The sequence below is a fragment of the Crocodylus siamensis genome, chromosome 2 (genome assembly GCF_052110815.1).
Source record: "Crocodylus siamensis isolate JL-2025a chromosome 2, ASM5211081v1, whole genome shotgun sequence".
NCBI classification, from domain to species: Eukaryota; Metazoa; Chordata; order Crocodylia; family Crocodylidae; genus Crocodylus; species Crocodylus siamensis.
In genome coordinates, this window is record NC_143396.1 from 209,843,633 (window position 1) to 210,056,440 (window position 212,808).

The 212,808-nt window shown below is 43.6% G+C and overlaps 1 protein-coding gene and 1 long non-coding RNA gene across 4 annotated transcripts; one reads left to right on the forward strand and one right to left on the reverse strand.

Annotated features, from left to right (window-relative positions):
* Window positions 1-13,925: 13,925 nt before the first annotated feature.
* On the reverse strand, window positions 13,926-203,752 carry ABTB2 (ankyrin repeat and BTB domain containing 2). Of its 2 annotated transcripts, XM_090032924.1 has the most exons (17): window positions 202,460-203,750; window positions 82,536-82,682; window positions 79,687-79,897; window positions 44,764-44,916; window positions 38,179-38,344; window positions 33,244-33,333; window positions 32,675-32,776; window positions 30,205-30,301; window positions 28,443-28,578; window positions 25,100-25,326; window positions 24,023-24,201; window positions 23,049-23,154; window positions 22,836-22,938; window positions 21,544-21,634; window positions 19,212-19,280; window positions 17,745-17,858; window positions 13,926-16,454 (listed from the first exon to the last, which is right to left on the reverse strand). In XM_090032924.1, exons 1-17 carry the CDS (start codon window positions 203,328-203,330, stop codon window positions 16,257-16,259), a joined length of 3,060 nt encoding a protein of 1,019 aa, XP_089889050.1. In that variant the 5' UTR covers window positions 203,331-203,750; the 3' UTR covers window positions 13,926-16,256. The 2 variants fall into 2 exon arrangements, with proteins under 2 accessions (XP_089889050.1, XP_089889051.1); XM_090032925.1 differs by lacking the exon at window positions 44,764-44,916 and having other exon boundaries at window positions 202,460-203,752.
* On the forward strand, window positions 59,523-66,788 carry LOC149871657 (uncharacterized). Of its 2 annotated transcripts, none has more exons than XR_016440549.1 (3): window positions 59,523-62,728; window positions 64,213-64,386; window positions 64,938-66,788. It is a non-coding gene; the product is annotated as an uncharacterized LOC149871657 (long non-coding RNA). The 2 variants fall into 2 exon arrangements; XR_016440548.1 differs by having other exon boundaries at window positions 65,903-66,788.
* Window positions 203,753-212,808: the final 9,056 nt, after the last annotated feature.

Below are 212,808 nucleotides of genomic sequence, written 5' to 3' on the forward strand. Positions count from 1 at the left end.
TCAGCTTCTTTCATTGCTGCTTTCAAGCCAAGCTACACTTGGTTGTCTCTCCTTTCCTGCATCCTGTTGGTAGTCCTGTTATTTCCTTACTCCATAAGCTTGTTGTGAACATGGGAAGCTGTTCCTGCTGCTTTGGATCTCCTTGTGCCTGTTTAGCTCTAGATATCACATTGGCACACTGTTTCTCATAAAATCAGCACAGTCCTCTCCACCTCCCTCTCAGCAGCTGCTCCAGAGCACAGAAGACTCACCGGTATGCTCACCGGGTGGCAGGACAATTGTTATTCTTGTTTCTCTTCATGGTGGCTTAGGATTTTCTGTTGTTCAGGTTCGCTTCTGTCCTGCTGTGGGCTTTCTGTGATTGAGCTGCTTCCTTCTGTGTGCAGATCTTGGGAGCAATTCTCTGTGACACAGTCAGCCCCCCTATTCCTTGTCTAGATACAGCTTCCTGGTTATCCTAGCTCTCCTTCCCCTGCTTCCTGGCATGCACACTTGGACAAGTAGAGTGCATTGAAAGCATGAGGCTTTGTATGGGTGAGAGCTCCCAAGACCTTGTAGATCCAGACCTACCCTTCCCACTTGCTCCTAAAAAGAGAACTCATTTTCCCCAAGAACAATTGTTGACCCAGGAATATGCTGTTGTCTTCTCCAGTATAGACATGTGAAGCCAGTAAACAGAAAAGAAGGATTAGTAGAGTACAGCTTATACCTTGCTTAAGTCTGTTTGCCCACTGAAGTATAAGGGAAGTTTTGTTGCTCCTTCAGTTTGCTTCATGAGTGCATGGGGTGTATGCATCCCACATGGCAGCAGCCAGGGAAGAGTTAAGGAAAGCCCTCATTACCTGTCTCCCAGCTGTGACCCACCAGTCAATTAGAAACAGCTCCCCTAGAGAGAAGCAGACAGAGGCTGTGTAGGCTGCTCTGGAGGGTCCCAGAAGTACAGGCAAAGAGACTTTTTTGTGGAAAGAGCAGTGTGGAAAGGAAGACTTGCCAACCTGGGATGGTCAGAAGCAGCCCAGGGGAGTGATGAGAAGCAGGAAGGAATCCAGAAGAGAGGGTGGGCTTGGGTTTGCTGACCTTCCCTCCTCAGCAAAACCTGGAAGTTAAGGCTGTGGAGATGGGCAGGCCACAGAACAGCATGGCCCAGGTAAGGGACAGATGTGAGGTTGGGCTTGCAGTATGCTTTCAGTCTTTCCACTGGGGCTTGCCCCTCAGACCAAGTGTAACGAAAGTACTACTTCACCAGACATGGTTGCACAAGCATGCTGTGACTGGCCATTTCACCTATCCCTGACACTAGTAAATGGAAAAGCTGTTCCTGTGGATGTTCTGTGCTCCCTCGGCAAGTGAAAGCCCCTGTGTTGTTCTTCAGTGTTCGTCTTGGCTGACTGAAGATTTGACTCCAGGCAGCAGGGCCTGCCATGGATACAATTAATCCTCTAAACTTTGGGAGGACTAGGGAAATTCACTAAAAGGGAAAGGAATTGTCTTGCTGTTAAACGCTGAGTTGGATCTTTGGTGCCTGTCTTTTTTGCCTGCTCCATGTGAAATAAGTCCAGCATTGTGATCTCTCAGACTATGAGTCTCATAGCCAAAGATACTTGAGGTCCAGGTGAGTGGATGCTCCTTTTACAGCGCTTAGAGCTGAAAACAGATGGAAGCTGTGTTAATTATTTCAGGATAAACCCTTTGACCCAGCACACTGTTGGGACTTATTCACACACATGTTGGTGTTTGCCCACCTACATCTTATTGACTATTAAGCCAGCAGGGGGCTTTTTCTGTTGCACATCCCTGCCTAAGGCAAGGCACTGTGTGACAATCACTGTTTGAGAAGACTTGTTTAGTTCTGGTTTCAGTGCTAGAACATTTAAGAGAAGACTCATTTTGGGACCACCTTCTGCTGTGTGGCAGAGAGACATGTATGTTAAGGGCTGAAGAACAGAAAGAGGCTAAGGGACAACTAAGGAAAGTTAATATTTTATTGTGTTCTTCAGTGTTCTATTAAAATTTCCATTAAGATGTGGATGATGCAGACTGGGGTCTGTTTATAAGGTAGCTATCACAGCCTAGCCCTAAACCTGACCAAGGCCTCTGGCTCCTATCGTCAATATAATGGGAAATTGTGGTCTTATACACAGCCTCTCAGGGAAACAGGAGTGGGCAGTTTATCATTGCTTTTGTCCTTGTTGTCCTTTGCATTTCAAGGCAAGTCACTTAATTTCTCTGCAGATTGGTTTGTTGGCAGAGGCAGGAAGAAAGCTGAGCCTCAACACTGCTGTGCTTAATTAATGATTGTAAGATACTTTGAGATTCTCTGGTGGAAAGTGTAGTAGATTATTCATTGGAAGTAAAGGGGGAAATGGAGCTTGCTGAATTGTATATTTCAAACACGTGGCAGTGTATTGCTTCATAGTAACGCCTTGGAGAATAATGCTTAAAATGACAAGCTCCCCACCTAGTTTTCAAATAATCTCGAATTCCGACCCTACTGTGACTGTCTAATGAAAAGATCGTTACCTGGGCAACATTTTTTGCAGCATACTCTGTGTGTGTCTGTGTGTGTGTGTCTGAGAGAGAGAGAGAGATGTAGGTATGGAAAATGTAGATTTTTATGGAGAAATAAAAAGTGGATTTCAGTCATTTTCTCAGATCCTGAGTGGGTAGGATTAAAACCAGCAAATGGTAACACATCAAATGCTCTTCATTTGATGCTTTCCTTAAGCTTCATCTGTTGTTCTCCAGCTGTAGATCGTTATTCCTGTTCTGTTGAATTTGCCTTGGTTGCATTGTTTGAGCTGCCTGAGTATGCATTGCTCATGATCTTGAGATGTTAAGTGACCACTTTCCTCCACTGCTGAGAGAGGGTCCTATTTAAGCAGAATATTGTTGCTTCTACAGAGAGGGAAGATGTTCACAGTTGAGCCATGCTGTGTCTCTGTGTATACTTCATGATGGCTAACTGCCTTTGGATTCTGCCTCCTGTTCATCAGTTGTTCTTTGAACTGGAAAATGAAACCCTGAAATACCAGAAAAAATGACAGAAGTTTTTCATAAGTCTGGCTGGACCACATTTTCCCGTCTGTGCTTTACATCAGTCAAGCTGGCCTAAAATCGCAGCTTAAAATACGGCGCGTTGAACCTCATCCAACAATCAAGCAGGAGTGTGTGGCTGTTCCTGTAGCTGGGCCAGAAAGTATTTTTAAAAAGTCACCTTGGCCCTCCTAGCTGTAGATACCAACCTAACCTTTTTTCCACGGCTCTTTATCCTGCTGTTCTTTGTGAGTGAAGTTGGAATAAGTGCAAATACTCCTAGGCGGAATTAATGTCCCAGTGTTTTATCAGACTTTGCTACGTTCTATGAATTGAGAGTCGTCATAATGAAAATTGGTATGTATGTTACTCCCAGTCTAAAAGCAAAGTGTCTCTTGGGCTGAGCCAAGGTTTCACTGAACTCCTAGCTGTTGAACTCCTAGCTCTTCCCCAATTTGATAGGAATTAATTTTAAAATCTTCAGAGTTCTACAAGTATAAATAGTCATCCAGCTAGCCTCTGTTGTTGTCTGTGGCTGCATGCAAGGGTATGTGATGTTCATAGGTACCCTCTGCTAGTGTCACTGCACTGAATCGAGTGCAACTGTATATACTACAATACTAGAACCAGGAGTTTTTACTAATCTGATATTTGTTGTGCAATACCACGGCCTTTTGGCACTTCTTAATTATAGTATCTCTCACCACTGACCTTCATGGTGCAACATCTGTTAAGAAGCTTCTTTTCATTATCTGGCAGCTTCAGCAAGTCAATTGCCCGTGACCCAGAGTTCTCTCTATAACCTATTGCTCTTTGACTTGCAGCTTTCTCTTTGTCAGCATGTGTCCATTATACCCTGCCCTGCTCTTGCTTCTTTATGTAGTTCCTTCCCATGCTCATTTCCAGGCTTACTGATCTGACAGTAAATCAGGATCTGTCTCTGTGTTGTTCTTAAATGAAGTGAAGTTCCTTCTCTGAAGAAACACTCCTTTTTGTACACACATTCACTAACACAGAGCTCCAGGTAAGCCCAAAAGGAGCAGGCTGGTCTCTGCAGAAGGCCAGTTCAGGTAGCATGACTCTTGGCTAGGATTGCTTCTCCATTAGCTGCAGTGATCAATTCCCTCCTATTCAATACTGCCAGTTCCTTAAACGGAGTTGATAGGAGGGCTGTCGGACAGTGTCTCTAATCCCATGTTGAATCTTTATGGTCAGTCTTTCTACGGCTCTGAGCTGCTGTCTTATAGGTATCTCTCCATGCATTCTCCTGCATACAGCAGTGACCATGTCTGCCTACTGTGAGCAAGCAAATGACTTGGCTAATTAGAGTGAAAATGGCAAAACCATGTAGGAAGAGAGCAGTGCTCCCAGCAGGTGGTGGGTTGATGTGACCTGGTTGTCAATGGAATCAGCCTGCTTTCTTGGACATCTCTGAGTTATTGTGACAGCTAAGGAGAGAGTTATCTGACCTTTGAAGAAGAGCTGAGGTAGAGAGGAGGAAATGTAACTGGTGTCCCTGCAGGTGGGGGGTGAAGTTTATAGAGCTCACTTGACCTGTTCTCCACCTGCAAGAGATGGGTCCCCAAGGCCTTGAAGTCTGAAATGTCAGTGAAACTGAGAAACTGAAGAAGGGTAAGATATGAAAAGGAGGGTAAAGTAATTGTCATCCTAGTCAGCTCTGGCTGTAGCTGCCTTGCAGGGAGTTCGTTATGTGCTGCTTCATGTAGGTTGTTTGATAAATAGTGAAGTTCCCCAGAATGAGAGCTGTGTGGTATTAGGGCCCAAAATGTATTTCCCCAGGATGCATGTGGCTTGTAAACCTGGCTTTATGGTAATAGTAATAGTAAAGCGGACAAGCTGAGAAAAGCAGACACATAATGACCTCCTGAGTGGGTTGGCCTGTCCATTCATATAACCTGATGGAAGTAGGCTATTGCAGCGAGTCTGTGCCCAACTTCAGGCTAATGCAATTACCCACCTCTCTGATAGCAGCCTCCTGTGGCCAGGTAAAGCTGAGCTTACAGTGAGGTGACAGTTCAGAAGGGCTAAATCTCCCTCGCTGGGTTGCAGAGCCTGAGTAAAGGAGTAGGAGTGAACTCATTCAGCATAACCTGCCACTTGAAATTAGCATTTACTTGGGGCAGTGGGGTCTGAGTGGTCTGTAAAGAAGGCCAGCATGCCAGCTGAGGGGTTCTAAACTGGCCAGTTACGTGGTTATTTATCGGTAGGGAGAGCTGTCCCAGCCAAAATGATGCCTGAAGGCGTCTGATTATCTCTCCCAGTGATGCAGTTGGTCCAGTAAAACATTGTGGAAAAAACTTGCCTCTCCAGCTAGAGTTGTTCTAACATATCCAGTGCAGAACACATCATCTTGTTCCTTTTTGCTGCAGGTGATGGCCCTGTGTTACATCATTGTGATTGCTATTGCGTAACAGGTGCCCGTGCTATGCATCCCATGTGTTCCAAATACAGACACCACCATTACCTGTGTAAAGGGCCTGTACTGTTTTGTTAATTCAAGAATTACCGGACCCTTTGCGCCACAGTATCAAGTATTTCGGCCTGCTGTATTGAACAGCAGCATGATTTGTACGGAAGCCCTTGACTGACTGCAAGCCCCTGACACTTAGCAAGTGTGTTCATGGTCAAGGGTGCGTGAGCTCCACTTCCCAATTAGATGCAAGTCTGTTTATTGAGGTTTAATTCTAATCCAGGGGTATATCTCTCTTGCTGTAGCTTCTTGCCAGAGAGTGTCATGTGGCTGTTGCCTCTATCTTGTGGGTTGGTATATACCAGGGGTGGGCAAAATACGGCCCGCAGGCTGGATCCGGCTTACGAGGCCATTCTAACCGTCCTGCAGGGCCCTCCAAAAATGTAGAAAATTAATATTTCTCTGCCCTTGGTTCCTTTCAAAAATGACCAAGGGCAGTAGGATGCAGGGGAAGCCCGGCAGGTTCCAACAACAGTGGGGCCACCCAGCCCTGCCCCCAGCCTGATCTTCTTGCCTGGGAGCACGTGGCTGCCCCGCACTGGGTAAAGGGGTGGGAGGGGAGGAAGGGCGGGGGGATCCTGTGCAGGGAAGGAGCTGGGGGATGGAAGCAGCCCCTTCCACATCCTGTGGCCAGTGCCCCATGCTGCAGCTGCTCACGGCCTGCGTGGGATGGGCTGCAAGCAGCTACAGCAGGGAGTGCCAGCCAAGGGGGGGGGGAGGGGCCACTTTTCCCCATGCTCAGCACCAGCTTTTTCCCTGCTGGCAAGCAGGGGGTGCTGCCCCCCGCCTGTACTGCAGAGCTGGGGGGACACTGGGTATAAGCAGGCAGGGAGCCAGTGGGAGCACGGGGTGGTGCCCCAGGTCAGTACCGGTGGGGCCCAAAGCAGGGTGGCAGGAGTTCGGGGTCCAGCTGGCAGGGGCTCTGTAGAGCCAGGCCAGCTCACCCCTCTCCCTGCTGGTGCAGCCCAACCCAGCTCCATGGACCCCTGCCAGCCTGCGCCCTGCTTTGGGCCCCACCGGTGCTGGCCCTGGGACATTGGTCCCAAGATGGTGACCAGTGGGCGGGGCTACCCATGTGGCCCTTGACAGCCTGCCAAAACTGGGTAAGTGGCCCTCTGCCCAAAATAATTGCCTGCCCCTGGTATATGTAGAACAGGCACAGAGTGGTGAGGTCATGTAGCAGTACCCTCAAGATACCCTGCCAGGGTCTGTGGACAGCACTTGCTTGGCACAGAATAGAACAGTCTCCTTTTTAAGAAGTGCCTTGAGGAGAATCTGTCCCTTTTCATCTTTGACTTTTGCTTCCTATCCTTTAATTCCTAAGAGCAGGGCGGCATTTAGATTGATGGATTTCCAGGCATCCCACTGACCCATGGTGTAGAATCATCGAAAATCAGGGTTGGGAGGGATCTCAAGAGGTCATCTAGTCCTACCTCCTGCTCAAAGCAGAACCAGACGCAACTAAATCATCCCAGCCAAGGCTTTGTCTAGCCAGGTCTTAAAAACCTTCAAGGATGGAGAGTCCACAGTAACCTGTTCCAGTGCTTTACTACCCTCCCAGTGGGAGAGTTTTTCCTAGTATCTAATATAAACTTCCCTTGCTGCAACTTGGGGCCCATTGCTCTTTGTTCTGTCATCTGTCACCACTGAAAACAGTCTAGCTCCATCCTCTTTATAAACCCCCTTCATGTAGTTGAAGGCTGCTGTTAAATCCCCCCTCAGTCTTCTTTTCTCCAGACAAAATAAGCCCAGTTCCCTCAGCCTCTCCTCAGAAGTCATGTACCGTAGCCTCCTAACCATTTTCTTTGCCCTCCACTGGACTCTCCAATTTATCTACATCCTTTCTGTAGCAGGGCAGGGGAGGGGACCTGGACACAGTACTCCAGATGTGGTGTCATGAGTGCCAAGCAAGAGCACATACTCAAAGCTGGAGAGCTGCTCATAAAGCTACTTTACAATATAGATCCTGAATTCAGAGGCTGACACACTTCACAGGTATCCCAATGATCTACTTGGCTCCCTGGCAGAAAGGGTGAATAGGGTAAATAGCGGTGAAGAAATGTCCAACAATTGAATAGGCCTGTCACTCTGTAGGATCTTCTCTGATGAAATGCACTGAGCAGGTTAAGGATTTGAGGTTAGATCTAAAAAAAACTTTGAGCTCTAGACTGTGATGGGGAGCAAGGTTTGATGTTGGAGGCTGATGCTAGAAAAAGTGGTCATGGGCTGGTCAAGTATCAAAATGTTGTATTGGGGTCATAGGCTTGCAACATCCCAGGGCGCTTAAGGAGAGTTTGTGTTTTGAAGGGATGCTTCAGTTTAGGGAATTCTGTGGTTTTGTGGGTGCAGCTCAGCTCAGTAATGGTGACTGAGCTGAGTGGGACAGCCCCTTTCTGGGATAGATTTCTTTTCCTTACTTGTTCCTCTTCTTGAATTGTTAATATGCTTGTTGTGGTGCATTGTAATCTTCAGGGCTTTAGACGGTCACCTGGCAGTGCCAAAAATAAATTCCCCACCCTTACATCCATTACTTTAGGGCCAGGTGGGTATTCTTTATCTGAAGTCTTGGACTTTGGCTGCAGCTAAAAGCTCAAGATCAAACGAGTTGAGTTGTTTCCCAATGGTTCAAAGAAACCTCTGAGATGCCTAGCTGGTGTATTTTGCTTGCATACTCTGGGTCAAATCAATTGCCAGATAGATCACGGGTCAGGAAGCAATCCTTCCTTCTCCAGGGTCTGACTGGCAGGGACTGTTTTGGGCTTCTTGTCTTCCTGCATCTTTCATAGATTTCATAGACATCAAGGCTGGAAGGGACCTCGGGAGATCACTGAGTCCAGCCCCCTGCCCAAAGGGCAGGAAGTCAGCTGGGGTCATAGGATCCCAGCAAGATGAGCATCCAATTTACTCTTGAAGGTGTTCAATGTAGGTGCTTGAACCACCTCCGCTGGCAGACTGTTCCAGACCTTGGGGGCTCGGACAGTAAAGAAATTCTTCCTTATGTCCAGCCTGAAACGGTCTTGCAGGAGTTTGTGACCGTTCGACCTCGTCATCCCTTGGGGCGCTCTGGTGAACAGACGTTCCCCCAGATCCTGGTGTTCGCCCCTGATAAACTTATAGGTGGCCATCAGATCACCCCTGAGCCTGCGCTTTTCCAGGCTAAAGAGTCCCATGGCTCTCAGCCTGTCATCGTAAGATCTGTTTTCCTGACCTCTGATCATGCGCATGGCTCTCCTCTGGACTCTCTCAAGCTTCTCCACATCCTTTTTGAATTGTGGAGCCCAAAACTGGACGCAGTACTCCAGCTGCAGCCTCACTAAGGCCGAGTACAAGGGGAGAATGACGTCCCGGGATTTGCTCGAGAAGCATCTATGGATGCACGCCAGCATTTTGGTCGCTTTACTAGCCGCAGCATTGCATTGGAGGCTCATGTTCATCTTGTGGTCAATGATGACCCCCAAGTCTTTTTCTTCTGTAGTGCTAACCAACGTAGCACTGCCGAGCCTATAAGGATGCTGCAGGTTTTTCCTCCCAAGGTGGAGAGCCTTGCATTTTTCGGTGTTAAACACCATCAGGTTCTCGTCTGCCCATTTGCTGAGCTTGTCCAGGTCAGCCTGGATCACCCGCCTATCTTCTGGCGTGGATGCTTTGCCCCAAAGTTTGGTGTCATCGGCGAACTTGGCCAGTCCACTCCTGACTCCAATGTCCACATCGTTAATGAAGATGTTGAACAGTATGGGTCCCAGGACAGAGCCTTGAGGGACCCCACTGGTCGCAGGGCACCACGATGAGTGACTGCCATCAATCACAACCCTCTGGGTCCGACCACGAAGCCAATTTCCCAGCCAGCGGATCGTGGTGGAGCCAAAGCCACAACTGGGCAGTTTGGCCAAGAGGTGATCATGGGATACCAGATCAAAAGCTTTTTTGAAGTCAAGATATATGACATCAATCTCTTCTCCCTGGTCCAGGTGATAGGTCACCTGGTCATAGAAGGAAATGAGATTGGTCAAACAAGACCTACCCGCAACAAACCCGTGCTGGCTGTCCCTTAGAATGTTAGCCTGGGCCAGTCCCTCAAGGATGGCCTCCTTAATAAACTTTTCTAAGATCTTCCCCAGGATGGAAGTCAGGCTAATGGGCCTGTAGTTAGCCGGATCCACTCTCCTCCCTTTCTTGAAGATCGGCACCACATTGGCCTTCTTCCAGTCTTCGGGCACTACACCAGAGCGCCAGGAGTTTTCAAAGATCTGTGCCAGGGGCTGGGCTATGATGCTCGCCAGCTCCTTGAGTACCCTGGGGTGCAGATTGTCAGGGCCAGCTGACTTGAAGTTATCCAGATTCTCAAGGTGTTCCTTCACGAGGTCAGCATTGATGGAGGGTAGGGGATTCCCCTCACCCAGATTTCCCTGTCCCATAGCAGGCATGGGCATCCCGTGTGACTGATGAAAGACTGACGCAAAGTACCTATTTAATAGGTTGGCTTTTTCCTGGGCAAGGTTGGCTTTTTCAGTTGTCAGTTGCCCCATCTGGTTTAGCAGGGGTCCAACATTGCCCTTGCTTTTCCTCCGGCTCCCCACATATCTGAAAAAGGATTTTTTGTTGTCCTTGATGCCTGAAGCTAGTTGGAGTTCAGTTGCAGCCTTGGCTTTCCTGGTTTGCTCGCTGCAGGACCGGACCAGCGTGGAGTAATCCTCCTTGGAGGTGAATCCCGTCCTCCATCCTTTGTAGGCTTTCCTTTTTAGCCACAGTAGGTCCGCTAGGTCTCTGGAGAGCCAGGGGGGCTGCTGTGCCTTCTTGCTGCCTTTCCTCCGTGTTGGAATAGATTTAGCTTGTGCACTGAGGATCGCTTCCTTGAGAAACAACCACTCTTCTTGAACTCCCAACTCCCTGGGGTCATGGTCCCTGAGGGCCTGACTGACTAGCCTCTTGAGCTTGTCAAAGTCGGCTTTTCTGAAGTCAAGGACTTCTGTGTTGCTGACTGACTTGCCAGTTTTATGGTGGATGGTGAAGGTGATCAGCTCATGGTCGCTGTCACCCAACTTCCCATCAATCACTAGGTCGCTGATTAGGTCGTCCCCCGTAGCCAGTACCAGGTCAAGCAGCGCTTTGCCTCTCGTTGGCCCATAGACTTCTTGAGTCAGGTAGAAGTCATCCACACACGAGAGAAAGCTTTGCGCCCGCTCAGATTTAGCTGAGTGATCTCTCGACAAGATGTCCGGGTAATTGAAGTCACCCATGACAACCAAGGTCCTGGAGCAAGCAGCCTCAGTCAGTTCCCGGGCGAACTCCTGGTCAAGCTCGGGACTTTGAGTGGGAGGTCTGTAGTAGACTCCCACTGTTGTGTCCCCTGTGCCGAATTCCCCATGAATTTTTACCCAGAGGGTCTCTAGCTGTCCATGCCAGTCGCCAACATCAGCTTGCAGGGACATGTAGCTTTCCTTCACATAGAGAGCTACACCCCCGCCCCTTTTGTCAACACGATCCCTCCTGTACAGGGTATAGCCCTCTATACCCGTGGTCCAGTCATGGGTGGAGTCCCACCAGGTCTCCGTTATCCCAATGACATCATATTTCTTTGCACTGAGCAGGAGGACGAGCTCGTCCTGCTTGTTGCCCAGGCTCCTGGCATTAGTGTACAGGCAGGCAAGTGTGCCCTTGGGGCCTCTTGCCTTGCCCACAGATTGTGCCAGGGCTGGGGCAGGGGTGGGCTCCCTTAAGTGCCCCTTTAAGTGCCTTGGTCCGCTGGCTTTGCAAGGGCCGTTCAGCGGGACAACAGGGGCGGTAGTCCCCCCATCCCCCAGCGGGCTTAGTTTAAAGCCCGGTGGAGCAGGTCAGCCATGATGAGTGACTGCCATCAATTACAACCCTCTGGGTCTGACCACGGAGCCAATTTCCCAGGCAGCGGATCATGGTGGAGCCAAGGCCGCAACTGGCCAGTTTGGCCAGGAGGTGATCATGGGGCCCACTTTCTGTGATCATCTGGGCAGATGCTATATAACAGGTTCCCAACAACTGTGGCAATGCAGAGCATTAGTGATGCTCTTTTTTTCTGTCTTCTTTTGTGGGGGTGCTCAATGTTTTATTACTAAAGGCCTTGTTTTGTTTACGGGGTGCTATGAGCTGTCTTGTGGCCGTTGCACATGGCGGGGGAAATGGAATGGATGCTCTTGTGAATCCTCCTGGATTTAACATTGTTACATAGGTATCTTTGAGTGAGGACCCTTCTAGTCCATGTTTCTTCAGTCTAAAACTTGAATCCTCAAAACCCCTATGTAGCTGAAGTTCCCCAGGATCTACGTTCACACAAGACATCCTAAATGTGGTGTTGTCTAACTTCTTAGGGGTCTTGCTGTCTGAAGGAATCCACAGCTCTGAGAGAGAGAGACACTGTGCATGAGGAAAGCTGGGTACCTGGGAATAGAAGCCATGGGAGGAAGGAGCACATGCAAGGAGCCCCTTTCTTGGCCCTGCACATGCTGGATCAGTCCTGCCACCCAGGTCTTGTTCATAGGCCCTGTCTGGCACATGGGGCCAATCATCTGGCTGTAGGGGAGAGGTGGCAGTGTTAATTGCCACCATTTCCAACAGCACCAAATTTTCAACCCCCCGAGGAGCCCTGTGGGCTAGATGATAGTTGAGCAGGCCAGAGGTTGAGCACCACTGCTCCAAAGGAACAGTCAGTTCTTGTATGCAATGTGGGATGTTTCCAGTAAAAACCATTGAAAGTTCCCTTTCCTGACTGCCATGGGTTGCTGCTTAGGGTAGTTGTAGGGTGCTGGGAATCCAGCTCCTCCAGACAAATGAGGAATTTGAACTCTGAGATCTCTCGCATCTTGGGCAAATGCTGTAACCAGACAGGAAGTTGGTAACCTTGGTCCTGTTTTCTTCTTCCTGGTTCTGAGAGAAAGTGCTGGCTTAAATACCTAACTCCAGGAGAGAGTTCCTGGCTCCAGAATCCTGAATTGAGGAGTGTCAAGAACCACTTGAGTCCCTAAAGCAGTGTGCAATAGGGTAGAAGAGTAGGGCTCTCATTAAGAAAGTAGCTCTGGACACTTTAGCTTTTCTATGCTTGATGTAGAAAAGCTATGTTAAGTGCCCTTTTCATAGATCCTTTCCTGGGAGGGTGCTAGAAAGATGCCTCTGATCTGAGAGTTGATTTAAGTAGTTGCAGGGTTAATCATGGTGCTCTTTCTTCTGCTATATTAATTCAATATACTTGGGAAGTTTGGCAGTAGAATCTTATTTCATCAAGCAGTTGTCCTTGCAGCCTGGCTGTCTCTCCCCATGTGCACAGTGCTGTTCATCCTTGCAGCCTTCTAGTCTGTGCTGATAGGTTATGACTTTTAATACAACTGTATAAGCAGAGGTAAGGGGTGAAAAAGGACTACCACCAAGCCAGGACATCAGCTGCCTAATCAGTATTATCTTAATCGATTCCAATTTTCTCTCCTTTGCCACTCACAGTTTGTGAACGTCTCCTATGGAGACCTGAGGAACAAATAGTTCTCAGTAGGAACATATCTCCTATTGTATTACCTTACAGAAAAGCTGTGGAAGCCTACCCTGACCTCCCTCATTTGTCCTGCTTCACACCTGCTGGCTGCTCAGAGCCTGCCTGAACCTCTTAGTGACGGGCATGACCTGTGCCCTGCCACAAATGCCCCATCAGCTGGTGGATAACCCTACAGAGGAGACAGACTAGGGTCTAGGCATGTCGACAGACACTGTGGCCCAAGGGGTATAAGGCCCAGGAGCACCAATGAGGGGACAGGGTGAAAGCTAGAGGCTGCACAGAGTAGGGCCTGAAGGACTGTGCATAGGCTGGCTGGTGTAGTGGCCCCAGTGAGGGGGCATAAAGGCCAGGGTACATTTGAGGACACCTGGGGCCAGTTGTGGGCTGAAAGCTGTGTGTGGCCCAGCAAAGCGGGTGAGGGAGTTGGAAGTCATCTTTGGATGCCATCTGTGAGGCATGGGACATGGTGTTGAGGTGGTTTGGAGCCATGTATTACACCATTGGCAGTCCACCTAGGAACAACTATTCAATTCCAACTAAGGCATGGCAGGAGAGTCAGGTGGACAGGTCAAGGACTGAACTGACTTTCAGACTGTGCCCTGTCACAGCATTAAAGAAGGGATGATCTACATTTATCAGTTTATGGTAATACACTCAAACTGCTGGTGTGGACAAGGCAGTCCTTCAGAACTAGGGCTGTTCAAGATTTTAAGTACTGATTCCGCAATACCATTTTACCCCATGGTAAATAGCCAGTGTTAAATACCGTTTTTCCTCTACAAACATTCAGGCATGCATAATATGCATGCATATTCCTTCAGACGCACCTAACCCTGCATAGAATTACCCCCTACTAAAACAGCTGTATAAATACACAAGCCATAACTGTTAAAGTTATGTTGTTAATAAAATCCTGGTACATTTACATAAATGACAACATTAATGTACAGTTAAAAGAGCAGGCAATATTACAGCAACAAAACAGAACCTATGCTTTTGTACAGAGAGCTGGAGCAGCTTTTTTGAAAATATTTTCCCGTATACATCTTTTTGCAGTATTTTCCAAGCAGGCCAGTGATAATTCTTGAACCACCTCTATGGCTTTCAGAGAATAAATAGGGCTACTGAAAGCTGGTGCTTTTTCAAAGCATGTGTATGCAAGTAAAAAACAGAAAACTAGTGTGTGCTTACAGGCGAATTCTGATTAATAGTTTTGTCTATCAATCAGATCACTGATCCTTAACTAACTAAAGCCCTCTCTTGTCACACGCAGTCTGCCTGAGATTTGAAATCCTTGGGGAGGAAGGTAGGTTCTCAGGTTTTGACTGATTAGCTAGACATGCTGCAGTCTGCCCTTCCTTTCCCCTCCTCCATGATTCTGCTTTTCAGCTGAGGCTGCGGCCAAGCTGAGCTGCTGCCCATCACTGGATCTAGGATTTCAGTGTTCAAATTTCCAAGAAACACTGACTCTACATTGGAAGCTTTTCCTTCCCCTCTGCAGGCTATAACGAATGGAAGCATTTCAGCCAATGCTTTCAGTATGTGCCAACACAGACCAGCAAGGAATGTCTGAAGGGTTTGTGCATGGTGTTTTCTTTCTTTTGGGTTTGTTGTTGTTGTTGTTATTTTTAAGATAACGGTTATAGTAGGATAAGTGGAAGTCACTTGCCTTCCTCAAACTTTGCTTCCAAGTCTGCTTGCAAAAAATCCCTACACATCCACCCTGCATCCCTTCTGAAACTTTACAATACACTTTGAATTGCAAAAAACACTCTGTCTTATGTGTATCTCCCCATTATTCAGATAAACAAAGGCTCAGAAGAAGCCTGCTCTAAAAGAATCTTCCCATTTGTGCCAAGAGAAATAGGGTACATTTTGGGCATTTGGGTTGAGACATCTAGCTTTAAATCCTATAGCCCAAATGTTTCGTATAAGTAGAGGGCAAAGCTAAAAGTTAGCATGTTCAGGCACTGTGCACTAAAGATGGTCCTCTCTGTAATGTAAGTGAGGGGAAGAAATAACCCCATTCTGCAGGTGGGGATATGGAAGCATGGTCATGACTCGCTTAAGGCCACAAGTTAAAAGTCAGGGCTGGGATAAGAACTCAGAACTACTGAGTGGGCATGTTTTTCTACTACCAGAAAGAGAGAACAAAGCATCCAGGAGCTCTAAGCAAGGGGTCTACTGTCTAAGTACTACCCATATTATTGGACTAGGCCTCTTAATGCTGCAATACATTTTATTATACCACCTGGTACAGCATTAAAACAAACATTTCCTGTCATGGCATCAGTCCTCAACTTCACAGGTGACATTCACAGGCTGTTTTTAAAAGGTGGGTTTATGTAACAATAGAAGACATTCTAGCAAACCGTTACTGGGTAGGGGCAGGCTCTCCTTTCAGACTGGATCAAAATCATAATGACTATTGGCAAGGGCTGAACGCAGCTAAAACAGAATGAAACCTGGCTAAGTTCTCCACATCAGGTTCTACCATAAGTGAATAATTTTAGTGCTCTATATTAGTCTCTTTCACCTCTACTCAGCTTGGGGGTTTACAAAGAGAATGTGTCTTAAGGTGCAAACATCTCTGGGAATATTATGATAAGAGTTTTTTTGCCATATATAAAGCTGGTGTTAATTTCTATAACTAAGTAAGTAGTCTGTGTGCACCAGTCTGTGTGTGTCCGGTCCAGTGACCTGAATGAGTAGTGGTCCATGGGATTAAAGGACTCCCTATATGTAGCCTTTTACAAGTATAACACATGTACATGTATCAGTAAGCTGGCATTTGTGGTGTGCAAATAGATGAGCTTAGATTAGCATGTTAGAAAGACTCCCAGTGTTAGGCCCAGTTATGACACTTCCAAATTCTTCATTGCCCAAGAAGCTTTTGCATTGTGCTTGTTAAAATGGCAACATGGATCTACTCTTCTGGCCAGGTTCTTCAGTTGCCACCTCTATTTTCTGTTCACACTGTACCAGTGTTGCTCTGATGCTGGGCAGCACAGAGAAAAGCCACTTCCCTTCCTTCTCAGAATAGTTACAGCATCCTAACACACATGCTCCCCAGGGAAAATTGCTGCCCTTGGGGGATCTGCTTGTAAGGGACTTTCAGCACATGCTGGTGGCTCCATAAGGTAGACAGAGAAGCCCCAGCTGCATAAGGTCCCATGCCAGTGCAGTGTGACCCGATGCTTCTGCCACTGGTTGCTTGTCTCACACTCTGGAGGTGATGTAAATAGAATGCAGCCGGCTGGCCAGTGCTGCCTGGAGGTCCCGGAGAGGGTCCAGCCCCTGCACCTTGCTGTTCCTGCCATAGATGAGCTGTTTAAATGAGTCCTGGTCCAGCAGAGAGCTCATGTGTTTGAGGAAGAAGCCTTCACAAAACGAGGCCAGTTCAGGTGCACTGTGAATCTGTAACACACAACAGGATTCATCAGCTTTCTCCCCAAGTCCTGCAGATTCAAGCACATTTCTGCCATTGCTACTTACAGAGTCATTTCCTTGACTTTTTCATTGAATGGAACTTGTCTGTAAAGCTAGGGAAGATATGCTTTAACATTGTTGCTGATAAATGGTGATGGAGAAGGTGTCTATGCTGGTGACCCCTTTCCCTGCTCTGTATGAGCATGTCTGTGTGTGAGCGGAAAGAGGAGCTCATCCTAATATGATACCTGTCAGGGGTTAAAGTACCTTTTCATTTCTAACCCTTTGATCTCCTGCTGTTGGCTGAGCCACAGTCCAGCAATCCTTGAAGGAGAAGAGCAGCTGGTTGGCGAAATGTCCAAGGTACCCATTTTGTTGTGCAAGTGGAATTCCATGCTTTGCATCATGTTAAAACAATGAGACTAACCAGATGGTACATAGCAGTAGTGGCCATGGGAATACACTGCATATGATATGAGGTTCAGTCTTGGAACAAGGGGGTGAATAAAGGTGGCAAAATCTACTCTAATCAAATGCCTGTGAATATGTCACATTGCTCCTTTTGGCTCGACAGCTCCTGAAGAATCTTTTATTGTCCCAGTAATAACTTATGTTGTTGCCTCTGTGCCAGTATCGCTGTAACTGAGCCTGCTTTAACCCGGAGAATGAATGTGATGCCAACATTAAGAAACAAAGCCCCACAAAAGTTTGGGGAACTTTAATAGCAATAGAAATATCTTTATGAAAAATGACCTAAAGGCCCCCTCCCCCACCACCACGGTCTTCCTTTTTAATTGTTTCCTTTTGGCTAAAGAGAATACAAAAAGCAGAATGGAACAGATCAGCCCAGTATCATTGCATATAATGCAGAAAGGAAACAAGTGGGAAGAAAAACAACATTGAGTGTTTAAAAGTTCCTTCTGCTCCAAGTTTCCCTTATCAGTCTAATCTCCTGCTGGATTCCAAGAATGCTGGATTGTTTTTCCATAGTATTACTGGTAATGCAGGTTAGATCTGTTATTTTAAATATGAACTCAGCAGATCACAGTTTATTGTCCTTTTCAAACTAGAACTGCCTGAACTTCTGTAAATAGGAACCTGATACAGAATCTCACTGTGTTGGCAAATTTAGTGTAGAGTTGGCCCACCCAGCATGTCTTATATCCCTAGTGCGTCTTCTTCCAAGACTAATGCCCACAACAGCAGACCGCAGAAAACAGGTGAAGTATTTCAGTTCCCATGAGTGTCAGTGTTGCTTAAATATAGCCTGGCTTTTACCTTTGCATATTTATAGATGTTAACAGAGTTATCCATACTGATGGTCTGGGCACACAGGATCTCGCAGTGTCTTTGGAGGCCATCCAGTTGAAACAGGCTGGCAGCTGACAACAGCTATTGGGAAAAGAAAGCAGCTACTCAAGGACAAAGGCAAAAGGAAACCAATGACCTCTTCCCCACGGCATCTTGTAACTACTTCTCTTTTAGCAGTTCCCAAATTGACAGATTGCACACCACCAATTAAAAATGATACAACCTTAAGGTACCACCAGCAATTTGTTCAGTTCACCCTTAAGTACCACTAGCAGATTTTTGTCATATAAAGTAATTGTAATACAATTACTTTATAACGCATACTACATATTGGGAACTGCTGGGTTAGGCCTTCCTGTGAGATCGACAAGTACAGCACTGACTGAAGGAAGGAAGCAAAGCCTCCCTCTATTCTTGAGTCTGTGCTCCTCCTGAAGCATCAGACAGGAGAGAGACACTTACTCCACAGTCTGTCACCTGATTTCATCTTCCTCTTGGCTGGTCCATGATTTAGGTGACACACTATGGAGTCTTCATGCTAGGCTGCTGGTTTTTAATGCAGCCCAAGTGATGGCTGACTAAATGACGTTGCTGTTTGATGGTTTGTGTATAATACGTAGGCAGCCTAAGTGCAGTTTTGCTGTACTTCACAGAAGCAGCGCCGGAAGTGGTACTATGGTAGCAGTCTGTCTTGTACCCACGGCCTGTCGCTATATCATCGTGTCAGCACTGAGCTTCACTGGCAGAGCACGGCAACTGCATCTGTTCTATGTCTGAACGCTTGAGTTTGCTTAACATATATGGATGCCAGAGGGAAATCTCTCCCTCATGTCCTGTGTTCTGTTACACATTCCAAGAGGCCTGTTTTCTAAGAGCAGGAGGGGTTCATATACAGAGCTTCTATCTGTGTTCATATGAGCTAAATCCCCCTCAGCTCTCACAACCACAGGATGATTTGGTGGGTGGAGGGGTGGTGATCTGACGCAGCCGATAAACCTGACAGCACCTCGAAGACTAATTGCTTGCTGGGGAACCGTACAGGTGCTGAGTATCCCTTTAGTCCTTATAAGTAATGCTTATGATTGATTTTCCTAACCCAAAAGAACGAACTTTTTGAAAACCATAAAAAATCATGAAAGGTGAATATGCTTTTGATCTCCTAAAGAAAAATGCTGGATGGTGGAGAGCTCACTGGAGATTTTTAACACAGTTGTCTGTGTGCTTAAAGCAGCCACTGTATACTGGTCTTTGTATCAGTGAGAACCTGTGTAAAAATATCAGTAGCTGCTCTTAGCGCCTAGCAATTTCTTGTCAAGCAACATTGACGGTATGTGCTTCCTACACTAAGGGTTCATATGTTCCTGTTGGATTTTCCCTTCCAAACCTTGTCGTGCCGCAATGCATTTGGCAGAAAGTGGAAGCAAACATTCTCACCTCTAAGATATCGGCTGTGGGAATTTCCATGGATTCTGTTCCTCCATAATATAAATACTGCATCAGCATCTGAAACAGGAAGAAGGCCAGGCATGAAGCTGTTGTCACTCAGGATGCAGAGGATTTTGAATATCCATGATGCCCTTGCTGAGCAAACAGAAATCCTTGCTTCTACTTCCCATGGCACCCTGGCTCTTGGCAACAGCTCTGGCATTTTCTAACACTCCAAGTGTGCTGCTTTCCAACGCTGTTTTCTTTCTTCTGGCTTTGAAAGGGCTGTGTCAAGGAGTTTAGGCCAAAGGTTCACCATGTATCTCTGAGCAACATGAATGTCCCTGTTTAAAACACTGCGTGGGTCCTGTTTTTTGTAAAGCCTTGCAGGCTGGCCACACAAAGAGCAACCTGTCAGCTGAGCCAGTGAAAGCATCTGCGGGCAAGCTGAGTATATGTGTGCCATGCTAAGCCTGTCACATGTTGATGGTTTCCTTTCCCACACCAGCAGGTAACCCCAGGAGCTGGGAAGGAAAAAGGATTCATATGGCTGAGAACAGATAGATAAGGCTTACCCCTATCTCTCTCTTCCTGCCATGCACCCCTCCTTACTGCTCGTCACAGAATCAAACCATTGTCCCCTCAAACTCTTTTCCTTTCCCATAAAAAGGTAGCTCATTTTTTTCACTTCAATGGAGACTGTGTTTGGAGTCCCATTATTCTAAGTCAGTGCTTCCCAAATTTGGTTGGGGCTGTGCACACCTTTATAACTGTGTGAAACAGCTATAAAAGAAATTAACATTTTCCACTACAACTACACTGTAACCTCCCTAGCAATCAGAGAGAGTTAAGAGCTATTCCTCCTTTCTCTTCCTTTCCATCTATTTATAATTCCCCTTTCCTAGTTCTTCTTGTGTACCCTCTAAGAATTGGCTGCACACTCCAGCTTGGGAAACGCTCCTAGATGCTGTAAAGATATGAGGGATCCCAGTGCTCCAAGTACTGCTTTTTCTACTGATACCTAGCTTTCAATTCACTCCTTCTCAGTATCCTGGGGCTCAGAGAGGCAAAGTGACTTGACCAAGATCCTTCAGTAGGGCAGTGTCAGAGCCAGGAATAAGACTACAGGTCCAGTGCTGTAACTAGCTCGCTATGCTGCCATTCCTAAATGCCGTAAAAATAACAAATTTATCAGCCCCCAAATCACCCCAAGTTAGTGACCACTATTTTGCACCCCTCTCCTTTACTAGAAAGAATTTGAGTCTTTCTCCCTTGAGCGGTCACTGTTTATAGGTTTCACTGTATTTTTTTCAATCTACTGCTCCCTTCCCAAGAGGAAAACTCCTGTCTTCACGTTCCCCCACCCCCCGCGCCCTGGTTTCCTGCAGGCACCACAGCATGAAAATCACATCCAAGAACTATAAAATTTCTCTGAAAAAAAGACCTTGTTTTTCCTTGGTTACAGAGACTTATTACACTTACTTTCTTCAGTGACGGACCCAAGTTGCAGAGTTTAGATGCACACACTGAAATTGCTATTCAATAGGAATTCAAAACACAGGAAACCCAGTTCTGATAAAGCAGGAGAGATGTTTTAAGTGATCAGATTATTCCCATTGCATGCACAGATACTCTGCTGATGACCACAATGCATAGAAACATTCTGAGAGCACGCCAAGATGCGTCCTAAACACTTTGAAAGTCTGTAGAACTATTTCACTAACTGTTTTGTGCTTTCAAATATTCCCTATTCTGCACATTTCTTCTTAATTTGAAATGCAGATCTGGAAAGCTGGAACAACTCCTAACTATTGGATTTCACTGACCCGCTTTTTAAAAAAATATATACCTACCCTTTTTTCATCATGAATGAATCTCCCTTAGGTCACTTAAATATGGAAAAGTCAACAGAAGTAAAAGTGGAATTCTCAACTTTAAGTCTTTAAAGGGAGCTTCACAGATTTCTGATTGTCTGATTTGAATTAATATGAAGCCTGGCAGTTCTCCGGCTCTAACCAGGCTTATTTTTTTGCTTAACACAGCATGAAAATTGCGCCTGGGAACCTCCAGAACTACAAAACTCCATTCAGTACAAGACCTTGTTTGTCTTCCTCTGTGGAGGAGATCAGCTGCATAAAAGCAATCCAATTGCGCTCTTTTCAGAGCTAGGTCCAAGCTGAAAAAGTTTGGATGCAGATCAGAATATGCAGAGATGTCTGAATCAGACCCTTCTCTGTAATTAGCATTTATCTCTGGCTAAACCACTGACATTCTTAACTTGACAGTAAACTCCGGAGGAGATGAAGAATAATAATAAAAAGGGTGTTTATAATCTACATACCTTGAAAATATTATACTTCATATCACTAATTTCCACTGTCTTACTGCCTTGGCTGTCTTGTTCTGTTTTATTGGTCATCAGGGTCTTAAACCTGAGAGAATAGAGGCAAACATTTGTTTTAATAGATTTTTATTGCTCCATATCCCTGTGGTTTAGATCAGCTGTAGGAGGCAAAGAGAAAAGGGATACGAATTAAAACCATCTGACTTATCCTTATATTTTCAAAACAATGAATGCATTTCCAATGTCTTAAGGCTTTTTCATATGTGCAAGTGCCGCAGCGCCAGACACTTTGAAAAGCGCCCAGCGCTGCAATGCAAGTAGTTGTATAAGTGGTGAAACGTGCGTCAGCAGGCAGAAAATGGCAGTGGTGCACTTTTGAACTAAAGCACCTCGGAGGTGCTTTAGTTCAAAAGCGCATCAGTGCCATTTTCTGTGCGCTGACACGCATTTCGCCACTTATACAACTGCATGTGGCGCAGACTCGATTAATCGAGTCTGCTCCAAAGTGGCGAATCCCCAGCAGGTTGTGGGACAGAAAGGTATGCCCCCAGAGAGCAGATGAGGACATTTACGACAGCTCTATTTTAGAAACCCACAATCTGACCCTTGCCTGTGTGATTCTTGTTAAAACTGCTGAAGAACCATTTAAAATCAATGGCATTTAAACTTATTGAAAATGAGTGAGAAGGAGGTGAATCAGGCCCCTTGATGCTGTACATTACACCAGTGTATATCAAAGCAAATCACTTACAAAATCATTGAACAGTGGAGAATCCTGGAGAATATTTTGTAAAAATCTAGACATGGAGTACAAAGGGGACAGATTTGTTATTCCTCTTTGCACTGCAGCAAAAGGGCCACATTCTGGCTGTGATTCCTTTGAAAATTTCTAGGGAGCTCTGAGGAGGAGCATAGCACTGTTATGAGCATGGAGCATCATTCTCACCACAGCCATCCAGCAGTGCTTAACTAACTGGCCATTCTTTGGTGAAAGTTGCCAGCCAGCTGCACTTCCTCAGGTTGCTCTAATCTGCACTGGGGTTGGAGAGAAAAATCTCTAATGCTGCAAAGAATCTGGTACTAGAAATCTTTTGGCTTGAACATGCAAACCCTAATCCACAAAATTAGTCCCTACTCATCCTGGCAGCCCCACTTGCAGCTACTGGTGATTAACGCCTGGTCATATGAGTAAGGGACTACAGGACAGGTCCCTCTAATACCCATCCATACTTACCTGTGAGCAACACAGCTTCAGGGAGTACATATAGCTCATAGAGAATGACTCTTACCTGTTGGAAGCAGTAACCAGTAGAACTTTATGTGCATAAAACAGTTTTCCTTCCACTAGAAACGTTACATCAGACATTTCTTTATTGTTTAGAAAGTGGGGATCTATTGGAAAAAGAGAAGGGGGGAATGGGGAAAGAATTAGAAAAAGTGTGTCATGTCAAAAAGAAAAACCACCAGGGACAAAGTCTCAAAACAGGTCATGATCATCTCACCTAACCGCGCTGGGAGCGTCTTTCGGATTTCAGGAATGCTAGGGATAGGACCACTCCCATAGCAGTGGACAAAGATGGTGGCAAGCTGCTGGTTAATGGAGTCATTCTGCAAGGAAGACAAAATACATACCGTTAGTGCTTCAGGATAAACTGGTCCCACGGGATTGCTGCTTGCAGCATGAGACAATCTTTCCTTGATGCCTTTACTAATTGTAGAGAATGTTTTGTCTAAAAGGGAACCTAAGCACAAGGTGAATTTCACCCTGACTGACTGACCTCAGCAGCAGTATCTAGCAAACATCTGCCACAAAGAAAGATTTAATCACTTGATCCTTCACTCCTTACCTAGCAAGCTCCCCTAACTCCAGTACAATCAAGCCAACAGTCTTTTTTTAACCATCTGGAAACACAATTCCTAGCACATCTGTTTGTTTCTTGGACTTTTGAAGCTCAAAACTTGAATTACATTTTAGCCACTCAGTGCAGTGATACAGGCCTGGCCATGCACCGGTTGATTTCAACAGGAGCAACAACACTCCGATTTTTCATTAAAAGAAGGAACAGAAGGACATTCTGTTATTGAACAACAACAGCATTTATAACATTCTAAGGTAGTAGATAAGAGCCTGTGTTCCTCAGCATTTTCAGGTAATCCTTTCCTTTACAGTGAACCTACTTAATCCTAAAAGCCAATCACTAAATTGGGGTTTAGAGCATGATTGCCATTTCCATTCAAATGACTGCCTTTGCTATAGAGGAAGCATGTATATATAATCCCTGTCGTCTTGATCCTTGGTCATTCAGTATTATAGAAGCTTGGGTAAACACAGCCAGGGCTCGCTTTACATCCATAATTCATAGGGGCTCTCACAGAGATTTACATTGGTTCTGGTTGTACAAACAGTAGTAGAATAATTGCAAAACTCTTGGCTCCAACGATTTGAACTTCATATTCAGAAAAGAAGAACGATTACCTTGCTGGTTTTGAGGATATCAAACATGAGCTGCAGCCCTTCGTTAACCAACTCTTCATTATAGTCTTCTTCCTTAATAGTGACAAACTCCCGTAAGAGGGTCTGGACGACTGAATAACGAGATTGGTAGAAGGTCGTCCGTAATGATTCAATCCATACATGGAGCTTCCACGGGACTCCTGTAGCCAAACACAAACACCAAACAGAGTGTGATTTAAGTGCTGAAAGATCTGCGAGTGGATATTTCCTTCCCTAATGGTAGTTATTAACAGCTGCACCTTTTACATACTGCAACCAATTTAGCTCTACAATACACATGGCTGGCAGATAAAGATGGGGAAACGGAGTTAAAAACAAAAGTAGCTTTTTGAGGAAATACTCAAGGCCACGGAGAAAATCGGCGTAGAACTGAAGATTAAACCTTGGGAATTCCTGTTTCTTACCAATCCAACTGTATTTTTTACCATCCTTTTTATGCCCTGTTTTTATCCACAGTCAGAGCAACAATATCAAATCAAAGTAACTTCTGAAACTTAGCTGTATCATTACAGCATATTCAAGAGCCAATCCTATATAATAAATTCACTGCAAGACCTTTAATTCAGTAAGACAGTTCTTTTGTTCGGATAAGCTAAAAAAGCACATTCAAAGTCATCACTCTCCTACCTTAAAGGCAGGGGAATGGGTGCAAGCGACTTTGATAGGGTCCATCTTTAAAAGCCTGACTTGGGGCATTTCAAACAGAGCCAGAGTTTTCAGAGAGTCTGGACACCCCGCACACTGCTGGACTTCAAACAGAAAACTTAGCAGCTCTGACCCTTAGGCAACTCCAGATGGCCAGCCGGGAACTGGGACCTGCTAAATCAGTGAGCCCTTGTGAAACTGTGGGTGTCAGTGACCAATAAGAGGTTTGCTATTTAAATGAGGCAATTTTGAACCTAAAACTTGTGGCAGTTCTGAAACTGATGGTGCCAGTCTTCCAATTAATACATGGTCTCTGTACTGGCCGTGAGACAAGCTATTAGGCTTCCTTAACCTTTGGGGTTCTTTGAACCTGTGGTAAAGAACTTGCCTTACCGAGTGCCCTGAGCTCCATGGTGATGTCAACGTAGCCGTGTTCGGCACTGTAATACATGGCCTCCTGCAGAGCCTTCATCCTGGTCTTACAGAGTCTGACCTGCCCCTCATTGGAGCTGCCTTGACTGGAGGTGTCACTTTCCACGCCCTCCGCCAAAATTTCTTCCAGCGAGAGCACATCTCCCTTCAGCTGCTGGGGCTGGGTCAGGAGTTTGCGGAGCACATTTCTGCACAGAAAAAATAGTAGTATTGACTCCTAACAAACAACTAACCAGTCAGGCTGAGGCATGGCAATCTGGGCTCAAAAAAAAAAAGGCTTAGTAAGTAATTTATTTCCAGAAACAAACTCTCCCTTTTCCCTGAGAGAGAGATTTGGTTCTCTCTAATGACTGGATCTTCAAACACTAACATACTGGTTTGTGTCCAGTTCCTCTGTCAGAAAATCTAAGCTATGAATATGGCTTTGTGCCATCAAATAGTGTGAGACTTATGGTATTTGAGTGTCCCCCCCACCCTCCCCCCACACACACACACACACAACAGCACTAGACTTTACAGGATCCTCTTTGGAATACCTCCCTTTAGACATGAGGAGCAATGGAGGACAGAGATATGCTATCCCAGGTCATGTGCCAGCATTCAGCTCTTGCACTGAACTGCCACTAGCTGGTGCTCTCTGTGCATAGACAACACAGTGTGACTTGTTCTGCCTGAATAGATCCTGCTTAATTTCATGCTTTAGGATTATCCTGTCTCACAAATATCCAGAAATGGGCCATTTAACTTTTCTGTTTGCAGTCAGATGATACTGCAGAAAGAAGGGGATAAAAACCAGTCCCAAAACAGATCTAAAAGTGCAGTGCTTCTCAGTAGAGAAGAGCACTGTGAGTTCCACATCTGCTCTCTCTTAGGTAATGTTTGTATTAACACAGTTTTCTTGGGGGGGGAGGGGAGGCCTAATGTACCTGATCAGGCAGGAGAATGTGCACCTCCGGAGGTACATTAGGCCTTACCTTGGTGCTAAGGCTTAATGCAGACATATGGCACCAATGTAAAGCAGGGTTGATGCAGGGTGACTTAATTTTGTAAGTAACCAGTGTTGTGCTGCGTGGGTGTAAGCTACACTGGCCATCACTGCAGCCCATCTGCATTAGGGGTTTGAACTGTTGTAACTACATTGGTGTGGTTAAACCAATGCTAATTTCCCTAATGGAGACAAGGCTGAAAGGGCTTGCAGATCAGTTTACAAGTAATAAGATGTTATTTCTAAGTAACAACCCTCCAAGCTCAGTCTGGGATGGAAATGCCAAACTGGCTTTTCACTGACTTACAAAACATCACAAGCAATAGAAGGTTCCCCAGGCTGATGGTTACCTTTGAAGCCCGGTTGTGATTCAATCCTGTCTCGAGACACACCCATCTGACCTGCTCTCCTCAGAAGTTTGCCCTGCAGTTCCAACTTAATTAGCAATTCCACTGATGCATGACCCAGAGCAAAACCCAGCTCACTCTAAGCTTAGCTGTGCTGGCTCTGCAGTGCAGACAAGCAGAAAAATGTTATTTGCTGACTTTTGTGGCTAAAATAGAAGAGGCAGATCGTATTCCACCTGGTAGGCAAAGTGGATTTAGGTGGTGTCACGTGCCCCTATTTGACCCTGCTCAGGGCCCTGAAAAACAGAGAAGGTGGATGGGTTTCTCTGCTGCTCTTTGATTCTTGGTGACTCAGGGCCTTGTTGCACAGTAATTTTGGGTGACTTCTGGAATTCTTAACCCGTGGACTGCCCGCACATTAACACCTGAAACTGGATTTAAGCACTCCTTTGGTGGCTCAAAGATCTGCCACTCCAGGGCTGGATCATCTCTGATCCCTGTACTCAGCTTGTGTTACAGTGAGATGTAGGCACTGTAGGCCAGAGGGTCCCAACCCCAGTGGTACCAGGCTGCAAAGAGTTGGCTGCCAGTCCACGGGAGGGTTGGCTGCCAGACAGGAAGTTTGGAAGCGACTGGCATACTGCGGACCAGCAACCAACCCTTTTTTATACTCAGTATATGTGGTGGAAGTTTTTTATACTCATATATGTTATGTGCTGGAAGTGACCAGCATACTGTGGACTGACAGCCAACCCTTTTTTATACTGGGTATAAAAAAAAGGGTTGGCTGCCAGTCCACAGTATGCTGGTCACTTCCGGTCTGCAGTATGCTGGTCCACAATCTAAAAAGGTTGGGAACCAATGCTCTGGGCTACACCTTAATATAAACACTCTGCCTGCTCCCCCTTTCTCCTGCCCGAGCAGACCCACTGCCCCCCACCCCACCCCACCTCTCCCCAGCACCCTAGATCCCCACTCACTGCTTCCAGCACCCCTTGGTTACTTGTATACTTATGGCTGCCCATGCTGGTTGTCCCAGGGAAGCAGGCAGGGCTCAGCCAGGGGAAGAGCAGCAGCAGCAGCAGGGTAATGGTGGTGATGGCCTGGCAGGCAGATTAACCATACCCTGCCTGCTCACCTGGGACAGACAGTGAGGGCAGCCACAAGTTAAGTGGGGTGGGATAGGAGGGGAGAAGCCCCAGGGATGGGGGAGCAGAAGGGAAGCCTGGCATAGGAGGAGGGGATGATTCTTACCTTCCAGTCCTCCAGGCCCCTGCTGGCCTGAACATCTGAATGCTCCAGATTTGAGCTAGCACTAACACTGATCAACTTTTGTGCGGCTCACACTGTAAGGTGTAACAGGGCCCTCAGTCTTAGGACAGAAATAATTGTGTGTTATAAAACCAGGCGCGTTAGTGTTCTTCAGGGTGGAATAGGATCTTGCTTAGATACCTAAATTCAGCTAGGTGCCTAATAGAGCCTGGCCCTAATTCTACAAATGCAAAAGGACCACACACAAGGCACAAATCCCAGTCATTTTGCTATAAGGATTATAGAAATCATAGAGAAGTCGGGCTGGAAGGTACTGCAAGAGGTCATCTAGTCCAATGCCCTGCCTGAGGCAGGACTGGTCTTTCAGATACTTTGTATTGTACCCCTTCAAAAACAAAGGAAGGGACCATGCACACTAGAATCAGAGCAGTGCCAGGACACTCCATTGGATTTCAAAGGTGGCTCTTGCCAGAAAGGTGCTTGCACCATTTTCTAGACCAGAGCAGATTGGGATTTTTGGTCAGAGAACTGTTGTAAATCTGCTACAGATTTGGTGGGGTGGAAGTAGCTTAACAGCACTATTCTCCAGTAAAAACAAAACAGAACAACCACCTCTGCAGTGAATTTTTACAGTAAACATATTTAAAATGCATCACGCATAAGGTTTTTTAAACAAGACTGAGCAAGGACAGAGGTTTACCTGTGCCCATGGGCAGCCGAGTGGCTAAAGCAGTTCATGTCTTCATGTAGTGATGAGGACATCCCATTGACTTCCAGCATACTCAAGAGGGGATCTGCACCCCGGCTCAATAACAAACTGACCAGTTCATAGTTCCCTAGAGAAGGAATCAAGAAAAAAGGTGATGGTAATTCCATTTGAGGGGAATTCTTTAAAAGGCCTAATATAGAAATGCTGTCGGCCTGTTCATGTTGGATACTCCTGTAGCAAACTCCTGCTGAGGATCTTAAAGCATTCCAAAAACATTCATTAGACTTCACAACACCCCCCAAGAGATAAGTAAAAGATCCCCACTTGCACATGGTAGAAACTAATACAGAAAGAAGCTGTTCAGTGTCACACAGCTAGGTAGACATAGATTTGAGAAGGCATGTCTCCTCTCCCATTCTGTATATATAAATAACCGGTACATATTGAAACTTTAAAAACCATCAAATTTCCCTAATGTACTATATATATCACCTTGAAACCAGACTAGTTACTGGCAGATGTACATGCATCTGGTTTCAGTAGGGACAGATTCTCAGCTGAGTTTCTCTCCTGCTGAGTACAGCTGAAGGGAGTGGCCAAAAGGCAGCCTGGCCGCTGCCCTCAGCCCAGGAATCATCTTGTAGCCAAATACAGCTGGAGCAGTATGCACTGATGGGCCATGTCCTTTGTCTGCCCGATTCAGCAGAGGTTGGAGAGAATGGTGGTGAGGAGCCAGCTACAATGTACTGCTTGGAGACTACATGTTTATACCCCTGGGGTGGCACAAAAGAAGTGGAGCAGGCCAGAGAATCCACACCATTGTAGTTAGGCTCTACCATATACCAATTATGACACAAAAGAGAGAAAGAAAACTCAAATGTTAGAATATATGTGGTGGAAAGTGATGACGATGATATTGAAACTAATATAAGCTTGCTTGTATTTGATGAAAAGCTGTGGCATGGCACCTGGATGGGTAATACCTTCAGAATTCTAGTCTTTTGACAGCAAATAAGATAATAGAAATTTCTTCATATAACTGAGGGAAAAACTGCTTTGAAAGAGAAAGAGAGGACTTGCACATCAACTGTTTTAGTTCTTCTATTATGACTGGATTCTCCTGAATGAAACAGCTATAAACAGTTTTGCTGGGATATTTTATTTGGGCATAACTTAATACCAATATAAATTATTAATATAAAATTTAAATATATTAATACCAATATAACTGCTAGGTCTATCCCTATTTTTTTTTTTTTATCAGTGGGAATCTAGAGTCGGTGAAACATACCCAAGATAAATGGCTGTGTTAAGTTTCATGACAATACTATGTGAATCCTTTAAAAGATTAGAGGGTATCTCAGTCCTTTTCCTTGGTTTCCCTGTTGAAGCCAATGCCAGGAGGTGATAATTGATGCCAGCTGCATATGTGGTCATTTGTCCAGTGGCCAAAAACTCATCAGCTCCTTCCATATGGTAACAGCTTGTGGTCCCTGCTAACCTGGGCTGAATGCCCACATGTTATTTAGGCATGGAAATATGCTGTCCTTTATTATGCCACCCCATGAGCTACTGAGTCCCACACCCACCCAAAATCTCCACTTGCTCTTTTTTTTGTGTTGAAGACCAGTGCACAGTCTAGATCTTGACATGGCCTATATCCAAGCTTGTGCCATGCTTTTTCTGTGGGCTCAGGAGACAGACAGAGGAGGGGGCAAGAAGAGAGAGAGTGTAAGCACTGTATATGACTCACCTGCAGCTGAAGCTAGTTGAAGTGGGGTCTCGGCATAGTTGTCCTCTCCACTATTAACAGCAGAGCCCTCAACATGAGCACCAGCATCCAACAGCAGCTGCAAAAGGCACAGCAGAGAACAGTAGCTCAGAACAAAGCAATTCACAAAGTCACAACAGAAGAGCCTCTGTACTGGAAAGAAAACCCATTAGGTCCATAGCACAGGAGGAAAGGACACAAAGAGAGCTTAGCAATGGTTAAGTAGCTATCATAAGGCAAGGCCATTTCTCATATTCATCCCTTTGTCATCTAAGTCTGTGACTAAAACCTAGAGACTTATAGCTAACATCTCTTTAGGGATTTATTTCTTCCTATTGCTTAACTGTACTTTATTGATAGTGAATTAAGTTGTGTTGACAAGTGCCAGACTGACAGGCCAGAGACCAAAGTCTATTTATTTTATAACTGGAATGATCCCATTCACACTAATCTGATTTCCAGACTCCAAAGACTTCTGTCATCAGAACTGCCCCACAGTCCCTGAGAAAAGTGAAAGTCCGTCTCATTTAGTCCATGCTGGAGAAGGTTGCCTAAGGGAATTAGCTCCAGAGTCCCGAGACAGGTACCTCCCAACTCTTCAGACCCAGTGGATTCTGGATAAGGGGCCTTTCTGGCTGTCAGAGCATGCACAACTGCATCTTTCCTTTTCCTAGGGAGTTCACTCCTATCCACCAGAAGGAAAGCACTTAGCAGATTTTCTGGCAGTAAGCCAGTGCTAACGGGCCATGCTAAAGAGGGGACTATATCCTTTTGAATACCTTAGGTACCAAAATACATTAATGAAGTGCAAACAGACAGTTAAATGGAGTGAGGTCAGACGGGCAGGAATCCTTCTTTTATAAATGCTTCAAAACAGGCTCCATCAGGTGTCTTTCCAGCCAAGGAGAGGTACCCAATTGACTGCTTACATGCAACAACTTCTGAGACGAGCTCTGCTCCTCTGCAGGTTAGAATAAGAACCATCCAGCTATGTGTCCTAGCGTCTATATTGCTGGCAGCCGACAGAGCTCTGCCCACTGAGCAGAAGGATCTCGGTTCTATTCTGCTTGATACTATGCACTTTGGAGTATCCACATTATGCTAGAGTAACAGTGCTCAGTATTGGCACAGATTGGACACACAATGACTGGGCCCAGTAAGTCGCATTTAACTTTTCATCATAAATACTGGTGGTGACTTTTTCCATGTAGTAGTCTATTTCTTTCTCAAGTTGTGAGATAAACCTGGTAAATGCCTAGCTATGGATTTTAGTGGGCGAGGTAATTCCATTGGGTTCACCAAGTTTAGAGAGAGTAGAACTATGACCCTTTTAATAGTAACCATTAAAGAGAAGGTTTTGACTTCAGTATGAAAAGTTTAAACACTAAAACCAAAACATTGAAGTGAATAAGCTCTTCTTGTGGGGAACATAATACAACCCAGGGGAAAAGAGAAGGAGATTCAGTCCAAGGGGCCCTGTTGATGTAATTCTCAGCAGCGTCTCCTGAGAGAATCACATTTATTATCTCATGTGTAAATTAAGGTTGCCCAACCTTTGCAATACCAGTGTGAGCTGGCAACTTGCCAGAACATGAGAGCAAGATCTAATTTGCATAAGTATTTGCATGCATTTGTAAATCAAAAATGAATGCACGCAACCCACATTTGCTTGCAGTTGTATCTTCATTCAGAGCTGAATAGAAATTACTGCTTCACTAGCAACTGAAAAGCTGTTATCAGCTTTGAACTTATTCTGAATTATAGAGAAAGTAGCTACATTTCAGGGCTTCATTCAGAAACCCTAAACCCCAATTCTGCATGCCTCTTTAAACACATCAGCTAGAAGGGAGTGTGTGAAGGGCTTTGCCAGAAGCTCCTGATAGACCAGTGAGCACAGGAGTGACTGAAAGTTACTGTCATTGGTCATTTTGGGTCTGACCATGCAACTTGAAGGGACTGTATAGGGACTGAGGGACCTCTGCCTCTCCCAGGAGCAGGTTCCCTAGGAGGAGTGGGCAGGGGCTCAAATCTAATGTGTTCAAGAATCATCTTGACTAAGTGATATGTATACACTTGCAAATCCTTCTCTGGTAAGACTATTCACCAGCCCCACGCTCAGAGGCCAATTCATAAAGTTTTGAGACAAAAAAACTGGCTTAAGAAATTCATATTAAAGTGAAAAAAATAAGAATTTGTAACATTTAATTATCAAAGCCCTTCCAGAGATCCTCAAATCCACACAGCCCCCTGTGAGGAAGGTAATTTGCATTCTCAGTTGACAGCTATTTACTGGTTTTAGAAGTCTTGTCCAAATCCACAGTCAGTGTCCAAACCAAATTTTATAAGCCACAAGAGTGTGGGTCTGTCCCATGATCAGAATATTATGCCACATCCCAGTCTTTCACTGGCTGTGTTTGGAGATTCCTGACAACCATGAATCTCCTCTGCTTACCTGAACTACAGAGATGTGTCCATGTAGTACAGCAAAGGTAAGCGCAGTCCAGTGCCGGCTGTCAGGATGGACTGAAGGATATCGGGGAGAGCTACTGGGGACCTGGGAAAAAGAAAAGGGCAGTTATGAACTGTTGAAATCTCTGTCCCCATCCCATAATTATTAGATTCTCCTGTAACTTTTCCTGGTAAATGACAGCCCCTGGGAGTGACAGGCTGACACCATTCACAGAGCACTGCCAGTACTAATCATTGGGTTCCATCCCCTGGGCTTGTCTAACGGGCTGACTGGTTTCCTTTACTGGCAGCTCTTTCAGAAAGGAGGCCCTTTTACTCCCTCCGTCCCCATTACCTTTGCCAATGTCAATCAATATTTAAGGCCTTGAGTGCTCAAAGAGGCTTTAAGCTTTATTTCTCCCAAGTCCTTGAAACAATGGCTTCTGAAAAGAAAGCCTTTCTTTGAATCTGTTGTACAAGCTCCAGAAGCAGAAGTCTTCAGTTGCTAGGCGAGATTTTATAACTGCTCTCGCAAAGCCTCATGCATTTTTCTTGGGTTTGGCTTTTACTTACTGGTATGTCCAAATTTGCTCCAGCATCTATCAGCATCTGGACCATGGCTTCATCTCCAGCAGCACAGGCATACATTAGTGGGGTCATTCCCTTCAGGAAGGAGACAAAGAGTTAGGTTTTATCTCTACATCTAACAGAACAAACTCCATTTGCCATTGAGGCTTTGAGTTTGGATCTTATTTGAATGAATCTGTCCCTGCAATATGTGTGCATGCATGCAGTATACCTATACACACCATTTGTGTGATTTCTGTGTCATGACAGAAAATCCAGTCACTGAAATGACAAAGTGATATGCCTTAAGACAGTGGTTCTCAATCTTTTTGGACTCAAGGCATCTCTCACTGGACTCAATGGACCCCTCCATCACTTTGGTGAATTGAGTGGTACCCAATTTCAAAAACTAATTTATAGATTAAAGTGCTTACTTCCTTGCAGAGAAGCCTGGCAGTGCGGATAGGGGATCATTCAGACGGGGAAAAATCTAAGCCTGCATTTATCTGCTTGACTTATCTGCAAATTGCCAAACACCTCCTTTATCCCATCATACCTCAGGGCACCCTTCAAAAGATCTGGACACATCCCAGGTTGCCCCAGGACCCTGGGTGAGAATCACTGCCCTAAGATGTGGGGTTAAAGTGTTTTACTTGCTGGTTAGAGTATAAAACCAAATAAACATGAGAAGAACTTGCAATAGTTTTCAAAGAATCATTTAAAAATCTTAATCTTTGTAATGCCCACAAGCCTTGAGCCTTGCTTTAGAGAGACACCCATTCCTGAGGTACAGAAAAGACATACTGGTACGAGTCTTTCACTGTCTGATAGTTTGTGGATACTTGATAGCCAGATGCTCAAAAAGCAGAAATTAATACAAACACAGATGAGTTTACTTGGCAAATGCTGAGTATACTGCTATAGTGCTGTTTGTTAACGCAGACAGTGACAGGTTAGTCCTACTCCATAAATCTGTCTCCCACATTTTCTCTGTTTAAACAGTAAGCCATGAATAGTCAGAGATTAATTATGAGAGAGATGGGCTCTATTTACTGGTATAAAAAGATTACTCCAGGAATAGCCAAGCCCAGGAGTGAAATAGTCAAAATGTTTCCATGATGAATTGCCTTGTGCTCACATCTCAGACTTGCTCCCTTTTTTTATACTGTTTTTCTAAAGATTTCAGTTCTTTGAATTTTTCATGGGTAGCACTTCTGCCACTAAGTGTAGATACTCTAGGCTCATCATTAGAAAGAGACCTAATTCATATCTTGAACTGGTACCCCAGATAGGGATTTTAGATCTGCCTGAGCTTTTTTCTGAATATGTCAGGCTGCCTGCACATGTGCTCGCTCACGTTCTAATCCAAATGTAACGGAGCAGACTCGATGAAGTGCTCAGATTAGAGTGCTCCAGCATCGCTGGGGCTTAGATAAAGCATCCTGTGGCCATTTTCAAATGTGCAGAGGTTTAACACACATGACGGCGAAACATTTTAATTAGAGCGGCTGACCAGAAACCGTGCTAATTAAAATGCGCCCCTCCCTTCCCCACCCTTGAGCACATGTATAGACAGCCTTAAGGGTCTAAGTGCTCTCTGATCTGGGTCTGAGTTTTTTGTGTTTCACAGGGTATGTTTGCAGCTGGGATTTATTTTTGGCTTAGGCCCTCTGCAGAGGTGTTGAACTCACTTGTGGATTTAGGAGTGTAAAAGTGCAGAGTAGGTTTAGGCCTCTCTGTGCTTCTAAGACACTGCCAAATGCAAGACTGTAATACTGGACTATTCACACAAACTAACCTTTCTATTTATGTTTGCTGTCCTGCAAGTTTTACTCTGTATCTAAAGTCTAGACAGTCACCAAAAACTCCAAACAAGACTCAGATGAAACCACTGAGTTTTGTCTGTTTTTTCACAAACCCACTTGAAACCACTGAGTGATGCATAATGATACCAGAAATCAGCTCAGGGCTGTTCCCTGACCTCCTAGAAGACTTGTTCTGAGCATTGGTTCTGCAACTAGAAACGGCTCTGAGAAAACAGCTCAGATCCCAAACAGCTTTAAACTCTGGGGTTGATCAAAATATGAACCTGGATCTGAAGCTGGGCCTTAACTTAGTCTTAAGGGCTCCATCTCTTTGGCGGGATTTACCATAAAATTCTGCCCAGCTTGTGTGTGCCCAGGTGTGTCTTATCACACCTGCCTGTCACGGCTCAGAACCCTGCTTGATGTGCAGCATTTTAAGAAAGATCAATCTTGGCTATAGGAAATTAAATGAAACAGATCAACTGGCTCCTACCCTGGGGGTCTTTAAGACAAGGCTAGATGAACACCTTGCTGGGGTAGTTTGACCCCAGTAGCCTTTCCTGCCATGGCAGGGGGTCGGACTTGATGATCTGCTCAGGTCCCTTCCGACCCTACTAACTATGAAATTGGGTTTGCCAGTTGGCTGTGGTTAGCATTCCACTGTTGTAAAGTAGATTTGGGTTCTGTTTCCAGGCTAAGCCAGTTTTCTATATCTCCTATTATAAAAAAAAAGAGGCACCAACCACTTGTATACCCAAGGTTTTGATTCCCTGCCCTCCCCTCCCCTGCTCCTTTTGCTGGCAATGCAACAGAAGCAGGAGTCCTCAGCACCAGTGGGGGTGGGAAAGTAACTAATCCCAAAACAGCGCTTTTTTCCTTAGGTAAACTCCTCCAGTCCTCCGAGGCCAGTGAAAACACCAGAATGCTGGACTGGAGGAGAACAGGGACCAATGAGTGCACAAAGTAAACACGAGCACAGGGTTACATACACGCATCAGTCTTGTTTAATGACATCCTCAAACAGGATTGTCAACATTATGACATCAAAAGGTTGATAACGAGACTGTAAATAAGTGACAGCAAAAAGTCTTAAACCTCGATTTGTCAGCAGAACCTTTCAAAGCACGGAGCCTGGCTGAAAAACAACCCCCAGCCCTCTGACTGGCTGAAGGGCAAAGAAAAAACCTCAGTCAAGAGCAGTAGGACTGGGCTATGATTTCTTTGGTGCGAGGATACACATTTCAGCAGGTCGCTGAACAAAATATGAGAGGCAACAATATCAAAGATCTGCTCTGAAAGAACAAAAGTCTTCTAGGCTTCATGCCCTGCAACCACAAAAATGTAAGGAAAAAAACAAGTGGCAGATCTTGTGAAACAAAACATACTGGAGCCATCTGTACAGCTTTAATAGGGGCATTCATCATCTTCCAGACTGTTCCACAAGAGTAAGCCTATTGCCACTTTACCCATAAGATCCTTTGTATTTGCATATGTGCATCAGATAATTGCACACCTAATAGACTGGCTCTGTCCAGCCAATTTGCATGGATATGCTTGCTTGTACAAAATTTTTTTAAGACCAATGGGGGTGTGAGTGTTTTTGAAGCTGCATCAATATCATAATTTAGTCCACCATACAGTAATCATCCCTATAGACACTCTGCAATATATTAAAAAACCTTCTCTGCTTCTATGAGTTATCCTACAGTCTTTGACCAGTGGCAGCTCCAACTCACTGCCTCAACTGCTATATTGCCATCTGAAAGAACTACTTAAAATTACAAAGGCAAGGATTACTTAGGGCGATATCCTTTAATGGACCAACTATGTACTTGGAATAAAGGTAGACAAGTTTATGAATGTAAGGTACTATTCATGAGGCCTCCTGACAAATAGAGGTGGTCTCCTGATGACGAATGCCTTGGATTCGAAACCTCATCTAATGCTATCCCAAATACATAGTTGGTCCAATAAGAGATGTCACCCCAACAAGTCCTTCCTTGCCTCTTTCATGATTTCATGACCATCATGCCTCCAACATGATCTCCCGAGGTCCCTTCCAGCCCTAATGTCTATGAAACATCATTCTTAAAATTACAAAGGAATTCCATGCAAGGGAAAATACCCTGGAGAAGGAAGCCCATACAAGGGACAGAGGCAGCTGGAGCAGTAGTAGTAAAAGTCTTCCCAAATTATCTGATCTAAATGCAGCTGTCCAGATCTGTTATAGCTTCCAACAAAGTCATTATCTGTGATGTGCAAGACCACTGGGAACTAAACTGAGAGCATCCCACTAAGAACATACAGACCACCTGAAAACTATCAGATGACAGTGCCTTTTGGTCATTCATCACTGACCTGGATTGGATTTGTGCTGTACCAACAGGACACGGGCAGTGCCCTCAGTCTCCTGCTTTGTTAGGTTAGGGTGTTCTTGCTGCTTTGAGGCATTGCATGAGGGTTGTTCGAACAGGTTAGATAAGCGCCATATAGGATGATTTAGATAAACACGATTTTGCCTTGAGCAGGGGATTGAACTAGGACACTGTTTCTGAACCCATGGGGCGCAACCCAAAAGTGTGTGGCAAGAATATATGAAAGGGTTGTGAACAAAATTTAAAAATGGATTAACAAACTTTAAAAACTGGATTCTCTTGTAAAGGAAAATATGGGAAACTGTGGCTTTTCCCTTGCAGGCTGGCAGTTGCAGCCTGCAAGGGGCTGCTTGGGGCCTCCCCTGCCCCACATACTCACCCCCTGCCTCACACACTGAGGGGCTGGGGCCTGGGGGTGGGAGGCAGTGGCTTGGGAGTGAAGGGCACTGGGTCAGGGCTGGCCACTGATGTTTACAAATGGGTCCTGGTACAAAAAAGGTTGAGAACCATTGAACTAGTAGACCATCTGAAGTCCCTTCCACCCCTACTTTTCTATGATTCTAAGGGAAGGTCACTGACAGAAAACACTTAGGGATGTTTACACTCAAGTACTTAGGTGCAAGACAAAATCTAGCCTTCCTGTCATTATGCAGTATTAATCAGTCCTCCATGTCTGCCTGAGACATGTCATAAAGGGGATGAAAACTGCATCCCAAGTGATACATATCAATTCACCCACTTTGCTGGGTCTTCTGCCATACCTGATCATCCATTGTGTTAACCCCATCAGGCCCCAGAGCTACTATAGCTTGGTTGATGAGATCCGTCCTTCCACAGTTTAACATTCGGAAACCCAGGTCCTGCTGGAATTTTTCAGTGGCAGCCTTAGCATCCAATCTTCGGAAGGAACTAAAACAGCATTCAGGCCTGTAGAAGACAAAGGCCACAAGGTGCAGCCATAGGTTTTGAAGTATTTAGATTTAACATAAGTAATTAGTGATATTACAGCATTTCAATATGACTTTCCATATCATTATTTAGATTTTCTATTTTACTCTTCCAGAAGTGTTTTTTCTTGATATATAATTATAGTGTATCCGATTATTATGAAATCACATTCAGAGGAAGACAGAAAGAGGAGGCAGAAACAACACAGATATAACTCTTTGACTATAGCTCTTTGACTAAAAATCATTATGGTTCTATGTAAGATCATAGCTTTTATTCCCGAGGAAGAATCTGCCTATGATGCAGGGTGTTCATCACCTTATCCCCATAAATTTTTTAGCCTCCATTATAATGTATATATCCCATATCCTCTTTTAGGTGATACAATATTTTCTAGTTCACTTCAATAAAACATACCAAGGGGATCTATATTCTTAAGAGCTTCCTTTCTTTTCATTCTCATTCTCTTGATGGCTGCCAAAATGGTCCTATTTTATTTAGAAGGAGCCCAGAATTTATTGTAAATCCTTTGCTTGTCTTTTGAGAGACATCTGGATTCTGAACCTGTAAGTGTCTCTCCTGCGCTGAAGAAGCAATGCCAAGTTGTAGGCATTTCCCTTCTCAGTTGGGCTTTGACACAGTCACCCCTACTTTGTTATTTCAGAATGAATTTGCTGCCTTTTTTACTGGCAGACCAGCTTAACATGGGCTCTTGTGCAAACTCCCAGCTGGTGCAGTACACGGCTGCCAAGTTCCTTTGAAAAATGAGACTCTTCCAACATATTAACCTCCTCTGAAAACTCCGTGTGGCCTGCTGGATAAGCAATACACTCATCACTTTACTTAGGTGGCTCTGCATGGAACTCACTCAAGGTATCCAACTTGTATAGTCACTTTTTATGCTTGTGACCTTGCAATGGGCTTACCTAAGGTTGATGACAAATGGTGACCAGATGTCACAGCAGACTTGCCCAGTTAGCAAAATGTCCCTACAGTCTGGTGGCCAATCTCACTGGGAGGCCAGCGCAGCATCACAGCCAACTATCAGACAAGGACTTTCATGACTGACAAGCAGGAGGTAAGCCGATGAGGAATCAAATAGGAACAAAACAGGGAGACTATTATGATTTAAGACAGGATGCCTTCAAAAGCTGCCTGAGACAACACAGTAGTTAGATCAGTGGTTCTCAGCCTTTTTCATACTCAAGACATTCCTTGATAAAATCAAGGCATCCCTCATTAGATTTTAGGTACCTCTCGTGAGACATAAGGCACCCCTTGGAAAATGCCAACTCTTACCTTTCATTCATTTTTGACTATGGAAAAAATGAGTGAGAAATGTTTCTGTTGCAAAGAACTCAGAAAACCCACAACAGGTCAGAAAGTTTTTGACCCTCTGGATTCCTATTTTAAATCTCTGGTTTTACCTTGTGAATCATGAGCAAGTATTTGCACACCTAACAATGTTAATATTGTGTGGCACCCCATGGTACCCTTTAAAGGATCTCACTACCCTGGCTGACAATTACTAGTTACAGTAATCTTAGGTATTTGGTGCAGTATTTAAGTGAATGGTATCCCTTTAAATCTTTAGCAGAGCTCTACTCACAGTCACAGGCCTACTCAATCTCTCTCTGTTTATGTCCATGCTTAGCAGGTAGGGTCAGGCAGAGTGGTGAAGATGTTTACAGATCAGTTTAAAATAATACTCTGAGAGCACTAGATCAAAAATGCTTAGCCACTGTCACACCCAGTGAGATCTCTAAAGGGCTGTTTGTCTAAGGATTTTTTATCGAGGTAAATAAATAAGTCTGAGCTTCATGACAAAAGTCATAACAATACTTTGCCCTTCAGAACTGCCTTTCATCCAAGGATCTGAACAAACACTAGCTGACACTGTGAAATGGGACCGTCATCTACCTTTGCAAATTAGGCAATGTGACAGAGCAGTTGTAACTTGCTAGAGCTCACAGAGAGGTAAGGATAGATTTGGGAACCGCACCCAAGAGTTATGGGTTCCTCCCTGCCATTTGCTCTAACCTAACAATAGTTAGACTGCAGCTCTTCAGCTTAACATCACCGTTTTTTTTACAGTATGTATTGGGTACATTTTTTTCTGTACTAATGAATATGATTTCATAGATTTCATAGACATTAGGGCTGGAAGGGACCTCGGGAGATCATCGAGTCCAGCCCCCTGCCCAAAGGGCAGGAAGTCAGCTGGGGTCATAGGATCCCAGCAAGATAAGCATCCAATTTACTCTTGAAGGTGTTCAATGTAGGTGCTTGAACCACCTCCGCTGGCAGACTGTTCCAGACCTTGGGGGGCTCGGACAGCAAAGAAATTCTTCCTTATGTCCAGCCTGAAACGGTCTTGCAGGAGTTTGTGACCGTTCGACCTCGTCATCCCTTGGGGCGCTCTGGTGAACAGATGTTCCCCCAGATCCTGGTGGTCACCCCTGATAAACTTATAGGTGGCCATCAGATCACCCCTGAGCCTGCGCTTTTCCAGGCTAAAGAGTCCCGTGGCTCTCAGCCTGTCATCGTAAGATCTGTTTTCCTGACCTCTGATCATGCGCATGGCTCTCCTCTGGACTCTCTCAAGCTTCTCCACATCCTTTTTGAATTGTGGAGCCCAAAACTGGACGCAGTACTCCAGCTGCGGCCTCACCAAGGCCGAGTACAAGGGGAGAATGACGTCCTGGGACTTGCTCAAGAAGCATCTATGGATGCACGCCAGCATTTTGGTCGCTTTACTAGCCGCAGCATCGCATTGGAGGCTCATGTTCATCTTGTGGTCAAGTGATGACCCCCAAGGTCTCTTTCTTCTGTAGTGCTAACCAACGTAGCACTGCCGAGCCTATAAGGGTGCTGCAGGTTTTTCCTCCCAAGGTGGAGAACCTTGCATGTTTCAGTGTTAAACACCATCAGGTTCTCGTCTGCCCATTTGCTGAGCTTGTCCAGGTCAGCCTGGATCACCCGCCTATCTTCTGGCGTGGATGCTTTGCCCCAAAGTTTGGTGTCATCGGCGAACTTGGCCAGTCCACTCCTGACTCCAATGTCCACATCATTAATGAAGATGTTGAACAGTATGGGTCCCAGGACAGAGCCTTGAGGGACCCCACTGGTTACAGGGCACCACGATGAGTGACTGCCATCAATCACAACCCTCTGGGTCCGACCACGAAGCCAATTTCCCAGCCAGCGGATCGTGGTGGAGCCAAGGCCACAACTGGGCAGTTTGGCCAAGAGGTGATCATGGGATACCAGATCAAAAGCTTTTTTGAAGTCAAGATATATGACATCAATCTCTTCTCCCTTGTCCAGGTGATAGGTCACCTGGTCATAGAAGCAAATGAGATCGGTCAAACAAGACCTACCCACAACAAACCCGTGCTAGCTGTCCCTTAGAATGTTAGCCTGGGCCAGTCCCTCAAGGATGGCCTCCTTAATAAACTTTTCTAAGATCCAGTGGTTGTGGTCTCTCTCTCAATGTTAACTAATGTAGCAAAGGTTTTTTTTGAACTGGAGTGTTTGCCACAGTTCATGCAGGGCCATATATGTTGCAGTTCTTTAGTTCACACTGACTGCACATGTTGCTCCTGAGCCAAAGTTGGGATTGGATGTCCCTGCTGTAACCAATAGGTCCAATTGCCAGCTTTTAATGAGAAAGGAGCAGCGTAAAAGGCACATTTCTTTGTAATTCTTTTGTTTTGTTTTGTTAAATCTTTCCTGCAGCAGAGAATATGTCTGGCTTGAGAAAACCCCATCCTGGTAAATCTTTAGGTCTCTGCGAATAAAGCTTTACAACAGGGGATTGGGACAGTTTCTGAAGCTCGCATCTGTTTCATGAGTTCTGTCTTGTATTGCAAACACCATGCACTTTACTTTAAAGCATAGGGTGCCTTGGTTATATAGAATGATTTATAGTGCATCACCTAAGCCCTTGTGGGCTGGGCTGGCATGGCCGCTAAGGTGCAGGCTTAACAGCCCAGAGTTTACAAGTTCAAGGCTATAGCACAGAGATGGGCAGTTATTTGGGGTGGAGGGCCATTTAAGATATTTTGGTGGGCTGGGTTGGGGGACAGACAATTGATCCCATCCGGCCCTGGCCTGTCCACCCTGCACCCACCGCTGGGGGTGCTGGATGGAGCGTGCAGGTGAGTGGGCAGGGTCTCCACGGAGAGAGGCCTAAGACCCCTGTGAGCAGGGTGTGCTCAGCTGGGTGGATGGGATGGTACTGCGGGTGGGCTGGGAGCAGCATCCAGGGGCAGGGGATTGGGGCTGGGATCATGGGACAGTGGCAGTGCATGGCCAGGGTCTGGGGTACAGCTGCAATCCATTTCCCGCAAGTCCCTACCTGTGGAACTGGCACTTGTCACAGGGACGTGTGGGGAGCAGATTGTGGCTTTAACCCCACCCCACAATCCCAGCCCCTGACAGTCCCACCTGCCTACCCTGCTTCCTGCCTGCAGTCCCATCCCATCCACCCAGCTAAGCATGGCTTGCCTGCAGGGGTCCTGGCCAGTCTCCATAGAGACCCTGCCCGCCTACTCCATCTGGTCTCCCCAGCAGGGGTTGTGGGGTGGCCAGGCCAGGGTGCCTGGGCTGCGGGGACAGGTCTCGCAGCTCCAAGAAGCTGAGTCTGGCTGCTGCATTGCCCCAGTCCTGCTGTGCGCCCGGGGGCAGCGGGACCGGTTGCATGTGCCAGAGCTCGGGCTGTCCCCTGCACCTGCACCAGCGAGCTGAATAAAATCCCTTGGTGGGCTGGATCCAGCCCATGAGCTGTATTTTGCCCATCCGTGTCATAGCAGAAGCACTCATGGCATGGTCCTGTCAGATTCTACTAAACCTGCAAATTCTGCAAAATATCTTGTCATGAGGACATGAGAAGAGGAAAGCAAAGATGTAATCCTTGCATAGGACAGGTTTGGTAAAGGGCAGGGGAGTATAAGTGGGTGTGAGAAGGAAGAGTGCCAGGTTTTTCTTGCAGATTTTTCTTTTCCCCAGTAGTAAGAACAGTCTGGATAGGGAATTCCATCAGGTGCCTTCTCATGTCTTCAGTTCTGAAGCATCCTTCTTAACAAACAATCTAAAGGGATTACATTCCTGCTGCGGCGGAAACCCTGGGTCCTCTTCTTTCAATTCATATTTAATCTTCTTTGAATTGCCTGGGTTTCTAATGATGAGTTTGTTTGATAATTACAATGTTAAGGCTTTTAACCTTAAATTATTAGTGTAAAGTTGCAGTCTTAACTCCATCTCCACAAAGTTTTTTATCCAGGAATCTCCCTTTAACTTATTTCAACTGAATTCTTTATAGAACCTGAAAACAGGCTTTCCTCTTTTTGTTAAATATAATCTAGAAATTAAGGAACCATCTGTGTCCCACATACTAATCCCCAAATCACAAAAAACAGAGTGGAGATTAAGAGTGTACAGAATGGCTTTGAAGTGGGAGGTCTTGGACAGAGCTTTCAACATTACGCTCAATCCAGAAGAAAGATTGAAAGGAAATCCATGAAACTTGCCAGAGAAAATGACAATAATTTGCCCTTCTGCAGTGCAGTCCATCTGGGAATAAAAAAAAAGCCTTTTCCAGATATTATTTAGTCCAGGTTTGCATTATATTTTAAGGTTGCTAAATATTAACTTCTAATTTAAAAATGGGGAAACTGAGTCATGACTTCTCCAAGACCCCAGGGAAAACCTGTGGAAAGAGTCCAGGAAAGAACCTAGTTGTCACTTAAAGCACTGCACCCCCCACCCTGAACTGCAATACTTCCCTTCTCCACACACAAAATCCCTACAAGAAACAACTCCTTACAGACTACATTAAAATATTACGTATTATCTATGGCTACTAATGTGCCCATTGCAAACTCAGAGGTAATTAAATGGGTCAATCTGAGGAGGAACTAGTCAGCTTGTGCTTATATGAAGATTTCTAGCTAGGGCTTGTGGTATCCAAAAAACAGCTGCACAGTATCAGAATCAGTGAACCTAGCAGAACAGGAACAAGGAGTGAAGCAGGAGGGAGTGCTAGCAAACCTCGTTACATCTCCAAGGCAGTCCCTGCAAGGGGATGGCTCTGTATCTTTAGAAGGTATTTATAAGGCTCATCACTAGGATAGCTTAAGAAATGAAGAATGATGTGTGCTTGTGCCCATGAGACAGGATGCTTGTATTCCAAGCCTGTCTGCTATAGATTTCGTGGGTAACCTAAGGAAAGTCACAGTCTCTTTGTGCCTCATCTGTAAAAATCAAGCTAAACCTTCTTTAGCTCAAAGGTCTCAATGATATTTATAAAGCACTTTGAAGTCCTCCTAGGATGCAAGGTGTTACAGAAAGCCAAAGTGTCCCTAGTGTTAAAACTGACTAATAATGTGCCCACGTACTTTAGCTGCCGTGGCTCGCAGTCCAATCCCGGTAAGAGCAGCCTGGCTGTCTGCCTGATGTCATCACTGTCCACAGTTAGACTGCGCCGGTGCTCAGCATAGGTGATGGCCACACGCATCCACTCCATCAGCGGGGGCAGAAGCATGAAGGGCCTGTGCAAAGAGTGAAGAAACCCATTACAGTTAACACCAGCTTGTAATCTTGTACTGCAGGGGAAAAATATACTTCATAGTTTCCTGGACACAAAGGCTGGGAAACAGTCCAGGAGAACACTCCTCCTTCAGAGGCATGCTCTGTCTGATTAGCTGAGGCAGACTGACCAATAGTTCGACAGGCAGAAGGAACTGCAGGTGGGATGTTAGCTTTGACAGCTCAACCCTGCTAACCTGAACTACTATTTTATTCAAATGGAAATATGTTGCGAGTGATTGTGTAAAGGATGTTGCCTTCTAGAGCCTGGCTCACAGAGAGGATAAAGTGGCTACCTTATCCCCTCTGCTGCTGCTATTAGCTATAGGGGAAGTTGTAGTGGCTTGGGTTCTTGGAGCTGAAGGGTTCTACTTCCAGCACCTTGTATGCGTTTTATATAGTACTTGCCTCTGGTGTTGCTAGCACCTGGATTTATTAAAATGACATTGAAAATACCTATGATCATTTAAAATGCCAATTAGCCAAGCTTATGCAGTTCTTCCCTTGACATCTGCATTGTACTTTCAATATCGGTGATTCTTTTCACTCAGTCTTGCACACTTGAAGCCCATGCTTACATTTTGACACAGTTGTCTCTCTAGATGTCTGTAGTAATGCTAGAGCTATTAAGGAGGGTCGGAAGGGACCTTGTAGATCTTCTAGTCCAACCCCTTGCCATGGGCAGGAGAGAAAACTGGGCTCAAACGACCTCAGCCAAGTAAACATCAAGCCTCCTCTTAAAGACCCTCCCAAGGTAGGAGCCAGCGCCACTTCCCTTGGAAGTTGGTTCCGGATCCTAGCCGTCCTGACAGTGAAGTAGCGCCTCCTGATGTCTAGTCTAAACCTACTCTCTAGCAATTTATGGCCGTTATTCCTTGTTACTCTGGGAGGCACTCGGGGGAACAAGGTCTCTTCCAATCCCCACTGGTCCCCCCTAGTACATTTATAGATGGCCACCAGGTCCCCCCATAGCCTTCTCTTGTCGAGGCTGAACAGGGTCAGGTCCTGTAGCTTCTTCTCGAAGGGCTTGCCGCACTGTCCCTGGACCATGCGAGTGGCCCTCCTCTGGACCCTCTCGATGCTGGCCATATCCGTCCTGAAGTGCGGCACCCAGAACTGGACGCAGTACTCCAGCTGCAGCCTGACTAGTGTCGCACCGAAGGGGAGGATCACCTCCTTGGCCCTGCCTGAGATGTATCTGTGGATGCACAACAAGGTACGATTAGCCCTACTGACTGTGTCCTAGCATTGTCAGCCCATGTTCATCTTGGAGTCGATGATGACTCCAAGATCTCTTTCTGCCACCGTGCTTTTGAGAAGGGAGTTCCCCAGCCTATATGTATGCTGCTAGTTTCTACTGCTTAAGTGCAGCACCCTGCAATTGTCAGTATTGAATCCCATCCTATTCTTGTTTGCCCACCACTGTAACCTGTCCAGGTCCCACTGTAATCTCTCCTTCCCTTTTAGCGTGCCCACCTCACCCCAAATCTTGGTGTCATCTGTGAATTTAAACAGGGTGCTTTTCACCCACTCGTCCAAGTTGCTAATAAAGAAATTGAACAGTGCAGGCCCAAGGACCGAGCCCTGGGGGACTCCACTGCTCACATCCCTCCGGGTCGAATATGACCCATCCACTACCACTCTCTGGGTGGTGAAATTGCCCCTCAGTCAATTTGCTATCCATCTGACTGTAGGCATGAATGCCACAGTCACTTAGCTTTTTAATGAGAATGGGGTGGGAGACAGTGTCAAAAGCCTTCCTGAAGTCCAGAAGGACTATATCCACTGCAACACCTGCGTCCAGTGATTTTGTGACTTGATCATAGAAGGCCACCAGGTTGGTCTGACAGGACCTACCCCTAATAAAACTGTGCTGGTTGCCCTTGAGCATCATCCCTGCTGCTGGCCCTTCACTGGTGTGCTCCTTGATAATCTTCTTAAAGAGCTTCCCCGGGACCGAAGTAAGACTAATGGGCCTACAGTTGCCTGGGTCCTCCCTCCTCCCTTTTTTGAAGATGGGGACCACATTGGCCCTCTTCCAGGCATCCAGCACCTGGCCAGAGCACCACGAGTGCTCATAAAGCCATGCCAGTGGCCCCACCATAACCCCTGCCAATTCCCTCAACTCCTTGGAGTGGAGAGCAACTGGATCTGCTGATTTGAACACTTTTGTGTAAGCTTTTTTCAAAGGAAAACAGAACACAAGTACTTTAGATTTAAAAGAGAAAAAGAAAAATGGGAAGAATTGAAGTCATTTCAGGAGAGCACAATGTGAACACATCTACGCATGCGTTAATGAGCCATAATTACTGTGCATTAAGTTTCGTACCAGTAATAAAAGATACTAACTTAACACATGATAATTGGTGCTACTGCACAGTAGCACCAGTTCATGTCTTTCAAAGTGATGCTAATGAGTTGTAGTGCCTAGGTAACCACAATAATTTATAAATTATTATTTTCTCAGCCAGAATGGCTGACTTGCTTGATTGGGCTTTAAACTAAGCTCGCTGGGGGATGGGCAGACAACCATCGGAGCAAGCTCACCAAGCACCAACTGCAAAACCAGCAGGTTAGGATGCCCCAGCCCAGGAACAAACTTTTTCCAGGAGCACAGGGAAGCCTAGGGCCTGTACACTTACGTGCCTGTACACTAACGCTAGGAGTTTGGGGAATATACAGAATGTGCTGGTCCTTCTGCTAAACAGAAATGACTACAATCTCGCAGGGATCATGGAGACCTGGTGGGACTTCTCCTATGACTGGAATACCTGTATAAATGGCTATAACCTGTACAGGAGAGACCGTGCTGAAAACAGGAGCAGGGGTGTAGCTTTCTACGTGAAGGAATGCTACACGTTCCTACAAACTCAGACTGGCACCCAAGGAGGACAACTGGAGACCCTTTGGGTTAGAATATGAGGGGAACATAGTGAAGAGGATACAATGGTGGGAGTCTACTACAGACCTCCAAACCAGGAGCAAGAGCTTGACCAAGAATTCGCCAGGGAACTGGCCAAGACTGCATGCTCTCAGTGCATGGTCGTCATGAGAGACTTCAACTACAGACATCTCATGGGATGAGCGTTCAGCCAAATCCTTTTGGTCACAAAGCTTCCTTACATGCATCGATAAGCTCTACCTGTCCCAAGAAGTTTATGGGTTGACAAGAGGCAAGGCACTGCTGGACCTGGTACTGGCCAAAGGGGATGATCTAATCAGTGACCTAAGAACTGAAGGGAAGCTGGGTGACAGTGACCACGAGTTGATCACTTTCACTATCCATTATTGCAAAGCTGGTAAGTCAGCCAGCAATGCAGTGTAGTCCTTGACTTTAGGAAAGCTGACTTTCATAAGCTCAGAAGGCTTGTTCTTGAGGCCCTGAGAGGCCCTAATTTCACAGGAAGAGGGTGTTCATGATGAGTGGTTGCTCCTTAAGGAAGCGATCCTAGAAGCACAAGGGGAGTCCATCCGTCCCCACCTGTAGGCAAGGTGGTAAAAGGGCTCAACTACCCCCCTGGCTCAACAGGGAACTCATGGACCTCCTATGTCTAAAAAGAGAGGCGTATAATGGATGGAAGACAGGAAACACCACCAAGGAGGAGTATACTGCACTGGTTTGCATCCGCAGGGAGTGAATTAAAAAAGCCAAAACTGCAACTGAACTCCATCTGGCTACATGAATCAAAGACAATAAAAAGTTCTTCTTCAGCTATGTGGGGAAACAAAAACAAGGGCAACATTGGACCCCTACTAAACCAGCTGGGGCAGCTGACTACTGACACCCAGGAAAAAGCTAATCTGCGTAATGATTACTTTGAGTTGGTTTTTCACGAGCCCAAAAGGGACCACCTTGCCGAACATGATGTGGAACGATGATAATATATGCCTACCACTGGCATGGATCTTGTATCATAGTATCATAGTACTTAGGGTAGGAAGGAACTTAAACAGATCACCAGGTCCGACTCCCTCCCCAGGCAGCAACATGTGCCGGGATCATATCACCCTAGCCAAATATCTGTCCAGCCTCCTCTTGAAGACCGCCAAGGTCGGAGACAGTACCACCCCACTTGGGAGCCCATTCCGGAGCCTGGCAACCCTAACTGTAAAGTAATGTCTTCTGATGTCCAGCCTGAACCTTCTGTCTAACAATTTGTGGCCGTTATTCCTATTAACTCCCATTGGTGCCTGGGGGAACAAAGCTTCTCCAATTCTCGCTGGTCCCCCCCAGTGAGTTTGTAAACAACCACCAGATCCCCTGTCAGCCTTCTCTTGTGGAGACTGAATAGGTTCAGGCCCTCTATAGGGCCTGCCTACTGCCCCTTGACCATGTGAGGATGCATCTTGAGAGGCTTGACCCCCATAAATCAGCTGGTTGGTATAAGTTGCACCCAAGAGTGCTAAAGGAACTGGCAGACATCATAGCACAGCCACTGGCGAGGATATTTGAGAACTGGTCGTGCTCGGATGAAGTACCTGAAGATAGGAAGAGGGCCAACGTGGTATGCATCTTCAAGAAAGGGAGGAAAGAAGACCCGGGATACTACAGGCCAGTCTATTTGACCTCAATCCCTGGGAAGATTTTGGAAAAAATTCTCAAAGAAGCCATCCTTGACAGGCTCACAGAAGGCAACAGTCTGAGGGATAGCTAGCATGGGTTTGTTGCGGGTAGGTCTTGCTCGACTAATCTCATTTCTTTCTGTGACCAGGTAATGTATCACCTGGACAAGAGGGAAGAGGTTGATGTCATATATTTGGACTTTAAAAAAGCCTTTGACCTGGTGTCCCATGATGTCCTAATGGAAAAATTGGGCAACTGCAGCCTCGACCACTCCACAGTCCGATGGCTGGGGAACTGGCTCCGAGGTTGGACCCAGAAAGTGGTAGTTGATGGACTGAATCAACATGGCGCCCAGTCACTAGTGGTATCCCCCAAGGCTGTGTTCTTGGACCTGTACTCTTTAATGTCTTCATAAACCATCTGGACAATGGTGTCAAAACTGGACTGGCCAAAACTGGACCGGTTTGCTGATGACACCAAACTTTAGGAAAGTGTCTCCACACTTGAGGGTAGGCTGGTGATCCAGGATGACCTTGATAGGCTTGCAAGGTGGGTGGATGGAAACCTGATGGCATTCAATCCAGAGAAATGCAAGGTACTCCACCTCAGGAATAAAAACCCACATCACACTTATAGGCTCGGCAGTACTACACTTGCTAGCACCATGACCCAAAGACACTTGGGGGTCATGATTGAGCACAAGATGAATATGAGCCACCAATGTAATACCGCAGCTGGCAAAGCGAACAAAACTCTGGCTTGCACCTACTGATGCATCTCGAGCAAGACCCAGGATGTCATCTTCCCACTGTACTCGGCCTTGGTGAGGCTGCAGCTGAAGTACTGCATCCAATTCTGAACTCCACAATTTAGGAAGGACATGGAGAAACTTGAAACAGTCCAAAGGAGAGCCACTTGCATGATCAGAGGGCAAGAGAACAGGCCTTATGACGAGAGGCTGCAAGCTATGGGACTCTTCAACCTGGAGAATCGCAGAGATGACTTGGTGGCAACCTATAAGTACATTAAGGGGTGGGCATCAGGATCTGGGGGAACACCTGTTCATCAGGGCACCCCAGGGGATGACAAGGTCCAACGGTCACAAACTCGTGCAAGACCATTTTAGGCTGAACATAAGGAAAAGCTTCTTTACTGTCCGAGCCCCCAAGGCCTGGAACAGACTCCCCCCAGAGGTGGGACAAGCACCTACTCTGGACACTTTCAAGAAACATTTGGATGTTTATCGTGCTGGGGTCTTCTGACCCTAGCTGACTTCCTGCCTCTTAGGCAGTGGGCTGGACCCAATATCTTATGAGGTCCCTTCCAGCCCCAATGTCTATGAAATCTATGAAATAATAAATAGTAATGCTGATCACCTCAGCCGTCTTAAACTATCACATAGCAAGTACCCCTGCAGGCAGCATAAGAGACCCTTTAATTGTAACAGGTACAGTAAGATGCAAAACAGCCCTGGGGATATACAGCCCTACCTTAGCACAAAGAGCTACCTGGTTTTTGGGCTCTGATATATCATCATGCTCTCACATAGCCAGCATGACAAATGCTGATTTGTTTGTTTTGCCCCAAAGATGCTTGCCATCCCTGCACTAGGCTCAGAAATGCCAACTGTAATTAAAACCACCATTTTTAAATCCAATTCAGTTCATTCATGCTATCAAAGAGCTCTTTCCCATTCGAACATTTGAACTGCAGGGCCGAGAGGGAACCCCTCCTTTATGAGACTCAGATCATATAGCCGCACATGATAGAGGGATATAAAATGATTTGGGTATATTACTGAAAGCTGAGACCATGAAAGGCATTTTCAAAGAGGTGCATAGAGGCCTGGGGAGGATGGAAACAAGAAAGAAGCACAAATCCTGTTAGAAATCATTATAAATAATGGGATTTGCAAGTGGAACTCCCTCTCTAAGGCTTTGAATATCTAGTCCAAGTGGGAATAACTCTGCTCTACAAAATGTGTCATCTGTTTTCATTTTGCCAATAGTAAAGTGCAGTCCTCCACAGGGGCACCCTGATGTCAGTATACACAAAGTGTACCACTGACCCTCTCTACTTCTTATTCCCTTGGGCTCACCCAGATAAGTGTCCACACACTCCTGGACCCATTCAAGCACCTATTCAGTCTCCTCAGCTTAATCAGAGCAAGGATGTTCCCAACAGTACATTCTCAAGCACTTTGTCCAACCTGCCATCATCTTAATGAACTGAATTTTAGGCTTCCAGAGATTCCCTTCAGAAAAATTATCTGCCAGCACAATAGGATCTCACCACTAGGAAGGCTGTCCTGACATCTGGATAGATTTTCAGAGCCCACTTAGCTAGTGCCCAATCTCAGGACATGTGGAATTCTTTTCTTGGGTGATGCGAAGGTCAGTAAAAACAGAATACTTCCACTGCCAGGGCTGGTCGAGGGGTGTTGCATCTACTGACTCTCTTCCCTGGAAGTGGCTGTTAGTTTGGGGCTTAGTTAAATGCTCTATTGCAGAGGACTTCAATCTCTTTTAAAAAAAACCCCACATTTAAAAAATATATATTCTCCTATCCCTTGCATCATTATCCACCAACATCTCTGTGTGCAAAGGAAAGTCAGAAAGTAGTCTCCTAGCAATGGGCAAGGCCATGTGAAAGGCTGATCGATGCTGCTGCTGGATGGAGAACTTCATGACACCATCTCTAAGCCCTCCAGTTCAGCCTCCGTGAGCCTACCAGGAGGTGACCCCAATCTATGCAATAGGCCCCAGTAAGTGTATCACATAGCCTCTCTACTTTCCAAGGCAATGCTCAGACAACAGCAAAATACCGTTGACTCAACACCAGAAATAACACACCAAGCAGAAATTTCCATGCTACAAATGTACATGCCAAGATTACAGATGGCCTGTGTATGCTAGCAGGCCCTGAATGTGAAGGGTTTGATGCAAAAATAAAAGGTTCCCTGATCTGAGCTGAATTTTCAAAGGCTTTAAAATCTCCCAGCTTGGTGAAAAGCAGGTCACCCAGTGTCCAACAAAGCACGGCAAAGTTCTCACACTGGAAATGAGCCGTTGTAAAGTTTGATCTCTTCTTGCTGCTACCAGAATTTTAGCTGCTCTTCTCTTCTCGCACTTACCTAGTTGTTTTATTCGATCAAAGGCACAGCCAGTGTTGCTCTATGGACCAAGCTCATAGAGCCCTGAAGTCCCTTGGTACTCTGTAGTAATAACACTGTGTTCAGCCACTGCATACAACTTGCACCCTGGACCAATAGAGTCAGGAGTAAGAGGAATTTGGAGATAACCACCTGATTATCAAAGGCTCTGAATATCCACATCTCCTGATGAAATCGGGATTTTGAAACTGAGGATAAAACTGCCCAAAACACAACAGCCTCTCTATTGAAACAGTCCTCCTGCTCAAAATGGTGTACTAATTGTTTCACCACAGTAACTGTATGCCAGTGGTGTTCTTTTAGCCCTGGCCCTAACCACCTACCCTCTATCTTCCCAATCTAGTTAGGTGGATCACTATCCCCTCTGGGATAGGTTAGTTGTAAAACCCTTTCTTGTCCATGGGATTTCTACCCTGAGAAAGGATTTCCTTATTCTTAAGATTTTACACAACTATTTCCTTTCTTCATAGTTCATACAATCCTCTTGGGCATGCTCACAGGAGCGGTTTATGTTACTTTACTCACTGAAAATATCTAGGGAAAGATCCAAGCTGCTGTTACCTGATCTGAGCTCTTCAAGACAAGAGACAATGCAGTGGGAGGAAATGCCAGCATTGGCGTGGGTTGTATCGAGCACTTTCCCCCCTAAATAAACAGAATTATTGCTCTACCTGGCTTTTCACCTTAGCTGCTGTTTGCCTTCAGGCAAACACTGATCATTTCAAAGAAGGGAAAAATATCTTCATGGAAAATTAACCAAAAGATGTCTCAAACTGAAGAAACAAAGTCCTGTATGTGCACTATGCATATTCTGCAGGAGTTTTTGACATTTAGAAAAATCTGGCAGCTCATAAAATCTGCACATGAAGTGATCCAACCCTGGGAAAGGCTCCGACTCTTTGTCCCTGGATTACGATGGCTCAGCCCTGTCCAAGAACACATACTCATTACTTTCCAGGCAGAAGAATGCTACCGTTGCTTCATTCAGCTTCTTCTTATAGGGCTGTCTTCAAAATCAGAGTAACCCCGGGAAGCATAGGGCAATAATAAGCAAATGAGCATGACACACATTTGCATCTTACAATTAGATACAGTGATATGCTCCCAATATTATAACAAGAGGTTCTAGGGTATTTTCTCCGTTTCTTTATCCTGGGATAAACTCTATGTCCCCATGGGATAGGGGCAGAGTAGGAGATATGTATTCACAGAGAAGGGAATCTGTTTTTTTTTCTCCTTTGAAAACAAAAGGTCTCTCTCTTAAACATAACCAGCGAGGGAAGCAGCAGCACTTGGCAGAGGATCTTACATTCAGTTCACTTGCTGAAAATGCTTATGATCTGTTCCTGGAAAAATATACTTTTGATTATAATGGCCAAGGATTCAGTTAGGGTGCATGTGTGGGGCATGGGGTGCCTGCCTTAGGGACCTGCTCTGAAACTACCTGGCATCCAAAGCAAACTGGTTCATTACAAAGGAATTAGTCAAACAGCTAGCTCTTCAGAAGTGTTTTGAAGGCTTAGGGGTATGTCACTTCTGGCAGAGATTGGTTAGTTTTATGCAGAGAAGGAGACATGTAAGAAGCTGGGAAAACTCTCAGTATTTCCTTCCATTTGATTAGTGTTATCCAACTCTTAGAGGCTAATCAGGAGAGGTCTGAAGAACCTGTAACATCTGATGAAGCCTCTAGAATTTCCCAGGGATTTCTACTCTATCTTCCTCCGACCTTCATCCTCTCCCCACACACCTAAACACGGACATTAAAAGTCGGTGTGAGGAGCAGCATTTCGCCTGCTGCCTCCTCTCTTCTCTCCCTCTGCTGGCCCCTGGTTTCCTGTTGTGCTATGGTGAGACAAAGACTACATGGCCAGCAGCAAGGGCAGGAGGAAGAGGCTAGTGCCTAGAGAGAAACTAGGAGGTGAACTTCCTCTGATAGAAGGCCACTTCAGCAGAGCCCCTCAACAGCCCAGGCAAAGCGAATCCGAAGACATAATGGTAAAAGCCCACCATGGATCTAGTATGTCCTGTTATTCTCCCTGGGCAGAGATGGGAAAGTTTAATAAAGCTTTTCACTCTTATGTAGCTGTTTTAAATCTATGCAGACTTGTACATCACAAAACACATGCAAATGCCATTATCCACACTCTGTCAGTGTAAGCCTCATTAACTCTTCCACCTGTGATTTATGGGAACTATATGTGAACTGCAAGTGGACAAGAATCTCAGATCTTTAGTTTGTGGTGTTTGGCAAAGTACTGGACAGTGACACTGTTTCCGTTGGCACTGAACAGACAGCAAGACAGGGAAAAGAGAAGAAAGGACAGTTGCCTTCCCCCATTACCTTCCAAGAGAGAAAGAAAATATACCCATTCAGTTATAGATGGGATATAGACTTAAAATGTCCTGGATTTGTGTTTGAAATGGATGCAGGCCATATGACTTGACCCAAACCCATCCCATATTTTGGGAAAATTCAAATCTGGACCCACACTTCATGGTTAAGGCACATTTCATGCCAAGTTAATGGGGAACAAGGTCACCAAAGAGTGAGGTGGCCCTTTAAAGGGGTATAGGGCTTGCTCATCTGTCCTGTTTTTAGCCCATCTATACAATAGAGGGAATTACCATGCTGGGACAAACCAGATGATCATCTATGTCAGTGTTGTGTCTTTGATAGTGCTTAGTAACAGAGGTTCAAGGGGAAGATACAGTGGACCATTCATAAGAGGAGGTTAGGGACATCTGGCCCACAGCAGAATCTCCTGCTTACTTCCCATGATTTTATGATTCGCTTGTATGTTAAATGATGAAAGCAATTTAATTTTTCCATGGATATTATTATTATTCACATTGATGTCTAACTGCTAAGATCTTTGCCTGAATATCTTGTGGAGTTGCACAGGTCAACCAAGCAATTCGTAAAAAGCATATCAGAAGATACTGGAATGAAAATGTTTGGTGATCACTAGATCACCAGGCTTCCTTTTCTCAGGTAGTCATCCTTGCAGTGTCTTCCTCATATATAAAACCCAAATAAGTTGCCCCTTGAGTATCTTCAACCTAAAAAAAAAAAAAAATCACAGCTCTGAGCTTTCCTATGAATTCAGTCATGCACAGACAGGTTGTCAATTACTCTTGCCTTTGGGCATCCCAACAATTTGTCAAAAAGTTGTCCCTGGAAATGAGGTCCATGATCTGTGAGGTTCTACTCCATAGAAAACATAAGCCAAAGAAATTAAACCTCGAGCAAAGTTCACCAGAAAACATGATGAAATTGCTGGGTTTGTGAGGAACTACTTACAGGTCTTGAGAACAAAATGCTTGAGCATGCGAGCCACTTATGACTTAATGTAATTACATTTTTATAAACTGTGTTTTAACAAGGAACAGGAAAAGATCCCAGTTTCCAAGCCGAAAGCAAGCACAGTTTCTGCTCTGGAATGCACCGTGTTTCTTGTTATAAACCAAGTCTGTAACAGTTCAGTTCCATGAAAGAGAGATTGATGAGCTCTAGTTTTCTAAACAAAAAATAATGGAAAAACTACCTGCAACTCTGTTCAGTTGATTGTAAGAGTCAGGCATAAGCATTAACCATATGTGGAAAAAAAAAATCTAAGCTATTGGCATGGCTGGTTTCTACCCAACTCTTTCCTGTGGACACATTGCGAGCCCCATGGATTCCTACATTGGTACTGGGGCCAGTGAACTGCTCCTAGTTCAGACCTCAACTCACCCTACTGGTAGAAGCAGAGAGCGGGGAAACACAGTTCATTTCCTTTTCCCACCTAGCTAAGATTGTTCAACAGTCTTCTATAAAAGCTCAGGTTGTCCCGTACAGCTGCCAATCTGGGAAAGAAGGGAAGGGGTGTGATGCTAGACAGAAGGGTTGAACCTGATCTGTATTCTTAACCTCAGATTAGCATATATTTGTATGTCTAATGCACACTGGTGAGAATCAAGCATTACTGACGTGGCTAGACTGTGTTTCTGGCATTTGTTATCATTCTAGTTGGACACTGTGTAAAATAATCTGCCTGCTCTTCTGACTGTGCTATCAAACCAGTAAAGCAGCCCACTACTGCTGGTCTCCTTACAAAGAACCACAATACTTGGCCTTTTACCTCAGATTGAGCAAGTGCATAATCAGATTGTTATAAAAAGGCAGGTAAATGGCTCAGAGTATGTGATCCCCACCCCCCATTAGCCATTTCTGTGCATTAAAACCATGGGGGTATGGAAGGCTACAGTTCATAACCTGGTTTCCAGCAGAGTTCAAAAGTATCTCTTCTTTCTTGTGTGTGTCTACAGGTTGCAATGTGGAAAGCAATGGCTACACCCACAAAACAGGTAGATCCATGCAGCCTGGAGCAAGGCAGAAGGAGGTGCAACTTGCAATGGTTGCAATGTGGGAAGCAATGGCTACAACCACAAAACAGGTATAGCAAGTTGTACCTCCCTCTGCCTTGCTCCAGGCTGGCAGAGCCTGAGCAGTGTTGGGGAGGATGCATAATGCCTCCATGCCTTCCAGTCACCGCTGCTATGGCACTTTATTATTGCAGTTCAAAATCCACGGCTGAAGCTGTCTTAAGTGCCTTGCTCAAAGCTACACAGCACGTGGGTCTGAGCAAGTACTATACCTTAAGTTTTCTGACAATGACCATCTCTGTGCCCCAGTGAGAAAACTGACCTTCATCCCCTTTGCCCTTTCTAGTCTCCTTTGAACGCCCACTTAACTAGGGGTGGGCAAACAGACCTCACACTTTATCCATTTATCCATCTATCAAATCAACAGGTTTGATAAATGACACTGCCAAGAAAAGTGTCCGTCTGTTCTCCCACTTACTTCCATTTATTTCCCACTTAATGCAGCCCTTGGAAATGGGCAACCCTGGATATCTCAGAAGAAAGCCCAGTCTCATGCGTGTGTAGTCTAAAGGGCTATGGGAAAGCTTACACAAAGATTAGGAATGCCTCCAAATGTTTTCTCTCGTTTGAAGCACTACAGCACTTAGAGGCCTCACCTTCCAAACCGCCCTGAGAGGGTTTACTGTCACACGCTGCAGGTGCAATATAGGCTTAGGAGGAAAATGCATATTTGTGCAAAATGGTTGTTAGACAAAGGCTTCTGTGACATGCTGTGTGGTAGCCAGATGCAAAGGGACTGGGCTAGCATCCATTCTGGGGCAGGAAAAAATAATGTTGACTCCTATAGCCTGTTCCAAGAGCTGCAGGAGAAGACTAAGGAAGGACTGGTCTATCTGCAAGCTGATTCCGAGAAATCCTGGCAGCATGTATCATGAGACAGAATGGTTCTTCGCTATCTGATGCCATAACTTTCCTTTCCTAACCCTTTTTCTGCATCACAATTGGACCACTGTGCATAAATCCCATAAACACCAGAGGGAATCAACAGAGATAACAGGCCTTTTAGTTATGACTCAGAATTTGCCAACTGTGTATTTTAAAACACATGTTGTTTCTGAAGCCAAGGACCCATTTGCCAAGTTCAATCCCAGAACAAATTTTCCGGGCCTAGTTGCAAAAAACCCTGAGGATGGAGGGCTGCCCTGTCTAATGAAAGTTGCTGACAGCCCCTGAATTACAACAGTGTGAACAAAGTACCAGTAAGATGCAAGCTTTGTTTGCAGTGCCGGAATATCTCAAACCATTCAATTACTAATAAAAGTTGCTCAGCTAAATAAAAGTCAGCCTAACGAAGGCAAATGGCTTTGGCAATAAATAGGAAATCATTTCCAGTTCACTTACAGCACCAGCCGGAACATAATTAATATCTCAGAAGAGCATTTTCCAACACAAGACAACATTCTGTGGAGCACGAGGCCATCAGAGGCTGAGAAGACTTTCATTTTGGTAGGGAGGAAAGGCTGATAGGCAGAAGCATAGCTGGTACAATAAAAATACCTTTCCTCTTAAATTGTTTGACTGACTTTGCTTTTGTGCAGAATGTGGTATTGCTGTGAGTGTGCTCTTTGTGCAATTGTGTAACACAATTCCTGATTGATATTGATTTCAATGTTTTCTTAATGAAAAATCAGTCTTTTCCCCCTCCCTATAATGAGCTGAGAAGAAGAGCTCAAGAAACTCATTTGGTGAGAAAGTGTGAGAAATGGACTAATATCTGCAAATGAAGAGAACTAATTTTAGAGTACTGTGCTGAGACACCCATTGCAAATGTGCATTAAATCATTTACCCACCCTACCCAGGGCTCTCCCTATACTAAATTGGCTTGTGATTCCATGAGGTTTCACAAAGTGACCTGCATTCAACGGAGACCACCCAGCTGCTGTGTGACTCAGTAGGTGATAAGTGCTGAATCAATACCCGAGTACTATTCATCATCTTACAAAGGAAGTCTTCTGTTAATGACAAGAAAAGGGTACATCTGATTGCTGGTGTGTATGCACATTTTTCAAGACCACAGTTGCTAAACCTAATGTCCTACATGAGTACCAGCTCATGCAAATCTGTTCCTTATAATTAGATTTCACCTGCAGTTTTAAAAGGCTTCCATACTACCCCAAGCTCCTGTTTTAAACTGTTGTAAAGAGTTGATGTTCTCTGGAGCAGTTAGGTCTTCCATTTTCTTTAGAGGCACTTGTATGTTAGGGAGAAGTGAAGTGATGCAGCACACCCTCCCCTCTTAGTTAATTAACTCAAGCCATCTATTTTTAGAGGTCATACACTTAAATTGTACCATTTACCATGTATTGAATAAGAGATTAAGAAGTATTAGAAGTGATAAGGATGGCTTTGTCTTTAAATAGGACACAACTTTATTGTGCTATCTTGTCACACCCAGCTGGCAATCATTCCTAGCTAGGCCCGTGAATTTACTGATGGGTTTATCTTCTTTGCTATTTTTGAGGGGAGAAATCTCATCCTTTTAAACTGATTGTGCAATGCCCCACACATATGTCTTTGAATGGCTGTCACAGATAAGCTGCTGGCCTGGAAAGAATCTAATATACAGACATAAATGTAGACATTCAAACACTGCAATTTCAGACACACTAAATGTACAGATGGCAGCACTTGGGTATTAGAGCCACAGATTTCCAGTCTTTACTTTCTGTTTCAACCTCTGTAAGTACATGGTACCTTACTGTACATTAGACATACAAGTAGGAGCATCTCACTCTTTAGCTAACATGCCATAAGAATTTCTATAGACAGGAAACAATGCTAAATGTAAAATCCAGATGTACTCTTCAATTTATGAACATACACAGTTGTGGGAGTTTTTCAGCAGACAACAGTTTGAATGAATCAGGAAGAATTTAGGCAGGAGACCTGCACAGCACTGCTGTGAAGTTTTTGGCACCTATCAAATAATATTAGCTTGCTACCAACTCTAATTATAAATCATAACATTCTTGCCTTTTGGATGAATAATCTAAAATGGTCTTTTCCCCCAGGTTCAAGGCCACCAGTTAGAGAGCTCCAGCCATCATCAATCAATATGCTACAGACAACAGCCACAAACTTCTAGAAAACTGTACTCCACTTGGAAAGTCTGGCTCATTCAGTTTCTTAAACACAGGCATTTACCACTTGTATTAAAGAAGAACTCTTTTAACAGCTAATAATAGATTGTCCCTTAGGCTTTTTGTAGGCAACCACTTGGAGGACATTACTCACTCATTCACACAAAGAGCATTACAGTATATTTTTAGTAGATAACTCCCTGCACTTTGCACAGATGTTTTTGGAAATTAACAATCTAGTCTCACCAGTTAGCACTACTAACTGGGGACTTTTTATGAATTAGTTAATCTAGCACAGAGATGAGACAGATAGGCCCTAATCTTCAGACATGAACACAGAATGCACATAGTTACCACAACTGCTGATATAAATGGGGAATTTGTACCCTCCACAAGCTGCATAAGCAATAATTTCATGTGTTCCTCCTCCAGGCTACCTTGTGGCTATACAAGTTTTTGTGTGTCTGGCACTTTGTATTACAGACATGCAGCGCTCATGCTGAGTTTGCAAATAACTGAATAGAAAATTAGCAAGGTTTTAATTGTGCCTAACACTAGCAGTGCAGACTAGGAGAAGTTAAAAAAAAAAAAAAATCCCAGTCCTTCGTGGGGCCCCACATTCCTGATTTTTTTTCTGTAGTCCTGATTTTTTAATGCATTAAATAGGCCAACTGAACACCCCTCTATATTACAGGAAAGAAAGAGCATGGAGATTCCTTAAATACTTTGTGACTTTTTTCACCTCTGGAGAGCTCTAGCTGCTTAATTTTTTTAGTCTTCTAAGAGGAAAGTGCATCGCTCCAATATGGTAAGAGGTCTTCCAGCCTCTGGCTAACTGATTTGCTGCTGATTGGCACATAAAGAAACAAAAATTTGTTTCCATTCCCAAATGACCAAGTATGCTTAAGGAGCAGTGAGGCAACAGTGAGCAAATCCATTATGAATGAACCATGCAGCAAAGCATGCACCAGTGCTAAAGGCAGGCATAACATGGATGATTCATCTTCCTTGGGTTTTTTTAAACAAACATCTCTTGTTTTAGTTTCCAAATAAGCTATTTCCTCTACCCTTCCCTGCATTACCTATTGCACCAGTAAGCTGCTCTGCTCAATATCTGGGTGTTTTATGGCACAGAGACAAAATGGAGAGTAATGCCATTAGGGAGATGAGAAAGAAGAGGAAAATCCTTCTGCCTTGTAGTGGTTCTGCCTTGTGGAAAATGAGAAACAAAGTCAGCCTAATGTAAGTTCACCTTTGTTCTCACCCCCTATGTCAGTGGTTGTCAACCTCGTTAGACTCAAGGCAGCCCTTGGAAAATGCCAGCTCTTAAGTTTTAACTTGCTTTTTGACTATAAAGAAATAATAGAGCAGTTCTTTTGCTGCAAAGAACTCAGAAAGACCACAACCTGGCAGAATGTTTACAGACTCCTATTGGAAATTTCTCTTGTGAATCATGTACAGGTATCTGCACACCTAATGGTGCTAATATTGCACAACAGCCTGCAGACCCTTTAAAAGGATCTCGCAACAGCCTGGTTGACAATCACCACTCTACCACACAGGTACAGACCAGTGTCACACAGATTTTACCAAATCTGTTCAAAATCAATGCAAACCCCTTTGTAAAGGGGATATAATCAGTTTAACTCAGTAATTTTCCAATGTAAGCAAAACAGCTTTAAGCAAGGATTAAAGTGAAACCATTTTAAGTGCCTCTAGGTAGGGAGCTGGCCTGGTTGAACAAGATGATTTGGTTAAACTAGCGCATCTTTCCTTGATCTCCCACTTCAAGGGGCCAGCCAGGGACAGCTCTCCCTGAGCAGTGCTGAACGTGGCAGTCAGAGTGGGAACAAAGCATGTGTTCATACAACTCAGCATGCTCCATCTACCTGCTAACTGTTAAACCCAGAAATAAGGCCATGGAAGTACTTCAGGGGCACCTCCTGGTACTGATCTCAAGACCTCCGTCTTCTGTGGTTGAGAACAGTGGTGCTCCAAAAGCAGCTTCCTTGCTTCATTTCTGGGTTTGCCACCTGTTGGAATGAGGCATGCTCAGAAGCTGCACCCCAGGAGCACTGGGCAATAGTGCAGATGTTCCCTGAAGGTCATTTCATCCTCTTGGCCAGTGCCAGATTATGACATGCTGAGGCCCTAAGGTATGTTCAATTTAAGGGGCTCCATACGATAAAAGTAATCTGATGTATGTATATTTTTGTCATATTAGAACAAAAATGTCCATATTTAAAGAGTCATTTCTCTTTATCTCCTTTGTTTACCAACTCATTATTATAAAACTTGATATTGAGTCTTTTTTTTTTTCTTATTTAGAAGCCCCACGCTGTAGCTTAAGTAGTTTAGGCCTAAATCTGGCACTGCTCTTGGCCTTTACTCATTAGGGCCTTTTGTTTCTGTAGCATCTGGAATGAGTCTGACATCTCTCTACAAGGGAAGGAGTCCCATTAGGTCTGCTTAAGGAATCGGTGGCACAGAGAGGTTAAGGGATTTGCCCAAAATGACTGCAGGAAAATGAAGGGTAAGAACCTGCTTTTCTTACCTCCCACTTCTGTTTCCCAGCCCAGTCCAACCACTTGATTCTGCTTCCTAAAGCAGCTGAGGAGCATCTAAGAAATAAATCTGGAGTCACCCCTGAGCCACATCCTGCTAGAAAGTTTATCACCTTAACTCTAGAATAACTTAACTGGTTTCAGTGGCATTAGTACAGCTTTACTCCAGTGGCACTGAGAGCAGAACACAGTGCAGTCTCCTTCCTCTTTCAGCAAATCAGTCAGTTTTGCATGTACATGATCAACAGAGTGTTGTTTTGCCCTAGAAAATCCTCCAAGTCAGAGATTTGAATCAGCTCAGCCATGTAACTCACTTGAGTAGGATTTGTGTCCCTGAGCAGATATTCTTTTAAAAACAGTCAAATAGCATTTGCCATAAGTGCTTTTGATGGAAATAGCATAGTTGGGTATAATAATCCACCATCAGGTCAGGACAGTGACCTGATGGTGGATCAGGTAGGAGCAGCCTCCTGTGATCATTCACAGCTATGAAACTGGGACCAACAACTGCCAGGACCACCTATCAAAAAAAAAGTCTTTAAAAATCTAGGATTGTCCCTAGCAGGGGCTTAGTTTCTAAACTCTGCAGGGTCAAAAGGAAAGGTAGCTGTTGCTATTGTAATAAAATATATTAAGTCCTACTTACTCCTCCAAAGAGTTCAGCTGTTAGCTGCCTTCTTTGTTACAAAGATGTTGCAAACAATAACAGAGGAAACGCAAGCAACCTGTCCACTACTGTGGGGCTCTTGTCAGCAAAGCCACAGGACAGAGTCCTTTATTCAGTAGTCATTGTTTAAGCACCAACCAAGTCTTTCCTCAGGAAACAGACAAGCTCTGCAATTTAAGGTCTGTAATTTACTCCAATAGGAAATAATATTAGCTTCAATTGGGGGCAGCGAATGCTGAAATAAAAAATAAACTTGTCGGCTCGGCGCCATGATAATTCTTTGTCTTTATTGTGCCTAAGACCTTTCAGCCTAGGCACTCCAAACCTTTCACTAACATTAGATAATAATGCTTTGCGAGTCTCAGGAGATTGCCTTTAACGATACGTGCCTGTGGGAAAACAGAAGTCAATGATATGCCAGCAAATTGGTGGTATGGCCCAGAAGAGAACCTTGGAGTTCAGAGGAACCCTAGTCAGGTTATACAGCATGCAACTTCTATACTTACAAACTGAGAAAACAAAGAGAATTCCCAAATCTCGTTTCGCTACTTGAATGACTATCACGTCTTCTCAGTAACATAGATCCTTAAGCATTTTTTTACTATTTTAAAGGGCAACTTCACATTTCTTCCTCTCCCTCTGTGACTTGCTTGCAGAACAAACAATGGGCAAAAAAGAGAGTGTTTTGTGACAGACTTCTAGTTGTGCCAATCTCACAAATATATTCCAAATGCACATTTTAGTCACTAAACTCTCATTTCTTTTCCGCTTTCTGTTTAATTTCAGCAGATGGAAACTAAAAGGCTGAAAAGCAAGTAGCCTAGCACCGTGAACTGTTTACAATCTGTACTTGCAAGAAGCGCAAATTGGTGGCATATGTATACACTCTGGCTCTTCAGCACATCCTCCTCACTAAGAACGCCCAAAATTGGTTTCTTCTCTTAACAGAGTGTATTACAGGTAGGTGGCCTGATTCAAAATCCACTGTGGTCACTCTAAGTCTTTCCATTGCTTTGAGGCCTGGAACTTGATTAGAGGGCTTTAGGGACAGTAAGATGTCCCTCAAGGTGAGAAAGCAGGACTGCACCAAAGAATACTCTGTGAATGCTGTTATTTTGTATATACAACAAGTATTTGCAACTCTACCATTATCATCTTTCTCGTACTAGGTGATTAAAACAAAACTATGGCCCATGACACACTGAAACCAGTGACACTATGTACAGTAAAGTTTTGAGCCAACATCTGTGAACTAATAAGTGGTGCAAGTTTTAAAGTCCTAATGCTGTAATTCCTTCATCCTGTTGAAATTCATGGGAATTGGCAGACTGTAAATCCCATGAAGGGTGCTGCCTCTGGGTCAGAGCAGGAGTGCCAGGAGCCGGGTCAAAGTCCTGTAACTGGATATAAATCTGCAGGAGTCAATAATACTTTGTAAGCAATTAGTGCAGGGTGAATACTAGCTGCACGTAGCATAGTTTGTGGTTTATCTTCTGTCTTGTACTTAATAGGCCCTGTTCCTGATCTCACTGTGCAAACCAAGCAAGCCCCACCAGGACCAGCTTTACTATACAGGAACCAAGCAGGGCTAAGGACTGGAAAGATACATTCATGCTCTCTCCTTTAAGCCCTCCCCTTCATGAATGGGATAGCTGCTGTGAGACTTTGTTCTCCCTTTTGTATACTGCTACTGACTGGAGAGGGAGGCTGGAGTGGGAATGAAAAGGTTTCTCCCTTTCACTGGCTCAGTATGATGGCCAGAGAAGAAAGAACTTGACCTCTTCCCCCTATTAAGGATCTCCCAAGGAACAGGACTGCTTGCTTTTCTTGTGATGATGGCCCACTCAGGGCTCATCCTCAACGTGCTAAACAGGAACCAGCCACTGAGGGCAGAGCATGCATCTTGCCTGAGCTTGTCTTATGGCATCAGGCCAGGAGACACTTTTAATGGACTGCAGTTCCCACACATGCAGGTGGAGGCTGTGAGGACTAGAGAGGTGGTATATGGGATAGTCAGCCTCTGGCGAGGGCTCTTCTCTGCTACACAATCAGTAAACAGTGGAGTCAGCCTCTTACCTTCCTTCTCATGCTTGTACAATGCCTGAGAGGAAGGTGACTGCTAAGTGAATTGGAAGAGTACAAGAATGAGAAGGTTTATTGCTGAGAAGTGAAAAAAAGAAAAACAGTTTCTCTGGGAGGTCAGCTAGCCAGGAGAGAACTCACAGGGAGCAGCCAAGAAACCTTGCTAGGATGAGCCTCAAAAGACAGGGACTGAATTATTTCCCAGATGGGTTGCTCAGAATACAGGCATGTCTGCCTAGCATTCCTTCTCAAGTACCTGGAACCATTGTCCTACTTATTTCTATTCAAATCCACCTTTATCACTTCATCTCCCACTCTACAGGCACACAGCTCTACTCTAATTGCTATATTGCATCAATGGGATGTAATGTTTTCTACTAATATTTTATCATAGAAATGTTTGTGACTCACCAAACCCCGCTACAGGAACAAGAATAATCTGTGACACATCATCTTTTGAGAGGCGGAGTAAAGTCCACGTGGGAGGATTTTATCGTACAATACAACTTCCTGATGTATTACCTTCTTCCCATGGTGCCCACCACCAGAGCCTTTGAACTCTTTATCACGGAAAAAACAGAGCATTATCAAGATCAACCTGTTTTGTGTTTCTCCCTCTGTGTGCTCAGTGTAGGATGAATACATATTCCCTTTGTCCTCATCCTTACATCTTGTTCTTTATCATGGACTGGCAGGACTGATATTTAGATGCAAAAGAAATCAACTCTTTGGTGTAGCGGAGCCCCACTAGAATGAACTCAGAGTTCTGGGCCCTCAGGGGAGAAATTCCCAGCTCTTGCATATCTCTCAGTAGCATAGCTCCAGGATATCCAGTGGGTATGCTTGTTTTGGTAGAAGCTGTTTATTCAAAACAGAGCACCTTACTGCATTTTGGGCTTTGATGTAATCAAGAATCTCTAGAGTCTGATCTTTCAACCTTTGTTCATGTGTCTAATGCTGGTGACAGTGTGCATAAAGATAAAAGAGACCAGATCAGGTTTTGAGCTCATCTATAAAATGCTTTCTTCAACAACTTGTCAAAGATCTTTAAATGAGATGGGAGGATCTGTGTTCATATGGCTTTCTCATGTGGGTTAGCATTGAGAGGACATCAGAGAAACTGGCTGGAGTTAGGTCTGCTCTCCTGTTGCTAGACACAGGCTCCTTCAGGACTCCTCTGCAGAGGCACTATACTCTAGGGCTGTGCAAAACAGCATCGTTCGGCTGCAACTTCCGCTTTGACGGAACAGTGTTTCGTTTCGAGTTTCGTTTAGTTTAGAAAGCACTGTTCTGTTTTGTTTAATCAAAACTGTTTCAACGTTTCTCCTATAGGCTATATGGGCAAGCTTGAAACTGCCTATAACTTTGTCATTTCTAGCCTGACTCAGATGAAACTTGCAGGGATAGTAGCCCCTTCTGAGGGCATGAAGCCTGCCAAGCTTCAAGGAGATAGGTGCAGAGGTTCTGGGAAACACACCTCAAGTTGCTGACAAGCAAAACTCACTTGCTGACAGCAGCAGCCTCCTGTCATCCGGCAGACAGATCCAGGGGGGCTGCACCCCCAGAAGGGCTGCGGCGCTGTGCCAGACTCCTTCCAGGGTTGCGTGCCCTTGATCTGTGCCAGATGACAGGAGGCTGCTGCTGCTGCCTGGGACCGGTGCTTGGCGCACTGATGATTAGTGCTGATGCTGGTCCCAGGCAGTAGGAGCAGCGTCCTGTGATCTGGCAGATAGATCAGGGACCCCCTGCAGTCCCAGGAGGAGTTGGCAGAGCCCCGCAGCCCTCCTGGGAGTATGGGGGCCCCCAACCTGACGGCCAGATCACAGGAGGCTGCTCCTACTGCCTGGGATGGTGGCGGGCGCAGCGCGTATGACTGGCCCCAGTCAACAGCAACAGCATACTGTCATCCGGTGCATAGATCTGGGGGCTGGGGGCTGTGCCAGCATTCTCCCGGGGCGCGCTGCCCCCGGATCTGTGCAGGATAACAGGAGGCTACTGCTGCCAGCTGGGACTGATGCTGAAGCCAAGCCAGGCTTCAAAACTCAAAACATTTCAAAACTTTTGAAATGTTGAGTGCCCTTGTTTAATTTCAAAGCTGTTTTGAAGGCTTTTGTTTTGTTTTGATTTTGCTGTTTTGAGCTTGAAACGCATCGAAATAAAACACCGGGCGAAATTTCGCACAGCCCTACTATACTCCATCTGTTTAGCTTAAGAAGCTGCAGTATTTATTGCCTGCTGCGAAACTTGGCACGATCACTGGTGCCATTACTCCCTCCGAGCTGGGCGGCTTTTTGAGTTGCACTTGGGAATACAAAGTAGTGCAAAATATGGCAGCTAACCTGGTTAGGTCAGTATGAGCACAGTGCATTTTTGCTTTGTGAACTGTACTGACTTCTCAGCTGCTTCCAGATTAAATTCAGGGTGCTTGTTTTAACCTTTACAGCCATACATGCTTTGAGACCAGGCAACTTTTGTAAAGGCTTCTCTTCCTGAGATTGGTGACTGTCCATAACTGTGCTCTGGGAGAACCTGGGTCTAGACATAGGCTGTAGACCATGACATCTGAGCTCGGTACAAATGCCCCAGGGCAGTCTACCAGAGCCTGACTTTACTGTTGTTCAGAACATGGCTAAAGGCACAGCCATTTGGTTGAGGATTTGTTTGACTGTGTTCACCTCAAGGGAGCTTTTCCCCCTAGTGAGCTGTGCTAGGGCAGGCATTGAGACTCTTTGGCCAGGTACAGACTTTACATTTTTACCAGTATAAAAGTGACTGTTCAGAAACCGGTCTATACCTGTAACAGAACAGAAGTTTGGGACACAAAACCAGTCTATACCCATAACAGAAGTTCAGCATGCGTAGACTGGTTTAAAAATGGTAGAACCTGGTCTAAGATTTGTGCCCCCCAAGAGCAAATGTGTGTTCTGTTCTCTAGTGATCTAAATTATGTTGCTTCCGGAAAACTACATCACTTAGATTGATTCTTCCTTGGGCTTTCTGAATGTCTATACCTACTAGCCTGCGAGATAGGTACAGGCTATCAAGGGCTATTTAATTTAGTGGACCATGGGAGGCTTTTCCTAATAATTTTGTGTAGATTTTAAGTGCAGTACATCTAGATATACCCTGATCCAACACAGAAATCATAAAATATGATTTTGTTTGGAAATTATTCAACAGCATTACAAATTGCTTGCAGCCAGTAATATGGGCAAAATGCCAACTTATCACAGGTGCGGGATACAGAGATTTAACAAGAACGGTGGGAAGTGTTTGTTTGCAAAAACAGCACCAAGGACAAAAAACAAATTTAAAGTCACAGGGTCAAATCCATTGGTGGTTTCAGTGGAGCGATAGTAGGGATCAATTTAATCCTTAGCGTTTCAGATGGAATCACTTTGTTGCTGGGCAGGTTCTTTACCTACCAAATCACTCCTCACATTCTGGTTTTGCAGTCTTTGAACTAAAAAGGAAAGAATGTTGTTTTTTAAATTTATGAGATTTAATAATGTATCAATAAATAACGTCAGGAGAACCCAGGCAGAAGTATTTGAGGAAGGAAAGATATAAATATTGGTCAGATTTATATTGGTTTAAATTAACATTACTTGCTGCCTCTTCACATCATGTGCCCAGATGCTACAGCACTCAGTGCACAAGAAAAAGATCATTAAACATTTGTTCCTAAGTCTTTGAGTGAGCAACAGTGAGCGCAACAGGAATGTAAAGTGCTGAGGCAAATAGCACATGGCAACTACTATGGGACTGATGAGGCAATGCTATCATTTATGCCTATTTCTTGGCTTTTTTCTGGCTAATATAGCATAAATTCAGTATTTAATAATCATTAATATGCATTCATTCATTTCTTAATTATGGATCAATTCAGCAACATATGCCTAGGTGTCATCTCAGCATGCCCGAAGTTGAAGGTACTTCACCCTATGACTTATGCAAGATAATGACTCCTACCTGCCAAGTAATAAAGGTCTGCAACGCTCTCTTTCCGTTAAAAATCTCCATACAATTCTGTAACCAACTTATTGAACAATTGCCACAACTACAGAGTCAAATCAAAGGCATGGCTCTGTTATCCTTTCTTGCCTTATACTGCTATACAGGTAAGTTTTGGAAGACATCAGTGAAACTGCTTTTACAGGGCTAGGCAGATACCCTTACTAACACTGAATAATGTCTTATGCCTTAAATAGATCTGCTGATTTCAGGGAGACTGCAAATGGTTTTAGGAACTGTTTAATATGAGCAAGAATACTGCCATCTGGCCCACAGTACAGAGCTATTAAGACAAGTGGCTGAATCAGGCCTCAAGCAATTCTCTTTATCTATTTATGTTATGCTATTACACATAGGCTTGATTGCAATAATTTCCAGAGGAGATTTGCTAATTACACATGCACAGTCATGGTCACTATAACTTACGTGTACATTTAAAAAACTAAACTTGTGAGGAAATCTGGACTGCAAATTAAAAAAAATCCTATCTAAGAATCCCTCAGCCTCTACAGTGAACACCATCAGCTCCTTTTGAGTCAATGTATGCATTTCTAAATAAGCATCAGTGCCAGAAGTTTAAATGCGGAAGGTGTCTGTTACAATTTTGTATATTTATTGGGCATATCCAACTCGTTCCATATGCCTGAAGAATATACAGCAACAGTGACCTCTTAGCTGAGAGTAGTTTTGGACATAAATCAGAAAAAAGGCATAAAACAAGATACTGTTTCTCAATAAGAAAGAGGAAGACTGATTTTCTGAGTGAAGTATGGGACAATAAACCATAAAGCCAGTTCCAAAGTGAAACAATAGCAAGTGTTTCAGGTACTTGATGAGGCAGCCGTAGTGAGAACAAAAAGGTCTCAAGTCCTGTCAGTTGAGAAATCCCAGAAAGTAATTTTATTGCAGGCTGTTTAAAAAGCACAGCCTATTGAGCTGAATGTACCAAATTGTGCTCTTGATGACGCAAAGTGAGCAACACGATGTAGCTGTAAAACAAAATTCAGACATAAGAAGGGCCATTTCAAGGAGAAATCAAAGAGGTAGCTCATGGCTCAGCTATTACACAAAATTAAACTTCATGAGCCCACACTTTGTACAAGTGCTGTTACAGAGGGGAAAAAAGCCTGACGATAGGTTATTGAGAAGCTGGAAATATTTACCTGGAGAATAAATTTGTCTTGAAAAGCCCTAACTAGCTTGAAAGCTAGTGACATTTCTCAGGGGCGTTAAAACTGCATCCTAAGCAAACACTGGCTAATGCAGTAGCCTCAGAAAGCCACAACAGCAGCCATGCTAGGGAAGTACTCTCCAGCAGTTAGTCAAGACTCTGGGGTTCTCCTCTCATTTTTGTCATCACATGATAAACCTAGATACTTCATTTAAGAAAGGGTACATTTCTTCATCAGCTGTTGGAGAGGGGGAACTTTTTTTTTGATTCTATGACTTTCCAAATCAAAGGAAGCAGGCTGGGTCGAACAGAACACAAACTTCCATTTCCAGAAGAGAAATCCCAGATGATGTGTCAAGGAGAGGGGACTTGCAATCTTGAAAGGACACTAAGCTGAAGTGACTGTAGAATGGTGAGAAGAGCAGGGCAGGGAATGGTGTACAGGCGTTTTATCCTTCGATTTCCTTCAGTATATTTCTGGTATTGTCTAAGGTAGAGGAATGAGTTTTGAAACAGTTTAGCAAAGTTTTGCATCTCTTTGGTTCAACTGTCATATATAGGATACAATTTAACAAGGATAAATGCAAAGTGCTGCATCTGGGTAGAAAGAATCTCCAACACACCTATAGACTGGGCAGGTACCATTCTGAGCACCACAACAGTGGAAAGAGATCTCGAAGTCCTGGTTGACACAAAAATGAACATGAGTCACCAGTGCGACGAGGTAATAAGCAAGGCTAACTGCACTCTTTCTTGCATCAGCGGTGTATCACAGGCAGGTCTAGAGAAGTGATAATTCCCCTCTATGCAGCACTGGTGAGGCCACAGAAGGAGTATTGCATCCAGTTTTGGGCGCTGTACTTCAAGAGGGATGTGGATAACCTTGAGAGGGTTCAGACAAGGGCTACTTGTATGGTTGAGGGCCTGCAGGTAAGACCCTATGAAGACATATTGAGACCTGAATGTCTTCAGCCTCTGCAAGAGAAGGCTGAGAGGTGATCTTGTGGCTGCCTACAAACTCAGCAAGAAATAGGGAACACTCTTGTTTACCAGGGCGCCCCTCAGGGTTACCAGAAATACTGGCCACCATCTGAAGGAGAATAGATTTAGATTGGACATAAGGAAGAAATTCTTTACGATAAGGGTTGCCAAAATATGGAATGGGCTGCCAAGGGAGGTGGTGCTTTGCCCTACCTTGGAGGTGTTCAAGAAGAGATTAGACAGGCATTTGGCTGTGGTTACTTAACCCCAGCACTCTATCCTGCCTGGAGCAAGCAGGGGGTCGGACCTGATGATCTACCAGGTCCCCTCTGACCCTAGAAATCTGAAATCCCTGATGAGGCAAACAAGAGTGGAAATCTTGAAAAGGTTGTACTGAAGTTACTGGCGAATCTAGGTGGTGAGTCTATACCATGCCAAAAGGTGCTATGCAGATGATCTCTCTCCAGAGAATCTGCTTAAAAACCTCAAAAACTCTTCTTGGACTCAGGGGCTAAGGACAGGAGTTACACATGAACACACTACTTCAGGTAAACTTCCAAATCTGCATTTAGTGACACAGATGACTCACCCCCAAATTTAAGTAAGGTTAATCCTTTATGAAATTATACCATTAATAGGCTAGGATTTTCTTCTATCAAACTCAGAACAGCTACATTGTTTTTCTCCTTCCCAGCTAAGCCCTCTTTCAGACCAGGCTTTGCTGGAAATACTCCACAAAGCAGAAAACACAGAAAGAAGACAGTTCTGGCTGGTCACCATCTCCCTCTCTGCCTGGGAACCCACCAGGTGTCTGTTTATGGGACAACAGACAATGGCAACATTATTTTCACATTTTTTCAGCGTGGCCCTCTTGGTAAGTGTCATTTCCCTGGATTGGATGTAATGGGAGGGCTCCTATTTGAAGTCAGAAATTCTTAGGTCATATTTGAACCTTGTACACAAAGTGCAGCTGCCCAGCTGAGAGCGGAGTGAGCACCAGCCTTTTTGAGGAGTTTAAGTGCAACAAGGGAGCAACCTGTCTGAGTGAAACCTGCTTTATGATCATTTTACAAAAAGCATCCCCTACTAAAGCAGTGAGTTGTGACACGAGCAATTTAGACTTCTAAGTGCTTGGAGGTCAGAAAACATTCTCCCTTGTTCCTACAAGTCAAGGCTGTTGCGTACTTGTGGACAGCTTTTTGCAGTGTTCACAGCTTTTCCAGCCTACATACAGTCATTTTCCATTAAGTTGGCAAGTCCTAAATTTTTATTGCTAGTTGGATGGCACCTTCTCCATCAGCTCTGGAATAAAACTTATGCTGGCTTTCACCAAAAGGTTCAAACAGGTAAAGTCTCTGAGCCTCTGCTGACAAAAACTGCTTTACACTCACTGTCATTTGGATTAAAAACAAGACAACAATTTCAGACAGTGTGTAAAACATGGCACTCATGCAGTCTGGACAGTTCATAAAGCTCCCACAATACAGCTTTACTTGCAGTATGAGACAGGACTAAAATGTAATTTAAAAATAACGAGGGCTAATGCCACATATTTGTAGAGCACTTCGAGCTTTATGGAAGGAGAGAGAGCTGTTCCATCAGCTCTATCCCATGTACTGGGACAGGGAGTTGACCAGTTACTAAAACTATTGACTGTTCCTTTGAAAAAAATCAGCTCCTTGAATCCCACCTGGTGATTCTTCCGCAGACGCAGAAGAAGCTGGCTTAACACGGGAAGGGCCTAGGCCATAGAGCAGTGCCCCCTAGTCTCAGTGCCGGTACACACCTGGTTGCAAGAGTGGGATATGAAAATGCAGAACACTGCCTGTTGAGCCATACCCATGTGAGCAATGGGAAAAAACCAGGACAGGAGTATGTAGCGACAGCCACACCTCTGCTTGCTTTTCATGCTGAAAGTATGCTGTCTGCTGTGGGATCTCTGGAAAACCCAAGAGATATCAGTGCCCTGTGACTAAGACAGATATGTTCTGCAATGATGCTTCCCAGCTCTGACCCCCTCAGGCAGACAGGCATTTGTTGCTAGGTGAAGATGTTTACTCCTATCTAAGGGCTTGGCCTTGTGGGTTAACTCCACAGGCGTGGCATTTTATAGGTTGCAAAATACCTCCTCAGGTGTCCCTGCCCACACCATGAAACAGCTGGCTACTGCCTGGGCAGTAAATAAGGCTGGTATGGGGTTCCAAGTGGGCCACGGCGGGCTATGTTGCAAACAGCTGTGATCCACGTGGAAAATATTCCAGTGACACTGAGGCCTCCTGTGCTTTCTCTAACACTCAGTTTCTTCACTGCCACTTTCCCAGTGCCGTTTGCCTTTGGACAGGAATTTGGACCACACAGAACTTGAGCACTGACCAACAAGCTTCAACATGCCAATTTACAGAGAGAAGCTCCCATGCTCTTGCTCCTGTATGGCTCTAACCTCCCTAGTCTTTCAGTTACTGCCACCACTTTCCATCTCAGCTTTTTGGCAGCTGAGGTAGGCATCACGGACAAAGATGTGCACAGTTTGTATGTTCACAGGCCACCTTTGTTCAGAAGTGCCTCTACCCTTATGCTGCCCTTTCATAATTTTTCTTTGTAAATTCATATACCCTGAGCACGCAGGATGCATTTACTAGAGGATGCTGCATTTGTGTATTTCAGCTACATTTGAGGTGTGAGACAGTCTTTTTGGTGCCATTCGGACAGCTCTGACATGACATTCTTCCTCAGAGATGGTTTGTGGAAAGGGAATTCCAGATTCCTTGACATCAGAGGAAAGCACCCTAATCTTGCAGGGATTTTTACAGCACAAGCTGAGTGCCAACAAAAAGTTTCATGTACTAAGCAAATAAATAATAGGTTATAATGTTTGAGTAGATCTCAACACAGGACTGAGGTAGTGTAGTTCCTATTAAAGTAAATGCGTGCTCAGAAATCAAATCAGACTTTGGATACTAGGCCCATAGCTCCAGGAGTTATTGCTTCCCCTGCTAAATTGGGGGGGGTTCTTTTTTCACATTGACAGATTTTGCACAGCGCAAATAACTGCAAAATACTTTACCATTCTTGTCCTGGTTTGTGCCTGAGACTTTTTCATTAGGGAACCGTCTGGGGTTGCAGTACACATCAAAAACATATTCCAGAGAGACTATAAATGCACAATAGAGTAAATCAGAGTGTGAAGCTGATCTAGCACAGTGCAGTAAAGAAGAAAAGAGCTGGCTACACAGCTCTGCCAAGTCACAGTAGGTGAATCAATGCCCTCGTCCATCACAACACACCTGGCAAGCACTTGCTCAGCCTCAACTTTCTTTTCCTCTTAGCTAGAAATAGACTAACAGAATCTTGTGTACAAAGGGCCCCCCGCAATATTTACCTCACTGGCCATGCTGAATACTGTGGATATGGATCAGTGTGGTAAGATGCATACAAATACAGGTTGGAACAGATTCAAGGTAGGGTGACTGTGTTGTGGTTGATGCATCTGGCAGTGCAAGTTTCTCGGCCTCTTGAAGGCTCAGATCAAATGCAACTCCTAGGGTCCATCCAAGCTTGGAAGCAGTTTGTTCAACCTGCTATTCTCAGGCCAATGTTTTTGTTTTAAGGCAAGAATTTTTTTTTTTTTTGTGTTACATTACTTTTAATTACTTATCTATCTCAGTCTCAGTCATAATTGCAGGCAGAAAGTATTTCCTCAGCCTGATGGTATAGCATCTCACATCAACTTAAACATAAAATAGAGCTTAGGCTTACACAAAGGTATTTTGACATGGCTTTTTCTAGCACGCAGACCTGAAATCCTGGGAAGAAGCATGTATGTGGGAGGCTGGGGCTGCATAACCCACATCAAACAGTATTCTGCTGCCCTCTCTGCTGAGCTGTTCTGAAAGGAATAAAACAGAGCAGAGACTGCTTACCCACCCTCCCCTGGTTCAGCAAGAAAGAAAGCCTGCAATGAGTCTGGTGGCTCCCCTACTGAGTACAAGGAGAATTGAAAGTGCCCAGCATCAGACAAGATCACACCCCATAATAGCTCTTTTACTCTCTTGTACAGCAAACATCTTCCTTGGGGTAGGGAGTGACAGTGTCCAAGCCAGTGGTCTCAGAAGAGGACTAAATTAGCTCCTGAGGTCCCTTCCAGCCCTACTTTTCTATGATTCTGTGATACATCTGAACCTCTTCCTGTGTTTCATATGAACTATCTACATCATGATCTAGCTGAAAGTTGCTTTAAGGAAACCTGATATACCCCTAACTTAATCTCATTGCTATTACACCAGGGGTGTTAAATATGGCCCATGGTTTGAATCTGGCCAACAAAACCATTTCATCTGGTACAATTACTTGGTGGGCCAGGGAATTTGAGGGCCCCCTGAGATATGGCTGTCAGTAGCCAGGAGGGATAGGACGAATAAGGACTGTGCTGACACAGGGTCATACGTATCTAAAGGAGCAGCTTCTCCCCTATGCCCCATCACGGACCCTAAGGCTAGCTGAGAGCAGGGTCCTGCAAGCACAATTAGTATACCAAGTCCACCTGGCAAAAACACATGGGAGAAGTTGCTCCTAAGCTCTGGAATTCCTTCCCTCTTGAGCCCCACTAGAGCCCAAGCCCAAACAACTTTTGGAAGCACTGCAAGACCTTTCTGTTTGGACAGCAACCAAAACTGGGCTGAGATGCTGTCTGGCAGGTTTCTGCTTCAGGTTGGTTTATTCTGTTATTTTGTTTCATTTAATCTAGTTGCCCTATTAAGTGTCTGTTTCTCTTACTGTGAGCTGCCCTAAGCCTTTCTTAGGAAGGGCAGGATATACATAGTATAAATAAATAACAGATAACTTCTGCACTGAGGAATTTATAATTTAACCTGATATATGATACAACAATGTTGGTATGACCAACCAGGAAAGACTGAGGATAAGTGACAGGAAGATGTAGCTACATCTGTAGCCCCAGGCCCCAATAATTGCCCATAAAACATAAGGAGTTTTGATTTTGATGCAGGCCACGTAAGCACCCCCCACCCTTTCAGGTAGCTGAGTGGCCAGAAGCCAGAACCCCATGTGCTGGTGTAGGAGCTGCCTGGCTGAAGCTTCCTCTTGGCCTGGAGCAATGCAGCAAGAGGAGGAGGAGCCGCCACTGGAGGTGAGGGGTGCAAAGCAGCACCCAGGCAGCTGCAGCCACACTAGGCGTAGCCTTGCTGGAGGCTGTGTGCGCTGGCCAGGGCTGGGCCAGTAGGTACAGGCTGGACCATGGTGCAGACTACTCTGGGCTGGGCTCAGCCCCACATAGAGCACTGCGGGGGCAGCTGCAGGCTGGACTGAATCAATTGGCAGGCACTCCCTGCTGGCCAGATTCAATTAGTTGGTGGGTTGGATCTACCAACTAATTGGTGGGCGCAACTGTATCTGGCCAATGTCATTGAAACCACTTTTGGTCTTTGGGAATGAGGTCTGGCTAGCAGTGCCAGTGACAGCCTGGCTAACAAGAATTGGGTCAGGCAGCAGCACCAGTTCAAGAAGCGATGGGAGTGAGTGAATGGATTATCATGTTCTCAGCCATCTGCGAGGAGAGAAGTGCCATGTTTCTTATGTCAGGGCTGGGGACAGAGAGAGAGAGGCATGGAGGCACCAGCCAAGAGCTGAGTGGGGAAGGCTTATTTCTGAACAATATACAACTGAATTTGTTTCATGCTGAAGTTATTAAGGTGATTTTACATTGACCTTGAAGGAAGGACACTGGAAATTACCTTTGACTAAGTAAAAAAGAAAAATTGCAAGTTCACAACTGTTCCATTTTCACAATCCTTGTTCTATTTTCCTTAGGTAAGAGCATGAGATTGAAATGCTAAAGCAAATTCTGAGGGAAGGCATCAGAAGGGAGCACTGTTATTCACAATTTGCCAAGTTCTTAGCATTCAAGTTGTCCCTTTTGGACCGTGCAAGGTTGCATGTAGAGACAGTGGGGAGAAAGAGCCAGAGAATTTGCTCTCTGCTTTTGGGCCTTCACTAGTGCCCATGCTTGAGATTCAGCGTGGGCCTTGACACATGGAAGAAAAGCTAGTTCTGCAAGTGGCTTAATCACCCTCATTCTAGGCCTGGTTTGTGTAAGTAAAACCCATTTCACTGAGAGTTTATCCAGATTCTCTCACTGACTGCTTTGTGCAGCTGACTTTCATGGCCCTGAACATCTGCCACAGCTCAGCAGAGGGATGACTTCTCAGTCAGCAGGGGACACTGGTGCTGAAGGAGGGGCCATGGGATTTACAAAGCTGTGGCAGGTGTTGTCTTTCCCTGACTCCACTCCCTGCCATGGGTCCTGTGGTTTCATTCTGAGGATGCAGCCATTTTCTCTGGGAGTCATGCTGCAACACCCACAGCCCCTTTATGCTTCCCAGCCCCAGATGGCCTCTAGGAAAAGTACAGAGAGAGCCATCTGACTGGCATTCTGCCAGGCTAACAGTAGCAATTCCCCTGCACCCCACCCTAATGTATGAAATGGGGAGAGCTGGTCATAAAATCCCATTTCCACTTCAGGATAGTTTTTGAAATGGGACTGGAATGGAGATGCTAAAAAGTCCTGAGAGCCAAGAGATCCTGCTAATGCAAGACAAACTTCCTGAAGTAGAAGATGGGCAAGCCTTGAGCACCCAGGCTGCACAGAAGCCATAAGCTTGGAGGCTGGGATCCCAGGACTGCCAGACTGTCAGCTCCCCACTGGGCAGACTGAGGACATGGATGAGCTCACAGGAAGCCAGGGAGGTTTCCAATGGAAAAACGTTCTGCTGGAAAATTTCCAGTTCTAATAACTGGACTATTGCTGAGACTCAGGTACTTCTTGGCATGAGAAAGAGCAACCCATTGCATTTTTGTTGGTTACTGGCTCCTTGTGTAAATTTCCCCATGTACTAGACACCTAACAGCAACTGAAGTTAGCCCCCAGAAGGGGGGAAATTGTAAATCCTTTCCAGTTCAAATGGAACTTCTCTTCCCAAGAACGACAACGATCATTAATTGCTGTTATTGAGAAGGTAGCGTTTTCTTTGGTAAGGTCTTTACTGCTTTAGGCAACCACATAGACTCCTGGCAACATCTTGAGACAAGCCACGCTGGCAATATATAGTATATGCCTTGCTTGGAAAGACTGTCTGAGAAAGCAGCTTGCTTCCCAACTCCAATTCCAACATTTTGTAAACTTGGCAAGGCCAACAACATAAACTGGCTACGCCACAGGAATAACTGATGCCTGACAGACAGAACTTTGCAAAACTGACTGTACTGCACATATGCACTGGTTGTTTTGCATACACAGATTAACGCATGGGCTAGCTGGGCCCCGGGCCCCCAGATGCCTAGAGGGCAGGCACAGGGGGAGGGGAGGCAGCTCGGCGTGGACAAAACTGGTGGCCGGGTGAGGCTGGGCCGGGCATGCAGGATGCAGCAGGCTGTGGCTACCAGATACTAGACAGGGCACGGAAGGCAGGGCACAACCCTGCCAGAGCTCTGGGAGCATCCAGAGCCGATGGAGGCAGGGAGCAGAGTTGGGTGGCCCCAGCACAGGCAGGTTCTGACCTGGCCCAGCCATGATCCTTCGCATTTGCCAGGTGCTGCTGCAGCTTTAGTGGGGTGAGGGACCACCCTCAGAGCTCGGTCCACGCTGCATGCACCCAGAGGGCAGTGGTCCTGCACCCCTGGTGCTCCCCAGACACAGGGTGATGTTGTGTGGGGTCCTGCCTGATTGGCTCCAGGCTCCAGCTCCAGCACAGACCTATGAGTGGTGGCAGCTGTGGCTCCTCCCCCAGGCCTGAGGGGCAGCACATCCAGCTCTGGCTGCTCCTCCCACTGCACTGGCCAGGGACAGAGTACTTGGCTGCAGGGCAGGGTCTGTCGGGGAGGCAGGCTGTGCGGGGAGAGCCCTGGACCCAGAGCTCCAATGAATCTTAATCCACCTCTGCTTTTTTGCAAAGGCGGCTCTGTTAGCTGGCTTCCGGGCTGTTAACAGAGTTCCCTACCGTTCGTTATTCAGGGCCATTCTTGGTGGATCCAGGTTGGGGTTCTCCATGGACTCCATCTGAGGACAGCGTAGGAAATAGTAGAGGGTGTGGAGGGCATCTGGAGACCAGATGATGGGTTGCTGCTGCCTGGTTTGCCGAACAGGGCTCATACCAGGGCGGAGGGTGTTCAGACACTGCATGTGATGCATTGCTCGTGATACCAAGTCACCTGCTCAAAAGAAGAGAGGAGAAAGGAATAGGATTTCTGAAGGCTCCTCCAGGATCCACTCAGTTAAACCTAACTTCATGACTGAAACTTCCTTTGTGTGCAATTATTATTTTTCCTCCCCTAAGTCAAAATGTGGGCTTCAGACCTGACACCTTATAGATTACTGCAGTGGAAATTTAATTCCCTAGCTATTAGTTAGACAATGGTAGAATTAAACTACTATCTAGGTTACTATGCCTGTCAGCTGGTATCTGCCTAATGACTTCACAAGGATTTCCTTCCTATGTAAATGCTGTTTCATATTAATCCTTCTCCCTACTGTCACATGTACCAGTATTTCTTGACAGATTTTGACTAACAAGATTCTTGGCTAGCACTAGGTCACAGGCCTACTTTATGCAAGGAGAAAGCAAGGCAGCATCAATGCAGGTGTTTTGCTCCTGTCTCCCATTCCTCTGTGTTATGAGGCTGGATGTGCCCTCTGTTGAGGTTAGCCAAACCCATTTCTTTCCTCAGGGTCTTCTCACAGGGAAAGAGGTGACAGAGGGAGCCTGTATTCTGTCTGGAAGACCCTTCTTGTCAGGGCCCGTTTCTCTTGTCTGCACTCTTCTCTCCCTGCAGATTCCTCCCAAGGGGTGACAAAACCCAGCTCCTTTATTAATGAGTCAGGCTTTATCTTGTTTGATCTGGACAGACACTGCTGGAGGTGTGCCCTTCATTCTCGAGAAAGGCTCCATCCAAGGGGAAAGCACCTCCCACTTTCTGAATTGCTCAAGTCCTCTGGGATCCTGAAACCTGGCCAACCTTCCTCTGTGTCAAAACACTGGCAACTCAATGACCATGTGGCTGGGAAAGGGAAAGAAGCCTCTATTACCCAGCTGTTATACAGAGAAGGTTCTAACACAGACCCCTGAAAACGGGCAGAGGTTTCCATGGCTTCATTTGCAAAAGACCACAGAGCTACTGAAGCCCTGTGGTTGCAGCATGAGCCTTTGGCTATATAACACCTGAGAGTTCTGTTGTGGCCCCTTGGTTGAAGCACATCCTATTTACCCTGTTTTTACCACAAAGCATTTAGTAGTCTTACAGTAAAGCCCTCAAACCCTCCTGTTACAGTAGTGTTCCTGCCATACCACTGGTGAACCAGGGCTACAGAACACTATACACAGACAGCATCTATTTTTCCCTAGGAGAAACTTCTAAAACACTTGCAGGAAATGTTAGGCCATTGTGTTCTATGGTTACAATTCTGGGAAAGGATGGGACTGAAACAGCCACCAGCATCGCAAAGCTGGTTCCTGAGAAGGCGCCGTGAACTTAGCCACACAAATGGTGAACTCCCTCTCCAGCTCTTCCTTACAATTCTTAAGATGATGCTGATCCACATACATCTAACAACAGGAAGACTGAGTTTACTAGGCAACCTGTAGCTGAACCCTTTAGGAACTGATTTTACACAGCTCAGGAAAAATACATAGCTACTATATGTCTGAGCATTACAATGTTATTAACAATTCAGATCAATGGGGTGTTAAAACCTCTCTTTGCAACATGGGGTTGTATCACTCGTTTGTCACATAGTAAATTTATTTTAAGGGCAGACTCCAGAGTGGAAAAACCTCCTAATGTCTCTGCTTTTTTACTTCTGTAGCTCCTGAATCTTTCCATGGATCTCAACCTTCTTAAAATAATCCCATGAATCTTGTAGCATCAGTGTTAGCTCGGAAGCCCATATGATTATAAAAAAGAAGCGTCTGGAATTCAAATTTTCAGTGCAGAATAACATTCCCTCAACCCTTGCACTCCCCCTCCCAATGTTTTTGGCAACCTACAAGTCCGCATTTTTTATAATCAGTAGGTGACTGTATCAGGAGAGCCATTCAGTAGATGCAATGACCAAGCTGGCCAAAGCAAGGACTGGGGAAGAGGGAGAGAGGAAGCTGCATTCAATCATGGACTAAAGCTACAAATGCTCTCTTGTGTTCCAGGATAAAAAGAGGTGTGTTAAAGGAATTTGAAAAACCTCAAATTAAGGCAGGTTGCAAAATAAATGGTGAAACCCACAAGCTCTGGGCCAGCTACTGACATTCATTAGCATTCAGATGATGGAAACTGATGGCAGTGGACATTTTGCAGAGGGAAAAAACAGACCAGGGAAACAAATCATTTGCGTTTACCTTAAAAGGGCATTGTCAAGTAGTTTAGGCTCAAAAGATAGGCTCTGTTAACAAAAATAAGTCTACCAAATTTATTGTAACACCGGTGTTCTGGGGATTGCTGGCTTGGGACTTCCTGGCCACATGGCTGAGGACTTCCAATTCAGTTCTCCAGGAGTAGAACAATGAATGGGATCTCAGGTACTTTGATGGGAAAATGCAGCAAACCCTTCACTAACACTGAAGCCATTAAGTAGCAAAATGCTGGAAAGGGCACATTTTAGGGATCTCCAAAGCAAATTAAGCATAAAACATTCAAATGGAGTAATCTGATTTCCATGGATGGCATTCTGAAACAATCAAGTCTTATACAGTGTAGGGCTGATACTGCTCACATTGAAAGTAATGGCAAGATGCCCACTGGCTTCTATGCGAACAGACCTCAGATTTTATTTAAATGAACAATTACATCTGAAACTCACTCAGTTCTGAGATGCTTCCAACGCAGGTCGCCAAGAGCGACTGTTCTAAAGTCCGGAGTTCCAGCTGGGCATAAGCATCAGCCCGTCCATCACTGCATATGGAGCCATCGTTGTAAGGGCTAAAGTAGGCAGGCAGGGACAGTACACCTAGGGAGAGGAAAGAACAAGCCCATTACAGATGAGGACCCAAATGGTAGGAAAGCAGGACCCTCTGCATTTGGAATGGCAGTGGGGAATCTGAATACTGCTTTCACAGCTAGAGTACTCAAAAGGCCTTTTGAACAGTTCAAACCACACCAATTAGTGCTGTCAATTAACATTAGTAGGGCAGAAGCTGGGCTACTGGGCTCTCAGGAGAAACCCAGATACTGGCTGCAGCCTGGAAACAAACTGCACTTAAAACACAATTACAATGATAGCTTTTGGGATGCAAAAGAAGTCTCTAAAACACTGTATGTAGTAACAGGCTGTGTGAGCTCAGGCTGCCTGTACAGAACTTTAATCAGTTCCTTAGATACAATGGCTTCTTTTCAGGGGTGAGGAGCATGTCTTCAGTTCCATCAGAGGTGAACAGCTCCCACAGAGTCTCTGCATATTTTGCATAAATGACCTGGTTTGTGAATCTGCATGCAGTTTTGAACACAGAGAGTTAGGTGGTTACATGTGTGAGCACCTGGAGATGCAAAATCTACACCTGTGGGTTTGCAAGCTGACTTTGCAAATAAGTTTCCGACTAAGCCATTTTTATTCACTTCTTTAAATGACCCAACTAGAAAATTAAAAATAATCATTTCACTTTTTTGCACAATTAAGCATGGATGTAAAATAACTGTCATACCCCTAATGTGCAAGCAGTTTCTCTCAGCATCGCTTCTTTTAGCCTTAAACAAATCAGGGACACACTGAATGAGTTTGGAGTTAATGGAATTGCAGGAGTGGAAGTACCGTCCAGAGCCCGATGTAATGCAGGCAGTTTCTGACCACGCATTCACAGGAAACAGCCACTGCACCAGGATCTTCGGACCATCAAAGAACTGTAGCAAATGTACCTCAGTCCTAATGCATTTCTTGCTATTCTAGGCCTGGGAGACAACTCTTGTCAATACTTCTCAACCTTGAGCTGTGGCACTCTAAGCAATTTAATCTTTGGTCCCTCACACACCTCTGAGAATGCATTTAACTTCTGACCTGCAGAGCCCTCAACTGCTCTGGCTGTAGGTATGGAGAATACGTCATTGCCCATCTGCAGCCACCTCCTGTCATTTCAGTCCTGTGCCTCCCCATCAAGCAGGAAATTGCCAACTGAACTGCACCACACCAGGAGAGATCTTCGCCTTTGTTTTGATGTTTTCTTTCAAAATTTTACTCAGAACTGATCTCCTTTACCATGCTCACATCCTCTTTACATCCTGCCCTGTGGCAAAGCCAACAGCTGTATCAAGAACTTCCTGGACATTTTAAGGATAAGGGAATGATTTATCCTGCCGTGGTCCTGCACTGTACATCACTGTTAGCTAACAGAGAAACCCCTGGCAACGGTTTCTGTAATCTGAATAATTAGGAAGCCGAAGCACTAAGAATTAATAGAAGCAACACATGCAGCCTGGAACAGCTTGCTGAAAACTCTGTAGTTCCGCACACAGAGCCTGAGATCACTTCCTTTTTCTGAGTTAAGGTCTATGAAAGAAAGTTTTAAAACATATGGGTTGAATTTATGGCAGTGGAAGAATGAAAATGGGCTGATTTGTCAAAAGAAGGCACACAACCCTGCAAAGGTAAAAACAGAAACTGGCAGTTACATTAATGAAACAGGCAGGGCAAACAAAAAATCTGGAGGAGACTTCTCTCTAAACTGGCTTCAACTGATTCTGTCCTCTTAAAAAAAAAAGGAATGAAAAATAAATAAGAACTTTGCAGCATGATTGAAGCTGGGCAGGGAAATCAATGATGTTTCCTAAGCTTTTCAGGCTATAGTTGGGCAGATGCTGTGAGTACATGGAAAAAAGGGTGATGTATTCCTGCCACGGAAAAGTTGCTTCTGTCCACCCAAAAAGGATAGTAGTATTAGAAGTATTAGATAGCACAATATTTAGGGTCCAGTTCCTTCCTTGAATGGGAGAGATGTATCCCTTGTGTTTGAAAGCAAATAAGCCTTTTGAGCTTAATCCAAAACTCATAAGTGTCTATGGGGAGTTTTCTATTGATCTCAGTAGCTTTCATATCAGTACAGCACCTACATAACAATAACATTTTAAAAATGTTTTTCTTGTTTGTTTAGCAATGGATATCTTTTTCATTACTGACAGGTATAGTGTCACTAACAGCCCATTACTCAGCAGCCATCAACCCATCCATCTGAAGACAGGACAAGAAAGCAGAACTGGTCAGAAACACTTTGATGAAACAAAGTTTTGTCAAAAATGCCAATACACTGAGACTGAAGTATCCCAGGGAGCCCTCCCTGGATTTCTGCCAGCATGCCCCTAGGTCAGCCCTGCCATGCAGTTGGCTTCAGGCATGAGGACTCTGCACTTCTGAGTTTGATAGCTTTGCGGCAGCACCAGCAAGCAGACTGATTGATGCTTTAGTACTGTACACTTCTAAGGTCAGTGGCCCCAGTGCAGGGAGCCAGGGCCCATGGCTCTCGATCAGGGGTTTTCAACCTTTTTAAACAAGTGGACCCCTTCTGTCTCAAAGTTTCAGCTCATGTATGTTTTCATATTTTTTTGTTGTTTTTAAGGGGAAGGGGGGAGGGCAGATCAAGGCCACCATGGTGAAGGAGGGAGTAGGGCTGGGCCAAGGGCAGGTGCTACACAGCTGAGGCAGAGTGTGGGACGGAGCTGCGAGTGGCTTGTGGGAGGAGTGTGCACGGGGAGGTCCCGCCGCCGCATGCACCCTGGGAGGGCATGCGGGGGGACGTGTCAGATCTGCACACGGGGCGGGCTTCTGCTGCAGGCTGGGGCTGGGCCAGACTGCTCAGGGCAGGTAACAGAAGCACTGGGCGGGGGCTATAGGAGGGTCTGCAACCACTCCAGAATTCACTGAAGCCCCTCTAGACCCCCTCCCCGTGCTGCCCACCCCAAGCACAGCCTGGACCAACACCCTCGCAGGGCGCCCGGGGCGCAGCTTAGTCCTGCGCCCTACCCTGGCTGGGAAGCCCCTGCCCCAGCCCCGCCCTTGGCCTTGATCTGCTCCCCCTCCCCTCACAACAGACTTACCAGCGAGACCGAGACCCAGCAGCTGTCCATGCTGCTGGGCTATGCTCCTGGCCACCTGCATGCTGTGCTGTGGCTGAGCATGCATGGAGCTTTTATAGGCCACATTACTAGCCACATCAGTTCTCCACACCCCCTACAATTTTTTAAGAACCCCTGCTCTGGACAGTTATTGTCTGTATTTTAAGACTCCCTGCCATGAAAGAGGAGCCTGAAAGGCAATGCAAGCCCTGAAAGGTGCTCAGTGAAACTTGACATTCTTGCTAGTTGCACTGTTGCTAACATGCCAATTTCACTGGGTAGTTACAAAGTCTCAGGAACATATGTTGTTGCCAGAACACCAGGTGTTGGTGTTTTTGAAACAAAACTCTTGGGATTCTCAGAATTTTGGGGTTTCATTTGATTTGAACCAAAATAAAAAAATTCCGAACAACCAAAACAAACACCACCCCCCGCCCCAATTTCCTGCAAACCAGTAATCCTACTTTCTAGCCTGGTACTGAAGAAAGCATCTTGTGAAATGCTTTAGTGCTCTTCCTTTAGGGGCTGGAGAGTAAGATGTCCCAACTCCCCCAGTTTTTCAAATGCTCCGTGACCTGAGTGGCAGAAGCCAAAGCCTAAATTCAACCCAATGTAACTCCATTCTTGCAAACTCCTTCTAGCAACATATGGCTTGGGATACACAAGTAAGCAGTCATGACCTTCCTCATAGAAAAACAATGAGTACATATATGCCCATAGGCCTTATTTGTTGTCGCCCACAATGCTTCAGGTGCATTGCATACTTTCACAGAAGTTGAGCAGAGGCTATAGGGAGAATAAGCACTTTTGCACATTGCTTTTCAAGAGGCCACAGAACAAATATGCCCCCAAACTCATTATGAAAGGGCCTTCCAATAATTACTTCACTATGCTAATGGAGAGCTCTGCTTCATAGTTCCCATCACTATGATGAGAAGGAAAGTATTATCTTCTCTAACTTTGCTGATGAGGAACTGAGGCACAGAGTAATCTGTAGCCAAATTGAGTACATTGGCATTGATCCCACCAGGAGCAGATCCCGAACTTCTGTCTTTCAATTCAAAAGAGTTAAACAAGGTTTTTATGATGGCCAGAGCCAACTGTACTGCAATATGCTACTGCTGATATTAGAATTGGCCTGCGGCAACAACAACACAGACACAATCAAATGATGGACTACTTTTCTGAACTGGTGAAACCTACCAGAAAAACAGACCCTCAGCCAGCTGCTCCTCTCACAAACTTCCCATAGACAGCCAAGTAGTGTCTACATTGCACTCAAAATGGAGATGCTGATAGTACTTCTGACTCGGTAGCACTACATGCATTTGCAAAACCCTGGGATGTGATATTACGAATAGGCCAGATAATGAACTCTTGACTCACCTCTGAGAGCTAATTCGATTTTCTTTCCTCATGTTCAGACAAGAAGTCAGGAGTTTAGAGTTCTATATTTGGCTTTGCCACTGACTCACCAAATGACCTTCAGCAAGTTCCTTCACCTCTTGTGCCTCAGCTTCTACACCCATAAGCTGGAGCTTATAACATTTCCTTATTTTCAAGAAGTCTTGTACAGCTTAAGCAATGATGGCAAAAGTGCTTTGTGGGTTGCATGTATAAGATACTGTAACACGGCAAAATAATTATGAAAGGTTACTAGTTCTTATTAACTCCTTGGGGCCTGTTTATATTTGGCATTTGGTTTTATGCACTTCAATTTGTGGCTACATTGGTTTTGATCAAGGCTAAAGAAAAACAAAATTCAGCTTGGTTAACTCATGCCCAGACACTTTCTTACTGTATGCAATCTGGAAATAAAAACAGCAGTTGGCATTAATTTCAAGGGCACATTTCACCCACAAGCTAACAACACAAAGCAGCTCTTAATTACTATGCAACAATGATCCATTCAGTAGCACATGTTGTTGTCTTAAAACATTTTTATATGGGTTCTTTTGTGCAACTCATGCCTGATCCTGGCAATGTCCGGGTGTTCTGGCAACTGAAATAATGCTTTTTATTCCTAAAGAAATTAAGAACTTGATCCAACTCCTACTGAAATCAGCAGAAATCTTTCTACTGATTTCAGCGTGGACCAGAACAGGTCCCAACTGTACACAACAACTGCAGTAGATGCCTAGCTTAGACATCTGAGAGCAAGCACCCGAACAACAGCTTGACTTAAGGCACTTTTGGAGTTTTGCGGTCAAGGCAAGGTGACCAATATTCATTGTTTTATATTCCCATAACCTTTGAAATAGCAGCTATGAAAAATAAAAAGAGATGCTTACTCTACATCACTTAATAAGTGAAACCTGTTCCTGGGCTCTTTGTGCTTATACTCTTAAAAAGCAGCTGGGGCTAGGTGGAGTCCCAGCAAGCAGTTCTTCAAAATGAACTTATTCTGCCAGTTTAAAGGTTTTAAAATTGTTGTTTGCAATCCGAGGCTTTTTAAAAGCAAATGAAAATGTTTCCAAAGTCATTGGGCCAAAGGAGGTGGGGAGGGAGGGGGGAATTGCTCACTTTTTCAGCTATTTTAACTCCTAGAGGTGTTGCAGTGGTCCTGGGAGTTAGGGCTAGTGGTTCACTGAGCACAAGCAGAGTCATAGAAAATGCGCAGGTCATTTTCTCTTGATGTCAAGGGGCCCAATACAAACAAGGATCAAGCCAGGTTTGAACAGCAGTGTAACAACTTGGCCAGGTGCCTGGGGCAACAGCAACTTTTGGTTGCCACTGTGCTGTTGTTGCCATTGTGTGGCTGCTGCAGCAGCTGTTTTTCCTGGCCTCCCCCGTTGATACTCAGGTTGGCTGCTCCAGTTATGCCACTGATTTTGAGGACTTCACAAGTAGTTTGGTTTGGATAGGGATAATTCTGCCTTAGGCAGGGGGCTGGACTAGATGACCCCTGGAGGCCCCTTCCTGTCCTACTTCTCTATGATTTCTGTGATAATTCTGGGCTGAGCTTTGAGTAAACCTGGGAGAAATTACAGTTTAAAATGAAAATCAGGTGACTGATAAGGTTTGACAACACCCAAGCCTGGGTGAAACTCAAAGGTTTTGGCTGAATTTTGTTTGAAGATTTGAGGGCTCAATCCCCAGGTCTCTGAATCTTGATCTTCCATTATGACATTCTTCACGTTATTTGCCTGTAACATTCATGGCAAAGGACAAGCCATCACCATTCACTTCTTTCTATGGCAAGATTTTCAGTGTTGTCTGACCTCCATAGCACCTTATAGTCCATTTCAGTACCAGCTGCTTTAATCTAAATCCTTCATACTGGGAGAAAACTTTCCAGCAATTTGCTTGTCAGCTTTTTGAGGGCTTCCAAACAGTTACATGATGTCTGGAGGTTAAGATGGGGCCTCTCAGAAGTGGCAAAGAGCCAATGAGACTGATCTGAAAAACAATGGACTTTTGCCCTCTGGGATTCCTTGTAGGAGCTGCACAGGGTACTAACTTCATGATGGTATAAAGGTGGGACTTTAAAGAACAACATGCAATCCTGCTCTGCTCAGGATATGTTAAGCTTTAAATCATTAGTGGACAGGTCGTGCATCAGGAACTATGGAAAAGAAGAGCTGTTGTTCTTTAACTCGCTTTCAGAAAAAGCTAATGAAATGACATACGTTGTACATATATTACCTCTGCCCAGAACACAAACAAACTCTGGGGCAGAATCTAACTTTGTCCTGTGTTTGTATAGAACAGTGATTTTCAGCCAGGGTGTGCAAATATGATTCACAAGATAAACTCAGAGGTTTCAAAGTGGACTCCATAGTGTCAAAAACATGCTGGCCTGTTGTGGTCTTTCTGAGTTTTTTGCAACAGAAGAATTGCTCTATTTATTTTTCTACAATCAAAAAACAAATGAAGGCTAAGAGCTGGCATTTTCTGAGGGGTCCCTCAAGTTCATCGAGGATTGGCTTGAGTCTAAAAAGACTGAGAGGCACTGGTATACAGCTTAGCACAATGGTGTTCATGAATGAGCATTACTGTTATACAAATGAGGACAACAACAAGAAACAAAAAGTGATTTCAGTAAATTAAACTGAAAGGCAAACTTTGCAAAGCACTGGGTGCCCTCCACAAGCTGAGGGCCATAGCTAGCCATTTACCCATCTTTAAACATGATAAATTTCATATGAAAATTTCTACAGTGCAGGCACACATGCGCTGAAATAAAAAGCATTAAAAATTCCTATACTGTACAGAATTGCAAATGTCCATAAATAAAGTATTAGTAATGTATAGTGGACTGGCAAGATCTGAAATAAGGAAGAAACATGGTTTCGGTCTTGGGTGTCAAGACAATTTTGTAATATTTGGGTCACGATCATTTCCATGTGGAACATTCTCAGAAGTGACACTTATGAACTGATTTATGGTCTAGAAAGGCAAGCTTTTAGAAACAAGGACTGGTTCTACTGAAGTCAATGGCAAAATTCACTGCGACTTCCCTGGTCCCAGAGTTTCACCTGAGAAAACCTGATCAAGCCACAGCTGGCTTTGCTTAGGATGGCAGATCAGCCTTCCTTTTGTGCACAAAGTATCAGAATTCTAAAGAACTAGGAGTGTTTGAGGCCGCCATTCATTTCTATTCCTCATCACATCTAGCAGTGCAATGCCTCGTAATGCCTTGTTACAATGCTGTTTCAGTACTGATTCATAGCAAAAAGCACTGCCTGAGTCAATGCCATTTCCAGGAGCCTCTAATTTTAGACTTGGTAGGAGCCCATTTCAATATTAGGAAAGCTCAATTCTGCTCAATTTTATGAAATCTGACAAGATCACAGCCAGGGTCTACGAATCAGTCTGACACAATTCACCAGAGGAAACCAAACCAGTGTTCCTCCTGTAACATGCACAGCTATAAACCTGTCAGGTTCTGTGATCAGATACAGTTATTTAACATCCTGCAAAGATGACAGAAATTAGGCAAAAGGCTTGTGATGGGAAAACAGTTTTATAACAGCTAACTTACAGTAAATGAACAACAGTGTTGCATAATGGGATTACAAAGCCGAGAGACCTATCATTCAGGATGTCTTTGTCAGCAGGAAGAGAAATCTAAACTAGATACATATATTAGCATCCACATTGAACAATCAACCTGCAATTCAGAATAAATGAGGAAAGAGAGACAAGCAAGGGCTGGGGGAGGAAGGGAGACAGTTGCTTCAGCATAGACAGAGGTTATGGCCCTCACATCCTTTACAAGTGCTCAGTGGAGGCTCTCTGTGTTGGAGCCAGTGTCCTACTTATTTCCATTTTGGACATCTCTAGGTAGAGGTGTGATCACCCCATGCCATCCATATATTAGAATGAGCTTTGTTTTCTTCGACTAAGTGTCTGTGGATACCTGTCTCCACCAAGCCACAATCCATAAGCCTCTCACACACATAACTTGGCACAATGAGTAACCTCCTTTAAAGAAACTCAGAGCTGAAACTGCAGGCCTGTGGTGCACAAGACCCAGGAATAGGATGGCTGGATAAAGGGTGGAGCCAAGATTGGAATAGCAGTGGGTGTTGAAGGTCACAACTGGAAGTACTTGGCATGGCACTGTAGGGAAGATTGTATTTGGTCCATCTGCACTATATTTGGCCCTGGGCAGAGCAATTTGTCTTATGAGTGGATCATTGTACTTGATGCTTACATCAAAACACAAAATATCAGCAACCATGGCTTGTTAGGGCTTAAATAAGGCATCATCAAGAACTGGTACTGTCTTATAGAAAACAACTGGGTCATTATGTTAGCCAAATATCAACAGGCTTTATGTGACTGAAAGCAGAAGGATGCCCCAAAGCTCCAGGTCAAAGAACCCCGAAAATCCATTGAACCTCCAGGGAGGGTGAGCCCCAGAGATCACTGCAATAGCTCATACTTCATAAATATGTAAGCCAGATAGTATACAAAGTCTTCTGCTCCATGGATCCTTAATATTAACATTCAGTGTGCATCTGGGCAGAGGAAAACTAGAAGGCCATTGTCAGTCAGCACAGAGCCTTAAAGGGCTCAGTAGTCTGAGGGAACTAATTGTGCCCGGTATGAATACTGCACCGTCATAAAGCACAATGCATGATTTTTATTTCTTACAACATTTACTCACCCAGCCCTGAGATGCAAGCACCTCTGAGATGGAACCTCACTGCTGTTCTGCACCAGCATCAAATAACAGCTGGAGAAGTAGAAGCAAAGACTAAAAATGCTGGAGTTGGGCGGGAGGTTAAAGGTGTAGGGAATTCTGCTAAGAAAGAAAGGATTTTACACAGTGATCAGCAAATAAAGCTTCTTTACCACATCTTATTCAATGGATAAAACAGATGAAACACAACAGCCGGGCTTGGGTTCAGTACTGACTCGGACAAAAGGATTCTTGCTTATTGGGTCACTGGTCTCACTTATACAACTTCTTAGATATTCTTTGGAAGTCTCCTGTCCAGCCTGGTAGTCTCCTGTCACTTGATGCTGATTGCTTAATTTAACATGATCTAATGAGATCATATCCTGTGTTGGTATTTTAAGGGATGTAGAAACAAGGCACATTCCCATATCATCACAACCATCAATATACTTCGCAGTCATACAATGCCTTTTATCTGAGGGTATCAGTGCCCTTACAGGAAGGTGGGTGGCATTATCTCCAGATGGGGAAAGAGAGGCATAATGAGGATAAGTGACTTTGGCCAAGCTCACACTCAGTTGGATCCAGGTCACTAGTAGTCAGAGTCTTCCAGTTCAAAACCCTAGGTGTATTTCCTGCTCCCCACATGAAACTGACTGACCTTGAATCACTGTTTTACAGTAGTGGTTCTCAACCTATTTTAGACTTGAAGCACTCCTTGACAGACTTGAGGTATCCCTCAGAAAATGCCAGCTCTTAGTTTTCACTTGCTTTATGACTACAGATAAATAATGGAGGAATTCTGTTGCAAAAAACTCAAGAGAAATTACAACAGGTCAGAATGTTTTTAACCCTGTAGGTTCCTATTTAAAATCTCTCGGTTTATCTTTTGAATCATATTTGCACACCTAACAGTGCTAACACTACCATTATTACCATGGAACCTTAATTGAGGATCACTGTCCTACAGTTCCTTAACCCAGACCGTGAGATATGGCATGACCAGGTGCTTTAACCTGGGTTTGCAAAACAGTCCTTTTTTTTAGATGCCTTTGAGAATGTGTTTTAGCTATTACCTTACCACATTAGAAAAAAAGACTAGAGGACTTTAATATATTACTGAAGTCTAGGAAATGGAAGTTCCTCCCAGTGCAGTCATTGCAGCTACTTGGAAAGTATTAGATGTGCTGTGCAAGCCAAAATACCGCACTCACCAAAGACCATCTCCAGGAATAAGGCCACTCTCACTGCAGTGTGCCTGAGCAGCATTCATGGCATCAGAATTTCCATGTGATAAGTTTGAGGGACTTTAGAGTTAGGCAGTACCATTACATCTTGAAATTAAATCTCTGTGGTTTTACAAACACCTGCGTTCAGACTCCCATTAGACCCATTAAAGGACAAACCTTCAACAGAGCTGTAAATATCAAAAAGGACAAATGAAGGGAAGCCTTATAAAGGACAGTATACTTTTGCCACACGCTTTGTGGCAGAAAATTTAAAAGAAACAAAACCGTAATTAATTTGCCAACGAAAGTATGATCTAACTGGCAAAGCAGGGGCCCGAGGGTTAGGATGCCTGGATTCTCTTCCTAATTCTGCCACTGACTTGCAGTGGCCCACTGTCTCAGCTCATACGTCTGTTAAGAGGAGAAACTTCCCTACATCTAAAACAGTGGTTGATAGAAGCACCTTTTTGATTCACTCTCTGTTACCTAACTTCCTCCCACCCGTGTAACCCTCTAAATATCACTTTTTCCAATACATACGAACAGTGATTTACTTAGGGCCCCATTTTTACTAAGAACAGTAACATTGCTCACTTGCATAGCACTTTTTACCCCAAAGAAAACCAAAGTGCTCTGCTCTGGAAAATGTTCTATTACTGTCATGGATGAAATGGATAAAACAATGCAGCTTTCTAACAGTTTATACCATCACTACATAACAGCTTGAGACAAGGAAAGACAGACTTCATTCAACTGCAACAAGAGTGAACTGCAGGAAAGTGAAACCAATTTTATTCAATTAAAATAATCAAATAGTTACTCTTTCAAACATTGTATAAAATCTTTACTTCTTACGTGAAACATGGCAACTCCAGCAGCACCATGCCCCTTAGCATCACACTGAGGAGCAAAATCAGGGGGCCCTGAAGGAAAAGCATAATGCCCCTTTTTGCAGTCCTCTGGGAGTTTTTAGACCCCCATCTCTATAATCATGCAGCATAAACCACTTTAGTGAGCTGTAGCTGGTGGTATGGTGGCTACTGACACATCGCCAGAATATAGGAAATCCCCTTGGTGAGGAGTGGGCCCCTTTGGCCAATCAAGAGTATTTCTGTAAATGAACTGAAAAACAGGGATTTTTTCCCAATATGCCCCTCATTGGGAAATGGACAAGGGACAAAGGGTTTAAAAACAGGATGGCCTAGTATAAAAGAGAACCAATGGCCACCCTAACTGGTGGGATTACAATTTGAATATGGCATGATTGCAGGTAACAGAGTCCCAATGCCTTCTGTCTTTGTTGCCCCCCCTCTTTGCCATTTCCAATTCTTCACCTCTCCTTCCTGAAATATAGAATCCTTTTTTGAATCAGACCACATCTGGAGTGCTGGGTATGTTAGCCCTTTGTAAACTGCCATCATTCTGGCTTTTGATTTGTGTTCAGTTGTATTCCTACGGTCCATGTTCTGTTTCTTGCCAGACACTGTGAAGTTTGAACATTTGTATCCCCTGTCATGCCCAGTGATTTTATTTAGGTCTACGTGGGAAAATTGATTTGAATAATTACTGTGCAACAAGCTATGCACAGTAACTCTATCCTGGAATAGTTCCCTTTGTGGTCACTTTTATTTCAGAATAATTACTGTGCTTCCAAAGTGGAGAAATTATTTCAGACAGAATAAAATAATGTTTATTCCAAAACAGAGTGCCACATACAGAGTACTTCAGAACAGTGTGTGTCTCATTAGCTAAGTCACTCCATTTCCTCACACAGAAGAGCCCTTGGTCTGATACAATCTACCGTCATTCGTATTTTCTGTTTGGATTAGAATGAGGATTACCACCAAATTATGCTTCTCTAATAATCAACATCAAAACCACTATTGCATCAACCAATGGCTTGGAAATGTTCAGACCATGAGAAAAAAACATTTCTATATATCTAAAGGATCCTTTGGGGATTTCTGCCTCAGATTTAAGAATGAAGCCTTACAGAAAGATCCACATTATACATTTAAAAGGCATGCTACCCACCTCCCCACCTCTAGCAGGGTGGAGGAATGATGTGCTTTAACCTTCTATAGGTTCCACTAGTACAGACTCGCTCTCCATGTACTTTGAAAGGCATACTATCACATCAAACCTATGACAGGGCAGAGATCCTCCTGCTTTGAAAGGACAGGCTGCTACTACATGAGATAATGATAACCTTCATTAGCCACGAGTGGCAAAGGTCTGTGACTGCACAATTGATACTGCCTGGCAATCTATGATTGTCATTCAACACAAGAATGAAGTTTTCACACGAATACCTCCACTCACCTGCTGCAGCCCACACGGTCATAGGCATGGCATGCATGTAAACACAAAATAATCAGGTTTCCAGTCACTTGTGAGAGCTACCCTGTGTGTCTACCCAACACAAAACTCAAGGAAGTGCATCTCTGGCATCATTTACAAGATAAATAAATGAGACAGAGTGCACTGCAGTTTCACAGAACCAGCTGACCTCTGATGCACTGTGTTGACACTACAACTACAATAAGCAATGCGGCCAGGAAAGGAGAGAGCTGGTAAAACCAGCAGTGACCTGTGTGCCCAGCTCATGAATCACAGGCCTCTCCATCCTTAAGTCAGAACTTGCCTGGGGCTCAAGTGACCTCCGTGAGCTCAAGTTTTGTGATAAACATGAACATTAACACTAACACTCCCTGCTCTGGAAAGAATGCTTGCTTTTCAAAATACAATCCATGGGCACTTGACAGGGTTATTTACACTCACCAGAATCAGTTGGATAATGCTAAAGGTCAATGTCAAATTTATAGTGGAAAAGAGAACATGTGTCTTTTGACTCCAATTTTCTCAAATAAATACTGGGAAATATTTGGCGGACCGTTCTTCAACAGTGTGGACAATCATCTTTGTAACAGTGATACTTTGCACATGTGCATTTCCTCCCTTCAAAGATTTAAAGACCTTCAGCAAAGGCCTCGTGACAACCCTAGAGTCAATGCAAATTCCTTTTTCACACTGGCCCTAGCATCTGGCCTCCCAGCTGTGCATCTCCTCAGCCCAACTCCCACTGCCTCTGTGTAACCAGGGCCCATCTCCCATTATCTTCTCCCTCTGTCCATGATGGACCCAATTTTCTCTGGCTTGTTTGGGCTTACTTTAGGCTCCTTCTTTGTTTCTATCTACTCTTATGGGTCACTCTTTATAACCCTATCATTCATTCCAGACAATCTTCTCATGACACAGGACAGTCATCTCAGGATCTCTGTGAAGAAGCATGGCTTTGCTTACCTACTCCCACCCAACATGCACCAAACCCAGAAATGAGGCAGTGAAGCCATCTAGGTGCATCACATTTCTCGGTGTGGGTGCATATGGAAGGAGGACTGTACTTCTCAGTGGCACTCTCAAGCGTGTACTGGAAACAGGAATGCACCCTAGAGTTATTTCATTATGGTGCAGTTTCCCTTTAGAGCCACCAATGGTTACAGGAGTTTGGCAGTCTTTAAAGCCAAGCAAGAAATCTCTGTTATGACTGAGGCGCTGACCTGGCATCCGCATCATCTGAAACAGAGACGCTTTTAAATCCCCAAGTCTGTTGGTTGTAGCCATTTATAGTTTGTACAACAAGCATAACGTGTGCTAGATCACCAAAGGGCAACCCTTCTTTAGCTTCCATTAGGTCCCTAAATATAACTGCCTCAAGCTGCAATTCATCTTTCAACAGTGTCTCTTTGAATTGTATTTTTTAAAAGGATGCTAGTTGCCACTGTATTATTTATAGACATTTACATTAAGAGCTAAATACTTGGTTAGGAAATTGGTCAGAGATGAATAGCTTCACTGCATTGTTTCAATTCTCTAAATAGTTGTTAAAAAATAAATGCTGCATGAATTTTTATTACAGAAACAAATGTCTTTTTTTTGCTCAAGCATAAATAGCAACATAGTCAACAAGGCTGAGACCTGACAGATATGGTTTTCTGAGGAGTTTGGAACCATTACTGTTCGAAACATGTCCCAAGTTTCTAATGTGCTGACTGCGGGAGAGACTTGACAATTAGTATCTCATTAATTTTTAAAAAAGGAAAAATTCATTTGGCGTCATTCACTGTATTTGTGCACTAGCCCATTATGGACTCAGTTACCTCAAATATACTTTGCCAATGCACAAGCTCACTATATAATTCTTTCCTAGTGGAGGGTGGTGCTAATTAGACTGTGCTTCCCAGCCAGTGCTGTCCAGAGAGTCTGACCTAATGAGAGATGCATGCCATTGCCAGGAATTCGCTCTTCACTCACAGCGCAGCTGTTTGTAGAGACCTCCTTCAGCTAAAAGATGCTGAAAACTCAATGAAAAATCACTGGCTTGAAGCACAGGAAAAGGAAAAGGATATTCAAAGCAAGGGCAGAACAGGTTTACACTATTCTACAGTGTAGCACATGCAGCTCTCACAGGGAGACTGATCCACTGGAGGGATGGCTTTCACACATGTAAAGACACACACACATATACACCCCCCCCCACACACACACCACCCTTTGGTCTTATATTCTACCTCCACAACAGTTTTGAAAAGGGAGCGCAAAACACTTTGCATCTGATAAGCGTTCCAAATTCAGGAGAACAAGCAAAAGTAATGCAATGAATTTGGACCACTGATCTCTGCTGGCTAGATTCAGAACCGTCTCATTCCATCAGTGGCCTCCGGTGCTAAAACAATGTGCCAGACCGGACTTGGACTTCTGAACTTGCAGCACTTGAGTTCTATCCCCGTGACTGTGGGGAAGCAATATGGGGGTGCACCAAAAGGAAGTCTTGGGTGGCCATTTGTTTCTAACAGTATGCACACCAGCAAGAACCTTTCAGTAAAAGAAATTAGAGGCACTTGCAAACGGTCCTTACCATGTACCTGGAGAGGATGAAGCAGCTGCGCAGAAATCAGACAACTTACCCAAGGTCACATCAAGCCAGGAACGAACACCTTCATAGCCTACCTATCCAAAGCACTCAGGCCACCACTAGCTCTCAGCTGGGGTTAGTTAAAGGAGGGAAATTACTAAACTTCACTAGAATGTCAGGGAGCTGTAGTGCCCACAACAGGATCACTGAGGGCACTTGGTTGGTAATACTTTCTGCAGTGGTCCTTCCAATTAAGAAAATCCTGAATCTTTCTAATATCTCTAAGGATACAGGAGGGATAAAACCTGGTGGTCAAAAAGAAGTGCTTTTTATTACCAGGAGTATTCATATCACTGTATTTTTCTGTGAAGTATTCAATTTCAGCAATTAATTCTCTTTAAAACACTACAAAACAGTTGGTTTGCTTCACAAATTTAAAGAGAGTCAGATTTTCACTCACATATCCTTTTATTGGTCCCCTCAAAAGCATCAGCACTGATGCTCTAAGCATGATCCACTCTGGCATGATGATGGCCGTGGTGCTCAGTGTATCCCCTGCATAACTCACAAGCACAGTGTAGGCATCACCTATACCTGTGATCTACTGTAACTATGAAAAGGTGAGGTCCATACCAAATACTTGATCACTTTCTGGATCCTGTGGTTTGTATTCATTTGATTTATTCTGGTAACACCAACAGCTGTGTGTTGCTAAATATACAACTTAAGAGACTGTATCTTAGGTTTGGGAGAAATGGAAAAGCCAGTCACTGAAGAAATGCAGACCATCTGACGGTCACTCAGATTTACTGTGTAAAGGTCACTCCTCAAATGGCCTGACATTCTTTGTTCCTATACCTAAGTATTGCTGCAACTTGGGACCAGTGTATGAAATGACATATTACTCTGCTTAAATGGACACAGACTGTAACTATAGCATGGAGAAAAGAGAGGACACATAGGGAATTTGGAATAGAGGCAGAAAGAGAAGAGGAAGGAAAAATAGTCTGGAGAAGAGAGAAAGGTTCCAAGAAAAAAGGGTCAGTCTACAGGTGGGTGGAGATTAGAAGAGATGCCAGGAGTAGGAGAGTTCTTTCTATTTCTGTTTAGATCATTTTGGAAATAATTTTCCAAATATCTGACTTTTGCTAATGTGTCACGGTTCCACCAAACTCCTAGCACTCCCTACATTTAACCCTTACTGCTTCTCTCCCAGCATGAATCAAAGTGCTGTTCTAGGAACTGGGAAAGCCAGGACAACTCCAGCATACTTCATTGGATGGGACTTGATATGTACTTCTCCTATCCAGGCAGAGCAGTTTTGTTTGAGTGCCTGCACCTTTCCCCATGTGTTCTTGTAGGTACATTACAAAACAACCACCCTCCTCAGAAGGAAATGGGGCTTAAAGAAACTCAGGCAAAGAAAGAAACCCATTCTTATATACTGTAACCTGAAGCCAGGACACTTTGTTACAATTCCTTTTTGGCAGATATGGACAAAAGACACTACTTTCCCCTTGCTATCAATTTTCTTCATCCCCCTGCCACCCTCACTCCTTCTGCCCTCGTTCTCTCTAATAAATCATTGATTTACTGCTTCAGCCCTCCAGGCCTGGCTGCTGCCCCTCAATCTCAGCAGGAGCCAAATGATGATTGAGATGCCAATATATTAGGCTGGCCTGATTTGCAGAAGGATAAGGAACAAAGCAGTTGTGTACAGCAAAGACAAATGAATTTAAATCAATTGCAAAGCTATTTTCTGTGATGGATTAGCACCTTTCCTTTGACCTAATAATGTCATGTGGTCTCCACACTGACAGCAACTAATGTGTACATATCTGTGCTCAGTGCAACCAGTAGGAATTTTTGCTCTTTGACTGCAGTTATATTGCTTGCATTGTGTTGGCTGTTCTGCTCACACGGAAATACTCAACCTCCTACCTTTCACCTTGAGAGTTACATGTCTTTATATTGTTCTAACTATGGCTGTTATATTTTGCCCAAGAGTACAGAAGATAAGAGGTTTCTTTCACCCCACAAAGTGCCTCCTAGCTAAACTTCCTCACTGGAGCTGATAAGTCTTCAGGTTCTCAATCCCAGCTAACAGTTACCTGCCAAAACTTCTTTCAGCACCTAACAATGATGCATCACAAGCGTGTAGAGAAGTCAGCATTGGGCTAGACACAGAGAAATGTTCTACTTTCTGAAGTGAGTCCAAGCCCTTTCCTGATGAAGCTGTCAAATTTAGTTTAACAGAAACCCCTACTTGTACCAGGTGTTAAGCTCAGCCTGTGGAGTCACCTGACAACCATTGGCTGTATCATTAGTTCATCAAATCTGGCATCCTCAATTCATTTCACAGACATTAACTCATTCATCCCCAGAGCATCCTACTAGATATTAGCTCCATTTTATAGATGGAAAACTAAGGGGATAAATTATTATTGGTGACACAAGGATGCAGTGGGAATCAGCAGAAAGACCTGAATGAAAACTCAGGTGGTGGCTTGCCTTCCTTTCCAGGCTAGGTTACCTGTTAGCTAGAGAGCAATCTTGTATAAAAAAATGACATCACAGAGATCTATCACAGACAGAGCAGCAGAAGTTGTATATGAAAATGGACCTTGTACATTGATTAGTCTGCTGACTTCAGTGAGAGCTGCAGGTGTTGAACACCTCTCAGAATCTGTCCTGGTAATACCAGCAGCTCTATTTAATTCCTGATTAAATGTGGGGAATGCCATATGTCAACAAGGACATCCACATCCATTTTCTAGTAGACACAATAGCTGTGTTTTGCCAGACCAATAGATCCCAAAATAGGGCAGATGTCCAGCCACAATGCTTATCCCTAGTTTTCTGTTCTAATGTTGCATCACCAGGCCCACCTTTTCTCATCTCCATAACCCAGAAGGCACTCTTACAGTTTATTCATAGTCACACACTACAGAAATGATTTTCCTACGTTTAACCTTGCAACCCAAGCATCAATCTTGCTTCTTAAAAAGCTGAGGCAACAAAACGTATCTTTTTCCCCTCTGGCTGCACTTCCAGCTGTATAGGGGCTTACAGTACAAACAAATTGGTGGTTCTGGATTTATCCCTAGGTAACAGCAATGCACACCACATGTAATTGGGCACTTGTACAATCTGTTCTGGAGACAGAATCACCTTTCTGAAGAGGCGGCCCCAGGAGAGGTCACTATTAAAATGCATTACAGTATAGGGCAGGCTGTACATTATACATTCTTCTACATGTCTCTACATTATACATTCCAGGCAGGTACACAGATGAGGGTTAATGTTTTGGCAGGACCCAAGAGCATTAAAAAGGAGCTGAAAGCTGAATACCTGATTACTGCTTACATTTGCCTCCATGGTTTATCATTGTAATAGTGAGAAACTCAGCTGGGCTACAGCTGCTGATGTCCATACAGAAACTGGCAACTCATACAGAGAAATTAATCTAAGCACGGCTCATTTAAGCTTTTATTTTATTTTGTTTTTGGGACAAGAATCAAAAGATCTCGTTCAAGAGGTCAAAAGGAAAAAACTGTGCCTTACTTTTGGCTTCCTGAAACAAACTGAAATTGCCAAGTGCTAGAGGTTGTTTATAAGAAAAGAAACAGAAAAGGCAGGACACGGAGGCCCTGGCAAAGTTTCCACAGAGTTTGTTATGAACCACCTGATAGTGGCCAAAAATATTACATCAGCCCAGATACCATGAGAACTGCAGTTGTATCATTCTCAAACTAGCAAGTTCCCTGGTACAAGAGGGAAGGAAGCATGGTCTTGCAGGAGGCCTGGGTTCTCCACCAAGCTCTGGAAGAAAGCTGTGCCCCAACTTGCCTGCTAGAAAAAAGGGGAAGTTACTTCCTTTTCTTTACTCTTTGATGGTCTTATTTATTTTGACTGTAATACTTTCAGGGCGGGGAGCATATTTTACTAAGTGTTTGCACAGTGGCTAAATTATATAGCCCTGCTCCAGGGGTGGGCAATTATTTCAGCTGGAGGGCCACTTAATGAGTTTTCTTGAGCTGCTGAGGGCCACGCACATAAAAATCTTTCAGATGTCATTTCAACAAATTATAAAAAAAAAAAAAAAAAATCAAATACTAAAAATGAAACATCTGCTGTAACATATTTTATTTCAAAAACTAATTTTGTCTGGATTCAAGTTTTCTGAATAGTGTATATACAGGCAATTGCATAATTGCTCAAAATAAAGTCTTACTTTTGTATAATGTGTTGGGGGGTGTGGGTTTAGGGTTTTGGGTGTGAGCGCAGGTATGGGCAGCGTGGAGGGGTGTGTACATGTGTGTAGGGATCTGCATGCGTGCTAGGTCCTGGGAGCTGGGAAGGGTGGGAGGGGAAGGAGGCACATGGAGCAGAGCTCGGCTGGGTGGGGTGCAGCTGCAGTACAACTGCTCATTGTGGCAGGCAGGTGGAGTGGGTGGAAGGCAGCCAGGACCTGGAGCTGGAGCCAAAGCCCTGTTTACTGGGACAGGAGTTGCTTGCCTGCAGCATCTGCTGCTTGGCTGTTGCTTGGCTGGGCATCTACTGCCTGGCATGTGTCCCCAGGGCTTCCCCACACTGCTTGCTTCCTGGAGTGGCAAAGCAAGGGCAGGAGAAGGAGGAGGAGCTGCCCCTAGAGATTGGGGAAGCTGAGCAGTACCCAGGTGGCACAGGAGCAGGTGGGGTATGACCCCACATGGAGTACCATGCAGGCAGCTGGGACAGATGCAATCAATTGGTGGGTGCCCACCCATGGGTCAGATCCAAACAGCTGTCAGGCTTGATCTGGACAATAGACTGTGTTTTGCTCACCCCTGCCCTAATCTCATTTGAAGCCTTGGGCTAGTACTGCAGTGCAAACAAGCAAGGACATGTCAGTACAGTGCTTTGCTTTTTTGGAAAAGGACCATAGAGGCTTGGATATTTCTCTACCATTTTGAAACCCTTACCAACCACTCTCAGCAGGGAAGAATACTTACAGGTATTTGTGCCCACTTCTCAGCATAGAAATTTCTGTATTGGGGGATCCAATAACAACATAGCGTAGCTCCCTTAACAACACTTTTGTCTCATAGCTTTTTTACCCATATTTGCAGGTGTTGGAAGAAGATGAATTTTTTGCCATCAGAATATGTTAATTAATAAGGCTCTAGTTTATTAAACAGCTAGCAGCTTCACTCAAGTGATATTCCAAAACCTGCACCCCCTCTACCCCCATTCATGAGGCCTAGACATTTCCTTTTTCAAAATGAAAGCTGTGTTTGAATGCAGTCTCGTGTGACACCAGCACTCGGGACCCTTGACAAACACCTTTCATACCTTGACACAATCCCACTCTGCTTTGAGGGGAAAACTGCTCCGAGCTGCAGGATCTAATGCAGTAGGTGGCATTCTCCACTCCAGCTTCATATTAAACTAACTCCCTAATGTAGCAGTTTGGGACACATCACTACTAGAGATAACATCTTTCAAATGACAAGGAAAACTAAGAGAGGCAGAGTTAGCTGTGTTAACATGAAATCAGGCAGAAGGCAGGGTGAACTGGCACCTTACAGATAAACTAAATCAAAGATGCATAAGCTTTCATAAGCAGTGTCTTACTTCATCTGCCTTCAGAAAGCTAAGATCAGCCAGGTATAGCTCTTAAAAGCTCCCATATGCCTTGTTCTGAGAGTAGAAATGGTAATGGAAAGTCCTGATCAGCACTCTCGCTGTCTACCTAAAGCACTTAAAACCCCTGGAGTTTTCAGGGTTCTTCATTTCCTGCCCTAAACTTCTTTGTGGTATTTCTGTGTGCTGTCAAATAACTGCCATGTTCATCCCACAGGCTGCTGCATAACAGCAATGGAAAATGTATTCCTCGTGTACTACTATCCCACAGATGTACTTGATTCTTAATTAATTGGCTGGTCTTAAAATACCAACCATATTTTCTCACATACAACATAACCTTTTCCCAAAGAACCAGCTGCTGGAAACTGGCATGTCCATTATAGGAAAGAGATACAGTAAGAACAATTTCTGCTACTTACCAGGCAAAAGCAAAAGTAAAACCTACAAAGGACTCACAGGAAGCAGAACAATAACCAAGCTTGCCTTCCTATCTACTGCTGTGCTCAGTTACATGCTACAAGGAAAGGTTTCTTCTTCTCCATTTTGCCTTTCAAAAACAAGGTGCATACTTTATTTTGGGGTACATTTTCTGTGAGAAAATATGGCACATTGTGATGCTAGGACAAAGACTATGGAAGGACCTGATATTATTGCAACTTACGCAACTGGGGTTAAAGATGGTGCTAAATTCTTCTTCCAGTTACACTAGAGTCAGTTTGGTGCCCTGACGGGGTACAAATGAGAACCAGTATTTTTGTGGAATTGGGAAAGAACATAGCCCTTTATTATCTTTAACGTATAAATGCTAATTTAGATTAAATGCTTCCTTTGTTAAGAAAATCTCTAGCCTTCTGTAATATAAAGCCCAACCCCTCCATTGCACAACCATGGTGTGCTTTAATAAAGGAAACCCTGAAATGAGATTCAGTTCCTGAAGACTCAGTTCCCAGAGCACTGAATCCTCTTAAACAGCTCCAGTAATCTCCCATTAATCTCCCACCAGATCTGACATTCTGGAAAGAAAAAAAAATCATCTCCTAATCCTTTTGGACTCAGTACAGTTCAAGGGCACAAAGCTGGACTGAAAGCACTGAATGTCTGAGGCTGGTTTTGAGCTAAGGAAACTGGCAGACACTTAGAAAGCTGCCCTAAGATGCAAAGGCTCTCCAGGTTGTCAGCAAGTTTTCTTCCTGTCAAACAGTCTCTGTGCTTGCCAAAGAGCATGCCCACATGGGGACCAAAAAGGGAACAGCAGAGGGAATGCTTCCAATCAAGCCCCAGGGATGCATGAGAGAAGTTTCAGTTAGATCTACAGGGGCTGCTAATTAAATCCCTGTGGGAGAACAGGCTTCCGCTGATTCCAGTGCGGTGATGCCAGATGCTGACGTAAGGGGCATTGTACCCAACTCCCAGAGAGAAGCTTGGCTCCAATGGCCTTGGTTTCATTACCTGCTATGGGCTGAGTTGCACCTGTGCTGTATATAGTACTTCATTTCAATAAAAGATTATATATTTAAAACACGGCAGCTAACATAAAATAGGAAGTCCAACATTTAAGGTACACGTCACCCACAAAATAGGCAAGTGCTTCTTAATGTTTCACCACACTCTTCAGAAGCATAAATCGAGTAGCCTGTTAATATTTGTTGTATAGGTGTTATTTCTGATCTCCCACCCTCCATGTTTTTTTTTAATTGTATCTGTTAGCAAGAAATAATTGTACTTCAGATCTCAGTGGTGGCTTCTTGTTTCCAACAGTAAGAAGGAACATGCATCTTGAGTGGACATGGACCCAAGCTGCAAAACTGGGAACCAGTTTTCACACAGTCCCCAACAGCTGTCAGAGGAGGGTGCTGACCTATTATAAATATAACTGTTCATTTGTGAAACCTGGAATCTGATCAAGGTTTAAGTTCAGGCTTCAGAATACCTCCTCTCCAGATATGCAGGAGACCATTTTGTAATTATTCCCATCTTCATCATAAGTTTGAGCAAATTTTTAGGCATTCTTTTTCTGATTAAACAAATGTTCCAAAACTTTCCTCTGAGCTTTGGGTCTAATCAGCAGGCCCAAAATATCAACACTTGCTGGAAATCCCATTTCAAATTAAACTCCTTGATCCTTCCAAAGATGATCATCTACTAAACTACTTGCTCTTTTCATCTGTTTTATCAGTACATCTCCAAGTGCTTTACAAAGAAAGAGCCTTATTATCCCCATTTTACAGAAGAAGCAGCTGAGATGCATGCAGGGAAGCGACTAACCCAAGGTCACCTAGATAGTTAGTGGCAAAAGATGGGAACTGAATCCACACCTCCTTGAAGCCACATGTTCTTTTTCTACTTGGTATGCATACTGGAAATCCTATGGCACAAAGGTGGTTGCTCCTTGACTAAAATTGACCCCACACCAAAGAATGCTGTGCAACATGCATTGTGCTATATAGTTGCTATATTCCTTTCCAGAGCTGTAGCATTTCATTGATTCCATGGGAGTATTGTTTATGAAATGTAGTGGGATGGAAAATGCAATATAAAACAGCATAGATTAGTTTCTTGAAACCTGGCACCATTTTTTGTTGCCCTCTGTTTCATCTTCCCCGAGGCTCACCCTCTCTATATCCTTTCTGGGAGACGGTGACCACATGCTTCTACCCACAGTAATAAAGACGTGGTATAACAAATGCCTTATGCATTAATCATGTCACCTCTCATGTTCTCTCCCTCTGTTAATGCTGCTTTTGTTGAGCTGCCTTTGTGCGCTGGGATGATGGCTTCAAAGATTTTTTCCACAACAACATCCAAACCCTTTTTCAGTAGTGTGCTGGATGTGGATGATTTTTCCAGTTCACACATATTCTCCAAGGTTAGTCCCCTTACTACCAAGTTCTTGTGCTATTAAAGCTACAAAGTTAGGTTTATTAGATAGTGTTGGTATGTTAAAATAACTCAGGAGAGGTGCTGACGTACTAACCTCTGAATGGGACTATATGAATCCCTCTCCTGCTGGAAAGAGTCAGGGAGAGTTTTCTAGTAGGGGAAGTTAAAAGTTATCATGAAGAGAACTCTCTATCCTTTAAATAGAAAAGAGAAATACTTTTGAAGTAGCATTATAAATCATAGGACTGTATCTCTGTAAAGATAGGTCTTGTCTTGTTTCCTTCTACTAGGCTGCACAGGTGCTTGTAGGAGCAAGTGTAGTTCAGTGTTAATGTGCAGGACAGAGACAGAAGGTCTGGAATTTATTTCTGGCTCTGCTGCCATCTCGCCATGTGACTGTAGGTAAGGCAGAAGCCTCAGTTTCCCAAGAGGTAACAATAACACTTGCCACACTCTATGAATCTGATGGAGGATGTAGCCAATGGTAAATGCACTTGATCCGAGCTGAAAGGCATTCAATCTCAGTGAGTGTGGAAAGGCACTCAGTCTTAACCAAGAGGCCAAGAAGCAGCGTCAGGTCACTGCCTGACATAAAAGATGTTACATTTGAGTTTGGGCAGTAAGATTATCACCTTCTTCCATTGTGTAAAAGTACTCCTGCGAAAATACTGAACAGATGCAGCAGCAGCAGCAACCAAGTACTTATCCATCACAAGGAAGAGGGCTGGAAAGCATATCTCTTGTTCTTCCTGTACATGCTACCACACGAGGCTTGCTGTTCATCTGAAGAGGGAGACGGATAAAAACTGAAATGGCACTAAAAAGAAACTGCCCTTGAACAACTCGGTAAGCCCTTTTTAAAAGTCAGATCTGCCATAGAGCACACCACTAAAATATGATGGCAGAGTTAATTTTCTGATGTGCGTGTAACCTCTATTTGTGCACAGCTGAGAATTTTATCATAACTGGTTATTAAATGAATGCCCAGCTTTACAACAATTACAAGAGATGGCTAAAATCTATCAGTACTCTCCTGACCCTTGAAAGCCTGAGTGAAAATGAAAGACAAGCCTGGGCATGGTAGCTGGGGGGAGGCACATCTCTTTTTATCTCACAAGTCACACGGGTGGGCAACTGCGCTCATTGTCAGTATGTGACTGGAATAATTGATTGTGGTTACTGAGTGCAGGATGCTCAGATAGCTTCACGCTCACTGTGACAAGCTATGGGTTTTAGCATAATATTTCTGTTTTAAATGTCTTCTAATGTGTGTGTGCGCCTCAGTTTCCTTGACTACCTTGGTGCATGGGGAAGGAAAGGTTACCAGAGTCCTTGATAGGTCCCAGAGCTGCTTACATGCAGGAGACAAGATGGACCTTCAGCAACAAAGGAATTGAATAACCGTGTTGATGCTTCAGGTGAGCTTGGTACTCAGCTCATGAAGGAGATGCCCTGGAGGCATCAGGATGTCAGCCTCAGCCTATAAGCTGGGGAGCCTGAAGCAAGGGAACAACTGGGCTGCTTTGCAGTACTCAGGTTGTGTGAACTGGGGAGAGAGAACAGTGGTCAGGGCTGGGCAGGTGACACTGGGGACAGAGGGGGCAGTCTTCTTGCTGGGTGGCCTTCACCCCAGTTAGTGGTTTTACTGAAGATGAACAGTTTTGTTGCTGGGAACTCGGACTGTACTCCTTTCTCCTTTGGCAAGGTAAAGTCCCTCTTTTGGGAGCTGAACTAGAAGGTAGCTCTCTCAGGTACAGTTACGGATAGCTTGGTGGGAGGGCAGCGGGGAGGGGGCAGGGAGCAAAAGGTTGACCTTACAGAGCTGGAAGGAGTCAGGGCTCACCCCTGCTCTAGAAACCAAACCTAGGCTGGCTTCATGGGGTACTCAGAGACCAGACAAGGCTGGAGATCCCCCAGAAAGAATTAACATGTGGGTAATTATCTGTGATACCCATATCCTATCCAGTGGTAGATTCGGAAATGCTTGGCTAGTCTCACAAGTATTTAAAGTATGATCTTGCAACTGAAACAGAAAGGGGCATCAGGTTTCCTGAATTTCATTCCCAGTCCTACCACCCACTCACACCACGGCTTTGAGGAAGCCTCACTTCCTCATTTATTGCATGTGGAATAATATAACCATTTTCATTTATATCTTCATATGCAAGATATAAACAAATCATTAGGTTGCGGGAATGTGTTCTCTGTACTCTACATCAAAACTGCCTTCTGAGCAAGGATCTTTTGCTTGGCTTTTATTTTTGCCTTTGAAAATTAAACAAATAGGGGTGAGGGTAAAGGGAACAAAAAGGATAACCAGGAAGAAAGGACATGCATAGATGAAGGACCAGCTGGAATATATCTGAATGTAGGGCTGGTTTCTGTGGGTGAGGGGAGAACACAGGATCTAAAGAAGCTTTCTTACCATAGTACTGCAAGGAGCAATGAGCCCACATGGCTTCCAGCAGGAAACATGTGATGGTATTTTTGATTTTCTGTGGGAGGAAGAGACCTTTTGTAGCCATGCCCTGACTGGATTATCAACAGTTATTCAGATACTGCAGCTCTGATGTGCTCCAATATGAGCTCTGATACAGAACCAATCCTTAGTGAAATTATACCATGCCGCTCATTTACCATCGTCTTAATTAATTTGCTTGTCACTGAAGTAGTCAACTTTAAGAGAAAACTATTTCCTTCCTTGCACCTTTCCATGATCTGAGCCTGATTCTGAGAGGTGCTGAGTGCCTAAGCCCCTGCTGACTCCTATGGCTGAGTGCTCCCTTGGGCCTGAGTGTCCATCCCCTCTGGGAAAGTCTGGGATTAGGATTCTAAATCCCATCCAAATCCAGTGACAGCTAGACACATTGTTTCTCAAGTAACAACCAGAGACTTCCCCCCACCATCTACAAGTGACCTGATTTTTATCTAAGGCAGTTTTCTAACCCTACATTAAAGGCACAGAACTAGTCGATTCAGCTTCTTTTCTTGCAAGACCTAAAGCCATGACTAAGGCTTGGCAGGCACATAGCCAGGCTGTGAAATGGATGATGGGTTTTGGGTTGGGTTTTTTTCACTTTTAAAAAGGCACAACCACTTGGCTCCCTTTAAATGTCTCTTTAATCTCTTTTCAACATTCACAAATTCTCTGGTCCAACTAGAAAGCAATATCTGCTGCTGGATGCCATAGCGTTATTATTAAAAATATAAAAATATAAAAAAACCAAACAGCCCTTGTTCATTTAATTTTTGGCATCATCTGAGTAAGCCTGCAAGATGCAAACGGAACAATTTTTCAAGGCATATAAATCATGGCAAACAACCTAGTCTGAAATGACCTTTTTTCCTTTTAATTTGTTTCACAGCCTACCATTGTGATCAACTGAGAGCATACTGGCTCCAACTGCCTGCCACGTATAAAGTCTAGTTGGTCCAGGTATCTGCAAAAGAAAAGCACTAAACACAGTTTATGCTACTGTGAAGAAAAAAACAACGACACAACCCCCCAGCTTTCTTTGGGCTATGTCCATATTTGCAATGCTTCAAAATAAAAACAGAAAAGAAAATCTAATCAGAAGATCTCTTGCTACATGGAAGCATGAAAAGGCTGCTTCAGTATCAGACTGCACAGTCAGTCACAGGGATTTTTAAATTGCTCTGCCGGCTTCTGCAGTTTAGCACAATTCTTGGTCTCCCTGTCATGACAAATATTCAAGAGCAAAGTGAACATTAAGTAGAAATGTCAAACTTCCTTTGGTAGGCAGCAGGAATGTCAGTCTCTTTCTCACTCAGCCTTATTTCCATGGCTGTCCTTTTAAACTGCCACTTCCCCAGGCTGTCAGAGACCAGCAGTGTTAGGCGGCTGGGTGATACCTTCTGTGTGAACCAATTCTCAATGCAAAAGTATTTTTTTACATCAATTTCAGTGCAATGGTTCCCACTTTATACTGATCTGTGGGAGACCAGGAGTCTGATGCTAACTACAAGCCAGACCTTGGTGTTTAGAGGATCCAGAGCAGCACTGAGTGAAACAGGAAGTGAAATGGTCTCTTGGAGATCCTGTTGTATCCTCAGGAGAAATAATACTGTGGGCAAGAGATTGTCCCCTGCTATTTCCTCATCACAGTACAGAGACGCACAAGAATCCAGCTGGTACCAAAGGACAAAGTATTGCCAAAAAAGAATTAGGCAAAGAAAACCCTTCAAAAGTAAGGATTTAATTGTAATTTCAAGAGAAGATGCCAACCTAAAGCCTAATTGTTTAGTGAAGAAACATTAAAGTGTTAGATGTGCTCCAAGTTCTTGTAAGTTTGTGTGGGTCTGACAGTCTTTAACAATCATCTTCTCTGCTCTACTGCTGGGGAAGGAACCACAGAAACAAGGAAATGGCCAAACTAACTATACAGACTTTTTTTATTAAAACAAACTTCAGACAAACCCAATAGAAATTAACATGAGCAGGGGCAAGTTTAAGGCCAGCACATCTGTGCTTTAGCCCCTTTCATTGGGATTCTAGGTTTCCTTGCTGGCCGAGCTGCACAACAAAGGAGGAAGTCAGGAACTCCTGACAAGTATTGCTAGGCAGTTTAATGATGCCAGTCATGGTTGCAACATCCTACTGTTGCTTGATGGTACCAACTGTGACATTTGACAGAAAAGCAGCAGCAAGAGACACCACAGACATTTTAGAGTAGTACGTCCAGGAGGATGAAAGGGTAGGGGATTTGCCAGCCATCAGTCTCCTAACCCAGACTCACTTCACTGCTGTGCTATAGGCTCTAAGACACTTGGCAAGTCACTTAGTTTCCCCATCCCATTTCCGTATTTCTAAAATGGGGACACTAGCATTTCTCAATTAGGGCAAATCGCTTAGTTTCCCTGTCCCACTTCCATTTCTCTAAAATGGGAGCAATGACATTTCTCAATTAGGACAAGTAACTTAGTTTTCCTGTCCCATTCCCATTTCTCTGAAATGGGGACAATAACATTTCCCCACCACACAGAGAATGGGGAGTTGGCCAATAAAAACACTGAAGACTGAAGGGGGCATGGGCATTATGGCAATTGAGGCCATGCAAGTTCATTTATTGGACTCTAACTCAGTTATGGTTAATACTGCTAACTGAGCAACACACACTTGGCACTGCAGTGTCTGTTCAACTCCTCTGTAGTTGCTTGGGCAGTGATGATAGCAGAGATGGCATCTCACATGCAGAACCTTCAGTGCACTTTAGAAAGAAGCCAGCAGGGAAATAGAGAGCATTCACAACACTGTGCAAAAGAAAATGACTGCATTGGTAACTGGGGCTGGAGCTGGCTGGAGGGAAACAAGACTACGCTCTGTGTCTGTGTGTGTACATGAAAGGAGGGAGAGAGAGAGGGAGCCAGAAAAGCTTGTCATTGTTAACCACACTTGCTTTCCACATCTGAGGCTTCCAGCCACCCATTTTTACTACAAAAAGAAGCAAAACAAATATAAGCAGAGTGAAGAGTCATAGAGGATACTGTGGGCGTGAGAGCGGGATATAGATGACATAAGCTGGTATCACTGCAGCCTCTGAATCATATGGAACAGAAAAGAAAAGTTCCTGCCCAGACAATACATACAGTGTTGGGCTGTGGGTCTTGTGCTAAGTACAGAGTGAGAACTAGAAAAGTCTGTGACGCTGATGCAAAAACAATGCAGACAAGCACAGCAATGAGAACTGAAAGACACCAGGGGTCCTATTCTTGTTCCACATTGCTCTCTTTCATTTTCTCTCTTTCCCAACAGAAAGCTGAAGTCCAACAAGAGAGTACCCTCTCTTTCTTCACACCACACAGCTCCTCCATGGAAAATCTGATTTAAAAAAAATCCTCTAGGTATCGTTCATAATATTTGCTAATTTTTCAAGGGTCAGATCTACAACTGTGCCGAAGCTCCACCAAACAGGAATTTCCCATATACTACAACAGGTCTCTGGGTTCAAGTATGGTACCTGTACTCTCTGAACCATAGGTCTGCACCGCAGTGAGGCAGATTCAGTCTTCATTTTTCCTAGAAAGACAAACTCAGTTCCATGCCATTTATTACGTATAGGCCTTTCTGAAGTGATCTTGTTTGCCACACTCCTGTTTGCAACACATGGGTTTTAAAAATTCTGTGGAAGAACAGAGGTTTGCCCTAGTGTCCTCAACCAATATCCACTTTCTTCTTGTTGATGGGTGGTTTAATGTGTGCCATTTGGCTTCCATTTCCCACCCCAAGGCTGTCTGCATTTCAACAGTTGTAGAAAGCTCTTGGAAACATCATTGGTGAATGGATATATGTGCTTAGATAAACTGATACGTGTATGGGTTGAGGCATTCTGGGCTGAAAGCTGTCACATAATTGTTGTCAGGTTCTCCCTATTCTCACAGACAAAGATCGCAGTGCTGTTCCTTGTGTTGGCAGTGTTTCCTCTCTTGTAACTTCTCTTCACTTGGGAAACTCTACGTGGTGATGCATGAACTACCATTACTCAAAGTAACAAAACCCCCCATTCTGTTTGGGGAAGGTAAGTGTCTGCTAGGGTGCAAGGATTTTACCAGACCTACTCTGGAGGGGGCCAATGACCATTCATAACAAGTGTCCCCATCATTAGGGGAGACCTGCCAGTTGGACACAGGAGAAGATTCAGAGGCAGAATGTGTCTGACTCTGGAGAGTGGGACAGATAAAAGTGACACTTGAATTAGGCAAGAATCATGTTCGCAGGCAGCAAAGCATTACATTTCCATAGGGCCAGCCCAGCCCATCTTTAATCTCTGTAGTGCAACTTTTAAACATTTTCTCATCTTCACTCTCCCTACCCCAGCTTAATTCCCTGCTGCCATATGTGGGAACTAAACCTGGCTGTCTTTAGAGCCCCATGCTCTGTGTGTGTTGAACACAAGGGGCAGAGCGATTAGTCCCCTTCCTCAGGGGCTGAGCACCCAGCCCACCCAGAAACAAAAATTAAGAACCCAGTTTTGCAGGCTTACTTCAACTACAAATGCAGAGAATGGATGTCCTTATCTAACTTCACACAAGCTCCAGGCCTTCTGAGGTTCAGAAAAACAATGGCAACAAATGAACCCCCCTGAGAGGAACTGACTGTATAACAAATGGGAACTGAACAAACCCAGCACCTTCTATGAGCTGAAGGCAGAGGATCCCTGGTGGCCTACTGCTCTCACCATCACCCCTGGTTCAGGCTGGATTCTTGTTCAGGAAAGCAACTTAGCCAGCTGGTGCTTTGCACTCAGAAATGAGCGAGTTGGCATGCCTGGTCTGTCAATACTCTGGCATGCACCAACCGATCCATCCCAAGCAAAACCAAGGAAGTGATTCTTCTTTACTCAGCGCTGGTGAGACCACAGCTGGAGAACTGTGTCCGCTTCTGGGTGCCGCACTTCAACAAGGACGTGGAAAAGCTTGAGAGGGTCCAGATAAGAGCCACCTGTATGATCAGAGCCTTGCATGGCAAGCCATAAGAGGAAAGGCTGAGGGACTCAGGCCTCTTCAGCCTTAAAAAGAGAAGGCTGAGAGGGGACTTTGTAGCAGCTTATCGCTATATCAGGGGACTACATCAAGAGCTTTGACGAACAACTAATGACCAGGGTACTATGACCCCAGCTGACTTCCTGATCTTTGGGCAGGGGGCTGGACTCGATGATCTCCCGAGGTCCCTTCCAGCCCTGATGTCTATGAAATCTATGAAATCTACTCTTGGGGAAAACCAGGAGTAACGGTCACTAGCTCCTGGAAGACCATTTCAGGCTTAACACTAGGAAAAACTTCCTCACAGTTAGGGTGTCCAGACTGTGGAATAAACTCCCTCCAGAGGTGGTGCAGTCACCTACCCTGGACATCTTCAAGAGGAGACTGGACAGGTACCTTGCTGGGGTCACCTATCCCCAAATGTTTTCCTGCCTAGTGCAGGGGAGCTGGACCCAATGATCTGGCGAGGTCTCTTCTAACCCCTTATAACCTATGAATCTATAAACCTCACAGAAATCCTGTGACAGTAAAATGAAAAAGAAGTAATGCTAACATATTGCAAGGAATGTGCCCAGCTTGAACTGTAAATGCAACAGCAGCAGATGAAAATAAATCACAGCTGAAGCAGACTCAGTGAAAAATGCAAGTATAATAAAAAGCAGATACAACAACCCAACATATCCCAATCACTAGCAACCAGTTTGATGTACAGTATTTATTTTTCTTCAGTGGTGTCCCTTGCAAGTCCCACAGAATAACTCTTATTGTGCTGTCTGTAAGATAAGGGACTCTGTGCATGCGAGTTTGTGTGCACATAAGCATGTGAAGGAGAAGGAGAGAGAAGAAAGTTTTAAGGAATATCATAGTATTGCAGTCTGTGGTTTTGAGAGAGGAAACCAGGAAAGCTGCTGTCCTGCAGCTTTCCACAGCTGTCCTGCAACAGTGTATGCATGCCGGAGATACACTTCTTAAGAAACCTTTTCCTAAAGCATTTCTTCTTACTAAACTAAAATATGTCAGGCCACAAAAGGCTGCTTTTGTCATCTTTAACTACTTCACTGGATAGACTATAAAGGGTTGATTCTGGCCTCTATTATAAGAGCAGACAAGAAGATGTGTAATGTAGTCAGCACTGGGGTAGCTCAGTCTTAGTCGAGTCAGGTGCTACAGAACCAGGGAGACCTATGGGGCCTGTTTCCTGAAGCCTCAAAAAAAAAATCACCAGACAAAACCAACCAACCCTTCTCTCCACCTCTTTAACGTTCATTACAGCAGAATCCTGCCTCTCCCCTACAGGAAGTCCTGAGGAACCTATGCAGAAGGCAGCCACAACCCCAGTGTTTGTGTTATGTCAGTAGAAGCCCTGGGAGAGCACATCAGATCTGAAAGACATTTGGTTGAGACATGGGCCACTTTCCTTGTGGCAGCATCTAGCCAGGGGATGATTAAGATTCAGTAGGGCCTGATGCACTGCCCCTCCCCAATCCCTGCCCTCTCTTGCAGCCGCAGGCTCTGTCTGCAGCGGTGCAGCAGGAGCATGGCCAGAGCAGGACGCGCTGCCCCCCAGGTCTGGAGCAGGAGCTGCAGCTGCCCCAACCCACAGGTCTGTGCTCGAGTCAGCGCTCAGGGCATGGAGCTGCTGCCTGCCGGGCATGTGGGGTACAGACTGAGCTCCAGACGTGGCCCCTTTGCCCTGCCACAGCTCAGTCCAGCTGCAGCAGTGCGTGGCCAATGCACAGGATCACAGCCAGGCTGGGCCAGGACCTGGCTGTTCTGGAGCTCCGCTGCTGGCAGGTCATAGTCACGCCTGGCTGGCTCCACTCCCTGCTGCCAGTGGCTCCAGCTGCTCCTCAGGCTCTTGCATGGTTGCTCCGCCTGCCCAGTACCTGTGCACACCCAGGCTGGCCACCATTTCATCTGTACCAAGCCAGGGCTCAGATGGCCCATGTGTTAATCTGCCTATGCATCTGGCACACCAGATAGGGGGTGCTGGAGGGAGTGAATGGGAATTCATATTCTCATGTATCCTCCCCATGCCCTCCTAAAGCAGACATTTTGCCTGTTCCTAATTAGCTCCCCAGCTCACTTCCTGCACTTGTTCATTGCTCCCACTTGTCAGAACTAGTTTTAAATCAGGAGCGTGCAATTATTTGGGCCCATCCCCACTGCGTGCCTAGGGGGCAGCAGGATGCACCATGGGCCAGATGCCGCCTGGGCCAGGCGGGACCGAAGGACCTGCCACGGGCTGGACAAAATCCCTCTGTGTGCTGGATCCAGCCCGCAGGCCATATTTTGCCCACCCCTCTCTTAGACTGTAAGCTCCTTGCAGCAGGGCTACATACATTTACATACCTGCAGTGCCTTGTAAAATTGGGTCCTGACTTTCATTAGGACTTCTGGGTGATACCATAGTACCAATAAGAATGCTAAAAGAAATAGTTGCCTATGAGTTACAGGCCAGTCCCAGAAGTTCAGCAAAGAACAGTAAAGTTTTGCTCCTCTACACACTAATATCTACTGCCTTAGGTATTCCTCAAAACATCTTCAAGCTTGCTAGCATGGAAGCAACTGAACCTTATTTTAACAGTGTCCAGAACAGACCTTGAATTTGGACTACTCTGTACTGCCAGATCAAAACATGTGTTTTAACTAAACTGCTGAGCTCTGAATGATCTATTTCAGCCTATAAAAAGCATCATGTTGAGGGACTCTGCTACAGCACTTCTGCTATTATGACTGGAATCACATAAAGGACAAGTTACATGGCTCAGCGAGTAGCAACTAAAGGGGCTGCTGGACTGGAGGCTTGACTTGTCTGCTCCTGCAGCAGAATCTGTCACTATTGTTGCTAGCAAAACTAACAACAATAAGGATCCCCTATAGCAGTGGTGCTCAAGGTTTTGGACTCATGGGGCCAGATGAGTGGTGGTGGGGGGTGGTCCACAGGCCAGATTGGGCTCTGGGGCCTGGTGCTGCCCTCATCCAGCCCCATGTGCAAGGACTGGGCCCCACACCACCCTGCATGCCTAACCTAGTGCACAGGGCCATGAACTTGTGGGGACCCATGTAGGCCATATGACATGGTGCAAAGGGCTGCATCTGGCCCACAGACCAGGGATGATGATCACCCAACTGAGCAGGAATACAGAAATAAAAGGCTTAATATACCTCTTGCTCACATCAGTTTGGTATAATGGGGAGATACTGTTTACCTACATCAGCTTAAGTGAGAAAAGAATCAGGCCCAGACACCATTCAAGCAGATGAAAGGCCTTGCCAAAAACATCAGAAAGCTACAGAGTACACAGCATTATCAGCCGACCTACTCATTAAAGCGTCAATGGCCTCCGAATCTCTTATCTCTAAGAGCCAACAGTATTAGTCTGCTATGCAGCTGTGCAACCAAGTGCCAGCCAGACAAAATAAGGATATGCTGAATATGTGCCTTTCTTTCTTTTCAAACCAGGGAATCGTCCTACCTCACTGCACTGGAAAACAAAAGTCTTTCACCAGACGGCAGAATGCCCAGTACCACATTCCTATAGATAAGGTGCAGTGGGTTGAACCACCAGCCTTTTGCTTCCAGTAACCTATGTTTATCTGCACCTCACTTATCCATCAAAACTGCAAAAGAGCTTGCTTGGTGCAACCAAGTACATTACCCAGTGAACTTTTGTTCATCTCACAGACTGTGAACCTGGGTGAGGGCTATGACATTAGTAGAAAGGACTGAGTGGGAGGCTTGCAAAGTAAACCCTAGGTAACTTCACAGACATAAAAGCTTTGCTGGAGTTTAAGTGAGATCAAAATTTAACCATGTATATTTACAGCAGAAATAATCACGATACAGATGTTCTTAGATGCAGATTGTCCTTCAAGCCAAAATCACATACTGAACTGGGATCTTTTTTTAGGATGTTTGTTTTAACAAAACTGAATTTGTTTGAAGAAAGACTTGTTTATATTATTAGCCAAGCAATTCATACATCTTCAAAGGCAACTGTTTAGGAGCCTAGGTGCTTGCAGAGACCAGCACAATACTAACCATCTGACTCCACTGATGCTTAGCGAAGCATTTCTGCCGGGAATTAAGAAGAGTTAAGAGGAATGAGGAAAGAGGATCAAGTGTAACCAACAGAAAAAAAACCTCTATTGTGTGTCCAGTTTTCTGGGGGGCAGCTAAACTGACCTGAATGGAAGCACAAATACCTTGCTTTCTATATAGTGTATTGCATAGTGAATAATACATGGCTCCCCATTGAAAACCAGTGTGAAATTCTATCAAGGGTCTATACTGACACTGTGGGCTCCTTCATCTGAGCTTTCGCAGCCTGTAGGCCAGAAGAACCCCAAGACTGAATTACATCCTTGTCTTTCAATAGGGAAACCTGAATCATTCTCTGATATATTTTTGACTTAAAAAGCAAAATAGTTTATTTTGTACTTTAGCTGTTGCCAAGTTTGAATCCCATATTTTCATACTGACAGGAAGATCTTATAACTGTGATGACAGATACAGCATAGGCTAAACCAATCTAAATAAATAATTGAGAGGGGTCATATATGCCCCTCACCACCTTTTATAGCAGTACTTATGGAGACATTGTCTATTTATTAGCTTGTACATGGGACTAGGAGGTAGGAAATTCTGGATCTTTACTCTGGGGCCAATTCCCTCTATAGCTGTGAGTTTCTTTCTTCCCCATTTCTTAGTTTCCCCATCTATAAAATGGAAAGAATACTTACCTTCCTAAATACCCTGCTATGAAGGTTTGCTGATGTACATAAAAGGGCATTAAGATGGAAAATACTCAATGACAGTACTTTCAAAGAACTGTCATGGGATAAGGAATATTATCGTTACCGCTGGTGTGCTCATGCTGCTTGTAGGATTTAGACAGTCATGCCAATAAGTGCCTATTCTGGATGAGAAAAAGTTGCCCTCATGCACAGAGGGAAAGAAATGTTACTTGTGAAACAAGAATTATGAAGTACACAATGATAGAAGCGAACAATATCCACAAAATTAAACAAAACCATTTACTTTGGGTCATGTTTTCTACAGATGGGAGCAGACAGGTACCTTCACTCCTCTAGTGATTTGAGAAGGGAAAAAATTACTTAGAAGGATAGTAATACAACAATGACTAGGTTAGATTACCAACTAATAAATTAATAGAGTTCAGGATGAAAACATAAACCAAAGAAAGGATTTAAAGCTCTGTCAGAATGGTGACACTGATTTCACAAGTTAATTTACTCAGTTAAAATCTGTAATATGGCCCAATTTTGACAGTATTTTTCTTACTCTTTATTTTATATTTGTTGTTGCCGTCATAAATACACAACCTAGTCACAGAATCCTGCCAGATCTATTTGCTATAGTTTATCCTCTTACAACTTTTTGAAGAGAGAACATTGTGGACACTTGATATCAAGTCAGATTTATCTGGCATAGCACCTGTATCTTCTACATTTGAACATCATATACATGTGAACAAAGAAAACGATTTCAATGTCACCTGAAAACTGGAGGCTCTTTACAGATGATCACATTCATTTTATAGATGAATAAACCAAGGCACAAGTTCACACTGCCAAGAATCAAACAGGGTTCCTGATCATCACACCTTGCTCTTAAAATGAGCTTTTTCCCCTAAGAGAATGTACAATGGGTTTTGGCAGATCAACCCCAGCTGGTCATTCTGTACCAGAGTTACCAAGATGATGTGCTTTTGCTCTAAAAAGGGAGACCCAGCAAGCTTTGTATCAGAGAGCCCCAGCAAGGAATAATAAAAGGGTTAAGAGATTAAAACAGTCCCAAATTATAATAAACTCCAGGTTTATTTTGAACTGAGCTCACTCCTAAACTGTGGCTTTTGCGTTAAATGACTTAGGGGATTGGTTTGGAATCAGGAATGTTTTGATTGCTATGTTCTGGATTTCATTATCCCCTTTAGGCAAGTGGATGTGTTTGGAAGTCTGAAACCTCATTTGTAAAATCCTGCTAGAGTTGGAAAAGCAGGAGTGAAATCAAGCAGGATAGAGTACAGGCTGGTGCCTTTGAGTCAGCATGCAAGTTCCTGCTCTGCATCAGCATTTACCAAACGTGGAATCGGGGAGCAAAGAAAGAACCTTTCATTACAGCAGCAGCACCACATTAGCATGTGTGTGGCAGGGGAAGTCTTCTTGGTCTTAGTTTTTCATGAGCTTTTCCCTGCATGTAGGGGCTCATTCTGTAATGCTTCGAAATTCCATTCTGGCTTCTGGCTTACTTTGCCTCACACCTTCCTATCAGTTGATTGCCATGACTGCTGAGTTTTCATCTTCAACTAGGAAAGCGTTTCTATTTTCCCATTGTTGAAAGACTTGTTGCTGCAAGTCCAATGCAGTCAACATTCCTTCTGCAGTGACTCAGTTATTCATTTACAGATGCCATAATAGTTAAGCACCCTGGGTTTCCAGAGACATGCCTCATGGGAATCCCTCCTTGTTGATTATCTAAGTTTCCCCTCCATAGTTATGGATAAGAAATAAAATTAAAGACAAAACATATATCAAGGTAGACTTGAACCAAGAGCTCAGATCAGAACCACTTAGAGCTTCAGGTTGATGTAAAGCTCACATCAGAGTGAGGTGTGATAGAGGCAAAGACAGGCAGAAACCTAAACACCATTACAGGCTGATCCCAACCAATGGTGTGGCAGCTATTTTTGTACTCCTTACAGCCATAATTTCTCAGGGACCACATTTCACAGTGCTGTCAATGCACTAGTCTAATATAAGATGGGACTGAGAAAAGGGCACACAGAACAAGATCTGTCTTTCCACATGGTTTTATATACATGCTAAGTATTTGGCTCCAGACAACACAAAAATGATGTACTTATCTCTGTCACTCCACATGCTCCTGTCACGTACCGCACAGTAGATCCACACAGATTAAGGGCATTTAATGTACAAAGCACCCTGTCTACCCCATAAGGCACTCTGCATGCTGCCTGAGTAACTGACATTAAACATAGTAACAGATTAGACTGAAAACTCAATTAAATGACCATACGACACAGAAGAGTAGTTACAACACTTTCCCAAAAAGGAGTGTTTTCTGACGTTTAAAAGAAGAGGGAAAAATTGGACAGGATAAATATTCCAGTGGAAGTAGCTTGCACTTCTTAGTAACCATTGTAGAAAAAGCTCTGGTCATCCACCACTCAAAAGGTGGAAATGCAGATAGGCGGTTTGTAGCTGGATAATATAATTACATAATACAAGTACTAGCCAGAACAGCACTCAATGAAGGTATCTCAAAACACACCACTTTCCATCTACAATAGAGCAATATGGATTGCTCGTTGTCATAGTTTCTAGTTTTACTTATGTTATTGAACAGAGGTGAAGGTGATGTTGGAACTTATATACCAGACCAAGAGGCAGAAAATCTGAAACCTGGCCTTTTTTCAGTCACAGGCTTCCTAGCTAGGGACAGAAATTACACATAAACCAATACAAGTGATCAGAAACCGGTTCAAATCTGTAACACAACAGAAGTTTAGTGCACATAAACCCCTTTCAAAATGGCCAAAACCAGTTTAAAATAAACCTGGATGGATGTAGTACCAGACTTAAATGATTTAGGTTAAATCAATTTATTGAACTTCTGTTGCAGATCCCCTGCAGATTCAAGTTAACTCATAGTCTCCCAGCATCCCAGGATGCTTTGCACCTCCCCCACAAACCCCCATCAGAGTCGGTGGGCTAGCCTTGCCCCAAGCAGTCTGCTCCAGCCAAGCAGGGAGGCATGCTCTAGTGCCCCCCACCCCAGCTTCTGGCCCGAGTTACTGCATGCATGTGGCTGCATTTCTGGAATCAAAAGTGAATGATGCAGCTTAACCTGAAAAGACTGAATTGATTCAGCCCCGGGCTTTCTGACTGTCTATACTTAGCCCTTGTGTGATCTCCAACAGGTCACTTAAACCCAAGCTTCCATCTTCCAAATGAAATGGCCAGACTTTCAAGTATGCTCAGCATCTCCCACTGAAAGGAGCAGGACTGTTGGGAACTGGGCACTTTACAAAGTCTGTCTCCCCATGCCTATTTCTTCATCTGTAACATGGAAATAACAATACTTCTCAACTTGCACACTCATGTATAATGTTCTTGAGATCCACAAAAGGAAAGCACCAGAGAAGGGCAAAGCATTGTTACTACTGATCTGCCAATGGCTGTCGACTTTTCAAGCACTACATGAACAGCACAACTTTGCTGTCAAACTTAAGATCCCTTTACACACCATTCATTTTATTTTTTGGGTTCAGACTGAAATAGCTGATGACTAACTTAGTGAATGCAGAAATGCTACTGTACTCCTTGGAGTATTCTTCCTGAACCTCCTTCCCCCACCCCCGGACATATGTTAGTAGTTAGGAATAGTTTGTTGAAGCTCAAAGCTTGGCAGAGGGGTGAAAATGCGATCAAGGTCAGAATACAACGGAGGACTAGTAAAAAGGAAAAGAAATCCCATTCTGATCTCTCTCTCTCTCTCACACACACACACACACACACACACACACACACACACACTCTTTTCATATTTTAATTTGAAATCTGTACTAACAAGAAAGAGTTTACATCTGTGACAAGAGGCAAGTTTGAGCCAGTATGCAATCATACCATGTACCAGCACTTCTCTGGTGGTCTTTCAGTTTCTGTAGGACTTCAGCTTTTATTAATAAAACTTTCTGAATATGACCTGATGCAATGACATCTTCCAGAATCAGCATGAATGTCGGTAGGGCTGGGTAGGGGGACTTGAGTCCTTGTTGAGAACAGCAGTATTGAACTCCTCACAAGAAGGCCTGTTTGACTAAGGGAGTGAAAGGAGAGCCCTAAAGAGTGCTAGATCATCCTGACTGGAGCAGTTCTTCCTTGCAAATCTGGAAAATATGGTTTGGTTTGCTGTGTGCCTTTAACAGCTAATATTTGATTATTTCCAACCAAATCACCTGCTGCACACCCAGCCCCCAGAAGTATCCTCTTTCAAGTACTTTAGTTCAAGATTGGTATTTTATCTGGTGGGGAAAGGTTCTCTCTCAGTTACTGAGGCAGGTTCCCAGCCATTCAAGACTTAAGAGCTGAACCATGTTAGCCAGATTTTAAAAGTCCACATGGCAAGTATGTCCCTAAAAGAGGGACTTCTGTGCCAGTTTGCAAAGCATGAAATATTGTTTGTGTGTCACTGCCAAAGTGGACCAATACACAAAAAAGTTTGTGGGCCTCCACATTATATTGCTGAACTAGTTTTTTGCAGAACTGTTTCCTGAAGCACTTTTTTCAAATGGTTTGTCCAGTCTCGTTTTAAGTTTTAAGTGACAGACTCCCACATAGCTTCTTGCAGATTATTCACAGACATAATGCATCTCGTTGCCAGAATTTTTTCCTTGCTATTGAGGTCTTTTTTCCAATTAGACCAAATGCTTACAATCCTTCCAACCTCTTTTTGGTGTTACACCCTTCAAATATTTGTACCAACAGAATCTTCCATCTCCTTACTAGTACATCTTAGCCAAACTATATATAGTTAGTACTTAACACTTCCTTGCAAATCAATCCATCCTACCACCCACAGGTCATTTTGTTGTTCTTTGGGCTCCCTCAAATTCCTCTATCTCAGGGTCCAGAAATGCATTCAGTATTCTGCATATAACAACATCAGGATCTGCACAGGAAGGAACTGTTACCTTGAGGGTGTAATGATGGTCTTGAATTTAGAGCAATTACATTCAAAATGTCTGCATCTCTGTTGCACTAAAACCACATGTTTAATTTGTTGTCCTGTCTAACCTGCATGGTGGATTCTTTTTTAACATCAACTCTTTCCATATTTTTCTCTTGGACTAGAATAATTTGAGGTTTCCTTTTCTCAGACACTAGCTTTCAGTTTTCCAAGCTGAATCCCTTCCTCTCTCCCCTCACCTAAGCTTTTTAGATCTTTTTATATGATTTCTCTTTCCTTACTGCTGTTATAAGCTTATTTAAATTTAATAACAACTATACATTTAAATATGGTGTTTAATCGCTCTTCTAGATGGATAATAAAGGTATGAAATTAACTCCGCCCCTTCTTACATTACATCATTAGACACCTCTTCTGAATTTGCTCTACTAATGCTTATAATTACCCTTTATTTTTGCCAACTTCCAGTCCACCCAGCAGGGCTCAAATACAGGTAGATCCAAATTAAGATTTTTCAAATGTTTCACATGACATGAAACCAAAATACTTTATAACTATCTATATCTATTACAGCTTCCAAATTTCCCCTATCTACTAATTTTAGAAATGAAAGGTAGCAAGCAACCAAGTGCCTAGCAGAATACAAGGATGTATCTTGTTTCAGTATGGACACTGAATGCTCCACCTTTCAGAAAACATGGGTGTCCCAGCAGTGGTGAAGAACTTAAAACCAAGATGCCTTGAGACTACAAGGAAGCCACCTATCATCAAAGTTATTATACGTCTTTGTTTTCTGAAGGGAAGTCATGCCTGGGAAAGCTTTAGATCATTTACCTCTCACACATCAGTCACTGTGATTCAGTGTGGATACAGATTTCAGTTCTGATCCTTAAAGATAAGAAAAATCAATGGATGAACACCTTCCTTGTAAAACCTTGTTAGCAGGAGCTATAAAGGTAATTGTAACAAGTCCCATGATCAAGATTTGCTGAGAAAACAGCATGGCTACTCCCTGTTGAAGTCCAAGCCAAATTCTCCTTTTCTCAAGATTTCTTACAAAATCTACAGGTAACAAGCTCAACCAACAGGAGCAATGAGACAATTTATCATTGCTTTGAAACAATGGATTGTCATTCTTTGTTACAACAACGGTAGATTTTCTTACAGACCTTCCAGATTTCCCGGTTTACTCAAAGTTCGAGTTCTCACAAGAGGCATTATTCTGCACTCTTTCAATGGCTCTACCAATCAGAAATACATGCAGACAGATTCTGATCTCAGTTACACCAGCTTATGTGTAGAGTAACTCCTGTGAGATCAGAATGTGATTTATCACTAACATATGTTAATCTGACCAAGGCAGGGAAAACTTACCTTTTCATCATCCCTGGAGATGTACTTTTCCTACCCCCTATCAGCACTAGGCTATTTTTAGCCCCTTTATTGCCTCCCCCCTAACCCCAGATGGACAAACCCTGTGGACCAGCCAGCACCACCACTCCCCCAGAGCCCACCAGAAGTCACATCCCACAAGCTGCACCAGTGGTGGATTTTACCAGTGCTTACTGATGCCAGGAGCCAAGGAAGTAAGTTGAGGTGGGGGGGAGAGGCAGGAGGGATGGAGTAGGTTGGTTTGCTGGGGAGAGGAGGAAGAATTACTTGTTTGTGGGTGGTGGAGTTGCGGGGCTAAAAATAGCCCCTGTTCCCAAGGAGGTACGGGGAGAGCCACCCCATCCCCCCAAGCCTCCCTATGGAGCCCATAACACTCCCCCCCTACCTCTCATCCTGTCAAAATCTCCTAGACCCCACCAATCCCCTGTAGACCCTGCCTGCTTTCCGTGATCCCCCTAATCCCTCCTACAGACTCTGTATATACTCCTGATCCCACTGAGGACCCTACCAGCCCTCTCTCCCCCAATCCCCTAGCAGACACTGCTGGCTCCGATAGTTCGTGCAAATCCCGCTTGCCTCCCTGATCTCCCAATCCTCTTTGCAGACCCTACCTACCCCTGATCCCTCTCTCAAGCCTGCTTGCCTCCCCAAGCCCCCCTCTTCCTAACTTACCTTAGATTGGGTGGCCATTTTTAACTTGCTCTAACCTCTGCCTAACCTTCTCGAACAGGGGGCAAATGAGGCTGCAGTCAGTGACTGGGCAGCAAGCAGCACAAAGGTGACCACCAGGGCCAGGACAGTGTCCAGCATCTGGCAGTCCTCCTCCATGACCTTCACTATCCTTGTCACTATAGCAGCCTGCAGCTCCTGGGCCTCCAGGTGCCTCTCCTCAAGAGCCAGGAACTCCTGGTCCACCCAGTCCCTCTGCCAGACCTTCTCCTCCTTGCTTGTGACCCTCTTCTCTTTGCATGCGTCCCTCACTCCTCAGCCACCATAAGAAGGCAGTCCAGTAGCCAGGTACAGCCCTGGGTCCTCCGCTGCCTGAGCCAGAGCATACCTTGGCCCTACCCAAGACTGGTAATGACCCTGAAAGTGCATCCCAGCTGCCAGCTGGTGCCTCTCCCTCCGTGTGCAGCTTCAGGACCTGAAGAGCTAGGAGAAAGAGGCTGTTCATGATTTTGCAATTTTTCTGAGATAACATGCTCTGTATCAAGGGGCTGTGCTCTGCCCAGCCTTAGGTTCTGCATGTATCGGTGCCCAGGGGCCACGGTACATTGGATAGGCAGCCCCTGGCACAAGCAACCACCAGCTGAGCCCCACGTCCCCACTCGTCCTGCAGGAGCTTGTGGGCTGCTGGGTACTGGCCACAGGCAGACTGCCTTCCCCACCCCTTTTCCAGGATGAGATAGGCCTGGCTTCTGGCAGCACCTGCTGCCACTACTCCAGACCCACTCTCCCTCTCCCAATCTTCTGCAGACCAGGCCATCTCCTGCACTGCAACCAAGCCCACAGTGCCTGGACTTGGGGCTCCCAGCTGACCGGGATGAGGAGCTGGTGGTGCCCCCCCCCTCCCCCAAGGGAGCCTCTCCAGAGAGACCCCAGGGCCAGCCCCCATCCCCATGCCAACCCTGCGACCTGAATGTACCTCTGCTCAGAGTGTCCCAGGCATGCTGTGAGGAGCTGTTTCTCAGACTGAGGGGTGCCCAACCCACTACGCATTGCTGCTGCTTGTCACACTTGAGAACCTGGCTTGGGACCCTGGGCTTTGATGTCATAGTGAGCAAGCCCACACTGCCCCACAACTGCTGCTGCCGCCTGGATGGCTACTTCTAGCTACACTACACATCCCTGTCCCCTGCAGCCAAGGATGACATTGCTGCCAGCATTGACACATTTCTCCGCATGTGAAAGGCCTGTGCTTGCCTATAAAGTTTTGCAGTTATCATGGTGCCCTGTGACCAGTGGGGTCCCCCAAGGCTCTGTCCTGGGACCCATATTGTTCAACATCTTCATTAATGATGTAGACATTGGAGTCAGAAGCAGACTGGCCAAGTTTGCCAAGGACACCAAACTTTGGGGCAAAGCATCCATACCAGAAGACAGGCAGGTAATCCAGGATGACCTGGACAGGCTCAGCAAATGGGTGGATGAGAACCTGATGGTGTTTAACACCAAAAACTGCAAGGTTCTCCACTTCGGGAGGCAAAACCTGCAGCATCCTTATAGGCTTGGCAGTGCTACGCTGGCTAGCACTACGGAAGAAAGAGACTTGGGGGTCATCATTGACCACAAGATGAACATGAGCCTTCAATGAGATGCTGCAGCTAGTAAAGTGATCAAAACGCTGGCTTGCATCCATAGATGCTTCTCAAGCAAATCCCGGGACATCATTCTTCCCTTGTACTCAGCCTTGGTGAGGCCGCAGCTGGAGCACTGCGTTCAGTTTTGGGCTCCACAATTCAAACAGGATGTGGAGAAGCTTGAGAGAGTGCAGAGAAGAGCCATGTGCATGATTAGAGGTCAGGAAAACAGACCTTACAATGGGGCTCTTTAGCCTGGAAAAGTGCAGGCTTGGGGTGATCTGATGGACACCTATAAGTTTTTCAGGGGTGACCACCAGGATCTGGGGGAGCATTTGTTCAGAGTGCCCCAAGGGATGACGAGATCGAATAGTTATAAACTCCTGCAAGACCATTCCAGGCTGGGCATAAGGAAGAATTTCTTTACTGTCCAAGCCCCCAAGGTCTGGAATCGCCTGCCATCGGAGGTGGTTTGAACACCTACATTGAACACCTTCAAGAGGAAATTGGATACTTATCTTGCTGGGATCCTATGACCCCAGCTGACTTCCTGCTCTTTGGGCAGGGGGCTGGACTCGATGATCTTCCGAGGTCCCTTCCAGCCCTAATGTCTACAAAATCTACGAATGCCTGTTCATAGCCTAAGACACAGGTGGAACTGAAATGCATGCTGGTAGCGCCAAGAAGTACAGAACAGCTGAATGGAGTGCAGTGCTTTCCAGAGCTCAGTACAAAATACAGGACTGCCAACTCTATGATTCTACTGTGAGGCTTGAGACACTGGCTGTCTTTCTTAAAATTGCTGCTACTGGAATCAGGAAAATTGAGAGAGAATTCACTCTCGTGAAAGACAAAGCTTTCATTATAACAGACTACATTTAATTCTAACCCTCCTGGCTGCAGAGACAAACTTGAAAACATGTTATAAGTTCACCCTAAAGGGTCAAAATCCAGAATCCAATCCCAAAGTACCCTTGCCCTTACTACTATAAAAAGCAAATGATTTTGAAGCCAATCTCATTTTTTTTGTGACCTGATTCATGCTCTTTGAATGGCTGAGGTTGGCGGTCTTGAAAGCCTTCCCACTAAACCTGAAGAGGCTGAAGTCTGTACTTCCCCTTTGAAGTGACTAATGTCTTCTAGAAGGGAAAAGTTCCCGGACTGTCTGGCTGTAGTTGTGCCTCGCCCCTGCCTGACCATATGCACCTTCATCCTCCCTTGTACATTCGTGCGGTGACCAGCTGCAGTCTGCCCACAGTTTGTAAAGAACTTTAGCAGTACTGGTAACCCCATCGTATCAAAAATCATGAGACAAGCTCTTAAAAATCAAGAGATCTGGAATGTAAATCGTGAGAAGCTAGTTTTGAACTGTGTCCTTGTGGTATCTGGGGCAAAGGCAGCAGGGCAGCGCCGTAGCCTGCCTCTGCCCTGTGCACTAATCTGAGGGGCACATGCCCCCCCATGTCTCCCCCAGCCCATTCACCCCAGCCCTTGCCCCACTCCTTCCCTCAACATGGGGGCCTTGATCTGCCCCCCCCACACTCCTTCCCTCTCACACTCTCACCCTGCCCCCCACCCTTTCCCCTCCACAGACTTAGCTGCTTGGCACTCTCTATATGTGCCAGAAGAAAAAAATCCAAAGATTTGATCTCTCTATCAGGAGATCATGAGTCAGAGTTAATTTGACTTGGAAATTGGGGGTCTCATGATTTTTTCATGAGAGTTGGCATTACTGCTTTAGGTCATTCAGATCCTGTTTAAGTCGGCCATTTATACCTGGTCAGCTAGTTTGTAAAGTTTTTAAAACAATATAGGAGTTTGCAGTTGTCGCTACCACTAAATACAACAATACAAAAGAACCTTGATAGTTTATTGGTTTTAAACCTGCATAACAATATTTAACTTCTTGGGAAAAATTACTGAATAAGTGCTCATTCACTTATGAGGGAGCTGGGTATAAGTGAAGATGTGTTAGAAATGAACAAGCAGCATGAGAAAAAATGTAGAAATGCATTTAAAAAGATCAAGCTGAAGCATGTTCTATTTAGTACGTGGCCTCTTTCTATAGCTGCTACTTCTTCAGCTGAGCATACAGTAATCTCACTGCAGCACTCCCTAAAGATTCGTTATGATTTAAGCCTGTCAAAATGAACATTACCACAGAGCTTCCAAAACAGATGAAGCATGAATTAAAATCAAACATCAATGATTTACCAAACTACAGAGAACTACCAACTATTATGTTCACTAGCTGTGGTTAATATTCCAACCCCATAACAAATCTGCACCTCTGAACATTCGTTTCTGAAAAAACATTGAAATTCTGTCCCATGATTTCTAAACTTCTGAGAGACATCACATGCATTTCAATTGAATACTTTGACATATCTCATGTTGACAATTGCCTTAAGGCTTGAATGGCCTAGGATGCTAAAGGTCATGGATTTGGACTTTCAGAGGGGAGACATTACAAGATAAAATGAATTAAACAAGCTCTCTGAATAGTCACACTTATTCAGAAATAATGAAATTCCATGGGTTGCCAAGTGATTTACCTTGTATCAAAAGTGGGATTGCAAAGTGGTCAAATTGCATGCTAGGTTAAGATTGTTTAATTTATACACTGCCATTCTCAACAAAGGCTTACAATTAGAAGACAGAATAGCTTACAACAAGAGGAGAATTAGTGTACAATTGGAGTTAATCCACTCCAATTTGGAAATGTTGGTCTTAGACTCTTTTTTAAAAGCAAGGAAAAAATAGCCTGGTGATGATTGCCAGCAAGGAAAGTTCTGAATTTGAATCCCTGCTGACTCCGTTTGTGGCTTACACAGGACACTAAGCTTCCCAATGCATACAATAGAGCTAAAAATACTTTTCTATTTCAGGGGGATATTGTAGGGATTGGCACACATTTGCAGAATGCTTTAATGTGACCCTGTTTGTTTAGCATTTAGGATCTCTATAGATTTTCTCTATAGCCTCAGGGAGAGCACACCTACAATGCTGATTTCCCAACCTAAATCCCCAGAAAAATGTAAACAACTTTACATGACCTCAGAGAAGGACGGAGGCTGGAAGAATTGATTTGCAGAGTAAAATGATACATTTTGGTCAAAAACTAAACAATGAGACTATGGGAACTATGTTTGAGAGAAGTGTAAATGTTGAAGGAGGAGATCTGCTTAGCTTGGCATGCTTCAGCTGGGTGTAACTGGGTGGAGTAACTGGCAGACAGATAAAAGGAAACAAAAAGAAAACTCAGAAACTGAGCAGCAGGATGAATAATACCTGTCTGTGAGGTCTGTTACACTGTAGCCTAAACCCACGAGGAAAATGGTGAAAGTCCCATCGCTTTGACAAAGAAAACCCCTAGCATCTATATAAGACATTGTAAGGACCAATCCTGAATGGACAGGAAGATGGACTGGATGAGACATAATGGAGATGGGGGTCTTCGCCATCTCTATTTCTATGGTTCATATAACCAAAACAGATACAGACATAGTATACCAGAAATACAGGTTTATTGTTTAAATGTTGTAAGTCCCAGGACTAAATACGAGATCGGGGTCCCATTGTGATAGGTACTGTACAAGTATTTAAATAAGTCCAATAGCCATACTCAATATTTTGGGACAGATTTTCTGTCTTGATTCCTAAAATGAAAAAAAGAGTCACAGAAATAAACTTCAGCGATTATTTGGACTAACATAATTATGCCACATAGGTAAGGGTGAACCCAGACACCTCTCAAGTTGGAAGCTCAGACTAATAACAGTGCATCCAATTTAGTTTTGGCAGGTGAAACCCAAAGCTCTGGATGCTGAGGTTAAACAGAAAACAAGCTAAAGACTCTGACTGAAGCTAAGGCCAAGTCTGAACTGCAAACACTTTGTGCGTCAATTGTGAAGCAAAACAACTCCACTCGTGTGAGAAATGTTTACAAAGCTATTACCAGATCAAATGGGAAGAGCCCGCTTTATCCCAGTGGTCAGGAGCCTTCTAGTGTTCGGAGAAAAGTCTGAAGAAACTATGAGATTTGAAAATCTGGACAGGATCTGCTACACAGAGTGTCTGCCTTATTTAACCAAGAGTCAACATGCTTCTCTTTTATTTGCTAAACCAAAAGGTCCTTCTCACTAGCATTTTCAGCAAGTCTGGGAAAAATCTGCTCCCCACAAACAGGAATCCTGCCAGTCACATGAGTGCAGGTCCTGTGCTGTTTCATGAACACTAGATAGCCACATGCTCATGTGCCATCATCTTCCAGGAAAAACACTTGAATTTATCAGAGGCTGATTCAGCCAGCCCATTGGTTGCGCATCTGTGACTCTGTGGCAAGAAACACTGCAGCCAGAGGTGGTGTAAGCATCATATAGCAGGGCCCCAACATTGTAGCCCTAACTGGCAGTGTCCACCACCATTCCTTGCATCTACTCGGTATTGCCAACTGCACCATGTCAAAAATCGTGAGACAAACTCTTAAAAATCAAGAGATTTGGAATGTAAATCATAAGATGTTAATTTTGAAAGCGTATGCATGGTTCCCAGAGCAAAGGCAGCAAGGCACAGAGCCCCAGTCCACAGCAGCCTACCTGCCAGCCCACCCACAAATCCAGGGGACACATGCCCCTCCCCCCCAGCCCCTGCCCCACTTCCTCCCTCACCATGGGGGCTTCAATCTGTCCCCCCTCCCCCTACCCGATTTACCAGTTTGGCACTCCCTACATGACCCAGAAGAAATAATCCTGAGATTTGATCTCTCTATCAGGAAACCATGAGTCAAAGTTAATAACTTGGAAATCAGGAGTCTCATGGTTTTTTTCACGAGAGCTGGAGAGTTGTCCACTGCTCAACCTCAGCACATTACAGAAGCTTACTTACCAGCAGGGTTTGAATTACAGGCTGAGCTGAGCCCCCCCATAAGATCTGAAGATCATAACCTGGGGGGTCTCCGATTTTATAGGGCATTGTAATGGGCAGCCCATGTTTTCTGCAGACCCCCCTCAAAAGGCTAAGTGCAACTGAACCCTGGTTACCACTTTCTGTCATTCCAGCTCTGGGACTCTCAGGCAGAGCCTGAAATCCTGTTAGCTTGTTCAAGTCATTTTTGCCTAGCAGACAAATGTATTTCTGAAAGTAAACGGAGACTAGATCATGTTTCATGTTGTGAACTAGAAGAGATTTCCATGCAATGTTTCACAGGTGTGAAGGCTATGGCTAGGGCCAAACAGATTTTGACACATGCAGGTGTTCAGAGAGCTACAGGGAAGTTGTAGTGCTCTGTTAGCAACATTAACCAGCCCACTTCTGTCTCTCTTCTGGAAGGACCACCATCTGGAGGCTGTATTTCCAGCAATTCTTTGAGAGTCAGCCCACCTCACTTTTCACCATGAAGTACATCATTGACAGTCATTTAAGCTACACAGTTTTTTGCAAGGTAGATGACTTAATGTCCTTATTGTATATGTAAAGCAATGAAATGTCTTCTGATTTGAGATTCTTCCATTTCTAAGGTACCGTGCACCGATAGTTTCTCATAAAAAGTTGGAGTGTGGGTGTGTTACCACCAACTACCTCATTCCAAAAGTACAACTCTTTTGCTATTCTAGTCTTGGGTCATCCCTGTAACTCAGGGGCAACATGAAAAAGGCCCATGGACTGGAACCAGCCAGTGGTGCCATTCAGTCTGGCTCACTGGGCTACTGACAGGCTACTGGAAGTGAGAGGGAGGAGCTAGTGAGCATGACCTACTGCAGAGTTTCAGGCCCCTGGGCCCTGACAGACATGGTGTTGGGATGGGAAGGTGAGGAAGGCAAATGAAGGCTATGAAGATACAGTCCTTGCTTGCCCTGTAGCTACTTGGCCTTGCTGCCATCAGATCCCTAGATCTCTACTGCTGCCACTGCCATGGACCCTTGCTGCAACTGTCACTGGCTCCATGGATCTGGCCAGGGCCTGAGGCAAGTTTACACCCCTGCTGTAAATGCAGATGTGACACCTTCATATTGCTATGCTGTCTATCTATGTCACCAAACCATGACTGACTGTATGTATGGGAGAGCGGGGGAAAGAAGAGTGCAGTCTGGAGGTGGGTAGTCAATTGCTATAGTCTTTGCAAACCTACATATTGTAGAAATATTATCCTATTGAAATATGATCCTTACTAATCTTAAAATCAGAATAAATTGTTGAAATATGTTGTTAGGTGCCTGACCTGCACTGCTGATTTATAATTCTTCCCGTGGCAGGAATAAAGTTCTGGCTTAGTCCTCATTCAAATCAGCAACAACGTGACAAAGCTGTTTCAAAAGACACTTCAGCTGGAAGTCACACGATCCATATCCCCAGACTATTTTCACTTTCCTTATCCAGTCATTACCATTTGTACATTATAACATGCTTCCTGTATTCTATCAGTCACACTATGCCGAAGAGAAATGGTGTTGATAACAAGTAGTAACAGGGCTGTTCCATTAATTAGATATACTATGTCTTAATAACACTAATTGGGTTGGCTGAGTAAGTGGCCTTTGGGCATTAAGCCAAAGACTCTGGCAGGTTGTGCAAAAAGATGTTTCTGGGGAAGTACAGGATCTGGATCCTTTTTTCTCTAGCTCACTACTTTGAATCCAGCTCAGGGGACAGCAACCAAAAGTTCTCATCCTCTGGCAGCTCTTTGGTGGCCCATGTGACATTAATTGCTTGTCTCTGTCTCATGCTTGTTCTTTGCCAACTGGTTCCTTTACTGAACAATCTTACAGAGGAGCCAACAACCAAAAGGCTGGAAACCAAATTCTCTCCTTATAAGAGCCTTGCTTTGTGCTGGCCCTGTTCCAGATATACTTTTCAGTATCTGCTTAGGTAGCACCTTCTCCCCAGTACTATGCTTAATTTAAAAAAAAAGTTGAGAGAAAAACAAGGTGCTACCTCCAATGAGCAACTCCAGATCATGATTTCTCATGGAATTTCTCAGTGGTCCCTTTGCCACCAAGACAAAACAAGACATTTTGAAACTTGGGCAGTTTAGAACGAGGGCAGTAAATACTCTGACTTTAAATTTTTTAACAGGTAATCATCATGTCTGTAGCTGGACAGGCCTAAAATGCTGTTCAAGGGCATTTCATTTATCCTGGAACCTAACCTTTCTCTGGGGACTCTGTTTCACTAAGTTGAATACAATACTTCTATTCATGCACCACTTTTTTCCCCATAAGCTGCCTTGCATTAGGGGGTTCTTTTTCTGTACAGTCCTTCCTCCACTTTCTGTAACTATCACACAGTCAGTTTGTGAGCAGTGTTGCTTTCTTTCATTCTGTTATCCTTGCAATATGTATTTGATGTGCTTGGCCTGCAAAACTGATGTCTGTTTAGATTAAAGCTATGTTGTAATTTGGAGGAAAAACATACACAGACACAGTTAAGCAAGACAGGAGGAAGCTGCTCCTGGTTTTGGAAGCTGTAGTATCTCCCCATTGGGAATAGCCCAGAATCACATCTATTGCTTTAACCATAAAAGGGGAAATGGCTGAGATTTAGCTGGTCTTTCCGCTTGGTACTGTACAGAGGCCAGTGCTCATCCCCCAGCTATATGGGGCAACCATTTTATGGGTTCCCTTATTTCTACTTGGTGGTTCTTCTATCCATTCAAGTAACTCTCTCTACTTCTGTCCTGCACGTGATTTATGGAATCAATGGCAAACACAAATTACCACAGCTAATGCATGCATCAAACAAACCAAAATTGGCTAGATCATATGATTGACTAAATGGGACATAGCAATTTAAATGGAGCTTCTGTTGCATATACCTTTACAACTGGTTACCATCTATAGTTTCAAAGAGACAGATACTTAGACATATAATGTTAAAACCCTAAGGCATTTAGTAATGAGACCTTTCAGTGGGCAGTGAGTTCTCTCAGTGAACTAGACGCTGTTAAGGCAGCCAGTGACTACTCACCAATGGTTCACACAGCACTCGGGACAAAGAGACCTGGCCCAAGGTCACTTAGGAAATCAGTGGCATAGTAGAGAATGGAACCCCGGTTTCTAAACTCCCAGGCCAAACCCTCACCCACTGGATCATCCTTTTCATTCGTTTCCTTCTATCACTGTCTCTATTAATAACATATCTGCTTCATACATGAGCCAGGACTATTAATTGTGCCATACTGACACTGGAGCACATATTGCATAACTGACCTAGTTTGGGGTCCTACTAGTGAAGAAAACAATTTTCATGCATGCACATTTCTTACACTGTTTTCCCAATATTACTTTTGTGGTTTTTCTTTAGCTTCTTTCTTAAGTGAATCAGCAATTACAGATGATCAAAACCAAGAATTGGCTTGGGATTTGAAAAACCTCATGGTTAAGGTTTTGGTTTTGTATAATAAAACCCAGTGATGGCTTGGAACTAGCTCTCATTTCTTTCAAATATTCAAGGTGGTTGTTCTGAGATTCAGGGTAGGAGATAGTGGTTTGGAATACAGTTTCAGTATATAAAGAATATAGCTATAAATCTAACTCAAAAGGTGGACATTTTACACAATCCCAGGGAAATGGCAGCTCCTCTTCATCTTATTCTGCCACTGAAATTTGAGACAGATTCATCAAATTTGTAATAGCAGCATGTGTCTCTATTGCTAAAGCAATGCAAACACCTTGGTTTTGACCATAGTGTTGAAAAAATTGTCTTGGGTTGACCAAAACATGTTGGCTTATTGTTCTGCCCTCTTCATATTGAATTTAGACAAATGTTAAGAATAAATTTAAAAAATACATACATACATACAAAATTTTAAAAAGAAAAATTTAAACACTTTGACTGCTCATAGAAGTTTTGGGGGGTTTGTTCTTTTCCCGTTTTTTAGATCAACAATTCAGTTAGATCAGTACAATTCTGCAAAACATTTTGGTGGTCCATAAATTGCATTTATCAGTGAGCAAACTATTAGACTAAAAATGTCACCCTCTACTACTCAGTGCTCTTGCCCTTCTGTGGTAGAAAGGTCAATAAAGCAAAGAGAGTGAAGGGAATTAACTGTAAATTGGAATCTTGTTTTAAGATAATTATCATTATAAATCTTCTAAACTCTTCTGAGCACAGAGCAAAATGAGCTCTTCAGAAATGGGGCTCTTTTGAATTTGTGACCAGTATTTGTAAAACATGCCTGGTTCCCAGCCTGAGCATCAAGCAGCTGCTTAATGTGAAGGACTTTTCTACCAGACTGCCGAAGACCCACATCAGGAACCTAACAGTGAAAGGCTCCATAACTTATTACAATTCCCTGACTCATCCAGTCTCTCCAGAAATATAAACCTTTTCAATATCCTACAAACAATCTTTTATTAAATAAGTGTCATGTCATGAATACCAGTTGCATTAAAGGACTGCAACTTACTACTACCTACTTTCATGGATACTTCAAAAAAATTCTGTTTTCAAAAACTAATGTAATTTATGAAATTCTGCTTTACTCTTTGCCATGTGGAAAAGTAAGTGGCAAATGCTATTTTCCCTCCAAAGCCAGACATTTCATCTCATCTTGCCATTTATTGGCACTCACATCTGGATTATATAAATTTAAAGCACAGCCTTCAATATCTGTGTTGTTTAAGGTTACAGTATTTGACAAATCCTATACACCAGGCTGTCAAATTAGATTAATGTGGGCACTGGAGGAGGGGGAGGATAAAGAAGAGAGAGGCTGAAATGCTTTTATTCCTTTATATTTAGACATTGAGACAAAATTAACTCTTCTAAGGGAGGTCCACACCCTTCCACGGGTGCTGTGGTGACCTCATCAGAGAATCCAAGGAATTACCTGGCCCTTTGTGGGCAACCAGATTTATAAAAACTATAACCATCCCACAGCTACTGGGAACTTATTCTTTAAAGACTGCAGTGCTTCTTTTACTACTCTCAGTCTATGTATTAATAATAAATCAATAGTAAATGCTTTTTCCAAGATAAGTTCAATAATATCTCCTTAAAAGGCTCCCACATATTCAAACAGCAGTTTCTGAAAGACACAAGACTTTCCAGAAGGTCAGAAAGATTAATTGGTTCATGCGCACTCAGCTGACGCATGCAATTTAAACTCTCAAATGATGCTCTTCAAATCATCCCTTTGAAGATTCTCCCCATATAATGGTATCTTTTTTTTTTTTTTTTTTTACAATTGCAATATCTCTCTTTTTTATCTTATCACCACAATTCCTTCCTGATGACCTTGGTGTTGATGTTATGCCTTGGCAATGCTGGGTTGGAATGAGCACTCGCCCATCACACACACATATGCACTGGACTAGACTAGTTAACAATCAGACAGCAGATCTATGCAAGCCAGCTTTGGTCATCAGTTATAGCAATATCAAGCAAAATGCACTCATAACTAATACAAAGCAATCTGTCTCTGATCAGTTTGGAACTGATTACAAATATTTGTTTGGAACTTATTCATTGCAGACTGAGCAACCAGGTGGCATTTTAGGGGTCTCTGTAGGGGACAGGAGGAAGAAATCTTAGTTCCATACTATGGAGCTGCTCTAGGGCCAGTACTGCAGCTTGAATGATCTAAAACAGGGGTGGGCCAATCTGCAGCCTGAGAGCCACAAGTAGCTTGGGCAGCCTGTGTGTGTGGCATCTGACCGATCCAGGAGAGGACAGGCAGCACAGCAGCTGACAGGGCAAGAAGCAGAAAGCAGAGCAGGAGATCAGGCAGGGAACATAGAGGAGAGAGTAGAAAGCAGAGCTGCTGACTGGGCAGAGGAGGGGGCTTAGAATAGTACTGGGGAGACAGGGGGTATGCAGGCCTAATTTGTGGCATAATTGCCAAAATGTTTGCCCTCACTAATCTAGAAATTCTGAACCTTTACTAGTGGTGACCGACGGTCAGGATAATGATCTATACCAACTTTTGGCCCTGTGGGCCAGATGAGTAGTACAGAGTTGGTCCCCAAGCCAGATTGGGTCCCATGTACCAGCTCAGTGCCCACATGCTACGATTAGGCCCTGTACCATCCCCATGCCATGATCAGGCTGCAGGACCCTATGCTACCAGCATGTAGAGCCATGATATCTGATCCAGAAATTTGGCAGTAGAGGAGGGGTGCCACTACCTCTTTCCCTTCCTCTCCCCCCCCCCGCCAAATTTTCAGACCCACGGGGAGCTCCACAAGTCTGATGACACAGAGCAGGGAGATGGATCTAGCCCACAGGTTGGGGGTTGAGCACCTCCAATCTATATACATCTACGAGCCTGATCTCCACTGCTTCCCTGGTTTCCCAAGCATCATCCTTCCCATGGTACCCTTTCCTGGTTTCCCAGCTTTAACAACATAAGTATTGAAGTTGCAGTGGTTTTGCTACATTTGTATCATTTTCAGCTGCTTTACATGCAACAGAACATAACAGCTGCTGCTCTTTGGAAACACTGCACTTTTGAAAGGGCTCCTCAAACCCTGGCATTCCCCACCCAATGCAACTGCAGAAGATCCACTGATCTGGGGAGGTTCACACGTGGTTGCAGCTGAGCACAGGGAAGGCAACAGCAGGATGCTCCCATAAAATGGTTGTACTCAAAGCTCTCTCTTCAGGTTTCCCTTCAGGTGCTCCAGCAGGTTGTGGGTGCTAGGCCAAACAGCCACCCAAACAACTGCCTGATATCTGGATAGAGAAACCAGTGGCATAACTGGCTGGTTCTGTGCCTTGGGTGGTAGCAGTGCAGGAGCACCATCTGGAAGCTTACTGCTGATGGGGTACATGTTATTTCCTTTCTTTTTTCTCCTGCCAAAGCATGTCAAGAGGCCACATAATTCCTGATTTTTGGCAGCAAAAAAAAAGTTAGGGGAAAACATCTCCCTGACATAACAGTGAACCTTTGGCTACTGCTCCTGCATTATGCTTTGCCACCACCCAGGGTACCATGCACTGCCACTACTGCTACCCATTGCCAGAGCTGAAGCCACAGAAGGGCAAGTTCAGGGTGTGAGGGGAAGAGAGCCAAGGGAAGGGAGTGTAAGATGCCCCCTAACTCCATTCTGGCACCCTCCCCTCCTACTTAGGCAGTATTCAGTACCTGTGCCCTTAACATCCACCCGTTGTTACACTACTGAGAAAAAGTGTTAGATGCCTTATAACCTACTTGATTTTCTGTCTCTCACATTAAGCAACAAGTTTTGTATCTTGGCTGGACCAATGTAGGATATTTACAGTGAATAAGTCTGGGCATTGTACCTTAATAACCATGACATACTTATTGGTTAGCGACTGATCTTAAGCCAACCTTTGTTCTTCCCTCTTGTTCCTTTAGAGACCCTGTTACTTTGTACAGTAAATATATTGTACTCATAAAGTATTACTGAGCTGCTCTTTGTCCTTCCCCTCTACCTCCTTGGCAGGGGGAATCATGGGGCCTGGTTATCAAAAGTTTATTTTGATTTTCAATGAAGCAAACAGAGACACAGCTTGAACCTTCTTGTTACTTCACACAAAGATCTAGTGAGCTATCCTTGACCTAGTCACTGGTATTGTCAAGTACACTTGACCATAAAAAACATGGCCCCATACAGCTTGTTCTGCTATACTGGATCATGCTGTAGAGTTGACACCAAGATCAGAAGATTTAAAGGTTATTCCTCCTACTAGCTTGTAAATCTAGAGGAACTGTCTTGCAACATGGAATAGGGTGAGTATGTCAGGAAGATAAAGGATTATAAGGGAAGTTTCAAAGCTTGTCAAAAGACAGCAGAAGCACTACATTCAGCACTGTGGTGTCTTTCTAGTTAACAGCTCTTATGGATGGTAAGCATTTTCTAAACTGATTCTAATTCTGCCATTGTAAATAAAACAATGCAATCAAACAAAATCATAGCCTGGACTTTATCTTTTCCCAACCAGTACACACAAGGTGGTATTTGCCAACTGCACCAAATCCATATGCTTTAAATGACTTTAAATTAATGGTTTTTTTGATTTTTTAAAAATATATAAAAAAACTCAGCCAGACACTGAATTCTACAAATTATCTGATTAATGTTATATCACACAGGGCATAACCATGACATTTCTTTACAATTCCTTTCCTCACATCAATGTTCACAGACTGCCTTTCTGTTAGTGAGAGGCAAAATCACAGAGGGTGCCATGGGATCATTCACAAGAGTAGAAGAGTCATTCTCCAAAGATGGAGAATGAGGAAACTGAGCAGGAGGAAGGGAAAAAGTAGACAGAGTGAGGTGAGAATGGAGAAGGTAAGTGTGAGAAAGGCACACATTACCAGGGGTACATACACAGATTTTACACGGTCCTGTGTAGGACTGTGGCTGAGCTAAGCAGGGGCTAAGCACATACTGCAAAAACACTGAAGAATCCCTGAGTGTACAGAATGACTTCCAAATGAAAAAAGACTTTCACAGGCCTCTGGCAGACATTAAGTAAAGGCACAATGGGATGTGATCTACAATCCCAATCAAGCCTCCCGCTACATGTATTTGGCAGGAATATGGCCTGATCAAGATCCCAGCCTCCCCCCTTCACCAGCAAGTAGCAAACTGGATGCCTGGTGCACCTAGATGGGAGTGCCAGTCAGCTGATCAGCATTCCCAGTCTTGGGGGCACATCACAGCTCTGATGTGCCCCCCAAACCTAGGAGCACTGATCAGCTGACTGGCACTTCCAACCTGAGGGGCCAAGGGCCCTGATGCACTCCTAAGGCTGGGAGCACTGATCAGCTGATCAGCCTGGCTACCCATTCAATTTAAGGAACAAAAGGAACCAACCACAAAGTTGTTATACATATTTTGTGTAACACTGTGGCTTATTTTCTGTTTTATTGTTCCATTAGGTGCAGGAATGTGTGGATAGGTTACTAGTAATCATGCTGGTGCACAACGCAATATGGAAAGGAAGTAACAGGGATACCTTTGTAAAAACCTAAGTGGCAGAGACGCTCTTAATGCTGGGTGTGGCCAGTGGCATACTTTCAACAGCAAAGCAAATGGGGTGACAGCTTTTTACTGGACTTGGAATAAAAACAGGTATTTTTGTCTGTTACAAGGTACACAACATCAGATTCTTCCCAAAAGCCTTTGAGAACAATTAGTGCCACAAGCCATCTCTTAAAACTGTTGAATCAAGCAGTCTTTCCTATATAATTTAATGCAAGAAAGAGGCAGATGATATAAATAACTGTATTACAGAACAATCAATGTTTTATTCTAAAATAATTCCCTCCTCAGCACTACTTTGGGCCCTATAACCAAGTATGGAAGTATTGTAATAATGACTGGAAGAAAGAATGTCAGATGCCAATGAAAAAATAACTGACCAAGTAATACTTAAAATTGCTGAGGATGTGAAACCTGCCAGCAGGGGTGACAGAGCACTCAATTGCAGTGGAATCCAAAATTACTCCTACAGTGCTGGCATGTGCTGATGTTGCTGCTACCCAATGGTTTCAGAAGGATTAATACAAGCTTATCATACCGATCGTCTGCCTTTTTAGATTATAATCTTTGTGGCATAGACTTTCTCTCTTTCTACATGCCTGTACAGTACCTAGTATACTAAGATCCTAAACTCAAGTTTCGGGATCTCTGTGAATATAAACAACAATAATATTTGTTAAGTGCGAATGTGAAACAATTTCAGACACAGTTTAAAAAAAGGCCATTTACTGACTGATCTCTGCATGGACTATTTATTCTTGGAGAACTCTTTTCAGCAAGAATCTCCATTTTACTGTAGATCAAACTGAATATTAGCTTTTTCCACAGAGATGAAAGTCCTGGCATTTGATTTGTTTGAAATGGGACTGAAGACAGCAGTAAAAATATACAAAGGAAGAATAAAGTGGCAGGCTCCCTTACTGTAAGTCACTAACACACAATTTAGAATGCCCTCTCCAAATCAGTTGACAAGCTGGCCCTAACTACTATTAAGCCTAAGTGAGTATATTTTATACTGATTGTTATTAATAAGCAGGACACATGTATGAACAAACAAAAGTCTAAACTACACTTGCCCTGCTGAAGCATACTTGTTAGGGCATATCCTGCTCCAAAACTCTCCCCACAAACAGCAACACCAGCTCTGCTGCTGTGAGTTCCTCCTACATGTTCGCAGAGAAGAGAGAAAATTTTGCTCTTATGTGCTGCTAATATCAAGCTCTATAGTATATAGCAAAAAATAACCCTGGACCCAGATCCAATTTTTGTGATTTGGTTTCATCACTAGTAAAAATACAGAGGTGCCCCTTTCACTGAAATCCTAAATCATACTGGGGAAAAAACACATGCTGGGACAGTGTTTTAAAGTAGGGCTGTGCGAAGCTTTGGGTGCTGATTCGATTCGGAGGAGATTCAGCCTGATTCGGCAGCCAAATATCTGAATCGAATCAGGAGACCAATACAAAAGGTCCAAATTGATTCAAAGCCGTCCAAATCTTTGGAAAAGATTCAGAGAGCTTCAGTGATTCAGGCAGTCCCCGCCTGCTGTAGCAGGGAGCTGGAGCTGGAGCTGGAGCTGGATTTGGAGCTCGTAAGTAGGGGGCAGAGGGGGAAGGCTGGAGGGGGGGGGGGGTAAGGAACATGGGGGGACCCCCACCAGGCTCTATCTCCTGACTGGCCCCCAACCCCCCCACCCTCGCTTGCTCCCCTCAGCCCCACCCTCATGCCCCAGCTCCCGATGCTTTAAAAAAACCCAACAAACTCACTGGGTGCTGCTGGGTGGGGGGGCAAGGAAAAGACAATTTCATCGTGCTGTTCTGCACTTCTCCCAGCCATTTGCTATTTAGTAGCAGTGCACTGATACATTGGTCCATATCAGATTGGCACTGATACAAAGAAAATTGGCTGTATTGGAAACTGGCCCAGTGTGGCTGATAATCTGGCTGATAAATGCCCATGTGTGCATGCAGCCACAGCGGAGCACAGTACATAGGTGGCGAGGAGCAGAGCCTGGTAGCATGGACAGCTGCGTGCAGCTGGTAAGTCTGTTGTAGTGGAAGAGGAGGGCAGATCATCATCCCCCACGGTGAGGGAGTGAGACAGGGCAGACACTGCCCAGCTGGGGCAGGGTGGGAGTGGGATGAAGACACAGCTTGCCCATGGGGAGCAGGGGAGGTGCAGCTCCCACTGCTGCTTGCACCCCGGGAGGGCACAGGGGGGGGATCAGGGGGCAGTGTCTGCCCCCAGATCTGCACGGAGCAGGGCAGGTAGGCTGCAGTTGTGGGCTGGAGCTGGGACTGCGCCAGGCTCTTCTTGGTGGGGGCTGGGCTGGGCTTGGGGCAGGTGGCAGCAGCGACACTGGGAGGGTGTTATCGGGGTGGTGCCTGCAGCCACCCCAAATTTTGCCATAGCCCCCCCACATAGCTCCCTCCCAGCACCACTGCCGCCCCCTGCCCCAAGCCCAGTCCCCACCAAGAAGAGCGCAACCCCAGCTCCAACCTGCAGCTGCAGCATGCTAGCCCCAAGCAGATCTGGGGGCACGCCTCGCCCCCCTCCCCCGTGCCCTCTGAGTGCAAGCAGTGGCAGAAGCCACTCCCCTGACATGCCCCAAATGAGCCGTGGCTCCATCCCATGCCCCGCCTGGGCAGTCTGCCCCTGCCCCACTCCCGCCCTCACCACGGGGGGTGTGAATTGGTCTGCCCCCCAGCACCCCTTTCCTCCCCTTTCACTACAACAGACTTGCCAGCTGCACTGGAAATTGGATCGGTATCAGCCAATATGCTTCCTTAACAATCAATTATCTGTATCAGCCCTCAAAACCTCTATCAGTACACCCCTACTATTTCGATATGATTGTTTTTCTTTCATTGTTTCCTTTCCCAAGCTACAGTGAAGGGTCAGGACAAATTTTCTCCTATCACTTTAAAGGCCCAGCTTGTTAATGAAACACCTTCTCAGTAAAGTGAGGGCTGCAGCGTACACTATAATGTTCATCTTTAAATAAGAGACCTGAAACATAGCTACTCTTAGGAGAGAGCACCTTCTGTGACAGTAACAACTTTCACACCACTCTCTAAGACATTTTATTTTTCCAGCATCATGTATTTTTTAATCTATAGGTTATGTTTTAAGAAATGAAAACTGTCAATTTCAAGTTCTAGTGACTGTAGAAATGAGAATGTGAAATTAGAAAATCTGGCAAAAAACAGGACAGTTCAAAGAAAATGAGAGTTGGACACAATACTGTAATTAACAAGGTTTTACAAATAATGTATGATTTTCATGCTCTGATAGAAACCTGTTACAGCTGTGAATAACATCCATGATTTTCTCACAAAAGATAAAAGATCATAATGATCGAATTTCATATTCTCTCCACGCTCATTGATGTTTCACTACTGATTTTAACTGAAGGTTCTCTAAATTTATATCGCTGTAAATAGGATTCTGGCCTTTCTATTTCACTTGCTCTTCAGCTAGTAAGAGTTCACATTTGTATGACATCTTTTATAGTGGGATCACCAAAACAATTTGCAAACATTTATTCACAGTGCTAGTTATAAAATAGTGGAAGGAATACTATAATATGTGCAGAAATTAAGGCACACAGGTGCCATGCACTTGTCCAGCAAATTTGGTAAGAAACAGTAATATTATTCTGGTTCTCATAGCTTACACTGAGTTACATGCTGTAGCCTCTGGTTTCCAGGGCATGGTCATTTCTTGTTTGATAATGACTTCTGTGCTGGCATGATGAACCCATTCACAAAGCTAATGATATGCTAGGGCAAGTGCTTTGGCCTAGGAGGCATGGGGCCTCAGTCCAGTAATGAGAGAACATTTAATAAAGACAAATGTAAGAAACAGCCACAATACAGGGTAACTTGATAAAGCCCTGTTTAGTGGTTACAGTAATTAAGAACATTGATCTTTTGAGTGCTGGCTCCTTACATCACAAAGCAGTATGAGGTTTTGAATCAGTCCTCCTCACAGTCTTTTTTAAATTTTAAATGGAGATTTATCCATCACTGTGATAAGAGTCTGTCCGACTGAGATGTAATGAGGAAGGCTGGTTCAGCTAGCAAAGGCACTAACTGAACCTACAAGTACGCTCTTTCCTGTGATGAGTAGAACATATTTCCCTGTTCTGCCTGCATGTCAAAAGAGAAGGCAAGATTAATACCAGTAATATTTATAACGAGACCACGCTTTTAAGTAGTTTAACATGCTTGTTCCTTTGCGCTCTTCCTTACAGTATCCCTTGCCAGTATAAAGCATGAATAGAGCTTCTGCCAATAAACTGTTACACTAACCTCTGTGAAACCTGAGAGACTTTGGGTTTGATTCTGCAAACTATACTTTTGTAAACAGCCCCACTGGAGCAAAGGGGGCTCCTGACAGGAGCAAAGGCTGCAGGAATCAAGCCAGTAAAAAAAAAAAAAAGGAATTAAAAAAAAGAGAGAAAGCTGTGCTGTTTATACTATCAAGACAAATAGAAGGCGTGCCTTTGGGTGTTCTCCTACACCCCACATCACTGGCTTTTTTCCCCTATGGACTGGCACAGGAGTGGGATGGGTGCATGGAACTGGCTGCCTCGCCCCCAGGTTTGTCCTGCTCCCCAGCATTAACTCTGCATGTGACCACAGGTGGCAGAAGCCACTTGCCTGGGTGGACAGATGGTGGACCAAGTAGGAGGCTCATGCCACAACACAGCAGCCAACCCCTCATGGTCTGGTACCAAGCTGTAGTCCAGTAGTTGGGAACCTCTGCCCTACACAAGCAGGGATCAACACAAGGAACCCACAGCAAATACTTAGGGAGTTCAGAGATTGGTACTACATCAGGCAGAAGCAGGTTGGACAGAGGCGAGCTCAGGTAATGGCCCAGTGGATGGGGTACAGGACCTGGAATCAGCAACCTTTGTCTTCTGTTCCAGGCCCTGTGGCAATAACTTCCCCACCCCATATTTCCCAGTGGGTAAAATGTGTATGAGACAAGTGCATTTACCACATCTAAAATAAGCAAACACCTGTCTTTCAGTAACAATCTTTCAACAAAGCACATCAACAATTACTAATTGTGAGGCAGGCCATAGGAAAAAAAAAAGTCCACATTTATGGCAGGGCATAGGAACACAAGGTCCACATTTATTTATGATATAACTCCACTGATGTTAGAGGAAAATTTAGATTAAGTTTTGAAATGATATTGTACCAAAGCCTGCTCTCTAATGCTGGTAATTATAGTATATGGGGTGTGAGCTGCCAGTACTCAGTATTGTGTGGCAAAATCTTGTTAGCAGTAAGAATTTGGGTTGAAGGATGAGCATCAACAGGGAAGGTGAACCAGTACAAGACACCAAAAAGGTGATGCAAGTGGGAAAAGAAGAAAAACAAGGCAATTACATCCAGGTTCACTTTAGGTGTCCCGTAGCATAGTAGAGCCTGATGCAATGTAGTGCACAGTAGTAAACCTAATGACTAAAATCACCTTCCTTAAATTGCATATGTTCTCTCAATGAACAGCCATAAGTGGAAAAACTCATAAAATTCTCCCAGTAAAATGTTTTCATCCTTTGCATAGCACAAGAAAACGAAATCCATTTTAAAAGGGGCACAAAGAAAGCAGCAATTTACAATGAGGGTAATCCCTGAAAACTGATTCTGAAGATCAGATGTAGCTTTTGTTGATATATCCAGCACCTCCTGTGCTCAGAAGGATTTCTTATTACAACTATATATTAATGAACCTCAAACTGAGTCAACCTCACGCAGGTCCCAGCGGAAACAGTTTTAGTGTTTACAATATCTAGACAACCCAGTATATTAAGGTAACAATAATATCATTTCCATACAAGCTCAGAAGACCCTTTGATGTTCTTACTCCAAACTGACCAGCTTTCATGCTGGTGACTGACCTCACACATTGGACTGATTAAGCCTAGTGTGTGCAGCACATTTAATAGTTACTGCATTGGGGAAAGGAATGGAGTCATGCACATTCCTGGGCTGGGAAAAAGGGACATACACTACATGTTTATCAGATGGAAAAATCTGTATCCAATAATTACATTACTAAATTCACCAGTGGAACTCTGCAAGCAGTAACCTCAAATTTACAAACGTGAAGAGTCTTTTCTGGGTCTGAAGTGGCAACTAATTGGCTCACAAGGACAGGGTCAGACTACAGTAATATTCGTCTTTTAATGTTGTAACAAAGAACGTAAATTTATGTAGTAGCATTTGTAGAAATTATTTTTTTTCAGAAAATATTGATTAGTCAAAATGGAAACTGTTCATGGGAAAGCGTTGGATTCCATTAATTTCCTGTGTTGGGAAAACAATGAGAAAAAAAGAGTTTCAAAATTGTAAAAATGAAATGTTTCCAAAATGAAAAATGAAAAAAAGTTCTTCTACAGGTGTTAAATCAACTTTGTGTCTTGAAATTTAACTTAATTAGTAATTAAAACAAACAAACAAACAAACAAGGTCCACAATGAAAGAAAAAGGTTTTGAATTTTTTTTAAACAAAATATTTTAATTGATCTGAACTTTTCAGAAATTGGATTCAAGGGAATGTGAATGTTCACCTTTTAATCTAATTCAGGATGGGGAAAGTTTTCAAAATCCACAAAGTTCTCATAAGATAACACTTTCCCTTCCAGTTCTGCTATTTAGGCATAATACTAGGAGAAAAATAGGAAAGTACAGTAAGAAATGGAAAACAAAAGAACAGCATAACTTTGACTTGTGTGACATGAGGTGCATTTCCTGTAAACCAGCTTAAATTTAAGCCAATAAATTTAAGCCAGGATTTTAACAAAATTCCTTCTGATTTACTCTGGAGTGACACCAGTCAGGTCACCTTGACTTCAGTAAGAGCGTGGTGGGGTCTTATAAAAAGCTTCTAGCTCAGGTACATTAGAAAAGTGTGAAGAAGTTGTGAGGACAAAGGGATTTTATCCGTCTTTGGCACTGGTATAATTAGCCAGAGACTGAGAAAGCCAGTTTAATTAATACCCAGACAGCTCTGCTTGACGTAGACAGAAGCAGTCTTTTTTGTTGGCCTTAAAGATGTTAAATTCTTTCATCCGCACCCTCTGATGGGAAGCTATGGTTAACTGTCCTGTGCTGTGGGAAAGCTCTATTTTTTCTTTTAGAAAAAGAGAGGAGGTGGATAGGGCGGGTCAGAAGCATGATAGGTGGGTGCATGGTTGTAGGGTTATTATGCACTGCTAATGAGTGAGAGAGATCCTAATGATGTTATTAAGCTATTCAAATACAGTCTGTTTCAGCAGTACAACTTGTGATGCTACGCTCATTTTGAGTACTTACAGGGCTCCTCCTGTCTATAAGAAATTATTTTATTATACAGCTGACAAAGCAACTATATTATTGTCTTAAATTAACAGAACCTGGCTGCCTCTTCCCCCTTTTATTTTAAGCAATCTGAGTACTTTAATCAACTCAGGCTGAACCACAGATATTCTTAATCTTCTGTAACAAAAGTTTTACAGTTGTGGTCTGTGACCCACAAAGTCCTTAATGGGGGTCCACAGAGAAGTGGTTGAGCACGTGGTGCTGCTTTCTTCTCCTCATTTCCGCTGCTGTACCACACTTAAAGGCAGGAAATACATTAAATACTTACCAAGTACTGTTTTTTGTATGTAAGCAATTTCAGCAGCTGATATGGAAATACATGCAATGAAGAGGGGAGGGACGTGGGAGGTTGAAACTGGAAGGCATCTACAAGACAACCTTTGGAGTAAAATATAGTCCACACAATGGTAAAGGTTTGGGAAGCCTATGCCGTATGCTCTAACTGGGTAAAAAAAAAAGACTCATCCAAATGTATGTTGTGTTCTTATTATTTACTGTTTGCATTACAGGAGTGCCAAGACCCCAGGCAAAATCAGGGCTCTATTACTCTAGGTCAGGGGTGGGCAAAATGCGGTTTGGGGGCTGGATGCGGCCTTCCAGGCCACTTTTTCTGGCCCGTGGGGCTCCTAAAAATTTTAGAAAATTAATATTAATCTGCCCTGAGCTACCTGTCATTCAGCCCTCAATGGCTTGCTGAAACTCAGTAAGCAGCCCTCTGCTCAAAATAATTGCCTGTCCTTGCTCTAGGTGCTGTAAGAAGAAAAAGCAACTTGGTCAAAGGTTATCATTCACCTAAGTGCAATGCTTTTGTTATACCCAAAGACTCTTGGGCTTGGGACTAAGTGAGAGCCTCTGTTTTAATTAGTAAATGTTTCTTTTTAAATCTCGGAAAGAAATTTGAAAGCAAAACCACTACAACTTACAAACAAACAAACAAAAAAATCAGTGGTAGATACCCACTAAAAGTCACTGGTTTAAAAACTGTGACATGTAAGAAACAAGCTCCGGGGGATCTGAAATATGATTTTAGGGTTGGGAATACAGATAAAAGTCCCTGCTCTAAAATATTTAAACACATTTTAGGATAATATTCCTCCAGTTTTTTCTTTCAGCAAAGCAAATATAAAAACTTTTAAGCAAAGTTAACTTTGCTCCAGGCTTTATATTGTCTGTTAGTACCAACAGTCTATCCTTTGGACCCCAAAACACTCATTGAAAAAGCTATCATATCATTAGATAAGTAAAAACTTAAACCTCCTTTTTCCCGGTATCAGAAACCCTTTCTGTTGCTATTAACAACATCTGTTTATAAAAATGGAAAGAATTCTAAACATCTTAAATTTATTTTGTACCATTCTCCCTACATATTTGTTTTTTTTGTTGTTCAGTTTCATTTCCTGCACTTTAGTCAGTTAAGAGAAGAGAATAATGCTAGACTTGCCAGGTCACTCTTTGCTTTCAAGACAGTTTCACCTTTCTTCCCTCAGGACCTCTCGTGGCTAACACTTTCAGTCTGAGCTATAACTCAAGCTCTAACTCAGCTTCTGTCCACACACAAAAACCTATATCTTGAACAGTGGTGCCTTAAACTTGAGCCAACTGACCTGCTGAGTCACAACAAATCAGCAGCTGCTCAACTAATGGCTCCCCACTTCCTCAGTACCATGGCAAGGAAGTTTCGTGTGTGGGGCAAAGCCCGCAGCAGCAGCCCGCCCTTGCCCCGCACACAGATCCAGGGAGCACATGTCCCCACCACCACCATGCTTGCCCGGGAGTGCACACAGCAGCAGGAGTCACCTTCCCCCTGTCTGCACACCCCTCCAAATAAGCCACTCGCGGCTCTATCCCACGCCCCTCCCGGCTGGGCAGCACCTGTTGATACCCCTTTGCTTTGGCACCCAGGGTGGTCACCCCACTCGCCTCCCCCTTGCTACGGCACTGTGCTTCCTCAGCACCTTCCTTCCAATCTGCTAACTCAAGCTGGATGTTGCACTGAAGGCACTTTAGCTATAGCAGAAACTTGTTCAGATCTCAACTCTGTTGGGGAACATTTCAAGGCTTTATTATCCAAAACTTCTATGACAGAAACATTTTCTAATCCTGATTTATGGCCTAAATCTACTTCACAGTGGCTGTGTCTACACAAGACGCTGACTGCACAGTTGTCACTGCACAGTCATTTAGTACTTGTATACCCAGTTACTAAATGACTGCACAGTAACCGGCATTACTGTGCAGTAGTGTCTCTGCACTGCTTCCTGGTGACACTGATTGGGCAGTAGCTCGTTACTATAGCCCTGTAGTGTCTCATCATGGTTTGTGCCCCATGACAAGCTACTGCACAGTCATCGTCTCATGCAGACACGGACTGTGGCCTTTAACACAATCAATCATCTCTCATGTCTGCTTTTCGAATTGCCTTCACCTTTATTGCTGTCCATATAAGGGAGACATTACTGCAGAAAACTACCCACATTTAAAACAAACATTTAATTCCCACTAAAATGTGTATATTGCTTTTGAGTAGATATTGTTTAGGCTATCTTGTGACTATAAAACATACAGACAGAAACAAAGACTTAACCTGAGGAAAGGAGGAGAAAAGGGGTATACAATTTAAATTTTCTTAGATTTAACCAGAAATATTATATATATAGACATGTGAAACTGTTTGTAGGTACACCCTTTAAATTCAAATGCCAGGCACTAAGAAGAAAGTGTTAACATTACTGTATAATCTGAAATACTGATTTGTGAACAGTCCCTCTGATCTCTAGGCCAAGATTTCTTAATATATCGAGTTTCCTTATCTGGAGGAAATGCTTATTTAGAAAACTGCAGCAATATTCCTCTTGGAAAACAATAAAGGCAGTTGTTTGAAGAGCAGAAGCTGACCTGGATTATCCAGGTGTCAGAGCAAGAACTTCAGCTGCTCAACATAATATTTACTAAGCAGTCCAATAACTTTTACATGATTTTACATGAGTGCTAAACTGACTAGGCATCTGTTCAAACCTGGGAAACTTCTACTTCAAACTGGACAGGCTGAGAAGCTTAGTGTAGGTATACAGTAGAATAGTCCAGCCCATATTAACAACATACTCATTTGCATTGCTACTCCTATTGCAGTAATTTAGGGGCTGATCCTGCATTCACTGAGGCCAATGGTAAAGCTCCCACTGAGGTTTTTGCATGATCAACAGGGATCCTGGTTTTCTTTGTTAAAAAAATCCAAAATTCTCTCATTAAAAGCCCTCAACTCCATGTTTTTCCATGATTAAAATGAAAAGCCACTATATATATAGGTATCAATTGAACACGGTGTTTTATTGATATATTTACATTTTAAAGCAATTTGGAAGCCTAATCATTACAATAAAAGAAATACTAAATACCTATATGTTTTGGTGTTTGATTTTGGTTTTTTTATCATGAAAAATCAAGGCTCCCCCTGCCCCCTTCCCTCACCAGGACGTAGGTCCAGCCGTGGCTATTCCTCATTCTGGTTTATAGCACTGAGCAGCCCTATGTCAGTGCCCTGCCTCTGCCCATGCCATTGGCCCTCACTCCCAACCCATAGCCCCCCAGACCCACAGCCCTGCTGGTGCTCCTCACTCCTGATCTGCTGATCCCCACCCCCAGTCCCCAGAGCTCCTCACTGTGTGGTAAAAGGGAGGTGCATGTGGGCGTAGGCAAAGCTATAGGCAACTTATTAGAGGGGCATGGGAAGGCACATATCCCCCCAGATTTCTCTGCCCACAGCAGGGTACAGGGCTGCAGCCTGGCTGGACTGGGAGCCACTTCTCCCTCCCCCCAGCCATCCCAGGATGAGCCACCTGTGGCTCCATTTCCACTCCTCAGCTGGGACCCACAGCCATGTATTCCCATGTACTTCAGCCCCAGCCTTAGCACCTTGCCCTGGGTACCACCCCAGGTAGGCAGGACTTCCAGCTCCAGCCCAAGCCACCAACTGCCAACCAACCCTACCGCATTCCCTCCTTCATTGTGTAGGCTTGGTGTGAGCCATCATCAACTCAATCTCCCCACAAGTTGTACTGCCCACTGTGTCCCCCTGTGCATCAACTATGCCCACCCCCCATTGCGTTGACTATGCCCTCCCTTCACAGACTTATCTGCAGGGAGCTGCGGGAACCGCTCCATCCTACACTGCCTGGTTGTATTGCCAGCCATGTCTATGTGTACCCGCGCATGTGCACATGGTGCCCCCTGCCTCTGATCACCCTCCTCCCCACTTTCCCCAGCCCTCACTGCAGGTTGGAACTTTCCTGGCTGCAAAGAGAAACCTGCAGTTTCCTGAGTTTTTAAACAAGGAAATCTGAATTTTTCCGCAGGAAATGAAAAACCCAGATCCCTGATGATCAAACGTTTGGACCCGAAATATCCATTCAGTGATTTCACTTATCAAGAGTTGGCTAAATGCAACACAAGAAAGTTTGAGGTTTTTCATACGGTGGTTTGATTGTCTTGCTATGGAGAAATGCAATTTTCTCTGTCTTGCTTGCTTAAACAAATGAATAATGGGATTCCCACTTCCAAACCTGAATGCCTACAACTTCTACCCAGAGTTCCACCACTGGACAGGCATGCAGAACATGTTTAAAGCTTGGTTCCTTTTAACACAAATTAACAGAAAAAAGAACAGGTTGCTGAGTCTGGAAACAGGTTGTCTTTACTGATCATTCTGAGTTTGGAGAATAGTAGCTTTTTTAATTATTTTTTTGCTAGGAGCTGTTTATGCGCTTGTGATAATAAATCTTTGTTTGGACCCTCTTATTTATTTATTTATTTATTTAATGCACTGTGAATACCAACAGAATTGAGAAACAAGTCACACCCTTGTCATGTGGGTTCAAAGTTAAATTTTTTTCAAAACATCAAACCAAATTCAGCCTTTGGGAGTGGGAGAAACACTAAAAGCCAAAGCCATGATTTGAATGAAGTTAATTTGCATCAAGCATTTAACATCTAGATTTCAATTATAAAGACTACAGTTAATTGTTAACTGTCTTAACCCGTCAAGGAGTTTTAAAAAATGACAGAAAACAGCCTTTGATGCCAGTAGGAAAGTTCTTGAGCTATTAATCATTAGTTATCAGTTTGCCTTAGTTGACTAAAACTCATTAATATAAATGAGAAACATGAAAGGAGTACATTATTATGCTATCAATTTGTTCCCTAATCTACAGGACTGAAATGGCTAAAATAGTTAAACTAGGCAATATCATACAGCACATGGAAGCATAATTTGGCACCATTAATTTTATTCTGCTGATTGCCAAATGTAATTGAGAATGATGGGGGCTCATAAACCAAGTTCCAGTAGCTTCCCCCCATGTTCCCTTCAATTTTCTTTTTTTCCAGCCAGAGTTCTGGCATTTGATGAATCAACCTTTACAGAAAGTGTCTAGACGCCATTTTAACACAGTGAACAGTGGCTATTCACTGGGACAAGGTAATGTTTCCACTGACCTCCCTCTCTCTTTTGCTTATTTCCACAGGCCCTGCTATTCCAATTTTAAGCCTTTCATCTTGGTTGCTCAAATTGGACTTGATCCTTCTCCTACCAAAGTCTGTGGGAGTTTTGGGAATTCCTGCCAGGAATGATCAGGATTATGGGCCCTCAGCAAAGTTGCAAAGAGTAGAGCAGTCTGAGATAAGTTTTTAAATTCCTTTCGCTTTCAAATGGATTTACACCTCATAAAAATACTGCATAGAAACAAAGATATGCCAGGCTTGTATTAAGTTTCTACTCTTGAAGTTCATGTTAAGGGCTTTTCTACATATCTTCATTATAATTAAGTAACAACCAGCATCTGCCAGGTAAGGATTAGCTTTTCATTAATCATTTACTGAAAGTCAGGCTAGTCAAGAGCTTAAAGCACTTATAGGCAATATTGCCCAACTGTCAAACCATCCTATCCATATGGGACTTCAGTAGCATGCAGCCGTCTTATGAAATGTGGACGTCCTGTTAAAAAGTTTATACAGAGTTCCTGTCTCTCTCTCTCTCCTTAGCCTATCAATACATGTTAGCAAAGAGCAGATAATCAGTAAAAGCTTGGTATTTCCAAGACTATTGGAACGATTATCGTCTGACAGAATGCTTATTTACACATAGGAGTTATTCCAAAAATAGGTATTTCTTAGGAAACACATCTTACCATATTGTTATTCCAGAATGTGCATGCCCATGCATAGAGTAATTCAGGAATAGATACCATGCGTTACAAACTCACACCTCAGTGTGACTGGAATTAATTTTCAAGGGGAAAAGTGCTCTTACACTTGTATGCCACCATTACACTTCAAGGGAATTCTTCCTGATTTACACCAAGGGAGATTTAAATCTATGCTGCTAAAGAACTTGGGTTTTTCCATTTACAAAAGAGAAGCATTAATCTCCCCTCCCCCCCTTTTGCTGCTTAACAGGTTTTCTTTCATCACGCAATTCTGCAAAATATATAGGTTTGCAGGTTGTCAGGCAAGCTAGACTTAATATTCAACTACTTGCTCTGAATCTGCAGTGAGAATGCTCTTTTAAGCACTTTCATGAAGTTCTCTCATTAGCCACATTAGCAGCTTGATTGAATTACTGTTGTGATGGGGATTGCATCATAATAGTAATTTTGAACATGTGAATGTTTGAAGTCAGGCATTCACAAAAGAAATACCAGCACCAGCTACTAGTAAGGGGCTAGAATCTGAGAAATGCTTCTATTGTTCTTATTAGCTTGGATTACCAGCATCAGAGAGGGCTTATTATTTGCCTTCTCTCACATCCATTTTTCACCAGTAAATCCCATTGATGTGCCAAGAGAGTTGCAATGGAGCTGTCCTGTCAAACATTTTCAGAGAAATAATACAATTTCCAAAGACTTGGGTAATACCTGTACCTTTTCTTGCACATTTTATCTGTGGGGTTTAGCATCATTAGCTTCATTCTTTAGATGGGGAAACTGACAGAGGGTGGCAAAGTAACTTGCCAAAAGTATCCCAGCAAACTCAAGTCTCCTAATCTCTTGCCAACACCCTATCAATAGGCAGTGATTCTCAACTGGGGTGCCCTGAGATCCTTTAAAAGCTGGGGCAGGAAATGTGAGGAGATAAGCAAGGGGAGAAGAGCTAAGCAAATAACGGTAGGCTCAGGCCCTCCCTTCTAGCCACTCTCCTTCTTCCTTTGCCAGGCACCTCTGCAAGGAGGCTAGCACTTTAATAAATAAATTGCTTTTTAAAATGGGGTGCTGTTCAATTCACAAAATTTATGGAGGGGTGTTTTGAGTCTAACATGGGGTTCCCTGAGTCTAACAAGGAGTGCCTTGATCCTAAAAAGGTTGAGAGCTACTGCAATAGGGTAACAGGAGGTTCTGTAGCCTCCCTGACCCCTCCTGCCTGTAATGGCTATTAATGGCAGGGAAGAGAAACCAGCCTACTGCCATTGTCCTTGGCTCAGCCTGACTCCCTACGTAGGCTGGCAAGAGGGGGGCAGAGCGACTCTGGAGCTACCTTTGCCACCAAGTCAGCTGGGGACCGTGATAATACTGGGTGGGGGAAGAAATGAATGAGAGGGGAAGGAAGGAGAGCATGGGAGGAAAGGAAAAGGGAAAATTGTGACCTAATTTGGAGATTTAAAAGTCCCTGGCTGCTACTTCCACACTGTGATCTGAAAGGGGGATGCAGTCACAACACTGTACCCCTCTGGATCTGCCCCGTCTAGAATTTGGGTAACTGGTTTATCTGTGCCAGAATCTCTTATCTTGCAGAGTATAATTAATTAAATTTCTGATGCAGCAAGCAGGACTTTGCTCATTTTTTTCAAACTCTATTCCCTGTTACAGTAGTGCAGTGATTCAAAACCTTTTTAGCTTAATGGCACCCCTCATCAGACTCAAGTCATCCCTCCATAACTTTTGTGAATTGAGAGGCACCAGATTTCAAAAACTGATTTATTACAATGCTTAACTCCTTGCAGGGGAAGCCAGGTAGTGTGGGTGGGGGAGTGGCCAGGCAGAGACAGTCTGAGCCTGCCTGTATTTGCTTTTCTTCTTATACTTCTTGCAGTACCCTTCAAAGGATCCTGTAGCACCCCAAGGGTGTTCTAGCCCTCTGGTTGAGAAATAACTGCAGTAGTGGATGCAGTGGCAGAGTAAGATTTATTGGGGCCCTGAGCAAACAGAAAATTGGAGGCTCACCACCAGGCAAGGACAGGTTCCCTCTGCGCCTGCCAGGGGGCTGTGGCTGGGCCTGCCCAGCCTCCTCAGTGCGTCTCAGGTGAACCAGGGGGTGCAAGCGATGCTGGAGTGAAGGCAGCCCCAGTCCCTCTGCCCAGCAGGTCTCCAGCTCTGACTGAGCTGGAGACCCCCAGCACCATGGCACAGACCAGGGCTAGGGCCAGTTTGGGATGGGGAGGGCACAAGCTCCACCCCCAACTGCCTGCCCGCCCCTCTGCTGGCTAAGTGGCATGGGGCTGTCCCATTCTGTCCCAGCGGAACTGGTGCCAGCAGCCACCTGCAGACACCAGGAAGCGGGGATGCCCATGGAGCTTCCTGGCAGCAGATGGTGCTGGGAAGCTGCCACCATGTCCACCCCTAGCCCACAGCCTGGCCAGAGGGAAGAAGGCACACGCTGGCAGCCCCATATGCCCGTCTCGGCCAGGATGCCCTTGGCACTCCAGGAGCCCAACTGGCAGGGGTCCTGCGGGCCCATGTGTTAATCCGCACCTGAGTGGATGTCCAGAGCAACTCCACTGTTTTCAGGAGTTTACAATGATATCAATTAAGTAGTGCTGGATTTACACCAATTAAATGTGAAGCAGAAAATAGTCCCACATCTTCCAAAACTTGATACACCTACTCCCAACGTATACCTCAAAGGAGACTAGATATTTCCTACACTGTCTGAAATTATTCCAGCTGATGTTAACTCTTTTGTTAGTCATGTGAGGGTATGCTTTGTTTGTTCAGTTGCTTTTTTTTATACAGAAATAAGAAAAGATGTAAATAAAAGTGACGGGGGAAAGGGAACATACACTGAACATGGATAGTGCTGACAAATTCTTTCACAGCAGCACAATGACAGCAACACCCGAAAGTGGTAGCAAAGTCAAGCTAATCATTACCACCTGACAGTCTGGCAGAGGTGGAGCACTTGCCTACCCCTTAAACAATAAAGCTTTTACATGATCGTCTGACTCTAGGGGGCTTTTTGAAACCTGCCTTACTTCCCACATAGCCACTAGATTAAACAGAAGGGCTTTAGTGTATTCACACAAGCAGCGTCTTTTAGAAACTAGACCCTAACTGATGGACAAAAATTTAGTTAGGAATGTTCCTTGGGGGAAAAAAACCTGACAGCATACGATGAAGATATTTTTCTATTCAAAACTTTAGAGAATGATCAATTTTTGTTTTCCTTAAAACTACTATCGTTACAGGCACAGAACCCTGAATCTTTTCCCATTTCATTCCTGGTTTAGATTTTGACTCTCTGTCCCTCAGACAAAATGCTTAATAGCTAAGCAGCAAACAGTATTGTCTCTTTTTGTGGTGTGAGCAGTTAGGCTTGTAAATCCCTACTCCGTGAGAATAAGTAAGTAAATGTCAAGTATATCTGTTTAGTTCTGTAAACGTACTGTGTGCTCTAATGAATGTTACCTTCACATAAGATAGAACTAATATACAATACACATTAACTCAAAAACTTATACTCCTTTACAGTGTTGTAAAGCCAATCACTTGTTGGAGACTGAAATAGATAATAGAGAAAAAGATTATTTGATGAAGTTTCAAACCTAGGCCTGTACCATCTGTTAACGTTAAAGGTCTGACACAACATCTTTGCAAGGTTAGAGTCATCTATCCTGCTAAAAAATAAATTTGTTAATTACATTCAATCCACCTACAAATCCTTCACATGGCTTCATCTAAAAAGACAGGCAAGATTCTTTAGGTACATGTGATATATTTTATTAGACCAACTAAATAGTTGGAAAAATTTTCTTTGCAAGCTTTTGGGTACAAACACCCTTTCTTCAGGCACAGGGAGAGTTTGTTGTTTCTTTGTTTTCTCTCCTAGATAGAAACTTGAAGAACTCTCTCTGTACTGAAGAAGGGTATTTGTACCTGAGAGCTTGCAAAGAACATTTTTTCCAACTATTTAGTTGGTTTAATAAAAGATATCGGATTTACCTAAAGAACCTTGTCTGCCTATGTCCTTAGAACGACATGGCTACAACCAACAATCTTCTACCCGTTCATCTAAAAAGAGAACTTTTCTCATCATCTTCCCCAATCAGGACTGCCTCCTTTTGCTGTGAAACAGCTGCTGTATTTCATGCTAGAGGAACAGATGAAGTCGTTCCAATTTAGAAGTGTTTTGGTGGCCCGTGGGATGAGGTTCACTATGAACATTTTTTATTTTCTCTTTAAACCTTTGAAATATGGGATGCAGCAAAAGCTGAACTGCTTGTAGAATGCTTAGCCAATAAATACTTCGGTATTTGAATCTTGAATGGAAATGGAACAGCAGGAAATAACCAACAGGTTGCCCAATATCATAAAATGCAACCCATTCAATTGGTAGGGGGTACAATAAAATTTTGGATTTACATTGTGCTTTTCAGCTGAGGACTGCAAAACATTTTACAAGCACAGGTTAAAACATATAACATTGCCTCAAGATAGGCACCCTGGAAAAATGGATGTATTAATGATAATGATATCACCATATACAAGGAGGGATCAGAAAACCTGTCCTTAATTCCTTCTAGATGTAAATATTCTGTGGATAATATATTAGCTTAAAAACTATCAGCCCTAAATCCACAGTGTAATAAGTAAATAGGAAAATACATTTTAAAAATCTGATACCAAGTATAAGTGAACAATGAGGGTTGGTTGAGTTACCAGTCTTGCAAAGTTACTTTATAAACAGCTGGAGAATCTCTTTAATACAAATCATACATCACCATTGTATGCGCACACTCACTTTCTTCACCTGTCTCTGTGACCTGCCAATACCATAAAAACGAGACAAGTTTTCCCTGCACCAAACAAGGAGCTGTTATGGGAGATATCTTTCTTACTTTAGAAAAGCAAACCACATAATATGATCTAAAAGGTCTTGTAAAATGGCTAGCTTCTCCATTTGATCTAAGAATCGTTCAGCCAAAATAGAAGTGTGGTAGCAGGAGCAGATTAAAATTAAATAAAGAGTCCCTTAGAAGAAATAACAACATTGGTTTTGTTTCGACTGTTGTTTTATGAGATGAAGTTGCCAGAAACCTACTTGCTGGTTTTCCTGCAATTGTGGTTCCAGGAGGGCCACAAACAATGTGACAGAAAACGAAGTTTGTAATTAAAGTTCACATGCAGGAGGGCAACAGATCTTGGTTTGTTTGAAGGTCTATGACAGATTTGCTTTGCGACCTTAGATATGTCACATTAACCTAAAATGAGTGCCTCATTTTTCCCATGTCACAAACATGTTTTAAAGCTTAATTTCTAAGGGCATGTCTTCACAACAGAGATTACCCAGGTTTGGGCTCCCAGACATACACTCCTGAGCTGCAGCCAGGCAAGCAGTGGCACAAATAGTAGCGGCACAAATTTGTTCCACTACTTTGTGGAACATACCCCTGCACATGTGCTTTGCTGGGGGACACACTTTCCTCCCTGGGGCAAACCTAGAGTGACCACCCATCCCTAACTGGGCAGAACTGTCCCAGAATGGGCACATCAAGTCCTGGTCCTAGGCTGCATGACTCCAGGACAGCATTTGTCTGGGATTCACAGTGTCATGCAGGGATTGGGAAATGGCACATTTCCCCTTGCAGGCAGGCAGCGTTTCAGCCTGCAAGGGGCTGCTGGGAGCAGGATGGCAGGGGGTGCCACGTGCATGTGCTCACATACGGGGATACAGCTAGTCAGTGTATAGAGCAGCCCCCTGCAGGTAAATCTACGAAGAGAAGGGCGCATAGGGAAGGTATGGAGGGGGGCATGCAGATTGAGGCCCCCAGAGTGAGGGAGGGAGTGGGACAGGGTAGCAAAGGTTGCCACTGTGCTGCAAATTTGTAGCGTGGCACATGTTTTAACATTCACTGTGTGTGGTTCGTGCTGCCACAAACCACACGCCTCTGCTTGTCTGGACTCAACAAGACTGCTACAAAGGTTTAGAGTTAGGGCAGTCATACCCTTTGGACTAAACCCCAGTTAAGACCCCAAGGTAAGTAAGCCTGCAGTGTGGAAATTCTCTGTCCAGCAAGTGTTTTAAAGCCATCCAATGTGAGAAACTGGGGAACTGGGGAAGATCTTAGAAAAGTTTATTAAGGAGGCCATCCTTGAGGGACTGGCCCAGGCTAACATTCTAAGGGATAGCCAGCACGGGTTTGTTGCGGGTAGGTCTTGTTTGACCAATCTCATTTCCTTCTATGACCAGGTGACCTATCACCTGGACCAGGGAGAAGAGATTGATGTCATATATCTTGACTTCAAAAAAGCTTTTGATCTGGTATCCCATGATCACCTCTTGGCCAAACTGCCCAGTCGTGGCCTTGGCTCCACCACGATCCGCTGGCCGGGAAATTGGCTTCATGGTCGGACCCAGAGGGTTGTGATTGATGGCAGTCACTCATCGTGGTGCCCTGTGACCAGTGGGGTCCCTCAAGGCTCTGTCCTTGGACCCATACTGTTCAACATCTTCATTAACGATGTGGACATTGGAGTTAGGAGTGGACTGGCCAAGTTCGCCGATGACACCAAACTTTGGGGCAAAGCATCCACGCCAGAAGATAGGCGGGTGATCCAGGCTGACCTGGACAAGCTCAGCAAATGGGCAGACAAGAACCTGATGGTGTTTAACACCGAAAAATGCAAGGTTCTCCACCTTGGGAGGAAAAACCTGCAGCACCCTTATAGGCTCGGCAGTGCTTGAACGTTGGTTAGCACTACAGAAGAAAAAGACTTGGGAGTCATCATTGACCACAAGATGAACATAAGCCTCCAATGCGATGCTGCGGCTAGTAAAGCGACCAAAATGCTGGCGTGCATCCATAGATGCTTCTCGAGCAAATCCCAGGACGTCATTCTCCCCTTGTACTCGGCCTTGGTGAGGCCGCAGCTGGAGTACTGCATCCAGTTTTGGGCTCCACAATTCAAAAAGGATGTGGAAAAGCTTGAGAGAGTCCAGAGGAGAGCCATGCGCATGATCAGAGGTCAGGAAAACAGATCTTACGATGACAGGCTGAGAGCCATGGGACTCTTTAGCCTGGAAAAGCGCAGGCTCAGGGGTGATCTGATGGCCACCTATAAGTTTATCAGGGGTGACCACCAGGACCTGGGGGAACGTCTGTTCACCAGAGCGCCCCAAGGGATGACGAGGTCGAACAGTCACAAACTCCTGCAAGACCGTTTCAGGCTGGACATAAGGAAGAATTTCTTTACTGTCCGAGCCCCCAAGGTCTGGAACAGTCTGCCAGCGGAGGTGGTTCAAGCGCCTACATTGAACACCTTCAAGAGTAAATTGGATGCTTATCTTGCTGGGATCCTATGACCCCAGCTGACTTCCTGCCCTTTGGGCAGGGGGCTGGACTTGATGATCTCCAGAGGTCCCTTCCAGCCCTAATGTGTATGAAATCTATGAAACTGGAAGTGTGCAGTGCTTTCATGGAAGGAAGACAATGCTTTCATGGAAGGAAGACAATGAAGAGGGCATAAAGCCACATGAACTACTTACAGATAATTACAAATAAAGCAGTATTCAGATGATGATCTTATTTTTCAGGGAAGCAAATGTTTCTGACAGAAATCTCACCTATTGTCTGCTTCCCCCTTTCTGGTTTGGAAACACAAGTCCTCCCACACATCTAGAAAGGGTCTGTCAGACAGGCCAGGGTGTATTCCAAGGTAAAGAGTCTGCACTGTTTACTCAGATGGTAACTATCCTCCCTCTTCTTACTACACTGCTGTTAAAAATAAGTCTTGAAGATAAATTAATTTTGTCTTGAAGATAAATTAATTTTGAAAACAACTACAATGATATCAGAAGGACAGTGTCTAAATTACCACTTCAGAAGTGCTCATTACCAGTAAATGATTCACCTTTGATAGGATCTCTACCTGCAACACACACTAGCACTCAGTGCTCCCACTACTGAATGCTTCCTTAAGCTGTTAATGACTGTGATATTGCCCTATTGTGATACGCTGTCATTACAGGTCAGGTTTACAAGGCGAAGTTCTACCATCTGCATACATGGAGGGGAGGGGCTACTGTAATACCATAATACAATTATTTCTTCAGGAAAAAAAAACAGACCATTTTTTAGTAAAAGGGAAACCCACTTCCTGGGGTTTAAGCTGTCAGAAAACAGTCCCCAAGTGTTTCTTCAAATCAAGTCTAATGGGTAGTCTGTTAAGCACTTCTGGCAGCACTGATGGTAGCAGTCTTTTTAGCATTTATGGCAATATATTGTGTCAGCAGCATGTGTAATTGATGTGTTTTTACAAATTTTGTAATTAAAATGTCTATTGAGGCAACAGGTGCCTTTAGGAATCCATTGAATAAATCAATCAAAACTGGAGTGGGCTGGTTTGTTTTGAATTTGACTTAATTTGGCTGCCATGAGAAACTTCTGAGTCAGATTTATTTCTGTTATATATCCACTGAAGTCAATAGAGCTTCAGGGCTTGTCTACATGGGAAAGTTAGTATGCAGGGAAGCAGGGTATGAATTTCAAACAAATTAGTTCTACATGCTAACTTTTTTAACATGCACTAAGAGTAGCACTGCTTATGCTTTCTAAAATATATCTAGTGCACTAGAAACTTATCCCCTAATTTACTGTGCATTATCCTCCCCACCTAGACACACACTCTGCAAAGATGAGTTTGTTTCTCTTTACCTTTTGATAAGCATTGCGCCATTATGGAAAAGCAATTACAAGTTTATAGGAACTAAAACACCGTTCACTACTTTCAACATAAGTTTCCATTTGATGGTTGCAGTTATTTTATGGGTTTTTGCAAACGGTTTAGCCAGCTTTCTGACTCTTTGAGATTAATTTTTAATAGCATGCTTCTGTTTTGCAAACTGACTAGATAAAAACAGTGACTATTTAGCAGCTGTCCTCTTTGTTGCACCAAATGATTTCAGAGTTGTATTTGTTGAGCATAAATACAAATTTAACATGTTCCTGGTTTTTAAGTCCTGGTAACACTTCAGAAGCCAACAGAATCAGGGGTTTGTCTTCATTAGAGAGTTACACTGCTTTAACTATACTATCAGACAGTAAATTGTGTTATACCAATATTAAAGTGTTTTATATCAGTATAGCTTATTTCTATATCTAAACCTGTAGAAAGCACATCTGTCCCTACAATATTACATCCACACTAGGGTATTTAGCATTGTATCAAATAAATACATTAAAAAAAAAAAATCACACCGCTCACTAAAATAGTTATTCTGACAAAGGTTTCAAATGTAGGCTAGACCTAAGAAAATGAGAGTCTATTTTTCCACATGCAGCCATCACACGAGACTGTAGTTTACCAAGATTCAATTGGTTCCTTCCGCCTCAACAAGTCTATTGTCAGTCCTTAGATTGCATGTGTCAGTCCAAAGATACAGCTTGAAAATAAGGTTCCACATGTATGATGTTAAGCATGATGATGATGCCTAGGAAAGCAAGAACTCAAAGTCATGCCTGAGTTTGCCGCTAGCAGTTAGAAAAACCAAATAACCCATTTTATTCATAAAGAATTTCCAACAGTGCACGTGAAACTAAAGAGTGACACCTGATTATTTTTGTCCAGCTCTGTGCGTTGCTGGTTGTTTTGCCAAGACAACTGCGTATGACCAACTGCCATATTTCCTTATAAAGCTAAATTAAATGATAAAGGTCAATCTCAAAAGATCTGCATCTATCTCAAGACAGCAAGTGGTGTGTACCCCTTGGCCAACTCCCACTCCATCATGACAGCTAGTTGGTCCTTAGTAAGCATAGTCACATACTTCTATACACATAGCCTCATACTTCCCATCAGGCAGGGGATCCTCAAGAGGAAGATTAGAATAGGCAGGGAGACAAAAAAATCAGGCGCCAAAAAAATTCAATGAAATTCACAGAATTACAGAGCTTTTAATGTAAATTCTAGTGTTTAAAATTTTTGTGAATTTAAGATAGCTAAACAAGCAAACCGAATATCCCTTCATACAACTTGGAGAAGAACTGAACTTGCCCGTATCACCAGTTTCCTGGGATTATAAGGATGACAGTTCCCATCTGTTTGTTTAAAACTTTTAAAATTATACTTCAGACACTTTTACTTCTCTTCACAATGAGATGCTATTATAATATCTTTTATAGTACACTCCTGTTTCCTTGCCCTTAATGTTTCCAGTGCCATGTAGCTTGATCTTTTAGTTAAACAGCCAGCTTTACTAGGCAACTGTTTTTTTTAATAGTCTCAAGGGTGCTTGCTTAGGGCAGGTTTCACAGTAAAACAAGACGGTGGTCAAGATTTGAAGCTGGAACTCGGATCAAATCTGGCTAATTTCACAGAGTCAGAATCTCTTTGTCATCTGAATGAGGTGTAGAGCAACTGTCTGTCACATACCCATGGTCTGTAAGGGGCCTCCGTTCTGCAGGACAGTACTTTTTAGATATTTTTTTTAAGCCAGAATCAGCCAAGTTTAATCATTTATTTAGGTTGAAATAATAATAATAAAATGCATGTTTTAGCTATTAATGACTGAGTCTGTCCTCACCTCAATGTACGACAACTAAAATAGTTCTAATTTAACAAAATATACTAAACTATGTTCCAATCCTAAGAGGAGTCATAAACACTGTAGAGACTCAGCTCCATGTATTGACACTTTTTTTTTAAAGCTAAACTTTCACAGAGACCAAGAACAGTGAGGTCTTTATGCTCTCTCATATGCTTTACCCAGAAGGGAGAAAATGCAGGTAACAGATCCAGCCATACACATTTGATACCAGCTCCAGAGTACACCGCTGGGGCAGTAAAACTTGGGAGGATTTTTTTTTGTGGGAAAATTTTAACAGAAAGGGAGATTTTGCTTTTGTTACAAGGGTGGAATTTTTGGCAACAATTCATACAAATCCTCAGGACTGAAGGCCTAATTGATCCTGACATTGCCTTTGCTTGATCCTGCAAGTCCTCCTGTACAACTCATGACAAGGACTCTGAGCAGAGTAACTCCCATGAATACTCATTTGAACTGTCCTACACATTCAGAAAAGTACTAACCTCACCCGTGTGCACAATGAATATTGCCTTGAAATATTACAATCAAAAATGAAAAGATATGCAAATCAACCACCACATAATATGTAAATATGCATGCATAAAATGTTTGTAGAGATGCACACTATGTAAAACTAGTAGAACAATGTAATATAGTAGTTTAGTAGCATGTAAATTTGCCAGGAGGAAAATATTCAAAACTGTCAGCATTTCTTAATTATGCCCCTTAAACAAGCTTTGAAAAACAAGTTTATGGTTCATTTACAAATGTCCCCCTGCCCCACCTCCAGGATGGGACTAAAATGAAAAGCAAGCTGAATTTCATAGTTTCATACTTTCTAGGGTCGGAAGGGACCTGAGCAGATCATCTAGTCCGACCCCCTGCCATGGCAGGAAAGAATACTGGGGTCAAACGACCCCAGCAAGATGTTCATCTAACCTCCTCTTAAACACCCCCAGGGTAGGAGCCTGCACCACTTCTCTTGGAAGCTGGTTCCAGACCCTAGCCGCCCTGACCGTGAAGTAGCGCCTCCTGATATCTAGCCTAAACCTACCCTCTGCCAGCTTGTGACCGTTATTCCTGGTCACTCCTGGCGGTGCTCGGGGGATCAGTGACTCCCCCAATGCCTGCTGATCCCCCCCTGACTAGTTTATAACAGGCCACAAGATCCCCCCTCAGCCTTCTCTTTTGGAGGCTGAACAGGTTTAGGTCCCGTAGCCTCTCCTCATAGGGCCTACCCTGTTGTCCCCTCATCATACGAGTGGCCCTCCTCTGGACCCTCTCCATGCTGTCCACATCCCTCTTGAAGTGCGGTGCCCAGAACTGGATGCAGTACTCCAGCTGCGGCCTGACCAGTGCCGCACAGAGGGGGAGGATCACCTCTTTGGACCTGCTCGAGATGCATCTGTGGACGCACGACAAGGTGCGGTTGGCCTTCCTGACTGCCTCTCCACACTGCCGGCCCATGTTCATCTTGGAGTCAGTGATAACCCCCAGATCCTTTTCCGCCTCCATGCTGACAAGAGGGGAGTTCCCTAACCTGTAGGTATGGTGCCGGTTGTTCCTCCCGAGGCGCATCACTTTGCACTTGTCTGTGTTGAAACCCATCCTATTCTCGTCTGCCCACCCTCGTAACCTGTCTAGGTCTGATTGTAGCCTGTTGCATCCTTCCAGTGCACCCACGTCCCCCCACATCTTTAAAAGGAGAAAACCTGTGTTTTCAGACCCCCGCACTTCCCCCACGGAACAGACCCCCTCTCCCCGCATTTCCCCCATGGTGCAACAGTAGGCAGGAGGGCACTCAGGGTGCAGGTGCCCAGTGGGGCGCAGCTCCTGCCAGCGCTGCACTTCACACTGAGAAGCGCAGTCTCCACTGGGCCATCTATTGCCAGCGCCCTACGCCATGCGCATGTATCCCCTCCACTCGCACAGCACAGGAGGGAGCCTGGCGTGCTGGACCTGGCCGCCTTCCCTGCTGGGGCTGCACTACAAGGGAGGGAAGCTCCAGGCGCCTTTCCCTGAGGTGTGGGGAGGGCAGCCAGCTCCAGTGCCCGGGGGCTTCTCTCCAGGGCTGTGCAGCCCCAGTGGGGAAGGCAGCTGACTCCAGCACATGAGGCTTCCCTCCCTGCTGTGCGAGTGCAGGGGCTGTATGTGCGTGGCAGGAAGCACCGGCAACAGACAGCCCAATGAAGGCTGCACTCTTCACTGCGATGTGCAGCACTGGCTGGACCTGCACCCCTCTAGGCACCTGCACCTTGGGCGCCCTGCCTGCTGCTGCTGCCACCACCTGCTGCGGCTGCATGCCATTGAGGGGGAGTATGGGGAGGTCCCCACACCCCCCACCCTCCCTCACACCCACAGACGGCCCACCTGGGCTCCACACTGCTTCTGCCCACCCTGGCCATGGGCTCTGCACTGCCACCAGCACCATGTTCCTGCCCAGCTGCAGCCCTGCCCCCACTGCTTCCCAACCTGCTGCCCAGAGCCAGCAGGAGACCAGGGAAGCAGAGCAGGTCCCTGGGATCTGCAGCAGTGGCAGCAGCAGTCCTATGTGGAAGCTGCACATTGGCCAGCCAGGCCCCTCTGCCCACAAGGTGGGAGTGAGGCAGTAGAGTATGCTTGAGGTGTGTATAATCATTGGTGCCTCACCCCCACCCTTGTGGATGGAAGGGCTAGGCAGGGCACAATTTGTTGGGTGCTACAGGCTGGATAAAAGTGCTTGGCAGGCCAGATCCAGCCCATGGGCTGTATTCTGCCCACCCCGATCTATATCCAGGGCTGCTAAGGTGCTTTGATTCCAGCTGTAACTGGGAGCAGCCTAAAAGCTGCTTTAAGTTCTGCTGGCTTGTAATAGCCGCCTACTAGCCATGATGATGGTCAGAGATTGCCGGAGCATGAATGTTCTGACCGTATTTTCTCCTGCCCTTTACATGAAACAACCTTCCAAGGAGTTGGTATAGATATACTGTAACTCCAGAGCAGCAAGAACATCTACACATTCATTAATGCACAGTTGTTACTGCATATTTAGTTAGTACTTGCTCAATGAAGTATTAACTAAATGCACAGTAACTAAGGTTACTGTGCAGTAGCGCCAGTGCACGCTTTTTTGTGATGCTTACTGCACAGTAGCCTAACACCACCACACAGCGTATTTGCATGGTTTTTTGACCAGCATGCTACTGTGCAGTAAACGTCTCATGTAGATGCGCCCTCCCATACTAGGGGATTCTCAGCCACCAATTAAGTAATGCTAGAGCTAGAGTACAGATTTTGTTTTTACTTACAATTCTGTTCCTGAGATACTGGTAACCTTCAGCGGGTTACTTTACTGCTTTGTGCTTTGGTTTCACCCTCTTCACTTGGTGCAGTAATATTTATCTGCCTTGCAGGTGTGTTGTTAGGCATTAATTAATATTTGTAAAGCACTTTCATATCTGTGGACAGATGATGCTTTATAATTGCAGTGAATGCATTGTTGTTATAATTATGATCCTTATAGCTCATTGCTGGGTTGGGTTCTTTCTGGAATACTTTGCAGATAGGGTGTGAAGTTATGAGCAGCACAATGAAACTCTGGGCGTCATCTTATTCCCAGAATATCTTATTATGTCTTATTATTCCCACCTCTTATTATGCACCCGCAAAACTTTAATGATCTTTGCAAACCTAATATAGCTTAAATTTTATTATTCAGTATAACAGAAAGGGCGTGAAGGGTGGAGGCCTCCAAAAAGGTGCAGCATGGCATCATTCTACTTTGCTGTGCAACAAGGAATTAGAAAAGGGTGGAGGGCTTCTTGGGAGGAACAGTATTCAGTGAAATTGCAACGTGATACAAAACCACCAAGTCCTAAAAGAAATAAAGAATGGCCCCTGAATCAGACAGACAGAAAAAAGAGTTTTCCATAATTTGCAATAAGGAAGCCACCTTGCTTTACCATTACACAGAAGTCAGAAAAGCCCATTTGCCATTGGGTGAGCAATCATTTGTCACAGGATGGGTTATGCATGGGTCACTGCTAGATGGGATATGTGGTAAGCTGAATGAACATGTTTTGTGTAATGAGTATGCATAGTGGTTGGTAATACTACTACCACGGAAATGTTGCTCAACTGTGGGTAACAGTGGTGAGAAATAATCCCTAAAATATTCCCAGTCATGTGCTAAATTCGTCCGTAACAGAGCTTCACAGAAGCAAACAGAAATCCACTGAGTTAACTGGCTAGTTGCATTTGTTCTCTCCCAGAACTATAAATGAGGGAATGTTGCCAACTCTTGTGATTTCATCACAAATTACACAATATATTATTTTTTCCTAAAGCCCCATAATCCTGGAAACAAATAAGTACATAAAAATCACCATTTTTTTAACAATTCTTTTTACAATTCTTACCACTGTATTTAGAAGCTTAAAGATATTAAGTTAAGGCACAGAAGCCAAAAGACAAGCGGACTGAATCCAAAATTAATTCTTATCTGATGATTTTTAAATTAATCTCATCATTTTTATGGCCTTACTCATAGTTTCTGAATGCCAGGGATTAGCAATACTGAAATCAAAGATTTTACATGATATAAAAAGAGTATACATTGATTACAGGTCTAAATATCTCAGAGAAGAAGGATGTTTACAAGGAAAATCTGCCCCTGCTGTTGGTACTCTCTCTTACTCACTATTTCTGACAAAATAAGATCTTTCCTTATTAGCTATCTTTCAGATCTTTTATGAGGAAAACCTTATAAAGGCACTACAATCAGTGTCTGGAAGTTAGGACTTGTGATTTTCCCACTGACTTGAAATGTAACCTTGCTCAAGTCATCTACATTTCTGGAAGCATATCTGTATACTAGGTATAATAACACTGCAGCAACAGGTGTACTGAAATGAATGAGGTATGGCTAAGGTAACGAGAAACTCCAAAATATTAACTCTGCTTCCCCAAACACAGAGAACTAGAAATGTCTGGGGGTGCCTATACATGTACTCTAATGTGTTCTAATTAGATTGCTCTAGCTCTGCTGCAGCATCACATGTATAAGCCCCTGCAGGTTTAAAAATGGCTGCTGGAGTGCTTTAACTATAGTGCATCAAATAAGCTTTAGTTAAAGCATCCTGTGACTAGTTTTAAATGCACAGGAGCGTAATACATGTGACATGTATGTTTTAATTAGAGCATCTCTCCGAGCACTGCTCCAATTAGCCTCTGCCCTAAGCATGTGTATAGGTAGTATTTTGGGAGTCTGGGACTTCCAGATCTTGTGTAGGGTTTGTCATACTTACAGCAGGGCACACACTCTACACTCTTTCCCTAGGATCAAGGCAACATGGGGAAGCTGGCTAGACCTGAAATATTCAACAAGGATGGAAGGTTCTCTAATATTTGTTTGCTAGCCAACATCAGTAATAATAGCTGACCGTAAATTTTGGGAGGCTTCACATTCGGCAGAGCTGGGGTTAGTCTTCCTCTTCTTTCCATCACATGAGCAACTGAATGTCCTGTCCCCCACAATGAAGACCCCTCATTGGGGTCCTCTCCCACCATGCTGCCTTGCCCTAGAGACCATGGCCACAGCAGCAGCAGGAACAATGGGGAGTTGGCAGCCAGGCAGGAGCTTGCAGGTGGCACATTAACCCCTCATGGGCTGGATGTGGCCTGTAGTCCACCAGTTGGAGAGCCCTGACCTAGGCATCACTCCTTATTCGTGACTTACTTTCTTCAAGCTTTTGTGCAGTGCTTCAAGTGGATGGCAGAGAGGGGGTACAATTCTGAGGAAGCCAGAATAATTTACTGCAGACTAGAAGGTTCTTCTTTGCTGCTTTAGTAATATTTACATCCAACTCTTTATTAGCTTGTCCACATGACAGAACAAAGCTTATTTTAAGAGACACCATCCACCCGTGGATTTATTCATTGTGCAAAGTTATGTTTGCATGATCCTTTTTATGCTTGCTTATCACTTGTCAGCTTCAAATGCTTCTTACAGGTGCTAGTGAAAAGAGCTCTCTTACAATCCAGTCCAATGTTTTCCCTCTTAAAACTCTTTAAAATCTATATTAGCACTGATTTCTTGGTTGCATTATTCAGGATAAAACTGTAAACACGAAACCTCTCATTTTCAAAGTTGTTGCTCAAGCAACTATCTGAATTCATGAGCTGTTATGATCAAGAACAGCTGAATTGTAAAGAGGACAGAATGATGTGCAAACAAGAATGGGAAAGCCAATCCAGATTGAAGAAGTGAGTGAAAAGTCTGAAGAGCCCTGTCCAACTTGGAATTTAAATAGATCCTCAGATACGAAAGAGAACATCCAATTCAGGCCAGTAGCAAACTTTCATCTTCACATGTGCATTCCTACAAAGAGAACAATTTAGTGATTACAGCTATCTTGACAGTTAAAAAAAAAAAAAATCAAAAAAAGAAAAATCAGACTGTGATTGACTATAGAAAGTCACAAGAATGCCTGATAGCTACAGTTCCTGTCTGTGGGATTTTAAAGCCTTCTTAAATTTACATCACTGTGGAGGTGAACTCAAACTTCAGTTTCCCAAGCTGGTCACCTTCCAGCCCAAACCAAACTCTTTCTGCAAATAAAGAGATGTTCCTGGGCAGAATTAAAAGTGGAAGTTGTTAATGTTTCAGATGAAGTATTTTATCTAGCACTAAAGAGTGAGTTTAGAGTGTAGGAACATTTGTTCCCAGAACAAGCACTGCAAGAGAACTTTTTTTTTGAAGTTTAAAAGACCTGTACAGTTATGATAGTGCTTTCTTGAGCACCACTATTCCACTTTCAGTGATCACTTTCAGGCCTTTTTCTGTGTACAAGAAATTAATTTAGAGTGCTGCTGCTAACAGCCACAAGTCTGTTCTACTTGCATATACCCCACCTGTGCTATGATTATCATAAGCCAATGCCATGCAAATCTATCTATAGAGACAGACAGAAAATAAATTGTAGAATATAAACTCCAAACACTTTAGGACAGAGCATTCTAATAAGTATGAATGAATGAGGAACCTGCTTGTAAGTCAGACTTCTGACAGCCCCTTTCCTGACACAGCCCCATCACTCTTTCAGCTGATTAGTTATCTCACCAGTTTCCCCCACAACCGCTAAGTGTATGTTTCTGATGTCCAGTGACTAATCCGATCAAACCCCTTTCTTCATCCCAAAGAACTGATTCATATAGATATTTCTAACTAGGGAGAGAGGAAGGGCTTTGCTTTAGAAACTAAATTGTGATTCAAGAAATCTGCATTCTATTCTTAGCTCTGCTACAGATTCCCTGTATGACTTTGGACAAATCACTAGATCCTTTTCTTTGTTAGTTACATGCAGGATGTTCTGATGATTAAAACACAACACATTTTATTGATAAGTAGGTCATAGCATAGTTAAAATGTATACGGCCTATAAGAACTAATAAATTATGGCACCATTTCACCACACTGCAACAGATGCCTCTGCCTCTGTTACAGTTATACTGTCATGGCATACACACGCACACACAGAGTTGCTCCAAAAATTACTCAATAATTTTATTTCTTTAAAAAAAGTGCTGAAAAAGCTTAGTGTGTAATGGTTACATTACTGTAATGCAACTCTGTGCATTTAAGAGTCCCCACTGGATAATCTGTATGTAAATGAGACAGCATTAGTTGCACATATCTCTGGAAACTTAACTTGCTGCTCATTCTGAAGCTTAAGTAAAAACAGAACCCTAGGAGAGAACCCCTAATTACCACATAGCGAGAGCCTGATTAAAACCACCAGGGCAGGGTTCCTGTGTTTCACTAAATAAATATACCAAGTTCAGCTTTATTGTTATTTTAGCTGATGAAGGGAAAAAGTCTACCTCCACATGCATGAAATTACCTGAACTTATAGGCCTGCTGGCAACAAATATAGAATAATGCAGGATATATAATGTTTGCATTTAAGTAGTCCACTAGGCTTGCTTGGGTTAATGTTAAATACTGAAGCCTGATTAACCCTTCAAGCTTTTTAACATTCCACATGGAGCCATTTTTGTGAATTTTTAGTTCCAGTGCATAACTAATGCATGCTATATAAAAGACTATTTTTAAAAGTAATAACTTTCCACTCAAAGCAGGGGAAAAAAAATCAGAGAACACTTAGGCATAGTGGATAATGCTATAATATGTCATATATTTTCAGGGTCATTATTTTATTATTGCTCTCTGACTTCTGGAAAGGGCTGTAGTATTTACAATGACTTGCTATGATTGTGGGTGAATATTTTCAGCAAGGTTATTTCTGGATAATGTCTTCATGGAGAGCTACTCGAATTAGAGACAAATAGACATAAATTGTTAAGTAGGGAGCAAGTCTCCTGATGTTAACTGGCACTCAGTTTGGTAAGTCTCATGAGAGTGACAGGGCACTACTGAAATGGGAAAAAAAATACACTAGAGACTAAGTCACTTTCCTGGACACAAAGCTGTATAAATCACTTCTAAATAAAATGGATCAGTCAGAACAATCTGTGCTGATACTGGCATAGTTTGTAAAGGTCTTTGAAAGAAAAATCTTTACTCTCTTCTCTCTGGTCCCTCAGCTCCCAGTGCAACCATTTGGCATGATGGTAGTTAGCAACTTGCAGAAGCCACTCAGCAACTTTAAGGATAAATCTCCAATTAGTTTCTTTTCTTTTTTTTTAAATCTTCTGTCACTTGAATACAGCTTCATTTTAATTACAGGAGAGCTAAAAGTATATCAGACAACAGACATAGTCATAGGGAATAAGTCATTGCATAGAAAATTTACAATCCAGAAGGATGAGAGAAAATGGGAGAAATGCAAAGTTGGGAGAGTGGTGATTAGCTATATCTTGTTAGTTCCCAGATTATTATATAATGTTATATAATTCTGTATACATTATCTTAACTGCCCCTCAACCTAGTCATTATTATCCCTTATAATTTTACAAGCAATACTGCATCTGTATGAGTGTGTTCCAAAGAGTTACTTGAGGCAATGATGGTATCAGTCCCTGTATAAATGACCGACAGGAGTCAGGACAGCTTGGAATAGGAAAGTGATGCTGGTATGTAGGGCCTCTGGAACTACAAGCACCACTTATCCCATTTGATTTTGCTATGTAAAACAGGAGGCTCTCAAAGTGCTTCAGATGCTAAATTCATGAAGTCTGCATGGCGTATCATAGGATGGTGGGGCTGGAAGGGAACTCTTGTGGTCATCTAGTCCAACCCACATAGCCAGAACAGTAAAGTAGGGAAGAAATATTTTTTTACAGGTGGAAATACTGAGGTGCACAGAAAACTTAAGAACTCGATACTGCTCTTTTAGATTAGAGTTGTGGCAGCTGAAAAGTATGTCTGTGTGATAAAAGTGCTTGCTGAAGAAGGCTCTATGAAGATTAGACCAAGTGTTTTTCTGTATTTGTTTAGATATTAAGCTATAAGTTGTTCCTAAAGGCCTAATTATAGTTTAAGATGTAGTGAGGCCTTGTATAAAGTAAGACCTAGTAAATTTAGCAAAGCCTAGAAGTGGTAAGGCCCTGTGGCACAGTTAAAGTTACCTTATCAAAGGAATGCAAGGCTTGTACTGCTATTGGTCAGTCTAAGGACAGTTGAAGAAAAAGGTATCTAAGTGGTCATACGTTATCAGTGTCTTTCAGAAGCTATAAATTAGCTGAAATATCTGGAAACCATTCAGAAGGAAGATGCAGCTCTGTGAAAAGGATTAGTTAGCTGTTGCCTGGATCAGTGGGCCCGTGGCCCTCAAGGAGCTCAAGAACTGCATTCCAGGGTCCTTCCCGGCACCCCTCTGACAGCGTTGTTTGGGGATGCCTGACCTTGCTGAACTTTGTGGAAAGAGAAGCTTGCTGTGTATCAGGCATCAGAGGGACTGCCGATAAATTGCCAACGTGAATTGATTTTGTCCGTCATCGTTTGTCTTGTTACTACGCGTAGTTGTGGGGTTTTTTAAGTCATACCTTTCTCACCTTTCTACCCCCAACCACACTGTCAAACTAAACCCTCCACAGGTGGCTGGGACAACAGTGAAAGCCCAAATAAAGTAAGTGCTTTGCTCCCATGTCTGGGGGCAACTGGATTGAGCTAGATGTGCTTTAGGCAAAGGAAAACGGTGACAAAAACCAAATCACAACACATCCTAGGCATCTAAGTTCTACCCAACTAACTACACTTTGCTCTGATTCCACCCTAAGATATGACTGAGCAAATTTAACTTATGATTAGTAAAAAAATAGAACTCACTGAAGGGATGCGACTCGATATCAGCCAGGGGTTGCCTTTATGGCCAGATTTCAAAGGCTTGTTGTGCTGTAAGAAGTGTCTTTGTAATAAAAATGCTGACAGTGTTTTAAATATAGCTGCATGAATGCCAGTGTTGTAAGAGTCAACAGATTCTACTGGAAGGGAATTCAGCTGAGAGAGTTAAAAAGTGTGCAGGGACAAACGTGTGGCTGTGTTTAGTCATAGCTCAGCTGTGCTTAGATTTCAGAGATAGATGTAGCATATATTTTTAAATGTGATTGATACCATTTTGTAACATCAGCAGAATGTCAGAGAGCTTCTGTGTGGGAAATACTGCTTGTGGCAGCAGCAAACCAACCCTCTAGTAATTATTCTGTTTCTCACAACACCCTCAAGAGCAGCTGAAGTCTCAGCCCTTTGCTGTGGCAGGATGGGAAACTATATTTTGAATCCTGTATTTTGCTACATTTGTTTACTATGCAGAAAGCCACAGTCCAGACTACTACAAACATTTAGTTCACTCCCAGTTTCCTAGGAACACTTCATTAGCACGTACAGATGCACCCAACTATTGGAAAGAATCCAGAGAGCTTTCCTTTTGTGGTTCCTGTGGTGTCACCAATACCACAGATGCACTAGAGTGACTCCCGACGATACATGGCTCAATGAACTGGGGTGGGTTCACCTCCCTTTCTAAATGCTGGATGTATTTTTTTTTAAAGTTTGGGACTTAGCTATGTTAGTAAGTGTTTGTGCACTGGAGGCAGTGCAACATAGGGACAGACTGTGGAGGCTTGGGTTCTCTTCTTGATTGCCACAGAATTAGTATGCGACTTGGGACAAGCTGCTTCCCCTTTCCATGTATCAGTTTCTCCTCTTATACTTTTGTTTTCCCGTTTTTGGGGGATCTAGATGGTCTTTTACTATGTATTTGCAACACATTAGAGCTCTGATCTCAGTGTGGGTCTCCAAGCAACATTGTAATACAAGTACATGCACGCTGAATCTCCAAACATAGCAGGATTTCATCATTATGGCTAGGTGCAGACAGTCAAAAACCCCAGGTTGAATCGATTCAGCCTTTGCAGGTTAGTTTAAGCGGCACAAAATAAACTGAAATAGAAGTGAGCAGACAGTGGGACTCATGTTAGTACCATGGACTAAATTCTGCTTTCATTCACATTCAGACAACCTTACTGACATCACTGGAGCCCTGGGTAGAACAGAGACCCGAATTTAACCCACATATTTAGGACATTCGAAAACCTAAAACAAGCACACTGGACTCCACAGTACTTCTAATTCTCGTAGAACTCCATTTGTCTCTCATTTTGACAAGCTTTGGAAAGAGAAGCACAAAACTCAAAATGTATTTCTGTATAGTGAAATCCTGACTATTATGGGCAGAGCCAAATACAAAAGCAGTGTTTAATCCCTTCAGTGTTAAAGCTTGCTGAGTATGAATGTTGTTTCCAGATAGTGGCTGATTACCAACATTAAAGCCAGTTGAGGCTGAAGAATAATGGCTGCACAATAATTTTGACAGAAGAATACAGTGGGGTGAGATTCTGACCTCTGTTAAACTAGTGCAAATCTAGCACCAATTTTTCTGTGAATACAGGTCATTTTAGGGGTAAATGAGATAAGTCTGGCCCATAATCCTTAGCTGGCAACAAAACAGAATTCATTATTAGTGCTGATACAGAAAAATCATGATACAAGACTAAGTGACTACAGTTACTGATAGGTATGTTGGCTGTACAAGGCACGTACCCTCTGAAGGTAGAAAGGTGATTCACACCCCAGGATATTTCATTTTGGTTTCCCTCACATACTTTTACTAATAATTATGTCCAATTAGAACTACTGGTTTTGTGGACTACTGTGTACTGGGGGAATAGCGGAAAGAGACCACAGGCTTGACTGTATCTTTACCCTGGAATGAAATATTGGTCCAGTACTTTTCTTATAAACCAAGTAAATAAAGGCTTCAACCTCTCGGCAAATGGTGGGTAAAGTTATACCTGTATTTGATTGTAATATTCCTTGCACAGAACTTTAAAAAAAAAAACCCTCTTTTTTCTTTAAATCAGGATGCCCACTCTTTCTTCCCCCAACAAAATAATAATTTAAATGTTCATGGCTGTTGCAACAACACTTAAAATAACACACATTATACATAGAAATCTCTGCAATAGGCAATAGAAGGTATTAAGTGACTGTGATGTAGATGGGACTGTACAGGGAATGCATCTGACAATCTGCTGCAAGGAATTTAAAAATCTGAAAAAACAAGACTAGATGCTTTGATAGACATAATGGTGATTTTTTTGCCTCATACTGTATATTTTTCATTTGCTACTTGAGGGAAGTATTAAAGAAGAGGCAATTTCTGAATGATGATGGGTAGATGATCAATCAGTAAGAATGAAATGGGAATTTTACATGGCATCAATCAGCATGACTGAAAAAGTTCACAGCAGTCTTTTGCTTGGGCAGGTATTTATAATGACCTTGTTAGGCTTGTAAAATGCATGGAAGAAGTTTTAATTTCTCAACATGAATCTATTTGAGGGTTTCCCCCCCATGGTTTAAACCGACTTTCAACGAACAGCACTTAATAGTTAGAAGAAAGATTTAACAGATTCTCAATGTTCTTTATTGCATAAAAGTTATAGGAAAGACTTTAAGTAATTTGAAGTGAATTGTCTTCAAATTTTTGTAGAGAAAGGTCAAATTATATGATTAATGCAATCTTTAACACCTTATGCTGACTCCTAAAAAAAAAAAAAAGCTGCTTTATGTAAACTTGTTCATCTGTCTTTGACAGCAGCCACAAAAAACAAACCAGACACCCCCATTTAAACTCTCCAATGAGGTTGCTATTCCTGTGTCAGATAACAAGGTAAAAAATACCCTTCCATATCTGATTAATAGGGAAGTATTATGAGCCATTGTTTTGTGATCTGTATCATACACATTTTTAAGGATGGTTGCACCAATTCAAGTAAACTAAGTGGGAAACAATGTTAAAAAAAGAGAGAGAGAGAGAAATGAAAACGTAGCAAAAATCAACAAAACAGAATAAATGAATAGAGTTATTTCATGATTTACATGCATATGACTGAGATCAGAACTTCCTTTTGGGACTTCCCTGACATTTTTGGACTTAGACATATGTGACCAAATCCAATCCATCACCTCACTGAGCTCACCGGAATTACCCAGGGTTGAATTTGGCCCAGGATAACTAACAGAAATATTTTAACTTCCAAACATAGTTTTCCTCATTACTGATGATGCAAGTTATTTTTCAAAAATTAAGATGAGAAATATAATATTTTTAAAGAGTTCAAGGAACTAAGACCAAGGCAAGGATTTCTTAGGATGATATCTTTCATTGACCCAGCTATGTAGCTGGGATAAATTTAGACAAGCTTTCAAAAGCAACACATTCTTATTCCTGATGTCTTGCATCTGAAAGCTCGCCTAACTTTATCTCAACTATGTACAGCCCAATGAAAGATATCACCCTACAAAGTCCTTGCCTTTCATATTATTTCTGGACCATCGCAGGCTACAATATCACTCTTATGCTATAGAATTAAGAGGCAGTCATCAGGAAAAATACTGGCCCATGGGACACCTGCCACTGGATGATATCCAGGTCCACTTGTTTGACTGCCTAAATTATGAGTTTAAGACCAGTTGGCAAATTCCAGTTGCAGAAACTGCCAATGTAGATGTATGTATAGGCCCAAGGATGGTCCCCCAAGGCTCCGTCCTTGGGCCTATACTCTTTAACATCTTTATTAATGATGTAGACACCATATAAAGGGTGTACGTCAGGATCTGGGGGAACACCCGTTCACCAGAGCAGCCCAAGAGTTGACAAGGTCTAATGGTCACAAACTCCTCCAAGACCATTTCAGGCTGGACATAAGGACAAACTTTTTTACTGTCTGAGCCCCCAAAGCCTGGAATAGGTTCCCTTCAGAGGTAGTGCAAGTACCTTCTCTGGACTCTCAAGAAATGTTTGGACACCTATCTTGCTGGGATCATTTGACCTTAGCTGACTTCCTGCCCCTGGGGCGGGGGACTGGACTTGATCTTCCGAGTTCCTTTCCAGCCCTAATGTCTATGAAATCTATGAATTAGAAAATAGAGAGTTTTGTCTAAAATCTATTTTAAACAACTGCATCACTGCTGATGATATATGAAAATTATTTGGATTTATTTAAAGCAATTCTGAAAGGACAAATAGGAGAGGATGGGAGGATCATAATTACGTGGTTCAGTTTGGTTTCCTTTTTTCATAGCAGTCAGTATCTTGTAGATCTCTCACTGTAGGGTTTCTGAATGAGGAGTATTCAGTTCAGATTTCCTGTCGAGAGAAAAACTGTAGAATCTCCTTCATTGGAAGTTTTCAAGAGGAGGCTGGAGAAGCATGCATTTGGGATAGTTTAGAAATAGCAAATCCTGCATCTGCATCAGCTATTGGACTAGATGACCCTTGAGGTCCCTTCCAGTCCTATGATGTGATGATTCTGATGGTTGGTAGATAAAATTGCTTTTCAAAGTCGGAATAAACCCTGAAAAGGGATTTTCTGTCTTAAGTGTAACCACAGTTTTGAAAGATGGACTGAAATAGCATTTTAGCTTCTGCAGGCCATTTGGCATTGGCTTCTGCAGGCCATGCAGCATTGTTGTTTACTTGGATGTGAATGTGAAGTAATTCCACCATTGCCTTCATTGTGATTACTCCGATTTACACCACAATGATTTACTTCTGTCTATTACCACTCTCTGGGTCCGACCTTAGAGCCAATACCCTGGCCATCCGACTGTGATGTATCTGAGGCTGCAATTGGCCAATTTTTCCATGAGGAGATCATGGGACACTACATTGAAGACGTTTTTAAAATCAAGATATATGACGTCAATCTCTTCTCCCTTCTTCAGGTGATATGTCACCTGGTCATAGAAGGAGATAAGATTGGTCAGACAAGACCTAGCTGCAACAAACCCGTGCTGGCTATTCCTCAGGATATTGCCATCAGCCTGCTTGTCAAGAACGGTCTCTTTGCTAATTTTTTCCAAGTTCTTCCCCAGGATAGAAGTCAGGCTGATAGGCCTGTAGTTCCCCAGATCTACTTTCCTCCCTTTCTTGATGATAGGTACCACACTGACCTTCTTCCAATCTTTGGGCTCTTTACCTGAGTGCCATGAGTTCTCGAAGATCCATGCCAGTGGCTGAGCTATGATACCTGCCAGCTCCTTAAATATCCTGGGGTGTAAACTGTCCGCGCCAGCTGACTTGAAGGTGTCCAGCCTCACAAGGTGTTCCTTTATATAGTCTACTGACGTAGGGTAACAATTCTTCCTCACCCTGGCTGCCCCGTACCGTATTGAGCAGGGTGGTGCCTTGGGGCTGGTAAAAAACTGACACAAAATACCCATTTAGCAGGTTGGCTTTTTCTGGGCATCAGTTGTCTCATTTGGTTTAGCAAGGGTCCAATGTCACCCTTGCTTTTCTTTTGGCTCCTTACATATCTAAAAAAGGATTTTATATTGTCTTTGATATGCGTAGCCAGTTGGAGTTCAGTCGCAGCCTTGGTTCGTTCCCCACATGTCCGGACCAGTGCAGAATACTCCTCCTTTGAGGTGATTCCGGTCTTCCCCCTCCTTTATAGTTCTTTCTTTTTAGGCACAGGAGGTCCACAAGTTCCCTGCAGAGCCAAGGGGGCTGCTGTGCCTTTTCTTCTGAGATGGGATAGACATTGCCTGTGCTTTCAGGATCACTCCTTTGAGGAACAACCACTCATCCTGAACTCCCCTCCTCTCATCTTCCCAGCTGTCTTCCCCACCCCCCCCGGTTGAGAAATGAATTTGTAACTGAACAAGCTGTTTCTTTTTTCTTCCTGTCCCAGCGGTCACTACAGTAATGCAGAAGAAACACTTCTGACAGCAAAAGTAATATTAAAATGATGACCCCTAGTCTTCAGCAAACCTGTCAATATTATCCTGGAAAAGGCTCTAAAATGGTCACCTTATATATTACAACCCCCTCACTCCCTAGCCACTAATTCAGAATTCCATAGGAGAGGATGGTGAATGTCTGTAAAATTGAAGGCAAGTACAAAGAAAGCGTTAATACAGTGTAGCCTTTACTATATACCCTGCCTCCATTCAGAAACCTCATCATCTTCTCAGGTATTTCCATCCAGAGGTTTGGTTTATAGAGTTTGGATTTGCACCAAAGTTGCTAAAGTTAAAAGGTGTGGGCCCAGGGTTTCCAGGCTCACCTCTAAAATATAAATGGCTTTATATAAATATAAAACTTACTATAATGAGAGGGCAGAAGTTCAGCATCACACAACTTCTTGTCAAGAACAGAAGAGGAACCGAGTTTAGGAAACCCTGGCTTGCATTGCATGCTTCTTGTTAATTTGCAAATGTATCAAGGAATTTGTGAAACACAAGTTAAAAGATTTAATGGAACAATGTTAGTCTCCAACTGGAAACCTTACCCGCATAAGAAAGCTTCTCTTGATATATTTCCAAAGCTACATCTGCTGAGCACAAGCAGCATCCCCTACCCTTCCCTGCTGACAAGTTAGTCCATATTTCATGTAATAATTTCTCAAGCAAGATTTTAAAAAATGTGCCTCTTTATGAATGGGAAATTTTGGATACTTGGCTGCAGATTTTCAAGGAACTTACACTGAGGACTGCTGTGCTTTCAGGAAGCACTGTAGTTTTTTTTTTTTCCTGGAAGCAAAGGCTCAATGAATAGGGAGCACTGTGCATACAGAGGAGTTGCCTTGTGAAATAAAGTAAATCAATTTTGTGGGATTAATCCTGCCCAGTGCAGGTGCTGAGTGCTAAAGAGACAAGTTGAACAATGATAAAATGGACCAAGAGTGCAAAGAAATCTAATCCTGTATTGGGAACACAGTTGCTGCGCGGCTGGAAAGCTAAAAAGTAAAGTCAGAAAAACTTAAGAAAATTGCACTGAAGTCCTCAGTTGATCATCAGATACAGCCAGTGTCTACCCTTCTCTTGTATATTACCCTGCACACTTGCAAGAAAGAAAAGACATTAAAAAGGCTTGAGACTTTTGAGTGTTCATGCACAGCCTCTGATCACTCATGCTAAAGCACAAGAGCTTTGTGCTTGTTTGCTGCATACCATGCAAGGACCTATCAGGTCCAAACTTTTAACTTGAAAATACTAAACCAAACCAAGACAACCACAATGCTTTGGATGGGTAGAGGAGACCAATTCCTCCATGTGGATATTTGGTATACCTCATGACATTTGCTCCTGTTTTACACCAGTGCCACTCTGATTCAACAGCCATGCCAACATAAAATTGGAGAACTACAGTGGTGAATCAGGCCCCAGATATATAAATGGAATCATTTGAAATTACACAAATATTGCTTAATGTGGAAAAAATTCAAGTTTTAAAAAATGGGTATATAAAATATAAAGAGACTAAAAAAACAAGCCAGCTTTACTTTGCACTGCTTGTTCAGTAGAACAGATAGCCTGTTCTCTTGCTCTCTTTTAACTGCAAACCTTATACTAGTCGTGTATATCTTGGACCCTTTCCCATCCTACCATGATTTCCTGTCTGAGTCTGCAGCCCATGGCAACAGCAGAAAATTGAAGTGCAGGCTTTGCAGATGGTGCTAGGCCAACTAACTTGTGCCAATTTAGTATCTTCTTCCATAACACACGCATTATCTAAGTCTTGGCTACATGGCAAGAGTTACCCTCCTGCTAATAAATTCAATCTATCTTAATTTACAAACTGCACTTGCTTTAGGGGAGCTCTGACCTTTTTGTAGTTAGAAAAATATCTAATACACAAGAACACAAGAGAAAGAGGGATATTTAGATCTGGTGATTAAAACCAGGAAATTTAAGTTTTATCACTTGTAGTCTCAGTAGTATATCACCTGCTGGATGTAGTTTAAAAAAAATATATCATTTATTGATGTGCAGCACATACATCACACTGCAGAATAACTTATGACGAAAGCTACAATTCCACACGTCAGCAACAAAAATGTGACCCAAGATTATACACAGGCAAAAGGTGCCAGAAACAACTCCAGCATTTCTTTCCACTGGGAAATCCAGTCTTAATATGAATCTTCCTAAAGTGTTCTTAATGAAAGCCTTCACATCTGGCATTGCAAAAATAGAAGAAACAGTTTTTTCAATGGAGTGATCATCAACCAAGCCTTTTTCACACAAAATGATGTTAAGTCCTGCGCAAGAATACTAGGAAACTCTGTCTCATTTGATCATGCAGGTTTGAGCTTTAATGATTTCAATTAAAGTCCCATGTAACTGTGGCAGGGTAGATTCTGGCTCAGTTTTCTGACTAGCAAAACCATTTCTTAGTCTTTTCAATAAAACCACAGGCCATAAAAAGTCTCTTGGCCACAGCTGCATTCCTCAATGAAAAAAAAAGTCAGAGATAGAAGCTCTGCCTTCACAGCAGTGGTAAACAGACCTAAACTGGAAAGCTCCAGCTTTCATACATCATTAAACTGTACTAGCCTGTACAGGGGCTGAGCCATCCAACTGCCAGTCACTGACTTTTCTGCCCTTTTCCTTAATATTTTCTCTTCACATACCCCCAAATCCAAAATAATTAAGGTGGGAGCATTATTCTAGTTTCATAAAACAACTTTCTGAGAAAGTGCAGGGTTTTCAGTACACCACTAGATCATGTTTTTTCATTACCAAAAATTAGACTTTATCCTTCCCGTCAGAGATCAGATGGAAAATACAATAGATGAGAAAATCTGAAGGAAATGTATAGAGTTTGAACAACTTTGCTCTCAGATGCATTAAATCAGATCTATTCTTAGTGTGTACCACAGGTCCTATACATACCCTCATTAGACTCAAGGCACCTCTTGGAAAACTCTAGCTCTTAGTTTTCACTTTGATTAGAGAAAAATAAGATATTAGTTCGTTTTTGATTACAGAAAAATAAGATATCAGTTCTTCTGTTGTAAAGATCTGAGGAAAAAACCCACAATGGGTCAGAACATTTTTAACACTATAGATTTCTATTTAAAATCTCTGGGATTATTTTGTGAATCATGTTTGCAAGCCTAACAATACTCAAATGTGTGGCACCCAGCATCATCCTTGAAAAGATCTCAACATACCTCAGGGTCCTACAACACCCTGGTTAAGAATCACCACCCTATCCTGTTAATTACCAAGGAAAATTTTCCTTTAGCTCCAGGGAAAGTCTTTTACAATTCGAGAGCAGAAAGATACAGGATTTTTAACCTGACATTATCCTATTGCAGAGCAGAGTATCAGTATGAGATGGACTTATAAGAACAGCTGTCAAACCAAGTCTCCTTCCTCTACCCTTCTTCTTTACAACATAGAGCAGGAAATGTGGAAATTGGACTTGTTAAAGTGTGGTTTTCCTCAAATGAATGACTATGCAAAAAAGCACACCTTATGCATTGAACAGATAGATTTTTATGCATGCATTTGAGTCATGTATTTGAATCATACACTTAACTATTTACTGTAGACCTGACTCCACTTGTGATACTTTGTAATAAAAGATGTGCAGAATCTCCATCACTGTGGATGAGCTGCCATAGGAAAGCAAAGGGAGATCAGGTTCATTTTCAGAAACAAGTTTGAATTTGGAGGTGTACATGCATGTGTCTTTAGGGAGGGGGAGGGGCAAGATGACAGATAGACAAAGCCAGCCAAATTTGTGCAATGCCCCCTTCCCCCCTACCAAACCTATTTCCTATTCTGGAGCTGGATCCAGTATCCACTGAAGTCAGTGGAAAGACTTTCACTGGCTTATGCAGGTTTTGGATCAGGCCTTGTGATAAGCAGCAATTCCCATTCAAACACTAAGCTTGCTTTTTCTAAGGATCAGAGCAAACAATTTCACTGGTTCCTTCTAATTTAACCAGCTTCACTCTCAGGCATTTGCAGTTCAAACAGAACTCTGATGCCATCGTACTTGGAGCCAAAATTTCTAAGCACATTGCCACAGTACTGAGAGAAGTCCCATGGCATCACTTAAAAATGCTGTGTTTTTAGGCCGTCCTTAAAACACTTAGTATTTTGAAGGGGAAGAAAGTGACTTATAAAAACAACAAAGTTATTTAGTTTTAATTGGCTACAAATTACATTCAGTTTTTTTTGTTTCCTGCTTTAAATCAGCCAGTCACACAAAGGAAAATATCCATGGAAGTAACACACATGGTGTAAAAGCTTAAAAGAATGATAATTCACAAAAGAGATCATAGTAAAACTATGTCAGTGCAAGTCTATAGAGATTTTATGATCTCCAGACTAAACAAAACTGACAGTACAAGTCGAGGACAAAATTATTAAAGCATTCATCATCCAAACATTTTACTATACAAACCAAAAAGAAATAATCAGAAATGATATCCATACACAGAGGGGATATAAATTTGGATATTAAACTACTATTGTCCTTTAGCTTATTATTTTGCTAGGCATTGAATTACATACGGTTTTTCTCTTTGAATGATGGGAAATCTGTCTTTAGCCAGACAATATTATATATAAAGAGATAGGCAACTTCTGAAAACATTTACATTAGTATACTGTTACACACTATTTGGTGAAGGACTGCATACAGCATATGTAACAATGTCTACTGTCTAGTGCTATACAAAGTTTTCGTAGAAGAACCTGTTTTAATGCTCAGGCACTGCAAAAGCTGAGTTAAATCACGCAGAGACCAACACACTTGTACATGCTATGATGCTCTCTCAGTTGAACAAAGGAGGTATTAAATGGGGTAAGGATCCAGTACAATCATGCAGGTCCTCTACTAGACAACTACTCAAAGCCCTTCCCCACTCCCACCCTCCAGAAGTATTGTGGTATTCTTATTTGAGTCCTGCCTACAGTGCTACCCTGAATTACATTAAGACACCGTCACTTGCCATGGATCTCTTGATACAAACTTTAGGGATCCACAGAACAGTTCTCTAGTGAGTCTAATCCATAGATGATCCCTTAATCTACCTCTGCACATGACACAAGTATATGTCTATTATAATGGTATTTAGGTTAAATTTAACTATAGGTGAAGTCATTTTCCCTGACCTACTGTGTTCTCTTTCCTCCGAGTCTGGGTAGGACTCCAACTATACCACCACTTCTGTTTGGGGAACAATGAGCAGAAGAAAAAATGATAACCCTGCCATTTTTGACATTTAGCTATAGTATTTCACAGCTTTAAACCCTGTCAAACAAACAGGCTGTCAATTTTGGGATCACAGGATAATACCATGACATGATACACTGTGGTTCCAGGCAGCCTTAATTTGGCCGTAATCTAGCAACTCTGGCTGTTGCAGTAAATCAACCCATGTTGTTTTACAGATGATTTAGCACAAGCTACCTGACAGCACTTGCTAGGTCTAAAAGGATGGTGCAGTAGGGCGTAAAGTATCTGCTGTGGTGATACATATTTTGTGAATACCAGCATCAGTTGCATAAAATGAGCAGTTGGGCCACGTGTGCTCCTTCTTTCATCTCTTTCTCAGAAGTCTAGAGAAGAAAGGGTTTTTTCTATGTACAAGTAAATCAGTACCATGTAGCAGCTGAAGTGCTGAGTAACAATAACTTTTCTCCAGGTCACTGTCTGAACTGCCCTGTTTACAGTCCACTTATTTTTCTTTGCTCATAACTAAATTTAGTTACAGCCTGACAGCTCACAGGTGATAATGGAAAAAGGAAGATTTGGGAGTTTTTTCTAGGAGGGACTGTACAATATATGAAATAACCACTGCACTAATATATTGCACAAGAGACTATAGAGCACAAGGTACTGGTAATAGCCAAGCGAAGAGGTTGCATTCAGGATAATGAGATGTACGTGCCTAAGTGCCCAAATTACTTCTGAAAATTTCACTGCAGGATAATAGTGACTGCTGAAATAATGGAGTGTAAGACATTAGCCTTCTTATTTTAGTTCCTCAGGTACACGTAAGGGGATTAAAAATTGAGGACAGTGATTAGCACAGTGTTTTGCAGTGTCAGAGGAACGGCCCACTGATTGTTACAATCGCACCTACAGGTTTAGAGGTAAGGCACACAAATTGTGCCTAGGAAGACTGTATTGCCACTGTTTGTAGCTAGAGAACTTCAGGACTGTCACTCTACTGCCATGTAAAACTTCACAACTTCCACATCTCCAAACTTAATGTAGATCTCACTACACAGGTCACATCCACACGAGATGCTAACTGCAGAGTAGCTGAATAATACTGCGCAGTAGCATGTCACAACACCAACAGCGTTAATACGCTATTGAGCAGTATTATCTCAGGCTACTGCACAGTAACATCACTTAAAAGGCATTTGCCAGTAAATACTGCACAGTAACTCTATTTAACACACATTTAGTTAGTACTTGGTTATAGAAATACTAAATAAATGCACAGTAACCACATCATAGCAGCAACTTGTGTAGCTGTGCCAATAGAACACAATTTGATTATTATTTTATTATAACTGCACAATGACTAAAAAGCAATTTGTGAACCAAGATAGAGGATTAGGATTGAAATGGAGACGACAAGTTACAGACAGACAACCCAGAGCTGGAAAAACCTGAACCAACTCACGCTATAGCTCTGAAAACCTCTTAACTGTTGCTTGCACTCCGGAAAGGAATGAGCTAACTTTATACAGCCAAAGCCTGTATATACAGCCAGGCTGACTTGAGAAAGAGTTCTAGTTATTCACTTCTCAGGATTAGCCTCTTAGTTTGTGGAAATAGAAGAGCAAAACAAGGGGCTTTAGTCTCTAAACTACTTGTAGCTACATCTTTCTTCTTTTGATAGTTTAAATCAATGGATTAGACCATCAGCTATTCTCTTTTTATTTCACGCAACCTCCGCATAAGGTGTCCAGGTAGCCTGGACTGCCCAGAGTATTAGGCAGTCACCATTTGAAAGGAAACACCTTGAATAACTAATAAAAAGTTATTGAGATTCTAAAATGCAAGAATGGCTTGTAAAAATAAATAGCTAACTAGCCTATGTGCTCTAACCCTTAAGTAAGGTCCTACTCTGCCCCTTCAGTTGAAGGAGTATAATGTTTTATTCACAAATTATAAAATCTACGTAGTAAGAGGAATCCTACCTGCTATCATCTTGGAATTAGTCAAAAGCCAACAAAAGCTGTAAAGCGCCCAGCAAATACTTCAGGAGATGACTATCTGCATCTGCTTGTCAGATTTTATTTAAGAAGCCCAAAGTTAAACATGCAGTCAGGATCCTGATTTATTTTAGCTGCATTATCTTCAGAGTCAGGTCAGCATAGAAAGAGCAGAGAGAAGTAAGAATGCAAAGGGTAGGAAAGATGACAAAAATGCCCAGTATGGACTGTAACATTATAAACAGTGAGAAAAAGGTCACTAATGTTTACACTATTCCTCCTTTTCCCTCCTCCTAAAATATTACAAGGAACCCTTTCCTTTGAACTCCTTTGATCCTGCACTGCAATATGACTAAATGGTCTGATTTGGAGATGGTATAAATCCATATAGCACTGCAGAAGTCAGTTTTCACAGAGTGAGAATTTGATCCCAAGCATTTAGCTCAGCCCAATCTTCTGGCTCTATCCCAGGAGCTAGCCTTGCTTATCTAAACCAACCTGGTATCACTACAGTAGAGATGCTGTAGCTATCTAACAGACTGCTGAAAGATGTCAGAGGTTGGGAGGTGCTCGAAGAGTGTCTCTTTATTCCAGCTTGCTCTATTGCATCTTTTGGCCAGTGAAGACCAAGTGTATTTCCCCTAGCTTACTGTTTGAGTGCTGGAAGACTGTAAGATTTCTATTACCTTTGGGTCACTCAAGACACATCACTATCCTGTTTCCTGCACTCCCCAATGCCAAACAAACCTGGGACTCAAGGAATTTAATTTCTCTCATTCGCTAACAAATACAGTGACTAAAAAGTGTTTTGTGCCATTTGTATAATCATGCTATGTCCCTGCTCCATCAAATTACCACAATATATGGGAACACTAACCCTCTGTATAAAAACAGTGCAGCAGTTAGCTTGGGAAGAAAGCATCACATGAAACTAATTAATAACCGTTTAGACTGTCCATGGACAATATGGAATATACTTTGTCCTTCTACAGGTTCTTTTATCCTAGTGCCTCAAAGCATTTTGCAAACATTAATTAATTTAAGGCTTACATTCCCCTTCAGAAATTTGTATTATTACATCACCATTGCATGAATGGGGAAACAGAGCCACCAACAAGTGTCAGTACAGTCACAACAGTCAATATACTCTGATCTGATTAACCTCTACAATGACTAGAGGGGTGGACAGATTTTATGGTCTTTGCTGGTAGTCTATTTAGAGAAGACTTGTCTGTTAAGATGGTATCAGCATAGAATCCAAGCCAGACTGCCTAATAGCAAAATCCAGCACATAAAGCAGAATTGTAACTATATCCTTGAACAGTATGATCACAGCCTGAAAGGGCTGAAAGGAAATTATATTTCACAGGCAAGAAAAACATTCTAATAAGTGGCTATTTTACACTTTTAAATTCAATATACCTTAATTTTCAAAGGTTGAACCTTAGCCTTCACTAAAACAAAAGCTAGTAACTACAGTATAACCACCCTCATTATAAGCCACTTTTCCATACTTATTCTAAATTTAACTTTCACAAAACTGAAGAAAAAGTAGCAGTCTGCAGCTAGGCATAGCAGCCATATACCTCTGCTCTACCCTGTCCTGTCTTGTTCCCTCACTGCTATTCCAGCCCCAGGTTTCCTGATCAGGGCAACTTTGTCAAGCACACCTAACCCTCATGAAAGTTCACTAGGGACTAGGTTTAGATCAGGGATGTAGGTTGTTGTAGCCATGTTGGTTTAAGGACATAGGCAGACAAGGTTCTTTGGGTAAATCCAATATCTTTTGTTGGATCAATTCTGAGTTAAAAGATATCGGATTTATGCAGAGAACCCTGTCTGCCTAGATTTAGATCAGAAAATCTCTACTCTTACTTGTGACCTAAGTTAGAATCCAAGTTCAGACTGCTAGAGGTGAAAGGTACAGACATTAACTTCTATGAATGAGCAACCTCAAGTCTTTCTCTCTCCTTCATTCGTTTCCCTTTGATAAAGGCCTGAACTGCTAACAACAAAACTTAAAGAACTTTCCTCCTGTTGTTATCATTGTTTTGACACTCACATTGTTTCAATCAGTGCTTTCAAACGGGTGCAGCACGTTTTACAATTTTTCTAGCTCTTATTGTATTGATATCAGAAGTCCGGTGAGATAGTTTGCAATACTGACTTTTAAAGTGAGCTTGCATGAAAGCTCCACTGAGCTGGTTTTACTCACTGCCTCAGGCTTGCTTAGGTTTAGCCAGATGTCAAGTGTTAAGACAGTCGGATATTGAAAACAACATTCAGATTCATCTCATTAAACAGAAAGAGCAAAAGAAAAGCTCTGCTTGTTTTGTTTTTCCTCCAGCTAGTACAAACACACAGCACATTCTTCTGTTTACTACTTACAACAGAAGAGATTTCAAAGAGTGTTTCTGCTCGGACCTCTAGGAGAAAGTTCTCTTCTTTGACAAACAAATAGTTTGTAGGGCAGTCTTGGAAAAATCTTCTGTGCCTCCCTTGCTTCATTTATAAAAAACAATCTGCACAGCCTTATTGCCATAGAGGTGCTGCACAACTTACCATTGACAAGATTCACCAGGAGAGAAGCTAAAATCAGCAAAAGTGTAATGTATCACAATCCTGATCTTCAAACAGGCTCAAGAGAAAAATGGTAACAGCTGTGCATGATGACCACTTTTAAATACCAGGACGCTTTTATTGTCTTTGCTATATAAAGATTTTGTCTACCTTTTTTCTTTTTAAATTCTGCAGGCCTAACAGCTAAATCCTGAAGTCTTTATGTGCGTTAGTTACACTCTGATGGATTTCACTGGGATTTTATCCTAAGTGAGGATCGCTAATAAAGATTGCAAGATTTGGCCAATATGTTTCTACCAGCACTTGCTTCCATCCATTAGGGAAGCTCACTTCAAGGCCGGGTACAGACATTTGGGGAGGTTAGAGAGAGATTAGATGGAGTTAAAAATGGCTATCAGATCTAAGGTAAGTCAGGATAGGAGGCAGGGACAGACTGGAGCTGTCCACAGGTGGTTTGAGGAACAGGTAGGACCTACAGTGAGGGTTGCGGGGGTCATGTAAGATCAGCAAGAGGGATAGGAGGGATTGGCGGGGGACAAGAGGGGTCTGCAGGAGGGACTGGGGGAGCCTGTGAGGTCTGCAGGGCAAATGGGGGAGCAAGCAGGACCAGGTGACCTCTACATGGGAGGATCAGGGGGAGGCAAGCAGGGTCTGTGGGGAGAATTGGGGGGCCAAGTAGGGTCCATGGAGGTATTGGGGGACAGATGCAGTCCACAGGGTGTTGGTGGGGTTTGTACATTTGTGAGGGGTCTTGGGGGGATGGGATTGCTGTTGGGTCTGGGAGTTGGGGATTCCAGCTTCTTGCTGTGAGTTTGCAGCCCAGTCCTTGTGGCAATGCCACATCCCCCTCAGCCCAGCTCAATGCTACCCCCGCCCCCAGCTATTTTCAGAATGGAAGGGGGGAAAGGGAGCAGAGAGAGATGATTCTTGGGGTTTTGCAGTCAGCACTGGAGGGTGGTGTGGTTAGACTGGATTCTCCACCCGTACCTCGGGGGGGGGGGGGGGGGTGTTTCCAGTCCACCTGCCCCACCCTCCAGAACCAGGTGAAAAAATCCCAGACCAAACTCCCTCTGCTCCCTTTCCCCCTCCCCCCCACATTCTGAGAACAGTGACAGGCTGAGAGCTGCGCAGACACAAGTTACAGAACACAGTCAGCTTTGAAGCATGTACATCTGAATTGTCATGCAATGAGGGTTCAGATTTTCACAGGATCAGGCCCTTTTAAAGTGGTCTGAAACCGTGCACTTCTGTTTGGTCACAACTGTAGGCTGCTTTCTGGAGCCAGATCAGGTGAAAATTGTCACTTCTGTCTGTGCTGTAAGTTAGATCAGGTGGCTATTTTTAACACAATTTGACCTCCCTGAATGTCTGTATGCACCCTAAAGCAACAATACAAACTAGCTTTCGGTGCAAAATTTAGACTTTGGGCGCAATGTCTAAGTGATTTAAAAGCTGACACTGTATTTCTGAACAACAGAAACGCTTACAAAAATTCTGCCTTTGTTTAATAAAACAGAGGGAAGGAGTTTTGCAGAACCTATTAAAAAGTATTATAAGCATTTTTATTTCAACAAACATTGGGATTTTAAAATTTATTTTAAAACAGTACTAAAACACCTGGGTACTGATGCACAGTAAAGTATTTACACTTGACACAGACTGATCTATTTTCATTGCCAAAAGCCAAGTGAAATATGAAGGGTAAAACAGCACAACAGATAAGACATTTTGGAGTTTCTTAAAAATAATTTAAGATGATAGTAGCAAATTGATATGGATTTGGTTTTTAAATGAGTGCTATGTTGAAAACATCTCTCCCAAAATAAAAGAACACCCATTCAAGTCTCTCTTATAAAATATGCTGAAGTGTTACGAAACTGAGCGAACCAGGGCTTTGTATGTATACTTCCAACAATATAGCTATGAACAGGGCAAGTGTTAATCTTTCCTGTAATTACTGTAACTAGAGGAGAAAGCTTAAAATGGAAAAAATTTGAAATTAGTATGATAAAATACATTTTCTTGTAATATTTATTAACATTCAGTAGGATTAGATGGGTATATCAGAAACTCCAAACCAGCATGCTGTTTTGTGCACTAAAAGAGACAGGTTAATAGGGGGCTTTTGTAGTTAAAAATAGAATTAAAAGAAAACAAATCAGAACAGATCCATGAATCAAATTCATTAGCATTTCATGGGGTTTTGGATGACAGCTCATACCCTTTTAGGTTCTAAAATGTCTGGATTAAAGAAGTCAGAGAGACTTTTATTTTACTTCATATACTCCAGTATAGAAACACACGTGTGCTTTGCTACAGCATTTTCATGACCTGGAATGTAAAGAGTTAAAAGTGGCTCATTTCATGTTATTTTCATAGGCTTGAAAAAAATGCAGCAGTGTCATGTCTCACTGTTCAGTTTTGCACAAAATAAGTTTACCATATAATCTGAAAATACAGAAACCTGTTAGGTTTGCCACTCAGTATTTTGCATAATAAACAGCACTAGCTAGATTTAATCAGATTAAATTCCTATCTTGCTATCAACAGTACATACATACACAGTTCTAACTTCTTGTCTTGCGTAGTTTGGCTGTATTGATAACTTAAGAACAGTAACAATAAAACTTCATCCAAAACTTAACTATTTTTAGGGTTTTCTCTGAAGAGCTGCCTTTAGTGCAGGACCAATTTGTTTTACTTTAAAGGGATATGCCAAACCCTCTTATATCCTGATTACTCCTAACATTTTGGCGCACAGTTTTTGTATCATTAGTATACATTTACAGAGTTCCCCTTCTGTTTTAAGGTGACTGAACAGAGAAGTCCTTGATAGCCTGTTACACCAGGACAATAAAACCCAGTTTAACACTAATGACTTCAGCCCAGCACCAAACTGACAGTTTCACAGCATGAAATGGAAGTCTAAGGGTCAAAGTTTTCTCTGGCCTATACCCTGGTTCCCCTTGCACATAAGCAATGGTGTACAATGTTATGCAAACACACATGGCTCATACCTTTTGAGTTGCAAACATCTGGGTGCATGCTTTAAAAATGTCTATAGGTATTCAGAGCCCTAGAATATTTGTCTCAGCAGGTGTTGTGGGTATAAATTCTAACACTTGAATATGCAGATATTAGAAATGTCCAGGTGGATGTAAAAGTTGCACATACACAACGAAAAGCCAGCAAGTGTCACTCTGGGGAAAACCTACCTAGTATAACATGGACATGACAAGACAACTAGGGCAGTGAAAACACCCAAGTCCAGTGCTGGGGTACAGGAAGAATCTGAATATCCTACGGGCTGTAGACTGGGCTCTGTGCTTGCTCTGCCTTAGAAAAGAGGGGAGGGGAGGCCAAGGAAGAGATGAGGAATGGCCAGTATGCAATTATAATCATGTGGCCCAGGACTGTTGTACAGGCTGAATGCAAGGATGACAGCCCCGAGGCACCAGAGAGAACAGAAAGTTCCCTTTTAAACTGATTAGCAGCCCACTGATGGCACAGCTATAAGAATAGTCCTAATGCTTTTCCATTCTACTTACCTTATTGATCACATTTGCTGATTTGCAAACTGCAGCTATTATCCCCAAAATACACATCTCTTGATAACAGACAGCTTTTCTGAGCCGTTGTGAAGCCAATAGCTTATTAAAATTAATGAGACACTGTATGAACCCTCCAATTTGTTTGGTTCAGATAACCAGAAAGCAGTTTGAATAAATAGCACACATTACAAGGTAATTTCTTTGTTGAATGCATGGGTGCTACAAATGGATCTAAGCAAAGCACCATGATTATCCACTGAAGTATAAAATTGATCTTAAAATATTTGACATTAAACTCAAAAACCTAACTTTGAATAGCAAATGCCAGGAAATTAAAAGGAAGGCTGTTATGCCACTCTTAATTTATATGCAAGCGGGGAGAAATATAAAGTAAAATGGACTAAAGTTAATGACAGGATGTAGACTTTGAATTTCCAGACTTCTCTTGCGGTGTGCTTCAGCATTTAATGTGCTAACCATGTGCTAAAACAGAGAAGACCAAATTTATCTCTGGTTTAACTCCATTAATATTGACTCTGGCCTTCCTAAAGTATCTTGTAAGGAAAGGTTATCATTTTTAAAAGTTGAGAAACCAGTATAGCTTGTTTTGGAACCTTAATTCCTTGTTGCTCATGTGTTGGTACTTCAAAGGAATGTACCCATGATATCACCTCAACTAACTCTCCTCCAACAGGTGTATGCGAAAGCACTCAAGGCTAGTAGTGATTTTTTAGGTTTTAGATTCCTACAGCAGGGATGCTCAAACATGGGGCTGGGAATTTGGCAGTAGGGGAGTGGCAATTAATGCTACCATGGCTCCCCTGCCACCAAATTTCTGGGTCTTTGGGGAGTCCCATGGGCTGGTTAATGTGGTCCTGCACACTAGATCATGCCTTTAAGTAGGCAGGGGGCACACAGCCAGACTGGGCCAGTGCCCTGATCTTTGGCAGCATAAGGACAAATCAGGGCAGTGGGAAAAATGGAGCTAGATTCAGTAGGCAGATGGCATGCAGCTGGACCAGATCAGCATGAGGCTGGATTAGGGTGGTGGGCAACATGTGGCTGGATCAGGCTGGCAAACAGTCCAATGGGGGGGGGGGGCAGCAAATTGGGATGGCAGGTGGCCAAATTAGGGCACATGGGATCAGGTCCATGGGACTGACCCTACACAGGAATCCAGTCCATGGACCAACCCTGTGCAACTCATCTGGCCTGCAGGGCCAGAAGCTTGGGTGCCACTGTCCTATAGAATCTGCAGTACTACCAACTCTCCAAAATCTGTGGAATATTAAAGTGTGTCTAGTCCATCATGCAGGTGCATTAGTGATCCCAGAATTACTTAAAAATAATCAGACAGTTAAGTATAGGACAGTCGTGTTTTACAAACTACTGAACGAATTTTAGTCCTTCGGGACTTTTTAAAACAGCTCAGCATGAATAATGCATAAACCAATTCATCTACACCAGAATTGTAATACAGCTGCATAAGAAATGCAAGGCTGACAATCACTTTAGAAGGTCCATATAGTCAAATATCCATTACCAGCCATGAACAGTATCAGTGACTTAAAAGTAAGCTGCAAAAAGTCCTCCAGGTGGGTGTTATTAAGGAAAGTTTCCTTCTAATCTCCAACAGTTACTGCTTTTATGTCCTGAAACATGATTTTTTTGTTATGCCTTTTAAAACTCTCATTTTTAATTAAGAAATTTACAGTAGAATAAGTGGCATTCACATGCTAAAAATGAATCACTTTCCAAATTAAGTATCTCTCTCTCTGTCTTACTAAGTCTCCCAAAGTATATTCAAAATAAAACCACTCTAATACTGAATGTTAGAAAAGCCCTCAAAACTCCTCTAAAATTATGACATTTTAAAGTATATTGGTGTAAATTTAAAATAGGCAAGCCAGTCTCCTACTCGCTGCACTTAGTTCTGGCTGAAAATCATGACATCTTTCCAAACCACATGAAAGCACTTATAAAAAAAAAAAAAGTTACAACCTAGAATTGTTTACTGATTTCTCACTGTTTTAAGGTGCTTGCCAATCTTTATTTTGCCAGCTCTAACTGGTTATGCATAATTTATACCACCACACCCAGACTCCATCTGGAAATTAAGTCCTTAAAGGAACAGTCCCCATCATGTTGTCTAAGACAGCTTTTCTCAACCTGTGCAAGAATATATGAAAGATTCTCCTTTAAAGGAGAAAAACATGGGAAACGGTACTTTTCCCTTGCAGGGTGGCAGATTTGCAGGCTACAAGTGACTGCTTGGGGCCTCCCCCACCCACCCCTATGTACTGGGGGGGTTGGGGCTGACCACTGATATTTACAAGCGAGTCCTGGTACAAAAAATGGTTGAGAACCACTGACCTTGGAGACTTTGCTGCATAGTTACCTGAAGAATACTGACCTTATACAGCAAATGTGCTGATCTTGGAGAGGTTAGACCCTCAGCTTTGACAGTGTTTTTGAAGCCAAGAGTTCAAATCTCACTCAAACTTCATATATCCAGGTTAAACTGAGCCCCAAGCAGCGTAGAGTCTGACTTTCCTCAGACTTAAATGATATGAAACCAGAAATCAAAACAGACCCTTAATATGTACAAGAATTTTGGAAACAATTTTAAATGAAGGTCTAATTTGCTCAGCATGCACATTACCAGCCTTAGCATAAGTTTTGGGTTTTTTTTGGAAAAACAAGAATTTGTCCCCATATCCCAATCTAATAGAAGTGACAAATAACTGCACCCTGGTTTATCCCTTTACCACAGCAGTTCTCAATCGGGGACAGTTGCACACTGGAGTATCACAAGATCCTTTTAAGGGTTGTGTGACATATCACACTAATATTAGCGCTATTAAGCAAGCAAACACCTAGACAACAAAAGACTGTTCTATTATCTTTTCGGTAGTCAAGAAACAAGTGAAAGCTAAGAGCTGGCAATTTCTGAGGGCTGCCTTGAGTATAAAAAGTTTAAGAACCACTGCTTTAACACATGATCCTGACAAGGGGCTATTATCTTGCACGCACAAACTTCCCATAAGCTTCAGTATGAAATATGAATGTGCGGGGATTGCAGAATCAGACTACAGGAGATGCATGTATCAGCTACTCTGCAAACTACAGCTAAATTAAAAGACTGTACAGAGAAGACTGATGGCTTTATCAAATTAGTAGAAACCCAGGCACAGCATTCCTGATCTTTTATCATCTTGATGGCTGTTTCAAATATTTATCATTTAATTTCATCATTCACATCTATGCTTTTGTTTCTCTGTAGCCAGCTTCTTCATTTATATTTAGTTTATCTTTGAAAATGTCCACTAGCAGCATCAAACTGCTGATACCTCCACTGGTGAGCCTTACAAACGCTTGTCTTGACACAAGGTTAGAATGGTCTAGGAAACGTCCAAAAGGCAAGGCTTTTTTGTGATATCTTTTATTGGACTAACTGTATAGTTGGGAGAGGTATTAGACAAACCTTTGGGCATCTGGTGCCCTTCCTCAGGGCTGAAGGAGCAGCAGATGCAGGCTGAGCTAAATATTACAGAAAAGACTCCATGTAAATATAAACAGTCTGCTTGGAGGGATGGAGGAGGGGCTGTGAACTATGAACGAAGAGATGAAAACAGGAACCCTTGTAAGACAAAAGACGCACAGTAGAATAAGCAATCTAGTTAGTGGCAGAGCAAGACCATTGAGATGGGGGTAGTTATTACCTGGGAAGCACAGGGAAATGATTAGCAGTGTTTGTAAGGTTGTATGAGACATAACACCACTGTGTATATTAAGTCCAGATTTTTTACTGTCCAATATAGTTATGAATTTCTGTTCCCAGGCATGTATTCTGGAAGTACCCTGTAAATTTTGTGACAGAATAACTACTCCCTAACCTCACCATCCTCGTGCACAAAGGGAATTTATTAAACCTGTACTGACACCACAATAGGTGTGAATTGCGTTAGCATATGGATTATCTTCCTTGATGTTTCCCCATTGGGAATTACTGGCTACATGAAAGGTCTCTTTTTCTACACCAGTGCTTTTATAGTGAAGTCTTCCAGACTGCTGAACATAATGGACCAAATTTTTTTTGGGTATTATTGTAAATATGATGGAGTCCTCTTGCTTTCAATGGATGTTCTCCATGTTTATACTAACATGACCAAAAGCAGAATATGGCTTAGTGGCTAAGCTGCTCCTAGGGAAAGAAAATTTGACTGTAGTTGCTTGAAAACAAAGGGATCTATTGGTTAGAGATTTATTTTCCCCAGTGCTTATTTTATCCAAATTCATAAAGCAGGGAATCTGGCTACCTCTTAATTTGTACACAATATTACATGATCTTTAATAGTGTGACAAGTACTGTATTCATTTGCTGCCCTACAGAGAGGGTACCATTTTACAAGCATTTTGCATTGAGCCAAATACTATTCAGAGAGACAGTGAGTAGTTACATGAATAAAAAGCAATTTACAACCTCCAACCTATCACAAAAAAATCTATCCAAAGTATTTACATATGTAGCAAGCCATTCTAAAGCATTTACAGATTTTGAAACCCTCCACCCTGCACGCAAGTTGGTACTAGAAATGTGTTCTCTATAATAAAGAATACAAAGTTTTGAGAGACTGGATTCATTTCTGTGGAAAATACAGGCTGGACTGTACCCAGTGTTCTTAATGAGAGATTTATGTGAATAAGGAATGTATGACCAGGCCATTGTATCTTGTGAAATTGTAGGGAGTTAGAGATTTGCTTAACGTTCAGACTCCAAGGAGGAATTGGAAAACATCCTGACATAAAATGTAAAACTCTATTATAAAGCCAAAAAGGACTATTAGGATCCTCCAATATAACTTCTTGCATAATAAACAAAGATTTCATCGGGATATTGGAAAGTCTGACTGGAACGTGAATGCCCCATCTTCAGCAACCTCAGTGATATAAGACAAAGCATGATAAATGTTCAACAAGCCTTATATGCAGAAGTTCTCCATTAACATGTTTTTGGTACAGAAGGAAAGCCAAGAGGACAGCAGCATTATCTGAACGCAGAGAGGTATTTGAATAAAGTATGGTATTGCTACTCAACATTCAGCTCTTGATCTACCCAGATGAAGACATCCTTTTAAGACATTTATCTCAAAACCGCTTTGTGTTGAAACTGCAAGGGATGGAGTTTAGAAGATTTCCTGACTTTTACATTTCAGGTCAGGCATTAAGACAGCACACTGTCAAACTGAATTAAATGCGCACAAAAGCACATTATAATCTTCAGGCATAACAAAAATAACTATATTTGTTTAAAGAGAGATCAGCAACAGAAGCAACAAAAAGGAGAAAGAAACCAGCCTTTTCCATGGCCAATCACTGCTTAGTATTCAACTACATGAGTGTTATCATAGCTGACCACTTGGCATTTTGAATATTTATAATGATTTCCTTGCATAGCTGTTTATGTTTCCGTCTAACACCAGGCTCCATTCATTCATTCATTGCTGGTCTTCCAATAGCAGATTTCTCTTCAGGCAAACGGACTTTAAAAATCAGCAATAGTGTGAATTAATACTCCCTTCTGCCTCCCTCTCTCCTCCTTATCTAACACAGAAACTGCATCACGGAAGTACTGAGCAGAGATCATAGACAGCTAGCACTAGCTTTTCTCTGTGGAACCACAACATGAAATATTCACTCCAGACAACGTGGACAGGGAGTGGAAGAGTAACTACAAATCCTCTCATGATCCACATAGGATTATCAGTTTTTATTTTGACAGTTAACAAAATATGCTAGGCTCTTTTCTAAAACCTCTGCAGTTGCTTCACCAAAGAGTTAAGGGTTTTAAAAACAGGCAAATGTGTGCACATATTCACTTGATGCAATTTACTGCAACAAATTTCGTCAGTGCCAAAGTAGCATTCCAAAAAAGCCATCAAGTTTTACAGACAATTCCACGATTTCAGCGTATTTGCTGTATTCCTCTCCCACACATTAGACAAAATCTTGCCGGTAGCTGATAGAGGCACCTATAGGGGAAGAAGGCATGGAGTGATGTTGGCTCGCATCTCCTGCCTAGCTAAGGTGATGTAGGAAGAAAATGCACTGATGGGCAATTTGCTTATGCATGGAGTAATGGGTAGGGAACTGCATAAGTCTTGTTCCCTACTGCACCTGTGCAGCGCAGGGCAGGTTTGGCCCTCCCCCCTCACCTTTTTTTCCCCCATGTAAGGCAAAAATGACAGAAAACCTTGCAGTGTAAACAATTCTTTTCTTTTTTAAACTAAAGGACTCTTAAAGTTTTCTAGAAGACATTGGTTGCTCTTAAGTATGCAAATGGCAACACTGCGGCTTCCCCGCAAGAGCTATCAAAATCTTAAACCTTTCAGTCTCGAGGGAAAATGCTGAGATTCCTCTACTATCTGCTTATTTGCTTAACTGCTTAACAACTGTCTCCTTTTTTAATCAGATTATAGAGGTAAGCATCTTAATGCTCTGCTATTCCAATTATTCCAGTACTATCCTATAATCCCCATTTTGATGGGTTAAGTGCAATTTTTATAGTTTACATTTACCCATTATGCAGCATGCCCTCTACAACAGCAGAGCCTAAATAACACATTTGATTGTTTGTTTGGTTTGGGGGGGGGGGGGTTGCCTTCTTTATTGGCTAGAAAACCAACTTCAAATTTGTTTTCCTCCTATGGATTGTATGTGAGGAACAGCCTACTTAAAATCACTAAGTCTGACCCCACAAAACTCTCAACATCTGTCATTATAGGATACCGGCACACTCTTCTTCAGAAGAAAATGAGTTATGTGTGTGATATGTGGATTTTTTAAAAATGAAAATATAATTCAAAGTTTGCTAATGCAACTTTCCCCTATGGGCACTTGGAGGCATACACACACACTCTCCTTCTCTGAAGTGTTAATTTTTTCAAAGGGCAGCTGGCAGGAAGTTTAATTACAGTTTCACATATGACTTTTTTTTAAATTGTTAATATCGTACAGCTTCGTATTCCACTGCCATCGCACCTCGTGTCACAATTTACATCTATGCTGCCCGTAATAGTACACCATTCTGATCTGGCAGTTTTACACCTCCTTTGCACCGGAGGTATCAACTGCTACACCACAGCGCAAGCTAAGCAATGGCTCTGGCATACCTATTTATTTTGAAGGAAAGAACACATTTAGCCAACATTAGGGTAACATACACATAACTGGGCCTTACCATTAGCGTTTTTCCCACAGATGAGATGCTCATAGGGTTGCAGTACTCCCCAAAGCTCAGCGTCATTGTTGATGACCATCTCTAGGACTTCAGCCGAGATCTCACCTCCACCTCCTCCTCCGTCTGGGCTCTGACTAGCCAGCACCCTGGCCTTGATCTCTTCCACCAGGTTCTCCATGCAGGCTGTCAAAGAGATGGCGGCGTACTCATGGATCCTAACCGAGATCCTAGTGTCCACCATCCACCTGAAAAACCTCCCGACAGAGAAGGTGAGACCACAGCGGGCTGACTTGCCTTTCCTCAGCCCGTCTCCAGCGCTCATGCTGTAGAGGGAAAGGGCCTTGACAGTCGCCAGGACGCAGCTTTCGGACAATGACCAGCTCTGGATGAGCTTGATGGCGCTTTGCACCTCAAACCTGGTGCATTTGGAGTGCATCACGCTCAGGCGCTGGGCCTCCCTGGAGACCCTGATCAGCGCCTTCCTCAGCAACTGCGACAGCCTCCTGACCGCTTCCTGAGAAAAGCTCCTGGGGCTGCCTTCCCCCTTCCCCTTGCGGAGGATCTTCCCCACGTCTTCATCCGCCCAAGGGTATTCCTCGAGATCTGGCAGCTTCGGACACTTGGCGAAGAGATCTGCCACCTCGGGGTCTTCAGGCAGGACGGTGTTCACAGTATCCCAGCTGTTATTCCTACTGTTCATGGAGCCAGAATAGCACCACCAGTTGCCTCGGTGCTGGGCTGACGGGAAGGCTTGGGAGATGGACTTAGAGGAAGAGAGGCTGAGGGATCTGCAGGAATCCCCTGCCCCATAACCAGAGTCCAAAGTGAGATCCTCCAGGGTCTTCAGAGTAGAGCTGTACGTCCCAGCCATAGGAAACAACGGCGATCCTCCCGGCCACAGCCAAAACCAACAACAAAAGCAGCAGACCCCTATCACTACTGCACCTTCAAGTGAGAAACTCAGATGGGTCAGCCTAGATATTGAGGCGGCGCGTCACGCGCTACCTCCATGCCCGGCCAGGCTGAGCGCACTCCCTCCAAATGAGGGTGAGCAACGCGGCGAGCGCGGACCAGCGGGTGGGCGAGGCAGCGGGCGCGGGACCGAGCTGCCGGAGCGCGGAGCCGAGCCCGGGAGCGCGGCGGGGCAGAGCCGAGAGGGACACCGGCCGCCCGCGACGCTGCCGGCAGCTCGCAGCCAACTCCCGCCTCGCGGCTCCCCCGGCCATGCAAATGACCTGCGGCTAGAGGCACCAATCAGAGGCTCCGGAGGGGGCTGCACCCGCCAGTCACATCCGAGCCGGGCGGCAGCTATGCAAATATACACACACACGCAAACAAGCACTCGCCCCTTCCCGGAGCGGAGCGAGCGGGGCGGTGCAGCAGCGCCGCCCCCGGGCGAGCTCGGGCAGGGTTACGGGTTTGTGCTGCTAGGCTGCGTGAGCGGGGGGGGGGCTGCTCTTGCTGCTGCTATGAAGTAAGTAGAACTTAAGAAGCTTTGGAGTTAGACCTCGAACTTGGTCAGCTGGTTGGTATCTGAACCTCAGAACCGGGATCTTCCCGAGCTTTAATCTGCAGGGCCTGTCCCCTGTGGTGGGGAGTTCTGTCAGCTGAGGGGTGGCCAGGCCCAGCGTCAAACTTCTGAGCCGTAGGGACTGTGGCAGCCAAGATCTTTAAGGCTGCGCGGTGCAGAGCCTGCTGCCTGGGCATCTTGGCTGCTTCTGGGGTGTGGGAAACCCCGCAATGCTGGAGATCTCAGCTGCTGCCATCCCTAGGGCTCCCCAGTGCAGGGAAGCCCCCCAGGGCCAGAGGATTGCTGTAGGGGTGATCCCCCTACCCCAGAGTGTGGGGAAACCTCCCACCACGAGGAGGGCCTCAACTGGGGTGCAATGTGTGGGACTCCCAGCCATGGAAGATGACTTCCTGCTGGTGCAGGAGGAGCAGGGCCGGATTAACGCACAGGCAAACTAGGCACATGCCTAGGGCCCTGAGCTGCAGGGGGGCCTTGTCGTTCCTTTTGCGGCAGTGGCGGGAAGCCCCATCTACCTTCCCTTCCCCTCTGCCAGCCTCTCCCCCCACAGCAGCTGCTTCCTAGTGGCAGCTCTGAGCCCCATTCCCCACGGGCAGTAGCGCCAGAATAGAGAGGGGGGTCTCGACCAGCTGGGGGCCCATGAGTTTGTTTGCCTAGGGCCCACTAAAGGGTTACTCCAGCTCTGAGGAGGAGATGGGGATCAGGTTCCCTCTGCACCTGCAATAAGGTTCAATGGGATCTAATTCAAGGTCCCACAGTTGTGCCTCCTGCCGGGCACATGTGGCATGGCAGGAGGCATGATTGTGTGAATCGCGCATTAGATCTCCTGCATTTATGTGTAGAGAGGGCCAAAGAAAGAGATATCGGCATATTCATCTTTATTAAAAAAAAACAGCAAAGCAACCCTTTGGATTATGGTTAAGGCTCTTAACAATAGTTCATCTGATTTTACTTGACATTGGTTCTACTTTCTTGCAAACAAATACACCAGACCAAAAGCCAAATGGAATCAGAAGTCACTGGACTTACCTATTTATTAGAACATTTAAAAAAAATCACTTCTCATTTTCTCTCTGATGGATGATGACTATTGAACAAACCACAGGGATCTGCTCAGACACTTAAAACACTCTAGCCACTCTACTATTTATTTCTGCTTAGTTTCTTACCATTGGACCTTATCTATTAAAAAGAGGTGCACAGATGAAGTTTATGTTTGTGTTGTTTTTTCTCTCCCAAACACAGCTCCCCGTTTTCCTTTTGTTTCAATGCATAGAAACATTTCCAATGATCTCCTTCTCTCTCCTATACGAACCCTTACTTCAGAATTGTAAGTTTCTTGGGAACTTTGCGTCCATGTCTTTCTCTGCGTGTGTGGGGTCTTTAACCTTCCTGCCACAGGTTTTAATCTTTAGTGTCTTCATTAGTTTTTAATAACCCTGTGATTTTTTGTTCTCACATCCAAGCCAAAAAAATCCAATGGTTCTTTATGCCTCCAGTAGATGGCACTACTAGTCATTCTTTGCAAGTGACCTTTAGCTCAGGATTTCCAAAGTCCAGTTCCAGCCTTCAGCTAATTAGTTTTGGGCAAAGATATCCAGCAATTTTTGGACTGAGTAGATGTCACATTACTCGTTTTATCATTAATTTTCTATGCAACTTTTGCCAAGCTAGACTAATGCTTTCAGAACTGTCACTGAAGTTGAATGTCTCATATTTTGGATGTCCAACCTGACACATTTCCACTTTAATCTGACGATAACAGTAGAATAGGGGTACCAATGCCTGTTTTGCATGGATATTGTGACGACTGATGTTTATAAAGTGCTTTGAAACCTTCAGATGGACAATGCCCAGAGAATTGCAAATAATAATGTATAATTTATCAAGCTGTATCTGGTGCTCATACATTGGAGAGGTAAAAGTAAATGTGTTTTTAAGTCATATTCTGCTACTCTGTGTAAGTTGCCCAGAGATAAATCTGTTACCACAATGTTCAAGCTGTTCCCCTCTAATGGGAATTTTACCTATCTCCATGAAACTGTAAGGAAGAGCCTTGTATACAGTTTGGTTTTTGGAGTGTGTGAGGGGAATAATCTGATGTGGGGCAGTCTTGGAATGTAGGATAGGAAACTCTATCTTCTGGATCATGGTATACACATAAGAAGTCTAGTCAGATGCACAGGGGCTAAGACACACCCCTTTTACAGGCAGTGTGGTGCAGGTGCAGTCCACCCCCCTGCATCTGGCTCATGGCTGCCCCGCAGCCCTCCGCATACAGCCAAGCTCAGCCTGCTCTGGCCTACCCACATGCATCCTGGCTCCAGCCAGCATACACAGCTTCCCGGCAGGGCTGCCTTCTACCTACTCACCTGTCTGCAGCTGGCTGCTCATTGCACTGGGCGGGCAGAGTGGGTGGAAGGCAGCCAGGAGCTGGAGCTGGAGCCCCATGCACTGGGGCACAAGTTGCCCAGCTGCAGCTTCCCTGTGCCCGGCTGTCACTTCCCTGCCCTACATGCTGCCTGGAGGAGGAAAAGGAGAAACCTCTGGAGGTGGTGGGAGCTAAGCAGTACCTGGGCATTGCAGGAGCAGCCCCACCAGAAAATTGTGTGTTCTGACCAGGGCTGGATCCATCTGGTGGGAGCATGGCACAGGTGCCCTGGGGGGCTTGGCCCCATGCAGAGCACTGTGGGGCAACCTCAGGCCAGATACAATCAGTTGGTGGCCCAGATCTGGCCTGTGGGCCTTATTTTGCTCACCCATAAGCTACAGACTCAACCTAGGTAGTGTGATGTGAGTGACCATTTTTTCAACTGTGTTCAACAGGGAGATATCTCTATAGTTGTCCCAGTCATTTCTGTCCCCTTTGTTTTAACATAATTGTATAAACTGAGCATCTTTGAAACCATACACAGAGTTTGCACTGGCTAGTAAACATGCAAATGTAGGATCAAATCATTACCCATAGAGGTGAATGACTTATCCCTGTACCTTTAAATAGATTTAATAGATTTCATAGATGTTTAGGATCAGAAGGGACCTTAGTAGATCATTGAGTCCAACCCCCTGCCCTGGGCAGGAAAGAGCGTTGAGGTCAGGTGACCCCAGCCAGGTGCTTGTCCATTCTCCTCTTAAAGACCTCCAAGGTAGGGGAGAGCACCACCTCCCTTAGAAGCCTATTCCAGATTCTGGTAACCCTTACCATAAAGAAGTTCTTCCTGATGTCTAATCTAAATCTACTCTCTGTTAGTTTGTGGCCATTGTTCCTAGTTACTCCAAGGGGTGCCCTGGTAAATAGAACATCTCCTATTCCTTGCTGCCCCCTCCCCCGATAAATTTGTAGATGGCCACTAGATCCCCTCTCAGCCTTCTCTTGCAGAGGCTAAGTATTATATGGGTAAGGTTCAGCCAGTTGAAGGAGGGATTAATTACAATCTAATTTCTCAGTAGTTGACATTTGAAAGAACTTTTTCTACACACTGAATCTCATTGTCATTGGTGTACTCCAACTAAAATATATGTCTCTCTGCTACCTAGTGTTCAAACTTTTCCTTTCTGGTTATATTTGAAAATGTGAAGTGCTTTTGCATTTCTTAGACTGTCAACCATATTTCATAAAATTGTAAGTCTCTCTCTTATTAAATCCATTTTGATTTTCTTGGCTGGTAATCACAACAGCTGATATTTGCATTTGTACTACATCCACATTTTTAGTATCTAATGTTAATACAGGTTTCCCTCACTTTATGTGGGTTCTGTATGTGCAAATTTGCTCTTATGCAATGACCCTTTTTCTTAACCAAAAATGTGTTATATGGAAGGTAAATTCACTCTTATGCAATCAGTAGTGTAGTGAAAGCCCTCAGTCAGCTGCTTTGTGCAGTACATTGTGGGAGTGACACGCACCAAAATATAGGCTCCTGTATGGATCTCTGCTCCTCCCTCGTTGTCTGTGACACGTGGTTCTGTAGTTGCCATCCCCATTATGGTAACATTCACCACCACTGCATGCATGTGTGTACTGTCTGCTGTTGGTGAGTACCAAAATTGTCTTGGAAAAGGGGTAGAAATGGGTCTGGGGGTCAGTACAGTCAAGGTGTTGGAATTTGCATGAAGTGGGCTCCCTTTGTGTAAATTTGAGTTATGCACCATTTTCCAGAAACACATGTACCACAGAAAACGAGAAAAACCTGTACCTTGGTAGCTATTATAGAGGCTAAAACAAACTCTACCTAAAACTTGGTCTTTTTTTGGAAAATTACTGAGCTGTTGGTGGATGTTACATCCCCTTCTCTCCACCAGCCGAAGAATGCTGAACTTGACGTGGACATTGCAGCTGATAGTATTCAGGATGAAGATCACTTGAATATAAAACAAGGAATTCTTGATGTAAGAAACCCAGTTTTGGAACTCTCCCCTGCATCATACCTCTGAGCCCCATGCATCCAGGCAGTTTTCCTGACTGACCATGCCTGCTTCCTTCAACATTCCTAAAAATTCATCCTTCTTTGGAATTCACCTGACTAGAACCGATTTGGCTTCTTAAGTCCTTCTTGGACTACTGCAATCTTTTCCTCTCTAATGTCACTGCCTATGACTCAGATCTGTTCAAATCACTGCTACTAAAATGGTCTTTCTCGCCTATCCCTAATCATATCACCATAAGCAGATCCAGGATTTTGTAAAGTGGGGTGCAGAAATAACAAGCAGCTCTGAACAAGTGGCTGCACCCCCACCCCCAGCTCCCCTCTGTGAGTTGGGCAGAGTGGGGAATTTTTTAAAGTCCCCAAATCAGGTAAAAATCCTGTCGTCATTCCTTCCCCTGCCCCCAGTATCAGCATACCAACCCTCCCCTACCATTCCCCCCTGCCTTGCTGCTGCTGTCCTTAGCTAATCCAGGTGTGGGGGGAGGATTCAGTGGGAACAGTGATGGTGGCAGGCAGGTTTCTCTTTTCTACCAGTCTCTCTGGGTGTTCCCTGCCCCTGGGAACAAATATGGCGCTGGGTAACCTGCTTGCCACTACTGCTGGTCCCTGCTGAGGTTGGCTGCAGCAGCTTTGGAGGCCCCCCCCCCAGAAATGAATTGGGAGGGTTGTTGGGGGCAGTCTCCAGAGCTACTGCAGCTGGGGACAGCAGAGGTTGCAGCGGTTTGCTGTTGGGCTGATAGGGAATACCTGGGGGGTATACAGAGAAGAGGAACCCCCTGTGCTGATACTGTTTCCATCTGGAGTGCAGGAGGAGCTGCTCTGGAGCACTTCCCCAGCCACCTGCAAGCTCCTGAATCAGCCAGGGACAGCAGGACCAGTGAGCAGGGAAAGGGACATGCTACTAAGGACAGAAGGGAATGGAGGAGGTGCTGAGAGCAGGCAGCAAATGGGATTCTTGCCTGCTTTGGGGACTTAAAAAAAGTCGCTGGCTGCTTCTCCAATGGCTTGGTCAAAAAGTGGGGTGATTCCACACCATTGATTCCTACCCTAACCCTGCATACCATACCTCCATCTGAGTTTCTCCATTACCTCCTAGAAAATTAATGCATTTGTGAAGTTTCTTGTCTTTTCAATATTAAACATAACTTGGAGCCACTCCCGAAATATCCATGCCTCAACAATACAGTTTTGCCAACTGCAGATATGCAAATAAAGTACACAAACCTATCATGACTTAAGCTCTAAAACACTCACAAGATTATTTTAATCTCAATTAGTTTTTATAATAAAGTCTTGGGCTCTTTTTACATCTAATTTTTGAGCCATTAAGGTTCAAGCTTCCTCTACCACAACCAGAGGGAAACTTTTTTTTGTTTAAATGAAAGCTGAGGTTTTCCCATAATCCAGTGTCTCAAGGAACTGTTGCTTTAAAGAAATTACTAAGTATTAGGAGATATATGAGAGCATGAAAGACCTGCTCTCATAGGGGAATCAAAGCAAGAAACCACCACCACAGCAGTCTAGAATTCATACTTTTGCCACAGCCAGTTAAAAATCGGACCTCAGATTATGAGCAACGTTCTAAATCTGAAAGTTTTAAGGGCTCGATTCAGGTACAAGAGATACACCTATATATAAAACTATCATAGAAACTAAAATGAATTAGATAAATTGAAACAAAGGCTGTAGGGCACAAACATTTCTTAAACTCTAGCTGATTTATAAGAATGTTTAGGTATGCGGGAAAACTAGGATAAGCTGGTTCTTCATGAGTCAAATAATCTCCAACCTCATGAACAGTAGATTGGTTTGGCACTAGTATCCCGTATTGAAGAAAGACTTTTATTTTAGAAACACACAATGGAATTATTTATGTGACCTAGAGTCTGATCTAGAGTCGGATTAGGGAAAGGGAAAGACACCAAAAAACACTTTAGCTTAAACAGAATGAAGGGTAAGTTACATAACAGTAGTGAAGATATCAGGATTTTTTAAATATATATGGATCTGATGCTTGGCATATACATATTAAGCTCTTTATTTGAAAGATTTCATCCACAGATGGTAAAATTCACCTGTACTTAGGTGAACTTCAAAGGGAACTTGTGCCATAACTGCCTTCAAGAGGGACTCAAAAGGATTGTGTAAAATAAACCATACAAAGACATAAGCCAGACTGTTAACAATGACACCTGTCAGAGTGGCCACACTCCATCCAGCTGCAACAGGTAAGTGATCTTACATGGAAACAGCAAGTATGTTGATTAGCCAAACAACTGATTAAACCTTTAATTAGATATGCAAGCTGATTAAACTAAATATTTTGGAAATTTACAATCCAAGGTGGTCTCCTGCTGACTAAATACAATAATTACTGGAATTCAAGTACAAAGATACACTTATCAGACACGCCATCACTTTTCAAGTAGAACTTCTAATACATTTTAACGAGGAATTCTATTTGGAAACTGATACCCAAGGTATTGCTCAATAATAGGAAATCCATTCCAAGAAGATGAAAGGACCTACTGTTCGTTGAGCTGTATTGACTTTAATCCATATAGCTATTTATTTAAAACTGCAATTTAATAAGCTGTATCCCTGATAGCAAAATCTTTCTCTCAAAATCAGGATGAGTGAAAATGAAAAGGTTGGGTCGAAGTTAAGGATGGATCTTTATCATAACTGATTAATCTTATTTTATCTATAACCAGTGCAAGAAGACTAAATGCAATTAAAAGGGCACCTAAAATGTACTCTACAGGTAAAGTGACTTGTCAGGATTTTACATCTTATGTATTTTATAGTGTACACATAGGCTAAGTACAGGCAGTCAAAAACCTTAACACTGAATCAATTCAATCTCTGCAGGTTAGTCTAAGCTGCATATATTGAACCAATAGCAAGTGAATAGAAATTCATTTTTAATACCGAAAATGCAGCCACATGCCTGCAGTGCTGCAAGCCAGAAGCCAGGGGGTGCTAAAGAATGTCCTCCTGCTCTGCTGGAGCGGACAGCTTGGGTCAAGACTAGCCAGCCCACTGGGGGCGGGGTTTGTGGGGGAACTGCAAAGCATGCTGGGGGACTGTGAGTTAACTTGAATCTAGAGGGGATCTGGGACAGAATTCAATAAACTAATTTAACCTAATCAGTTCAGTCTGACGCTTCGTCCATCTAGGTTTATCTTAAACTGGTTTCTGTCATTTTGAAAACAGTTTATGTGCACTGAACTTCTGTTGTATTACACATTTCAACCAGTTTCTGATCACTTATACTGGTTTATGTGCAATTTCTGTCCCTAGCTGTAGAGTCTTTTCCTAGAGGGGTAATGAATTCCCACTGGTTTCAATGGCAGTTGAGGGGCACAGTTCTACATGGTGCTGCATTCCCTAAAAACAAGTGATTATTGAAGATTATTGAGGTATAAATTGCATCCCCATGAACAAAATTACATAGTTTTGCATTAAAATAATTTGTCTTCCATTGCTTTAAAAAAAAATTTCCCCCCTCACAAATTACTGCCCTGACACCACTGAATAGATTTTCTGAGGATCTTTGTGCAATTTAGTTTGCTTAGGAGAAAACATTTTAACAAGTGAGCCCTGTAGGGAATGTAACCCCTTTATGCTGCTGTTAAATCATGGAGAGAAAATGCCCACAAAAATGCTGTTGCTATTTCAGTTTGATACAAGGTGGGGGAGAGGAGCAGTATTCTCTTTTGACTTTCTTGTTTAGTAATCATCTGTAATTTCTTTAAAAATTAAACAACACGCACACAAAATAAAAATACACACAAGAAATTCCCCAGACTTGAAACAGTATAGCAAGGACGTGGATAGGGAGCACATATTAGTAGGTATATGTATAGCCCTGGAGGTAAAACTGCAAAAAAAGACCAGCCAAAACTTGAGCACTCTTGACAGCAAGAACAGGAAAATAGGTTTCCATGCCTCACTGAAGAGTGCCTTGCTCACTGGGCTACAGAATCATGATCTCTCTTACTCCATGTCTGCATACATCATGAACTATGCTTCAACTGAGCTTCAGTTGGGCCACCTGGGGTGTCCACATCCAGAATCTTTTATAACTTGGTGTTTAGGGCACTCTCCTAGAAAGTGGGAGATACAGGTGTGTCCTTCAGGTTGTGAAGTGCCTAGAAATTATCTCCTACTTCCTGAGCAAGTTCTCTAATGAAAATGTGGGCACCACCAATATTCTGCATTCTCAGAGCACTATCTGTGAATAAGTGTGCTTTGTGTGGACTTCAGGCACTTCCCCAGTACTATCTGGATCCAAACAGAGCACCCAGCTGCTCAAACTGGATCCCTTCTGAGCATGCTCAAAAAGATGCATAGGAAATTTTTCAGGCCAAAATTGGGATATCTCATTCTAG

Bases quoted from the DNA above. Each gene is read 5' to 3' on its own strand.
- ABTB2 (XM_090032924.1), bottom strand. From the start codon at position 203,330: ATGGCTGGGACGTACAGCTCTACTCTGAAGACCCTGGAGGATCTCACT. The intron at 24,202-25,099 runs GTAAGGCAAGTT...GTTTGGCTACAG, and splicing joins CATGGAGCTCAGGGCACTCG to GAGTCCCGTGGAAGCTCCAT. The intron at 23,155-24,022 runs GTAATCGTTCTT...TCTTCCTTGCAG, and splicing joins ATATCCTCAAAACCAGCAAG to AATGACTCCATTAACCAGCA.